Source organism: Bicyclus anynana, chromosome 16 (assembly GCF_947172395.1).
Source record: "Bicyclus anynana chromosome 16, ilBicAnyn1.1, whole genome shotgun sequence".
NCBI classification, from domain to species: Eukaryota; Metazoa; Arthropoda; class Insecta; order Lepidoptera; family Nymphalidae; genus Bicyclus; species Bicyclus anynana.
Window position 1 is genome coordinate 6,689,644 of NC_069098.1, and position 281,530 is coordinate 6,971,173.

Here is a 281,530-nt window from a genome sequence, read left to right on the forward strand (position 1 = left end):
GAAATGTTATTTGAAATCGCCCCAATTTTGAGGCGAAGAAATGCCCTCTAAATTATTGGACGGCAGTTATTTTGGCGCCAAACAATAAACGTTAATTTGCATGACAATGTGTGAAACAAAGAAGTAAAATCGATATACCACTCAATATAGGGGCTCCACGGAAGAGCGCGGTGTCCTGATAGACACAGTGGATACTTTTGTTGGTTATTGGTACATACGAGTATGGCACAGGCGATTCTTCTTGGGAAGGGAAAAACAGTTTGACTAGGCAAATTTTCCAAGAATCATAATATTCATAGTAAAGATTAGTCATAAATTTTCTATAGCATCGTGGCTGTAAATTTTAAAGCCTTTTGTATAATTTATAATTTATGAGTGTCTAGTGTGTTCGTATACTTTTCCATTTAGTACTTTTAAGCACAACAATTTCATGAAGGTTTGAAATCGATCTGATGAAGGAGCCATAAAACAGACGAGGGAACTCCTCGGCGATTTACAGCAGTTACCTTGTGTTTGGGCTTGATTAATTTGTATTAATGAGAACTTTCCACATAGATAGGTTGTGACTGTCATTTAGGGGTTTGGTGATGAAGACCAAGGACAATTAAGGGAACTCCTTAACAGTTTACAGTAACTACCTTGTGTTTGGCCTTGATTAATTCGTATTGCTGAAAATTTTCTACCTAGATGAGTTGTGTCGGTTATTAGGGGTCTGTTTTTACCAATAGAAAGCTACGTTATTTGCGAGTGTCATAAGCTATGTTTGATCCCCATATTCACACGGAAACGGAAACTACGTAAATGAAAGCGCCGGGCGTCATATAGCGGAATTTCTTCGTCTTTTAGAAATTTTGGATTATCTCCGAAACTATTTAAGTAATTAACATACTGTAAAGGGCAAATCTTATCTCCATAATATCCTTGTGATTATTAAATAATTTATTTTAATAAGAATTTAAGTTTAGTTGTATAAATAATGACGTAAACCTAAGTATATAAAATTAATAATTTTTAAAACACAAAAGGTACTATATCTGCTAATATATAGAAGATAGATATATGGTGTCGCGGACTTTTTTGTAGAACTTTTAAAGATACATAGTCTCCATACAATTTCAATTTTACACAATAGTTAAGGCAGCGCATTCGAATAAGTCTGTTTAAGAGGATTTCAGTCCGACCTGTATGACAAAAACTGTGATAACTCGGCTAATATATATGATACCAATATAGCCTATAGCACTCCCCGATAATGTAGCATTCTACTGGTGAAAGAATTTTTAAAATCGGACCAGTAGTTCCGAAGATTACCCCATTTAAAAAATGTGACAAACTTACAAACTTTACCTCTTTATAATACAACTAGCTGGTGCCGCGCGGTTTCACCCGCTTGGTTCCCGTTCCCGTAGCTTCCTCGATACATGGGCTATCAAACACTGAAATTTTAAATCGGACCAGTAGTTCCTGATATTAGCGCGTTCAATCAAACAAACAAACTCTTCAGCTATATAATATTAGTATAGATTAAAATAACAAATATCAACTAGGTACGTATATGATAATTATGCCCCGGATGACATGTTACCTACTTTATTAACTTGCGCCCCTTAGCCCCTAGCTGAATCCGCCACTGGTTAAGTGCTTAGATGCATACATACAAGCTGGAATCTATAGCAGGTACTGTCGAGTACATATTGGTATTTGGCTTGTACAAACAGCGCTGCCAAAATTTGTAACAATAATCCTTAAATACATATCATGTCCATTAAATGCACAAAGGCATGAGGCCACGGCTATTTGTTACAGAATAATTGGATTAAAGTCTGGTCCGATTATATTGGAATACCTACCTACTACTAATTGAAAAGCGAAATTCGCGCGAACTAATAAATGCTTTTATTATTTACTAGCGGACGCCCGCGACTTCGTTCGCGTGGAAATGGATGTAAACTTTCAACCCCTATTGAAGGGGGTAAATTCATATAACTAATTATATGAATTCACCCCCTTCTTCGCATATGGGTAGAATTTTTATTAAAATTGATTTTATTTTGACATTATTTTTAGTATTTTATTGGTAGTAGGTAAGTACACATTGTCCAATTTCGATAAAGAGGTGAATCGCCGAATCCAGCTCGGCTGGGCAGCGTTTGGGATACTCTGCGACATCTTATCGTCCGAAATTCCTCAGTGCCTGAAGACGAAAGTCTTCGAACAGTGCGTGTTGCCAGTGATGACCTACGGATCCGAGATTTGGTCGCTAACTATGGGCTTTATTAGAAGGCTCAAACTCACTCAGCGGATGGAGCGAGCTATGCTTGGAGTTTCTCTACGTGATCGCATCAGAAATGAGGAGATCCGCAGATGAACCAAAGTCACTGACATAGCTCAGCGAGTCGCGAAGCTGAAGTGGCAATGGGCAGGCCACGTAGTTCGAAGAGCTGATGTCCCAAGGTGCTGGAATGGCGACCCTGCACCGGAAAGCGCAGTGTTGATCGACCCCCCACTAGGTGGACCGAAGACATCAAGCGGGTTGCAGGGAGCCGCTGGATGGTGGCGACTCGAGATCGTTATGTTTGGAAGTTCATGCAAGAGGCCTATGTCCAGCAGTGGACGTCCATCGGCTGATAATGACGAAGTTTCTATACTAAAGTGTTTTTCAGATAGCATGGGTACGGTGACAATCGTCTGTATGACGTTCATAAAACGTACCTACTGTTAACGTGAATCGCGGAAAACTTGCAAGAGTGAAACGAACCGTCACCCGCACCATCTTACACGAAACGAACTGTACATGAAGATTTCTCCACGTAAATAAGGGTAGTAGGTACTTATAGGTACGGGTAGTATTTACTCGTTTGTTTGGCCTGTTTCTAGGAAAAATATTCCGTCGATTATAGATTATTATATTGTGCAAATTTATAGGCGTTTTACATGACAAGATTATACCGACGAAAATAAAATTTTATTACGGTTAGTAGTTAGGTTTAGGATCTTTTTATTTGCGTTGGTGTGTTTTCCTAATATATGTTTAACTATTAGAAAGTTCACTTCGTCCAGAGTTCAGAAAGAAATTTATTGGATTAAAATATAGAAAGGAAAACAAGAAAAAAATATATAAAATATATAACAATATAACTCGCAAGATGTGATCCTAAAAGGGTTTCTATTCAGAATGATGCTGTATCTAATTTATCATGATAACATCTCCTGGGGCATGCATTTTAAGAAACAAATTATCACGTGTCTCAAATGGTGAAGGAAAACCATCGTGAAAAAACCTGCATACCAGATAATTTTCTTAGTTCTCTGTGAAGTCTGCCAATCCGCATTGGGCCAGCGTAGTGGACTATTGACCTAACCCTCATTCTGAGAGGAGATTCGAGCTCAGCAGTGAGCCGAATATGGGTTGATAGTGTAATAGCCTCAGTGGCTAGCCTCAGGGCACAACTGGGTGCCGTGGACACGTCTACGTGATAGGAACTATATTTTCTATATCTATGACAAACTGCAAGGGGTCTATGTCAGCGAAAAACAATTTTGGGGGTCCATTAAATGAAAATGGTTTCCACGATAATGGATCATTACACATACACTGATAGTACCCATTTTTTACATCATATTATCTTATATCAAAACATATACTTACATTATTTTAAAAGTAACTATGAAGTAAAAAAAATATTATCTATGTTTATAAAATTGCTTTAAAATTGTGTAAGTTGTAGTATACAGAAAATCAATATCAAATAAGTAGGTAAGGGGTCTACCCAACGCGGAAAAACATGGCAAGGGGTCGTGCAAGTTTGGGAAACTCTGTTTTATACTATAGACATGTCACAGTTATGTTCGAACACATCCATGCTACTTAATGGCAGAAATAAGCACTTTCTCGGACGAACTCAGAAAAAGCTCTAGTAACTCTAAAATGACTTATTTTAAAAACACACACAGACTGTCGAATAACAAAATGTCCCGTTTTTTCTGATACAGAACCCTATAAAAACAGTTTTGTCCGCATTTCTTATATACATGGTCACCATTTCAATATAGATGAGAGGTAACTATTGCGCCCTTAATTATTGAGTCAGCTGTGCTATTGTCGGTATTGGGACAGGTTTGTTACCGCCCACAAACTGTACTAATTTATTAGAATTAATTTGTTAATTGAAGCTTTATTTACATAAAGGACATTATTAAAATTTGCACAATTTCATTAAAACACTAAAAGAATTTTAATCAACTATTTGTTTTGCATAACAGTCGCTAAAAATATCGAAAAATTTTTCATGTTTGTTTGTTCAAAGTGACTGTTGTCGAATTAATGTCAGTCAAAAGAAGATAACAGGTTAGAATCTGCGCCACAAAACAAGTCCCGTAGACGCGACGCTAATGTCTTAATGGCGCTTATAGTCATTTGGCAATGGCGCTCTTATTGTCTATTGTGTAAGGTTTATGTTCTAGCCGCAGGACTTCTTCCGTGGCACGGAGTCTATATTTGTATGCTCGTATTCCAACGGGATCAGAATTACGAGGGTAGTTATATAGGTACAGGTCATAACATAACCTCTTGGGCTTCGCCGCAATAAAAAGGAATAGCATAGTGAATTTTATTTTTACACAACTATTTCAAACATCGCGCGGTAGATCCTACATTTTGGTTATGGCTTGAAAACAATTTTCATAATGTAAGAGCGTCGGGCGCCGGGTTCATAAAATATTAAATTCCCCGCACCGCGCTCTCTCTACGAGTACCTACTCGCGAGATGAAAACTGATGAAATAACAGTAGCACTTTAGAACTACCTTTTACCTGGTAAGATGGTGTCATTCTTAGCTTAAAGTCACTGGGATAGAGTACTATACTCCATAGGATGATTGTCGCGACATTCATTCATAATATGACAGTCTTGGTTTCAGTGGTTTCAGTGTCGGCTAAGTTTGTTTTTATTTAATTAATGACAAGTTAGACCTTGATAGCGATCGCATCCGAATTTAATGACGATGCAGTTTTTGGAAGAGGTACTTATACTTATCTATACCTCTGTTTCTAAATCGTACCGGAACCAACGATATTTTTATACTAGAGATCATCTAAAGATAGGGCTTTGGCATCAAAACTGAGACGTGCATGTATGCATATGTGCGACTCTCCTCTCAGAATGCTCAGGTATGCAGGTTTCCTCACGATGTTCTTCCATATATCCTGTATCTACCTATAAAATAATAATCACTTTTCAAGCTAAATAGATTGGCTCGTATATTCAAATAGTTTCCCAACTTCCCACAGAGCAAAGTACTTTAAATTGTACCTAATCCCAACCCGTCAGAATGGCCACCCCTAACAGATTAAGACAGTGATTCCCTGCTAGCGAAGAGCTAATGCGTCGTTGAATCTCCTTGACCTTCGGTATATTGTGCAGATCAAGTGTCTGGAAAATTGGTTCGGATAATTAGAAGATTATCAGTACTTCGACCTGGTTTAAAGATGTACCTCGAGACGATAGATTGAAAGCTATCCCATCTACATGCTCTAACGGTCGAGGCATATTTATTTTAACTCGTTTTTATTCACTATCTACAGCATCTATTAAAAATCAGACTAATTGAAGACTAATTGTAGTGTATGTCAGAGACAGTATTTCGAGGACACCATTAATTTTTCCGGGATAAAAAGTAGCCTTTGTTCTGCTCCAAGGTCCAATTTATCCTAATACCAAATTTCATTCAAAAAGGTTCAGCATCTAAGACGTGAATAAGTAACAGACTGACAGAGTTACTTTAGCGTTTATAATATATTTTATGCAGAAACATCAATAGTGGATTACAAAAATAAGAAAACCAATGTCGAACAAAGGTCGACAATATTTGTCAGGACAACTTAATTAACAAATCAAAGTTCAAACTGTAACCAAAATAAGACCCTAGAATAGCAAAGGAACCTTGAGTGGAGTCACGCACTTGTGAACGTTGTGTATAGGGTAACACTCCACTTTTCCATTCAAGTCACTCTCCCCGCCTATCCCAAGTAACCCATAAAAAATTACACACAGAAATGTGGAAGGCTCGAACACCACGAGCATACTGAAGCCGACCGTACGACGAGCGCCTTATATCGCAAGACTTTCCCGCCAACCGATCGCTACCCCTCGCTAACTCTTTACTCTTTACGGAAACAAATTGCGACACCTAGCGTCGGCACGAGCCAATACGAGATCGAGCGACGTCATATCCGTCTAAGACCACTATTTCCTACAATACTAATATATATATTTCTTACAATCACATTCAGTGTTAATCCTACAACTCAAAGCTCTCATCTCTCTCTCTGACTGTGTTGGACTGTGCAAACTGAAAATTAGCAGAATTGTCCAACACTTGTTGTCACTTGAACCCCCTGGTTATCCAGGGTAGGTACTTTCAAGGACCCTCATTCACAAGTTCAATTTAAAGGCATGGTAACGAACCGTCAAAATTAATTGGTGTGGATTAACGAAAGGGATGGGCCTGTTCCCTTTTTAATCAAGATAATTAATTGGTCGACCGATTAAATTAAAAGTTTCATCTATACTAATATTATAAAGAGGTAAAGTTTGTAAGTTTGTAAGTTTGTAACAATTTTTTGAAATGGGGTAATCTTCGGAACTACTGGACCGATTTTAAAAATTCTTTCACCAGTAGAATGCTACGTTGTCGGGGAGTGCTATAGGCTATATTTTATATTTCTATCATATTTAACTACTGAGATATCGCGGGTTTTCTCTTACAGGTCAGACCGAAAAACTTACTTTTTCGCATGCGCTGCCTCAACCATTGCGTATAACTGAAATAAATATATGGAGGCTTTTTGAACCTTTAAAAGTTCTACAAAAAAGTCCGCGACACCATATATCTATCTTTTATATTTTAGCAGATATAGTACCTTTAGTACTTTAATAAATTATTTAAATTTTAAACTAAGGTTTACGTCATTATTTACACAACTAAACTTAAATCCTTATCAAAATAAATTATTTAATAATCACAAGGATATTATAGAGATAAGATTTGCCCTTTACAGTATGTTAATTAGTTATATAGTTTCGGAGATAATACAATATTTCTGAAAGTCGCAGAAATGCCGCTATATGACGCCCCGCGGTTTCAATTACGTGGTTCCCGTTCCCGTATGAATATGAGGACCAAACATAGCCTATGATACTCGCAAATAATGTAGCTTTCTATTGGTAAAAGAATTTTCCAAATCGGTCCAGTAGATACAGAGATTACCCCCCGACAACCACACAAACTTTACCTCTTTATAGTAGCATAGAAGTCGCTTGGGAAATTATAGTCTTTTGGTCATTGCACCACGCACAAAATGCTGGACCAATTTTGCTGAGGGTAGGGATAGGATAGAGGTAGGGAAGGGGTAGGATAGAGGTAGGGTAGGGGTAATTTAGGGAAAGTGTAGGGTAGGGTAGGGTAGGGTACGGATAAAGTAGGGGTAGTGTAGGGTAGGGGCAAGGTAGAGGTAGGGGAAGGATATGGAACGTCTAGGGTAGGGGAGGAGTAGTATAGGGGTAGGGTAGGGTAGGGGTAGGGTACGGGTAGGGTAGGGTTAGGGTAGAGATAAGGTAGGGGTAGGGAAGGGTTAGGGTTAGCGGTAGGGTAGGGGTAGGGGTAGGGTAGGGGTAGATTAGGGGTAGGGTAGGATAGGGTATGGATAGGTTACGGGTAGGGTTAGGGTAGGGTAAGGTGGGGGGAGGGAAGGGTTAGCGTTAGCGGTAGTGTAGGAGTAAGGTAGGGGTAGGGTAGGGTAGGGTAGGGTTGGGTAGGTTTACGAGTAGGGTAAGGTAGAGGTAGAGAAGTTTACATCAATTTATACGCGGACGAAGTCGCGGGCGTCCGCTAGTACCTTATATTACAGCGTTTATAACATATCCTCAGGTGCGTTAACAAAACTGTAATTTTCTATTGAAGGTACTAAACTAACTCAATTTAATATATTAAATATAGAGAAAGGGTAGGGGTAAGGCAAGGGTAAGATAGGGATATGGTCCCTAGGTTAGGTTAAAGGTAAGGTAGTTGAGGTTGAATAGGGGTATAGTAGGGTAGGGTAGGGGTAGGGTTTCACGCGGACGAAGTCGCAGGCGTCCGCTAGTTATAAATAATTTTATTTTATACGCTACAGCTCTTTGACCCAGCCCGGAAATTGAATGAACCTCTAGGATGCAATATCAAACGCTATCTCAAGCTATGGCTCACTAACCGGCAGGCTTCTTTGATACCTCCTTTAACGTTACTTCAGTATAAAATTGTATTTAAAGCCGAGCTTTTGTCGCTGTCTTCTCGCTTGAACGGAAAGGATTTCCTTTTGAGATTAAATAAACAATTCTATAATTTCATCTTTACATTTAAAAACCTTTTTCAAAAAGAAACGTGTTTCATTGTGTTCATTTTTATAATTTAACTATAGGTAGGTACCCCAGCGGCTTTGTTCGCGTAAAAAATCAGTTTTTCACAAATCCCGCGGGAACCATGGAGTTTTTCGGGATTAAAGTATGCTGCTTACTAACCACCTCTATCTTCCATTGAAAGTCTGATTCGGTTCTGCCAGATTAGCCATAATAAACAGACAGATAAACAGAAATTTAAAAAAAGGTTTTTTGATGATTATGATTATTTAAAAAAATTGGAGCGTCTGTCTGGGATTTTAAAAATAACTGTGTTTTCTTATTAGGAAACACAGTTATTTTGGGCATAAAAGTATCGTGTTTTATATTTAAATCACAGACAGACACTCCAATTATTTAATTAATCATAATAATCAACATTAACAGCCGATGGGCGTCCACTGATGTACACTTTTGTGTAGACCTCCAAACAAAACGGTCTCGAGCCGCCCTCATCCAGCGGCTCCTTGCAACTCGCTTGGTGTCCTCGGGCCATCTAGTGGGGGTCGACCAACCAATACCGTCTTTACCTATACATACTTTATACTACTTATATACTTTATACTATATAAAGGCACACGGGGCCCGTGTACGGGGCCCCCGTTCTCAGGGGGCCTCGAAGGACTGACAATATCCTTCAAAATGTTGACTAAGGATATACCTAATAGAAGATTTTGCTCAACAAAATCCCAAAAGAAACTGTTATCGTAATCGTAACCAAAAAACCAGCAGTATTCTAAGATTATTAATGACATATCAGGTAATGTATTTGATATAATATGGCCAGATTATCGCAGCATGGTGGGTTGGGTTCCATTGCAGAGTACAATGCACAGTTTTCCACAACCCATAACCCCCTTCATTACTGCGAACGTTCCCCATAACTGCGAACAGAATAAAAACAAAAACCCGGTTATGAAAGTTAGAGTTATTACACCCTTTCAGTTTTCCGAACGAGGCTTTCCAATTAGCATTCAGAGTAATGCTGCAGCTCACAATACTTGCTGCGTCTAATTGAAAAACAGATGCAAAGTGCGATTAGGATTATCTGAGTGGGTTCTGTAGTTGTAGGTACATTTTACTTTTTTTTTGAATATTAGCTGGTTTATTATATAGGCTACTAGCGGACGCCCGCGACTTCGTCCGCGTAAATTTCGATGTCAACTTTACTACTACCCCTACCCTACCCTACCACTACCCCAACCTAACCCTACCCAACCCCTACATCTACCCTACCCCTACCCTACTCTATCCTACCCCTACCCCCAACCCTACCCCTACCCTACCCCAAGCCTACCCCTACCCTACCCCTACCTTACCTACACCCTACCCCCATTCTACCCCTACCTCTACCCTACCACTACCCTACCTCTACCCCTACCCTACCAATACCCTAAACCCGGCCCTAAACCTACCCTACCCCTACTACATTACCCCTACGCTTCCCTACCCGTACCCTACCCTACCCTGTAATTTCTCTATCTTACTCCTACCTTTAGCAAAATCGGTCCAGTCCTTCGAGAGTGGTGGTATGACCAAGAGAAATAGAGACTTCTATGCTAATAATATAAAGAGGTAAAGTTCGTGTGGTTGTAGGAGGTAATCTCTGGATCTACTGGACCGATTTGGAAAATTGTTTTACCAATAGAAAGTTACGTTATTTGCGAGTGTCATAGGCTATGTTTGATCCCCATATTGACACGGGAACGGGAACTACGCAAATGAAAGCGCCGGGCGTCATATAGCGGAATTTCTGCGTCTTTTAGAAATTTTGTATTATCTCCGAAACTATTTAAGTAATTAACATACTGTAAAGGGCAAATCTTATCTCCATAATATCCTTGTGATTATTAAATAATTTATTTTAAATATATAATGACATAAATAATGACGCAAACCTAAGTATATAAAATTTATAATTTTTAAAACACAAAAGGTACTATATCTGCTAATATATAGAAGATAGATATATGGTGTCGCGGACTTTTTTGTAGAACTTTTAAAGATACATAAAGTCTCCATACATTAATTTCAATTTTACACAATAGTTAAGGCAGCGCATGCGAATAAGTCTGTTTAAGAGGATTTTCAGTCCGACCTGTATGACAAAAACTGTGATAACTCGGCTAATATATATGATACCAATATAAAATATAGCCTATAGCACTCCCCGATAATGTAGCATTCTACTGGTGAAAGAATTTTTAAAATCGGACCAGTAGTTCCGAAGATTACCCCATTTAAAAAATGTGACAAACTTACAAACTTACAAACTTTACCTCTTTATAATATTAGTATAGATAATATAAATATAAATATAAAATATAGCCTATAGTACTCCCCGATAATGTAGCATTCTACTGGTGAAAGAATTTTTAAAATCGGACCAGTAGTTCCGAAGATTACCCCATTTAAAAAATGTGACAAACTTACAAACTTACAAACTTTACCTCTTTATAATATTAGTATAGAAGTATAGATTACAATGTTTTTTGACAGGAGATGACCTGCCTGTATTTTGTAAAACATTACCTATACTAAAAGCGCGACAATACGAAACGGGACAAAAATTCTCTCACTAAGTAGGTAGGTTTATCAAAGCCAATCCACAGAATACATAATTATGTTCAAATAAGACTTCCAAAAGTATAACTACAACTGGTAGAGACTAGAGTTGCAATCTTTTCAATGAAACTTTTCGGGCATAATCCTACGTACAATCCTAGTAAATAGAGTCGATTATTACATTTTTTATAAGTATAAGATGGTAAGTGTAGATATAGTCAGTGGCGTACATAAGTTTTTCAACTAGGGACTAGGGTTTAGTAGGGCATTACACATACAAAATGTAAAATTCCTTCTCCAATACAGATTGGTAACGAGCCCTAAGGGTAGGCAGTGAGTTTTTGCATCTACAAAATACATAACACTGGATATAGTCTAAGACAGGACACGCTTGCCTAGAAGATGTCTATTCACTATTTCATTGTGAAAATATACTGAACCAAATCTAAATTATACAAATACATAGCTTTTAATGGGGTGATTTTTATAAATCTTACTAAATGATCAGTGATTATTAATTATTAAGGATGAGTCAGTGGCTGAATAAAACATTGTTACTATTTACCTATAATTGAACTTATCAATTAATACCATGTATATAATTTATATTAAATGTCAGCAAATCGGATAATCACAGGTTTTACGCACAGCTGCGTAAGTACAAAGTAGAAATTAGTTCCTCTCTAATACAAATTCCTCAACGACACGCCTTTCATTATGAAGTCAGCGCTAGGCCTAGGTCTCTGCATAGAGTACTTACTACTTAGGGCACCTATATTATTAAAATATCAAAGAACATGGGTAGTATCGTCGTTGTAAAATCCTCCTATGTGAAAAAATTAGTTTCGAAAAATTTAGGAAAAAAATTATATAAAATATTTTTCATTCCATTTATTATAAAGTAAGTTTTTTTAAATGCATTTAAATAGGAATTATTTAGCACATAACGTACATTGCTTAATTTTTTTTTTATAATCGAATTCAACGAAATGACGAAATATTCACATGAAAGATTTTGTAAAAGATGGGCATTGAAAAATATTATTCGAATTTCAAGAATCTCATGTTGACAAAATCGACACTTATGAGGTTTTACACCAGCCGCATCAATGCAGCCCTTACGTTTTTCTTAGGCTTGTATTTATTTTCGAACTATTACATTTCTGGATGCTGGCGGTTTGAGACCGTTTTGTTTGGAAGTGCATGCAAGATGCCTATGTCCAGCAGTTACCTAATGCTGATGATGATGATAACATTTCTATCACAATGTGTGTACGTATTGAATTGGAAGAAGACAATAACTTACCTTAGAAATATGTAAAGTACAAGGTAAGGTAGTCAAGTACAATTCTAGTTAAGTACAGTTCCAGTGGTAGCGTGTTTGACGGCCTCCGCGGTGCAGTGGTATGCGCGGTGGATTTACAACACTTAACGACAAAGACTTACCGCCAAGCGAGTACGATAGAAACCGAAACCGGGTGTAGATATTCATCCTCCTCCTAACAAGTTAGCCCGCTTCCATCTTAGACTGCATCATCACTTACTATCAGGTGAGATTGTAGTCAAGTGCTAACTTGTAAATAATAAAAAAAGAGCCCTCTAACCGATAACTACCCTGTGGTCAGTTACACCAAGACTTACCATAATACCGTACAACATTTAAGCTGATTGAGAATTCTATTAAAGGCTATGAGCTCAGCCGTCGTGGAATACATTAGCGACGCGTGAACTTTATGCTAAGCTAACACTTGCTTACAGACCAATAGCAGGTACTCCACACTTGAGGACCTTTAAGAAATAATGAGTAAGCTACCTTCATCATTAACAAAAAGGGAAAAAAATTTGGAGTTTACTTCAAGAATCGATTTTTCATGTAAAGCCCCCGGTACGAAAAAAATATGGGCAGTAAAATTCGATGAAAGAATGACAGTACAGTGCGTAACCTATTCTGCGCACCTTTCACTTTTCAGGCGTAGTATTGAGACGTACGTTTAGACAGTCGATCTGAAACTCAATTAGTAAACTCAGTAGTAAACTTAGTAGTAAACTCAATTAGTGCGTCGGAGCTGACACACACTTTTTTTTTGCAGTAAGTATAGTATCTTTTGATTCATCGACAAAATTTTCATCGACATCGACAATACGACCTTACGTGTAGGCCTATGATCGCACCACGGTACATCTCGAGATGAAATAATAAAGAAAGAAATAAAGACAAATTAACAATAAACCAATAGCAGATACCTACTCCACACTTGAGAACCTCTATGAAATAATAAGTAAGCTACGTACATCATTATCAAAATACGGCAGAAAAATAGTTTTATAGCTATTAATGGCAGCGCCGCAAAATTGACCCTTTTAATCCCTGTAGCTCCGAAAGCAATGATGGCTCGTGGCAACTCTACTGGAGACGTCTCCGACTGCAGTCGACTACGGTCGTCGGTAAAGTGGGGATGATGACTAGGTTTGAATATATTGATTTTTATGATACATTCGGGTAAATAAGGTCAATGTTAACTAATTTATACATAAAAAGCAAAGATTGCCTGGATATTTACAAAATAAATGAGATTATAAAATTTCAAAATCTATTAAAAATCTTTTATCGTAATTAGATGAAAATTCATACAATTTTAGCTTTCTTACATTAAATGTGACATTTTTTAATATGTGAACTATAAACATAAACGCACAAATAACAAAGATATTAGTAATTTTGTTTGAACGCACATACAAATCTAACGATCATTACATTGCCTATGACGTCATTAGTTCGTGCCATTTTGTATGGGGCGTATTTTGGGGGATCCGCGGCAGCGCCGCAAATCTGGCCCTTTAAATCCCTGTAGCTCCGAAAGTAATGATCGCAGACACCCTGTTACTTTTACAAAATTGCTTTACTATTAGCATTCTCTTAATTTATATACAACTAGCTGACGCTGCGCGGTTTCACCCGCGTGGTTCCCGTTCCTGTAAGAATACAGGGATAATATATAGCCTATAGCCTTCCTCGATAAATGGGCTATCTAACACTGAAAGAATTTTTCAAATCGGACCAGTAGTTCCAGAGATTAGCGCGTTCAATCAAACAAACAAACAAACAAACTCTTCAGCTTTTTAATATTAGTATAGATTTAAAAAACTGTCATCATCCCTGTTCTCGCTCGTGTAAATGATCCCAACGCCTTACTCTGAAATACGTAGATCTTCCTTGCCTCGACAGACTGCTCATCTCTTACCCAGTTATCAATACAACAACTTCACCACGGCGTCTGTATTTTTGAAAGTAAACTAAGGTCGTAGCGTAGTTGTAATTTAAAAGCTATACAAAACTGGTTTTGACGCGGTTTTAATTAACGAACGGACTGATTTATGAGTAAAGTTTAGACATATATAGGTTTTGTGTAATTTGGCTAGTGATTGTTGTATATTAGGTACCAAATACAGGGAAAAATCACGCCTGTGCTTGTATGCGCTGTGTAAACCAATCAAAATCATATTTTAAATTAAACCACACACTGCAAACCTAGTTATTTAATCCAGTATTTAGCTTATGTCGTGGGTCCGAGTCACTGGATCAGGCAGTTCTTTTTTTTATTCTTTACAAGTTAGCCCTTGACTACAATCTCACCTGATGGTAGTTGATGATGCAATCTAACATTGAAGCGGTATTGTTAGGAGGAGGATGAAAATCCACACCTCTTTCGGTTTCTACACGAAATCGTACCGGAACGCTAAATCGCTTGGCGGTATGTCTTTGTCGGTAGGGTGGTAACTAGCCACGTCCACCAGCCAGACCTGGACCAATTAATAAAACCTCAATCGGCCCAGCCGGGGATCGACCCCAGGACCTCAATCTTGTAAATCCACCGTAAGCTAATCGTCCACCACGCTGGCTCAATGCGAGTTGGCAGATTTCACACACCTAGAGTAAATCTGGTCGCGAACCCCCTGCCGTCAAATGGCGAATCCCTAGGAGTTCGAGTAACCCACTTTGAGAAACCCTGGCCTAGTAGATATGACTTCCGCCTTCGATTTGGAGAGCGTAGGTTTGAATCCGTTCCGGGGCATGGTTTCAGTTATGTGTATTTTAAAAAATTTAATATCACGTGTCTCAAATAGTGAAGAAAAAACATCGTGAGCAAACCTGCATAACTGAGAATTTTCTTAATTCTCTGCGTGTGTAAAGTCTGCCAATCCGCGTAAGGCCAGCGTGGTGGAATAAGGCCTAACCCCTTTCATACTGAGAGAAGACTCGGGCTCAGCAGTGAGCCGAATGAGTTGATAATGATGATAATGATCCCACTCTAACGCAATCTTTCCGACTATTTGCGATATTGTTCAAATAGAAGAAAAAGATATTATGGCGAATGGAGTTTACTATTTCAGATCGACTGGCTAAATAGATGTGTATGCCTCGCAGCATACACATATTTGAAAGGTGCGCAGAATAGGTTGCGCACAAAAAACGTAACGCTGTCATTCGTTCATCGAATTTTACTGCACATATTTTTTTCGTATCTAAAAAATCGATTCTTAAGGAGTAAACCCCAATAAATTCCAAAAATATATTAAAAGTTGTTGAAAAGTTCCTTCAAAATTCTTCCCTATTTCATTTGTGGAAAGTTTTAATATAATACGACGCATGAATAAAGTTTAAATCAACAAGAGAATAGGGTGTGGGCAATATTTTAATAATTATGTAAGCGGACAATAATAGATCGAAACGCATAATATTATAAATACGTATAGGTATTAGAGGTAATATTGGCCAGTCACTTCAGCGGAGGCGCGTCATGGATGACGTAGAAATTCGTAACAACTACGACGTCGGATGTGTTGCGTGAAGGGTGACTGTTAGAGCTATCGATATCGATGTTTTCATGTACCTACATGTATCCGTAATCTTACGATTAGACTTAACTCTAATCAAGAATCTAAAGAAGAGATCTATATCCATTATCGACATTGGTTTCAAATTAATCTTTTTAAACCATGCCACCTGCTTTTAATCACAGGTTTTCTGAGAAGTTATAAAATATTATACGATTATTATAATTATTGCTATCGAAAGCAAGTGTTAAAGTATTACTTATCGTATTATTATTAATTTAACATTAATACAGTTTAATACAATTACTGTGTCGCCATTAATATGATAAGTAGCCCCGATAAGTTACAGAGCTTATTGTTATTTCCAAATAAACATGAACTACAATCTTTTAAATTTTTAAATTAAGGAATAACTTACTTTCATGCTTACAACTATGTTCGATTTAAATTAATGAAATGAATTTAAATTAGTTAATTAATTAATTAATTTAAAGGACGGATTTGAAAAGTAGTATGATATCAATGTTTCGCATTGATATTTTCTACAGGATGTCATGCGGAATCACGTCTCCAGTACTTCTACTCCAGTCTTGTAGGAACTTAGGCTATCTAACTTTAAGCCGTCATAGTCCATATATATAGATCACAAAGATAGATATAGATGACATAGATATAATAATCTACATGTATAGATTACCAACAATGATAGATTACAATTAGGAAATTTATTAAAAAGTCTTACGCTATGCATTTTCCACGCTTTATATTTGGCTTGAGAGTAGATGCTTTACGTTAAATCATCGACATAATAAAACTATGCTGGCATCACTATAACGATCTTAGAACAGAATCACTGAATCAATTACGAAGCATTACCTCATCGAAGGATTGAGTCACGGTCACAACCTGTTGCCTTGAGCTGAGTCCTTATTGTCCGTGGGCTTGGATCCTTTTAGTCATCACAAATATAAGTTAGGTCATACTTACCTACTAACCGCAATATTGTAAACAATTATTTCGTTACTGGTGACGTTCACGATGATATATTGCAACATGAATGATACACTCGCTCATATCTGCATCGTATCTTCCGTTGCAGTATCATTTCATAACGTAGACAGGATTAGTTCATAAACAGTAAGTAGTAACCCTTTATTATAATATTGATGATGCTCTTATTATTATACTATATGTAAAAATATAATAAGCACATCCTATTTAGACCAGAAATAAAGATAAATTATATGCTTGCGTTTCTTAGATGTTTTATGGATAACATTTCACCGATAATCGATAAGACAATACGTTACACCACTATTGAAGGACAAAGCTAATACATTTTCAAAAGAAGGAAATATTTAATTTTCCATTATTACAAAGTAATTTAAAAAATCAATTATAGATTAAAGGACCTTCGGAAAAGATTAATAAAATAATATAGCAAAATCTGGCGCCTCTTGTTGTTAATCCGTGATGACCTTTTAAGTAAATTACGTTTTAAAATGCAACTTCTTTAATAAAAAAATTATAGGGTTTTAAAGGTTACTCGTTAAAAAAAGTTCTCCTCTAAGCGCAGCGCAGGTAAGTATATTATAGATAGATCAAGTCCGTTTGATGTAGGTAATATGAATGAGGCTTATCAGATTCAAAATGTAGGTATACTACACCTTCTTAGTATAAGTATCTACCTAAATTTTTAATCTTCCAATAGAGCGTGTTGTCAATGATGACTTACGGATTAGAGACTTACGGACTTGTTAGCGACGCTATGGGCCTCTTATGAAGGTTCAAAGACACTCAGCCGGCGATGGAGCGAGTTATGCTTGGAGTTTCTCTGTGTGATCGAATCAGAAATGAGGCATGGTGATCAGCAAAACGAACTAAAGTCACCGACATAGCTCAATGAGCCGCAAAGCTGACTGGCGATGGACGGGGCACATAGTTTGAAGAGCTGATCGACGTTGGGGTGGACTGTGTTTCAGCCAGCTCAAAAACGTCCATACAAAAGGCTTATGTCCATTGTCCAGCTGGCCTATTCACTAACTTAGAATATCTTTAGCGGATAAACACGAAAAGCTATAGTTAGTGATTCTATAGTCACTATTCAATATTACTTTATAGGAATAAACTGATCATAATTACTAACCATTGTGTTCTGCGCAATAGGCTTTACGGAATACGAAAAATGCGGTTTTTATTGATTTGATGTTCTATTTGGTAGTCAATAGATCAAAGTTAGTGAATAGGACAGCAGAGGAGGACGTCCAGCGGCTGATATGATGACGATGATGATGAAAAATATTAATTCTAAATTAGCAGCAGTAGAGTCATCACCCGAGAGTGTCGGGTGGGGCCGGGGGTATAGCCCCGAGGCCAGTGGCTTGGTCTTCTTGTCCAAGTGGGGGAACTTGCTCCCCTGGTGATTTTTTCCAGCCCCTTTCGGGTCTGAGGCATCTTGGCCTAGGCCATCTTTAGTCGAGTTGTCAGTGCTCCTGTGCGAACTGCGATTCCTCGCTATCCAGCGCTGGGGCAGTTTCATGTCCGGTAGTTTGTCCCGTGCTGGTAGCGATTCTATAAATTAGCAGTTCTTTGTGGAAGTTATCTTCTAACTACTTTCAATAGATGGTGTTACGGTGCTTTTCCACCAGAGATGTGCTATGCAGCTATATGAAATCTACTTTACGAAAATATGTAACCGTTTCCACTAATACTAAGCTACGAGTATGTGCTGTGCGAGGAAGACATCCATAGCACGCATCCTTCCATATAAAAAACATATTATCATAGTTGAATTCTTTCCACCAGTGCTAAGCTATGTGCACCAATGAATGTGATTGGTGGATATCAAACGCATCTATAGTAACGTAGCGTAGCACATATCTGGTGGAAAAAACACCCTTAGTGTTGTTGGTATTGTGTCAGTCCGCTATTTAAAATAAAAATTGCAAAGCGTTTAATCGACTCCTCCCGTGACCAGAAGGCTGGCCTATATTTAGGCCAAAGAATTAGTATTGCCATACAACGTGGCAATACTGCCAGCCTTCTGGGCACTTTACCTATGATCGTCGATTCGGACGAATTCAACGACGCCTGAGCCTTTAGATATAATTTAAATTTAGTATTTTCTTTTTAAAATTCTTTTTTTGTTTTGAAGGGTTTGTTTCCAGGGTGGTCCCATTTTTTTCATGTCAGGACCTGATCATAGCATCCTGGAGAAATTGAGGGGAACTTTCGAAAATCGTATGGACGGCTAGTGCGTTTGTTAGTGTTTCCATAAGGTATTTTAAACCACTACAATTTTATGAAGGTCTAGAGTTGATCTGATGATGGAGCCGAAACACAGACGATGGAACTCGTCAACGATTTACAGCAGGTACCTTTTGTTTGGGCTTAATTTATTTGTATTGATGAGAACTTTCCACCTAGATGGGTTGTGACTGTATTAAGGGTCTGATGATGAAGACGAAGGACAGTTAAGAGAAATCCTCAACGGTTCACAGTAGCTACCTTACACCACTATGACTTGATAATTAATTTTTATAATATGTAGTTATAGATATTTAGGTACGTAGTTATATTATTTTAATGAATACATTGAGATGTTTCTGAGGTAAAAAAAAATAAAAATGATTTTTTTTTAAAATCTCCGTCGCCACATAAAATATGTTTAACATTAACACGTCGATATAGTACTGGCAAATGTTTAGAGTCGTCTTTCATTCACTTTAAATGCCAAGGCCTTTGTTACGAGCACTGCGCATATTGGAGTCTACCTACTCGTATTATCTTTACTGAAAAAGCTTTTATATTTATCTATCTATTTTGCGGCGGTTCGCTGAAATAACATTATAGTATTTTAGTAGTGCGACACAACTTACTAAATACTAAACAGTGTATTTGTGTGTTTGTATGTTTGTTTCGTTTTCAAGTTAATCTATTAAACTATTACTATACTATTATATACAGGGTGATTCGGACTTTAGTGCGGACATTTTTTTTCGTGGTTCTGTATCATTAATAGAACATAAATCTACAAACAGTTCGATACATTTTATGTAATTTTTTTTTTTCAATTTATGTCTCAGAAATAACAAAATAATGGACACATTCCCAAACAAACTGCGCAACTGCTGGCGGCACTTTGTAAGACGCCGACAAAGAAATACCGGCAGTAGTCATATCGCTTCGGCTTCGGCTGACGGGGGTGGCAGGGGTGAGGGGATCGAAAAATCCCTGAGGACGCCTGCCGAATTGCCGATGGGCGATTAGTGACAGACAATCTGCCGTCGCTTGCGCATTTAAGTCGAATCATCCTTTAATGCAAAAGTTTGCGTAATAATAATCATCATTTGTATTTCATTATTCCAATCGAAAGTTTATAATTTTTATTATTACTACGCATTATTGATGGTCCTAAGCCCAATAAAGTATGAAGGGAAAATCGATACTCAACTCAAAAGTGACGACCTTTAATTATTATAAAAAATAATAGGTACAAAAATAAACGTAGAAAGGTCAACGGCCCTCGGCGCGGGCGCTCGCTAACCTAGTACCTACCAGCTGATTTTGTAGTTGCCTATTACTGTGCTATTACTTAGTACAGCGATAGGGTGACCCTCAAATTCTGTTTAAATGTTTAAACTTTAGCTAACGATAACTTTGTTATTGTTGAGTTAAAAAAAAAAAGAAAAAATACGTGTTCATTAAATTTTGTTTATGTACAAAATATAAAAATATCCGTACTTGAAAAAATTTCTTCCTGTATACTATTACTATTTTAAAAAATCTTTCACCAATAGAAAGTTATATTTATCATCATCATCATTATCATATCAGTTTTTTTTTTTAATATTTGCCATATTTTTTATAATATGACCAATATTCCCATTCCCCTCCAACTAGTCGGGAAAGACTGTGAGGAGTGGGTACGACAATAGACCAACGGGGTGAGGATTGAACCACCACCCCTCGGTGATGAGTCCAACCGCTCTTACCGTTGAGCTATTGAGGCTATTTATAGTTGATTGACGTCCAGTGCTGGACATAGTGCTTTTGTAGGGCAGCCAGCAGCTATAGGGACCCCAACGTTCATCGGCTCTTCGAACTGTGTAACCCGCTCATTGCTACTTCAGCTTTGCGACTCGTTGAGCTATATCGGTTGGTTCTTCTTCGGATCTTCTCAGTTACGTTAGCAGCGAGTAATGTAGGCTAGTTTTTATCACCGTACTCCCACGAGAACGGGAACGACGTGGGCTCGACCGCGGATTTTACAAGTTAGCCCTTGACTACAATCTCACCTGATGGTAAGTGATGATACAATCTAAGATGGAAGGAGGAGGAGGATGAAAATCCACACCCCTTTCGGTTTCTACACGACATCGTACCGGAACGCTAAATCGATTGGCGGTACATCTTTGTCGGTAGGCTGGCAGGGCTGAAAGCCTCCCACCAGCCAGACTTGGATCAATTAAGAAAAACTCAGTCGGCCCAGCCGGGGATCGAACCCAGGACCTTCGTCTTGTAAGTCCACCGCGAATACCACTGCGCCGCGGAGGCCGTCATTTTACCTTGTATGATATTTAAAGTTTACCTAGCCGAAACTACTGAAATAACTACTGAAATAAGCTGAAAGAAAAGTACATAAATAATTTTCTTTTTGTGTGTTTTGTATGTCTTTTTAAGTTCGGTTAAATTTTAAATGTGTATAATTTTCCATTTATTTTCACCTTTTTGATTCTCGGAGATACAAATTACAAACCTAGAATTTTATTGTAAAATATATTAACCTAAAATATATTAACCAATAGTTTGTATGTTTGGAGATGAGGACATATCCACTTTATTAATCAAACGTTACAATACTATGCCATAGACCTTGAGTAATGCTTGAAGAATTAGCACCTTTAAACAGCGAAGGTTTTCCCGATGCCAGGTCTGTTGATACGCCTGTCATGTTTATTTAATTCTTAATCAATAGAAACCTAACATTTGGTTTGATTTATTCACAAACGAGACGACAGACTAATTTATTTACATAATAATTTTTATTTTTGACTGCCGGTTTTAAATAAAGATATCAGAAATATCATTAACTAGACTCTAGGACTGGAGGAAGACGCAGCAATTCATTGCTGTACAAATCCCACGGGAACCATGGTATCGCCGAGGAAGGCTAAACCTACAGTGTTCAAACCAGGACACTTCCCGAACAATCTTTTATGGGGGCAAATCCTCATTCATACCTACCAAATTGACTATTAATATTAACCTTCAAAAATTATTTTATTTTGTGCACAGAACAAAAAAATGACATATTTAGTGTCTGAAATGGTGCAGGAAAAACATCGTGAGAAAACCTGAGAAGTTTCGTAATTCTCTACGTGTGTGAAGTAAGGCAATCCTCATTGAGCCAGCGTGGTGGACTAAGGCCTAACCCTCATTTTGAGAGGAGACTCGTGCTCAGTGAGCCGAATATGGGTTGTTGAGTATGATGAAGTTTATGTGCCGAAAGCTAGTAGTTTAAGTACTAGTACCTAAAGCTCCTTGTAACTGAGGTCACCCAAGGATGTACTACCATCATTAAGCAGCATTCGACGGCCTCCGAGGCGCAGGCGCAGGTATGCGCGGTGGATTTACAAGACGGCGGTCCTGGGTTCGATCCACGGGTGGGCCCATTGAGGTTTTTAATTGGTCCAGGTCTGGCTGGTGGCTAGTTAACCACCCTACCGGCAAAGACGTACCCCCAAGCGATGTAGCATTTCGGTACGATGGCGTGTAGAAATCAAAAGGGGGTGTGAATTTCATCCTCCTCCTAACAAGTTACCCCGCTTCCATCTTAGATTGTATCATCACTTACCATCAGATGAGATTGTCAAGGGCTAACGCATAAAGAATAAAAAATGCAAGTAAGTAAATCGATTGTAAGTGCGAGTAATAACCAAACATTTCACTAACAGCCACTCAGCAAAAGTACTTCAACAAAACAATCAACACAACACATTTTTCTCCTCACCCGATATGTTTGTTTTCTATCATGACAGATCCCCGACGTCTCTCAAATTGGTTCCCCGAAATTATTAACAAAGAACTATTTGTCCCGCTCCCGACGTGCCGACCGTTAGTCAAAGATGGCGTACCTCATTAATATTTTCAAGCCCTAAATAATTTTAATGTGTTCCCATTATCACAGGCGCACGTGTTATTCTTTCTCTAGTGAGAAATTCCCGACGTTTGGTCATTAACGTTACACTGAACGCCCTGTCTATGGCAGATTTACAATGTAGAACAAAAGAATAACAAAGGACATCAATTCTGTGGGTGACATGTGAACTATGGGACATACCGGAGGGACTGTGGCTGTGGAAATATACTTACGGGTTCGCGATGGGAATTATATAGATGCGTATATGATATTAATTTTCGAATTCCAAATAAAAAAGTTTTAGCACACTCAGAAAAGATTACAAAAATAAGAAAACTAATGTCGAACAAAGGTTATGCTTCACAACACTTGTCAGGACAACTTAATTATAAAATCAAACTGTAACCAAAATAAGACCCTAGAATGGCAGTGAATGACCTTGAGTGAAGTCACGCACTTGTGAACGTTGTGTGTAGGGCCCCTTTTCCACTCAAGTCACTCTACCCGCCTATCCCAAGTGACCCATAAATAATTACACAACAAGAGATGTGGACGGCTCGAACACCACGAGCACACAGAAGCCGTCCGCATGTCGTTGCAACGCGGCGATAACAGAAGGTATACATCTAAAACTGCTTTCAGAGGTCTTTTGGCCTGTAATTCCTGCCAGTACTACGATTAAACAAAGAAGAGATTGCATTGCCTACTTAGCACAGCAAGATGCTAAGTAGGTACCTAACACAAACCACCTATAGGTAATGCGTGATACCTGTAGTCTAGCAAGTAAATGAATGAACAAGTCAACATTTTTTGTATCGATCGCAAGGTTGACAGACCATGTACCTACCTACACATACCTATAGGTACCTACATATTGGTTTTTTTCTTACAAGATCTTCTTATTAGATTTATTCATGAGAAAACTTCACGTATTTACCTACAAGTATTTTGAACTATCAAGATGAAGAGTAAAGTCCTGAAATTTCTTTTCTTTTCATATTCTATTCATGTATAAATGTAAAAGCGTGCTTGAAATAAAGAATCAAGTTGTTAGAGAAATAAAAAATTGTAACCCTAAAGGGTTTATAATATTTGGGTTAATTGCGACGGCCTCCGCGGCGCAGTGGTAAGCGCGGTTGATTTACAAGACGGAGGTTCTGGGTTCGATACTTGATATTGGCTAATCTGTGTAAAACCAAAGACAAGATAAATAAAATACCTCGTTGATGACAACCGTTGGCACGAAGTTCAACGGCCGTTGGACGGTGTCTTGTCCCCGTAGGACGCCAGCAGTTATATCTTTTAATCGCTCTAGCTAGAGTTTAGAGTCTAGATCGATTTGTTAAATATTAACATTGAAGTTTTCTCTCTAAAACGATTTTGTATTCGCCAGTTAGCTAACACCCCAAGCCTGTATAAAACATCTTGTAACAATCTTCAAAGAGATTCATTAATTCTATCTTGTTTTGTAGTGTGACAATGGTACAAAGCTTGAACGCTCCGATCCAATCAATCATTTCTTTATATCAACTAAGCTTCACTATTACAGAGGCGGGTCTGAGCCAATTGTCATTGGCATTTAATTTAAATTCGCATGTCCAAACAGAAGTATACTTTATCACCTTAATATAAAGTCGATTTTTATTTTTACAGTAGTCTCAAAATCCGGAAACCATGTCTATATTATTCTAGCGTATTAGTGGTAGAGATTGTGGAGTAGTAGATTTATTGTGAGCGTATGCTATGCCTTTGTCCCGTCAATATGTCAAGTGTGGGGCTCCTCACTTACTTTGCGATGACATAACGCCATACTTTTACTAACATACTAGCAGATAACCATGACTTCTACTACCATAATATTATAAGATTTCAGGAAATAAATTCAGAAGTTTTAAGTAACTTACTTATGACTTACCTGATTACTATTTACCATAAAGCTAATTAGAATATAGAGCAATAATAATCTTTTTAACATAAAAGTTGAACCGACTTCTTTGAAGTCGTTCGTATTTCAGTTATTTTAATTTTAACACAAAATCACTAAACCGATTTTCATGAAAATGAAACGGAACCAATCTGGAAGTAGGTACATACCTATATTCTTTGAAACAAAAAATAATTTTCACAATTTGATTAATAAATGACGAAGTTATCATTAAATAAATAATTTAAAAAATAAACATACGCGTCGAATTGAGAACCACCTCCTTTTTTTGAAGTCGGTTACAAATAAAACAAAAACGATTTTTATTGCATTATCGTAATTGTAAATAAGTAGGTATTACCTTACATAGCTGTGGTAGGTACTAGGTAGTTATTTACTACTACAGTAGTACTACAACTTACCGTCAGCACTATCGCATGAATAGTATTGCAACATAATGGGAAACAAACGTTCACTATAGAAGATAGAGAATTTCAAACGAACAATACAAACAATCCCTAGATAGGTACATCAATATGTATATGGATAGCGAAGAGTCTACGCTTCTGTAACAATAAATTCAGCCTAAACCGGTGTTTTCTTTGAAAACCGTTTCATACTGTCATCATACATTACGTTGACACCTATGTTACAATTCATTTCGGTGCTTTTTGTAACAACTCATTTCGGTGGCTTTTTCGGTGGTTTATTTATTAAGTAATCAAGTAAACTGTGAATCATAAATAGGGATGAGTAATGTATAATAATCAATACTCATTGTACCTAATACGTATGCATGTTTTAACTAGTTTTTAGAATACTAGCGGACGCCCACAACTTCGTCCGAGTAACCTCGTGGAACTCGATGTAAACTTTCAACTACTAATTCACCCCCTCCTGTTAATATTCTTGCATATATGTATATATAATATCCACTCATCATTTTACAAAAAGATTTATTTGTAACGTGAACCAATTATTAAAAAAAACTTCAAGCGCTTTTTAACCCTATAAGTACCCCTAGGATTTTGAAAAATCTTAAATAACATTATTTTTAGTATTATTCTAAAGTAGGTTAAACATATTTCAGAGTAACAGTTAGATTATAAGTATAGACACAGTATACATATTATAGATTATTATCATTCCCTACCACTATCCTATTCTACTCCCACCCTACTTCATATTCAGTTCAGTTCACAGTTGAGTATGAGTCTCTTCAGAACCAGAGGGGTTAGGCTAATAATCACCACGCTGACTCAATGCAGATTGGCAGACTTCACACACTCAGAGAATTAAGAAAATTCTCAGATATGCAGGTTTCCTCTCGATGTTTTTCATGCACCGATTGACACGTGTTATTTAATTTCTTAAAATGCACAAAACTGATAAGTTGGAGATTGGATTATCACGGCTGTTAGCAATAGTCTAATGTCCATGGTAGGAAAATAGGCTGCCAAACAACCTTCATAAATGAGGTAAATATTACGTCGCTATCATATTTTCATATATAAGTTTCATTATCACATAAAGTAAGCCTTTATCATCCAAGTCCACGAGGCTTATACCGATCATTTCATAGACGGTAGGTAGGTCGTTATCTTTCAGAAGCGCTTATAATTACCATTGCCCATACTGTAATGATCGTTAAGATTATAGTCCAAGAGCTGGTGGGATATTTTGAGTGGTCATTTGGGAAATTGTTGTATCTTTGTTTCATTTATGCTAGCTATACTAATTTATGAGCTCTGTATATTTGAAATAAAATGCGTTTTTTAATTTAATAAATTGTTTTTGTTAAACGTTTTTCTTATTTAATAGATGGTAATTTACAATGTTTGGGTTCTTTGTAAGAATGATTCCTATTTATAAATATAATATGCCAGTTAAATAAAGTCCAATTGGCGTATTCATTATTAAACAGTTGGATATATGCGTCTTAAAATTTGTAACCATAACCGCTGGTTATGGTTGCTTGATGTAGGTATTGATATTTGTTATATTTTGTTAACATGTATGGTACCAGTGATATAGAGGATATGATATTACGTGCTCTCGTTGTGTTGTGATTTTGTCATAGTTTCAAGCTAACAGCGATAGTATGATATTTTATAAGAGATGCTTTACAATTTCCATGCTTAAAAAAAGCACCGTAAAAAGTGTTCCGAAGTCCGAAATCAGTCATTCAAGTGGCCAATAACATTATATGCTAATTCTTACAAGAACTCAAAATATGCCACTAGCTCTCAGACTCGATCATCATCGCAGAGATTATTCTAGACGCTATCTCGTTAGCCGAGGCGACGTTTCCGACGTTTGGACATCGACTTGTTTGCTTAAACCGATCATAATCAAGTAGTACTATAGAATACATAATCGTACAAGGTAAGTACTATAAAACTAAAAACAATTCAGTTTACTAATTCGAATAGTATTTTAATAACATATGATTTGATTTTTTGTTTGTTACAATTAAGCTCCGCCAATATAACAGTTACATTGTCAGCAAGTAACAAACATATAAGCTATAGTTTACCCAGTATGATTTTTTTTTTTTTAAATATTTGTCATTATATTTTTTTTAAATATGACCAATATTTTTGCATTCCCCTCCAACTTGTCAGGAAAGACTTTATTAGGAGTGGGTACGACAACAGCCCAACGGAGCAGGGATTGAACTACCACCATTTTACCCCGAGTATGTAATTTATCAACTTATCCTTTTCTAAGTACTACCTACATCTCACCATCATCATCATCATCATCATCACCATCATCATCATCATCATCATCATCATTATCAGCCAATGGACGTCCACTGCCGGACATAGGCGTGTTGCAAGGACTTACAAACACCACGGTCATAAGCCACATGCATCTTGCGGCTCCCTGTTGCCCGCATGTCTTCGGTCCACTGGTGGTCGACCAACACTGCACTTTTCGGTACGGGGTCGCCGTTCCAGCAGCACCTTGGGACCCCAACGTCCAACGGTTTTACTACACTACTAAGTCGCCTGTGTTAACTCTATTTAAAACGATATTAGTCATTGATACCTTATTTTTTATCAAATCAATTACCAATACTGATGATCGAATATAATCAATTCAAAAACAGACACGTACGTAATCATCAAAATATTACAAAAAACATAATGATGCGATAAACAATCATTATAAAGTCTGACGTAACTTAATGTTACCAATATTACGTTCAAGTTGTAAGCATTGTCTTTTATTACGTACTATTTTACAAAGCGATCGTCGCTATCCATCTTGACTGAAGAAATACTCAATTCAAATAAAAAAATAAAAGAACAAACAATAATGTAACTTTTAGCATAAGTTAATTATCAAATTTCATTTCTGTCAAAATTATTATAATTTAATAATAAGGCCACGCGAAACTTAAAACTTTTTGCTTCTTTTATAAAAGAATTATCGAACTATGTTATAACTGAACTAATCGTACCTGCGAGATCTCACAAAATCTTATTTAAATATTAACTCAAAAGTACAAAACTACATAGGGTAGGCGTTTGAGTTAATCTCCTTTTCATTTGGAAACTTAAATTACTGGGTTAAATATAAGTCAGGGTATGCGATAATATCATATTATTTTGATAACGATAAAGTTAGGTGTATTCATTTTTTTTTTGTTGAGAAATAGTACAATCAATCAATCAATCAATCAATCAATTTATTTATTTATTTGCAGATACATGCATTATTTATACAGGTGGTCGGTAGATGTAGAAGGTAAATGTCTTGCCAATTAGGCATGCAAAATAATTAATAAAGTATTTAATGATTCAAATTACAATTTCACCATTTAAAATTTACATCTTTACAATTAAAATATGTATGAAAATAACAATTTTAATTGTAAAGATGTAAATTTACCATGGTTTAGTTATTAAGCACGATAAATGGTGGCAATAATACTGGCTGCCAACTAACCGTGGTGAATAGTTTGGATACAATTTCTCAGCACTGCGACTACATGGCCCAAGGGTCTCCTACTACTTTCCGGTTTCGGCCTTTGCTGCTTTTATTTTATTTGTAGCTGCTTTCTGAATACTGACTAATAAAGCGTATGATTGCGTTCAAGTTACTTAATCAATCCCCGATAACAAACGCATGTATTCTCGTAGCGGAACAAGAATTCGTCTTAGTCATAAGACTACAACAAAAAAATATACAAAATAATATGTTATTTGGAAGAAGAGACTTATGTCCAGTGGACTTTCATCGGCTGATAATGATGATGACGGAATATGTTATAGAGCCATGGTTATAGAATATTATATAGCTTTTTTATAGTAGATCTTAGTTGGCACAGCAGTCAATTTTCAGTCAAGGAACATCAGGGCCTAGATTCTAGTCCAGGGTTGGCGTTGAAATATATAACACACTCAACCGTCGAACATTATCACAATGCCGCTGTCACATAATGCCCCTCGCGCTGCCGCGATGTTGCTGCTATGTCGTCCTGTCTGCCCACACACGCTGGGCAGGACGAGTGGCATAGTATGCGGCATGACGAGTATTGTAACCACACGATGTCTCTGCCAACTTCCCTTGCTAGTAACTAAACTATTCGTGCATGTGGCTCTAGGCTCTAAGCCCCCCAGTGTCTAGCTCGGCCGACACGCTATGCTCCTCGTGCTGCCGCGATGTTGCGAAAAGAAAGTGATGTTGTTGAAATATTACCACGAATACTCGCGGCAGGACGAGTAACGTGGCCACACAACTTTTCTCGCTACTTCCCACGCCACTCGGGCAGTGTCTGGCTGTGATATAGGACTAAGGCCTGGCACTGTTTGATCTGAAATACTTAAAGAATGTTTAAAAATAATTTACAAAAGAAATATGGACACTATGGGCATTTATTAAAAAAACAGTTTTTCATTCGCTAAAAATTGAGTGATAAGAACTTTTTTCAGGCAAAAAAGTTGATTTGAATGAAACGACGCGAGCGACGTCGAGAAACTTCCTTTAGGCAGGTTTACAGCTTCACAGTACAAAATGGACATTGTTATAACTTGAAACAGTTTGTTTGTTTGTTTGCTTGAACGCGCTCATCTTAGAAACTACTGGTCCGATTTGAAAAATTCTTTCAGTGTTAGATAGCCCATGTATCGAGGAAGGCTATAGGCTATCCTCGTATTTCTACGGAAACGAGAACCACGCGGGTAAAACCGCGCGGCGTCAGCTAGTGCAGCTAATAAAGAAGTTACGAATACTACAGGTTACCAAAACAAGAACAAGATCTATTGTTGAAATACATAGATGATAGAAAATGGGGATATTGTGAAATTTTATTGAATAGATATTCGCAAAAATAAAATTTTCCTTTAATGATTAGTTACACGGAATTTCGGTTTTCCCCATTTTGATCATTAACCATCAACCCTTATTTTACCGATGAAACTGCTGAATTAAAATATTTTGTAGGTTGTAAATACCTATATCTACTTTTGAATTCGGTTTAAAATATATCACACCCATCTATGTCTTATCTATATTTTAACTATCTCTGATTGAGGCTTCGATAACGTATATTTTCAAAGATGGTGTCATAGTGTATTGTCCTATAATGTAGGCAGGTACCAATATTATTAATAATCTACTCGTACATATCAGTTAATATCTAAGAAATAAGCTTGCACTATCAATTGAATCTTATGGGACTATCAATTAAATAATTAAAAAATAAATAAAACGCTTTAGGGCTCAGACGATGGCCTAGATACTAAAAAAATACATAAAAACACAAACACACAATAGTACAATGTGAATTTTGAAATTGATGCAATCTAAGATGGAAGCGGCCTAACTTGTTAGGAGGAGAGTGAAAATCCACACCCCTTTCGGTTTCTACACGACATCGTACTGGAACGCTAAATCGCTTGGCGGTACGTTTTTGCCAGTAGGGTGGTATATAGCCACAGCCGAAGCCTCCCACCAGCCAAACCTGGACTAATTAAGAAAACCTCAATCGGCCCAGCCGAGGATTGAGACTTGACTTGGACCTACCTCTTGTAAATGTAGAGGCCGTCAAGGCCTTTAAGCATTGGTGGCTTTTGGACGTACCATGTTTCACAGATCCAAGTAATTTAACTGTCCGTGTAAAACGCATTTTGATGTACGAGTGTTTCTGTTTACGTTGTGGACCCAGGCAACTCGTACTAAAAGATTTGCATCCACATTTGTAATTTCGTCGTTATCAACCCATATTCGGCTTACTGCTGAGCTCGAGTCTCCTCTCAGATTGAGAGGGGTTAGGCCAATAGTCCACCACGCTGGCCCAATGCGGATTGGCAGACTTCACACACGCAGAGAACTTTTTTTTTTTTTTTTTTTCTCCTTTCTCTTATACTGTTACTCGGCAATCTGTCATTCGACATTGAGCCGTTCGTCTGTTGGTTAGAGGTTATGGGTCATCAGAAGGAGTAAGTCCATTAACAAATCTCCTATTATGCTGTATTCTAGCTATTTTTCTTGGCTAGATTTTGAACACTGTTGCGTTTCAGTCTGCAAAAAAGCAGGCTGCCGTCTCCTTCTAGATTGTTTGCCAAGTCATTGACATGCATTGCTAGTCGCTCCTGATATTTGATACTGTAGCACTGTATTTCCTGTCTGACTGTCTTAACATTAAGATCACTTTGGATATTCTTGTTACTTATGTATGGCGGGATGTTAAAAAGACATCTTAAAGCCTTGTTTTGAAATCTTTCCAGTATCTCAATGTTACTTGTACTGGCTGTTCCCCAAAGTTGTATACCATAAGTCCAGATCGGCTTCAATATAGCTTTGTATACTGCTAACTTGCTGGTACTATTCAGCTGAGACTTTTTGCCGGTCAGCCAGTACAGGTTTCTTAATTTTGTGTCAAGCTGTTTGCGCTTAGTCCAAATATGCTTACGCCATGTAAGCCGTCTGTCAAGATGCATGCCAAGATACTTAGCGTCATCTGCCTGAGGAAGCTCTTCATTAAAGAGTTTTACGGGTGGACATGTTTTTCTGCGAAGTGTAAATGTAACATGTGTGGATTTACTTTGGTTTGCTTTTATACGCCATTTTGTTAGCCAATCTTCAATCTCATTTAGATGGATTTGCAGGTTCAGTGAAGCTGCTTCCGGATTTTCGTGTACTGACAGAACAGCGGTATCATCGGCGTATGTTGCAGTTGTAGTGTTTTCTTTTATAGGCAAGTCAGCAGTAAACAGAAGATATAGTACGGGGCCCAAAATGCTTCCCTGTGGGACACCAGATTCAATATTGTATAGCGGCGATACTTCATCTTGGCATTTAACTTGGTAGCATCTATTATGCAAATAAGAATCTAGAAGGCAGTGGAATGAGTGTGGTAGGAGCTTTTTTGTTTTATATAGGAGCCCTTTATGCCAAACTTTATCAAAAGCCTGACCTATATCTATAAAGACAGCAGAACAATACTGTTTGTTTTCTAGGGTTCTGCTAATGATGTCTACTAGACGGTGAATCTGTTCTACAGTGCCGTGGTGAGAACGAAAACCAAATTGATGGGTTGGAATTATGTCCTGTAAGTAAGGTAGAAGTCGGTTGAGTAGGACTCTCTCAAATAATTTTCCTAGTATTGGAAGAAGACTTATTGGTCTGTATGATGACGTCTCCTGGGGTGGTTTACCAGGCTTTGGGACCATGACCACTTGTGCGATTTTCCACTGGCTAGGGAAATGACCTAGTCGAATACAGGCATTAAAAATAATAACTAGGAGCATGATTCCTTTGTGTGGCAGTTTTTTTAATAACATATCATCTATTTGGTCATATCCTGGAGCTTTTTTGCCTTTGAGATATGTAATGGCTCGAGTAACTTCTTTTGGAGAACAGCTATTCAGCGGCAGGCACATTTGGAATGGAGTTTGAAGATATGTATGTACTTCGCTTTCATGAATTTGATCTAAGCTCTGATGGGGTGTAAATACACCATTTAAATATTCTGCATATTCTGTAGCTTTTTCTATATTAGATCTAGCCCAAGTTCCATTTCGCTTTTTAATTGGTGGTACATGAGTGTTAGGTCGCTTCATCTTCCTGGTGGCTTTCCATAGAGAGTAGTCTGTACTTGGTGTAGGTGTTAGTCTCATCAAGTAATTTTGTAGGTTATCATTGTTGTATGTTTTAATAAGATTTTTTAGTTCCTCCGAGGCTTCATTAAACGCCTTTTTGTTACTTGGGTATCTTCTATGGTGCCAAGATTTTCTAAGATTTCGTCGTACCCTAACTTGATCTTTTATGGCTTTTGGGTAAATTTGAGCCATGATTTCAGATTCTTTGAGAAATGGGGTAGACTCTTGAGCTGCTGTGTGTAAAAGGATGTTTAATTCTTCAATATTTTGTTCAATGTCTTGTTCTGTTTTCAATGGTACTTTTAGATTTATCTTAGAGGAGATTACTTGTTGGTATAGTTTCCAATTTGTTTTTCGATTGTACAATCTTGGGACAGGTCTACTATATAATATTTTGCTGCTATAATTTAGAATTACAGGAGTATGGTCTGAAGATAAATCTATGCAGGATTCTACGTTTAGGTAATTGCAGCTAATCCCCTTCAAAACATAAAAATCTAGAAGGTCTGGAATTTTATTAGGGTCACTCGGCCAGTATGTTGGAGTGCGCGTTGATGCATATTCTAAACAAGAGCTTTTCAATGTTTTATACAACTGACGTCCTCTAGTTGTTGTTAGTCTCGATCCCCAGTACGTATGTTTGGAATTCCAATCCCCTCCACATATGAATCTAGGGCCAAGAGTAGAGAAATATGTGTTAAAATCGTCAGAAGTTACAGTATGCCTGGGAGGGCAATATACAGCTGAGATAATGATGTCTGTCTTATTGTTTTGTATTTTAACTGAGGTGGCTTGAATTTTTTCTTTACAGAAAGCTTCCATTTCAAAATGCTTTATGTTTTTTCTTATAATTATTGCTGTTCCTCCATGAGTGTTTCCTGATGGGTGGTTTGTCATGTATGTTACATAATTTTTTATTGCTATGTAAGTTTTAGCTGTTGTTCTAGTTTCACTTATTAGTGCTATATCAATGCCTTCAGTATTTAAAAATACCTCAAGTTCAAGCTGACGTTCTCTCATCCCATTGGCGTTCCATGTAACTATTCGCAGATTACCTATTTTACTTGGTTGGTTACAAGAGCCTTGAAAAGTTGGACCATTCGATCCATCATGTTGTCCATCATTTTAGTCATGACTTGCTGAAATTTGTTAAACATAGTGTCTAACATTTTTCCTAGGCTGTCTGTTTCATATGAAACAGTATTGGTTGGTCTTGCATTTGGTTTTCTTGTGAATTCGTGATCCCGTTTTACAGCTTCAGCATAGCTGTCGGGGTTAGTAGAGGTATTGTAATAGTTTGGAGAAGCTGGTCTTTCTTTTCGATTTTCTTGTTGTAGTGGTTTTATTTTGGCTTTTACATTAAATATTTTATCCCTATACTGTTTATATTGGATACAGCCTCTGTAACTTGCAGGATGCTTTTCTTGACAGTTTGCACATGTGGCTTCTATTTCTGGGCTTTTACTACATGTTGTAGTAGGATGGTCACCTCCACATTTAACGCATCGAAATGGTCTATAACACTGGTTTTTAGTGTGACCAAACCTCTGGCATCTCTTACACTGCAAGATTTCCTTCTTTTTGTACGGAGCTTCAAAGGTGACTTTTGTGTAATTTATTGTTTTTATTTTAAAGATGTCTGTGTTATTTGCATTAGGTTCTAAATCTACAAAGAAAAGCGGTAATGGTTCTTTTGTCTTTTTATGTAGGACATTTACGATCTGCCTGGATTCATGCCCATTTTCTCTGAGTTCAGTTGCTATTGTTTCTGTGCATTCAGAGGAATGTAGTCCACGCAACACCACTCTGTATGCTCGTTCCGATTTTAATTTGTATGTGTAGTGGCTGACATTATTCGTAGTAAAAGCATCTCTAATTTTCTTATATGTGTCCACTGTTTGAGGCATAATTTTTACTATATGCCCTGATCTGAGTGTAGTCATTGTGTATGATTTAGAATCAACAGTTTTACTTAAAAGTTCTTTTAGAGGTGCAATTTTGATTACTCCAGTGACAAATATTGGCTCCGGTTTTGGGGTATAAGTTTCATCCTCATTGCCATTATTTGTTTTTGTTTCTTCAAGAACATCAAATTGATTTTGCGTATGAACTGCATATTGTAAATTATTTTTTGTCATTTTGTGTAATTTTTCAGTTTGGCTTGGGCTGGTTTCTTTTCTCTTTCTTTTTCTATCAGCTGGGACATGGTCTTTTTGCCATCCAATATATTCTGTGGCTCTACCCTTAGACATTGAGTAACTATCTTCAGTATTGGTGTTTCTCTGTTTGTCTGTGGTGCTACTACCAACAGATGCGGATCTTGGTCGTGCTAAGAACAAGCTAGGGTGGAAAGCTTGTTGTACAAGTTTTTTGTTACTGCTGCCAGACACATTCACTGACACAGAAGCCTGGTTGCCCACCTCTGTACAGTCTTCGGTAACTAACTTCTCACTCACAGGCCCGGGTACCTGTGAGCGCCGGTCGCTAGCCGGTTCGCATGGCACAACATATTCCTCATATCGTGACATTTCCATATAAAAAAGGGGGGTTGGGAAGATAGTAGTAGTACTTTCCCAAGGCACTACACTCAGATGTTTGAACATATCTGGTTCTGGCTCCTGCTAGCCAACCGATTGTCGGCGAACTACTCTTTTAGAGGGGATTTAATCCCTCTTGGCCCGTAGTAGCCAGTGGACAGGTTATTTAATGCCGCCTGTGACTCGGCATTGTTGCTCGTTTAGCACCACCCAGGGGACACGTGTAGGGTGGGCCTAGGTAAGGTGGGACTCCTACGGACGCGAGCAACTTCGTCCCCCGTAACGCAGAGAACTAAGAAAATTATCTGGTATGCAGGTTTCCTCACGATGTTTTCCTACACAGTTTAAGACACATGATATTTGATTTCTTAAAATACACACATCTGAAAAGTTGGAGGTGCATGCCCCGGACCGGATTCGAATCCACCACCTCCAGAATCGGAGGCAAAGGTCATATCCACTGGGCTATCACGTATTTATCTATTTCTAATTTGCTCAGCCAGAATTTGAGATGCCCTTCCGGCGTTTGTGTTTCTTCACACTTACAATATGAAAATCTTGAAAAGCATCTTCGAGCTTTCCATCAGGCCTTGTAAGCGCGGGCTAATTTGCCATAAAAAATGGGCCATGAAAAGCGCGTACAATTCTGTAAAAACGTTCTTCGATTGTCTCGGGTTCGATTCCATCGGACTTTGAAAATGAGAAAATAGAGTGCATCTGCAATTCCACATACCTACACATGTGCACTGTAAAAGCGCAAGGTTAGATAAAAGAAGTTGAGATTAGCACAGCACATTCGGTGGGAAGATAACTTAGACCGTTATTAATGGAAGATAACGATAATGGGTAAGTATATAAATAAAAGTTTGTGAATTTGTTACAATTTACGTCTAAACCACAGAAAATAATAATATAAAAATAAAAGTACTTAAAAAAATCTTTGATAAGCCCGACGGTCCCCGACGGTCTTCCAACACGTAAAAGCTATTAACACAATACCTCATTAATACGAATGAAGCCGTGGATAAAAGTTAGTATGTAAAAATACATAAATGTAGATCCCATAGTTGCTATGCGGTAGTCAACACTCATTGGTACTAAAATATAATCATACATAACACGTATTGGTACGTATTTAAATACTTCATTTGCTATGTCGGGTAAGGACGAGATAAACTTAAAAGCGTTCGTTAAATTTCGCGCGTTACCAACGAGCATCGACTTTACATAGAGTTACGGTTACGTACCTACATGAAAAACAACTTAAAATTCGACGAAAAAAATCATTAACTGTCTTAAAAGACAATTTGATACGATAATCTAAATTACTTTCCCGATAGTTCCTTCGATAAATTGCCATATGATTTGATATCAGTTAAGTTTTATCAAAAAGTTTCAGTTAATCGCTAATTGAACTGTAGTAATCCTTCAATGTAGTCTTCGCCAATCGGCTTAGTTTATGACGTGATAGCCGCGCATTGCGATTGGTCGAAAATGACGTGATATCTATTTCCGTCGCGAGCGAGAATGCGCGCGCTGAGAACTATACACATGTGTGAAACTGTGTACGGTTTGTGCGAGTGTGCGTGTGTTGTTGAGGCTCGTTCTCTCTGTTTACCGGACGGTTCTGCGGCCGGCGAGCGTATCGCGCTCACGTGTTCGTCGCGAATTCGAGTTTCCCGGCGACTCCTGACTTCCACTGCCATCCCATGGTGTTTTCCGACAGTTCACTGGTGCTAAATCGTGCTGGGCGTTGATTTTCCGAGACTATCCCGGATAAATAGATCGTGCGCGCCTATTTTCGGTACTCGTAAAAATTATCGGTGTTTTCGGCGGATGCGATGAATACATTTTGCAAATCGAGTCTGTGTGTCGAAAAGGTTGGAAGCTATGTTTTGAGCGGGTGTGTTGTGCCGGACACGGATGCGTTCGACGCACTCCCAGAGTCTGTGGAACTGAGCCTGTGTTGCCTCTCCAGCCTGAGGCTCTTGGGACTGAGGAATAAGGACTTGGTCCTGATGCTCCACGCCGTGCCTGGCACATGTTAAGGTAAGTCTTTATTCAGTATCACCAACAGAAGGCTATTTATCGTTTGCGCTAGAGATTTTCTTTTCTTAACATAATTTTTACTACTGAAATCGGTCAACATATTGAGGAAGTCCTGACAGGACATTAGAAAATAACACGCAATTATTAAAGCACCAATATGTTTACATTCCAATCATTATAAGCCTCAATAGCTCAACGGTAAGAAGACGGATTCGTCACAAGTGGTCGTTCGATCCCTGCCTATTTGAATATTGTCATACACACTCCTAACACAACATTTTTCGATTTATTGGAGAGGAAAGGGAATATCAATCATATCTTAAAGATATGGGAAATATTGAAAATCAAAAAATTTTGCTGTTTTGATTAAGTAAACAAAAAATCTGCTTTTCATAAAGTTTTGGTGGAAAGAAAATCCTCGAAAATTTTGATTTAACTGTCTACGCACAAAACAGCACAGAAAGAGTTCAGGCTATAAACTTTTTTTGATTTATCTCTACGTACCTACCTAGGGCTCAAAAGGGCTAGAACCAAGAGACGTAAAGCCTATTATTAAAAAAAAAACTACGTACATACCCTCTTATTTATTCATTTATTTGTATCTAATAGGTACCTAAGTATCTATCTAATTCAATAGTTCCGTATTATACCAACCTGGGACCATCATCCATGGCTTCCTATGGTAGATCTTTGGCACTTGGATAGAGTAGCAAGCCGCGGCACTATACAATTTTTCAAAAAGCGAGATAAAAGCGCTTGGAGGCCATTGGATCAGCTTCCACCTTAACACAGGAAATAAAACTATAAGAAATTGTAATTGTTATCAATTGTAAATTATAATACTGTATGACTTTTTCAAAAGAGCAACTGTTGAGTTTCTTGCCGGTATCTTCTCAGCAGAACCTGCCTTCCGAACCGGTGGTAGAATCTTTACAAATAGTCAACTGACGTGTCAAAAGTGCTTGTAAACTGAGCCTACTTGAAATAAATGATTTTTGATTTTGATTTTGATTTTGATTTTGATTTTGAAAATAATATTTAGCTTATCTCATAAAATGATCAATATTCTCAAGTAGGAAAGACTGATGGGAGTGGATACGAGAATAGTTGAGCGGACAACCCATGATCTCTCGGTGGCTGAGTTGCTTGATGTCCTGGTCAGGGGTCGATCAACACTGCGCTTTCTAGTGCGGGGTCGCCGTTCCAGCACCTTGGGACTTCAACGTCCAACGTCCATCGAAACTTTTTCGATCTCTTGAAAAATGTTTCAGCTGGCTGTAGTACTTATGGTCCACTCCTTAATATTATCGTCTACCCATTTCTGTTGCTGTCGCCCTGGTACCCGATTTCCGCCTCCTAGGAAACTCGTAAAGGTACCCTTTTTGAATGTCACAAAAATGAGAATAATAAATCATTATCAGCCCAGTACAGGGCCCAGGCCGTACGGGACATAGGGTATGGTGCTTAAACCCACCACGCCGGCAGGCTTAACGTGCTTACTTTGACGATTTTGAGGCCTGTATCAGTGAAAATTCTCAGCCCGGTGTTGAATCGATTCGAATCAATTTAAATTGCAAAGTCAGAAGATTGAAATGCTCAGCAGATATCAAATTGGAAACTTAGAAGATCGAAATGCTCAGCAGATTAAAGCCCTACCGACAGGTATCGAACTTAGGAACTGGTAAAGGCCACATAGGATAACCACTGGATCAACAAGGCAATTAATGGACCACCGAGGGATTTTGTGTAAATATTATTAATATTATTCAACGACAATTTAGCCCTTCACTGCGATCTCTACTGATGTTAAGTGATTATAGTCATATAGAAGTAGGCTTACTTGGAATAAATACAAGTTAATTTTACCCATAACTCTGACGGTTTCTACGCGGCATCGTACCGGAACGCCAAATAACTTGGCGGTTAGTCTTTGCCAGTATGGTGGTAACCGGCCAATGCCTACCACCAGACCAGACGTGAGCCAATTTAGAAATTATACCTAAATTTCTACACTGACCCGAGCAGGGAATCGAACCCAGGACCTCTCTGTTGAGATTCACAGACCTGTTAACTGCCAGAAGGCGTCAATTAATACAAGTATGACGATAATTGTAGTGTATAAGTGTCAGAAAAAGTCAAGCCAGTTGGGAATACCGAAAACGCTGCCCAATCCCTTATATTTAGACAAACTCTCCTAACCTAGGGCTAACAATACTGGACCAGCCGAGCAAGATATTGTGTAGGTACTGGTTAAGTTTAAATTCTTATCACGTTGGCTTTCCTTATCCAGCTGGGTTTGCTTATATCCGCTTCTAAACCGCAGCGAATCTTGTACCCGTGTGTTACGAGTTACGATTTATGATTTACTTGAAGGTATATTGTTTAATATTTCATTTGCATTCATTGTATTCGGTACAATGTTAAAAGTACTTGCCTCTTCAAGACTTTCAGGTTAAAATCCTATTAGATTCCAATAAGCGGTCGTTTCTACGTCACAGATTAAACTCTATGTACTTACCTACTCGATGTAAAAGATTTTTTCAAAGAAAACATATATTTCATGTGTCTTGTATTGTAAAAGAGGTAGAATTAGAAAAACAAATCAAATCAAAAATCATTTATTTCAAGTAGGCTCAGTTTACAAGCACTTTTGACACGTTAGTTGACTATTTGTAAAGATTCTACCACCGGTTCGGAAGGCAGGTTCTGCTGAAAAGATACCGGCAAGAAACTTAACAGTTGCTCTTTTGAAAAGGTCATACAGTATTATAATTTACAATTGATAACAATTACAATTTCTTATAGTTTTATTTCCTGTGTGAAGGTGGAAGCTGATCCAATGGCCCCCAAGCGCTTTTATCTTTAAGGAACTCATCAGAATTGTAGTAACATCGACTAAGTAAATAAATAAAAATAAAATCAAGAATAGTTATCCTGAAAAATGACTAGATAGAAAAAAAATCCAAATGTTTCGAAGATATTTAAGTAGGTAGGTATATGGCTTCGTATGCATTAAGGGTTTGGTCAGGTACGCCGAGATCAAATCTTATGCTCCATTCTGAAATGGAAAATATTTTTTTTGGTGTTTAATTCCCATAAATTACAATTGTAATCTATACTCATATTAAAAAGCTTATTAATATAAATTCTGGCGATGGACTCTAGGTACCTACATAATTAAGTACTTAGGTAAACAAAAACGATTAACTTTATTAGTTGACAAAATAGCAAAATACTCTTAAGTAGTTTTTCATTTAATTAAAATATACCTATTTCACTTCTAAACGGTTAATTTAGGTTTACGCATGTGATAAATTATGGTGTACCAAGGATGTACCTAATACCTATCTATCTACCTATTTTATACGTAATTCTTCAGAGTTTTCACATAAATCTACCACGTTAGATTTTTCAGCTTGGTTTTGATTATTTTTTCCATATCCTTACTAAAGCAAGGATAAAAAATGTTAATCAAATCGGTCGAAATGGTTTTGAGTAATATGTATTCGTAAGTTACATACAGTTTATTTATAATACTGAATTGTCCTTTTCATAGAACAATACTCATGTGTACCGTACACAGGTACACATGAGTAGGTATAATCATAATTACCTACTTCAACAATTATCTTTATTGAATTTCCCATTAAAACCTAACGACTCTGGAAGGTAATTAACTAACATCCATTTGGACTCTACATTACTTACTTAACATTAATTTTATGATACACATAACAAAATGTTTGTTTTTAACTTTTTTGTACCTTTTTCTAACAAGGTAAATAATACTAATGGGAATCTACTGGTTTCCAAGATACAGTTACAGCTAGTTTGGGAGCCAAGGAACTACTCTATTATTGAATTAGAAATTTATTACTCAAACAATCAGTGAATCAAATCGTTTATTTGCATGTGGTACATGTTTTGATCTTAAAATTATTGAGTTACCTATACATTCAACTGACTACAGTATGTATGTATTTTGACTTGACAACGTCTTATAAATTGGTTTGCCGGGTGACACTTCAAGAAACTGCGTTACGCTCCGCTCACGTTATGCGCTCACAATGAGAGCGAGTGAATAAAATTTTGTTAATTTGAAATTCAGTGCGAGATTCTTTGTATAAATTAATGTTTTAAATATAATTCTTTGTATAAATAAATGTTTTAAATTGTTACTATTATTTCATCCTTCTTCCTACTATACGAATGAATATTCACTTTAAAATTATTTTATCTCTCAAAGTCGTTGTCACGTAAAACTTTCGCCCGTATACCGACTTTACAGGCAACCAATTTTTTTTTTTACAATTAAAATATTAATTAATTATATTTACTGTGTGTAACAAATTTTTATTTATTATACTATTTTTCATGTCTTCGTTACGTGTGTAAATAGTAAAATATTCAATTATTTACTGAAATGAAAATCATGACTAAATTAAGTAAACTGAATTACTTTCTTACTTAACTATTTGTATTTACTTAAAAACACAATAACAAATGGTTTTGAAAATTTAAATCTGATATTACCAGATATAATTTATGAAGAAGAATAAACATGTACCTATTATGTTTATTACACATAATATGTATAAGTAAGTACCAGCGGCGAAAAGTTCATGCAAGCTGATTCCCGCCGGGTTACCTTTAAAAATCCATGCATATCATTGTACTGTACCTAGTTATATGAAAAACCGGAGTTTGTATTTTCTTTGGGGAGGCTTACCTTCATCTAAATTCAATCCTTCGTCACTGGTAAGTACCTCGATTGTTTTAATTTAAGTATAATGTTAATAAAGTAATACTTTACAAAACTGTACATAATATTCATTGCATTATTCATATTAAAGAACGTTTTTAAATAGAACCGGCTTTTTCCTATTAGGAAAAACAAATAACCAACTTATCAACAGACAACTTCTGTAGGTGCATAAAATAAATATTTGTAACTTAACCTTGAATGAATGTACTCTATGAATGTACTTAAGTAATAAAAGTAATAATAATTATTTAAAATTTTTTTTTTTACATGTTATTGATTTCAAAATCAAACGTTCTGCCGTTCTTCCCGTGCCTGTACATTGAAATTAATTATTAAGTTGAATAATAATAATTACTTGCTGAAATCCATTTTCTACTTTTTAGTTTGGTTTTTCAAAAAACATATGCTTTTAGTTTTTTATCAGAACCAGTTATTTAATCTCAAAGTCACTTGAGTAGGCCTAACGAAAGACACTCATTTAGGTTAGTCACGAGCAAAGAATATACACTGAAAATATGGCTAGTATCACATCTCTATATTGTGTTTAAATTTTTTGACCCAAATGCCAGTGAAAGTAAATCTTCAACACTTATTATGCAAGAAAACACAATGTTGTTTGTTTATAGCGTCTACCTCTCCCGGTTTTAAAGGATTCCAGACATTTTTAAATTTAGAATAGGTACGTACTTACCTACCAATTATCTAACTTAAAACAATCTTAGAAAATTAATCTCATCAGACAGTTACTTGCTAAATTGTTCGTCATCGTTGCCCGATGTCCACTGCAGGACATCAGCCTTTTGTAGGGACTTCCAAACATCACGATCCTGAGCCGCCTGCATCCAACGAATCCTAGCGACTCGCCATTCCAGCACTTTGGGATCCCAACGTCCATCAGCTGTTCGAACTATGTGCCCGTCCATTGCCACTTCAGCTTCGCGACTCGTTGAGCTATGTCGGTGACTTTGGTTCTGCGGATCTCTTCATTTCTGATTCGATCACGTAGAGATATTCCGATTATAGGTCGTTCCATCATCCGCTGTGTGCAAATTACTGCAATATGTACTAAGTAGTTACATAAGAGCCGAATTTGAGCCAAGCCGTTCATAATAATGATTATGATGATACCCTTAGGTTTCATTATTGATTTTTGCATGTGAAATTTATTTTATACAATGTACGTTTATTGACTACCCTAGTTAAAAACCTTGTGTACGCCACTGCATATTGCATTTAAACTTGTAAACCCTGAGTTGGAGTTTCAATTAAGAAATGTTTAGTAAAATTTCGCAAAGCCATAAAAAAAAAATCATGAATTAATATAGTAGGTAGTTAGGTACTTACAATGAGCTTTAAATTGCAATTGAAAAACTAAATTACAGTATACTTACAAAACAAAAGATGACATAAACACAAAAATATGTTATTAATTATTATCGAGCCGCTAATTTTATGCCCGTCGGCTATTAATTACAAGAATAGCCAATTACTTTGTGGATAATATGTAAGGTTTTAAAAAAATTTACTAGCATCGTCAAAACCTTGAAGTACACCTGTTTATGTGTATGTTGGACGTTACATATTATTACAATATTAAACAATATAGAAGATAGTTGCATATACATATTACACTTTATACTAGTAGACGCCGCGCGGTTTGACCCGCGTGGTTCCCGCTATACGGGCATAAAATATGGCGTAAAGCATTCGGGGATAGTGTAGCTTACCAACAGTGAAAGAATTTTTGAAATCAGTTAGTAGTTTCAGAATATATTCAATGCAAACAATCAATAAGATTTTTCTTTTCTTGCCAATATTAGTATAGATAAGTATAGGTAAACACTTAAAATAAAGTTACATACATAACACTATTTATAAACCAAGAACGACTGAACCAATTTCTGGCTGAAAAACGATTTGACGAGCTTGATGGAGATTCTTCCTTATTCCAGGTAGGGTAGTAGTAGTATAATATTATAATAACTATTTATCGTATCATCATTAGCCTAATTTAAAGGCCTATTACAGGGCCTAGCCTCCTTATAGTAGGGGATATACTCGTAGGCACAGACCTTAGGACTTATATCGCACTCAAATTCACCAACAAAATTGTCGGTTGTTTGTCGGAAACAACTCACACATGGAAAATATTTAACTCCAATAAATAATATAATGATAATATAATGATGTGTCACATTACACACAACTATAAATTTAAATCGTAATACACACACGTGTAATTTTAAAACAATGAAACATCGATAGACGCAGTATATAAACACGTTAGACCGTGATCATATATTTCTGACAAAGGGGTATCGTCTAGCGAGGGTATCGTCAGGTCCAATGGTAACTGGTCTGAGGATATGGGGCATAGACCCACCACACTTCCAATATGGGTATAATGATAAACTCATTAATGATCACGATCAGATGTTAATGATAATGATCATGATCGATGACTTAACGTGGTCCGACTCCGAGGCACTGGGGTTGTAATACCACCAACTTTACATCTACGAGCTGAATACTTAGAATTTCTTGGAAGATAGTAATATTCCTACCTATTTCATAGCCCCAACCCAGTAACCGAACCTAGAACCTTAATATCCGAAGCCGCTTAGGCTGCATCGTCGAAGCAGTCATCCATTATGTTAAAGTAATAGATAAATATCACATATCATCTCTGATTGCTTAGATTAGTAGACTAAAGAACTTATCTGATCAGATAAGTGCGTGTTACATAAAGTATTGATGGCGAAATTGATAAATTTTATTTTATCAGAACAACATAAGTTGCCAATTTACCTAAACTTTTCATTAATTAAAGCTTTTTTAAGCTTAATATACTAATTCTCGCAACTTAGTTGTTCTACCGTAAAAAGTTGTGAGATCCATGTAATACCAAGTCGGTTACTTTATTCTGTCCGTAATTAACAGACCTTCTATCTCAAATTATTTACGTAATTAGCTAACCTAACAACATCTTTAGTGATCATATCAATAATAAAAATCTTTTATATTTTAAATAACATAGATTGACTTGCCCATATCATGAATACACATATATCTCACAAGTAATACATATTATATTCAACAAGATTGCTTAGAGTGCTTGCCAAGTCAATCTATTTTATTTAAAACTAGCGGACGCCCGCGACTTCGTCCGCGTAAATTTCGATGTCAACTTTACTACTACCCCTACCCTACGCAACCCCTACATCTACCCTACCCCTACCCCCACCCTACCCCTACCCTACCCCAAACCTACTCCTACCCTACCCCTACCTTACCTACACCCTACCCCCATCCTACCACTACCCCCATCCTACCCCTACCCGACCCGTACCCTATTTCTTTCCTACCCCTATCTCACGCCTATCCTACCCCTACCCTACCACTTCCCTATCCTACCCGTACCTCTACCCTACCACTACCCTACCTCTACCCCTACCCTACCACTACCCTACCTCTACCCCTACCCTACCACTACCCTAAACCCGGCCCTAAACCTACCCTACCCCTACACTACCCCTACGCTACCCTACCCGTACCCTACCCTACCTTATAACTTTTCTATCTTATTCCTACCCTTAGCAAAATCGGTCCAGTCCTTCGAGAGTGGTGGTATGACCAAGAGAAATAGAGACTTCTATGCTAATAATATAAAGAGGTAAAGTTCGTGTGGTTGTAGGAGGTAATCTCTGGATCTACAGGACCGATTTGGAAAATTGTTTTACCAATAGAAAGCTACGTTATTTGCGAGTGTCATAGGCTATGTTTGATGCCCCATATTCAAACGGGCTATGCCCCATATTCAAACGGGAACGGGAACTACATAAATGAAAGAGCTGGGCGTCATATAGCGGAATTTCTGCGTCTTTTAGAAATTTTGTATTATCTCTGAAACTATTTAAGTAATTAACATACTGTAAAGGGCAAATCTAATCTCCATAATATCCTTGTGATTATTAAATAATTTATTTTAATAAGGATTAAAGTTTAGTTGTATAAATAATGACGTAAACCTAAGTATATAAAATTAATAATTTTTAAAACACAAAAGGTACTATATCTGCTAATATATAGAAGATAGATATATGGTGTCGCGGACTTTTTTGTAGAACTTTTAAAGATACATAAAGTCTCCATACATTAATTTCAATTTTACACAATAGTTAAGGCAGCGCATGCGAATAAGTCTGTTTAAGAGGATTTTCAGTCCGACCTGTATGACAAAAACTTTGATAACTCGGCTAATATATATGATACCAATATAAATTTAATATATATGATACCAATATAATTTTTAAAATCGGACCAGTAGTTCCGAAGATTACCCCATTTAAAAAATGTGACAAACTTACAAACTTACAAACTTTACCTCTTTATAATATTAGTATAGATTAGTATAGATGTAAAAGATTTTTAATATTGATATGATATAAAGATAATACAGTCAAAACGCCATGCTGTTTGTCTTTCACGAAAATATATTAAGTACGTAAAGTGTAATAATATACAAAGTTAATTTAATTCGAAGCATATATAAACTATAAGTACAGTACATATATTTAATACGTATAAATACATTTTGAATTGAGTCAATATGACAGTAAAAGTAACATCCTGAATATTCATTGTTATCATTTGTTATGTAATGTTAAGTTATGTCTGATGTTATGACTAAGCCGAGATTTGGTATGGAATTATTGAATCAGAGTTAACTTAATGGTGGTGTTCTAGGCAATTTAGGTTACTTATTTCTTCTTAATTATTTATACTGTATTTTTTATCCTTTACAAGTTAGCCCTTCACTACGATCTCACCTGATGGTAAGTGATGATCCAATCTAAGATGGAATCGAGCTAATTTGTTAGGGGGAGGATGAAATCCACACCCCTTTCGGTATCTACACGACGTCGTACCGGAACGCTAAATCACTTGGCGGTACGTCGTTGTCGGTAGGGTGGTAACTAGCTACGGCCAAAGCCTCCCACTAGCCAGACCGACCGACAAATTTATGATATTCACTAATATTATAAAAAGGAAATATTTGTGTGTTTGCTTCCTTGTTTGTATGTATATGTATTGAATCTAAACTACTGAACCAATTTGAATTTCTTTTTCAATTTAAACTGTTATGTTAGTATAATGCGAAGAATTTCTAACATTAAATTCTAGTTAGATTCGCGACTGGCGAGTTAGTATAGTGTTGTGTTAATTTTCGTTTTAATAATTTCTCTGACAGGCAAATCTGTACACCTAATCAACCACTACAATCAAACCCAAACTGTCTTCCAAAACTAGAATATCTATAACATACTCGTATTACGAACGGCAACATATGAATGGACCGACGCCTACGCGTTAACGAACGTTTTTATAACCGTCCTTGAGGCACACTGAGTTATAATTGTTTTAACAACACACCAAATGTATTTAGCGGTCCTAGCCAAAATTATATGACTTAAATTTACCATTTTGTAGGTAGGTACACCATGTTTTTTTATTTAATATTATTTATATAACACTAGCGGACGCCCGCGTGAAATTTAGTTTTTTATAAATCCCTCGGGAATGATTTTTTCCGGGATAAAAGTACCCTATGTGTTAATCCAAAGTAAAATCTATTTCCATTCCAAAATTTCAGCCAAATCAGTAGTTGCGTCGTTAAAGAGTAACAAAAATCCAAACAAACATCTATACAAATATCTATACAAATTTTCGCGTTTTTATTATTAGTAGGATAGGATTTTTGACCCTCAATAGCTCAACAGTAAAAGCGGTCGGACTTATCACCGAGGGGTGGTTCGATCCTCGCCCCGGTGGCCTATTGTCTATTCTCTACGTGTGTGAAGTCTGCCAATCCGCATCGCGTCAGCGTTGACTATTAGCCTCACCCCTCTCATTCTGAGAGGAGACTCGTGCAGTACAGTGAGCCGAATATGGGTTTTTAGAGTACACTTTACTACTACAATACCAAACAAATTCATCATGAGTTTTAAGTACAAATCCTATTAGTTCAATACTATATTCAAGTTTCAGTGAAACGAACGATAACGACATAATAAATATTATAAAAAATTATGGCAAAGTAACAATAGTCGTCGCGTCTTTTATTTTACTCGTACGTATCCGTGATAAGACTTAGGACACATGAATCAGTAGACTGTCGAGGCCTCCACACATATGAATGAATGTTAATTAGTACATGTTTGTTTACAGCCCACCCACACATATGTTACGCACACCAGTGTAAACACCGTGCATAATGCGTCTTCACATAAACTGTCGCTGATTAAAGTATGCGCGTTATCATCTGAGTCGTCCGGTCATAAAAGTCAAAAAAGATAGGAATGTGCAGCGCGCCTACCTGCGCACCCTAATTATCGATAAACGGCTACCTGCGCACGTGCTAATGATGAGTCAATAATGATTTGGACGATTCTGATTGGTCGGTTTCTAATGTAATTGCATTGCGTATTTTTTTTGCTATAAATGTGTTTACTGCAATTAAATAAATACATTCATGTGTTACTCGTTGCGCACTATGGATACTTTATTTTCTAACGTTGATCTGAAGAAATTACATGGCGATATTAGCCCTCAAGCTCGAACACTGATTCACAACGTATTCCTGTTTCTCAATGAATTGAAAAGTGATCCGAATAAAGTGGCTTCTCTAAATTTCAACAAACCACGTGAAATGGCCGCATTTGTTTGTGGTGTGAGCAGAGCGACAGTGGACCGAATCAAGACGGAAGTATCACAATCAGGCAGTACCTGTATACCAAGAACAAATTTTAAGAAACCACAAACCGTCACTAATATTGACGATTTTGATAAAAGTGTGTTGAAGCGAACTGTAGCTTCATTTTATGAGAATGGAGAGTATCCATCCGTGGCGAAAATTTTAGAAAAATTCCGTGAACAATTACCCGATTTTAAATGCGGCAACACTTCAATGAGAATACTACTGAAGGAGGTTGGGTTCCAGTATAAGAAAAATAGCGAAGGACGTAAATATTTAATGGAAAGAACTGATATTGTTTGTGCTAGAATGGACTTTTTAAGGAAATTGGATTTACTTAGAAGAACTAACGATCAGCGACCACGTTTCTATCTAGACGAAACATGGATTAATCAAAACCATGCAAGAAAGAGGATGTGGCTTGGAAGCAACGATGAAGGAGGTTTCAAGAATCAGCCTGTGGGAAAAGGCCAAAGATTAATAGTTTGCCATGCGGGTTCTGCAAGGACTGGCTTCGTTCCAGATGCGAAGCTAATATTTAAAGCGGTGAAATCAAAGGATGCTGATTACCACACAGAAATGGATGGCGAAACATATATGGCATGGTTTTCCGAATTCCTGAATCTACTTGAAGAGCCCTCAGTTATAATTGTCGATAACGCAAGCTATCATTCGATACAGTTAGAAAAGATACCCACAAGAAACACGAGGAAAGCTGAAATTCAAGAATGGTTGACAAAGAAAAAGATTCCATATTCCAGCAACGAAATTATTGAAGAATTAATAAGAAAAGTAAAAGCCAGTAACCCGCAGAAGGTCTACGCTTTAGACCATCTGGCAAATGAACGAGGTCATGAAGTAATAAGGCTCCCTCCATATCACTGTCAATATAACCCAATAGAATTAATTTGGGCACAAGTAAAGGAAGAAGTTGCGAAGAATAATAATACCTTCAAGATAGCAGATGTCGAAAATCACCTCCACCGAGCCATAGAAAATGTCACACGAGAAGACTGGGCCAAATGTGTTAGGCATGCCGAAGAACTTCAAAACAAAGATTTACAAAAAGCTCTAATTAGAGATCACGCGCCGCTTATAATAAATTTGGCAGAAGACGAAGATTCTGATGATGAAGACTCAGATGAAGATTAATTTTATTTAGTTAATAATTATATAATATGAAATATGTATTATATTAAATCAAATATTGTTATTTTTTTTAATTTTGTGAACAAGATACGATAATAAACTTTACTTATCGATAATATGTCTTTCATTGTTACACCCTTCACTAGACGGCTCCATAAGACCCATAAGTGCAAGCGAGATAGATATAGAGAAATGATTTATGGCCCTAAGACTCAGTTGTTAACGCGCGTACTATAGTGAGAATAAAGCCGAACTTAACTGTGGGCATTGAAATATGTCACGTCTACTGTACGCGTTTAGTCACAGTATGATAAAAAGAAACAGTATGTTGATAACATAGACGTAATAAAAACTACAGACACCGTGAACCTTGACACTGCTGAACTAAAAAGTGACGCATTCCAATACTGCTAGTTCGAATGTATACGTACACGCCAACAAGCACACAGATGCACATAATTATGAATACAGACCGCCATGAAATTCCTATATCTGGCAATACACTTTACACTCGCATAGATACTCAGTCAATCATTATGGTGCTTAAGTTGTTTGAGAGCGAGATACCGTCTGCCTATGTTATAAGTCTATGGTTGATAATGCAACCAAGAATGTACATGGCGCACGCGTGCCTTCTACATTTAGGTACCTGTCTTGATAATAGGTGCATATTAAAATAATTTTAGTATACACAATTATGCATGTGAAAAACTAACGTCATCATCATCATTAACAACCCATATTCCGCTCACTGTTGAACACGAGTCTCCTCTCAGAATGAGAGGGGTTAGACGAATAGTGCACCACGCTGGCCCAATGCGGATTGTAAGATAATTAAGAAAATTCTCAGGTACCTATGTAGTACTTAGCAATGTTTTTTCTTCACCGTTAACTTTACTTTATAATATTAGTATAGATTGGTACTACATAATCTTTTTAACATAAAATTAAACCTACTTCAAAGACCTATTTTAGTTATTTTGATTTTAACACAAAATTACTTAACCGATTTTCATGAAAATGAAATCTACTCTTTCAAACACAAAAAGAATTTTCAAAATTGGGTATATAACGAAGTTACGCGGTAACAATTATTTAAAAAAAATCGAATAGAGAACTTTCCCCTTTTTTGAGGTCGGTTAAAATATACTGCCTCAAAGTAGGACCACGTAGGTCTCACTATACAGGAGGAATTAAAAAATTATTTTAGTTACCTCTCGCTTAATTTCGATGTACCTCTTTAAGATCATGTAGGTATATTTACATAATATTTACACATTTTTTACTAACATCACAGAATACATACAAGTAAACGTGTAGCTATTTCTGGTACATCTCAAAACAAATGGCTTGCTCATAAAAGTAATCGGATTATTATTTGAGTAAAGGAAACCGACTTCCTTGTGTTGTAATAATAGTGTTAACTGAGTTTGATTTCAGTTGAGTGTTCCGTCTATATGTACTTACTTTATGCCATCAAATACAAAACAGTAATTCTTCTACCGTAAAAAGTTGTGAGATCCATGTAATATCAAGTAGGTTTTAGGTACTTTATTCAGCCTCTACTAAGGGACCTTCTATCTTAGGTTAAAAATTACGTAATTAGCTAACCTTTGAAGTTATAGGCCAAATAGTGAATGTTATTCCCGTACATAGTGTTAATTTACGAAGCGTTAGCGTTTGTAGAAAGATCGACGTGCCATATGGCTACACGCCCTGAACTAGCGACTACCTGACCTACCAATTGCATCACAGTATTAGTATAACAACAAACACAAAAGTTACTTACATTTGTTTCACAAATTTAAAATACATAATCAATTATAAGTATATTTTATGGTTGTGGTTTCTTGTTTGTGAAAATGTAATTTTAGCACTTGAAAAAGGAAGGAAGTAACTTCCACGTTCCAGGGAATTCTGTAAATGTAAATATTTAAACTGAATAAGATTATCAACAATCAAAAAAATTAATTTACCTATTCGTGCCTCATTTTAATACGCCGACCACAATGTTGCCAGGTATTTCCCTGAATATATTTTATATTTTTCCTATCACGTACACAATAATTTGAGTTCTTTCAAAAAGGTTGATAAAACACTTAACTCGCCTAACAGTAACTAGAATTAAAATAATAAACACATTCATAGTTCGTTTAGTTGGAGGGGAAAAGGAAATTTTGTAGCTAATATACAATTCGATATTTAAAAAAAAATCCAGATTCACTTAAGTATAATATTTTTTTTATAAAGAATATTTGCCATAAAATTTTTTTACAATATGACAAATATTCTCATTCCCCTTCAACTAGACGGGAAAGACGAAGAGAGGATCGAACCACCACCTCACGGTGATGAGTCCGGCTGCTTTACCGTTGGGCTATTGGAGCTATTGGAGCTATTGAGGCTATTATATGATCAATATGCGCAAACCAATCTGTATAGTATTGCTAGCGGAATAAAACGTGTTACCTTCACACATGCATTAGATAAGTGTTCGCGCGCTCGTGAGAATAGTATGTTCAAACTTTTGTTATTTTTTTTTTATATCGAAACAGCACTTAATCACTTCCTACAGTACGTACAGCTCAAAGGGCGGAAGTCATGCGTTTACAGAAATAATAAATTAACGTGCCGCTTCTATACAATTGTTACCTACGTGTGTTGCCCTTGGTTAGAGGTCAATTTTTAAAATTTTCAAGTTACGCCACATCAACGAAACTGTTTATTTGTTTAGTGTGTATTCGGAAAATTTCAAGAGGCTCTCAAACGATTCAAGTGGGCTTCGATGAATGACTGCCGTCAATAAATTATAATGACGATTACTCAACTTTGTAGGCAGAGTCCATATCAGTAGTGAACTTGTAATAAATAAGCTTCTTCAAAGAAGTTATTGTTTTTTGTTTATTTTTATTGCTTACCTATTTTTGTTCAGAGAGTTGAGATTTCCAATCTCAATTTATCACAGATTCACAATTTGTGACTAAAAGTCTTTGTTTACTTTGAATCTTTTCTTTTATAAAAATCTCGTGTCGTGTTTGTTATTAAACTCCTCCGAAACGGAGAAGTTTTGTGTACATATCGGGTAGGTTTGAAAATCTGCCAACATCTATTTGGCACCCTGGGTGATTCACCCTTAAATAAGAAGTTCTTTGAAAGGGTGTTTCGGCCGGAGTGTATCAGTCCGGACACCGGGCACTCCCGAGATCGTGAGTTAAAAAACCCGCGGCTGGGTGACGTCATATATCGGGGACCTGGCTGGAGTAGGTCATATTATGTTTGGTTTTAAACTCCTATATTTCACAAGTCCGTCTTCTTCTTCTTCTTGATGTAGGGGTGAAGGTCTTCATGACGTCCCTGTATCACGATGACCGCTTCCGATCTATTGTGATCGTCACTGACTAGATTTCCCCTCCAATACTGGTTGCCGCCAATTACAGCAGCAGTTTCTTGACTGGGATGTGTTTTACCTCCTCCGGGTTTACTACGTAATGCCCTAGGTGGAGGTTGCGTTTATATATTAGAGCTGGGCGTTTGCATAGCTCACTGACATAGCTCAGCGAGTTGCGAAGTTGAAGTGGCAATGTACAGGCCACAAACTTCGAAGAGCCGATGGATTAGGTTCCCAAGGTGCTGTCTTGGCGACCTCGCACCGGAAAGCGCACTATTGGCCGGAGGTGGACCGAGGATATCAAGCGGGTTGCAGGAAGCCGCTGGATGCTGGTAGCTCGAGACCGTTGTGCAGTGGACGTCTATAGGCTGATAAGGTAAGGTAATTGCATAGAATGTTCAGAGGTGTTTCCTGTGTCTCTAGACCGAGTTTGCACAGATCTTTGTCCCGTAGCTTAAGTTTGAACAAGGTAACAGTGTCCACAAATGTGTCTTCGTTTTGGTCATTCTTCTTGATATCAAATGTAGGTAATTGTGATCCTGGGAAGCAAGCTCCTGGTAATTGGGGTCACGTTCACGTCCGCTCGCAGTAATTGGCGGCTATATTTGGAAGCGCCCAGTTGCACAATACTGTGCACACCAAAATAATTGTCTTGTTTATCCTGACTTCATAAATGTTTGGATTCAAACTCATTCATTGTCCTCGCATTAAAATTGTAGTAGTAATTACGTTACTTTTGAATTTTCAAAAATTTAAAATTAATTTATTTCGATTAAGCTTTTTGGCACTTTTGGAACGTAAGTTTGACAATTTGTAAAGTTTCTGCTGAGAGGAACCGGCAAGAAACTCAACAGTTGCTCTTTTAATAAGAAATCAGAAATTGTATTATTTGTACTTGTCAGGCACATTTTGTGTAGAATAAGCTAGTTGACACTTTTTTAAATGGTCTTGTATTGATCATTATCGTTTTACTAGATTGAAAAAAAAAATTCATATTTTTTTGAGATGTACATGAAAATTTCAATTTTGAAACATTTATTTGACAATAGAGCCAAAACGTTGCAGCCCATGATGGTCTATATTTCAACTGTTTCGTGACGTCACGTTTAGTACATCAAGTTGTGACGTCACAAAATGGACGACAGCGTTTTAGACGTTAGGAAATTTTGAAAAAATACATGATTTAGCGTTCCGGTTGTACGAAGCCGTGTAGAAAGAAGCCGCTTCCATCTTAGAGTGCATCATTGCTCATCAGGGGAGATTGCAGTCAAGGGCTTACTTGTAAAGAATAATAAAATAATGTTTCCCAACTATGGACCACTACTGCGAATTTCTTTAAAGTACAAAATGGTCCAGTAATTAATAGCTAAAACACTGCTAAGCTTTTTTGTGGCAGTGTAAATAATCCACCAGAAGTCCCTATTATTGCAGTTGTCTGCCAAATATTAATAGCACACAAGCGTTAATAATGACAGTTGAAGGTCCATTTCAAATTACACATGCCATTAAAATAGAGACTAGAATATTACAGTCCATAGTTGTTTTATGAGCACTAAAAGCGAGCATCCTCGTAATAACTTGAACTATTGACACGGTAAAATATTTTATTAAGAGAATTGTCTAGATTTTTATTGGTGAAACTATTTTATTTTTCACATTTATCTAGGCCGCGATAAACTGTAATAACTGGCCTGTTTCTTGCGTCTTTTTATCGGTATTTTTATTTTAAGTGCACATTGAATTTATGAAAAGTATCGACACATCAAATAAAATAATTTGTACATGATATGTTAAAGCAACATCTGTGATACAATGCCTCGGAAAGAATATTTTGTAGTCCAGACACAATATATAGACACTTTTTACCCATACCTTGACAAACTTTCCAGTTTATTCAAATCTGGGTGTGGGTTCGAATCCGGTCCGGGGCATGCACCTCCAACTTTTCAATTGTGTGCATTTTAAGAAATTTAATATCACGTGTCTCAAACGGTGAAGGAAAAACATCGTGAGGAAACCTGCATACCAGAGAATTTTCTTAATTCTCTGCGTGTGTGAAGTCTGCCAATCCGCATTGGGTCGTCGTGGTGGACTATTGGCCTAACCCCTCTCATTCTGAGAGGAGACTCGAGCTCAGCAGTGAGCCGAATATGGGTTGACAATTATGATAAGTAGGTACATAACTGATCGCAAACTCCATTGTCTTATTAATTTGTCGTAACTAATTAAGGTTACCGAGTTAATGTATCAAACAGTTCAATCAAATCGAAGCCTTCACAAAGCCCACTTGTCCTAAAGTTTCGCAATAGCTCAAAAACAAAACAACACAACCCGCCCACACGTTTCGCACATACAAAAATCGCAGACAAACAATTTGATAGACAAAAGGACGCACTAACGAGCAAGCAAACAGTCGTCCAAATAGCCTAAATAGCTGGCAAGGCTAATGGTACAATGGAGGCGTCAATATACTAGCGCATTCCCGACCCGTAACCTGATTACCGCGCTTATTGGGTCACTGGCTATTCGATTATGTTGTACAAATGGCCTCTTTCGTTTTATTGATCGGAACTTTAGTCTGTTAACTTGAGACTTTCGCTTTCTTCCTAATTTGACTTGATAAAGATGAAAAATGCAATGCAAGTCTGTTCTTTTGGGAACATGCTTTCTTCTATGTATACATGACGGGATGAAGGATGATATATGTAAACAATTTATTATTTACAATTTAAATTGTAAATTATGTTTGACATTTTTTTTAATTGAGAAAGAAACAATAACTTAAGCTTTGTTTTTATCATGGTCATTGTCATTGTTAATTAGGGTACGATGGGACTGACATGTTATTTATAATAAAAGTCCCTTAAAACTTATAGACTAAAAAAAGAACTTAAGCTAACTTATCCTAGTAACAATATAAATCATGCCCATGTTGAATGGTGGCAAGAATACTATCTGCATTTCCACGCTGGACAGCCAGGCTGATCCTTTGCGCAAAAAATGAGCCAGAGGCAACTAACCGCGGTGAAATTATTAAAAGAAATTTTTTGGCACTGCGACTCCATGACCCAAGGGTTTGTTGGTGCTGCGGCTCCCGGTCTAGATTCAGTCGACATTTAACATTTTGTATATTTCTCGGTAGTTCGTTACTAGTAATATCCATCATCATCACTAGCTTACTCAGTATTGTAATTGTAGTAGTATAATTGTCGTAATAAATGATAGAAATTAGAAATTAAGAAATTCTTAGCATAGGTATCGAAGATGATAGAATCTCGAATGTTAGCTTTCTGTAAATAAAAAAAAACAAACTTTTTTTTAGGAACTACGTTATCACAGGTGTCAGCTTGTGTCAACTCAAACTTATAAAAAGAAAAACCCTTTTTGCGTCAGGGATAAAACCAAAATAGCACAGACAAACTAGTAACGATTTTCTTCACCTAATTACGTGCGTCCTATAAGCAAAGATAAAACATCTGGGGGAAGTGTCCATATAGAGCGAAGTAAACGTTCTCGGATAAAGATGTTTGCATTACGCTGTACCAATATTTGTACCCACTCGGGTCAGACGAACGGCTCGGCCATTTGCAAGTGCAAAATTTCCGAGATAAAAAATTAATCTTAACAACGGGGCTTATTAAGATTGTGCGATAAACTGGCAATAAATAATCGTTCCGTGACGAAATTTATGATCGGATATTAAACATGAAGGCATATTAACATCCGTATTCTAATGTTTACAGTATATTTGTTTCAAGGAGATAAAAATCACCTTCGTTGTAAAATTAGTATATTGTACCTGAAAAATAAGTAAAAAATATAGAAATTTTACTAAATAATGGTAAAATTATAGATAGCCTCTATAGGATGCACAAGGAACCAATATATGTATATCTCAGTCAAATATATTTATGTCTCACGGCGGTTTCTTCATGTAAAGCTAAAGTAACAGTAAAAGTAGTAAGTAGTAAAGAAGACTTTATTTGTCAGTGAATAAGACCGTCACTTTTGATTTATGACGTTACTTTGACTGTTACTTGTGATGAAGAAACTGGCCGTCAGTCAGAGAGTTATACATATATTGGTTCCTTTTGCCGCAAAAACCCTTGGGTCATGGAGTCGCAGTGCCAAAAAATTTCGTCGAATCATTTCACCAAGGCTAGTTGCATCAACTGGTGATAAAAGGGCTGGATCACTTTTTGTGCAAAGGATCAGCCTGGCTGTCAAGCGAAATTCCACCATTAGTATTCTTGCCACCATTTCACGTGGGCATGATTTGTATAGATTTTATTGTAAGCTTGAATTCCTTATTGTATTATTTCTCAATAAAAAAAGAAAATTATGCTTTTTGTGGATTTTTTTTAATAGGATAAGTATTGCAGATACTCTTTGCTTTCGCGCACTCACATTTTCATATGAATTGAGAATTATTGATTTATTGTGTTATTATGATAATCAATTGACAATGTTATTTAAATCTAACCTACTATTCGTAATAACGAATAGTAGGTTAGATTTTTAGTTCTACGATGAAAAGTAGGTATCGTCTCCAATTTTATCTATGCTCCAAGATTTACATAAAAAACAATTTACTCTAAATCTATTGAATGGCACATGTAATGTATAGTTTGGTGAGAAACACAGGTGAAGTCAAGGGTAACGCCAAAAGATATGAATCTAACTTGCAAGATGGTCAGTAAAAACGTATTTCCGTTTCAAAATCTCTCACCCGTAACTGCGTAGATTGAATAATTGAAGCCTTCAACATTTTGATTTAGTCGATTGGTAGCAATTTTAATAGGTTTAAATGGATTTTTTTTATCTTAACACTATTCTTCGAAGTAACGATAGGTCCGGTTAAAATCTATACCTACTTGACCATCATTTCCTACACGGATGCAGATTGTTATTATAAGTCAATATTCAATTCACGCCGTGTTCTCGAGATGAATCATAAGTATCAAGATTGATCGGTGTGTACACTTTTCTGAATGTTAACTATAATGTAATAATATTCAGCGTGTAATGACATATATGGGATGCATTCTAATGAACAAGTGTAATGAATAGAGCAATGTTATAAATAGCTAATACCTACATTTTAGTTCCGACTCTAAATAAGTTCTATCCGTATAAGTACTACTCCAAATTAATATAATAATCCTTGATGTTAAAACTCATTTAAGAATTTTGAAATTATATTAGTTATTAGTAAAAGTCAGTAAGGTACTTAAATGCTTAATAAGGAACTAGGAAAACTGCTGGCATATTGGCTGGTTACCACCCTACCGACAAAGACATACCGCCAAGCGATTTAGCGCTCTGATACGATGTGTAGAACCCGAAAATTTTCATCCTTCTCCTAACAAGTTAGCCTTAAATCTTAGATTGCATCATCACTAACCATCAGGTGATTGTAGTCAAGGGCTAACTTGTACAGAAAAAAAAAACATTTCATATTTCAATGAGTTTTAAATCACCCCCTTTTTACATCTTAGTCCAATATTGTCGGGTTCTTAATATTATGCTCCCACGTTTTAACTGTTCAAAAAATCAGCATAAAGTTTTGTATCCTGTCTTTCTTTATTCATCCATAATACTTATAGTCGCAGTGCCAAAAAATTTTACCGAATCATTTCACCGCGGCTAGTTGCCTCGACTGTTGACAGAAGAGCTGGCTCAAAGCGCTCAAGCTCATATTTTGCGCAAAGGATCAGCCTGGCTGTCCAGCGCGGAAATTCAGCCAGTATTCTTGCCACCATACCACGTGGGCATGATTTGTATAGTTATAGTTCATTATTGTATTCTTTTTGAATAAAAAAAAATGAGATCCTTAAAAACTTATTAAACTTACATGTAACGATTGTCGTACGAGTAAATTGTAGCATTACGAACCTAAGTATGTATGTTTACGCAGCACGCACGCGCACGATACAATGTTAATTGCAGCCGTGGGTCGTTTGAACTCAAACATAACAGTTTATCTCCCTAGGGACCGATCTTTATCTTAATTACGCGAGTATGCGACGGTCAAATATAAAACATGCAAAGGAGCTTAATCGAAATTCAGGGTTAGTGCTATATTTGGGAAGGTATGATTTGGAAAAGGTTTTGAACAACTGACTCTATTGGCTTATTTTTGTAAGTTAAATAAATATGTATTTACACAATACACACATCACTATTTAACCTAAAGTGTAAGCCTGTGTTATGGGTACCTACTAAGCGATTTAGCATTCCGGTACGATGTCGTGTAGATACCGATAATAGGGGTGTGGATTTTCATCCTACTCCTAACAAGTTATCCCGCTTCCATCTTAAATTATAATTATCATCATTTGCCATCAGGTGATTATAATCAAAGGCTAACTTTTAGAGAACAAAAAAAAAACTACTTAAGACACTGGAAAACACTTATGCTCATCACACAAACATTTTGCAGTTGTGGGAATCGAATCCACGGAAGTAGAGAGCAGCAGGTTTACTATCCACTGCGCCATGTGGCCATCATTATTTTAAGTTATTATTTAACTTTATCATGTAATTCATGAAGAATCTCTTTTTTTTTAGGTACGCTGTCTTATTTACTACATAACTAAGTAATGTGAGTAAATCTTTATAAGCTTTTTCTGATCATTGGTTTAATCCAGGATACTGAAGAACTGATGATTTTTACCAGGTACAAATTTTGATTAAAAATGACCATTTTTAATAGTTTGATTGTAGGCACTGTATCAATCCAAATCACAATAATTCACTAACGTAACTTGTACAATTTGTGAGTAATTTCCTAAAAGAAACAAAATATACAGGGCAACTATTTTACAAGTATGCTACATGGTACAAAAATAGAGCACAGACTATTTTTGCAATTGCATTACTCATTTAGAAATCTGATTGACCCCGGCACTCAATTTCGGTGCCGCTAAATCGGCTAACCGATCTCAAGGCCTGAAATATGTGAATTAGTGCACACACGCTAGCCAAGAGACCTGTAGAGCGTAGTTTATGGCGATAAAAACCAAGATCCTTGTATTCTATGTGTGGATTTATTTAACCAAGCATCCACTAATATACTTCAGCGATAGATAAGAACTAAATATATTTATTTACTTATGTTAGAGATAAAAAAAGCTCAATAATGGTCCGAACAGGAATTTTGCATTAACTTATCTAGATAAAGGATCGACGAACGTACGATAGAATTAAAAAAAAACATTTTTAATACAGCGACATAATTGATCTAAGTAGATATCAATTAGTAGAATATTAATTACCTTAGATCAAATGTCTACAGAAAGTAATCTAACATGAACGAAACATGAACGAAAGGAAAGAAAAGGCAAACATAACAGATTTTACAAAGTTTTCCGCTTCGTTTGACTAGCAATTTGGCGCAATGACTGCACTAAATCATCTCAGCTTATCAGAATTAGTCTAGTCATCCATCTGTTGAGTTCAGCGAGTATAACAATTTGACCGTCCATCGCTATTAAAACGTAATAAAACGCCGCAAAAAATACAAAAAGCAAAATCTCTATGGTTATTTTTAAAGCTGTAAGACGAGACAGCGAGGCAATAAAACAACGCTGCGCGAGAGATGGAATGGAACAATGAATTATTTATCACGTCGCTCTGCGATAGCGGTGGAGGTTGACCTTAATTCTTAATTATCGCGCCGGCCTACATCAAAGCGCCGCCGCGACAGAAAATACATATTCTAGAGAATGCTGCTAATGATGGCACAGCCTGTAATCGGGTGCGTTACTTGTAATTTGTGCATCCGATGTAATTTATGCAAAGGGAAAAATTGTAGCTGTAATATTCTTGTACAGCCTCGTGCTATTGACTTGCAAATTGTAATGCTAAATAGCACACTATACTATACTATAATATTGTAAATGTGAAAGTGACTGTATGTTTGTTTGTCCGTCTTTCACGGCAAAATGGAGCGACAAATTGACGTGATTTTTTAAGTGGAGATAGTTAAAAGGATGGAGAGTGGCACAGGCTACTGTTAGCCTCTTTCTAATAATTTCTTTGACGGCCTCCGTGGCGCAGTGGTATGCGCGGTGGATTTACAAAACGGAGGTCCTGGGTTCGATCCCCGGCTGGGCAGATTGAGATTTTCTTAATTTGTCCAGGTCTGGCTGGTGGGAGGCTTCGGACGTGGCTAGTTACCACCCTACCGGCAAAGACGTACCGCCAAGCGATTTAGCGTTCCGGTACGATGCCGTGTAGAAACCGAAAGGGGTGTGGATTTTCAACCTCCTCCTAACAAGTTAGCCCGCTTCCATCTTAGACTGCATCATCACTTACCATCAGGTAAGATTGTAGTCAAGGGCTAACTTGTAAAGAATAAAAAAAAAAATATCCCACTTCCCTAAAATGAAGGGGGTGAATGATTGAACGTAGCATTCCGCAATTTTCAAGGCAGTTAGCTAAAAAATGCAGATGTAAAAAAATACTCATCTTAAATAACTTGTTCTTTTTTCTTAATTTTTAACAATGTTATTAATAAAATTTTATTAAATATAATGAAAAACACTATTAAACAACATTTTTGAGAGCCCAAAAAGCCTGTGGTCAGGGCTCCAGAGAGAGGAACCTCCTCACAATACGCGCCATCTCAAGAATCACTGCCTTCTTTATCCGACACTTGATCCAGCAGTTATAGCGAAAGCTTCTTAAGGTTTTGGTCGAAACTTTCGCTATTTATTATTATGTGGTTATAAATTACATGTTTAGATTTCATTCTATAATGTATAGCATAAAGTATTTAAAACACGATAATAATGTAAAGAGCAAAAGGTCGCCTCATATCGAGTTGCGGCTCAATAATAATTTGTCGCTATCTCGGCTACAAACGCGGTGTTTGTGAAATGCAATTATGTATTAGTTAGACATATAAGGCCCTGATCTCAGCTAACTAAATAAACATTGTATTATTTATGCTAAAGTCTTACAATCTTAGTCGGCAGGTTGTCCTAGTTCGCTCATATATGTGACTACATAACAGTAGCGAAGACTGAAATTTCCTAGTAGGTAACCCTTCCATGTGCTTTTGGTTAAGTACCTACGTTAAATTATTATTATAAAGCTTGTGGATTTTAAAAGGTAAGCCGATAGGAACCGGGTTTTAGGAACCATCGCCCCTGCTACATAATAATTTATTCACAAAATTCACCTTCATCTTGTAGGTGTGGCGGCTATCACGCGCACGTATTTACGTAAATATAAAAATGTACATGAATATTTTTTTATGTATAATAAACAGTTATTAACGATATAAAATATAAAAACAAATAATTGCATTCAAATTAGACAGCAATTACGATGGATTGAATTCTATTAAGAAATAACTAACTGCACATATTTTTGAAAAGTATTTATTTGTTTCGAAAATACGAAGAGCGATGCTACTTGGTACAGAAATATACATGGCGGTAGGTGATACTTTGCGAGATAACCATAGACAAATTGCTCGCCACGGATCTTTAAGTTTGTGAAGTTAGCTGCGGAATGAGTATAGATGCGTGGTCGCTTCTAGCCGGCTCCCCGCCCGTTTATCTCGTTCTATACCTGGCTTCGACATATTTGCAATTTTTATATTGTCTTTAAAAAAAACTCACCGATCAAAATCGTTGTACGGAACAATCCTGCGATAAGCTAATTAGGACCTCAGGGTATGAAATGTTGAAACATTATGGAATCGCTACGGATTGTAGAGCGTGTGGTCAGGTCCTTGATGGTTTTAAGAAATGTCAAATACTCACGCTCTACATAATTTTTCGTAATTATGATATTCTTACGAGTTTCTCCCAAACAGGTACCTATTTATTACGATGTTTGTAAACGTCTTCATATTTTATAGCAATGAAGATATTCATTTCCTCAATTAATTTTGTAATAAAACTTTTTGCTACTTTCTAAATAAGATTTTTTGAAACAGATTTTTTTTTATTTAAATATAGGTACATACCTAATTAATTTGTACAAATATTTACTGTTGTAATACTTTGTTTTGAAGAAATGATTATGATCTTTAACAACAGTGTTTATTTAAAATGGTTGCTACGAAGCCAAGTATCTGAGAACTTGATTGATATTTATGCTGAGGAAAATAATGGATTCTTAAGACCTGCTTCCTTGCATACTTACCTTACCTACCTACTTTATCAGTCGATAGACGTCCACTGCTGGACATAGGCCTCTTGCATGGACCTCCAAGCACATCGGTCTCGAACCGCCAGCATCTAGCGGATCCCTGCAACCCGTTTGATATCCTCGGTCCACGTAGTGGGCCAACACTGTGCTATCCGGTGCGGGGTCACCATTCTAGCACTTTGGGACTGCAGCTGACTGAGCATCGGCTCTTCGATCTATGTGGCCTGCCCATTGCTACTTCAGCTTCGCCGATTCGTTGAGCTATGTCAGTGACTTTGGCTCGTCTGCGGATCTCCTCATTTCTGATTCGATCACGCAGAGAGACTCCAAGCGTAGCTCGCTTGTTATAAATACACCCTTACTTATCACGGTATGAATTCCATAGTTGCCTATTGTCGTACTTACCTAATAGCTAACCAGATCTCAGGTTTTATAAAATCACGAAGTTCTGTCTATCTCAGTGAATTGAAGATCTTAAGTTTTAACCTAAATCATCATCATCATCATCATCATATCAGCCGATGGACGTCCACTGCAGGACATAGGCCTTTTGTAGGGACTTTCAAACATCACGATACTGAGCCGCCTGCATCCAGCGAATCCCTGCGACTCGCTTGATGTCGTCGGTCTACCTGGTGGGGGGTCGGCCAACATTGCACTTACTAGTGCGGGGTCGCCATTCTAGCACTTTGGGACCCCAACGTCCATCGGCTCTTCGAACTATGTGCCCCGCCCATTGCCACTTCAACTTCGCAACTCGTTGAGCTACGTCGGTGACTTTGGTTCTTCTGCCTAAATAGGATCTTTTTATTATAATGCTCTATTTACTTTCCTATTTATATAATTTCAATTAAATTAATTTTATTAAATAAAATACTGTAGAAATAGCAAAATTATGCTAGTATTATCGTTACGGCGACCATAAAACGTGAATAAATATGCTAATTTGTTGATTAATTATCTTTCAAGGTTGTTTATATTATGGTGGTCTTTTACGGCGTTTCGATGGCTCTGGAAATGTTTTATTATTAGTTATCTATTTGTGTAGTTTTTTTATATTATTTATATTTTATAGATACATATCCACATGTATAATAATAAGTTAGGTAGGTATTAGTATCAGGGGACCATTCCGACATGAAATTGGCATGTGTGGGCGTCTTTTAAGACGCCTTAAAGTCCTCTTAGGTTTAGTTTTGAGTTGCCTTCCTTATTATCAATAATATCTAGATGATTGAAGGTGTCTTCGTTATTATATTTAAAAAAAAAGATATTTCATGTTGTTATGACCCCTCGTAAGTTTGAGATACCAGTACGTACCTATAGGTACTAAGTAGGTATCTTATGAGATAGTTTTTAAAAATATTTAAAGATAAAGGAAGGTAGGGAGTACAAAGCTTTCTAATGAGGAAGGAATTTTTAAAATCGTTTGGCTTAAGTAGATGGTGTAAAGATAAAGGAGTGCCGTGACGGGGATTGGTTTAATTTGATAGCAATTATGAGACGGAAAAGAAAGAACGGATCATTAGTATATGCCTTCTTAGCCATCAATAAAGAGCCTCAATAATTCAACGGTAAAGCGGTCGGACTCATTATCGAGGGTTGGTGGTTCGATCCGCTCCGTTGGACTATTTATTGACGTACTCACTTCTAAAACAGTCTTTCGCGACTAGTTGGAGGGGAATGGGAATATTGGTCATATTTAAAAGCTATGGTAAATGAATTTTATTATAAAAAAGTCTCGGTGCTTCCCAAAAGACGTATAAATCATCTGTCATAGACGTAAATGCCATGAGGTCTTCAGTCGTTATCATGATTGACAACAGTTTCTTTCAAAAGCACAATTACAGTGACCTAATTACCAAAACGTAGGCAGTGACTTACTGCTAGCATCAATTAAAAATACCAACAGTATAAATTTGGCGTGACCCAAGTTAATTAGTGAGGCGAAAAATTGCCAATTCTCTAGAGAAAATTGAAATAAATTAGCCATCTAGCTGTCATAGCGTCTAATAACTGTGTCTTATCGGCGACGTCCTCATTAAATTGACCTTTTTTTTCATTTAATATAATTATTATCTATCTATTAGAGAGATTCATCATTATCAGCCAATTTTAACGGCCCAATACAGGGTTAAGCTACTCTTTATAGAGGAGACATCCGCATTGGGCCAGCGTGGTAGACTTTTGGCCTAACCCCTCTCATTCTGAGAGGAGAGTAGAGCTCAGCAGTGAGCCGAATATGGGTTGATAATGATGATGTAGGTAAGTACTCATATCTGTTAACAGATGTTAGCTCTTCAGCTGTATCTGATCAAAGGCGTAGCATTATATTCATTCACAAGATGCAAGATGCATAATCTATCAAGACGATAGTTAATATGATGCAATCGTGACAGGAAGGTGTTGATCAGTTAAAAAAAATATCACGCGTCGTGTATAAAACTGAAATAGCGAGGCCTTGAGCTATTATTTAATTTTAATGTGTATTGGGTGTGAACATTCCGGTACACATGTGCGCTTATGACCGGGCATTAGTTTGTATTCAAAATATTGCCCACACAATTTTACGTCAGTCAATATTTCTTAATATAAATACATAATGGATACACTGTTGGAATTTATTCGTTACATTGAAATGTTTTTTTTCTTCTAAGTAATATCTATTACTAGGTTTCACCCGCGTGGTTGGTGGTGGTGGGCGGGAAAATATATATATATATATATATATATATAATAATAAATGGGCTATCTCACACTCAAAGAATTTTTCAAATCGGACCAGTAGTTCCTGAGATTAGCGCGTTCAATCAAACAAACAAACTCTTCAGCTTTATAATATTAGTATAGATGTAACTATTTAAGTCACTTATTTTACACACAAAAACTGTAAAAAATTAAAATGCAAGAACTTAATCTATGTAATCTGTGACGTTTTTGACTTGGGTAGGCGTTGAAGGTGGCCATTGGGCCATTGAGTACAAATTGTACAAAATGGAAAATATCCTTTCTAATGCAGGGGATCAATGAGTCCACGCTTACATGAAGTCCACGGCACTGTATGTAAGCAATGTTTGATGGAAAAGTGTGGCAAAGAGTATTTTCATTACTTTTATTTATTTATTACTACTAGAAAGCAACAACAATACCTTTATTTATTGTACATAAAAGTTGGAAATAAACATACTTATTCCATACATAGTTTTGATGTATCTTATATTTTTCAGTTGTCATTTTTATTGAGCTTCCAGCCAGTAAACCAGTGGCTTAAATACGAGTAGGTATGTGAAGGCCGCGGCAAAATCCTTGAAAGGCCCCCTAAAAACTGATGACTTTTGAGCTTTCGGGCCGGAGGCCCTTTTGAACCGTGGGCTTATGGCATTCTTTCCAGCCAGCCTATAGCCATTGCTAATTTGCTACCAACCAATTAAAAAAAATTACTTTTATTTTTTGAGCAACATGTTACTGGCAATTTTAGATTGAAACCATACGAAATAGCTGCACCATATTATTTTTAATACTTCTGTTAGTGAATCAGTAAAAGATAAAGCAGGTATTATCCAACATAACTTGGCAGCTTTCCAAAACGATCGAGGCAAAATGTTTTATTAAAAAATACACGCCTACGCGTCACATTTAACTCTGTATTGATCGATTATCAAAATTGTATAATGTGGATGTTAATTCAAAATGTTTTATGATATCGCAGGAAACGTAACATGTAGGATTCGACTAGATTTATGGTTTAAACTTCCTTTTGCGTGCTTCTTTTATGTTTGAACTGCGTATGTAAAGAAAAGGCTTTATTATTATTAGGACCTACCACTACTTATTTTCTTTATACAATGGAACAGGTTTATGGTGGTTACAGGAAGAATAATATATTTCTTATTAAAACTGCTCAATACTTTACTGTGTAATGTCTTACAGTGGAATTCATAGACGTTGTAGGGGCAAATTCTCAAACAAATGGAGGTTAAATTTGTCACTAAGCGGCTGAATGATCCACTGGGGGTGCTTCTAAAACACCATCATCACCACACGGACGTTAAGTCGTTTTTTATGACGTCCATTCATAGCAATGACGTACTTGCACCACTGTCCTGAGCTTCTCAGGCAATACAAACACAAGCTATACACATACAGCATCTAGTCGCCGGAGCAGACAAGGTCCTCGGTGTCTGACGTCACGGACGTGGGCTTTTGAGTCACAATCGCGGGCGCTCGGACTCATACACTCAAGCCAAAACACCCTTTCAGAACGGCCTTCTAAGCGGAGGTCCGAGTCTCAGAGGAGACGCGCTTATCCGCCCATCTGCTCTACTTCTGCTCTCGGGCCCTATTTGTAACCACCCACTTCCTGCGATTTGTATTTATCGTGATTTTCAATGTGGCGTTTCCATTCGAACACCTTGGGAAGACAAACATGAGAGACATCATGAATTTTTTATCAATTCGTCGCCACAGTCTGCATTTATAAAAGTTAAGATTTTCATTTGAGTTTTCAAGTTCAAGGTGATTCAACATCGGCTGATCTTATTTTGGAGGCAATGAATAATTTAGTTGAGCCGAGACAGCCCAGTGGAAAGACCGAGGGCGTAGGTTCGAATCCAGTTCGGGGCATGCACCTCCATCATTTTAGTTATGTCATTTTGAGAAAATAAATATCACGTGTCTCAAACGAAGAAGGAAAAACGTCGTGAATTGAATATTTGTGAATTTTCTTAATCGTCTGCGTGTGTGAAGTCTGCTAATCCGCATTGGGCCAGCTATTGGCGTAACCCGTCTCATTCTGAGAGGAGACTCGTGCCTGCAGTGAGCCCAATATGGGTTGTAATGATATAATTGATAATAAATAATTTATATAGGAATATTTGGTTAACTTTACCGCTTTTAAAAATAAGTACCTACCTAGTAATCTCATAGTAATTCTACGGTGAATGGACTAACTCAAATATGTCCCACTCCTAGCACAGGCGTTTATTTAGTGCGGCAAGAAGGATATTAGCATTGCTTAAAGACATGGCTAATATTCCTTTAATGAAAAAAAAACTCAAATAATAATATAATGTCGTTCGTACGAGTATTAACGAATTTGAGAATGGTCCAAAAAGCTTGGTTTTTTATAATATTACATGCATTTGTTTTACCTAGTTGCTTTGTCGTCGTAATAGAGGAAACTAGAGTTCGTTGGACAGGTAGTTCCGCACATCACTTGGCACCACTCCAGAGTGCGAAGGTGTTAAATAATCACATATAATAATCTTAGTGTACGTACAGTCGTACATACGTCACATTTGTCTAGCTTCAGACTTTTTTTTTAATTACTTGACGCAAAGACGGTATATTATATTACTAGCGGACGCTCGCGACTTCGTCCGCGTGGAATTCAATTTTTCACAAATCCTATGGGAAACATGGATTTTTCCAGGATGAAAATAGCCTATGTGTTAAAAAGGAGTAAGGGGACAAAGGTGCTTACCATATTAACCGACCCTACTGTCATTCTCACCTGCACGCGTCTAATGACGACAGTGGACAATTGACTACTGTGGTGCTCCCTGCTAGACAACAGACGAGGCTCTGGCGACCGATTATTGCCGGTATAGCCATACACCTGATCAGAAGAGGCTGTAGTGACCTTGGGTTCCAAATAAACCCTAAAAAACCTAGCGCAGAAGGCAACGGGAAACCACTGCGACCATTTTATTCCCATGAGAGTTGCAAAGATGGATACAATTGTAACGAGCGAACGTTTGCCTTGTGACCCGCCGGTCGCTACGCGGGTCACACTGGTACTCTACACACGGGTACTCTGAGTTTTCCGGGGCTCAGGATGTGAAATTGGCTACCGGCCATGGAGAAGCAGGCGACCAGGCACTCCATGGAAAACATGAGTCTACTCAAAATGCAGCCAATCGCCAAAAGTGAAGGAGCATTGCACAGAAGGCATCGCTCATCGCTGCAACCACGATCACTCTGCCAAGAGTGTACGATTAAGAAGAAGGTAGTAAATAATTTTTAGTTTTAACAGTAAAGCGATTATTTTGTGATCCAAGATTTATTTATCGCCTAAAAAGTAAATTAATGAAGCAAATGGCGGTGTCAATAAATAATAAAATAATTGTTTGAATAAACTATTTTATTTTCAATGCCAATTCTTAGAGAGACTCAGTGAATGTCACAAGTTAATAAAAAAAAACTTTAATATCGAATAAAACGTGAATGAAACTTTATATTATGCATTATGAGTGTCAGCGAAGAATGGAATTTAAAGTTAAAGCGGACACGCCCTTACAGACATAATGTAGTTATGCATAAATCACGGCTTAACCTTTTGACACAAATACTTAAATTTGCAAAATATAGATATAAACCATGCAAATGGGTAAGCCTTTTCTTTTTTGTTATATCTTTATGAATAACTTTGTATTCCTCTTCGTCCGTGCGATTGTGTGTCATACCTACTTGCTATAACTTGTTTACTTGTTTTTTTTTAATATTATCAACCCATATTCGGCTCACTGCTGAGCTCGAGTCTCCTCACAGAATGAGAGGGCTTAGGCAAATAGTCCACCACGCTGGCCCAATGCGGATTGGCAGACTTCACACACGCAGAGAAATGAGAAAATTCTCTGGTATGCAGGTTTCCTGACGATGTTTTTCCTTCACCGTTTCACGTAATATTTAAGTAATTTCTTATAATGCACCCAACTGAAAAGTTGGAGGTGCATGCCCCGGACCGGATTCGAACCCACACCCTCCAGAATCGGAGGCGGAGGTCATATCCACTGGGCTATCACGGCCATTAATTAATGAAATATTACGACTTGTGTAATGTCACAGAATAGATAACAGTACTCTGTGATGTGTGACATTACACCAGGGGATAGTTTCTCAACAGTGAAATTTTTCAAATCGGTTCAGTAGTTTCGGAGCCTATTCAATGCAAACAAATAAACAAACAAATCTTTCCTCTTTATAATATTAGTATAGATAACAAATTACTTAATGACACAGCACTGCCTATCTTTTGTACGTAAGTATCTACAAACTGCTTTAATTCGTACCATTTTAGTTTAAGTACGACCAAAAAATCATCAAAATCATCAAAATCAAAAATCATTTATTTCAAGTAGGCTCAGTTTACAAGCACTTTTGACACGTCAGTTGACTATTTGTAAAGATTCTACCACCGGTTCGGAAGGCAGGTTCTACTGAGAAGATACCGGCAAGAAACTCAAAAGTTGCTCTTTTGAAAAAGTCATACAGTATTATAATTTACAATTGATAACAATTACTGTTTACATTTCTTATAGTACACATGTAAGTAAGACACATGTAAGTATGTGACAAGAAAAACCTAAAACTTTTACTGTCTTAGTTATATTTGCTAAAGTCTGTCATGATTTATGTCCTTTAACCAAAATATAAATGCAAAAGTTCCTACCTTCGAACACAATTTGTTACATGTCAAGTTATGAATGGATGATTAGCTGTAATATAACACGGAAAATGATGGACGGTTTCCCCGTGTCATATGAAAAACAAATCTCGGGCGGTCTGCCAGTTAGAATTGGGTCGTTATACGCAACTCTAGACTATTGTGCAGTTTTCCAGTATCATCTCATGAATATACATTGTCTTATAGACATAACATGCGACCAATCGACGTATCTCGTGAAGAGAAATAGACAGATGTCAACCAAAAGCAGCGCAACGGGAAATACTTTATGGTTGCTTTGGGACGAAAGAGATTGTACTGGGACTAATTCGCCGCTATTGGTTGACATTTTATCTATTTCTTTTTACGGAGTTAGGTCTGGCTGAAAAAGCTCTTAATCTAATAACTTAGAACCGAAAAATCCAAGGCTAAATCTTATTACTTAAAGAAGAGCCACAATAATATTCTTTAATTAAAAATTATTATTCTCAAAGGCTGAGCGAAGAATAAAAGCTGGCAAGCTTTACTCGCATATATAGAAAATATAGGGCTTCGACAAAATATAGCCTTAATAAGGCATTCATTTCATTCTCGGCGTGGTAAAGTCTGCCAATCCGCATTGGGCCAGCATGGTGGACTATTGGCCTAACCCCTCTCATTCTGAGAAGAGACTCTAGCTCAGTAGTGAGCCGAATATGGGTTGATAATGATGATGAAGGCATTAATTTCTTACTAGATACTAGCAAACGACCTGCAGTCACTCGTGTAGTTTTATGGTAATATGGTTTAATATTGCCTATGTTACTCGCTGATAATGTAGTTTTCCATTGTTGAAAGAATTTTAAAAATCGGTCGATAAGTTTTAGAGATTATTCGTAACAAACAAACAAAAAATCTAATTTTACTTTTTTATAATATAAGTTTAGATAAAGTAGGAATGCCATAAACTCCCTCAATGAGGCATATCATTTTTTTATTATTGATATTGTAGACAAAGCGAAAACATGCTAAATCGGCATACATTGTATAATATTATGAATTCTATGGAGGATCGAATTTCACACCGTCTTAAATACCAAGATTGTTTTATTTGGAATTTGAAGTATCAGCATTTACGGAAATATCTGTGTCAGGTTTCAATGTAATTTGATGATTAACAATTTAATACTTAATTATGTACAAAATAGCAGGTGTTAATGAAATCAATTGCATAACACTTTGAAGTTTAATCAATTTTACAATAATGCTTTTTGTCTGGTTAGCTGTTTCTAACACTTGTTTCTATAGTGGATAGTGTGTAATAAATCTTCTATTGCAGTTGTTCTAATACTTTACTTGTCCCCGAATCTATACTAATATTATAAAGCTAAGAGTTTGTTTGTTTGTTTGATTGTACGCGCTAATCTCAGGAACTACGGGTCCGATTTGAAAAATTATTTTAGTGTTAGATAGCCCATTTATCGAGGAAGGCTATAGGCTATATGTTATCCCCAAATTCCTACGGGAACGGGAACCACGCGGGTGAAACCGCGCGGCGCCAGCTAGTGTATTATATACACGCTATTGTTTGGTTATCTTAATTTCCTTGTACCGGATCCCATATCAATTGATTTAGTTGCTTTGGTTTAGTTGGTAGGTGTTTTAGATTAATATTAAACTACTTCATAGCTTAGGTTTAGTTTTGCTTAATAAAGAGTCATTGTAAATTACATACTTTATAGTTAATTGGTCCGATCTAAACTACATAATATACCCATGATACTTACTTATGGTAGGAACGTGGGTAAACAAACTTTCAGTTTTTATTCAATCACAAAGATCTAGCTATTGCAGGCTCAGTAAGGCTATGTAATCAAAACGCAACCTGCATAAAGTCCTTTTCATGAAAGAAGTCTCGCGGCTTAAACCTGAACTAAAATTAACAGCGCCAAACAAATGACAATAAGACCGCCAATATCAAAAGACATTAGCGCCGCGTCTGGGGGACTTCTTTCATGAAAAGGACTTTAGGTGCCTTCTATATTGAAGCAAATTAGTTGGTACGCTCCTAGAGAGTTGTTCCAAGCGGGGAACATTCTTTTTAGTTATTCTAAAATACTATAATTAATAAACATGATTAGTAGATTTTAGTAAAACTTGAAATAGTAGCAGGTAATTGTTAATTCGATATCTATGATTTTAATAACAATAAATCATAAATCTGCATTTATTTAATTACAATAAATTTTTAACTAGCTATTTTACTAAACCGGCGAATTAGTAAACAAAATATTTTTAATGAAACAAGACAATTTTAATAATTCGAAGGCTAAGGCATAAAGACTTTGTATTTGTATTCACTAACTGATAAAAAATACTAAACCAGTGTGTTTGATTGTGATTTTCGGGTTTTACGATAGACGAAAACTGAAGAAAGAAAATCTTAATATTAACTTATATTTATATATTAAGTAGCGGACCCGCTCAAGCTTCGCTTTGACTTATGATGCACTTCTTCCCTATCCCTACCCTACCCTGCTTCTACCCTACTCCTACTCTACCCCTACATTACCTCTACCGTCCCTCAACCCTACCCCTAACTTAGTCATACCCTACTTTTACCCTACCCCTAGGATTTAGGGGTTTGAAAAATATATGTTGTTGTTGTTATGACGGCCTCCGTGGCGCAGTGGTATGCGCTGTGGATTTACAAGACGGAGGTCCTGGGTTCGATCATCACTTACCATGAGGTGACAATGTAGTCAAGGGCTAACTTGTAAAGAATAAATTAAAAAAAATAACTAAGCAATAAGAGTTACAATTAGTTTCGTAGCGAACATTAATAACTATGTAATTAATAGTTTCATAGTCGCTAACAAATTTGCACTACCTCCTTCCGATAGTAATAAATCGTTAGTAAAGGCACGGGTCTTGGCGACACAATGGCGCTGTAACTCATAGAGCGTGAGATTAAAGTCGTATTTTCCAAGAAAACTGTTGGTGGCCATTTTAGTACATTAACTTCTTAGGAAAAACTAAGATGCTATAAATTTGTGAAAAATCATTTAAAGTAGGTAAGGGCACAGTAGATATATTACAAGCAGTAGTTGGACTTCATACTAAAGGTCGAAACGCGAGCTATACCTACGCAGCTCGTACGTGGGGTGATCGTGGGGTGAAGACCGTTGCGACTGTGCCGCGGTGACGAACGCAGTGTATTGGATTTTTTAATTATGACGACTAGGAAAAAAGTTATTATTTTTATAAAGTTTGATTAATATTTTGTATTCTAAAGGCATAATTTAATAAATATATATATAAATAAATGCTTAAATGATAAAATTGTGTAAATAGGTAAATGACGTAAACGTTAATATAATATTATTAAATAATTATTTATTAACTTCTTCATTTAGGTTGTTTTCTTTGATTATTATGTAATACATAGATTTAAATCTTATGACATGTATGTTTTGTATACCTGTATTTTAAGGTAATAAAGAAGTTACGTAAAGAAGTTGTTTGAATTTAACAACATTATTGTGTTGCTCATACTTTAATGTATTTGAATAAAAAAATCCAGATTTTTTTATTAAACTACTAGCGAACCCGGTCAATCTCAGTTTGTTTATTGTAGTTCCTTCCCTACATGCCAAGTCAGGGTCAATTTTTTATCGTCTATTCTATAGTGTGGGGGTATCGTTATCGGTATTTTTGTACATTACATAAGGGGTTAAAGTGCTAACATAATCTACGGAACCCTACACTGCGCGTGGCCCGACACGCACTTGACCGATTTTTTATTATTTGGTCACCTAGTGTGGTGGTAATAGATAGATGGCATCACCAAAATAAATATATGAAGGTCCTTCAAGATCATTGATTAGTATCAGCCTTATTTAAATCTACCAATCAAAAAACAACACGCATTTTATTGATCACTTCCTATTTTACTACAATTTACAAAGTATTTTATTTGTTTATTTAAAAAAAAGTATATTTACAATCACATAACTAAATGGAAACACAAAGTTGGCAAATGTAATTAAAATGCTGGAGGCAGGCAGCCCTATCACATGTTTACGGAGCGCGCGGCTGTAGGTATTTATTTCAAAAATATGGCCGAGTTATTATACTGCTTGTAATATATCTACTGTGGTAAGGGATTTTACTAAAAATTCTCTGTGAAGAATTCTAGGAATAACAAATTCAGGTTTTTACTTCTCTAGGCTGAGTAGGTCTTGCTTTATATTATGGAGGTTCCGAACTCAATTTTTAGTTTGGGTTTATTTATATTGACAAAATTAGTTGGTTTTTGGTCTGGTTGTATCGGCAAAACTTAAAAGGTAGGTACTTATTGCTTAGCAATTTAACTTCCCGTTAGGTAGGTTTTCTTAATTGGTCCAGGTTTGGCTGGTGGGAAGATGCTGCCAAGCGATTTAGCGTTCCGGTACGATGTCGTATAGAAACTGAAATGGGTGTGGATTTCATCTTACTTCTAACAAGTTAGCCCGCTTTCATCTTAGATTGTATCATCACTTTCCATCAGGTGAGATTGTAGTCAAGGGCTAACTTGTAAAGGATGAAAAAACTGCTATGTAGCGATAAAGGCCTCCTTTTGTATACTACGTCTGTGGTATACTTTTTTCTGTCTTATTATTTGTTTTTTCTTATCTTGTGGTGTACAAATAAATAAAAAAAAAATGTATTATATCATCGTCGTCGTCAGAGCCCCCCCCCCCTGGAAATAATTATTGTTTCCTCCAATCTTAAACTTGGTCAAGTTGACTTCAAAGTACCAATGTACCGTACCAGTAGCCTCGTAACTAACACCGGACCTCATAAAAGTAAACTAACAAATTGTCCGACGCGAGTATGTATTCAATGCACTCGTCGTCTGCGTGTTGTTTTGAGTCTAAATTATTCTCTACGTGTTTGTTTTGAATTTATTATATCTATTCTCTATTGGAGCCCTTTGTTCTAGTCATTGTGTACCAAAAACATTTGCGTTGTTTGTGGTTGTATCATTTATAAGGGTTTTGTCCTGATTGTCTTGAGTATTTGTAATATGTAGATTTCGTTGACCATTCTGTTAGTCATGTCGCCTTCTGTCTCATTAAACATCTATAATAAACTTTTACCTCTTGCAAGTAAGCCCTCCGTTTAGACTACATTGTCACATAACATCAAGTGTGATCGCTGTCAAGGGCTAACTTGTTAAAGAATAAAAAGAATCTTTAATGGGTCAGACATTTTTTATTACATATCTATAAAGACTTTATAAAGCCTGCTTGATAGGCATCTCAAGTATTGTAATATGAAGATTTTATAATAGAATGAATTTAAGACCATGTAAAACTCTGTTCGTCATATCTACCCTCAGTGTCAGACTAATTACATAAGGAACTAGAGGTTATTTTTCTGTCAAAGTCTTATAGAGACAGTTATATAATCGCATTAGATCGTTAGAGGTATCGTTAGAGGTATAACGTCATAGTTGTAATCGTCGGTTAGAAACCACGTAAAATTACCTTTTTGTGTACTTGAACCATTAATAAACTATTATAGGACTCAAAAGGTGATTACAAATATAAGAAAACTAATGTCGAACAAAGATTATGATTCACAACACTTGTCAGGACAACTTAATTAACAAATCAAACTGTAACCAAAAAAGAGCCTAGAATGGCAGAGAATGACCTTGAGTGAAGTCACGTACTTGCGAACGATGTGTGTAGGGTTAAAGGATCCTTTGACTGATATCAAACACTCCCCTTTTCCACTCAAGTCACTCTCCCCGCCTATTCCAAGTAACCCATTACACAACAATAGATGTGGACGGTTCGAACGCCACGAGCACACTGAAGCCAACACCCAACACGAGATCGTGCGACGTCATATCCGTCACAGACTACTATTTCCAACACTAAACGGCGATAACAAAACTGTTAACAACTTCTAGTTTATATACCTAATCTACGCTCATTTTCCACAAAAAGTTACAGACAATTTTGTTTGTGATTTGGGTGCGATACTATTCCTTATGTAATTAGTCTGAGTATATATCTACTACCTGTCTCTAAAGACGTCTCCAATGTTATTGTTCGAGAAATACGTCATAAAGCCTGCTTGATAGTCGACCGACTACAGATTAAGGTTAGAAAAAACTTGCATTATTCATAGGTATAAAACCTATTTCATGCGTAGAAAGTGAGTAGTGAGTGAATATTTTGAACCTCAATTTCTCTTTCTACAAAATAAAACACATCGAACAACTTAAAAACAATGTACAAAGTTACCTTTGTAAATATGTATTATAAATAAATTATTTACTATACATATAATATTATATATTTGGTTTGTATTTTACTACTACTAATAATATATTTTTTATATTAGACAAAGACAAAAATAAATATTAACATATTTTTACATTTCGGTTCCAATGTATATTCTCAATGAAAGAAACTTTAAAATGAAACAGATATTTGATGATACTGATTTTCATTTAAATTGTTTCCAAATCAGTGTTTACTATTTGCATCAATAGTTCTTCCCACTTTTAAGCAGAGTTTATTTTGAATCCCATAAAAATCAGTCGATACTGTGTAAATCTGCCTTTACAGACAGACAGTAGACAACTTTGTAGTGATAAATTCCACTGTAAACAACGTTTGATGGATGCTTCAGATGCACTACAATGTTAGTTTACGACGAAAATACATATATCACAGTCTCCTTGTCAATATATCAATGCGTGGTTGAGATCTAGGCCAGATTGACATACACGTTGAATTACTATCTGTGAAAATGGTTTGAACGTCCGGCTGAGACTTAAGACGTCGGCAGGCTTTAGAATGGAGCTTTTAGACAGCTCAGCGAGCTCAGATAACAGGATTGGAGGTAATGGAAACAGATATCAACTAACAGAAAACGTGTTTACTATACTATACTAATAACATTAACAACTGAGTCTTAGGGCCATAAATCATTTCTCTATATCTATCTCGCTTGCACTTATGGGTCTTATGGAGCCGTCTAGTGAAGGGTGTAACAATGAAAGACATATTATCGATAAGTAAAGTTTATTATCGTATCTTGTTCACAAAATTAAAAAAATTAACAATATTTGATTTAATATAATACATATTTCATATTATATAATTATTAACTAAATAAAATTAATCTTCATCTGAGTCTTCATCATCAGAATCTTCGTCTTCTGCCAAATTTATTATATATTAGTATCCATAGTGCGCAACGAGTAACACATGAATGTATTTATTTAATTGCAGTAAACACATTTATAGCAAAAAAAATACGCAATGCAATTACATTAGAAACCGACCAATCAGAATCGTCCAAATCATTATTGACTCATCATTAGCACGTGCGCAGGTAGCCGTTTATCGATAATTAGGGTGCGCAGGTAGGCGCGCTGCACATTCCTATCTTTTTTGACTTTTATGACCGGACGACTCAGATGATAATGCGCATACTATAATAGCATTAACAACTGAGTCTTAGGGCCATAAATCATTTCTCTATATCTATCTCGCTTGCACTTATGGGTCTTATGGAGCCGTCTAGTGAAGGGTGTAACAATGAAAGACATATTATCGATAAGTAAAGTTTATTATCGTATCTTGTTCACAAAATTAAAAAAATTAACAATATTTGATTTAATATAATACATATTTCATATTATATAATTATTAACTAAATAAAATTAATCTTCATCTGAGTCTTCATCATCAGAATCTTCGTCTTCTGCCAAATTTATTATATATTAGTATCCATAGTGCGCAACGAGTAACACATGAATGTATTTATTTAATTGCAGTAAACACATTTATAGCAAAAAAAATACGCAATGCAATTACATTAGAAACCGACCAATCAGAATCGTCCAAATCATTATTGACTCATCATTAGCACGTGCGCAGGTAGCCGTTTATCGATAATTAGGGTGCGCAGGTAGGCGCGCTGCACATTCCTATCTTTTTTGACTTTTATGACCGGACGACTCAGATGATAATGCGCATACTATAATAGCATTAACAACTGAGTCTTAGGGCCATAAATCATTTCTCTATATCTATCTCGCTTGCACTTATGGGTCTTATGGAGCCGTCTAGTGAAGGGTGTAACAATGAAAGACATATTATCGATAAGTAAAGTTTATTATCGTATCTTGTTCACAAAATTAAAAAAATTAACAATATTTGATTTAATATAATACATATTTCATATTATATAATTATTAACTAAATAAAATTAATCTTCATCTGAGTCTTCATCATCAGAATCTTCGTCTTCTGCCAAATTTATTATATATTAGTATCCATAGTGCGCAACGAGTAACACATGAATGTATTTATTTAATTGCAGTAAACACATTTATAGCAAAAAAAATACGCAATGCAATTACATTAGAAACCGACCAATCAGAATCGTCCAAATCATTATTGACTCATCATTAGCACGTGCGCAGGTAGCCGTTTATCGATAATTAGGGTGCGCAGGTAGGCGCGCTGCACATTCCTATCTTTTTTGACTTTTATGACCGGACGACTCAGATGATAATGCGCATACTATAGTTATTATAAAACAGACCTTGTTAGTAGTAGGTGAAGTTTTAGTAGGTATATAAAATAATATAGTGAATTGTTGGATAATCAAATAGAATTGGATAATTAAAATTGGAAAACCTTTATCTGTGTACCTTTATTGTGACTTTATCATATCAACTAGCTGACGTCGCGCGGTTTCACCCGCGTGGTTCCCGTTTCCGTAGCAATACGGGGATAATATATAGCCTATAGCCTTCCTCGATAAATGGGCTATCTAACAATGAAAGAATTTGTCAAATCGGACCAGTAGTTCCTGAGATTAGCGCGGTTAATCAAACAAAAAACTCTTCAGCCTTTATATATTTTTATAAATTAGTATAAAAGTTTAGATATGGTGAATATAATAGTAAACAAGCTGTAGATATAGATGAAACCAACCCCGAAGTTTCACGTCATTTCAGTATCATCGAAGATATAACCAAAGTATATTTTCAAAGATAGTCAAATTCATTTATTTTAATTACTTAGGCTTAGTTTATAATAATGGTGATAATAATTAGTCAAAAAAATTGTTCCAAACACGTACTAAACTAATCTACGTATATTAAATTCCAATAAATGTAATGTCAATAGGTCTCCTCAATTCGCTGAAATGATTTGGTCCAAATATACTATAAGGGTGTGGCAAGTAAAGCAAATTAAAAAATTTGCCTGTCAAACTTAACTTTTACATTTAACAATGTTTCACAAACTCATAAACAATCAAACACGTTTGACAAACTTGCATAACATACTTGACCTATTACTAAACACACGTTCAATTTGATGAAAAGTTTGATCGTCAACGGGCTCCCTAATAACTGGAGAAGGTTAAGCTTTATAATATACAATGTTTTCATAATATTATACGAGTGTGTGTGTGTGTGTTTATATCCAAGTTTTGTTTGTTTTAAACACCAATCAAAGTTATAATGGTTGTCGAGGTCATTTAACAGATGCGATCAAAGCAGTGACACTTTTTATGTCTTTTAGCCGTGATATTCGAGGAGGAACTGTTCTCGCTTATGCTTTATTACGATACTAAAGTAGTCGAATAACAATGTAGTGACGCCTTGGAATTTGTAATTTGGATTCAGAACTTTATTAATACACGAAAGTTAAGTATTTAACAATATAAGTATTGGAAGTTGGAACATAAATTCGACGACCCTTCTGGCGTAGTTGGTAGCGATGGCGAAGAGTCCAAGCAAACCGACTCCAACTTTTCAGTTAGGGCATTATAAGAAATTAAATATCACGTGTGTCAAACGGTGAAGGAATAAATCGTGAAGGAAACCTGCATACCTGAGAATTTTCTTAATGTTCTGCGTGTGTGAAGTCTGCCAATCCGCATTGGGCCAGCGTGGCGGACTATTTGGCCTAACCTTCTCATTCTGAGAGGAGACTCGAGCTCAGCAGTGGGCCGAATATGGTTTGATAACAAATACGAATACGCCTTCAGAAATATTTTTTGTTGGTGGTAGGCTTCGGCCGTGGCTAGTTACCACCCTACCGGCAAAGATGTACCGCCAAGCGATTTAGCGTTCCGGTACGATGCCGTGTAAAATCCGAATCGGAGATTTTCAAATCGGATCAGTAGTTCCTGAGATGCGTGTTCAATCAAACAAACAAACAAACTCTTCAGCTTTATAATGTTAGATCACAATAAGTTAGAATATGTAAAGGACACATATCAACAATATAAGCCGACCTGAATAATACAAAATAAAAGCTATTATCTAATTATGTTATGGGTGCTAGAATGGACTGGAAATCCGGGCTATGGATAAGATTAGGAACGCCTTAATTGAAGAATATGCACAATGACTAGTCTAGACGAGCTCGCTTAATTGTCTGAAGTTTCACTATAGGCTAATTACTGTCTCAACTAATCGCATTATTATACCTAGGATCATTTATTATCAGCCTATTATAAAGGCCCACGAAAAGGCCAGGCCTCTATTTTTATAGGAGAGGGAATATGGAGCTTAGACTCACCATGCTGGTTGGCAGGATTAGGGTGATAATGTCATTTTTAATGATAATGATCTACACCGACGGTTCAACTTGCTCTTCGAGGCACGGGGTGTGACACCCACACACTTTTACTAACTCCGGGCTGAGAATTCCTACTGTAAATGTCTTAGAAGAAGGAAAAGCTTATTAGTTATTCCATGACCCGACGCAGGACCTTCTGATCCCAAGCCACATATAACTACTGGACTAATGAGGCAGTTTATATTACTTACTAGCTGACGCCGCGCGGTTTCACCCGCATGGTTCCCGTTCCCGTAGGAATACGGGGATAAAATATATCCTATAGCCTTCCTCGATCTAACACTGAAAGAATTTTTCAAATCGGACCAGAAGTTCCTAAGATTAGCGCGTTCAATCAAACAAACAAACAAACTCTTCAGCTTTATATATTAGTATAGAGTATAGATTAAGGAATTACCTTTTTAACACTTTGTAGCCAAAATATTTTTAAAATACATCGTTTACACGACTAAAAATAAAAGCCTTATCTCCCAGGCAACCTTGAGACGTGCAAGAAACAACGCTAATAGGTACGCTAAAGTAGCATTTACTGAATAGGTATGGTAAATAAATAATTAGTGTAATTTAACAGTAATAATGTAGGAATTATCATTTAATTCTTGCGATTCGAACGCATTTGGAGGCAAGTGCGTAGCTAACCTAAAACCTGGGGGGCAGCAAGTTGGTATTATGGAAAATTAGAAGTCCTATATAAATTACTAGCTGATACCGTGCAGGTTTCACCCGCGTGGTTCTCGTTCCCTTAGGAATACGGGAATAATATATAGCCTTTAGCCTTCCACAATAAATGGGCTATCTAACACTGAAATAATATTTGAAATCGGTCCAGTAGTTCCTGAGATTAGCGCGGTCAACCAAACAAACAATCAAACTCTTAAGCTTTATAATATTAGTATAGATAGGGGCAGAAGCTTTAAGCAAATTATAGCATTATAGCACGAAGTTTTAATGAGAACTGTTCAAACATAAATCTTGATTACTGTATACTTGATGACAACATAGATATACTATGCGTGATAGATATAACTATCCCGAAAGTAGTATTGTATTGTAACTAGTAAATCGAAGGGTTGCTGTGCATTTGGTTATTTCAAGTATTATTATTTATATTATATCTGGCAAGCTTCGCGACGACCTTGTTTGCAGGCATAAGAGGATTGTCCGACAGTTTCTTTAATAACAAGTGATATAATATAATAGTCTATTTAAGTGCTAAAAGCGAACGGTTAGTAATAAAAGAAATTGCTATGCTTAATGTATGCTAGAATCTAACCAAGCTAAGGCCGAACATAAAATCTTGTGCGTCAGCCGTGAAAATCAATCCTGCTTAACAGTCAGGACGGATAAGTGAAATGCAACTGTGCTACACAATCCACCAATAAGACACCTTTGCAAACGAGGCCACGCCCACCTGACGTGCGTGCTGACCTGCGGCTCATGTAACGCCAGCCACACACTATCAAATATACAGTCAAATCAAGCAGGACTGAAAAAAAATCAAAACCGTGCTCATTACGATATTTCGATATTTCACTACATAAATCTCTTAAGTGTCCTGCAGGCTTGATAGTAAACTTGATCGTGTGTGGCTGGTGTTACACTACGCGTCTAGGACTTGCGCAACGATCCTAGCTTAGTGGAATGCCAACAAGCCAACATTTAGTAGGGGGCCTTGAAGTTGAGGATAACCAAATTGTTGACATTTAGAATTAAAGCCGAATGTAAGTTTTGCACCTATCATTATACAAATTCCGTATTGAAGATGATTAATTAAGTTAAATCAGTAATTAATGGTGAAATAAAACTCCTCTGCAGGATATTATAAATAGTTTGAAAAGCGTTTTATAAAATAGCATACATAACATGAGACAAAAAGCCAATCTAGGCTAGGCTTCGTGGCGCGCGATGTAGTCTATGATTGATTGTATGATATTTTTTAGACCTTTTATTATAAGAGTGTAATTTTCAAAATATCTGCTTTTGAACTAAGGAATTGAACTAAGGAAGTGTGGGTTCGAGTCCGGTCAGGGGCATGCACCTCCATCTTTTCAGTTGTGTGCATTTTAAAAAATTAAATATACGTGTCTCAAACGGTGAAGGAAAAACATCGTGAGGAAACCTGCATACCAGAGAATTTTCTTAATTCTCTGCGTGTGTGATGTGTGCCAATCCGCATTGGGCGTGGTGGACTATTGGCCTAACCCCTCTCATTCTGAGAAGAGACTCGAGCTCAGCAGTGAGCCAAATATGGGTTGTAAATTATGAAGATTATGATGATGATGATGATGAAATAATATTACTACTTTTATTAAAAAAGCTCAACAAAGCTCTCATTGGCTAAAAATAAAACTGATCTAAATAAAGTATAGGTAAGTAAAACTTAAGTAAAGGCTCTCTTTTATTGTGTTTTTAGGTAGTCTAACTGTCTACTATTTTACTATTAAATTATCCAAATACTTGTTACTAGTACAGACGGGGATTAAAAACCTGGGATCAATTTTATTTCAGTCAATAAGAGTTATTTATTAGTCATGAATTATGTTGATTGGTCGAGTCTAAACATGATCGTCATGTCAAGACATAATTGTCTACATCAGATTTGTATAAAATGGCGAATTAGTGCAGATACTTGTACAATAATTCATGACCTATTTAGATTTTCGTTTTGGTTTCTAAGGAATAGAAACAGCGCCATCTAGTGGCACTACTGCACAACTGTTTCAATTCCATATAACGTCGCGTTTACGTCAACGCGATAGAAACAGTATGAAAATATTGAAAACCTCCACTAGGCACACTGATGCGTTATTTAGAAGGTAAATTATAAGCGTACAGAGTCGGTAAAGGTTTTGTTTTATACTATTTGAGACAATGTGGGTGTATTGTCTCAAATATCTTTTTTGTGTTAACAATGCTAGATTTTTATCCTCTAATCAAAACCATTATTATTAAAACTCGTCCAAATCAAAGGTCACGCATAGCTCAAATAGTAACACATAAGAGCGGAAACCATATATGGTTTCACTATCTCAGCTCCCATTAATTACTGTCAGAATTGACTAAATTACTTGTTTTTCTACAAGACGATCGTGCGTCGAGTATAAAATGTATTATTTAATCCTATTAATCAATAAATCAAGGTGAATACGAGTTGACCTTAAGGCATTAGACTGAAGGTTTGAGAACTTTGAAAACTTTAGATTTGAGATCTTTTGTCTATTGAAGTTTCCTTATTTGTTTAGTAGTAGATAGTAAATGTCATATTTGTCCATTTAAGTGGGTTCGTTATTTATTTAGACATAGTCTGTTTAGTTTTTAGTTTAGGGTTTTTTTTTCTGATTGAATGAATTTTGCTCTTTACCTAATAGGACCTCAGCGGGTTCGCCAGGGTCTAGTCAAAGTTGTCTCTTAAATAAAAATACTTGCACTAATTCTGTAAATGTGCTGGTTGACTTGATCATTCACTTGTAATGAGCATTCGTGCGAATGTTACCGGATCTCTTACATTACTTTGAATAACTATGAATATTCATCTCAATAATATAAATAAATTATAGGGATGACTCAATCGGTCAACCCATTTAAATGTTACATGATAACTGATAGAGTCAAGTTGTCAACAGTGAATGTAGACCTCCATCGGCTGTTAATAATAATGATGATGATGATGGTGATGATGATGAAGATGATGATGATCTATAATCAATAATAAAAAAATACGATTTATTTCCTCAGTATTACAAGATATTTAAAAACTACGTTCTATAGATTTCCCTGTACATTACGACCCGAATGCGTGACCTATTAATAAAGACGTAGAATTTGTGGGCGAGCTCGTAATGGATTTCCATTAAGTGAATTTGTTCATGAAAAAATTTCCTATTCATTATCCGCTCTACTGTGAGTGCTTTGATATAGATTCGTAATAATTTGATTTAACTATACGTTAAGGCAGTGCCCGGATTGTGGAGTAGTTAGTCTATGTGATTTTGGATCACGAAGTCCTGGGTTCCAGTCTTGGGCGGGGCTATGAACTGTGATACTTCTAAGAAATTCAGTAAAAAATCAGTTGGCGGTTACCCCCCGTGCATCAGAGAGCACGTTAAGTACGTCGGTCCCGATCATTATCATTAACATCTGATAGTGATCGTCTTTTATTATCACCCTAGGGCTGCTAACTTTACATTACTGAGTATAACCAGGATCTATAGTTGGCCGTTAAAATAGGCTGATGATGATGATAATGATGATGATGATGGTGACGACGATGATGATGATGATGATGATGGTGACGACGATGATGATGATGAAGGTGACGATGATGATGATGATCAAGATGATGATGATGACGATGACGATGACGAAAACGATGATGATGATATGAACTCAAGGAAGTCGGTTGAATATCATAACCGAATCTAGGGTTCGATTCAGATCGGGCCACTTTAGCAATTTATATCTACTAAATTAGTTCTGTAAAGGTCGGAGCCCATTAGTCTGAGGCATTCCTTCCGCTTTGATCATCTGTGGGTATTATCCTGAATGTAAAATAAATATGCTACATATACCTACTGACACTACACCTTCCAACTTATTACATTGTGAAAGAGACAAAAAATATGCAAAAAAGAAATCCTTAAAACTGTATAAATTTGTAAAAGTGGACATATGAATCACACATACTGCAAGGAGAAAGCTCATTGTCATAATATAGGAAAGCATGCTGCATGTTATATGTAGCATGCACGGCAAAGGATTGTGCAAAGTTGACCGCACATTCAACGCATCGAATGCAACGCGCGTTTCGTTTCGTAATGCTTTCCTTTAATGTAAATCAATTTAACAATCGTGACAGCGGCGTTTGATTTATCTGCGTATGTTAATTTAAACAATTGAAATTGTTAACCGTTTGGTCGTCCATATAAAATGACAATTAATTCACGTTAATGTGGCATTTGTCTGTAATCTTACTTAAACTTAAGTTGTAAGGATTATGCTTTTACTACTAACAAAGTATCCTGTGTGTAAATATAGTAGAATGGACAACGCATCTTAGTTTTAGAATTAGATCATTTCTATTTTCCTAAATCTAAGACATCTTGATTTTTCCTAAATGAAAATAGACATGACTTTTTATATTGACGACCAAAATATGTCGTGGAACTCCATGTTTTGCCCCAATTGTCAATACCTAATCAATTTTAAAGATAAAGTTATTTCAATAAATAATAAAATAACGATTTATTTATAACTACTCGGTAATTAAAGACCCACGACTTCGTCTATGCGTACCTAATTAAGATATTAACGTTTTTTCTCATTCCGCTACGTCTGATATCAAAGTTGAATGACACCTACCTGTAATTATTATACAGCATTTGCCTAAATCTGTTCAGTAGTTCAAGATACTTCAATATTTTGATAACTGTCCTTTTAATATTTCTCTTAACTAACAGATTGAGGAGAAGTTTTTTATACTAAGTAGCATACAGTTGCGGTTAGGACGGCTAGATAATGTGCAATCAGCTTCATATGTCAACATACTGGTTATATGTAACCCTATCTCCGATGTCCTGCGTAGGATTGTGGACATCTTTTATGGCATTTACCTGTCGGACAACGCAATTTAAAAGCAGATTTGCAGTTATTCTGCTTGGAGCGTAGCGTAGGCCGCGCCGAATACGTCTCGCATTTTGTATCAATTTTAATACACTGACCGCTGACCGTTTTTGGATTCGTATGTCGTCGGTACATAGCAAATATGAGTCTTCGGGTCGCATGGAAAATTAAATAATTCTAAATAGACAGACATACAAGATTTTAAACATCATACGCTTATTTAACGTCCGTTAAAAAAGCGTTCAAATATAGTATGAAGTTTTGAAAAAAAAAAATAAAGTTTAAAAACTATAACCCGACTACGTAAAAGGGGTCTAAAAAGAAAGAAACAAGAAAATATTTCAGATCAAAATAGAGACATGCATAGGAACAAAAGTGGTCATGGTAGAGCCGTGGTCAGTAAGGCGTGATAGCCCAGTGGATATGACCTCTGCTTACGATTCCGGAGGGTGTGGGTTCTAATCCGGTCCGGGGCATGCACCTCCAAATTTTCAGTTGTGTGCATTTTAAGAAATTAAATGTCACAAACGGTGAAGGAAAACATCGTAAGGAAACCTGCATACCAGGGAATTTTCTTAATTCTCTGCGTGTGTGAAGTCTGCCAATCCGCATTGGGCCAGCGTGGTGGATTATTGGTCTAACCCCTCTCATTCTGAGAGGAGACTCGAGCTCAGCAGTGAGCCGAATATGGGTTGATAACGATGATAAGTAGACTTTCAAAAACATTACTCTTCTTTTTGGCTTCGCCATAGTCGGGTAAAAATTGAAAATGCAACACTGTGTTTTAAAAACGTTGTCGTGTGAACATAAACTTGGGAATGCATTTGTTGTATTTGAACGGTTTTTTAACCTCCGTTAAAAAAGCTCTCGTGCGAATGAGGGCTAAATATACATTGATAAAAGGTAACAGTAGTAATAAGGCTTTTAATCGCAGTGCTAATAAATATTACGATACACGACTCTCGTAAAGCTTGAATCGCACTACTGAAACTAATGTCTTTTCGAGGTCACAGTACGTATATATACAGGTTTCTTTTCGTGACTATGCGTGGGCCCATTGCATTTACGTTATACATTATATAAATTATAGATTATTTTGTTCGATTCCAAAAATTCAATTTAAGTAGTATTAATTTTATATTACATATGCTCCGATAACAATTGCTTTCATGATCTTTATGCTGAGTTTCATTAAGCCCTTCGAGCGGTATTTGCCTGAAATTTTAAGAAAAATCCAGAAAATATTATTTACAGTATTTAATAGTCTTTAAGACGTATAAGAAACCTATATTATTATTATAAAGAAGTAAAGTGTGTGGTAGTGGATTTTGAAAATTATTTTACTACTAAAAAGCTACGTTATTTGTGAGTTTCACATGCTACAATTTATACCTGTATTCCCACGGGAACAGAAACTACGCGGGTGGTAATCAATAAAGGCAAAGACGGCAAATTCTAGGTAGTATCACTACATAGTATATGTATGCATAAATCTTTAAAACTACGCAACGGATTTTGATGCGGTTTTTTTAATAGATAGAGTGATTGAATAGGAAGAGTTATATGTATAATAACATTCATGGTTCTCGCGGGATTTGTGAAAAGCTGAAATCCACGCGGACGAAGCCTCGGGCGTCCGCTAGTAATTAATAAAATAGGTATCTACAAACTCACGTACACATATTCCATTTAAACTACAACTACAGATTAAGTTCAAGGAAAACAAACACTCTCGCCACTAAGTGGACCGCACTATACTATTCTATACTCGTAGAGTTCTCTAAACCACAAACCTCGATTCGCGAATATCGGCGCATAAAGAGTTGAGGTCATATTTAAAAATTACGTTTATTCTATATAACAAAAACAGTGTGTTCCATTTTTTAAACTGTTCGTTTAATTTTTTTTTAAGTTGATAAGCAGCTTGGGTTTTAGCTCGAAAATGAATAATTTCCAGTTAAAGCTGCACTGTGCTTATTTTGGACAGCATACATGGTGTAACAGAGTATAATGATAGGCGTCCACTTATCCGCATCGCACGTATCGTACGTATCGCATCAAACGGATTTTTAATATTCGTTACCGGATTGCAAACTATTCCCTCCGGAATCGGAGGCAGAGGTCAAATCCACTATCACGGCACAAATTAATATTATGGTAGATAAAATCCGTTCGATGCGATCCGTACGATGCGGATCAGTGGACACCTGACATAAGACACGCCATAAAATACAGGAAAAAATCTTTAAGGCTATTTACCAGTCCAAACTGGCTTAGATAAAGGTAAGGTAGGCTTATTACACTGATTTAAAGAATTTATTTTGATGATATTCCCTAAATCATAAGAAAGGTAATTTAATAACTCCATTGCATTTTTAATACGGCTCTACCTGGGCCACTTTTGTACCTCTGAATTTTTCGATTTCTGAATTATTTTCTTGTTTCGTCCTTTTTAGATCATTTTTACCGTATTCGGGTTATAATTTTTAAATTTTAACAATCACATTTTTATGAGAGTAACTTCACTTTATTTTGGATTTGGTTATTGTTATAAGCTCTTCAAATAAATGTCGATGTCAAATCCTGGTAAATAAAAGTATACAAAAAAGCTTTTTACGTAACATTAAACAGAGGCTTGAACTTTCGCATAATGTCATCTCGGAATTGAGAAGTGGGCGTGGAACCGGTTACGAAACTTATCTGCGACGAATAACTTTGCTCTTGAAAAAAAAGCCGCGAACAGTGGCATCCTTACCACAGTAAATATATCTTTACTCTGTCCTGACGTAGTGGATATTCAGGCAACTCTTACTAAATGTTTGCTTCCATGTTTTTCATGCCACCTGCAATTTTAACACCTTCAAGGCAAGAGCGAATGGGTATCTTCTAGGGTTTAGGCAAGCGCTTTACAATTGAGACTGTATTACTGCTTTACATCGGGTGAGCTATAAAGACTTGTAAGATTTTCAGTACGCAAGTGTTCTGTTCTCTTATTTGTCTTGAAACTGAAAGACTTGATAATAGTTCACTCTCTTCCTTCCTTCCATCCGTCTCGGACGTTTTTAAATCGATGACAGGTTAGCCTTTGACTGCGACCTCGTCTGATGATAAATGACGATCCAGCCTGTCTCCTTAACCTTAGTTTTTTTTCTTTACAAGTTAGCCCTTAACTACAATCTCACCTGATGGTAAGTGATGATGTAATCTAAGATGGTCCACACCACTTTCGGTTTCTACACGACATCGTAAGGGAACGCTAAATCGCTTGGCAGTTCGTCTTTGCTGGTAAGTTTGTAACTAGCGACCGAAGCCTCTCACCAGCCAGACCTGAATCAATTAAGAAAACCTCAATCAGCCCATCTGTGATCGAACCCGGGACCTCCGTCTTGTAAATCCATCGTTTGAGGCTTTCCGAAACATTATGAATTCGGAGTAATTCATTAACATCCACAAAGAAAATTCATTCAGAAACGCCACTCGGCGGTCACTCTTTTAGTTTTTTGCTTACATTTTTTAATGGAACTAGATAGAAGAAAAGATAGTAACAGCTTCAGTTAATAGCCGTTACTTTGATGAAACGTGACTGGAAACAAAACCGATGGATTATAGTCAAGTTTACTATTTAATTAAGTTTTCTTTGATGAGATTGCAACGTTTTAAAAGGTCTGTCGTAATACTAAATACCTATACAGTTTCTACTAAATACATTCACTAATATGTTTTGTATTTCAGTATACTATTCGCCAAACTCTGAGTCTTCACATGATCTTTGAGTATGTATGAGTTTTTTATACAAAGAAATCCATAAAGTTTCGCTAAGACTGTCCGTCTGAGCTTAGTTTATCTTTAGGGACTCTACTTGTAGGCACATTTCAATTTCAAGATAGACCAAACGTACATCTAATAGTTTAAAAACCTTTTTTTTATATCATCGTTTTTTTGTTCTAACATTATTTTTATTTCAATTTCGTAAGTTCAGACGAAAGTGTAAAAATAAATATATGTGGTTAAAAGATATTTTATTGCTTATTGAGAAAAAAATAACAAACGTAAGGGCTTGAGAATAAAAATTACTTACCTACCTACGAGTAGTTTTGACGGCCTCCGTGGCGCAGTGGTATGCGCGGTGGATTTACAAGACGGAGGTCCTGGGTTCGATCCCCGGCTGGGCAGATTGAGATTTTCTTAATTTGTCCAGGTCTGGCTGGTGGGAGGCTTCGGCCGTGGCTAGTTACCACCCTACCGGCAAAGACGTACCGCCAAGCGATTTAGCGTTCCGGTACGATGCCGTGTAGAAACCGAAAGGGGTGTGGATTTTCATCCTCCTCCTAACAAGTTAGCCCGCTTCCATCTTAGACTGCATCATCACTTACCATCAGGTGAGATTGTAGTCAAAGGCTAACTTGTAAAGAATAAAAAAAAAAAAAGAGTATTATATTAAAGTGAGTCAATAAATTTCACTGCAGTGTACCACTTGCACACACTTGTGTATGCGGAGTGTTGTCAAGTGCATGTCACAACAATTTACCGGCTCCTCTTTGTGGTACTTTACGACATCTTTTATTGCAATTGCTAAACTGCCTCATTTGAATATTCGGATGTACTTAAATAAATTTGCTTGAAACTTTTTTTTTTGACGACATTTTTATTTTCGTACAATGTTGATTTTTGTTTTATTAAGTTAATTTATGTGAAATACGTGTAACAACAAATATTTCTTATCCAGTATTATTTTTATAGTGGTTCTAATTTGACCCACACATACACTTACAGGGAATGTTATAATTAGCTTTTAAACACACACGGACAGACAGAGAGACGACTGTATGTTTCTTTTTGGCTAGAAATACTAAACCAACCTCTAAGTCTAAGCCCTCATTCGCACGAGAGTTTGTTTAACGGACGTTAAAGGGGCAAGACAACCCTCTAATAAGTATTAAGTACTTTTATCAATAAATAGCGGATGCCCGTGACTTCGCTCGCGTGAAATTCCGTTTTGACAAATACTTTTCCGGGATAAAAAGCCAATATATTTTGCTCAACATTTAAATTTCTATACCAAATCGTATAATCATCTGAATCGGTTTAGTGGTTAGGCCGTGGAAAGGTAATATAATAACAAATACTAACAAAATTAAAATTATTGAAACTCATAAACATTAATTCCTAGAAGTATCGAAGTGGGTTATACAAAGTTTCTTAGTAAAAATCATAACTTCACCGCAGGATTTATACCAGGCACGCATAAAGATATGCTATCCGAGTGTCATGACCTATTTTCCTGCTCCTAATCTTTCCAACCCACATCCAAACGTGCCTTACGAATATTCCATTTCAGTGTCATTGTTTGATATTTCTTATATTACACGCATGTAGAGTGGATTTCATTAAGAACGCTCTATTTTTGTCGCAATTGGACTTATTGTTTGGTTTATTTTTAAAGTCATGTCCAAAAAGTCTTTATTCAGAGGGTTTGTTAGAGCCACCTCACTCCAGTGTGGGTAGGCGGGATTATTGTACACTGTACAGCTATCTGCTATCTTTACCAAAGATTTTATAGCCATTAGATATGTCACTATAGCATGGGTACGGTGACAGTTCGTTTCACTCTTGAAAGTTTGCCGCGATTCACAATAATAGTACATATTATGAACGTCATAAAGTAACTCACCGTACCCATGCTATCTGAAAAACACGAAACTGAGGCAATCAAGGGTGCCTAATGGTAGGCGTCCACTGAATCCGTATCATACGTATCGGACGCATCGTATCGTAACTTGTCTATATAAAGGTATAATATCGTTGTATTTTATTACCTGTCTATTACTTTACTTGAGTTTTTTACGCAAACACTAAAAATACGATTATACAAAAAGCAACACCATGCGTTTTAACGTACTCTTAAATAGTTTTTTACTTTATATATATATTTTTAATAAAACTGAAAATGTACATGGTAGATATGATTTGAATTGTTTTTAGCAATTATTTTTGAATAATTATAGGCAGGAGGCAGCGTGTACATAAGTTACAACCATTAAGCATTGCATACATTAGCAAAATTACAATTATTAAAACTATGAATAAATTAGGAATAAGTTAGATAAAGATCGTGTGATAATTGTTGTAAACCATCTGCATCTTCTTACTGGGTTAAGGTTGTATTCAAGAATTTAACGGTGATTTTCCTTATTTAATTGCCTCTTAACTTTTGAAAAAAGAATTTGAATATTTACTCGTAGTCTCGGATATCTTTACATATTATAATACTAGCGGACGCCTGTGACTACGTTCGCTTGAAATTCCGTTTATCACACATCCCACGGGAACCGTGATTTTTTTCGGTATAAAAAGTAGCCTATGTGTTAATAAGAAAGTAAAAGCTATTTCCACTTAAAATTTCAGCCAAATCGGTTTGCAAGTTACAGCGTAAAGGAGGATCAAACATACTTACACATACACAAACATTCGCTTTATAATATTAGTGTGATAATTCAACCAATTCACTGCCGATTTACTGCTGGATTTTTACAAAAACTTCCTAATACTACAGTTCTTAACTGTTTGCATCTTGATGAAAACTGGTCACTAAGGAGTCCCTAGCGAAGAGTTTTCATCAGACTACTTATTTAACAACAAGTTTTGAAAATGCCTCAATAGCTCAGTCGTGGACGGGCCGGACTTATCACCGAGAGGTGGTGGTTCGATCCCCGCCCGCAGGACTATTGTCGTATTCACTAATAACACAGTCTTTTCCAGGCTTGGGAGGGAGCGGGAATATTGGTCAAATTAAAAGATATGACAAATATTATTTTATTTTTTTAAGAAAAGCTCAAAATTTCATAGCTCCGCCCAGGGTTTGAACACTGGACCATCGAGGCACGAAGTAGGTGTTTGGGTGGAAAGGTTGCAACAGATTTTCAAACAAATCATTCAAACCGTCACACCCACAACCAGACAACGCGATTCGTCTTGACCTCCAATCCCAATAATAATGCGCTTTTAAAACACAATTTTAGATAAAACAACTGTTTACACTCGTCTTCATTTCGTAACCGTTGGTAAATAATGTCTATTATCCAATGATATTAAATACTGTTAGATGTGTTACTAGCGCATGAAAAACGAGGCGCTTAAAAGAGGAATTTTATACACAACTCAATGTTAGTTGTGGTCAACAACGAACGTTATTTAAACAAATAATAGGTACCTAAATATCGTTTTGTGTTCATAAAGTGTAAAAACAAAGTATATATACATAAATATATAATGGAATTCAAGACAAAATTGCGCTCAGTGTTGTAGTCTCAGTGTTGTATTATTCGGATCACTTTTTGCGATGATTTTGTAGGGACGTAACCGATCTATAGTATAAAATTATCATTGCTATTTTCATTTTAAATCGGAATAAAATATTACATCTCATAACTCATTAGACACGTTCTGCCTTAAGAAGATTAGCGTATTGGTTATAATGACTTTAATTGATTTGAGACAAGAATTTTCGAGGTCGGATTAACTTGAGAAGTTGTTAGTTAGTTTTTTTTGTGTGTGTAAAATATGAGTCTACAAATATCGTTTCTAGGTATTATGAATTATGAAATATGAAAAGAGTTTAATTTAAATAGGTTGGACAAGACAGGTTATTGCACAAGCATTAGCTTAAGCTCTATAAGTACATTATCATACATTTAAATTTTATTATACACTTACTTGACATACACTTCAATTTTATTTATATATTAAATAAAATTGAAGTGTATGTCTGTGACTTCAAAAGGTATTTTCTGAAGTGCTTATCGTTATTTATGCAATACTAAACACATACAAGCTTTTTTAAAACTTTTGTCTGTCAACTGTTTGTCTGGGCTAATCTCTGGAACGGCTGACCCGATTTTAATGGGACTTTCACTGATAAATAGAGGAGGATTATTGAGCAACATGTACACTACTTTTTATTTTGGATAAATCATTGCTTCCCGCGGGATTTGAACTTTTTATCCTGGATAAATCATTGCTTCCCGCGAGATTTGAATTTCGCGAACGAAGTCGCGGGCGTCAGTTAAAATATTATAAGATTGTACAATGTACTCGTATATAACAATATATTTTCTCATCTGATCTCTTGTTTATCCTTCTTTATCTATATTATAGTAGATTAGGGGCCTGTGATAGCCAGACATAATTCATGAAGGCTGAGAGTTTGTCAGTCTGTGCTCCTACCTAGTGGCGTGCACTTCATAGATGCAATAATGCACTGCCTACCCTGATGTTTATGAACCTGTATTGGAAAAGAAAATTTCCATTTTGTACAACTTGTACGTATAATGTCTAACCCTAGTTAAAAGCCTTGTGCACGCCACTGCTCCTACCGTGGGTAAGTACGGTAGCAAAATATGGAGTTAATACCGTGAATTTGGAAGGTATCAGTAGCAGGCTTTTGGGGTAGAGTAGTAGTAAATGCTTGTTAAACAATAACTATACTTTGTACAAAATGGGCTGAAATATCAAATGCTATGTTCACTATGATTAAGATTTCGCCTTTGTTGCTTTGAAATTGTAAACAAGACTTAATTTTCTCTGGAAAAACAAATGGCATAACTTTGCGAATATAGTTCTTGGTAATACAAGGCCTCGTAAGTTCGTAACTATTGTTAATATCGTTCGTTGTGGCTATAAAAATAAAATAAAAAGGGTACATCTGTTTGTTGTTTAGTTTTTTTATGGTTAGATTAAAGTTGTTCTCCGTGAGCTTTAACGTACAAGGTCGGCTTGCGGTTACGCCTGTCAATCATGAATGGTGTTAAATGAAGTGGAAATTATTGTATTGTGATATTTTACTAATGGTTCGCCGAAGTTTAAATGGGATCGATTCGAGAATTTTAGCTTATCGAATTAGAAAAGTCTTATCCCAATCAGTTAAGGAATTGGAAATATCAGTTATTAAAGAAAAACTGTAAACTTGTATATTCATAATTAAATCATAAAAATTATTGTTTTCATATAAATCTACGTAATCAATCATCGAATTTAAGAGAACTCTCGGTGGGCAAGTCTTGTCTTCGTCATCATCATATTCGACTCACTGCTGAGCTCGAGTCTTCTTTCAGAATGAGACGGGTTAGGTTAGGCCAATAGTCCACCACGCTGGTCCAATGGGGTTTGACAGACTTCACACACGCAGAGAATTAAGAAAATTCTCTGGTATGCAGGTTTCCTCACAATATTTTTCCTTTACTGTTTGTGACAAGTGATATTTAATTTCTTAAAATGCACACAACTGAAAAGTTGGAGGTGCATGCCCTAGACCGTATTCGAACCCACACCCTCCGAAATCGGCGGCTATCTCGTCATTGCTGAAGATGCCGTGTAGAATCTCACGTAGGTAGATTATCTTTATACAGCGATTGTTATTCATTTAACGTATTGCTTCTATGTAACTTAAATTATTTTTATTTATACTATAATAAAAATAACTATACGCTTGAGGACAATCGTCCGACATGCGACGGTATCAATGCCTACGATCGACAATGAAAAATGTTATGTAGCGCACCTAAAATTACACATGCATAAAACTAAATTGAACAACCTTGCCCGCCTCACGACCACATGATGAGTTTTTGTTGTTTACATGAATAACTAAACATGTGTTACAGTGGACTTTAGGGCTAAACAGACGATACGACAAGTCGGCAACGACAATTTTGGTCTTTTCAAACTCATGTAATAAAGATGATAGATTATAGCGGTCCGAAACTACTGGACTAATTATTAATATATTAATATAATATATTATTTTTTTACCAATAATAAGTTACATTATCATCGAGTAACATCGGTCTATATTTTATACCCGTACGCCAATGGGAATGTGAACTACGTGGGTTAAAACAAAAATGGCTAACTTGATTTTAGTCATTGTTTGTAAGAAAGCAAAAAAATGCAAGTAACATGTCTTGCAAATTACAACGCTTTGCCCTGTACTCGTCAACCAAAGGCATTATATCTCACTGATTACTGTATTCTATTCTATAGATCGAATCACAGAAATGCTCCTTTGCGGCAAATAAGCAGGGGATAGTACAACAGATAAGCTTCTATGTCTTAAAGAGCTCTACTTCGTCTAGTAGCACTAAATATTAGAAACTTTTATTTAGTCTTCAATTTAAATAAATGTTCGTCTGAGAAAATTATTAATGGAATGATCCAAGACAGTAAATGCGTTAGCATTTATTTCATGTTTATTAATTATCGGTAGACTATTAAAATACTACTAATATTTTTCTACTAATCTGGTAACAGATATGTGTGGCAAATAGTATATTAATTAAAGTTGTATGCTAAATGTATGTGTGATGTGTTTTATAGGTATTTAGCAAACGTCACGTCTACAGCAGTCCTTAAATAATTATTTTAGCTATTAATTAAAAGACAGTCGCACAAATGTACAATTAACAATTGCGTGATTGTGCGGCGCACCTTTTCCCTGTTTCGATCACGCAATGCCAAAATGGTCTAAGGGCCTGCGACAGCCACACTTCCCTTATTTCCATGGCTGATATTTTTTAAGCCTACCAGCCGTATGTACAGTAGCTATGACATACGATCGATCGATCTATGTATCATCGATTCTATGTATATACTTAATTACTCAGCTTGAAATAAACATGTTAGATCGTGATCATATACTTTTGAAAGACCAATTACCATAGCACCTCTCGGTAGACGTTAAACCGGCTACCGAGAGGTGCTATGGTAATTGGTCTGAGATGGTAGCCAATTATGGAGTTTGGACTGTAGTGGCTTTGAAAGTAAAAGGTTATAAGGGCCCAGACCCTCAACTGTCTACGTATAAAGCGCATTTTTTTAATATTGTCCTCGACACTTTCATACTATAGCTTGGCAACCTTATTCGTAACACTCCCAATGAGCTGCGTGGGCCAGAGGCCGTGTAGCGGTGAATGAAAAACCGATGACTGATGCACCTCACTTCCCCGCACGCACTATTTCACACCAGCGCAGTCTTTCCCCTCGTCGTCCGCATATCATGGGAGTGTCATCAACGAACTTAAATGTGGTATGTCTGGCAAATACAGGTTCTCTAAAACATCTACAAACTAAAATATTGTTCCACAACATTTAGTCTGTTTACACCCTATTGACACGGATTGTAAAGATGCAAGCGAGATTGTTATCGCATTTTGGTGCCTACGCCACAGGAAATAAGAGCTACGGATAGGAGCTATAGCACAATAGACCCCTAGTAATTAGTTTAACGCTTTGTGAATCTCTATGTATTATCATTTTATTAGTTTCCCGTCGTAAAATGTCCGAGGCCGCGACAAAATTGCAACTCCTCGATAGTTGCAGTTTTTCCGCGTACCTTTGCCTACGTACCTAACATTAGTACGTGGGTTGGGTTTTATATATGCATAATTTAAATACCTAGGTCACGTAACTTTTATCACTTCGGTGCTATTAATTTTTATGTTTGCATTATACTCCTAGATAAGTTTTAATGCGCATTGATCGCTGGCTAAACTAAATTGATTATTTATGATATTGAGTGTCGCTGTAAAAATAGAGAAACTTCTCCCGTTTTTCCAACAATTCCCTTCACTGCTCTACTCCTATGGATCGTAGCGTGATGAAAAATATACTATAACCTACCTAGGAGTATGAAGAATAATTGTACCAAGTTTTGTTAAAATCCGTCGAGTAGTTTTTACACAGTTAAGCAGATAGACAGACAGACAGACGAAAATATTACTGATTAAATTTTTCAGCATCAGTGTCGATCACTGATAGTTATTTTGGAAATATACAGATTTATTATAAGTATAGATAGATAGATTTATTTTTAAAGAATATTCGCCTTATGTGTATTTTTAAATATTACCACTATTCCTATTTCCTTCCAACTAGTCGGAAATGACTGTGTCGGAGTAGGTACGACAAAAGTTCAGGGGGCGGGGATCGAACCTCCACCTCTCCTCGGTGATGAGTCCGATTCCATTACCACTGAGTTATTGAGGCTTCTAGATTTAGAAATTGCAATGATTTGGTTGTAATTGACAGAATTTAGTAGAACTAGCTACTGCTGGATGGATGAGGTTGCTTCGGTTGAGGGGTTAAATGTGTGTTTTCTGTCGGTGTCAAAAGTCGTTTCATGGATTTTTCAGTTTTTCGTGGATAACAGCAGATAATTAGATTAATTGCTAGTCATTATGAACTTTTCAAATCAAAGCCTGCTTCTATTCAATATTCAACAATAATATTTATGTTTCAAATACCATCATCAAAACGCGTATCTATGGAGAATGAGGTTGGGTTGGGTCAGATTGGGCAAATTAGCCGACTATATTGAATTTGTTTGAATTTGATGTTACTAATAGAATTTATAACGTTTTTATTAATTTAAATAGGTAGTTATCGTAGTATGCTAGTAAAAAGAGTTGTATGGGTCAACCAGCGTAAAGGTCAGTAATTAATACTAATTACTTGAATTGAAAATTGAAAAAGAATTGGAAATCAAGATGCAATGAACTCCACTGTGTATTTACAATGGGTTGTTTAATTTTAATTGCTTTTAATGAACATAGTTACATTGAAATGTTATTACATCTAGAGGCATAGACATCATACGTCATTAAAAACCTTTACAATTATTAAATACTAATTTAAAATTATCGTATCTATTGTTCTGTTCAAATAGGAGTCGTAAAGACAGAGGAGGTTATATTGTGTTCGATTATCACGTAATTTTATTGGGATTGCAACATCGCCGAAAATTTGGGCTCTAACTTGAACAAGACCGAAGGCTCTAATAGGTATGGATTCTAAAAGTTAAAATCTAGAGATCTTAACATCTCATTGGGTGGGTATACATATATTATGTGGGTACAGAATACACAAAGTGATTTAATATTTTACAATTACATATACATAGTATGTTATCGTTACCCTTGACTTTGAATACTAAGGAAAATAAACACTTTATTTAGGATTTATATGTCATGCTAAATTTAATACCTAACTACAGAATTTCCTAGTAAAATATTTAGGACGAATGAATACGTTGGAATGAAATATATCCAATTAAATTGTGAGTTCTCTGAAAATGCAGTGTTTTTAGAAAGTGACTGGTGCATTTAAATCAACAAGTATATTAGGTAGGTATATTTTACATAATAGGAATATATAATATCTTTTCAATAATAACCATTAGATCCTGAGAGTAACCAGTTTATCCAAAACAAACTCTTTAGTTTCTGTTTAGTTAGTAGGTTATTCGTAGATGACATGAATTTTGACTTTCCTAAAATAAATTTCTGTATTTCTACTTTTTCAGGCGTTATAATATTATGATGTCCTGAATTACGTCACGTGTACCTATTATTACGTGTATTTAGCTGTCCGTGCTTAGTTTTTATATTACCTAGAAGGAAGGAACGAAATAAGGAATTTGTTCCTTTTTTCCGCAACATGGTGAACTTTGTTTTTGACAGTTTATAATGAAAACAGGCCAAGTACGAGTCGGACTCGACCACCGAGGGTTCCGTACGTAAGATTATTATAAATAGTTCAGAAATCGAATTGCGCAGTTTTTACCAAGCTTTTCCCGAAATTCAGCTTCCAACACCGTCCCCTTTTTCAATTAGTAATATATGATGATATAACGAGTATTCACAAATGTAAGACCAAGGGGAAGTACTCTTTGCTTCTATTGAGGGTGTCGAAATATGTGTTTTTTGCTGAATTAACGGTCGAATGTTTTTTACGTAAACTTAAAAGTTTTATTTTTTCACATGAAAACGTAGACCTGAGAATACTGTTTAAATTTCAACTTGATACCTGCAGGCATAAAGGGATAACAAATTAGTAATCTTATATAAAGGGTTCCGTTTTTTCATTTAGAGGTACGTAACCCTAAAATCAACATTTCAACCAGATAAAACTCACGATCACAATACGAAAAGGTCAAATTCAACAAAACTTTTTTCAAAACATAAACATTTGACTGACAATCGTATGAATGTAATTTTTGCTATGTTTATTCCGGTACGTCTAACCGATTATGTTAATTGCCTTGTTAGTTAACTCGTGAGTTAAATTCGAGATAGTTATATCCGATATCTTAATCGTGACTGAGTTAGAATGCGCTTTAATAGTTGGGCGATAACTTGATTTTAAATATTTTAATTATCTGCGTTTGGAATAACTATTAAATTAACTGACTCTTAGGTCAGTGGTTAGCCTATGCGGCTTTGAATTATGAGGCTCAAGGTTCAGGCTATAAAATTTTCGAGCCCGGAGTTGGGAAGTTGGTGGTGGTACATCACTGATCCTTGGTAGTTAGAAGAGCACGTTACTACGTCATGACTGGAATATTATTATTGACTTGGGACAGTGACCTTTCCGCATGGAAGCAGCGTGGTAGGTCTTAGCTCCATAATTATATTTTCTATGCATTTTATAAGGAGGTAGAACTATCCTACTAGTGGGCTTTTAAAAAATAGCCTAATGAATAATGATGTTGAAATTTTTTTGACACTCAATGAATTTACAAGACAGAAGTCCTGGGCTCGATCCCCAGCTGGGCCGATTAAGGTTTTCAGGTCCAGGTCTGGCTAGTGGGAAGGCTTCGGCCATGGCTAGCTACCACCCGAAAGTGGTTTGAATTTTCTTTCAACTTATTACAAGTTAGCCCGCTTCCATCTTAGATTACATCATCACTTACCAGGTATGATTGTAGTCAAGGGCTAACTTAACATGAAAGTTCAAAAAACAAACACCTTAATAGTTCCTCGGTTAAGGGGTTGTTTTCAGATCTTAGAGATGCTGGGTTTGATCCCTGACCCGAATGGTATATCCATTGCTCACATAAGGTTTTGATGAATTGGAAGCGAAGGGGGAATATTGATTCTGTGTAAAAACATGCTTAATATATTTTTTTTACTTCCAGTTATGGAAATGACTTTAAATAGAGCTACAAGTTGTTTAACAGATTTTTGTTTTCATCAAAATTTTGTAAAGAAAAAAGTTCAAAAGCTTTGTAGCTGAGTCACTAACTAGACCAAACGTTTCTCTTTCTATATAATAATTCTCATTACCATAGGCGGGAAGTGTCTCGAACAATATACTCACATTAAGTCAAAATCGACGTGTGGGCGTCAATTTTGAATGCAAATTCTTTCGTCTACAACTCGACAGACGCGAAAAACGTGAACAATGCCCTGCCAAAGTTCCTTTGTTCCTTTTACGTGATGTATGTACGTATGAGTAGTATTTAAGCATATTCTGACTTTGAATTGAGAATAGTATTAAAACAGATATGACACCTAATATCTACCTACTTAATTAGTTATTTATTTGTCACTTTTAATTGAGGTGGAGGACATTGATTACTACACAATTTAGTAGCAGAACTCCTCTCTTAATATTCTAATTCGATTCTATTTCAAAAATAATTTTCAGTACGTACCAGCAAGTTAAAGACACGTAATTTTCATTTCAAGTGAAGTGAAGTTAATTCATAAATAACCGGAAACTAAGAAACAAGGCCTTGCGATAAAACAGCTTAAAGCATAGGCCAAGTCTTCCTGCATAACAGCAGAATAGGAGGGCTATTCTATAACGATGTTTTCTCTCTCTGTCTAACACGATGCTATAGAAAGAGAAATACAAAAGTGAATTCGAAACTTGCACTCGTGTGTTATATAAAACGCCGTTACGGAATAGAGTTCCAGCTCTCTAAATAATATAAATAATTTACTTTTCATTTCAATAAATATGTTTTATACCTACTAAACCAAGAAAAACTTTGACGTAAACTTTGACGTTTTGAAAAAAAGACGTAGTAAACATAAATATATACAAAAATAACTATACCTACTGTAAATGAACGAATATAAAACTTAATTGACATGATGTTAACTTATTTTTGTGAATGAAATTTAATACGCAAGTAGTTTTATTCGTAACATAACAATCACCTTGCTTAATATCATGTTCATATAAGGAAAATGAATACAATTAACTTAAATTGTTTTAAAGCAGGTAGACAGGTACATAAATTATACCGTAAGTTCGATAAACGTCCTAAATTAATTGAAATAGGGCAAGGTGAGATGGACATTTTGATATTTTATGATGCATAAGTAAATTGAATTTGTACGTGTATACAAGAAATCATATTAAGAATTATTGTTTATACAATAATTATATAGGAGCGTTGTAATGTATATACTAGATATACAATATATGTATTGATGTATAATATATAATATATGTATAATTATGATAGTACACTCAGAACTACAATCAATTCTTATCCATTTTATATCTTGGTTTGATTACTTACTAAACTACTTTTTTAAGAACAACATTTGTTTGTTTTGTACTAGTGTTTTGAATAAAAAATAGGATATTATTATAAGACTAATATTAACGGGGAACGTTACTAACGTAACGTAACGTAACGGGGGGCTGAAATTAACCTCACACCTTTTAGATTTGAGTCCTACACTTAAACCGTGGCAATGGCGTATTAAAACGATGCCAGAATTTTAAAAAAAAAGCATAAATGCGATTAGACACGCAGAGTGCAGATGCATAGCACTTTTTCGTATTTTTAATCTCAACGCAAAGGTCAACAGTCCCCAAGAGTTGGCACGTGCGGTGTGCAGTATCTGTGTGCGGCTTACTCTGTGGCGCAGGTTTGTGTGTGTGCGTAGGGAACACACCCACCGACGGACGCGCCGAAAATTGCGGCCGATAGTTTTTGCCCGCTGCCGAGTGTCAAGGACACGCGCGCTTCTGTTGCTACGTTCGGAAATTTTCGCCGCAAGTTACATTTTGCTTTTAGCTTGGCGTCGGTAATTCGAATTTCAAATTGTGTGGCTACGTTTGGAAATTGTGTAGGTAGGTAGCGTTTTGAACTTCGAATTCTGCTGCTACTGTTTACTGTTTAGCATATTGGGTAGTCCACAATGATTGTAATTTATAGCCTGACTAGTAAAATAAAAATCTTTATCTCAAAAAAAGAATTTATCCCATCAACATGGTAAGCACAGACTGCTAAAATATAGGTAGTACTTGTGACGCTCCCAATCCAGGTTCATTTACTCGTATTTATTTTCTGCTCAGACAACAAGGTACCTACCTTAGTTAATATTTTTTCTTCATTGCAAACACTTTGTTACTGAGACAACATTTTGTAGGCCACTCAATTAGGCGAAATAAAGAAGTCCACCTCGAAATAAGAGATAATAAAAGTAGTTTTAAAAGTTGTCTTAAAAGTCTTATAAAAGCTCGTGTTAAGTTTTTCATGGTCAAAGGTCATGAAAATCTGATTTTCGCGATTATCTCGGTTTCTATACCTCCACAGTGATGAATGTTAATATTTGTTATCAGAATTGTAGAGCACTATATACCTATACAACAAAGTATAAAAATCTTTTCACCCAACTGTTTTTGAGATAAAAGGCAAAGGTTATACCTAATTATTTATATACACTAAACCGATGTTAAAACTTCTTTCACCAATGGAAAACTATATTATCAGCCAGTAAGATAGGCTTTATTTAATACCCATATTCCCACGGGAACGGGGACTACGCGGGAGTACTTAATAAATACTCTACAATATAATTTATGATAATTCTTAATCAAACAGATGTTTTTGACCGGAAGGTAGAAAACATCAAATTTTATTTATCGAGTGTCATTGACACTAATAACATGTAATGGTACAAATAGCGCAGATTCTAAACGGCGGCGGCTTTTAGTAATTAAAAAAAATATCGAATTCTCAATTTGTAATTTAATTGACCGTAAATAATCACTAAATATTATTAGTGGTTGAATTTGATTTGTCTTAATAGCCCAAGAGACCGAGACAGATAGTGATGAAGAAAATGAAAACATCGACGACAATGTTTAAATTAATAAATAAGTTTAATTATATTTTTTTACTTGTAATTATACTTTTTTTTTTATATTTTTATGATATTAAACAAACATTTTTTACTTTATACAACATGGCTATGAACGTAATTAAATTATTTTTTATTAGATATCTTAAAAAATAGTAATCCTAAGGAATTTCAAGTACTATTTTATACACCTTTACTACCTGTTACCTGCCAAGGTAACCACAACCCAAACTTTATAGTCGCTGGTCGTTCTTACCTGTATAGGAGACATCTACAGAGAAACTTTCAACTTTTATAAAATAACGAAGGTCTGGCTGTCGTGGGCTCTTGCTCTATAATTGGTGACGTGCCTATTTTTTTAATAAATCGCCCACCTGCATATTCCAATGAGATTTAGGCTGTGTACAAACGTAAGTTAGAGATTTTTTTCATTTCGCCTGTTTGCTTCAATAACTTGATACCTTGAAAATTACTATTTTATGGGAGGCTATTTTTTTTAGATAACTGATGTGTAGTAACTATTATCTTAAATTGACATGAAAAACACTTGACACCATTTTTTTAAGTTACTAAATAGTCTCCCGTAAAAAGTCATTTTCGAGATATCATTTTTTTTTAAATTCTTTACAAGTTAGTCCTTGACTACAATCACACCTGATGGTTAGTGATAATAAAAGAAAGCTTTTCTAATAGATTAATTAACTTAGAAATCCGTAATGTATTAAATCAAATATAGTCATTATTAATCAAAAATCAAATTTCTACGTAACAAAAAATAAAGTTACTCACTGATCGATTTGAATACGAATAACTTCATCATCAAAATCAAGTTTGCTTCATATCTGCTGAATGTAGGTATGAAAGAGAGTGTAAGTTACTAACGAATATACTCATGACTATTAACACAACGATAAGGCCGCCTTTTCATGCTATTCGTAGTTGTAAATTTTTCTTTCATGTGTTCTTTTTTGTTTTATACTACATTGTATGGAATAAGAATTTTAAACAAATAAATAAAATATTCATTGTGGAGTTTTTAGTGATATTAAAAAAATATCGACGTCCGTAAAGCGCCTTATTTTGTTTTATTTATGAATGGTTAAGTCTTGGCATTAATTATCGTTTGCCAAGCAGCAGTTGCAAAATATATTTTTTCAATGCAAAATGAAAGTTTGCACAACAAAGTTCCGTTTATCTGCCTACGCAATCTAATTATAAATCCGTAGCCACACAGGATTTAATTTGTTTAATAATAATCTTAGGCTCTATTTAAACAGATACAACGAAAAATTGTAGTGGATATTTATAAAGACCATCAAAGTTCGATATATTTTTGTGTGATTCTAGAGCGGAAAAATCATTTAAACCTAAATAATATTTCGTTTTACTCATAGCAAAGAAATTAGTAACGGTAAAGCGAAATTTATATCCTAACTAATATTATAAATGCGAATGTGAGTTTGTTTGTGTCTGTCAAAACCTAACCACTAAACGGATTTTAAAATTTCTTTCACCAATGGAATACTACATTATCAGCGAGAACATACTACGTGAGTGAAACCGCGGAGCGTCCGCTTGTATAAATATTGAAGTTTTAGTAGTCTTTCCTTTATGTTATAAGTTTTACTCGACAAAACATAATAATACAATAAGTAGTTAATATATTTATTTTATGCCGTAGTATAGATCTTAGTCGTATAGCCTTTAGTCACTTTTTAGTAAATAAATACGTCCACTTATTTGTTAATAGGTTTCTATATTGAATTATGTTTGTACATTTGTCCTACAATCTTGCATCTCTAATATTACGAATGACTTAACCAACTAAGATTGATTATTTATTTGAGAACTAACCTCAACCATAAGCAGTGCGAATCATTTATTAATCTGTCAAACCACACACGATATCGAATTGCATAGCGAGATTATTGTGCGACTGGGCGAACAGTGAACAAAGGACTTATTTAGAGAAATTTGTTAGAATTATTTGAAAGGATTTAAATCTCACTCAAACGTAAAACGTACTACGGTAGGTACATTTTAATTTCGATTTGTCATTTGTTTTTTAAACGCAGTAGTACCTACACACGTAGAGAATTAAGAAAATTCTCAGGTATGCGGGTTTACTCGCGATGTTTATCCTTCATCGATTTAGTTAGACACGTGCTATTTAATTTCTTACAAAATTCCTACTAAAGTCCCTACAAAAGGCCTATGTCCTGCAGTGGACGTCCATCGGCTGACATGATGATGATGATGATTTAATTTCTTAAGGTACCTAACACATAACTAAGAAGTTGGATGTGTTTGCCCCAGGCCGCATTTAAACTACACCCTTCAACTCGAAGGTCGAGGTCTACTGGGCTATCACGACTCGTCAAATTCCGACGAATGCAGTATGCGTATGTTATATGCAGGACGCAATTGTCGTTGTTTGTCTGTCTGTGACATCGTAGCTTCTAAATCTAAATGAATGTACAAATAATTATGATGCGGTTTGATAGCTAAATGGGGACAAATTGTCGGAAGGTACATACATATATTTTAATAAAGATCCTTTTTCCATTTAGCTGTAACGGTCGTCTTTCTAGCTAAATTAAACAGTGTCGCTTTAATGTCATTATCGTCATTTGCATTCAATTTGCAGGGTAGATACATATGGTACCTTTCATTAAGAAAAAGTACTGTTCTCGAGGGTTTTTACGGTTTCTTTTTACCAAGATAAAATCTAGGATATTTAATGATTTTTGTTTCTTTTTCCTGCTTTCTAGGTAAATAACTTTATAGTTAAACGTGTTTGGTTATGGGTGGTGTTGCTTTATTCCTCGATTTTAAGCGGTTTTTCGTGCAAAATAAGTCAGCAATTCATTATTCAGAATGTTATAATGCCCACGTATTTGTCAGGTTTTCGCGAAATGTAACAAAATAAATTAATCACTCATTTTACCTAATTAACACAATGTACCGCACCTACCTCATTAACTGATATCAATGAGTGTGCATGTGCTCAAGTAAACATTTAATTGACAATGTCACGTGTAGTACGTAGGTAGGTACGGACGACCTTCGTTTTCCTATAAAGATACGTTCATTCATTATTTTACGATCAGTTTATTGAATTTAACTGCTAAGAGCCTTTTGAAATGTACGTAGGAAAAAAATCAAACCTACGTTACTTGTTGATCAAGAAAAATAAACTTAATAAGAAAACAAATTGTAGGAGGGTTCAAAAGTTTCCTATTATTTATTATTCAAGATTTATTTTGTGGAATAACCTACATACTTCTACTTCTATCTTATTTGACTATTATCTTATCCGTTTATAACGTTTGTTAGTTTATTATTTGACGATTAATTTAATATTAGTTAAAAGAAGACAATTAATTATAAGTATTCATTCAAAAATTAGAACAAAACGCAGATGGATACAGATGACAGAGGTTTTACGTCCGGAAGCTAAGGTGTGGAATTCCCTGTTTCCTGACGAGAGTGAATAGGCGTCTTCTAGACTAGACAAGCGTGTTCTATATACTTACATGTACACCACTTACCATCAGGAGAGATCGTGGTCAACCGTGAACAAATTCACAAAGTTTTAATATATATTTTTCATTTATACTGATCGTAGATAATATAATTCTACCTACTAGTACCTACAAAGCATTAAATTAATCAGAGTGCCATTTAAAAGCCGATTCAGCCGCAGAGTACTTACTCAATCCGTAATAAAACCCAATGCAATTAAGTTGACATATATTAAGGCGGCTATAGCCGCCATGGGTGAGGCGAAACTAGGTGACCCATTTCCCGGTCGCAGAGACAAAGAGACAAGCCAGCATTCTTTCTAACAGTGGTTACGGCATTTTTGAAATGAGCAACTCGAACCCTACTCCCGAGCTTTGTAGATGCATTTATCACACAACGCAACAAATGTATTAGATGGAAAGAGACGGACTAAAAGTAAATATCCACAAAACTATAGACGTAAATTATTTCAGACACTTGAAAAATAATAAAATACTGGCCGACGTCCCGCGGTTTTACGTAGTTCCCGTTACCGTAAGAAAACGGCGATGAAATGTGGCCAGTGAGATTCACAAATAACGTGGTTCTCTAGTTGTAAAAAAAAATCAAAATCGGTTCAGTAGATCCAGAGATTACTCCCTGCAACACCCCAAATTTTACCTCTTTATAATATTAGTATAGAGACTGAGATTTAAATAAGTGGTTTTTCATCTAAAAACAAAAGCGACATCTTCATAGCGACAAAGTCGAACTAACATTAAATGGTCAAAGAACAGTTTTTGGAAAATTATCCACTACTTTGAATTTTTTGAACTACCTTTGAATTTTTTATGCTTTGTGGTTTTGGTACCAAATTATGACACTTATCTAATCTAATATGTTAAGACCACAAAGCCTGTCCTCAGAGGTAGGTATATCGAAATACATTTTTTAAAACTTGATTTTAAAAATAAAATCATATATTATTTCAGCCTACGTTCAATCGACCGGATACATTTAATTTTCTTATTTCCCTTTTGAGGTACGGACGTCCTACTGCCAAGTTGGTATTTACATATTATCATATGAATGTATCGACCCACGCAGCCAAATTACTGTTATTATGTACTACATATATTATCCTTTCTTAATATAGCATTTGGCGCGTACCCTATATGGAATGTGTGGTATTAACTTTGAAAGCTTGCTATGTTTTATTATACCAACGATAAGATTTATATAGAGACTTAATTTGGGATAAATTTAAGCTACTAATGCACCACTTACCTGTGTTTTTAGTCTTTATAAACAAATAAATAGGGTTAAATATCGTTTAAGCTTCTACAGTGATCCAAGTAGTAAGTAATTGTACCGAACTGCTGATTACCTATTAAAATCATACTTTTTGCTATATTCATTCATTAATAACACGCGAGTTGTCGACTTAGTACGCATCTATCTCGCTCTATCTTTAGAGAAAGTGTGAAGGCAGAACGAGAGAAATGCGTACGACTACCCTACCTACCCCTACCCCTGCACTGCGCAGACGAAGTCTGAATTATGAGGTATAACTTTGTGATAGTGTGAAAGAAGCTTTAGATAATCTGAATCATCATTCATGTTCATTATTAACCCATATTCGGCTCAGCGCTCGAGTTTCCTCTCACAATGAGAGGGGTTAGGCCAATAGTCCACCACGCTGGCCCAATGCGGATTGGCAGACTTCACACACGCAGAGAATTAAGAAAATTCTCTGATATGTAGGTTTCCTCACGATGTTTTTTCCTTCACCGTTTCAGACACGTGATATTAAATTTTTGAAAATGCATACAACTGAAAAGACCCTCCGGAATCGGAGGCAGAGATCATATCTACTTGGCTATCGCGACTCTATATAATCTGTGCCAACTTATAACTACGTACAGCTCGCAGCTACTGTTTAAACAGATGTTTCATTTACTCGCAAAACAATTGGAAGCCCGCTGCCGCCGCAAATCCAATATTGCGTCAAAGCTTGAACAAACTCTTTACTTTTGTCGTATACCGTACTCGGTCAATATACATTCCCATTCAAAATGAGTAATCAATAATGCCAACATAATTACTCACAATATTTATTAACATTGAATGTAACTGTGTTTGTTAGCTGTTAATCGCAAAACAACTACAAAAAAACTTTTTTTAATAAACATATTTTTTTAAATTAATCAGACTTACAAAACACATTTTAATTACTGAATCTCAGTGCTGTTACAAAATATAAAAAAGTACTATGTATGTTGAAGTCGGTCGAGCTTTCTAGATATTCACAGAATTAGTCTTTTTTATAGTTGGTTAAAAAGGCAGAGAAGACTTACCTAATGTGTTTATAATAATCACGTAAAGTAGTGGTGTACACTGTTATTATTTTTACATAAAAAAAAAACTTGTTTACCCGGCCCGGCATGCGATGTTGTAATGCAGTTTTTTTAATTAAAAAATCTGCACTATACCCCTCAACGTATTCAAGGTTTCACTTAATTAAGTAAATAGTCTACAGGAAAGAATATTCATTTCAATATACATAAAAAAACATTTTTTAATATACTTTTAGCGATACAAAGAAATCTAGTAAAGCTTTTAATAAATCTAGTCAAAGAGCCATTCATCTAAAAGTGATGTAAGAACGGCAATAGATTTTCCAGCGTACGGTTTTAATTATCGTGTAGAGACGTAAACTCGTCACGGGGAGTGCCAGTCCAAAATACCTATAAGTGGCATGAACCTTGAAGACGACAATCTATTAGACAGGCGCCTAACCATAATTCTGTCGGCAAAGAATTTAACTTGCATGCCTCGAGACTTTGAGAGGGAAACGCTCGCATCTAGGTTAGTCAGGCTCGGTGCTTTATTGTTTTTACGTGACTGATATGACTATAGATATGAACATATTCTGAGATAAGGATATAGTAAACTAAACATAATATACAGATATAAACGCCAGGTCAAGGTGCCTGACAGCTTTCGACTCGCGTAGACATTAAATTCTCAAGTCTAGTTACTTTATACAGGGGATAAGCTCAATTTAGCTCCTATTTTGGTATCATTCACAGATCGTGTCCACGATCGCGTGATCTATTAATACATTGAACACCCTAATTTCTAGTTGTCTCGACAAACATTGCCTTTTTGTTTGTTAATTACTTAATCCACGATTGTCCTCGTCCGCACGACTCCCGAACAATGGGCAAGACACGCCACACGGAAGAGCGTAAAGAACGTCATAAAAAACGCTAGTTTAAATTTTATAGCGCAATTCCAATTGGACTGTAAAAAAGAGTTTTATTGGAGTCGCATCCTGGCCGCGTTTGCGAGGTCGAGATGCGATGGATAGCTCTAATTAAAAACTGCCCGCGGGCTCTTGCGAAATCGGGGCCCAGTGAGATTGCCAAACAAGCATGCCCTTTTAAAGGTTTTTATTGCACATCAACATGTCTACTTTACTGTATGTATGTTTGACTGAGTGCTAGCAATAGCCAGACATACCGAATTTTAGGAAGGCTAAAAGTTGATCAGCTCATATGGTCCTACTATTGGTAAAGTACTTTTTAGGCAGCTCATTATGGAGTTTGGCTGTGGTGGCTCTGGAAGGAACCAAGTTTCAAGACTCCAGATCCTCAAGTGTCCAAGTATAAAACATATTTTCTAAAGGATGTCACGAGTAATCACATCTCCAGTCACTACGATTATAGCCTTATGGCAACGCTTCGCTAGAAACCTTTAAAGTTCTCTTTAAAAAAATTATCGATGTTTTTGCCCTAAAGTTAAGGGAATTATTGAAAAATACGCTTTATATTTTGAAGGTTGAGGGTCTTGGACCCTTGAAACCGAAGTCCAAACACCATTATTGGCTACCATACTTACCTATGGAAGGAGCATACGCTGACAAACTTTCAGCCTTCCTAAAATGACGTATGTCTGACTACAGCAGACCCTCGGTCCATGTATTTGTGGACAAACAAAAGCTTATAAACTCCAACTCAAACATTAACCAATGCCATAAACTTACGTCGATTCTCTTTTGTTTGCAGATCGCGCAACGTTACCTCCCCGTGAAGACTTCGTCGGAAGACTCAAGTGCCATTGGGAACAAGTTTACCACAGCCAGTGATATTTAGTGTTAGTAAACATAGTGATAGTGCGTAACCGTGATATAGACTTAGTTAACCGTTAGTTTTAGTGAAGTACCAAAAAGAAGCGAAGCTGGCTCCGTACAAGGATATAATGAATTCGTCGAGCATCAGCTCAGTGCCGACGATCAAATGTGAGGACACGTCCCCGTCACCGACAGGCCCCGTGGGCACGGACGGAGAGGGTTACCTCAGTGTGAACGTGAACCTCAGCAGCGCCATGATGAACCTCCTCGCCGCGGAGACCGGTGGCGCCACCACTCTGCGGACGCCGGAAATTGTGAACGACCTCATCACCATGACAAATCCTCTGGATCAGTATAATTACGACAAGAATTCTAGTTTGAAGGTAAATATCTCATTTTATATTTAACTAGCAGACATCCCGCGTAGTTAACGTTCCCGTAGAAATACAGAGCGAAAATATAGCCTTAGATACTCACAAATAACGAAGTTTTCTATTGGTCAAAGAGTTTTCAAAATCGGTTTAGTAAATTCTGAGATTACCCACCCAAAACCTTACAAACAATAAGTACCTCTTAATAACATTACTTCAGAAGATTGCGAAAGCTTCAATGCATGTTTGTTACTTAGTTAAATTAATTACACTAGAACGGCTGAACAGATCTTAGTGAAATTTGGCACAGAGATAGATTATAGTCCTGAATAGCACGTTATGGCTGCTATTTATCGCGATATCTCTACTAGAACAGGATCTATGTGGACGAAGAGCAGCTGGTAGACATTCTTAGATATCAGAATTGAGTTCCAAGTTTGCCAAAACCTAGGCTGTTTGAATGGCACTTCTGAAGTCTTAAAAGTTGTAAGTAGCTAAATGGGATAACATACATTTTCGTAAAACCTAGGTTTATGTTAATTAACAAAATTATAAACCTAGTATAAGCAAAACAACAGTCTAGTAAACATTGTTCAACTTCTGCGTAGCCTTTTACAGGGTCATGTATCCTTGCATGTAGAAACCTGCACTTCGATCAAATGATAGACGATTTGTAACATGAGTTTAATAATAGTAACTTGGTAATGGATAACGAATAACGATGTAGTCATCACGTATACACTACTATTTATATTTTAATGAATACCTACATACATTTAATGATCATGTCTCAAGTAAATCATCCAGTAGAATAAAAGATAAACAAATAGTAGTTTGTTTAATAGGTAAGCTGTTTCGCTTGACCTTGGTACTAAGCTCCTAAGTGACCCACTTTAGCAGGTACGTACTTTGTTAGAGCTGCACTTTAGATAAAGTGTCCGATTGTGTCCATTTGGCAAAATTTCCGCTAACAAATTCGTAGTACGATTTATAATGACAGGCAAAATAGATACAAAAAGGTTAGCGACGCATTTTTTGAGCTCTTTGATTTAGCTATGTAATTTGAACTGCTCTAGGAGAGTTTCATTAAAATTTTGGGTTGAGGTAGTTTAGGAAACTCTCTTCTCTTTCTTCTGTGTTATGTTCTAGGAGAGCTCCAAATTGAAATTCCGGGTTAGGGGTGTTAAGAAAGCGCTCTTCTCTTTCTTCTGTGTTATGTTTTCGCAGAGTTCCAAATTTTAATTCCGGGTGTTTTGTAGGTTTGTGTTGAACGTCTTATATAAACTCTCAATCCTTTGAAAGTAGTGTAAATCTTCGTAACACGAAAAAGGTACGATTTTATAATGGCATCCCTGGACGATATCAGGCTATGCATAACATGAAGTTAAAGAAGAATAAGTGATGAAGTGAATTTAGTGGTAAAAGTGCGTTTGCATTAACAGTATAAACAGTCCCACCAAAAACATTTTCATGTAAACAGTGCAATGCGAATGCATATTGCTTTCACTGAAGCTTATCTTCATTTTTCCATTGCATTTATTTGATTTTCCCTACTTTATGTTGATTTCCTGTCTCGAATGAATCGAAATATAACTCGAGCTTTAGTTTCCGTGCTTGCAATGTTTTGTTTTTTTAATATATACTTCTATACTAATATTACAAAGCTGAAGAGTTTGTGTTTGTTTGATTGAACGCGCTAATCTCAGGAACTACTGGTCTGATTTGAAAAAATCTTTCAGTGTTAGTAAGCCCATTTATCGAGGAAGGCTATAGGCTATATATTATCCCCGTACGGGAACATGATCAATATTTTCGCTACCCCAGAAATCAAGACTGTCCAGCGGACGGGGATCAACCCCCATCTCTCAATGTTAAGTCCGGTTCTTTTACTAGAGTTATTAAGGCTTCAATCATAGATTACTAATCGATCAAAATGCAAAAGAGCCCCCCGCAGTATTTAGGTCCGTTGCACGCGAAACGCTCGTTCGAATGCAAAGTGGGCATATTGAATGTTTGCCAAGCTCGGACACGTAACACCACGTGACCATTAGCCGTCATTACAAACATTGGATAATTCTAAGCGCCAAGCAATTTGAGGTCATGCACCTCAATACACAATGTCTTGGTTACTTAATGTAAAAGTAGACTACCTGACGCTGTTTGGTCATTAGCTACGTTTAATGACTTCTTTTTATTAAGCTTTTTTGATACTGGACATGGGTGTAAATCTAAATCTCAAGAAGATTTTAAATGTCACAATTTTTGCCCTAACGCTCATTCGCTCGTGTCGCTCAAAATTGGTTAATAAATTACGAAGTTATAAGGTATCAAACATTAAAATAAAAACATGCGCGACGAATTGTGAATCTCCTTTTTTTGAAGTCGGTTCGTCGGTTGTTTTCAAATGGTTGTTGTAACCAACTCAAGTAAAATTAAGTAGGTGTACTAGCAATTTGTTTCGTAATTGTTTACACGGAGTAATGGTACATCATTACCCATTACCGTACCGTGTGTTATAAATGTGTACCATTAGAATTGTATGCGCCACGGAATGTGGAGCGTGAAATGGCCACGAACAAAAGGCTAATCTGGTGCGACATCTTGTCGATCGTTGCTATTATGTTTAATTCCGCCATTTGCATATCCGTCTGTAGGCTGCTATTGTTGGCAGGGGTGTGCACTAAGCTTTTAACTAGGGTATGTACTGTCATTATCATCATTAACAGCCGATGGACGTCCACAGCTGGACCTAGGCCTCTTGCATGAACTTCTAAACAAAACGGTCTGGAGCCGCCAGCATCCAGCGGCTTCCTACATCTGATGTCCTCGGTCCACATAATCCACCTTGGGACCCCAACTGTATGTACTGTAGGTACATACAAATTGTAGAAAATTGAAAATCCCTTTCCAGTCCTTGTTTGTAATCAGACCTTAGGGTAGGTAGTACGTATTTGCATCTATGAAGTGCACGCTACTGATTGTTGGCTATACGAAGTAATTAACATTATAAAATAGGGTAACTACCCCGTTGGTCACGACGTTAGCCTATCGCCTTTATGGTACCTACAGGGTTTAACTGTTGATCAATCGATGTTATTATGTTTAATTCCGATATTTGCATATTCGTCTGTAGGCTATACGAAGTACTAGTGGAAGCCGCAAAGTACGTCTCAAGTAGCAGAAAAGTACGTTTTTCACGGTCGAAGCCTCCCACCAGCCAGACCTGAACCAATTAAGAAAACCTCAATCGGCCCGGATTGGATCGAACCCAGGACTTCCGTTTTGTAAGTCTACCGCGCGTACCACTGCGCCAAGGAGGCCATTAAACCTGCCTGTCAAACCTTCAAGGTTCAATTTACGTCGTGCGTCTCAGACAGAACTGTGCTTGCCGAAAGCACCCGATGGTGCTTTGAAAATCTACTAATAATATTAATCTGAGAAAAAATAAGATATAAGTAGTACATATCTACTTATTAATTGCTTCGAATAGTCACAGTAGGTATCTGGTTCTTATCTAAAACTAGACTAGGGAAACATAAAAAACCCACTTTAATAAACATGGCACTGTCAAGCAACATACATTGTCCATTTAGCAAGCGTGCGCTGACATGGAAAATGTTCCATTAGGCGTCGCCACTCCAAGGCCCGACACTCGTTTCCCGGCTTCAGTCGAGCCGAAAATAGGATCTAAGGAATAGTTTCACACAAATCGTACTGGATCGCAAAAGGAAGGTAAATACAGAAAAGTATTGGAAAAACCAATATTAACATTTGTTAAATAGAGAGGTGATTTGATTTTTACTTGGGGGTTATTTTAGGAATTTATATTTTCCAGAATGTTTTCTTGATTAAATAATTTGTCATTGATTGAAAAAATATGATGAACATGATTTGTTTGGAAGTTGTCTTTGACAGATCGTCTTTATATGGCATTTAGTATAAATCATTTAATGTTTTGCTGCGTTGTATCGATCATCCAAAAGCGACCGATTTAGCGAATAACTAGAAAAGTCGTATCAATCTTAAATGTCACTAATGAAAAGAAATGGCAAATAAATGTGGAATGCCCTTCCGGCGTCAGTGTTTCCTGCGACGTAATTATATATTGTGCACCTTCAAGGCAAGATAGGCATGTTCTAGGCAAGCGCGCTCCTCATTATAGGCATACAGCGCATCCATCCATCAGGCATGATTATGACCTATAAGTGCAAATATATCTAGCATATAAAAATCATGATCATTTCTATTGCAGAACGGAAGTGGGAATGATTCCAACTCATCCATGTCCAACAGTTCGTCGGCTACCTCACCAGCGTCCAACACTCCGCCCAGCATACAAAAGGTACTATTTTTTTTTTTAAATAACTTTTAAATGTTCTGAAAACATTTTAAAATTGAAACATGAATATTTTTCATACTATTGAAGATAAACGGGTCTTATGTTCTTGTTGTCAGAATATGCCAGACTAAAGTGTTTTTCAGATAGCATGGGTACGGTGACAGTGCCTTGTATGACGTTCATAATACGTAGTATTATCGTGGCGTCAAACTTTCAAGAGTGAAACGAACTGCCACCCGCACCATCCTACATGAAACGAATTGTAGTTTCAAACCCATACCAAGTTCTCAGTCATAAGCTTGTTAATGCAACGAAGCGTAAATCAAAACTTTAGTTATCTGGAACAGATAAATATTTTATGAGATAGCGTTTATTGGTTTTATGAGAAACTATAAATTGTTGAACAAGTTTTGTAGCTTTTAATTTCTGAAAGCGATCGCTTCAATGTTTCGATGTTGAATGATGTACCCTTCGTGCGTTAGTTCTATAATTTTTAATTTCATTACCCTACCTTATCAGCCGATAGACGTCCACTGCTGGACATATTCCTCTCCAGCATCCAGCGGCTTACAACCCGCTTGATATGTTCCGTCCTCCTAGTTTGGGGTCGACCAACACTGCGCATTCCGGTGGGAGGTCGCCATTCCAGCACTTTGGGACCCCAACGTCCATCGGCTCTTCGAACCATGTAGCCTGCCCATTGCCACTTCAGCTTCGCGACTCGCTAAACTATGTCAGTGACTTTGGTTCGTCTGCGGATCTCCTCATTTCTGATTCGATCACGCAGAGATACTCCAAGCGTAGCTCGCTCCATCGCCCGCTGAGTGACTTTGAGCCTTCTAATAAGGTCCATAGTCTCGACCAAGTCTCGGATCCTTAAGTCTATGGACAAAGCCAATTTCATTAGTGTTATCATTAAATTAAGAATCGTCGTTATCAACCCATATACGGCTCACTGCTGAGCTCGAGTCTCCTCTCAGTATGAGAGGGGTTAGGCCAATAGTCCACCACGCTGGCCCAGTGCGGATTGGCAGACTTCACACACGCAGAGAATTAAGAAATTCTCTGGCGTGCAGGTTTCCTCACGATGTTTTCCTTCACTGTTTGAGACACGTGATATCTAATTTCTTAAAATGCACACAACTGAAAAGTTGGAAGTGCATGCCCCGGACCGGATTCGAACCCACACCCTCCGGAATTGGAGGCAGAGGTCATATCCACTGGGCTATCACGTCTCTTATCCACTGGCCTATCACGTCTCTAAATTAAGAAAGAAATTAAGAATGTTGCTTCTAAAATGTTTAACTCTATGCACCTAAGTGTTATGAGTACCTGTTTGTTTATATTCTTTAATATCTTTTCCTAGTATTTTGATGATAAGTAGGTATATCATTACACGTAGCTACTTAACACTCAAAGGCATACGTTCATTATAAGCATTTGCCAGTATTACAATAAAGCGATAAAAAACACAGATAAAACACCACCAGCGCGTTTTAACACATAATTATATTGATGACATTGAGTGTTAACTTATCGGCATCAGCTCCGCCCTCTGCGTCAATCTTTACAATCAATATTTGAAGGCGGAACTAAGTTTATCACGATTCAATAATCACCGCCCAAACGCTAAATTAAAGAAAATTTCCGTCAACATAATTAGGAATAATATTACTAGCGGACCCGGTCAAACTTAGCTTTGACTTTGTGCACTTCGTCCTTATCCCTACTTTACACTACTCTACCCCTACCCCCTTGACTCATAAACGTTTGTATGGGATTTCCCTTATGGTTTTAGCGGCAATTATTCTAATTTTTCTCACCTTTTAAACCTTTTCTATACCTCCACGAACATTTCAAGACCAAGATAAGATAATAGCGTTCAGCTGTTCTCGAGTTCAATTGCTTCGCAACTCATTGAGTAAAAACATCAATAAGTTGTGAAGCTGAAGTGGCAATAGGCGGGGCACATAGTTCGGAGAGCCGATACACGTTGGGGTCCCAAGGTGCTTTAATGGCGACCCCGCTGTTACGGACAGGAGCTACATTCCCTGTGCGGCGTAAGTGGTGACTAACGCTGATTGGTCGACCGCTGACGCCCCCCGCTCCCCGTACGTCTCTCAGTCCCTGCGATCGCCCCTCTCCTGCTCGGCTCAACTTATCACAGTGCCGGGCGGGGGAAATGCATATATACCGGCCTTCCAGGTCCAAAACTCACTTCCGCTTCAACAGTGAACCAATCAAGATCCCTGAACCATAGAAGTGTGAAGTACAAGATCAAGAACAGTGAACCTTAAATAAGTGTAATAATTGTGATTTGAAAAAGAAATACAGTCCACTTTATCGTTGGAGGGTTTTTAATTTATTTCAACAAATCCCTCCCCAACATCTTTGGTCCATCGAGACGGATTTGTGAACCAAGAACCGAACACACTTCAAGATGGTGCGAACAAGAAGTCAAGACTCGCAAATCGAAGGTGAACAGGATGACACTGTGCTGCAAGAACCGAACCCTCGCGCGCCGAACCCCGTTCGTCCTGGGCATATTCGCTTTGCGGAACCTCTTGGCTCTACGAGCACCCCACTACCCCGGCAAGAACCTGTCGTCGAAGCACGAAGCACTGACGTGGACCAAACCCTTCGTGCACGTCCGCCGTCGCCGACTCAATCAGTGCGCTCGCAAAGATCGACAGCGAGCACGGCTGCGCGCCGGAAACAGGCTGAGTTTGAGGCGGCAGAACGCCTTGCCGCTCTCAAAAAGCGACAGCTTGAAACGCAGATGCGTTTTGAACAACAACAAATGCAGATGCGCTTTGAACAACAACAAATGGAGTTAGAAACGGACCTCGTGCAGAAAAAATTGGAAATGGAGCTCGCTACGATACAAGCCGAAGATCAAGGAAGCACGCGAGGTCCGGATGAACCAATTAATACAAGACTGCGCACAGAGGCTTGGTTACATCACGCAGATCCTGCACGAGGGGAGCGATTCTCTCATTTTTCTCCTGCGCGTGATTCAGAAACACCTTACGCGGCCACAACTCCATCCCGACCCACTGATCGCAATGAGCCCCGACACGATGAACGCCGACACGAAGAAGTCCGAACGCGTTCACCGACACCGAACCGCACACGAACCCGAAGCATAGAGTTGCTAGCTGAAACTCTACAGCGCCTTGTGCATCATAGGCCCCCACCTCGGTCATCAACGGAGCTGCCAAGCTTCAGTGGGGCATCAAACGAATGGATGCCGTTCAAAGCGTCAATGCGAGACTCTACGCTGCTATATAAGTTTTCTCCAATCGAGAACTTACAACGGCTCCGAAACGCCCTAAAAGGAGAAGCCCGAGAAGCCGTCGCTTCTTTACTCTACACGGCATGCAACCCAGTAGAGATCATGGAGGCTCTAGAACAGAGTTTTGGACGTCCAGAAGCTTTGATCGATAAAGCGCTGGATGAAATAAAACTGCTGCCACTATTGGGACCAACAACGACGGAACTTAACATTTTTGCCGTTAAAGTGAGGAACATCGTGTCTACGATCACCAACGTGGAAGGCCTCGAAGGTTGTCTCCAGAACCGAATGCTTACCAGGGACATTGTAGACAAGCTACCGCCTGATATGCGAAGAAGTTTCGCAAGATATGCATCTGAGAACAGTCGAACCGGAGAACCACACATTGTGATCCTGTCTCGATTTTTAAATAACGAGGCAACAATAGGTTTAGAGTTCACCTACTCAAAACCAATCGATCTTGTAAGAAAAGAGCCGAACCCTAGATCTGCACCATCCCAAAGAGCAACAGGGAAGATCCACGGAGCCAATATGTTTACTGCCAACTACAGAGAGCAGTGCCAGTGCTGTGGTGGCGATCATGACCCGTCACAGTGTCGAAAATTAAAACAGATGTCCATTAACGCTCGCTGGGATTGGGCTAAAACAAACAGAATGTGTTTCAAATGCTTGAAAACAACACACAGTCGCGCTGAGTGTGAAGCGGAGCAATGCGGCATCGATGGCTGCGTTCATTCACATCATCCGCTACTACACGAATGCAGTCCCACAAGTGAGATGGCGAGCACAATCCATACGAGTCAAGAAGAACCAACAAATGAAGTAGTGGCTTCTGCTAGCATGAAGAACAGCAATGTTATGCTGAAGGTGTGTCCGATCGTCATCTCGAACCTCAATGGTAAAGAGATCCACACATACGCCTTATTGGATGAGGGCTCTACGATTTCTCTTATTGAAGAAGGGCTGGCCAACGAACTGAACCTCAGCGGGCCCTCTCAAGATCTTACACTTCATGGCATAAATACGAAGATAAAAGAAAACAGCAAGAATGTCCAACTTCGTTTGCGAGGCAAACACTTATTGTCTCTGCACACCATACGAGCCAGAACAGTGGGACAACTACAGCTGCTGCAACAGACCGTGCCACTAGAAATCCTACGATATCAGCATCTACAGGAGTTAAATCCAAGCGAAGTCTGCTACGAACGAGCACGACCCCGTTTGCTCATTGGCTCTGACAATTGGTCACTCATCGTGACGAAGCAGCTATGTACTGGAAGGCGCAATGAACCTGCAGCTTCACGTACGGAACTTGGGTGGGTGATACACGGCACTGCAGCGAAAACATGCCATGACCGCCAAGAAGATCACGTGCTTTACATTAGAGCTGAAAATCACACATCGAGCATATGTCTTGAGATGAAAAATATTAGTGGAGAACCGAAAAGAGAAGAAAGGATGCAGCGACTACGCCTAACGAGGGGAGCACGAACCGATGAACTCCACAACACTTTCATTTTGATGAACCAGCAAGTGTCTGAGGTGACTCGCAAGTCTCATCAATACAGAACTCTACGCAATCCAGTTGTTGTGCGAACATCCGGGCGTGGTCGGGTAGACGCTATAACTCTGTTTGTTATCAACGAACTCCGACCTACCGCTTACGCAAGAACCCGTAGCAATGAATTTCATGGGAACAGAAGCTCGCTGTCCTGACCGTGGAAAAGAAGAGCTACGCGGAAGCATCGCTGAGGGGAGAGATGTTACGGACAGGAGCTACATTCCCTGTGCGGCGTAAGTGGTGACTAACGCTGATTGGTCGACCGCTGACGCCCCCCGCTCCCCGTACGTCTCTCAGTCCCTGCGATCGCCCCTCTCCTGCTCGGCTCAACTTATCACAGTGCCGGGCGGGGGAAATGCATATATACCGGCCTTCCAGGTCCAAAACTCACTTCCGCTTCAACAGTGAACCAATCAAGATCCCTGAACCATAGAAGTGTGAAGTACAAGATCAAGAACAGTGAACCTTAAATAAGTGTAATAATTGTGATTTGAAAAAGAAATACAGTCCACTTTATCGTTGGAGGGTTTTTAATTTATTTCAACAAATCCCTCCCCAACACCCGCACTAGAAAACGCAGTGTTGGTCGACCCTTCCACCAGGTGGACTGACGATTTCCAGATTTCCTTACATTGTGTTTTAAATAGGTATACATGTAGTGCATTTTCTTTTGACTAGATCTACCTATTAGATTTTTAATTAGTTAAGTATTAAGTTTTTCATTTAGCAAACGTTTTTGCTTGCGAATTCAAATTGGGCTAAATTGCACATTTTCCTTTGCCATTGTCATGTAAATATAATCTACTCATTTTCATCCAACGTAACAGTTGTACGGTTCATGATTCTTTTTTTCATGGAAAATTCGCTCCATTGTTCGTTCGAAGGAGCGGATGTTCTTAATGTGAGAAAAATGAATGACTATTAACGATGTAAAAAATTGCGATTGCATTTATTTTGCAGTGCCAATGAGCATCAGTTATTATGTATTGTAATTTATATAATTGAGGGCATAATAGTTGCTATTAAGTGTTGGTGTAAATCAATCTATTAGCAGACAGATAGGAGCCTGCTATGTACTCATAGCTTCGTATCTACATTATAAACAAGTATAGGTTTATGTAAGCTTAATATATAAGTTTATACTGACTACGCTCATTGATTTCTTTCTATTTTTTATTTTTTTAACAATAATTACATAAAACAAAACACTATTAAAAATTTATCAAAATAAAACTAGCCCTCCGGTTGCGGTAGCGCTTTGACATCCGGTAAAACTGATTGTGTGTTGGTCGTGGTATGCATGATATCATGCAAATCGTGACCAACTCACGATCAATAAGACCAAGCACCGCCAAAGCCATCTTGTTAAGAGAAATAGACATATTGTCGACTAATAGCGGCGGCATCGAAAATATCGCGATGGAACGAAAGAGAGGGCGATTTTTTCGATACCGTCGTCATTAGTCCACCAAAAGAGACTTTATCTACAGGAGATACTGGTATCTACGTCATTGACGCATGCTAGGTCTATGAAATAAATAAAGCGATAAGGCCGCCTGTTGTAAACTACTTCTTCAACATCATCATCATTATCAACCCATATTCGGTTCAGTGCTGAGCTCGAGTCTATATAGTTCACGATGTTTTTCCTTCACCGTTTGAGACACGTGATACTTAATTTCTTAAAATGCACACAACTGAAAAGTTGGTGGTGCATGCCCCGGACCGGATTCGAACCCACACCCTCCAGAATCGGAGTCAAAGGTCATATCCACTGGGCTATCACGGCTCTCCAACTACTTCTTACGACTTCTTTATTTTCGTCTCTGTATTGTTATTATGTGGAGTATAAATAAATTATTCTTTCATTCAAAAGAGCCGCCTGTAATTTATAATACTAAAACCTTTGCTGAAAATATGCTTTCTAATACGAGTACTTATACGAGTAAACCTCATCCATTAGTTCAGTTATTAGGTAAACTGCGAACATTTAATCCGACAATCATTAAAATAAATAAATACAAGAAGGTAGTTAAAAACTATTGAATATAAAAAGTAAAAGTTAAGAATTAAAATCGATGCGTGACCATTACCCAATCAATAGACTTCAATGTTAAAAAGACCAAGCTCACGATTTTATTGAAAATCTATACATCATTAAAATCTTAATTAGATTTTAAAACGTGCCAAGCCATAATTAAATGTTTGCCTTTACATAGATTTATAAATGTTTATCATTAGTGAGAATTTTAAATTAGACAAGATTAAACAGCAATTTTTTTTTCGTAATCGCTTTATAATGACTTCATCACGATGCTATGGAGGAACGTTAACTATCAATAAGAAGGTAACTGAATAAAAAATAGTTAACCAACTTGTTTCAATATTGTTTTCTGCTGGTCTATTCACTAATTTAAAATTCATTTAATTTAAATAAGCTCAGTTTACAAGCACTTTTAAAAGGTCAGTTGACTATTTGTAAAGATTTTACTTTGGAAAATTAGCCACCTAATATAATTAACATCAAATCAATAACAATCGCCTTTTAAAGACCATTGTTAATGAAAAACAAAATGGCAAACACGTTAGTATTATTGATCAATTACCAATAAATTAATAGTGAATACAAAATCACGTGACTTAATTACTTCCAATAGCTAGCTGGCTTACTTGTATATCTGTTACGCTCAAACATCGAAAACGCTCAGAGAGCGGCAAAATAGCTCGCAACGCGTTGTGGTCACAGTAAAACATCCACATGGCGAAATTCGTGTTATGGCTCTTATGAAAACGCGCACAACGCGTTGTGGCAAACACAGAATTTCACAGAAAGATTAAATAGCGAAATTAGTGTCGTGGCTGGCTATTCGAACTCAACGCGTAGTGGGAATGAAGGAAACCCATGACGCGTTCTGAGCATTCATTGTTTTAACCATATCATGACGGACAGGTTGTAACTTGTCGGTGTCGGCTTGGGTGCAAAGACGCATTAGCCTTTTTACTTAATTGGTCCAGGTCTGACTGGTGGGAGGCTTCGGCCATGGCTAGTTAGACTCAACCTATACAGGGGTAGATTATTATTAGTCTGGAATAGCACGTTTAATCTACGCGGGTAAAACCGCAAGACATAACTAGTATAAGTTAGATTAATCACGACACCTATTCTCCAAGTCTTTAATGGTATGTCATAAAATTAATAAGACAATAAAATTGTTTATTTCTAGACGTGCTCGGAACTAATAAAGGCTGGTCTGAAGTTGTCCATCGAGTCGAAGAGGAAAATGTCGGGCAGCGACACTGACGGCGGCATCAAACGGATGAAGAAGGAAGAAAGCGATGATGACTATGACAGTAGTAATACGCAGGCGCCCAAAAGTGAGGTAAGAAACATACAATTACATTTCCCATAAGCGTAAAAACATACTTTACATTCTGCGGATTTACGTACGTAGGTATAGATTGGCAAATTTGGATTGAAAAACCCACGACTGATGCACCTCACATCCCCGCATGCAAGATTTCACACCCGCGCAGTCTTTCCCCCCGTCGCCCGCATATCATGGGAGTGTCATCAACGAATTTGCCAAGCTATAGTGAAGGTTAGCGGTCAACTTCGTACTTATTCTTAAACTACCATATCGCCTCCGTAACGCAGTGAAATGCGCGGTGGACTTACTAGACGGAGGTCCTGGGTTCGATCCCCGGCTGGACCGATTGACCGTCGCCCGCATATCAACGAACATGCCAGACTATAGGTATCTACGTTTCTTTCGTTTTCTTCAACGTATAGAAGTCATCACGGCATCAGCAGTGGGGTCATTTCCTTCCGAGCCTTGAGGCTTGAGGCTTGGCCTCTTTGTCCGAGTAAGACGCGGGGCAACTCGCTCCCCCGGTGATTTCTTCCATCCCCTATCGGGGCTGAGGTATCTTGGCCTATGAGTCGATTTTGTTTGTTCAGTCTGATCAGTGCACCTGCGTGGACTGGTCTAGTGCAGCTCTTCGTCAAGCGCGAACTGCGATCATATCGCTGTCCTGCAGCAAGGCGGTGTCTTCATATCACAGAATCTGTTTGTTTTAAATGAGTTCCTTTATTCTCTTAAAGATGTCAGGAGTAATTCTGGAGCATCCAGCATATTATTATTAATGGTTTGGAATGTGTGTGTGTCTAACGCTAGCCACAAACGGTCAATTATTCTCACGTTTCTGTAGCACGACTATAATTGACCGTGTGTTGGTCACTGCGTACATGACTTGTATAGTATGCCGTGTGGGTACTGCCGTTTGCTTTACAGAAACGAAATAATTGACCGTCAATGGCGATCTTAAGATCGAAAGTATGTAAGGCTTGCAAATTTGCAGTGCGGCGAGATGTTAAAATTCTTTAATCCAAAGACTGTTGTATTTTTCATTTCGAAAAAATATTTGTTTGTTTTTGTATGATAGGATATTTATTTTCAACTTTATTTTGTCCAATACCTATGTACTAAGTATGTATAACAAGTTTTATGTGAACGCCTGTTAAAGTAATTAACAAATTACGACACGAATACACTTAGTAAGATTTATTTTACGACTTTGTTTGTCGAGTCGGCAGTATAAAAGGGCATTTTCAAAATATGCAGACCGAATACTGTATCTACCAATAGTAAAATCATTGCCGATAGCAATGATAATAATTTCCCATCAAGTTTCGATCGGGAACTTAGTCACGACTGCATTTGCAATGCCAGCAGTACCTTCTTTGTAAGCTTCAATAAAGCCGTTGAATTATAATGCAGCTTGGCAGCTATAAAGCCGGTTAAGTTTCGATTCGCAATCTTCCTGGCCTATGAATGAGTTCCTGGTAAGTCCATCGACGAGGTATTGAGTAGGTTCGACAGTTTAATTAGCATGTGGTTACTGGTTTCGTTGAGGAATTCGATTGCACATTGATATGCATTCAGTGATGTGGATTTGTTTGGTATATAGGTAGGGACTATTCTGGTGATCAATAAATATTATCATCAGCCAGTTATAATGGCCTATTACAGGGCCAAGGCTCTCTTTTCATCATCTTGTTTCTTAGACTATAGCTTGGCAAATTCGTTCGTAACACTCCCGACGGTCAGCGCAGGCCGGAGGGCGTGTAGCGATGAACTAAAAACCCACGACTGATGTACCTCACTTCCCCGCACGCACGATTTTACACCCGCGCAGTCTTTCCCCCGTCGCCCGCATATCATGGGAGTGTCATCAACGAACTTGCCAAGCTATAATGAAGGTTAGCGGTCAACTTTGTACTTATTCTTAAACTACCATATGACCACCGTAGCGTAGTGAAATGCGTGGTGGACTTACTAGATAGAGGTCCTGGGTTCGATCCCCGGCTGGACCGATTGAGGTTTTCTTAATTGGTCCAGGTCTGGCTGGTGGGAGTCTTCGGCCATTAGTAGTGACCACCCTACCGGCAGGTACGAAGTCGTGTAGAAACCGAAAGGGGTATGGATTTTCATCCTCCTCTTAACATGTTAGCTCGCTTCCATGTTAGATTGCATCATCACTTACCATCAGGTGAGATTGTTGTTTCGGTGAAGGAAAAACATCGTGAGGAAACCTGCACATCTAAGAATTTTCTTAGTTCTCTACGTGTGTAAAGTCTGCCAATCCGCATAGAGCCATCGAGGTGGACTGAGACCTAACGCCTCTCATTCTGAGAGGAGACTCGAGCTCAACAGTGAGCCGAATATGGGTATGAGATATATAATGATGATAATTAACAAATTACTTATATATTTCGTTCTGTTACAGCTAACGCCAGAAGACGAAGAGCGCAGAAGGCGGCGACGGGAAAGAAACAAGATAGCAGCAACAAAGTGCAGAATGAAGAAAAGAGAAAGAACGGTCAACCTGGTGAACGAGAGCGAGATACTAGAGCACCAGAACATTGACCTCAAAGCGCAGTTAAAGGTAACAATATGATCAAAGAATAAAAAAATGAATATCGTAATTTTAAAACTCTTGTATGAAATTAATACAAAAAAAATACATTTAAAACAATCATAGAAAAGGCATTCAGTCTATCTTTAGCGTGTCCAAAATAATTATTATCCATATATATTATTTTAAATAAAATATTATATGTAAGTAGTGTCAGGAGATAGGGTTTTCATACATAGTAAAAAAATCACTAGTAAAAAACTTTGACTTGATTACCTATAGGTATTTTTCTATGTATCAGATATTAAAGTTTGGATGCATCATTGGAAGTAGGCACTAAACTACATTTACCTTGCATTTTTATTCAAAAGTCAAAGTTAAAATTCATTTATTTCAATTAGGCTTAGTTTACAAGCACTTTTGAAAGTTCAAGATTATGTCATAATTTAATTTACTTTAATGGTGGTAATAATAGTCGATAACTTAAAACTAAAGTTACGAGGGTTGCAAACGCGCCTTGGTCCGAGAAGAGCCCACTACAAACTCAGCCAAGGTTTTTTTTTGTTTACCGCCATTTTACAAACTTATTTAAAACTAAGCACACAGTCGTATATTACAGTTTAACGCCAAGCTTTTTTATCATTAATATAATCATTAACACTATAATAAACCTTTCCCAAAAGCTTGCGTTTAATAAACACTTTGAACTTTTTGAGAGACAGCTTCATGTGGTAGTTCATTATAAAAACGTATGTAACTGCCCTTAAAAGAATTACTAATTTATTGAAAGAACATATCCACCCAATAAACAACAGTTTATCGGTTCCCAATGACACGGATGCAAGTTTATCGGCCCACTCATTAGCGTTAATTTAAATGTTAATAGAAATACCAAATTGAGATAAGCTCCGTTATACCTAACCCACCTTCATACGTAATTAAATAGGAAAGGAAACTTGCTTATCGGCGGTGTAACCAATGTACACATGCGGGTTTCTTATTTATTATTTCAACATTTAAGTGTATACTTTTTTTATTCAATATCCAATTAGCCATTGACTGCGATCTCACCTGCTCGCCTATTTACTATTTTGGTCTTTACAACCTATTAAAATATCTATCTACTGTATGATATCCACCAGTAAGCACCGGATGACATTTGTCACATAAAATCAGCTACCTCTCAAGACCTCACTGGTTAGAGATCACAGCACTACCAATGCGCCATAGTACTCGTGCAAACAATATTATGTAACACTATTCAAAACACTAATATTATAAAAAGGTTAAGATTTGATTTTTTGTTTGTCTAGTAATAGATTAAATATTATTTCATAATAACTACATCTTCACCAAGTAACATTGGATTCATTTTATCTTCATATTTTCACATAAATGGGAACTATGGGCATAAGTATTTTAGGGAAACTCTTATACGGATTTCGAAAATAATATAGTAAACTAATAGGATTGGTAATTCGGTCTGATTAATATAAAAGCTTTTTATAATTATTTTCAGGATCTGGAAGTCCAGAAGCGGCAGCTGATAGACATGCTCTCCGTCCACTCGGCGTCCTGCGTGAAGAACTCGCGGACTTCACCCACCACGCCGTACAACATGCTCCGATCGTACGAGCCGCCAACAACATTCCCCACCACCTTCGACACTAACTCCCCCTACATAAGACCGGAGTCGGCGAACATCCTCGCGTCCAGTTACACTTGCGCCGCGTCCGTCAACGGGGACTCCGTGGACGCGATATCGTTGGACGCAACGTACATGACCCCCCAAGCCATAGACTTGGAATACAACAGACCCGACAGCGTCCTCAGTCTCCCCCCAAACTCTGAATGTTATATCACAACAGACGGTTACCTTCCAAAGGCTACGACTATTTTAGGGCCTATAGAACCCGAGGCGGAGTATTACGAGGCCGATTTAAATTACGTAGCAAGCACGCCGCAATGTCACAATTACCCCGTGAATATCCAGGATTCACAAACTAAGCTCGGCAGCGGACTTAACGATGGCTGTCTTGTTTAGTAAAACGCCACCTTAACATGATCGGGGGCCAAAATTGATTTCAAATGTATACGTATGTAACTAGACTTTGAAAGTTGGCATTGACTTCTATGTATGCTATTTATTTACTACATATTATAGTGCGGGTTTAAGAAACTGGCCACTAAATTTAGTTCACTTTTCATCATAATTGCGTCAAAAAAAACACTGATATGGACAGGTTTAAGATGGTTTTTCTTATGGTAGGTATAAATAACTCCCAATTTGATTCAAATTGGCGTTTGTTTGATTTTGCCTTTCCACTGTCGATACTTTACATAGCATACATAGAAGACTTTGTCGAGATCAACTAATTAATTATTCTTCGTGTTTCAAAATTTTTTAATTAAAAAGACCTAAAATTAGTGATTTTCGATTTAAAAGCACTTTCTTGATTTGTCGCGTCGTCGGAAAGATATTAATTTCGAAACGAAATCGTATGTCTACTGTGTAGAACAACAGCGTAGATTAGTATGGAGGTTGTAAACTTAAGGTACGTTTTAGCAAAACACGATTATTTGTCCAGGAGATAAAAAGTCGATTTGAAACGCTTGGCTCGTTTGTTTTATGAAAACGTACCTTTAATTTAATACAAATAAAAAAAAATGAGAAAAAACTGATTGTCGCAATGCGACCTTACGATGTCACATCCTGTTAATTTATTTGTTTTTAATGTTCAAGTGTTGTGAGATAATAAGAATTCACGATTACCGTTTAGTACTGTGAAACGTTTAATAGATAGGTAGGTACGTATATTTTTCGATATTAGATTAACTCTAACAATACAAGAATTCATTTATTTTTGTAAGTTCTATAATTTTGCTTTGATCTGTACAAAATATTTATCTTTATTTTAGATCTGATTTATTTTAGCGACGGTGCAATTGATTGATATAAGCTTTTTTGGGGGTAACCCCGGAAATGGGGTAATTACAAAAAATTTGGAAAACCCATAAGCTAGCTGATACTTTTGGCGTGCTTATAAAGACCAATAAAATAATATAATATTTTCGTTACAAATTCGCAAATTTCAGAATACCCCCATTTTCACAATTACCCTAAAGCACTTAATTGTAAATACCTTTTAGGAGATACAAGTGTCTAGTCCCCATTCTGTACGCCAAATTTAAAATAGCATCACATAATAAGAAAATAACTTACAGTACAACAAAGATGGATACCTCCTGTTGAAATTCCGTATATTTTATTTAAACAGAGAAATATATTAACACAGATTATAAATGGGATATGAATATTCCATGAACGTTGTTCGCTAAGCCTTAGTTGTAAGACGCTTTAACTCAGTTTAAGTCGTGATAATGTTACTTGTTACGGATAGGTTACTTAAGTATAAATATTCAGCTTATTATTGTTACTAATAATAAAGTTATCATAATAACACTTAGTGTTTGCGACACCAGAAAAAGTGCCTGTTTCAAATTCCAATATACGAAATAATATTTACTTTTAGGAATAATCTTGAAAGAATAATTCTATTTTTATATTTGTACAAAATTTTTTGAGGTGACAGTACATTGTTTCATAATAATAAAATGTTATGTAAATTTCTTTATAATATTAGTAACATCTAACTAGTGCTTTTTATTTCTTTTTTTATAAAAACTCTAGAAGTCCCTGTCTAGAAGTTATTGAGTTGAGGATGGTATAACTTTTAAATTACTTTCGATCAGGATTACTGTACAACCAAATTAAAAGCTAAACGCTTTAAAGGTGGCCTGTATAAAGAAAATCATGACGTTAATTTTTTATCTATTATATTTTGTATAATTAAATCAAGAAATTAGTGTCATAATGCAAAAACAGAAATAATGACAATGTACTGGAACCTATGATGTATTAAGCTCGTTACACATTTATTAACTTGCAGCTCATCTCGTGCGTATCAAATATTGTCTGAAATAAAAAAAAAAAACATGTTGCTGTTCACATAATCAAATTTAACTTTATAATTTAAATTATGGCGCAAAAAAATAGTATGCGTACGACACCCCCGAATGTTTTGATAGCACCCATGTTACTTAAAACTTACTCCTATCAAATATATAGTTTCATGGGTACGCTCGTAATTACTACATTCGAGCGGCATGTGGAATTCTATGTGATTGCCATGTCCTCTGCCCGATGTTGTTTTAACGTGTACTTTACGTATATTAAACGAACGTATGCGTGCGCAACTCTACCATATAACCTATCTACTTTTTATAACAAATGCTAGACCTTGCATTACCCAAAATCATTGGCTTACCCCGAGGGTTAGGTACTTGATGACAAAGTGTACGCGATGTTGGTCTGGTGCTGGGTTGATAAATGAGTGACGTCCTTTACCTACGTGACGATATTGTAAAATGGTGCCTTTAACTACCAGTGAAACTAGTCCCACGGCTGCATAATATATGCAACACCACGCATAAAAGCAGCCAGTCACGCAAGCATTTATTTTTATATATTCTTGTTGTGATAATAAACTTCACAAAGAAGTCGGTCGGACTCTTTCTTTACTACTAATGACTGACTGTACTGACCAAACCACAAGTAAAACCGAATAGACCATATTAAAATTGATCATTCAATAATTGTAAATAAAAAATAAATACATAATAATTATGTAATTATGCATGACGCCCAAAGTTTAGGACGTTTAGTCGAGCCGCAAATCTCAAACGCGAGTCGATAATGTCACTGTATTGAATTTAAAATTCAGAAACAGCAGAAAATAGTAGAAAACGTAAGTATTTTTTATCTTTAAAGTTATTATATATTAGATTTTCAGCTTTTTAACTTTGTTATAGACTTTTTTTCTAATTATTATTAAGGTGGTTTGGGGGTATTATGGATTTGAAATGTCTGAATATCTATTAAATCAGCCAAATTTGTTTAACAGACACAACTGAAGGTAGGCCAAAAATTACGTCTTTTTTTATAATTATGGCACAGCAAAAATTATTTGACTGGTTTAATAAACACTCGCAAATTTAAAAACATCCCGATTTCAGTAATAACCCCAAAACACTTTGCAAAAATAAAATATTTTACGTTATTATTTTGTACGAATGGATTTTTTGAATTTGTGTATATTTCACATTTTCCAATGAAAATGTACACGTGAAAATGTCGTCGTTTTAATCTTACGCCTAAGATCGACTCTGTACGATATTGTTGACAGTGAGAGATTTTATTTATTACATACGCCTTAAAATACATTCTAAGGCTTTATTATCAATGATTACCCATAGTTAGATCTCTGCTAGATTACAGTACTGTGTCTAATGAAATTAGTCACCGGTCAAAATTGGCATGCACAATTTTAACCAGGCCCTGGGGAGAAATATTTTTGGTAAAAACATAGTATGCAGTATTTTTCATGTTTATAAGAGGTGCATCTAAAATTTAGTGCGTGTAAATTCGTTCTGCGTATTACCAATCTGTAGAATAGATGTTTTTCAAACTCGACAGTGCGAGTCTCGAATTCCTCATATCTAACACGATACTAAAGATAGGGAAAGATAGAGAAGAGTTCAGTTGCGCTAACATCCTACCACGTAAAGAGACATAGAGAAAGTATCGTCCAATGGCGGCAGAGTTGTTTCAGTCTCATCTCTTTCGTGCCAACGCAGTGAAATAGAAAGAGAAAGAGGAGAACGCTACCTCCAGTTGCACTGCCATTGGATTAATTTTGTCTATTTCTCTTCATGAGATTATCTTGTTGATCACATGTTAGCGCCACTGGACTCACACAGTCGAATTATGAAAACATAATTACAAAATAGCGTTACTATAGCTTGGCAACTTCGTTCGTAATGAAAATGAAAACCCCAGGACTGATGCACCTCACTTCCCCGCACGCACGATTTCACACCTGCGCAGTCTTTCCCCCCGTCGCCCGCATATCATGGGAGTGTCATCAACGAACTTGCCAGACTATAATATTTTATTTGTAGTGTTTTTATGTGCAATACTTCTCTGTAGATGGTTAATATATTTATGAGATTTGCCATCTAGCCGTTATATAAATATTTAGATTTCCGCTCATTTAAATAATCTCTTTTTCATAGAGACATATACAGCGCGCTGTTTTGGCCAAAAAGCAAGCTTGACACAAATAAACGAATTCCTAGTTTTTTATTTTTTTTAAATAATTTTTTTTATTGAAACTTAAAGTGCCTAAGAATATGCCACATTCAGTCATGGCAAAGCCTTGTTTGTATATAAATTAAAGATCAACTATTGTTCTAATGATATTAATAAACACTGGTATTACCATTTTTTTATTTACAAATGTAAAATGAAATTAATAATGCTTAATTTTTATATATTTTTTATACTATTTGTATATATAATTATAATATTACAGAAGATATCATTACAATTTATTATTAACTTGATGTTATTTATAAAAAAATGTATTATAAATTTTACATTTAATATATAATATTCATGATACATAATATTAACCGAAATAAGTTTTAAACTTATATTTTTGTTTATTTATAATTATTTTAAGTTTTTTTTTCAATTCTTACAAAATATCATGTAAAATGATTTGTACTACAACTTTTTTAACTAGAGAAAAATATCTAAAAAAATCTTACACATGTGAATTTAAAATTGAAATTTTGTATTGTTTCTTAATCAGTTCGATTTTTAAAATTAGTTACACTTATTAAGAAGTGCTAATTGATATTTGTTACCTTGAAAACAATTGAGTATTTAAGTTATGATGTTGTTATTGTAATTTTTATATATAATATAACATAAATATTATATTATCTAAGTGTTATAACATCACTTGTACCTGCTTCCTGAATATAAATATTTTGTCAATCGAAGCAAAATTATTGTGCTTATCTACTGAAAAAAATAAATTGTATATTGAATTACTTTGTTTTCTTTTCTTTACCTTCCACATGACAACGTGAAATTATAAATACTGTTAGATTATAATCTATCTCGTGCGATTGTGAACATATTCCAAAGAACCGGAACTTGAGTGACTCAAACCAATGGTTCCATTAGGTTAGGTATTTTGACGTGAATATTCGCAGTGAACGTCTTTAAAATTGCTTCCATAGTTGGGTAGGTATCATTCCAAAAAAAACGAATGCTATTGTAGGTACGTAACTATCATATCTATCCAATATGTAATTACACCATAGCTGAAGAATCAAAGACTTTTATACGCTAAGTTGAAACTATGCTATATCCTCGCATTTAATTAGACTAGATTCTAATAAAATAACATCAAAAAATCCAAGGTCAAAATGCCAAGTCCAAATGTATAGGTTATATTACCTACATTTAAAAAGGGCACCGAAAGGGCTATTCGAAGGGCGGATTCGAACCCACACCCTCCGGAATCGGAGGCAGAGGTCATCTCATTATATCATATTTATATTAATAAATGCCCTTCTGTTATTAGTTCCAAATTGATTCGCCAAAAGTGTTGCTAAGCGCGAAACTATAGCGATGAACCTAAAAAGGGAAATTAGGCCCATTTTTTTTCATATTTTCCTAGCACCATTAGACCTATTAGTATTTCATATTAGTTAACGCAACCTAGCGTCAACTTTTTCGTGAAGAGAGAAGACATTTCAACCGATACTTTCGAACCTGCCGTATTTGTCTTTCTCATGTATCGAGATTTGTCGTGGTAAGCATTTCAGGCCTAAAGGTTCTTATAAAGACACGCATACCATACGCGGACATATCGAGGAAGTAAAAAGGGTAAGTGAATTGAGTCAAATGAACAAGATTGGATTAGAAAAAAAAATATTTATTTAATATCACATTAAAACAAGGACATACGTAGTTACACGTTTGTATCTATCTAAACATTTTATACATTCAAAGTTACTAACTTTTCATTTGATTTTTTGATTATTTTTACAACAGCGTCCTATATGTAAGTCTAAACGAGACATCAATGGCCACTCTTTGTATAGTGAAGAAGGCTAAAATAAAATGAACCAGCAACGTATTATGACGTTTAATGATACACACACAAGACAAATTGCATAAATGTAGACCTCTTTTGCACAATACAGGATTGCGGGGTACGGTTTCAGCGCCCCTAGCCACGTGGCACGTCGATTCTCTTTCTACGATCGCTAACGCTTCGCAAAACTAGAAAAATGTATGGGGATGACAGATCTTGATCACGTGACCTGTCGATAACAAATTTCATTCCCATACATCTAGTTTTCGAAACGTTAGCGATCGTAGAAAGAGAATCGACATACTACTTGGCTAGGGGGGCTGGTGAGAATGAAAGGTGATGCGAACAGAAAAACAAAAATATTTATTTACTTTATGAGTAATAATGGCTGTTTTCGGTACATTAGCCTAAAATAAAACGCTGGAGCGCGCACTTCGTTATCTGTGCAAAATGACAAGCGTATCAAAATGGAAATGAATGAATCCTAAGGAAAACAGGCAAAGATGCAAATTCATTTTCAGAAAGTGTGTTTCCTCACTAACGTCGTATGACATACGTGCACTTCGATAATTACAGCCTCTGCTACCTTACTATAGCTCTCGCCCTCGGCTCGAGCTTGCAATAGCCTTGGCTGTAATTTTCAACTTCCCTCACTTATATCATAATGTACTATTAAATAGCTATATCATTTACTATGAGAAGACATGAACTGGACACGTTGTATTATGGATCAATCTATAGTCCTTTGATGTAACGTCCTTGTGAATTTGTCCTACCTGAAATTTTAAACGATTTATGTTTAGTTATAAATAAGTTCCAGAACAGTGCTATTGAGCCGATAATACAACCTGTCAGGGATCCGTAGAACATTTTTTACTAGCTACCAGAATCAAGAATTTTCGTAGATAAAAAAAGTTGATCATCTAATCGAAATAAAGCTACTCAAGAAAAATTAACTTGTTAGTAATTAGGTGTAAAAATGTTTTATGGATCCCTGACTTAACCTCAATTTACGCCTTTACTCGGACGTAGTAGCAAGAGATAGTAGCTCGACAACATTAGGGTGCTTTACCGTAATACAAATAACTCGCGAAAATAAAAAGAATATATGTTGCTCTCTTTTCTTCCCATTGCAATGAAATAGAAAGCGATATTTTCATTTGCTATTGGTCTACATTTGACTTTGTCTCGTCTTGAGTTATGAAAACGAAGAGAAGAGAGACAATAAATGTCTTCTGACTTTTTAGTTAGTTAGTTAGAAGTAAAAAAAGGTTGGATAATATATTAAGAAAAAAAAGTGGAAAAAGAGATACAAAATGGAAGTGAGTTAAAATAGTAACAAACAAATAGCAAAAATTAAATAAGTGGATTTTTGATGGAATAAGCATTTCCTTTAGTGATGTTATTTTGCGAGTGAAAAGTGTAGATAGTAATAAGCTATGATTACTAAGCTTCAAAACCATACAAATATTAAATAAAAATACTTTCCATATTTTATAATTCCCGTATTTAATTACCATATTCCATAATTTACAATTGTGTATGGCACAAGATTGATAAAAAATTTAACTGTTTAAAATGTTTCATGGTTGAACAAATTTTTTGGTAAATCAATTTTTAATACTTAGTGCTACGAGTAGTATTACTATTTTTTTTTATATATATATTTAACTAGCTAAACTGGTGGAGGTGGCAACACAAAACAAAATAAAATTAAATTGGTGATATAAATAATTTTAAAGATCAGGTGAGTGAAGAACGGTGCCTCATAAAAGGTGTTATAAATTTTGACGTTGGAGCATATTAATTTCCTAATAAAAGAGTAATTAAACCATACTAATATATGAGAATTAATATATCTGCATAGTAGCGATAACTCTGAAAACACTAGCAGTTCCAGACCAAAACCATGTTAGTAATTAATAGCTTAGGTACTAAATGGAACACGCCCAAAAGCTCTTGTTAGCCGTACTAATAAATGAATTTTAAAGCTTTACTTTGAAATCCCTTAGTGAATATTAAAAACCAAGATATACAGTATTTTATAGTTAAGGTAAAATAAAACTATATGCTTTACTGAGTTGTCTTTGCGTCAATTATTGTATACATTTTTATTCAGATATCAAAATTGCTTGAACGACTACGATCGAATTTCATCAAAAGACCAGACAGGCGGCAACTTAGAAAATATACACGTCATAGTTTCACCGTCTGTAAGGGGCCACGACGTATTAGTCCAATACGAGAAACCCCTTAACAATATTTAAAATGACCTCGAGCTAATTCACATGCTAGCGAAAAAAAAATTAAACATCCTGTTTAATTCTGTTTCGTAGTATGAAGTCTCGATGACTTCATACTTATGAAACTTTGTCCTATTCTAAGCTAAAGTGAACTTTGACCTATTCAAGGCTAAATGATCTTAAAGGGTCCGACGAGCCGCATAGAGGCATGGCGGCAAATAGGTAGGTGCTTGAAAATCGATTTATGAAATATAATCTATTTTTTAAAAGTTTGTTACAATCGTAACTCCTTGAATTGTACTTTGTTTTTTGTTTATATAATAACTTTTTAAGACGGAGGAAACTTCACGGTGTATATTATTGTATATATATATGTATAATTTATTCAGCATTGGACACTACTATAATAAAAAAAAAATAATACTCAATTAAATTTTTTTTAGCATATCCAGATTATTGAAACAAGTTAATTTGGAACTGTGTATCCTTGGTTTTTATATCAATAGCTTGTTATGTTGAAAATAATTGTTCGTTAGATACAAAATGATCATACGTGTAAAAGTGTCGAAGCCCGAGTTACATAGCTCGCATCTCCGATACACTTCAAACGCTGGCGACAAAAGAAAAAAATAGCTTTATTTTTAACAAAAATAAATAAATTATAGTACATAGATATTGTAAGACATAGATATTTTTCACAGAATACAAACTTCTATGCTTAGAAGTATGCTTATGAGCTCATTTGAAGAGTATAAATTGAAACTCAAGAGTTTTTTGTTGTGAATAGAGATGTTATAAAAAAAAATTCGCTTTTCGTAGTCACAAAAAAACAAAATATCAATCAATTAAAAAAACTTAATTGTTGGTCTATAAAGTAATACTGGCAAAAAAAACTTAATTATTTTCTTTAGTTTAACAATTAACGATTAACTAATGTAACAATTAACGATTGTCTTTCATTTATTTCACTTAGGATTTATTTATTCACATTAAACAAAATTAATTTTCATTACTTTATTTATGTAAATCTTCAATGAGCACATAGGTATTTCCGTGATTATTCAACAAATTATGCATAAAATATAATTATGATAAACATATTTGTTTTTGTAGTGGGCAAAGCTTTTGTTTTAGAAACAAAAACGAAAATTCAGATATAATAAGAGAAAACAAGTTGAAACGTACCATTTTGCTCGTTTGGACCAATCTTTGGGCGTCCAATGTAAACATTTTGGATCGATCCTCAATAATTTCTTCTCCATCGCTTTTTCGTGTTGTTGTATAGTTTCCTGTAAACATTTAAACAAATCAAATAAGTTTCTTTACTTAGCGTAAATTTCTGAGCGTCAGAACGAGATAATGTACCCCGCAATTTGTAGCACATTGTGGCTGTTAAGTTGTATATATCTATTAATTAAGTAACAGTAAAAAAACAGCAGGTTAGTAACAACTAATAATAACCTCGTTATTGATGCAAGTTGGGAGGAGAGTAGATTATCTCGTTCCGACGCTCAGAAATTTTCATTTCCTGGTAACTCAGTTAGCTACCAGACTTAAAAATGTTCGTAAATAAAACAGTTGATCGTCTCATCGAGATGAAGCTACTCACGAAAAACTTGATAGTAATCAGTTGTACAAAATGTTATACGGATCCCTGACTATATGAGATAAACAAGTAAAAAAAATCACTTTACATGTACGGAAGGTACCCTAAAAATGTTTTTTTCAAGATTTTATTTTACGACTTTGTTATTTAGTTGCATACTCATGCTAAATTACAGACAGCTTTTTAGTAGTAATAGTTTCTGAGTAACGCCGCGGACAGACTGACATGGCGAAACTATAAGGGTTCCTTGTTGACTACGGAACCCTAAAAATGGGGGATCTTGTTATAGAAGAGACAAGTACATCCAACCAAACCTATGAAGGAATTCTGCGATTTTCAGAGGTTATAATATTTTTAAGTCAACAATAAACTTATTTTGTGACAATGTGTGTAACTAATTTTATTTTATTTTAATAAATATCCAAAAAATATTCAAAAAATCTATGTATAGCTGGATGTTATTTAAGGTTTTTATATGTTAACATATGTATTTAGGTAAACTAACCTGATTAACTGACACTATATACTGTCCCTTGTAGTAATTTATGAGGTTTAAATTTTGTAATGTACTTATGACGTCCTCCTTCTTTATACTGGTCAGCTCGCATATTTCACTGAAATACATAGTCATCATTAAAAACCCATATATTCGGCTCACTGTTGAACACGAGTCTCCTCTCAGAGTTCAGCCAATACTCCCAGAATAAAGAAAATTCTCTGGTATGCAAGTTTCCTCACGATGTTTTTCCTTTACTGTTGGAGATACGTGATATTTATTTTCTTAAAATGCACATCAATTGAAAGTTGGAGGTGCATACCCCGGACCGGATTCGAACCTACGCCCTCCGATTCGTAAGCAGAGGTCTTATCCATTGTGCTATCACGTCCTATTCATCATACATATATGGTAATCAATATGAGCAAGAGCAAATGGTCAAACACAAATACGTTTAGTAATGTCTCCAAAAAGTCTCTTTCATTGAATTCATAATACACCGTGAAGTTTTCTTCGTCTTAAACCGAAATCCCACATAATGTACCCGATGTATATTATCCATTAGTGTTATTATAAAAAAAAAAAACAAAGTACAATTCAAGGAGTAACGATTGTAACAAACTTTCAAAAATGGATTATTTTAAAACATCCTGCATTTTCAAACACTTACCCTGTCCCTTTGAGGTCATTCACTTTAGCCTAAAGTAGGTCAAAGTTCAATGACTTATGAAACAGGATGGTTAAATTTTTTCATATTTTTTTATTTTATTTTCGCTAGAGTGTGAATTAGCTTGACGTCATTTTTAATATTGTTAAAGGGTGTCTTGTATTGGACTAATAAACTAGCACGATATTTAATTTTCTTACTTGATAGTAATGATGGGTTTCTCATTGTCCCCCACGGGTTTAATGTTGATAAGTATCTCCAATATTGTCTGAGCCCAGTAACTTCTGTACGAAAGCAAACCCAGATCCGACAATGGCTTCTCTGGTGAACCCGTTTTACCTTCGAACTTTGACAGTTCATAACCTACAAGGAAACAATAATTTTAATTAGTAGACAATCATGCATGGACTAATTTGTGACAAGGAAACAATTATTTTAATTAGTAGACAATCATGCATGGACTAAAATGATTTGATGTTTTTATTTCGTGTGAGTACGTTCATACTCACACGAAATAAAAACATCAAATCATTTTCGACAAATAAAACCCACCTATTTAAGTGCCAAATAAAAAAAAGAAAAATGTCATTCTTTTTTTTATAAAAAAATAAAATGCTTTTTAAATATTTTTCATCTGCGATTCGGATTCGATTTGATTGATCGTTGACACGATTCTTTCTCTTTTTATTTAGTTGGTTACACTTTCATAAAATTAAATTATTAAGGAAGGAAATTATTATTATTTTGGCTAGTTACCGCCAAGCGATTTAGCGTTCCGGCACGATGTCGTGTAGAAACCGAAAGGGCTGTGGATTTTCATTATCCTCCAAACAAGTTAGCCCGCTTTCAATTTAAATTTCGTTATCACTTACCTTCAGGTGAGATTGTAGGGCTAGAATCTTTTGTCAGATTAGAAATATTTTAAATAGATTTTGAGTTATGAGTCAAAAACTGAACTTCTTTTTTTATTTTTACTTTATCGTTTATAACTTTTGCAATTTCTGCGAGCGGGCCTTCAATTTTTTCAAAAACTATCTACATTCAATTCCAAATCGAATGTCACCTCAACTATTTTCATAGGAGACGGAGAACTTTTTTTGACCTAAATGGCACATGCTAACCAGTGCATTAATTTACGTAACTGTTGTTAGTGTTAAATTTTGAAAAACAAATTATGAAGAAAGTTTGTATATGCGGATGTCAAGGCGACGCGTGACGTTTGTTTTGTTTATATGGGTTTCACCAGCTTCACTATTCTGCTTGTAAAGACTCATTCTGTATCATTCGCTATTCTGTGAAGAAGACTTACTAAATTCTATGAGTAGTGTCCCGTATCCCTTCCGCTGGTACGGCGGCAGGGTCAATATACACGCTACGTTGTAGTCCTCCGTACTCTCTTTTTCCTTTGAAAAATATCCTACTATGTGGAATCCTGGAAGAAAATGTTTATAATTAAAAAAAAAACATTGAAGAGGGACCTTAAGGAGCACAGAGAAAAAAATAAAAAAAAAACTAACTTATTTATTTTTTCGTCTAGTACTTATCCGGAAAAGTAATCGATTTTATACAGTGTAGGGTAGGGGTAGGGTAGGGGTAGAGGTAAAGAAGGGTAGAGTAGGGATAGAGAACAAGTGCACTTATGTCAAAACGAAGCTTGACCGGGTCCGCTAGTATGATAGATACTATAGATACCTACTACAAACCACCGCAAAAAACAATCACCAAACAAAACAATGCCAACAGAAAACAGATAAATAATATGCACAAAAAAACCAAATATTATCAAATTTACGTTTATTTCGGACTATTAATATACCTAATGCCAATTTATAAGATATATACAAATGGATTGACAAGTCTTTCCCTCCGTTTATCCACCGGGGATATTATATCCACCGACGTGCCCATGCGCGGTGAGTGGATAAAACGAGTGTGGGGGATAAACGTTTTATCCTCTCCCCGTGGATAAATTTCTCCCTTGCCCGTGCTAGCCCTGCTGCGCGAGTAAAGGTGTTGCAAAAATTGGCGCGGGTAGAGAAAGGTTAAACAAATAATACCTAAATATACATATACAATGTCGATTTGTGTTTAGGAACCTTAAAAACTGTATATACATAAATATATAATGAAATAACAACACAATGTCTTTGTTTAGTATAGATAGAACGATGATACGTTACCTCTAGAATCAAATTCAGTCATCACATAAAATAAAAAAGGGTCTGTATCGTAATACAATGTTTTGTGGTCCAAAAACAGTTTGGCGAGCAAACACAGGTTCTGAGCGTAGCATTTGTTCTTTCTACCGTCGATTTCAAAGAAGGATATGCTGCCTTTTCGATAAATTTCATTGCCCGGCGGATGTTTTAGTTTGCATTTAATCTGAAAATTGAGGGTACTTTTGAAATTATTAAAGAGGGTAGAAGTAAGAAGAACCATGTATTCAACAGAATAATGTTTTCACTTGTAAACATTGACCTCATATAACAAAAGGACGCACAATCATGTAGAAAATTTCTCTTACTGGCCAATTTTGCTTTGACAGTTTTAGAATTATTGGTAAAGAAAATTATACCTAAATGCCTTTAAATAGAGTCCAATATTCAATAAAATCCTAAATTCAAACTTAAGGATTAAATTAAGGTTGAATTTGCAAATGCGACTACTTGAATTGGGTGCCAAGAAGTTGTGTTTGGCACTCATGCCAAGTGAGTGGAGGACGTGCTTTGGTCACTGATTGTGCATCCACTTTTTAATAGGAGATCGATGCTTGTAGACGATAAATTTTAGTTCAAAATCCGAACAGGTGGTTCAAAATCCGAAAATGGTACTTACCAAATGTCTCTCTAAGCACTTTTTAGTTTTTCTATATTTCAGACAGAACTCGCAAATATATATGCAGGCTAAATTTACCATTTCCTGGAAAAATAAAATATTGTAGTATAGTAGTAGTAATATAGTAGTAGTATTAACTATTTCAAAATTATGTTTAAAAATTAATACTTATACAGGTTTTGTCCACCTAGGGGTCGATCAAGACTGAGCCTTTCCGTGTGGGGTCGCCATTCTAGCATCTTGACACCCCAACAGCTTTTCGACCTGCTCTTAAATTATTACTCCTATATATAAAAGTACGAGTACATCGGTTCCATTATATCATACAAAGCATTCTTCATCATGAATGGAAAACTATCGAATCGAATCATGGGCGTAGCGAGGTAGTTGATTTAACTAAAAAAGTAGTAGTAACTAAATGCCTAATTGATTTAACTAAAAAAGTAAAAGAGACCTTATGTGGATGTTTCGGTTTCGGACGAAATTGAGGCTGAAACTGAAATTGGGTTTTGGTTTCGACCGTAAAACTAGTTTCAATATGACATTATCAATTTGTAATGAAATACTCAATTTAAGTATAGGTACCCCTCCCTAGAAAGAATCCTGGCTACAAAATGATCTTAATAAAAAGGGATCCGTTTTTCCTTTTGAGCTGTGAAACTCTAAAAAACAATACGTATAGCTATATATTATAAAAAAAGACATGTTACCTGTGGATAAGGTGCAAAATACCACGGCCGTATCCTATGTCTGCCCAGCTCAATCATCTCAATGTTCTTCATCCTGGTGACGAGGTCGTCGTGGCCGTGGGCGACCAGGCTGCCGGACTGACGTGGTCGAGTCGTGGGCGTGGCCGTCCCACTGACCACGGGGTCGCCACCGTCCAGCGACTCTTGTGGCTCGTTCTGAACATTAATTTACTACTATTATAACGAAACTAGCAGTTTTTCCCGTTTTCGAGGGAAAACGGTGTTAAATATAGCCTATGTTACTCAATGAAGACATAGCTTTCTATATATCTGCCTCAGATTCCGGAGGGTGTGAATTTTCCTAATTCTCTGCGAGTGTGTGAAGTCTGCCAATCCACATTGGGCCAGCGTGGTGTACTATGGCCTAAGCCCTCTCATTCTGATAGGCGACTCGGTTTTCAGCAGTGCGCCGAACATGGGTTGATAATAATGATGATAATGAGATTTTACATATTTTATTGTATTCAAAATTAATTATAATTTTAAAATAATAAAATATGTAGAAATTCTTATAAAGCTAATGAAGATTTTCAAAATCTCAGTATCCATGATAAAGATGTACTTACGTCATTCTCCAATGAGTTAGCTTTCCGTTTCCTGTTCATTTTCTTCTGCAAGGCTGCCGCCAGCACTGCGCCGCCATTGACGAGCGACGAGGAGTCATTCCCGAGGGTTGGACTCGCTGGACGAGATATTAACTGACGGGGCTCACCTGGTACACCTGGAATTGTTACAATTCTAAAATAGATAAATATAAATAAATAAATATATTTGGACATCACTGTAGCCCCAATGTAAGCATAGCTTGTTTTATGGGTACTGAGATAGCTAATGAATACACATTTAAGGCATATTTATAAACATAGATTAAGATTTAAACCAAAAATTTTCTTCAAAGTAAAATGTACATAATCACTACTATTTAAAGTTCACTTCACTTTGACGATAACATAATATTGAAAATCTTAAAAACCCCCTAAGGTCATGTAATTATTAATTACACTCTCAATGAAGTCATCAATATTTTTTTTTATTGCGCTTTCATTTGAGACCCTACTCGAATATTTTTGCAGACATTCGGCTATTTCCCACTTTCTACAACTTTTAAATGGATCAACCGATTTTCATCAAACATGTCTAAGAACACTCGCACACAAGTCACCTTTAATACAAAAAAGCCTGTAAGTATGTTTGTTTCTCCTTTACGCTGCGGCTACTGAAGCGATTTGGCTGAAATTTGGAATGGAAATATATTTTACTCTGACTAACTAACACCTAGACTTTTCATCCCGAAAAAGTCTAACTTAACTAAAACTGAATTCCACGCGGACGAAGTCGCAGGCGTCAACTCGTTACAAAATAATTCTGAAATAAAGTTACAATATACATACTCTTTTAAAGATGTAGGCAGTTCTATTCCCAAGGATTCCTGTATGATAACTTAAAAAAGGAAAAGAGTAAGATGAAATAAATCATGCTGCTATATCTATAGTAATTGACAAGAAACCAAAAGAACCAAAGAACAAATCATTATTGCATACCAAATCTAGTCATTATGTTTATTAATTATTTTATTTACAAATCTATTCTGGGAAGACTGTAAGTTTTGGATGTAGAGGTAAAAATGTCAGTGTGTGTGTCTGCAGTGATAACACTCCTAAAATTTATACACACACATGCATGTTCTATCATCATATCGCAACATCTCAAACCAAACAGACTTCCCAGCCCCCCTAGCCAAATGGCAGGTCGATTCTCTTTCTACGATCGCTAACGCTTCGAAAACTAGAAAAATGTATGGGAATGACAGATCTTGATCACGTGATCGTGATAGCAAATGTCATTCCCATACTTTGTTCATTTTACCATGAATTGACGTACCACTTGGCTAGGGGGCAGATTAGATTGACTATAAACTACCCTCAAAAACATATTCTAGCTTTATATGGGTAATTTATTAAATTATTTAATGTACTGCATTTCTTATGAGTACTGTTTACCAACAAAGAAATCAGAAATGAAGGTAGAAATTGCATGTCATTTCATAACTTATTTATTTTAAATTATGTATGGTCTGTTTAATTGAAACCGTATCTAATTGTTCTAAGCTTGTTAATCAAATTTATTTTCTTTAATTTAAGAACAATTTAATTTTATTTGTTATTAGTTGTGAAATGACTAGTGATTTATACCCTCATTTTTAATTTGTTTGTTGGTAAACAGTATTCATCAAGAAAGGCTGTAGTATAGTTGTTTGGATACACAGTAAGGATTTATATCAAAACATACTATTTCTATATATAAAGTCTAAGTGCAAAAAGATTCATTTAATAAATTGTTCTTTTTATAACCAAAAGCTTTTGAAAATATAAGCAGTAATCAAACATACCAGGTGTTAATCTTTGTGTGGAGCCATTGAGTGCATTGTTATGAATTTTCTCAGGTATTTTAGGTGTTGTTTGGTGAACCACATTCTCTCTACTATGAACACATTTCTGACTTTCATTGCAGACGTTATCATCTGCAGAAAAAACATCATTTTATATCAATTTTATATAAATAATGATTAAAATTTTACATAATATGAAATTAATAAATTTTTTTTTATAAAAAGCAAGCTTTCGTCATGGCCAGATTTATAATTACAACAACACAGTTTGTTTAAAGCGAATAAAAAATATATTGAAAATTCACAACATTTAAAAAGAACATTCTAATATTGTATATACACTATACAGTTTACAGAATTGTGAACAATAAATGAAAGTAATGTTATAAGCTGAGTCAAATGAAGGTTACCAAAGATTTTCTACTGTTAGATATGTTACGTCTACAAACAAAATCACCGCAAAAAACGATCCGAATTAAGCTACTCCACTGAGCACATATTATGCACAAATATTATGTGTGTAAAAGTTTTTACACTTTCTGAACACACAACTCGACATTGTAGAAGACTAATATATAAGAGATTTTTTTTTATTATTATTCATCATCATCTTCAACAGCGGATGGACGTCCACTGCTGGACATAGGCCTCTTGCATGGACTTCCAAACAGTCTCGAGCCGCGAGCATCCAGCTGCTTTATTATTATTACTGATAATTAAATTAAAACTAAGAATTAACATACAATGTATTTTGAATTTAACATCACACTTATCTTTTACACTTGGCGAAGTGCTTAGTGTTAATTGACCAATTTGACTCAACTGTTTCTTTATTAAGCTACATAATATTTCTAGCATGCCTAGGATGTGTTGCACGAGAATTGAGATAATAAGGATGACGAAAATGCTTCAATATATAACAAAAATCAGATCTTTAAAATCCTAATTAAGTACAGCAGCTGCAGCATTGAAAAAATTTATTAAAGATAGAAAATTTTGAAAAATATAAAATAGGTAACTTGGTAATTATGTTTGAACATCCATACAAATTTAACGATATCTCTTAGCGGCTATGTCACTCAGTACAGAGCGTTTTTAGAGACACAGCGTCGCAAAATTTACCCATTACATCTCTGTAATTCTGATAGTAATGATCGCAGATACCCTGCAGATATTGAAATTGCTTTACTATTAGCATACTCTTAATTTATGTACAATTTAAAAACTGTCACCATACCGCTATCTCTATTATCACTTTGTGACGAAAGATAGGGTGGTATATTTGATTTTACTACTATTTATATCTCTCGTTACAATATATCTCATTGACACATTCCAGGTGTGCAACAAAGTATTAACTTGACCAAAAAAATCAAGTAAGCATACAAATAAAGTCAAGATAAACAAGTTATTGTTGTTAGCTAGGTTTTATTTAACTTGAGCATATTATATGGTTAAAAATGAATTAAAAATTGCTATGTTTTCTACAAAAATTAATAAGTGATGAATTGCTTCAGACTAAAATCACACATCTTTAGTTGAAATGAAGATGAAGTTGTTAATTTTACTTGACAGTAGCTTATACAAAAAAAGTATTTAATAGTATAAATGCATTATTATCTATAAAACGACTGTTATTGAAGAAAAGATACATGCTTAAGCTACCTTTTATAATAAGGTAGTAGATTCATGCTTCATTAAAATAAAATACTAATATCTTACACTCTAGCATAAGCAACTTATATATACAAAAATTAACTGTCTGTAAGTCATGTAACATATCTCTACAACTTTCTTGAGCTTACTCACTTGAGTTCAACTGTTGAAAGATCAACTCATAGTAAGTTACTTTGGAATAAATAAAATTATTTTCTTTAAATCGACCTACAATTGAATTGAATATTGAACATACATTAAAAATAACAGACATACAGCCTAACAAATACTTCTGAACAATTTCAATAAAACATTAAATACAGTCTGCAAAGTTTATTTTTAATGTCTTATATATTATAACAGAAATCCCTGCAATTTGTGATGTCAAAAATTAATTTTTCAAGTGTGACATTAATTTTCAAATTAAGTTATTAATGTATGTTAATTAGATATGGCTAATATTTAAATAATAATGTATAAAATATATGAAATGTATTTACTTACATCCTATCAGTATGTCCCTTCAGTTTTATTCATCTACATACTATGTACTAAGAAAGTGCCAAATAAGTATTACTAAAAACAAATAGCAAAACAAAAAAAACACACATACTAAGAAAATTAGGCATGACGCCACCTCCAGATCCAATATGGGTCTTCTTCGGTGTGGTAGTCCCACCTGTGGGCCCGCTGCCATCCCTCCTGGGAAACTGTACTTTTCTTGTGTCCAACCATGACTCCCCGACCCACTCGTCTAAGCGTTTATTAACTGAAAACATGTAACAAAAAAGCAATTTAAAAAGTATTACATCACATACAATATGTAACAATTTGTAAATGATAATAGTTAAGTTTCCAAGAGTTGGTTGCTAACTATGGGCCTCATTTCAAAGTCATTCAGTGGATAATAAAAATAAAGAGTGAAGCTTGGAGTTTGCATGATGAAATGAGAAATGAGATCTGCAGAAGAATCAAAGTCACTGTCTGTCACAATGCACAATGCAGGCCACATAGTTGGTGTAGATGTAGGAAAGGCTCAGACCAATTATTGTATAGGACCTGCCTCGCTAGACTTATCTTTCTGTCAAAGTATATGATCAATGATCTAATGCGATTATAAAAACTGTCTCTATAGTATCGATGTTAAATAGTTGTAATTGTGTTTGTCGGTTAAAGAGCTCCGTAAAAATACCTTTTGTGTAATTGAATTGTGTAAAAAACGGGCAAAAACTTCTAGTTTAGTATAAGATATATACCAAATCTAAGCTCGTTTTCTTCAAAAAATGACAGACAAATTTTGTTCGTGACTATGAGTATGATACAGGTCCTTCTATAATTGGTCTGAGAGGAAAGGTGACCTTACACCAGAAAGCTTAGTGTTGGTCGACCTCCCACTAGGTAGACAGAGGACATCAAGTGGTTTTCTAGAGAATGGTTGTTAACTCTACTCAGCCTAGAAAATGCCTTTTTTTAACTTAAATCACTAAACAAAAAAACAAATTGGAATTTCCAAAAGCACTTAACAACAGTCTAATTAAAATAAATAAATTTTAATTAAATTAAGTACATTGTAACATTAAGCACAGACATTATTTAATGGTTGGTTTGATCACTTAATATCAGGTTCTAGGTGTGAGTCAGAACACATAATAAGCTTTTGGATTTCTCTTTCTAAAAATTGTGAATACCAACCACAAATTGGTAAGTTTTTGGAATCAATACACTTTTGTACTTTATGAGAGCAAAAAAACTATATTCTGTACCCGTTTTATATCAGTAGGTTCTTTAAATGATCTGTTATTTGACTTTCTTTAGACTGTCTGAACACATAAGCACTACATTCAAAACTTACTAATACATGAAAAATCGTTACAAAGGTATACAATAATATGATGTAGTCACGAAGACATAGCATAAACTTCTCGAATAGGCTGAAATTGTTCACTTATTTGTATTGTATATTCAAAAGTACAATTTTTGTGTAACATTTTAGGTTAGGCGAACTTACAATCTACATAATGCACATAGTATCCTCTTTGGCCTCGGACTTCCTTGATGCTAATAATCTCTGCGAGTGGCCAATCATCACCGCCTTGCATTCGAACTGGTAACCTGCATCCCTCCACCAAAGAGGCCTGTTTATTGTTGATGAATTAGTCAACATTTTCAGCAAAATTATCACTGTATTCAGAATTTAAACAATTATTGACATACAGCTGAATCGCAAAAAGTTGTAATTTCGTCCTCGTTATCATTCATTTTGTAAATACAAATAAATAAATGAAAATAACACCACTTTTCTTTGACCAAACACTTTTGACAGCTACACAGACGACAAACACAAAGTCGACAAATTCATCTATGCCAGTGTTACCAACTCCCAAAAATATTTATCCCCAAAGTTTGTGTCAAAAACTTCTAAAATCGCCTTAATTATTAAGTTGTCTCCCTAAAAAATACTTATAAATTAATATGCTGTAATACGTTTCAAAAGTCTTTATTTAATACATAAAATATTACGTCTTCATCTGAAGATTTAGATTTTTTAAAACATACATGTACGTCTTCATCTGAAGATTTAGATTTTTAAATCATACATGTTGACATTAAATAAATAAAAAAAATATATTGGATAAAAATTGGCCACAAAATCGCCACAGAGTGGTTGAAAAAATTACGTATTATATGTCGTTCAATGTCGCTAGGTCAAGAAAGAAATATTAACATTATCAATTTAAAAATACATATTAAGGAGTTAAAAAATCCCTGATAATACCCCTAAAAATTTCAGACCCCTAAAAAATCCCATCTCACTTATTTACCCCCTAAAACTGGGGGGAAAACCCCTAAGTTGGGAACCCTGATCTATGCGACAAATGATTAATGAAGGCCAAGGAACGATGAAGGCTTCATTGACTTGACCAAAATCGAAAATATTTCGCTGGAAAATATTATTTTTATTTATTCGGGACTTTGTTTTATTTGTTGTACGTATTACGTTTAGCTTATTTAATCTTAAAATCGGATACATTAAAATATGTCATAAAAGAATGTTAACTTTTTAATATTTTTACGCTGTGATTTGTCTGTGTCTGTGGCATTGACATCTGACATATAACCTCAAAAATTTAAATACGAAAATAATTAAAAATAAATCTGAAATTTTAGGTGTTTTATGTTATTTTCCTATTTGATATTTTCATAGAAATTGCCGTTCCTAGATAGTGTTTCAAATTAAATATTGAAAGCAACGTTTACCTCACAGGGTTCAGTCTCACTCTCAACTGTTCCTCGAGCATTTAAAAATATTCCTTCATATTAATTAATTTTAAAATGAATTCTCAACAAATGATGACTGAAGCAGATCAAATTAAAACGGTAAAATAACATAAATTACTTATATTATTATTTTTAAGCCTTTTTAATTAAGTACGAATTAAAGTAGATTGTTTCAATTATTTATCTCATTATGTATTATTTTGTCTCCATTTTCAGTTCAAAGATTTCCTCGTGCAGTACAATAAGTTGTCAGAACTGTGCTTTAATGACTGCGTTCACGACTTCACTTCGAGAAATCTCCGACCTTCAGAGGTATCATTTGATCTGTTCTTTAACACACACAATTATATCACTTTGAGAACTGGTGGGCATTTTTGGGTAGATATTTGAATCAAGTTGCAACCTTGTCTTGTACATACCTCTTATACCCTAAAACAACCGGAGCTCTGGCTGGGGAGTAGTACAGTGTTTTTGTAGTCTTTTTTCAGTTAGAGGGGTATATAGATCCTAATTATAGGATATTAAGGAAAATGTTCAAATCACTAACATACAGTGATTTGTTGTCGCTCATATCTCATTTTCCCTGCCACAGACAATGTGGGTATTTTAACAAGTCCATAAAAAATAAGATCCTTGTAGACAAGACAGTTCAACTTTACCATCAGATATGATTGCAGTTAAGCACTTGTTAGGTTTCAACAATAATACCTCTTTATCTATCTCCTATTTTTTTTTTAAATTTTGCCATATTTTTTAAATATGACCAATATTCCCATTCTCCTCCAACTAGTCAGGAAAGACTGTATTAGGAGTGGATACGACAATGGCTCAATGGGGAGGGTATTGAACCACCCCTTAGTGATGAGTCTGACTGCTCTTACCGTTGAGCTATTGAGGCTCTCTATTGGATTCTAACCAAATCTATCTTTCAAACTCTTACTAAGGTCTTATAAAACATTTAATAATATAGATTATATTTTCAGGACAAATGCACACTAAACTGTATGGAGAAGTATTTGAGGACCAACCAAAGAGTGTCCCAAAGGTTCCACGAGTTCCAAATGTTAGCCAATGAGAACATGTTAGCATTAGCTCAAAAGTCTGGTAATCCAAGTTAAATGTTTACTTTTAAGTTAGACTTAATTTATCCTATTAGTGTTTTGGTTCTAATGTTGATTAATAAAATGTTGTTGAATAGTTCTCCTTCTTTATATATTATACTCTAGCAGGCGCCCACAACTTCTCTAATCCCTACTCCTACCCTACCATACCCCTGTTCAACCCTACCCCTAACCTATTTGATACCCTACTACCCTACCTGCCTACCGTTATCCTACACCTACCGTACCCCTCCCCCCTAATATACTCATGATTACGCAAGTTGGATATTTGTTGCGATCATAATTAGTATAATAATATGATAAGAGCTTGTCATGCCGTAATTCTTTTTTTTTGGGATCATAAAGATAGTTTGTTAGCAGAGAAGTATCTACATCTGTCATGCTTATTTGTACTGTAAAAAGTACCATTTAACTTTACAAAGTATGCTTATTTTATATGACTTTTTTAAATCTACATAGGTTAATTCCTTATGTGGTCCCATATAATCTGAACCCAGAAAATAAGCAATCAAACTAAAGAATGGAGGAAAATTTTAAATAAATGAAATTTGCAATTTTATGTTATGATTGTATTGTAGTTATTTATATGTATACTTAGGATGGACCATTATTTTTCTATTCGACATGCTAGACATGTCACACTTTTCTTTGGACACGATTTGTAGCATTTCTGCTCGGGTGGTGAAAAATCCAAAACAAAAGACGATTGGGAACTAGTGTAGTCAAAATGGTAATCATTAAACTTTGCTTCCACGCTGTATTTCCCTCCTGTGTCCGAATCATCAGTATTTAACACATATTTCAATGGGTAAGGGCCGGATGGTGCATTGGATATGTTGGAAGGTTTCGTGCATATTCTGTATTGACCTCCATGTCTGATGATCCTGATTAGAGGTTGAGTGCAAGGTGGCTTGGTACAAGAAGTTGTTGAGGGGCAGACGGGAATACATTTGGAGGGAGCGCAGCATGGCTTCATACATTGCTTCAGGCATGGCTTGGTGCATGATGTCCTAGGGCTACATTCGTTCGACTTCATACAGTTGTGTTGTTCGATCTGTCTGAGAACTGGACACGCTATGTGGCCCGGACGCCAACCGCATCGCAGCTGAAATTATAAAAGGTTCGATAAGTTATTCGATTAACCTCTGTCTTCTCCTCCTCCTCTGTCCTCTAACCTCTGACTACGGAACCCTAAAAAAGAGGTTAAACAATATTGTAACCTGATGTTCAGGGGCGTCCTTAGCTGTGTACAGCCATCCCATATGTTTGGGCACAGGTCCAGGTTTTACGTCCTCCTTCATCAAACATCGATGCTTAGGCAGACCGCATCGCCCCAGGCAACTGGCAGATGATTTGTTCGCTACAAAATAACATCAAAGATTTTCACCTTATTCTTAACTAGCGGACGCCCGCGATTTTGTCCGCGTGGAATTCAGTTTTTCACAAATCCCACATCACCAGGGAACCAGGGATTTTTCCGGTATGAAAAGTAACCTATGTGTTAATCCAGAGAGATTTCAATTCCAAATCTCAGCTAAATCGCTTCAGTAGCCGCAGCGTAAAGGAGAAACAAACATACACACAAACTTTCGGCTTTATATTAGTGTGATACCCGTACGAAGCCAGAGCGGGCTATGTTTTTATAAACAACGTTCACAGTTTTGATTTAGTATCAGCATTGCACCCGTGCGAAGCCGGAGCGGGTGGCTAGTTATACATATAAACCTTCCTCTTCAATCACTCTATCTATTTTAAAAAACCGCATCAAAATCCGTTGCGTAGTTTTAAAGATCCCTGAAAAACGCCCCATACAAAATGGCACGAATTAATGACGTCGTAGGTAATGTAATGATCGTTAGATTTGTATGTGCGTTCAAACAAAATTACTAATATCTTTGTTATTTGTGCGTTTATGTTTATAGTTCATGTATTAAAAAATGTCACATTTAATGTAAGGAAGCTAAAACTGTATGAATTTTTATCTCATTACGATAAAAGATTTTTAATAGATTTTGAAATTTTATAATCTCATTTATTTTGCAAATATCCAGACAATCTTTGCTTTTTATGTATAAATTAGTTAACATTGACCCTATTTACCCGAATGTATCATAAAAATCAATATATTCAAACCTAGTCATCATCCCCATTAAGCATACATAGGGATATAGGGACAGAGAAAGCGACTTTGTTATAAACTACGAGTATGTAGTGACACAAATTCAAAATTATATTAAAACTACTGTATAATTTACAGTAGTTTTGAAAAGTTTGGATATTTGTAGAGACTACCACCGGTTCGAAAGGCAGGGTATGCTGATAAAAGCTGACAAGAAACATACATGCTCTTTTTAAGTGGCGTAGGTACACATATTACATGCAAAAATGCACTGTCTACCCTGAAAACTTAGTACGAACCTATATTGAAAAAGGAGTTTCCCATTTCGATGATTCGTACGTATAGCGCCTACCCTAATTAAAAACCTTGTGTAAGCCACTGGCAACACGGTACACGTAGGTAGACCTTTTGTACTAAAGATAAAGGTAGTGCTAGCCACAAACGGTCAATTATTCTCACGATTCTTTAGCACCCACGACTATAATTGATCGTGTGTTGGTCACTGCGTACATGACTTCTATAGTATGCCGCGTGGGTACTGCCGTTTGCTTTTCAGAAACGTGAGAATAATTGACCGTCAATGGCGACCTTTATACGTATAGTTTTAAGTAAGTACGTAGGTTTTCAACGCGGAGGAAATCGCGGGCGACGGCTACTAAAGTAGGTAGCTATTTATATGGCCACAGGAAATGTTTCTCAGATTTTAAATCATAGATCGTGATGAGATATATCTCTTAAATATATACAAATGTATGTAAGCGAGGATGTAGGTTGGTAGTGAATAGGTACGTTCTTAGAACTCGTTTGTAGTTTTTACAATGCAGCAAGGCCATTGATTCAGGAGACCAGTAATTGCCTGGTACATCAAATCGCTTAGGCAATCTTTGTTTCTCTGTTAAACGTTTTTTATTAACTATACGTCGTACACGGGACGTGGACATAGCGTAAAAGCCTTTAAATTTTATAAATTGTTAACTTCGACGTCAACGACAACCGCGTGGTGCAGTGCGTAGCGACCCTGCTCTCTGCATCCACGGCTGTGGGTTCGATTCCCACAGCTGAAAAATATTGTTTATATGAAATCCGCTATCTGATTACCCATAACCTCAGACCAATTATAGAAGGACCTGTATCGCACTCACAACGAGTTTAGATTTTGAATATATCTTATACTAAACTAGAAGTTTTTGCCCGTTTTTTACACAATTCGATTACACAAAATGGAATTTTTACGGAGCTCTTTAACCGACGAACACGATTACAACTATTTAACATCGATTCTATAGAGGCAGTTTTTATAATCGCATTAGATCGTTGATCATATACTTTGACAGAAAAGTAACTTCTAGCGAGGCAGGTCCTATACAATAATTGGTCTGAGCCCATAACATATCTATAGGTTGTACGTTTACTTTGGGTATAATATATAGTGATGTGTATTTTTCAAGTATGTACTTATATTTATTTATTAACTTACCACGGCCAGGTTTACAACAACATGCCATTTTCTGATTCTGAAATCAAAAATTTATTTATGTCTACAAGATAGCATTGAAATAAAACGAACGAGTCTTTGTTAGCCAGATCTTCGTGATTTTGTAAAAACAAAAAAAAATTGTCAGTTCATGTTCTTACTTAAGGCTTTGGGATTTAGGTAGTAGATTGGTGTCCGAATGCTCTACCAAGTAGAAAGTTTCATGAAAATTTAACCCCATCTCGTACCTAAGTTACTTAGCTTATGACTGGAGTCTACCGAAGGGACTGAATACTAAGAATTAAGATTTTTGCGACATGGTATCCCGTATAAATTTATCAAAATACTTACCTTTTATACTCAGGGTCCCGTCTCAATTGTATATCTTTCATACAAAAATTGAGGCTGAAACCTCAAAGTAAGCTATATCCCCAAAATTTAACATGGATCAAACTCCATTTTTGACTAATTTACTTACTTATGGTAGGAGAATGAGCTGAAAACAATTCAGCTTTTTTTAATATGAAGAAGGTCTGGTAATCACAGGATCTTAATCAACTACGTCAACTCTACCAACTTACGTTTAGATTGGGTGATCTTGGAAGTTATTTTATATTGAACATTATATGTTTGTCTTCTTATCCATCGCAGAAATTGTGTATGGCCATTTTATGTTAATTAAATCTAATTGTATGATCAAACAGGATTGTTAAGATTTTTTATTACATTTTGTGATTATTGTTAATTTTTAATTGACGTAACCTTCAAACTTGTTCTGCAGGTTTTTCTGACATTTCTGCTTTTTCAATACTGTCGGATTTTTTTTCTATCCTCTCAAAAAGGATTTATAAAATAGATATTATCTACATTTTGCTTTGATTGTACCTTCTCACTGCTTCGTTGGTCTAGAGGTTTATCTATGTGCCGTTGGATCACGAAGTCCCGGGTTCAAGTTCTGGGTCCGGCTTTGAATGAGGTTTTCTCTCTTCTAAGAAATCAATAAAAAAGCCTCTCCGTAATTGGAATTGGGAAGCTGTTCTGGTGGTGTTACACCCCCGTGCCCCGTGCCTCGGAAGGAACTTTACGCTTCAGTCCCGGTAATTATTAGTAACCATAGCTGATAGTGTCCATTAATGAATTTAACATTACCCATCACGTAAAACCCAAGTTGTAGGCAAGTAACATGTCTATTGAATAAAATATCGTTAGCCTTCTTATTACCTCTATGGCGATATACCTAGGTTCAGAGAATTAATTTACTCTTAGTTCAGAGAGTATGCGTGGGTTGAGGCGTCGTGAAAGTTACTTAAAGGTCGTCGTCGTCGTTATCAACCCATATACGGCTCACTGCTGAGCTCGAGTCTCCTCTCAGAATGAGAGGAGTTAGGCCAATAGTCCACCAGGCTGGCCCAATGCGGATTGGCAGAGTTTACACACGCAGAGAATTAAGAAATTCTCTGGTGTACAGGTTTCCTCACGATGTTTTTTTCACCGTTTGAGACACGTGATATTTACTTTCTTAAAGGTACTTAGATGAAATAAAATAATTGGAAACATAAAAAATCAATAAAAAATTTATTAAAAATATGAGTGGAGGTTTCGCTGTGATCTGTAAAAATCAGACAAGTGCATTTCTATTGGTAGAACAAAATATTGAAAAATTCGTGGACGGAGTGTAAAAATTAAATACTAGTTTATTCACCAATACCTACTAATATCAATATTGTGGAATGGATTTTGAAAATAATTTAATACAGTGTACTAGAAGGTAAAGAAAGTAGGTATATACGAGCATTAAGACTGAATTTTTAGGTAGGTAGACGAATTGGTAAACCTTGAGATATATCTCAATAGGATAGACCTTTCTAGATTTCACTTTCATGCTGTTTATTGCTATTGTTATATCTTTTTCTTCGTCAAGGGCAGGGCCAAGAGAAGGCAGAAGGGGCAGTTACCCTCCTAAATATAATCAAAATAGCCAAAAGCAATGCTACCAAAAGTCGTATGGTCATTCTTTCAACTTTTTAGGTAGTGCAAATAGGTAACAATCGGAGTAGAGTTTTCACTGAAAGACTTTATAATCTATACTTATATTCCAAAGCTGAAGAGTTTGTTTGTTCGCTTAAATGCGCTTATCTCAGGAACTAGTGGTCCGATTTGAAAAATTCTTTCAGTTTTAGATAGCCTATTTATCGAGGAAGGCTTTAAATTATCCCCGTATTCCCCGTATCCCGGAAAGGAAACCACGCGGGTGAAACCACGCGACGGTACCAGCCGTGCGTGACAAACCAGCTAGTCGGTAGCCCTCCCTCTAGTCTAGTCTATGGGTTTGTTACGCCCTTAACCTTCGTTGGCGGTTTCTCAACAGAAATTATTCTCGTTTTGTTCGTTTCTTACTCTTATTCTTAACATCTACCTCTGGTTTTTTAGCTTTCCGGCAACACGATGTCAACAATGCCTTACTTCCCCAAAACACAACTAGGGATAGTACAACAAAAGCAGCTAACACATCTAGATTATAATACTGATAGCAAGGAACTTTCGCTGATGCTGCAGTAAAATTTAGGTTAGGATAACGAGCGGCGAACTCCGTCCAGTAGATGGCAGAGTCAATGGGTGATATTGGACGATCGTGCCAGGCCTTCGATATTTGCTTGACATTTTCTCTGAACCTAGAAAAAAAATATGTGTGAAAACGCAGCTTTAGATTAAATTACACTAGGCAACATGTTGGAATTCTTGTGTTGGAATGGTGACCCCGCACTACAAAGCGCAGTGTTGGTCGAACCCCCACCAGGTGGACTGACGACATAAAGGAGTCGCAGGGATTCGCTGGATAAAGCGGGCCGCTCAGTATCGTGATGTTTGGAAGTCACTACAAAAGGCCTATGTCCTGCAGTGGACCTCCATCGACTGATGTGATGATGATGATGATATAAGAATTAGACATTCGACATAGCTCAACGAGTCGCGATGCTGAAGTGGCAATAGGCGGGGCACATAGTTTGTAAAGACAATGAACGTTGGGGTCCCAATGTGCTGGAATGGCGAATTATTGTCACTAAAAAGTGCAGTGTTGGTAGCTCTCCCACCAGGTGGACTCACGACATCAAGCGAGTCGCAGGCATTCGCTGGATGCAGGCGGCTCAGTATCGTGATGTTTGGAAGTCCCTACAAAAGTCCTATGTCCTGCAGTGGACCTCCATCGGCTGATATGATGATGATGATATAAAATTCATTTTGGTGAAGACTGTATTTTGTGGTATAGACTATGGATATCATAATTATGGTCTGTTTGAATGCCATATGTATAAAGTAGCAGTCAGCCTTTACAGCTAAGTAGGTTTAGATGAATAAGTTAGTACGTGATCCAGCATAAGAAATATGTTTCTTAATATAATCCTCGTACTTCTAGTGAAAGTCCTGTTTAAATCGGTCCAGCCGTTTCAATGATTAACCCGGAAAAACAGACAGACAGATTTTTTTTCAAAGGGTTGGTTTTGTTTTACTTCCATGGAAATACTAAAAAACTACTTATGAAGACAGTAAGTTTGGTATTATATTATATACAGACAAACACTTCAATTTGATTTATATGTATTGATATTACATATATATTGAGCATGTTATGATGACGTATTGATTATGCAGTTATCTTTTTCGTTTCACTCGATAGATATCAAGTCAATCTGCATAGGAAACTTGATATCTATACGCCAAATACTAACCAGTACTTACTTTGGATCTAACACCTTTTTAAAGGCCGCTAGTAAATTTTCCTTATTCAAATCTCTGATTTGCAACTGCACTCCAAGTCCACTTTCTTCAACTGCAGCAGCATTTGCTGGCTGATCTCCCACTACTGGCATGGCTATCATCGGCACTCCGTAATGTATGGCTTCTGTAGTGCTCCCCATACCGGCATGTGTCCAGAATGCCAATGTTTTTTGATGCCCTGTAAGCACAAAAAAGTGGGTTATGGAATTGTTGATGGTGTCAAAGGATAAGCGCGCGCTGAAATCCCTCAAGCGTCGCTTAGGCACGCACATATGCATGCATGCTGGTGCAGATGAGGAAGGCGGCAGCATAGACGCACCGCACCAAACACACGCTTACTAAATTGTAATTAACCTGACGTAAAAATCTACAGCTACATACTTAATGAATGAATGAAACTAACTTATGAGGTGATCGGTAATTACGTTTACGTTAGCAACCCATATTCGGCTCACTGCTGAGCTTGAGTCTCCTCTCAGAATGAGAGAGATTAGGCCAATAGTTCACCACGCTGGCCCAACGCGGATTGGCAGACTTCACACACGCAGAGAATTAAGAAAATTATGTGGTATGCAGGTTTCCTCACGATGTTTTCCCTCACCGCTTGAGACACGTGATATTTAATTTCTTAAAATGCACACTACTGAAAAGTTGGAGGTGCATGCCCCGGACCGGATTCGAACCCACACCCTCCGGAATCGGAGGCAGAGGTCATATCCACTGTGCTATCACGGATCGGTAATTAATAATAATAAATACTCGTAGATGATGAAAATGGATATAGGATAAGTCTCAATGTCGCTCTTGAGCGTGACACTCTGTCATCTTTATGCTATCAACATTAGGCGCGGTAATGCCATTAATTTAATGAAGGCTTATTATTTATCATACATTAAATGGGATTACCTCTCATTATGGTGATTTTCATTCAATTTTAATGTATTAATGAAGTTATGTTAAGTAACTTGCGGACGCCCGCGACTTCTTCTGAAAAATGAGTAGTAGAAGATTCCCTTTCACCCCATTACATCATCCCTTTTGAAAGCCATTTCATTTTAACTAAAGTAAATGTACCAATTACCTTGAATATAATTTGAAAAATAGCAGACTTTCATAAAAAAAAATCAAACAGTTTTTAACATCATAGAGTCATTTTCAAAAATTTCGGAACAAACAAACAAATCAAAATATAATAAATGTATGTAGAAGTAACACATTACCATCACATTTAATAATTGATCTATCTATACGCACCATTTTTCAAAAATACAACTCTATCACCAATCATCTAAGGATGGAATTTCGAAAATTCTCGAGTCACGTTTTACTTAATTTGTATTTTTTCCATGATTTACGCACCTATTTTAATAACTAACTTTATAAACGAAGGACTTTTCCATGTGGAATTCCTTCTAACCATAATTAACCCTTTCCATATTTATTTCCGTGAAAAAAAGTAACTTAAGTCCCAGAATACATACTCGTAATATGTACTCTATGTTCTGCTTCTAGGTGCCATTGATCATTGTACCTACCAAAATTCATCTAAATCCGTTCGGTGGATTGACAGTGAAATAGACTTACATTCGCACTTATAATATTAGCATAGATATTTCGATTAGGGGGCGTTCATAAATTACGTGAGGTGTTTTTTCGAAATTTCTGACCCTCCCCCTTTCGCTTAAGATTAAATCTTAAGCATGTACAATCTGGATTAAATTGACCAAAATAGTTTTTTTTTTGTTTCATTCAGAAAAAAAATAACGTGATATTTGCCGAGACCCCCCCTCCCTCCAACGTAAGATTAGATGAGATTTGACTCGACCCCCTCCCCCCCCTAAAACATCTCACGTAATTTATGAACGCCCCCTTACGGCTTTGACCTTCGCAACAAGTTTAGTGTCTAGTTTTTGTTTACCTAAAATATCTATTTGCGGTAGCCACTGGGAGACATAAAGTTTATTTTTATCCATCAAAAGTGCTTCAGTTTCCCATTTCCAAATGAATCTATATGGCAGTTGAGACATTACGTCTATCACATCTTTAACTTTGTCGGCTGGCATTGTAGAACTCTTGATTACTGATCCGAAACTGATGTAGATCACTCCGTGTTCTGATTCTTCAACGAATTTTAATAAATCCTGTAAAATAAAGAAATTAATATTTAAAAATATATTTTAATAGCTTTTACATTCATTATTAGATATACGTGACAAATAATACTAAACTGTTTATCTTGTTGAGTTCATATGACCAGTGACCACCTTCCGATTTTATCATGAAAACAGCTTTAGAGTAGGTATTACATTTCTGCATTGTCATTGAAGATACTCATGTGTCCAATAGGTCAGGAAGGTTTGAAGGTCATGAAGTTCTAATTTATATTATATCAAGATTTGATATGATTGAAACTCAATGTGCGTTCTTGCAAGTAGTAGGTAGATAGACAAGTATTATATACTTGTTGCTTATAAGGAAAACATCAATAGACAATCAGACATTGTGACGGCCTCCGTGGCGCAGTGGTATGCGCGGTGGATTTACAAGACGGAGGTCCTGGGTTCGATCCCCGGCTGGGCAGATTGAGATTTTCTTAATTTGTCCAGGTCTGGCTGGTGGGAGGCTTCGGCCGTGGCTAGTTACCACCCTACCGGCAAAGACGCACCGCCAAGCGATTTAGCGTTCCGGTACGATGCCGTATAGAAACCGAAAGGGGTGTGGATTTTCATCTTCCTCCTAACAAGTTAGCCCGCTTCCATCTTAGACTGCATCATCACTTACCATCAGGTGAGATTGTAGTCAAGGGCTAACTTGTAAAGAATAAAAAAAAAAAAAAAAGACATTATTATGTACACGTAATTATATTATTGTCTATTGATGTTATTAGTATTTAGTCACTTAAAGAACCATTATAATAGTACATACTTACTCCTGTTAAAGGTTTTGCGTCTTTGACATGGTAACCGCCTACTTCTATGATATTCGCTGGAAAGAGTCTCGATCCGGTAAGAACGAAATTATGGTATAGAAGCAGAAATTTAATTTCACGTGCCAAATCTTCTAACGGTGGTATATCATCATAGTATTTAGCCAGCTCGTTTTGATTGTTTCTTTGACTCACATAATAGAATATTGTCTTGAAGTAAACGTCTAGAATAAATCTTTCGATTCTTTGTAAAAACGTCGGTTTAGTACCGCCTTCAGTGAAATGGAAAGGAACAAAAGCAGGATTATTCGGTATTCCGTATCTATTATAATGCCACGGCATCAAAATATGCGACATGATACCTACTACGGGTGCTTGTAATTTATAAGCAACACCCAGAGCACAATCACTATTGAACTGTTCAACTACTATCACATCGAACTTCTGTTTTCGATCAATTAAATTCCGCACATCCTTGTTCGCTAACATAACTTCACAATTCTTTTTTCCGGTACTAGTTAAATAAACTCCAGTACCAAGTATAGTAAAAAATGACCTGTGAAATGGCATGGTATCTTCTATTATATTAATGGTGCCCGCCAAGCTTATGTCATGGTAGTTTTTGCTCCCACTGGCCTCCGGAAAGTGTGATATCACTGTAACATTGTGCCCTCGTTTGACCAGTTCTTGAAGGTACACTTTGAACACGAAGAAATGACTCTTTCCGTGATATGGTAGTATTGTGAGAATATTTAGTCCATTCGCGAGATTTATTATTGCGAAAAGTAACGGGATTATTGTGCGGTAATTCATGGCTCGAGCCGTCCGGACAACACGACTGGCGAGCGCTTTCGTGGGCTTGCTAGTTGCTACTAATACTAAAGTACTAAACTAAACATAACCTGTACAATTGTATACGAGTATGTTTTCTGTGACATAACAACTGATTGATAAATTCTGCTCCACAGTCGATGCGTATTACATAATTATATTGTGGCCTGTAAGTGTTTTGTGTGTGTATTTATATGTTGGAATGTTGGTTCTTATCAGGTACCAATGTATCATCAAGTCTGAATATTATTATTGTGCTAATAAATATTAATAAATATTCATCATGACAATGAACATATTTACCGCTATGTGCTTTTAAAATAATAAAATTATGCTCCCGACTGATTTTTTTTTCTTTTTTTTTCGGCTACGGCGGCCAATTTCATGTTGAGATTTGAGAATAACCATGTTGGCATGTAGGTACGTAGGAGATTTAATATAGTGCGTAAGCACAGGTGCACACTCTCTATTCGCTCAATCTCATAGTCCGATGGGACGGCAGACTTTTTGTAAGTTAAACTAAGATTATATGTTAGGTAGTTCTGGCGAGAATTTCTTTTTGAATGTTAAAGATTGAGCGATTCATGTGTTCTGTAGTCAGTATGGACACCATCTATGTATCTATGATGGACACATTCAAAATTAAAATTATTGTGAATACTTACCTTACCTTGAAATAATCTATACCTACATATAATAAGTCTGTAAACTATCATGGGGTGATTAGTGATCGCTACTAAAGAAAAATGCAATCAGTAAAATTTTTGTCTGTCTGTCTGTCTTTATGTTCGTTATAGAAACAAAAACTATTCGACGGATTTTAACGAAACTTGGTACAATTGTTCTTCATACTCCTGGGCAGGTTAAGTATATTTTTCATGACGCTACGATCGATAGGAGCAGAGCAGTGAAGGGAAATGTTGGGAAAACGGGTATACTCAATTTTTTAAGCTTTCGTGGCGTGTGCAGCCTTAATGGGTAGGGTAGGGTAGGGTAGGGAAGGGTAGGGTAGGGTAGGGTAGGGAAGGGTAGGGTAGGGGTAGTTGAAAGTTTACATCGACTATCAAGCGGACAAAGTCGCGGGCATCTGCTAGTTAATAATAAAGTAATACCTAAGATATCCTTTCGCATATTGTAATATTAATTTTGTGTTTTTAATTTGGGTTGTCTACTGCGTTTCTTACTTGGCAGTAACAACACAACGAAAAACCAATCATTGCCAATTAATTACCAAAACTGAAGACGAGGGACCCCGTAAGGGCTACTGGCGCCTGTTTGCGAAAAATGATTTTGGCGCCACTTATGGCATTTTGAATTCTCTTTTTGTAACCGACTTCAAAAAAAAGGAGGAGATTCTCAATTATGCGCGTAATAACGCGTATGTTTTTTTTTCAATGTTTGTTATCTCATATCTTCGTCATTTCTTAACCAATTTTTTTTTTTTCGAAAAATATTGATATTTTATAATGTTTCGATTTTTTTGCAAACATTTTTTGGGCCCTTGGTTTTGGCGCCCTAAAGGATGGCGCCCGTGTGCGTTGCATACTTAGCACATATGGTAGCGCGGAGGCCCTGCTAAGGACTCCTATAAAAGTTCAAGCTGTTTAAATTTAAGAATTGGGGAGCTATTGCTATAAAAAAATTAAATTTAAAAATAGGTACTTAGTAATTTAACTGACTTTTATTTTCGCTTTACATTTTCCGCACGTTACGGTTAAGAGTGCATCATATATTTCTTTCACAGCAAACCATAACACATATTTAACAATCAGAATATTAATTACAATAAATGTTATAACAACAATTATAACATCTAAACAAAGATACTGGTAAAGAGGTACGTCTGCGGCCGGAGATCGGAAGGTGAAGTTACTGTATTTCGCTGCAAACTCCGTCCAGTAGATGGCGCTATCTATTGCTTTTATTGGTCTATCGTGCCATGCCTCGGACAGTTTCTTTGCTTTTTGCCGAAATCTAAAAAATAGTAGATTATAGAAAAGTTTTGAGTATCTCATTAACGTTTCAGATAATGTGCGGTAATGTTGAGTGATCATAATGTGCACTTATCATTTATCACTTTGGTATCTCTGACATTGAAATATGTGAGTAGGTACGAATATGATGGAGAAAAAAAAAGAATTATTTTCTCGATTCATAAATATGTAATACCTATAGTAATAGCTCCGGTACGTTGTTTTGCCTTGGTATGTTTTTGAATTTCAAATCAATAAAATAAAATTAATAATAATATTTAGGGGTCACCTTTCTCATTTGGGGTATGAAAAATAAATGTTGGCCTAATCTCAGACCTACCTACTAGGCACTCTATATTTCATAAAAATCGGTCCAGCCGTTTCGAAGGAGTCTGATAAAAAACACAGCGACAAAAAAGCCCGTAGGAATACAGGGATAAGATATAGCCTTTAGCACCCGGGGATAGTGTAGTTTCTCAACAGTGCAACAATTTTTAAAATCAGTTCATTAGTTTCGGAGCTTATTCAATACAAACAAACAATCAAATCTTTCCTCTCTATAATATAAGTAAGTTCAGAGGGAAGATATTAAAGAATGTCTTTTTATAGCTTTGTGGTACCTACCAGCGTTCCACCACTCTACAGCCTGTTGACTATTTTTCATTTATATCGAGAAAAATGACTTACTCAGGGTCCAAGACAATTTTAAACTTCTGTAATAGATACTCCTTCGTTAACATATCCAAGGGTATTTGAACTCCGAGGCCACTTTCTTCAATAGCAGCGGCATTAGAGCTCTGGTCCCCGTAGATGGGCATACCTACTATTGGAACACCATGATACATGGCTTCCGTAGTTCCCAATAGACCGCAGTGCGAGAAAAACGCTATCACTTTAGGATGAGCTATAAAAATATAAATCATTTATTACTACATTTGACTGTAATCTCATCATATTGTGTTGGTCGACCCCCCACCAGGTGGACTGACGACATCAAGCGAGTCGCAGGTATTCGCTGGATGCAGGTGGCTCAGTATTGTGATGTTTGGAAGTCTCTACAAAAGGCCTATGTTCTGCAGTGGACGCCCATCGGCTGTTATGATGATGATGACCACTACATTACAAATTTAGTTTTTCACAAATACCACGGGAACCATGGATTTTTCCGAGATAAAAAGGAGCTTATATGTTGCTCTATAACCTCCTCTATCTTCCAGTGAAAGTCCCATCAGAATCTGTTCTTACGTTAGATTCTGTTGGCAACAGACAAAAATTTCAAATTTAATTGGTGTCGTGGTTATACCAAGGTATAACTTAAAGACAGTTATCTTGAAATTACAGACAGACACTCTAATTTTATGTAACTGATTGATTCAGCGTAGTAATCGTTAATGGTTGACTCTAGTCGAATGTACTTGGATACATGAAATCAGGTAGCGGATGACTATCGACTGATAAAGCGCTGAGCTGATAACGTAGATATTATTTTTACCCCTATGTAATGTAATATTGTCTGACTTGGTTGACGGAGTTTTTATCTTAATTGTCAGTATTAATAATTTGTACTATCGTGAGTGTTATTAATATTAATTTATTTGTTGTATCACGTGTGTTTTAGCCGTGTTTCATAATAAATTAATTGATTTTTGTCTTCTGTCTTGTTGGTTACTATGTCACTTGGGCATTGCTGGATAGAGATAGTTCCCGTATCGTGGAACATTAGCTTAAGGTTGAATTTTCTACAATACACTTAAAACTAAATAAAACTCTAAATAAACTCACCTAAAATATCATTTTGCGGCAACCATTTAGACAAGAATACATTTTTCGGATCGCCTGGTAGAGACTTTTTGTTCCATCTCCAAATAACACGTTGAGGTAATTCAGCTAGGGCATTTATAATATGCTGTAATTTGTCTTTTGGCATCGAGGCACCGTTTAATATTGTTCCGAAACTGATATAAATCACTCCGTGTTCAGAATCTTCAATGAATTTCCTTAAATCCTTAAAATTAAGAATAATGAAAAGCATTTGTCATCTTTTGTTTAAAGCTTCTTACTTATTAGTATCTGTCTATAAGGTCCAGTGGTCTTTATAATGAGGTACCGAGTTTGGGTTCTGGATCGCGGTGAAATTGGGATATTCGTACTACCAAGAACTTCTCAGTAACAAGGTGGACTTGAGAAGTTGGTTGGTTTTCCCCCATGCTCGTATCTCAGAAAGCTCGAAACTTTAAACTTTTTGCACCGAACCTTGGTCGAACCATAAACAAAAATTATTCGAGCCAGGTACTAAGTTAATTTACACGAGTTGTAATAACATCATAATAGTGATCGTTCGTTGAGGGGATTTCTCACGGATCTAAGAAAAAGGCCTCTCCTTAAAAGATAAATGTCTTGCCAGCATTGGGCTATTCAAATAAGCTAATGATGATTACTGAGCCATCTGCATCCAGCGAATCCCTGCGACTCGCTTGATGCAGATGGCTCAGTATCGTGATGTTTGGAAGTCCCTACAAAAGGCCTATGTCCTGCAGTGGACGTCCATCGGCTGATATGATGATGATGATGATGAATGATGATTATACTGATTGATAATAATAGATACTCACTTCTGGTAGAGGCTTTGGTTTGGCTACATGATAGCCTCCAACTTCTATCACATTGGGCGGTGCAAGTGTTGAACCAGTTAAAATAAAATTTTGATATACAAGTACTACTTTAATATCTTTTGCCAACTCACTTAGCGAAGTTACTTCACCAAGTTGTTCTTCTATAATATTTTGCTCTAAATAATGAGTTATGTATTCGTGGATAAAATTGATGTGCTGATATAAAACTGTTCTTATAATTCGATCGAAGAATGTAGGTTTCGTTCCACCTTTAAGAAAATCGAACATAACGAACGATGGATTGTATGGAACGCCAAATCTTCTGTAATGCCAAGGTAGCAGCATATGCGAAGTAATTCCAACTACTGGTGCATCAAATTTCTTAGCTAATGCCAAAGCACAGTCACTGTTGAACAGTTCCACGATAGCAACATCGTATTTGGATTCAGATTCTAACAAATTTTGAATATTTTCATCTTCAAGTAAAAGTTGGCACGTAAGAGGTCCACTGAGCATATGGACAAAAGTTAGTAAAAAATATGTTACAAATATCGAACTACTGATTGGATGGCTGGGTTGTAAATCTCCTAGTGCCTTGCTTAAGGCTATGTCGTGATAATTTGGTACGTCATCCGTACGTGGATAGTAAGATATCACTGTAACATTATGGCCTCGATCTGCTAACTCCTTTAAGTAAGGTGCAAACACGAAAAAATGGGTCTTGACCGCTGATGGGAAGATTCCCAAAATGTTTAACGAATTCACATTGACACAACTACTTAAAACTATTAACAACACTATTCTTATTAAAAACATGGTCACTGATATCACATAATATGTTTATTTCATTGACACATTAATTGACACAACATATTATAATTGAAATAATTTTAAAACAAAATTATTTGGGTACTTTAGATAAAGAATACGACCACAACAGATAAACAACAACTTCCTATTAGATATACTGCATTAAATTACTATTTAAATTTTAAGTCGCGAGGATTATTGCGTTGCTAAGCGATTATAATAAAAATACCTAAGTGTCGTTATATAATAAATATACATATTTTTAATGTTTCCTAAAGAGTCTTAAACTTAAAATCCTTAAAAATTTAAAGACTGTTATTAGTCATAAATTTTAAACCTAAAATATTGAGTTTACGGTTAGCCGCGCAAAGCTTTACTGTCAATTAAAGTAGTTAGTTGCCGAAAATTGTTCACCTCCGTGCCTCAAACGCCTTCCTAAATATCTATATTTGCATTATCTATATAAATAAAATCGGGTGTTTGTTTTTGTCGTCTATCTTTCTTCTTAAACCTTTTATCTGATTGTCTTTTATCTTTTAATGAATTAAACTCAAGTCAAATAGCTGTATTGTCTGTGCTATTGAATAACGGCTCATTCTGATTTATTATTTAAGCATATTGTAGAGGCTGTGCGTAGCGAGGAGTCAGGCGATGTAAATGCTATGTTATTGTTAATAGGCGGTTAAGACTAAGTCACCAAGATTTTTGCTGGTGCTTTTGCCGTGTTATCGATGGAATAATTATTTTCTTCTGTTTAGTCATGTTTTGAGCTTATACTAAGATAAATAGTTTAGCGTTGTAAAAAAATATGAAGCTAAATCTGTCAGTTATAAAAAAAATACTACCTAACTATAAAAGTTATATCTTTTGCAAAATATTTGCAATATTATATTGCAAACTGATTGGACAAATGTTCTGACAGTATAAGTAGTTAGTGTAGTTCACGTTTTGAAAAGTCTTTCACCATAGAACTTTCAGGCAATGGCAGTAATCTTAAGCTTTTTAGCTTTTCGTATCTGCATCCATTTTCCATACCACTTACAACGACACCTATCTCCAATTCAAAAGCGAATAGTACCATCTATGCAAGCGTATTCTGCCGTAGACAGCGCCGTAGACTACCTGGTGGTAAGCAAAGATGATTCTAGACAAGCGCTGGTCAAAACAAGGTAAAAAATCCCAAGCAGTTTGTTTATTATTCATAAACATTACAGTAATAAAATATGTATGTACGTTGTATAATAACTAATTAGTCACGCTTTTGACCCAGATCTTGATCGTAGATCCACAATGTAAGTATGAAGTGATAGAATCTAATGGTATAAGTATAAAAAAAATTAACTGTGGTACGTGAATACCTTATACAGGTATACCTACTTAATCGTTAATGGTAACTTTAATGGTAATTACATCATAATCATCCTCATCATCATTAACAACTCATATTCGGTTCACTATTAAGTACGAGTCTCCTCTAAGAAAGAGAGGGCGGATTGGCAGAATTCACACACGTAATTAAGAAAATTCTCAAATATGCAGGTTTCCTCACAATGTTTATACATATACTAATAAAAATGTAGGAAAATTGGTTTCGCCTATTTCTAACCTGGGCTATGAAATACTGAGCTTTTCCTCCTTCTAAACAATTTCTGTGAAAAGTCGCAGCTCGATTGGGAAGTTAATGGTGTTATACTACGTGCCCTGGAGAGCATGTTAAGCCCAGTAATTATTAACACCGGCATTGACAATAGTGGAGTTAAAAAAAAACGTTATTGCACCCTAAGCCCGTATTGGAGAAGCGTGGTGGGCCTAAGCTCCATATCCCCTCTCCTAGAGTTAGGAAAGTCTGGCCTGTTAAAATAGGCTGATGATGAAAAATTATGATTATTGCATTAAAAGATTTTTGGGATGGTGGTTTCACACATACAAACTAGATGCACGATAAGTTTACTAGATTCAGTGTTGTTATATTAGAGGAACATTTTCCTAACACGTGTTCACGCCATTTGGCTGCGATCCAAGCGCTTGTATAAGTAAAATCAACAATTTCTTTAACCTGGCGGGAATGACGAAATTGTTACACCAGCTATGAGGTGGGTATAACCTCAGGGTATAACACACCCAAATTGATTGTCGATTTTGATAACTGAAATGACTTTAGAAGAATACTTGTTACTCTATATACGAATTAAAATTAAGGAAATGATTTATCATAATAAAATAAGACCGTTCTATTTTTACAAGTATTATATTTCTATATAAAACAAATTAAAGTATGTTTACGTACAAATCAACAATATTTAAAAATTAAGACTTGATATCCCTAAAATTTGGGATAAATAAATCAACTATGTACATAGAATTTAAGAACATTTTTTTTACATAATTAACCTTCGACATAACATGACCTATTCCAATTATTTTTTAAAAACTAAGTGAGCTTTTTCGAAGTAATTTTGTTCCATGCATATAAGGTTTTTACGTGATGTCTACTCCTCTGCCGACGCTACTGTTACTTAAAAATACTCCCTCAATCAACCCCTCCAGCTAGCGAGCCAGCTCAATTCCAGGAATCGCACAGTTAAGAAATATTTAGTGTTTTACAAATCGCCGGGTATGAGATACCCGACCGCACTGACGACGGGTTAGTATCAGAGACAAACTACGAGTACGTTTATTTATCCCTTTACACCCGAGAGGTGAAGTTCTTCTACATTGTGTTTAAATGTTATTCCTTAACTTCCATGGTGGTAGAAAATGATGAGAAAAATATTGAAAAAAATCCTGGTGCACCTGGTTTGCAGCAACCAGACCCTCACGATCGTGAGTTACAGGAAATAATTGTAAGTCGCACGATCGTGAGTCTCTGTTATTATATAGCAATATAACAAAGAAAATATAAAATAATGATTGATAATTATAAACATTGTTTATTTTAATAATTATTATTATAAAATCAACACTTTTTTACTTCAGTCTTAGACTTAAGTTAAACAAAATAAACATTTTAGTTGATGCTCGGCCAGGAATCCTGTTCTGCATTATGGTTCCTGTCGAATGCAACCCCATCTTTTCCATTTTCTCAATTAAAGGAATGGTATAGTAAAATATTGATCATGATATATACAGCAACCATGTGGGACACCTTTTATCAAATGTAAAATTACTGAGGGGCCAAGACCCAAGATTTGTATCACCGAAACTGCTTTTAGCGCCTATGTGAATTTCGAAATCTAGCATCACCATCACTTGTGGAAAGGATAAAACTTTTTAGGCCTACAGGTCGTGGTCTATTTTTTACAACCTGCCATAGCTTACAGCGTCCTGTAAAGGGGATCAACTGCTCGTCAATCGAGTAGAATTCTGGGACTCTTACCATGAAAATATTCAATTGGTCGTCTTACTGGGTTTATTGTTAAGGTAGAATACTTGTGAGCTTTTTCTATAAAAGCAGTTTGCTTCCATATTCGCTTTCTTGTTTCTTGTACCTAGAACTGATGCTGCCCCTCGCCCTCCTGAAGGCCTTCTTCCACGTCTACTTACTGGCGATTTCAATCTGCTACTGTAGAAGGCAAACATCTTGATTCTCGCACAGTAGAACGCGATTCTCTCACTGTTGTTCTTAAATTTGGCAGGACTGGCAATACACATGGTGGTGACAGAGGTTTTAGTTCTGTTAGCTAAAAGGAAGGTGATATTTCTTTGTCATCCTGTTCTTCTTCTGACGCTTCGTCTGCAGTGTGTTGAAACGAGACATCTGGATCGAATTCTGTGTTCAGAATCTTCAAAATCAGAAATATTGTCGTTCGCCAAAAGGTGAACTATTTCGCCCATGAGTGAACGCTCTAAAAGTAAAAAAATACATACATTTAAAGGCATTAAATCACATAAATAAAACTAAAAGACATGGTAACATTTGTTATCAAGTTTACGTAATACAACCGAGGTACTACGATCGTGCGAGTTTAAATTTCGAGGAATAGTATGAACCGATAAATAAACTAATGTACAAAAAACACATGTAGTATTATTTAACAACTAATAAAGTAGCAAACTACATTTAAAAATATTAGTAAACCGTTAGCATTACGAAAATATTAAATACTTACTTGTTCGAGCGGCGTGGTCAAAAAACACAGTCATCTTATTCGTGTTTTCCGGACGACTGACAAGTTCCACCATGTAGCTATAGTAATAAAGTGTGTTTTCGCATGCCCTCAGATAGTCTTACGATCGTTCGACGACGGTTGGGTCCGCAAAAGATGTTACGTGTGCAGTGTAGAATTTTTCAAAGTCAAAACTCACGATCGTATAAGCTCGAGTGTAAAGGGCTAAAAAAACCAGTAGGCCATTATGAAAGCTATAATAAAATGAAAGTTATGTTAGAACGCGGCTGAAATAATCTACTAATACTATACAAAATTCCCCGTCACGTCTGTCTGGCTGGTTGGCGATAAACTCAAACACAATTAATAAAGTTATCTATGAGAAAGATTCATCAGCTGAAATATGATCGATCAATCGATAATGATAATTTTTTGCTTAGCCTATTCTATGCTCTAAAAATTGGTCACGTATTGAAAGTCTACGCCGACTTCATCGCGAACGAAATAGAGGGTTCCCATTTCACTACTAATACCTATAATATATATATGTATAATATTATTTATCTATCAACTGATTGTTATAAACAGTATGTATAAATAAAAATAAATTTCGCTTAAAATAAAACAATTTTTGTTAAAGTAAAAAACCTATAGAGGTCTATCTCTTCTTGAGCTAATTATTTTTTAGCTCATTAATCAGATTAATCTGAACTTTGGTAGGTATATTTCCCTTTAACATCTATGTTTAAACGAGTACGATTAGGTATCTATTTTGTAAACGAATGTGATAATTCGTTATCAACGAAATGAAATCAATAGTTCCCCACATTTAGTTTTTCAGAAGTGTAATAAGGAATTTAATTAATATTGACTGCCTCTGTGGCGCAGTGGTATGCCTATTGAGGTTTTCTTAATAAGTCCAGGTCTGGCTGGTGGGAGGCTTCGGCCGTGGCTGGTTAAGTACCACCCTACCGACAAAGACGTACCGCCAAGCAATTTAGAGTTCCGCTACGATGTCGTGTAAAAACCGAAAGTAGTGTGGACTTCATCATTTCATCCTCCTCCTAACAAGTTAGCCCACTTCCATCTTAAATTGCATCATCACTTACTATCAGGTGAGATTGTAGTCAAGGGTTAACTTGTAAAGAATAAAAAAAAATGAAAAAATAACAACCTATGGGAAACAAATATCTATTGTTATTTTATATTTGGGATTCCTACTAGATATCTAAACAGTTCCATACCGAAAATTAAAAACATTACCACACACAAAACTCATTACATAATAAGTGAATCAAATTAGAAAAATGAGTTTTCCGTCAGATAGAATTACAACACTATGCCACTACAATATAGGTTAGTATTCGATATTATAAGAAACTAATGATCAATTTCTAACAAAACTAATCTAATTTGGATTTCTTAGTATTCGAGAAAACGTATTTTAGGACGAATATAAGTCCTAAAATCATTAACACTAAAACGGCTAGGATATCCAGACATAGATACTGGTTTAGTGGGACATCTGCAGCGGCCGCACGGAAGGTAAAGTTTTTATGTCGAGCTGCGAACTCCGTCCAATAGATGGCGCTGTCCATTGGTGAAATGGGTCTATCTCGCCAGGCCTTCGATAATGTCTTGACATGGGCTCGGAATCTGTAATGATAAAGTACTAAGATTAAGTTTACCTGAAAACACGAGTTTAAGAAAGCACAAGTAAAGAAAAATAAACATAGGTTTCATGGAGTTTTAATGATTTAGTGTCAAAAAAAGTAAATTTTAATAATTTCTATAGTTGGCAATTTAGAAAATACGACAAAACAACATGTTTTGTCACATTTTCTTTATTGGCGATTAAAATGAGTTGGGGGTTGGTTGGGGGTTGATTGGGGATAAGAGAGTAAAAATACCTTTTCGCAAGTAGGTATATCCTATCGTATAAAAATATACAAAAATTAATCATTAACATTAGCTAACTTTCAATAACTTTAGCTAACGGTTAGAGAGTTAACTTTAAGATTTAGGGCTTTGGTTAAAGTAGGTACGAGTACCTACGTTGCGGTAGTTTACGAAATGTTCCCGTGGCTCAGTCATCAGGCGGCGAGTCGGAACACCGTGGGGTTTTAGTCGGTTGAAGTCCGACATAACCTTCTTGCCTCCCCGTGGCGAGAAGGTATCCATGAGAATTTCCCCACGTAAAAAAAAGGTACCTACCTACGCACGCTTTATACTTGCTGGCTGGGTTGCGGTCGCTTAAGAAAATCATTTTCGTGGCCCTGTCATCAGGTGACGAGTTGAAACACCCTGGGGTTTGAGTCTTGCCTCCTCGTGGCGAGAAGGTATCCATGAGGATTATCCCACGTAAAAACGGTACGCACAAGTATAAAACTTGGAGGATTGGCAACGAGACCGAGATAGAGACCTTTTAATCTATTGCCACCTTAGACCATAAACTCCGAATTCCATTGTTGTCTACCGTAGGTACTATTGACTGGGCATGGGCTAAACTTTTAGCTTATATAAAATAACAAAGATTTTGGGGGCGCCCGGACTGATACACCAAAACACCCTTCCCGAACGCCCTCTAAGCCAAGCCAACCCACGGGGGTCCTGGGTTCGATCCCCAGCTCGGCTGATTGAAGTTTTCTTAATTGGTCCAGGTCTGGCTGGTGGGAAGCTTTTACCGTGGCTAGTTACCACCCCACCGACAAAGACATACCGCCAAGCGATTTAGCGTTCCGGTACGATGTCGTGTAGAAACCGAAAGGGGTGTGGATTTTCATCCTCCTCCTAAGAAGTTAGAACGCTTCCATCTTAGATTGCATCATCACTTGCCATCAGGTGAGGTTGTAATCAAGGGCTAACTTGTGAAGAATAAAAAAAGGTGCGAGTCTCAGATGAGACGCCCTTAAAGAGTCGATCTGCCCATCTACTCTGCTTCTGCCTTCGGGCCCCATCAGGCGATGCTTCTACGCTCGCCCAAACCCCCCGGTGAAGTCCCATAAGGAGCCTACGGCACTTACACAATTAGAATAAAGAAACATCACAGGCTCTACGTTATTAACAAATCTTACTTAGGATCCAGCACAGTTTTGAGTTTCTTCTGTAGATTTTCTGACGTTAGATCCGGTATTTGAATTTGAACTCCAAGGCCGCTTTCCTCTACCGCCGCGGCGTTCGCTGGCTGGTCTCCAAATATAGGCATCGCTACCATTGGCACGCCATAATTAATAGCTTCCGTCGTCCCCAACATTCCGCAGTGCGAGTAAAAAGCTAATACATTGGGATGAGCTGGAATAAGAATTTTCATAATTACAATCCATATTCGGGTCACTGTTGAGCACGAGTCTCGGAATAAGAAGGGTAAGGGTCCACCACGCTGGCCCACTGCGGATTGGCAGACTTCACACACGTGAAGAATTAAGAAAATTCTCAGATATATACAGGTTTCCTCACGATGTTTATCGATTCACCGTGTGAGACATGTGATAGTTAATTTCTTAAAATGCTAACTAAATATTGCTAACATTGTTGTAACTATGTAAATGTATATTTATTTTAATTAAGGTTATGTTCTAAATATAATTATTTGTTTTTTAATTTTATTTTTAAGCATTAAGTATTATTCCTCACTTCTTTTGGTATACCTATTCATATTTCTTTCTTACAAGTTCTTCTACTGCCAAAGGGTCATTAGCATATATATCTTATATACCATATGTTACACTAATGTTGGTACTAATTAAATAAATATTAAAAATAATAATTGAAAAGTTGGAAATTTTGGAAAACACGGGCCGGATTTGAACCTACGCCCTGCAAATCGAAGGCAGAGCTCATATTCACATGCTACCACGGCTCACAAAAAGTTTAATAGTTATGTATAAGTATTTACTACTTACGTATAAGTATTTACTTAAGTATTTAAGTATTTACTCGGACAATTTATAGGAGGACCATTTTTAGAAGGACCCAAATTCACGAACAAAATTGTCCGTCATTTTCTAAAGAAAACGAGCTTTGTTTTGGTATTATACTAAACTAGAACATTTTAAGTTCTTCTTTAAGATTCTTAGTTTAACTACAGAAAAAGGTGTTTTTACGATTTTACATTTTTATTAACCGACTTCCAAAAAGGAGGAGGTTCTACGTTCGGCTGTATGTATGTTTTTTTTTTCTTTTATGTATGTCCAGCGATAATTCCGTCATTTGTGGACCGATTTTGAAAATTCTTTTTGATTAAAAAATAACATCTTACCTATGTGCTACCGTCTGATCAGTTTGAAGGCGGTGCCAATCCAGTGTCATGTTTTAATTAAAGCCGTTTCTGAAAGAACCACAGAAATTGTGGAATTTAAACGGCTTGAATTAAAACATCACTGGCTTGGCACCGCCTTCATATTTTTTGCTTTTTAGTTTAGGTTAATTTTTACAATTGTCTTTTTCAATTATACGTATTAAAAGCTTACCCAAAATATCATTCTGAGGCAGCCACTTCGATAAGTAAATGTTCTTCGGGTTTCCAGGTAAAGATGACTCCTCCCACTTCCAAATAACTCTCTGCGGGAACTTTGACAGTGCGTCTATTATAGCATCTATCTTGTCTCTAGGAGTTGAAACGGCCTTCAGCATTGATCCGAAACTTACGTATATGACTCCGTGTTCCGATTCTTCGATAAACTTCCTTAGTTCCTGAAAATTAAATAGTAATATTTCAGTCATCATTTAATTTCATTATCATCCATCATCATCTTAGACCAATTATTGTACAGGACCTGCCTCGCTAGAGGTTACTTTTCTGTCAAAGTATATGATCAAGTATCTGTAGAATCGATGTTAAATAGTTGTAATCGTGTTAGTCGGTTAAAGAGCTCCGTAAAAATACCTTTTTGTGTAATTGAGTTGTGTAAAAAACGGGCAAAACTTCTATTTAGTATAAGATATATACAAAATCTAAGCTCATTTTCCTCAGAAAATGACAGACAATTTTGTTCGTGACTATGAGTGCGATACAGGTCCTTCTATAATTGGTCTGAGATCATCATCATCATCAGAGATTTTGCATACGCTGCTGGACACAGGCCTCTTTTAAGCAGCGCCAGCCTGCTCTAATTTTGGCTTTTGCATCCAATCTTGCGCCTCATACTTCGCTTACCGAGACGCGGTCTCCACTAAAGAACCTAACGACTATCGGTCGTCCGACAGACATGACCAACCCACTGCCATTTCAATGTACTTACTAACCCTGAAAGCTATGTCGGTTACTTTCGATCTTTGGCGAATCACTACTTTTCGGATTTTAACCTTCAAAGAGATTTCAAGTATAGCTCTCTCCATAGCATGCTGAGCGACTTGGAGTTCGTGACTAGCCTCGCTGTCAGTGTCTATACGTTTCGGCACCGTATTATAACAGGTAGATTGCATTGCTCGATTACTTTATACACCCGCTATTGGTCGACTGCCTTTTTCTCTTCACGAGATTATGGCTCGCAACTTAGGCCTACATATGGGAAGAGTATCATCATCGTCATCATCATATCAGACGGTGGACGTCCACTGCAGGACATAGGCCTTTTGTAGGGACTTCCAAACATCATGATCCTGAGCCGTCTGCATCTAGCGAATCCCTGCGACTCGCTTGATGTTGTCAGTCCACCTGGAGCGGGATCGACCACTGCACTTTTTAGTGCGGATTCGCCATTCCAGCACCTTCAGAGTATAATAAATTTTATTCTACACGACCAGAGCTTCTAACTACTAGCAACTAGGGTCCGGTGTTAAGTGAGAATAATTACCGAGCAATTGGTAGTAAATAATACTGCACACTGTATGTCATACAGTAATATATAGTTTACGAGTAACAACTACTTCAGTACAGAGACTATTTATACTAATGAACATAGATATAATACTACTACGATCTATGCTAATGAATATCAAACTTGTTGAGGATAGATAGATAGTTTACACGCAATTTACCTACTGTGTATCATCATCGATGAACGTGCATGACGACCTCCCTGACGCAGATGCTAGTGTTGTGGATCTCAAGATAGAGGTCCTGAGTTCAATTCCCAGCACGGATCAGTTTAGGATTTTATATTATCTGAATAGCGTGAGACCAACGACATTATCTAGTGAGAGAAATAAGGAACAAAGCATGCGACCAACGACACTATCTCGTGAAAGATAGAAGAGAAATAAAAAACCTAGCATGCGACTAACGACAGTATTCGAACTGCAACGAGATCTACGCGAGTGAAATCGTGGGTCATAGATATTCTACATTGACATTATAAAGAGGTTAAGGTTGTAATATTGTAAGGAATCTGGAACTACTGAACCGATTTTGAAAATTCTTTTACCACTAGAAATAAATATTATTTGCACTAGGCTATATTTTATCCCCGTATTCTCACGGTTACAGGAACTGCGGGCGACGGCTAGCTTATTATAAAACCAATACAATAGGCCATAAAGAGGGTGCTTCATATAATGATGTAGATTATCACATTACATAAATCTGTTTTATAGTTCTGTCTTAAAAATTATTGAGTCATTACCTTTGACAGCCTTCTAAAAAATAAATTCATTCATTACAAGGTAGTCCTTGACTACAATCTCATCTCTGATGGTAAGTGATGAAGTGGATGCAATCTAAGATGCAAGCGGGCTAATTTGTTACAAGTAGGATGACAAGCCACATCCCTTTTGGTTTCTACACGACATTGTACAGGAGCGCTAAATACGTTACGTCTTTGCCGGTAGCCACGGCCGAAGCCTCCCATCAGGCAGACCTAGGTCAATTAAAAAAACCTTAATCGGCCCAGCCGGGGATCGAATCCCGGACCTCCGTCTTATAAATACACCGCGCATACCACTGCGCCACGGAGGCCGTTTAAAAAAGTTATATTTTGACCAGCAGATGCCCGCGACTCCGCTCGTGTGAATATTAGTTTATCAGCCAGGAACTATGATTTTTTTCCGGGATAGCAAATAGCTTAAGCGTAATTATGTCCTGATTATATGCTACAAAACTGAGCGCACACATGCATAATTTTGTCTTTAATTCCATTTAATTCCATAGTTTTTACACACCTTCCTGAACAGTTCAACACACAACTCGACATTGTAGACAATATTTTGGTATTATCTGTTTAATTACCGTTCGTTGTTGACCACAACTAACATTGAGATGTGGAAATTTCCTCTTTTGAGCACCTAATTTTTCATGACCTAGTAACACATCTAGCAGTATTTAACATCATTGTCCTTAAGTACTTATACTTACACACAATTAATCTTTTCTTTTAATTTTTATCTGTATGTATGTCTATTATTCTGTCTGCCTGACTATCTGTCTGTCTGTATGTATGTCTGTCTGTCTATATGTCCAGGCTAATCTCTGTAACGGCTGATACGACTTCAACTGAACTTTAACTGAAAGATATTCCAGTAGTAGTAGACTAAGTTGCGGACATCCGCTAGTATTAAATAAATCAAAATTGGTTCTCACCTCAGGTAAGGGCTTCGGTTTCGCAACATGATATCCATTGACCTCAATCACATTAGCGGGATACAAATACGATCCAAACAGCATAAAGTTTGTATAAGTTAGTATAAACTTTATTTCTTTAGCCAACTGTTCTAAGGGCGGAACGTCGTCTAAATATTGAGCTAAAATTTGCTGATCTCTCCCTTGACTCATAAACTTGTATAACGTATTGAAATATATATCAAACAGGGTTCTTTCAACCCGTTGATATAACGTAGGTTTAGTTCCACCCTCTAGAAACAGGAAAGGTACAAACGACGGATTGTTCGGAATGCCGAACCTTTTGTAATGCCAAGGTAATAGCAAATGCGACGTTAAAGCAACAACTGGGGCATCCAATTTGTAGGCTAATCCCAGAGGACAATCACTGTTGAAATGCTCGATCACCGCAACATCAAATTTAGCTTTTCTCTTCCAAAGATCTTGAACGTTTTCATCTTCTATCAACGTCCTGCAATTATCTGTGCCAGAGTTGACGAGGAACAAACTTATCTTAATGATAGTCCAATACGATCTTTCTATTTCAAAAACATCTTCGAGGATCGTCGATTTGTCTGCTAAGCTGATGTCATGATAGTTCTCCATGGGTTGTTTTCTCGGGAAATATGATATAACAGTCACATTGTGGCCCCTACGAGCTAACTCTTCAAGATAAGTTTGGAACACGAAAAAGTGACTTTTCCCTTCATAAGGAAATACGCCGAGTATGTTTAATGATTGCACTTCCTTGAATTGTGTACATAAGAAAAGTAAACTAACTATGATAATAAATTTGAAAGTCATTCTAGACCACGTATTATCGAACCAACAGCGCGATAAAGACTGATGTATGGAAATAATATTGTGAGATTATTATATTTCGCACTAAATATAATGTATGATAATATATGATTGTACTTAAGATAAAAATAAATCATGTTGATTCTTATTGCATACCTAGTAGTGTACGTCCACGACTCTGCCTCGTGGAAATCTATGATTATCTTAAAAAAGGTTATAGCCCAGTGGATATGAACTCTGCCTTCGATTCGAATGGCGTAGGTTCGAATCCGGTCTGGCTCGTCTAACTCTTCAGTTATGTGCAAGAAATTAAATATCACGTATTTAAAACGGCGAAGGAAAAACATCGTGAGGAACCCTGCAAACCTAAAATTTTTCTTAATTCTCTACGAGTGTGAAGTCTGCTAATCCGCATTGGGCCAGCGTGGTGGACTATTGGCCTAACCCCTCTCATTCTGAAAGGAGATTTGTGCTTAACAGTGAGCAGAATATGGGTTGTTAATGATGAGTTAATTTTGAGAGATAAACATAACTTGTCACATACTTTAGGACATTTAGAGAGGATAAATTCCAATACACAAAATATGTGCGTAACTTTAAATAATTCGTTTACGCAGTACCTACTCACTAAAACATTTTTTGCTGTTTTTGCCGGAATTTTCATTGATGCTTCGCTAACAATTGATCGTAGCGTGATGTAGCATTCTTCAATAAATGGACACAAAAATATTTAATGGACTAGATACCTGAAAGATTAGCGCGTTTAACAAAACGTGCAAGCCTTCAGCTTTGTAATATACTAGCGGACCCGGTCACGTTTCGCTTTGACTTTTGTGTACTTCTTCCCTACCCTACCTTTACCTGTACCCTACCTCTACCCTATCCCTAACCTACCCATAACCTACCCGTACCCTAAAAAAACTCTAGTTTTCACTGTTTTCTAGATGTATTCTGCTATTCGGGGCGGAGACAAATACAACGAATCAAAAACCATGTAAACTGGTCTAGCAGATCTTGAGTTATAAGTGTTGTAACAAACCCGTCTTTGTTTTATATAATATATTTTTATCTATAAACATAAAGACTACAATAAATTACTAGTTATGAAGCGTTATTTTAGTTAAACATTCCATTTACTTTGTACTGTAGTTACCAACATAAGTATTGTATTATGTATTGTTTTATAAAAATAGTGTAGCTCTTGGGAATACTGATGTTTAAATTCACAAGCGTGATTCAGATCGTATCAGATATTTTTCTTTCGAATTCGTAACCAGTTGGTTACTTATGTTAGTCATTTATTCATCTTTTCTACGTGCCCACACCATCTAGGTTTCACAATATCATAATTATATTCTTATATAATATATTGAGAGCCGTGATAGCTCAGTGGATATGATCTCTGCCTCCGATTCCGGAGGGTGTGGGTTCGAATCCGGCCCGGGGCATGCACCTCCAACTTTTCAATCATGTGCATTTTAAGAAATGAAATATCACGTGTCTCAAACGGTGAAGAAAAAACATCGTGAGGAAACCTGCATACCAGAGAATTATCTTAATTCTCTGCGTGTGTGAAGTCTGCCAATCATTGGGCCAGCGTGGTGGACTATTGGCCTAACCCCTCTCATTCTGAGAGGAAACTCGAGCTCAGCAGTGAGCCTAATATGGGTTGATAACGAATATGAATAATATATTAACGGCCTCCGTGGCGCAGTGGTATGCGCGGTAAATTTACAAGACGGAGGTCCTGGGTTCGATCCCCCGCTAGGCCGATTGAAGTTTTTCTTAATTGGTCTAGGTCTGGCTGGTGGGAGGCTTCGGACGTGGCTATTTACCATATCGGCGAAGACGTACCGCCAAGCGATTTAGCGTTCCGGTATGATATCGTGTAGAAACCGAAATGGGTGCGGATTTTCATCCTAAGGTTTCTGTATCGGTTATATAATGCCCTCCGAATAAAATTTTCCATATATCTTCGATGGAAATACATAACACAAATACAGTTTTATTATGAGTATAGATTTATAAAGAGTTAAAGGTTTGTGAGTCATAGGAGTAATCTCTGAAACGGAACTGATTTTGAAATTGTTTTTACCAATAGAAAGCCATGTTATTTGTGAATGTCACAGGAACAGTAACTACGCAGGTGAAATCGCGGTGCGTCTGTAAGTAGGTACTTTATAATACTTTCTCGTTTTTAGTCACAATATTTTTCATATGCCCACTGCACTGCGTGCATAAGGTTTTTACTAGGGTATGCACTATTAGTAGGAGATTAAAAAGTTCCTTGTCCAACATAGCTTTGTGTTGAGCACTTAGGGTAGGCAGTGCATTTTTGCATCTATGATCCGCACGCCACTGTTTATGTGAGTACAGTAAATGAATACGAAAACTACATTGGTTTTTGAATAATTCAACGCGTAGACACAGTTTCAAAATCGTTCAAGTGAATGAGACCGTGCAATGGAAAATGGAAATCAAACCAATAAAAATAATTACTTCTTGGACTAGCGCTTGACTCATGGAAACTCGAAGGTGAAAAACATTTACAACCTATCGTCAATTAAACCAGTAAAACATAATTATCTATAAAAATCTATACTAATAATCATCATTATTAATCCATATTCGGCTTACTGCTGAGCTCGAGTCTCCTCTCAGAATGAGAGGGGTTAGGCCAATAGTCCACCACGCTGGCCCAATGCGGATTGGCAGACTATATATACTAATAATAATCTATAATATTTATACAAATATTTTAAAAGGTAAAGTTTGTGGTTTTGTAGGGGGTAATCTATGGATCTACTTAACTGATTTTGAAAACTCTTGAAGTACTAGAAAGCTACCTTATTTGTGAGTATCATCCATACTAATATTATAAATGTGAATGTATCAGTTGGTCTGTCTATTTGTTTGTCCGTCTTTCTCGGCAAAAGCGACGAATTGACGTGATTTTTCAAGTGGAGATAGTTGAAAGGATGGAGAGTGGCATAGGCTACCTTTTGTCTCTTTATCACCCTCCACTTCCCTAAAATGGAGGAGCATTTGTAGGGTAGGGTAGAGGTAGGGTTAGGTTAGGGGTACGGTAAAGTAGGGGTCGGGTAGCGGTAGGGTAGGGACGGAAGGAATCAAGTATGGAAAATATTCGAACGGCTTGTTAGGGACATTTTTTTTCTAAAAACATACATTGCCATCTTGAACTCTGGGTGAACACGCTCTCGACATATATATTGCATATAATATAATGTTCGATAACGCGTTTAATCTTAATAAATACGTAACAGAACCTACTCGTATATCTTATCAATACTGATATGCTGTAACATAAATAAAACATACATTATGTAATATATATATTTTGCTAATTTGTAATTTAAATATGCATTGGATTCATAATTACGCGACTACGGCGAAGCTAAAAGGAAGGGTAATGATATTGGCAGTCTATGTATGTATGTTTGCATGTTCCACGGTAGCGTCTAAACAAATAAACTGATTTTAATGAATAAGGTGTCAAAAGATGGCCTGGGTGACATAGGTGTCACTTGGTTATCTGTCTGGAATCTAAATGGAATCTTCGTTATCTATTTAACGTTGGTAGGTGGTATTCATAATATTATATGGTATTGGTGGTATGGTATATTAGTACCATATAGGTATAATTCCTGGCATAATCACATCGGGCATCAAGGTATCGGAATTATTTTCTTGTTTCGTTCTTTTTAGACCCCTTTTTATATGAATACGTAGACGATTATAAACTCGATCGATTTTAAACTTTTTTTTTATTTTCTACAAGCCGACGCCTGTGTGAAATTCAGTTTTTCACAAATCCCGTGGGAACCATGGATTTTTCCGGGATAAACAGTATATATTATATGTTGTTAACATATATATTGTTTAATGACCTTCTCTGTCTTTAATTGAAAGTCGCTTTAAAATCGGTGGCTATGTGCTATCTATATTGTTTGCATCTAATTTACATCTCAGAGTTTTACATTCGTACCTAGAACGACATAGGGACGTAATCATGTAACTATTAGTTACTTACAAAGAAATGCCACAGTCGGCGTGATAAACCCTTACGTGGTATTAATTAACTGAAAAAAATATATATTTTTATTATAATTTTTAATGGTAAGAAAAACAATCATAGACATATCATTACACTTTGTTCAATTATCAAAACTACGGCTTCTTCACTTTACAATCCTTCCGCGACCAATTTTTCCGTTTGTACAAACAAAACTTTAAAACATATTTCGTTGTAAAGAAAAATATAGCGAGTACTGTAAGCAAAACAAACAGAATGTCCACGTTATATATTTGGTACAATGGTGCATCAGCTGCTGTGGTTCTGAAGGTAACATTGGTGTACCGAGCGGTATACTCCACCCAGTAGACTGCTGTATCCATTGGCGACACCGGTCGATCCTTCCACATCTTTGATATCCATTTCACTTTGTTTCTAAACCTTAAAACACATCGTTAATACTATAAATAATATTCCGGAGGGTGTAGGTTCAAATCCGGTCAGGGGCATGCACCTCCAATTTTTCAGTTATGTCCATTTTTTTATAAAGATTTCATTTGTCTGTTTTTAGTGTGTCCTAGCATTTAATTTTCATACTGTGGCGCTTTCATTATTTTAATTTTAACACAAAATTAAATGGAAGTTATACTCTTTCAAACAAAAAAAGATTTTTTAAAGAAATGCAGAAGTTATGCGGTAACAAACATAGAAACAAAAATAGCATACGCGTCGAATTGAGAACCTCCTCCTTTTTTTTGAAGTCAGTTAGTTACATGGTTTAAAACGAAAGAAGGTATAGTTAATAGTTAGTATAGACGTGTGCTAAAAACGGATTTTTCAAGAGGACGAAGTAAAATGATAAGCAAATTTTAAAGGTCTACTAAAGGACAACATGGGAATTTCATTAGGTACCTTCTAGCAGAAGCCCCGCAATCACCCGCGTAGTTCCTGATCCCGTGAAAATACGGGGCCTAATATGGCCTTAATATAGCCTATGACTCTAAATAACATGGCTTCCTAGTGGTAAAAGAATTTTCAAATCAGTTCATTAGATCCAAAGATTACCCCCTACAACATCACTTTAATAATAATAATAATATTAGCAACCCATATTCGGCTCACTGCTGAGCTCGAGTCTCCTCTCAGAATGAGAGGATTTAGGCCAATAGTCCACCACGCTGGCCCAATGCGGATTGGCAGACTCCACACACGCAGAGAATTAGGAAAATTCTCTGGTATGCAGGTTTCCTCACGATGTTTTCCTTCACCGTTTGAGACAATGATATATAAATTCTTAAACTGAAAAGTTGGAGGTGCATGCCCCGGACCGTATTCGAACCCACACCCTCCGGAATCGGAGGCAGAGGTCATATCCACTGGGCTATCACGGCTCTCTACAACATCACTTTACCTCTTTATAATATTAGTACCTATAGATAGATAGTTCGACCTTCAACAAGTTACTGCGATGTAGTCATGGCTGCATTAACACCATTGAGTTAGTAGTCAAACGATAATTTGTGCGATAACCCTTGGTGGGAGGAAATAAAACATTATGGGCATATCACAGATTAAAGAATAATAGGCAGATAGAGCGTACAGAACACGACGGTGTCGTAGTTCAAAATACAAAATTGAAAAACGAATACATTCTCGAGCCAGTACGACACGAAGCGTCGCATCAGTAATTTTCAATATTATTCAAGAAAAATACAAGTTTTTAAATATTTTAAAAACTGATGCCGTTTTAATTCAAGCCGTTTAAATTACACAATTTCTGTGGTTCTTTCAGAAACAGCTTTAATTAAAACATGACACTGGATTGGCACCGCCTTCAAACTGATCAGAAGGTAGCACATAGGTAAGATGTTATTTTTTGCATTTTAGTTTAGGTTAATTTTTGAGTTGGAAGTCGGTTGAATTTTTTTTATTAAAATTTTTATTTTTTAATTTTTAGTGTTAGCACACCTACTGAGTGTGAACTGACTGTCCTCCGTCTTCATCACCAGACCCCCTATGCAGTCACAATCCATATGGGTGGAAAGTTCTCATCAATATAAAATTTATCAAGTCCAAACACAAGGTAGCTACTGTGAACCGTCGAGGAGTTCCCTTAACTCTCCTTCATCTTCATCACCAGACCTCTAATACAGTCATAACCTATCCAGGTGGAAAGTTCTCATCAATACAAAATTATCAAGTCAAAACACAAGGTAGCTACTGTGAACCGTCGAGGAGTTCCCTTAACTATCCTTCGTTTTCCTCACCAGACCCCTAATACAGTCACAACCCATCTAGGTGGAAAGTTCTCATCAATACAAATTTATCAAGTCCAAACACAAGGTAGCTACTGTGAACCGTCGAGGAGTTCTCTTCACTGTCCTTCGTCTTCATCATCAGACCCTTAATACAGTCACAACCCATCTAGGTGGAAAGTTCTCATCAATACAAATTTATCAAGTCCAAACACAAGGTAGCTACTGTGAACCGTCGAGGAGTTCTCTTCACTGTCCTTCGTCTTCATCATCAGACCCTTAATACAGTCACAACGTATCTAGGTGGAAAGTTCTCATCAATAAAAATAAATTAAGCCCAAACAAAAGGTACCTGCTGTAAATCGTTGACGAGTTCCATCGTCTGTGTATCGGCTCCATCATCAGACCAACTCCAGACCTTCATAAAATTGTAGTGGTTTAAAATACCTTATGGAAACACTAACAAACGCACTAGCCGTCTCTACGATTTTCAAAAGTTCCCCTCGATTTCTCCAGGATGCCATCATCAGATCCTGACATGAAAAAAATGGGACCACCCTGGAATCAAACCCTTCACAACAAAAAAAGAATTTTCAAAATCGGTCCACAAATGACGGAATTATCGCTGGACATACATAAAAAAAAAAAAAAAAAAAAAAAAAAAAAAAAAGCCGAACGTAGAACCTCCTCCTTTTTGGAAGTCGGTTAAAAACTGATGCCATTCACAGAAACTAAAAAAAATAGGATGGAGTATTTTTTTATTGGTAATTATTGATTATTATATTAACTTACGTAATTGTTGTAAGTGTTAAATTTTTAAATACAAATTATGAAAAAAGTTTGTATATGCAGATGTCACGAGACGCGTGACGTTTGGGTTTTTTAATGGGTTTCACCACGCTGCTTGAAAATATTCATTCTGGATATTCTTTATTCTGTGGGGCATAAAAACTGATTAACTACCAAAATCATCCTAACAGCCAGGCCTTCCTCCTCAAAGTACAGGGAATATGGAGCTGAGAAGTTAAGATCTATAACGCTACTCTAATGTAGGTGGGTCCAAATTTTCTTAGAAGAAAGAAAGTTCAGTATTTCACTGACCCACGATTTGAACCTTGTGATATGAAGCTAAAAGGCCATTAGACCAACAATGCAGCTTAACAGCTAGATTTAACTGATCAGTTGTGAACGTGAAAACGTCCGTATGTAGGCTAAACTGAGAACTGTGTACTTAGTACCTCACAACGCCTGAACTATTATATTGTCAGTTGATCTGTGCATTTCTCAGTTTAGTTTTACATACGGACGTTTTGACGTTCGCAACTGATCAGTGTGCGTAGTGGGAGCTTTCAATATTTTCATACTATTACTATCGCGTTAACGTAAACGCGAATTTATATGGAATTAAAACAGTTGTACAGTAGTGCCACTAGATAGCGCTGTTTCAATTCCTTAGAACAGCGTCATCTAGCGGCACTACTGCATAACTGTTACTATATGTAACTGTTACTATACATAATGTTGCGAACGTCAAAACGTCCGTATGTAAAACTAAACTGAGAAATGCACAGATGAAATGACAATATAATAGACCAGGCACTGTGGAGTACTGAGTGTGAATAATCCGATGACCGCATTCTGTTTACAGTGTCGAACTCAAAAAAACAAGCAAATTACGATTCTGCATGTTGCCAGGAGGTTTGGTGGTCCATTATTTTTTATACCCTACGCAAATGCTTTGTATCTGTTTTGATGCTTGTATTATTAGGAATATCTTTTTCGTTTCAACCCATATACGGCTCAATACTGAGCTCGAGTTTCCTTTCAGAATGAGAGAGGTTAGGTCACACTGAGCCAATGCGGATTGGCAGACTTACAGATGATAAGATAATCTGTAGAAAAAAACAGTAAAAATTTAAAAACAAGCATTTTTTTAAAATATATCACTCCAAAACTACTGGATGAATTCAACTGACACAAATATCATTTCGTATTTTTCATGCAATTGGCAATTCGTAAAATCGATCACATATAGCTAAAACTAATGAAATGAACCAACTCACTGTATATTTAAGACAGTTTCAAATTTTTCCAATAAAGTTTCTTTAGTCAGTTCATCCACTTGTATTTGAACTCCCAGACCGGTTTCTTCAATGGCAGCAGCGTTTCTTGGCTGATCACCAAACACTGGCATCCCAATCACTGGCACTCCGTGGTGGATCGCTTCTGTTAGACTCAGCAGGCCACAGTGGCAGAATATTGCTAAAACCTTTGGATGACCTAGAAAATGCCATTGGATAATAAGTTTTTTTATTTTCTACGAGTTAGCCCTTGACTACAATCTTACCACCTGATGGCAAGTGATGATGCAATCTAAGATGGAAGGGGGCTGACTTGTTAGGAGAAGGATGAAATCCACACTCCTCTCGGTTTCTACACGACATCTTGTACTACTTATAGTACAAGATTCAGCATAAGAAATATTTACACTCATCTGTTATATATTTGAGATAAGAAATAAACTATGGCAAATATTTACAACACATTGCAAATAGGTTGGCTAGTAAAATTGCGACCAAACAATATTAAGTTAATAATTTTTATTATAAATTATTTAATAAAAGAATATACCTCCGTTAAAAGAATATACCGTTAAAAGAATATGCCTTCTATTACACTGCAACTGTGTTGCCAGATATAAACTGTTGAATCATGTTATTTATATATACCCTCATCAGTTATTTAATCGTCTACTATGTCAAATGAAAGCTTATTTTATGCTTAATTTAACTTTATTAGGTTGCCTTTGATCTAGTTCATGGTTTCCTAGATTTTGTATGAAAAATGTGTTTGTCTGCAATTTAACTAGGCAACCTATTTGCAATGTGTCACTGTGAATATTATCTATTGTTCATTGCTTACCAGTAATAAATGACAGATGAGGGTTTATATTTCTAATACCGGAACTTAGACCATTAATATTACAGAGCGGAAGAATTTGTTTGTTTCTTGTTTGTGATATTGTTGTTTATATTTCAAAAGCATTAGACAGCGTTATCGATAAAAGCTTCCAGCCCCTGTATCCAAGTGGCACGTCGATTCTCTTTCTACCATCGCAAACGCTTTGAAAACTAGAAAAAAATATGGGATTGTGATCAAGATCTGTCCCAAGATTCCCATACATTTTTCTAGTTTTCGAAGCGTTGTGTGCAAAATATTATTGGACGATTGGATGATAATGTATGTCAAATTACCTAGAATATCATTTTGAGGCAGCCATTTTGATATATAAACATTCTTCGATTTGATTGGCAGAGAGTCTGAGTCCCATTTCCAAATAACTCTTTGACGAAGTTTTTGAATGGCTCCTGTTATAGCATCTAATTTTTCGGGTGCAATAGACGTACATCTTAATATTGTTCCAAAACTTATATAAATAACCCCATATTTGGATTCGTCTATAAATTTTGAAAGTGCCTTGAAATAAAAATAAAATTGTTGAATATTTTAATGAAACAGAGTTATCATAATTAGATAAATAATTACTCACCATTGGTAATGGTTTCACTTTAGCCACATGGAAACCTCCTACTGGTATGACATTAGTAGGCAAAATGTAAGGAGAAAAAAGCACAAAATGCTCATAGAGAAGTAAGAATTTTATTTCCTTCCCTAGTTCTTCAAGAGGTGGTATGTTCTTTAAATACTGTGAGATTATGTATTGATCCATACGTTGTGATAAAATTCTGACGATATAATGATAGTATACAGTGAATATAAGTCTTTCTATTCTTTGAATTAAACTTGTCTTCTTTCCCCCGTTTAGTACCTGACATGGTGTAAATGCTGGGTGCTGTGGTACTCCGAATCGATTGTAATGAAACGGCATCAAGGAATGCGCAGTAACTCCGACAACTGGAGCTTTAAGTTCGTGAGTTATGCCTAAGGCACAGTCACTAATAAATTGTTCTATTACTACCACGTCAAATTTCCTGTTGTTATTCCATAAATTCTGAACATTCCCATCCGATAGTAACGCCTTGCAATTCCCGTTACCCAGAAATGCTAAATACATGCTTCTATAAATTATTTTGAAATATGAAGGATTGTCTATTGCCATATAGTTTTCGTAACTGTTTTCTTCACTTTTGAGGGATATGTCATGATAGTTTTCTATTGGGATCTTTTGTGGAAAATAGGATACAACTGTAACATTATGCCCTCTACGCGCTAAATCTTTCAGCAATGCTTCATGAGCAATAAAATGGCTTTTACCTTGATATGGAAAAATTCCCAATATATTTAATAAATGCACTTGATGAACTTGAAATAATATTGTTGTACAAAATATTAGTAATTTAAAAGCGAACATGTTGCAAGAAAGTCCAAGTGATATTGAACGTTAAGTTTTATGCCATCCTTGAAAAATCGTGTCAATGTTATGAGTCAATTAATAACTATTTCATTTATAAACATTTAAGTAATGTCGTTAAAAATTTACGAGGCTTATATAAGAAAACGATACGTTTGTAACAAATTATATTTATTAATAAATACTTAAGCCAAGTCACCAGTCTATTAGTATTTTGCAGTATAAGTATCTATGCACTTTTCAATATGTAATTCTGCAAAGTTAAAGCCGTTTAGTACCTATAACTAAAAATAATTATTTATTTACAAAACAAAAAACACTAGTTTTCTCTCCAACGTCTCTTCACATTGACTTCAAATACTTTAATTATTCAAACTTAACAATTTTCTGTCTTCTTTCTTCAGAAACCGTCTCGTCAGTTGTTGTATCGTTTCGGCAACAACAACAGCAACATACGTTCAATATTTTGCACAAAACGTACAGTAGAATGTATGAGACAAGTCCAACGAATGCCAACACATCAAGCTGGAGTTGTTGGTACCACGGTACACCAGCAGATGTCGCTACTAAGTTTGGTGTTCCATTGTAACGTGCTACGTATTCGATCCAATAGATGGCGCTCTCAAGTGGCGACATCGGACGGTCGTGCCACTTTCGGGAAACGAGTTTCGCTTGTTGTTGCCATCTAGAAAAAATAAAAAATTAATTGTTAGGCAAGCAAGTAATTCGACTTCTTTTTTCTGTTCTCTACAAGTTAACCCTTGACTACATTTTCACCTGATTGTAAGTAAGTGATGATGCAATCTAAGATGGAAGCGGGCTAACTTGTTAGGAGGTGGATGAAAATCCACACCCCTTTCGGTTTCTACACGACATCATACCGGACCGGAACACTAAATATCGCTTGGTGGTACGTCTTTTCCGGTAGGGAGGTAACTAGCCATGGCCGAAGCCTCCTACCAGCCAAACCTGGACCAATTAAGAAAACCACAATCGGCCCAGCCGGGGATCGAACCCAGGACCTCTGTCTTTGTAAATCTTTGTAAATCCACCGCGCATACTACTGCGCCACTGCGTTTTAATGACCAAAACGTGATAATGGTTTATTATTATGGACTACAGTTAATAAATTTTATGTTGTACGACAGGTTACAGCAGAAAATTACATTAATAATAAAGTAGGTGTCTACCCCCTATTGCTGTTTTATTTTCTTTTGGATGTTGGCTTAGATTATTTGCTTGTTAAAACGTCCATCATGATATTTTATTTAAAGGAAAGAAGAATAATATAAGAGAATAAGCCGACGATCGGCAACACCAAAAAAACTGTCTGAATTGTGTGACAATATCTTTATGTAGATATTATACATTAACGCGAGCAAAGCCACAGGCAAAACTAGTTCTAACAAAAAGAATATACGAAATCGTGGGCGCCCGCTTACTTAATCAAATATAATTTATTTGATTAAGTAAGCGGACGCCCATGATTTCGTCTATTCTCTAATTCATTTTAACTTTCTGTTAGTCTGTCAAAAAAAAAAACAAAAAAATGATTCCACTTTCTAGTGTATATTAATTTACCATGTTTACGAGTTTAAATAAAAAAGAAACACGACGCCATAAAGAAACTAAACACACATCAATATAGTTATTTTATTTTTGAAGAGCAACCAACACTTGCGGGGCCGTGCGAAGTATTCGTGAAGTGTTATATCAAAGCTTCCCAAGAGTTTGTGCGAGTGCCTACTCGTGTCTTAACACGTAACTTTACACTTTCATGCTTATGTCACACTTGTGTATAGAAGTACCCTACGCACATAATGGGTAAATGCCTGGCTTTGAAATAGTTATCTACTAACTTCTGACATTTACGTTTTGATCAATTTAAATGGTAGTACACCGAGTGTGAGCATTATTTCTGGATCAGATTAATTTTATTATCATCATTTTTCAATGATATTTGATGAAGGTTTGATGACAAATTATGCAAGAAAAAGGTATCTCTCCCATCCCCTGTTTCTGTACTATATCCCATCTCATGTTTGTGAGTCTGCCTCATTGGTTCCTTGGTTGGCTGGCTAAAACGTAATTTTACACTTTCATGCTTATGTCACACTTGTGTTTAGAAGTGCCCTACGCACATAATGGGTAAATGCCTGGCTTTGAAATAGTTATCTACTAACTTCTGACATTTACGTTTTGATCAATTTAAATGGTAGTACACCGAGTGTGAGCATTATTTCTGGATCAGATTAATTTTATTATCATCATTTTTCAATGATATTTGATGAAAAATGATGCAATCGCTCATTGCAGTAACAAACAAGTAGAACAGCAGAATAAACATACAGACAGACAGACAAAAATTTTACTGATGGCATTTTTGGCATCAGTATTGATCACTAATCACCCCCTGATAGTTATTTTGGAAATATATTTCATGTACAGAATTAACCTCTCTACAAAATTATAAGTTTATATGTATATACCTACCTCATACATCGATTTTAGATCTGCTATGAAGCAATATCAGTAGCAATATGTCCCCTCTAGGTCTAGTCTATGTAAGTAGGTCACCCAACCATCAACTCTTAATTGTGCTTTATACTCACGATGGATCCAAAACTTCATTAATTGCGTCTAATAGCAGTTCCCTCCGCAAATTGTCGTATGTTATTAAATTTGCTACTCCCGCATCTACCAGGGCAGCAGCATTGCCGTACTGGTCTCCGAACAAGGGAATGGCGACGACTGGTATACCAACATCCAACGCTTCGATAGTGCTGAGTATCCCAGCGTGCGAAATGAATGCTTTCACGTTCTCGTGTTCTGGAAAGTAGAGAAATTTCCGTTACGTTCGGTTCATTACCTATACTTAAAGTATGCTAACAGTAGATAAATTAGAACTGGATGAATGTTTATATTGTGAAAAGCCTTTTTTTTTGATGCAGATACAATTTTTGGATAACACAAATAATATTTGTAATGTTTCGTAGTTAAACTAAAACAAGTATAACTAACTAACAAAATGTAAGTGAAATAAAGTAAAATGGTAATTTTGATTTCTGAGAGGTATTTTCGTATTTGTTGCTCTCTCTATGACATCTTTATGACTCTCTTTCGTATCAACGCAACGAAAGAGATAGCGGTATTTCCGGTTGCGCCGCCATTGGTTGAATTTTCTCTGTTTATCTTCACAAGTTTATCTGGTTGGTCGCATGTTAGCGACACAGATATTCGTAAAATTGCATTCAGGTGTTCTGAGTTTTGCGTTTACACGTTCTAAGTTTTGCGTTTTAGGCTAAGTTTGTAATTTATGTCACCGTGCGATAGCAATAGATAGATAACCGCTTACTTAAATTCTGGTGGAACCACATTGACAGAGAACACGAAACGCATAATACAGGAATAAGAATGCTGAGATGCATCTTGTCTGCGCTGGCTCTTATACTATTTATTGCAGGCATAACAAATAAAACGTTATCTTAATTAGATAACTGCGACCGACCTCTGACCTAACAAATATTACTATATTACTTGTATCTGAATTATTTAAATAATACTGAAGATAAAATCCGATCATCCACCCGTTGGGTTATTCGCTGACACAATGACCTTCGGAGAGTATAGTCAACTGGGCCTGAAGTTAAAATAAAACTAATGACAGTAGTTTGATAGCTTGCGATGGTTAGTTCTTCGTCATTTCTACTACCATAGGTAAAGAAAGAAAGAAAGAAAAAACATTCATTTAAAAAATTGTGCCATACACCACAATGCCTAAGTAAGCACTATTGTAGTGTCTAATGCTTCAACCATCTGAACAATTGAAAATGTTAACTAAAGTAGTTACTAAAAAGAAGTATGATAGCCCAGTGTTTATGGCCTCGATACGGAAGGCGTAGGTACGAATCCGGTCCGGGGCATGCTTCCATTTACTTCCAACTTTTCAGTTATGGGCATTTTGAGAAATTAAATATCACGTGTATCTTATTGTGAAGGAAAAACATCGTGCGGAAACCTGCACGATGGTGGAACCACGTAGGTCCGTGAGAATTTTCTCTACGTGTGTAAAGTCTGCCAATCCGCATATGGGTAGCGTGGTTGACTATAAGCCTAATTAATTTGTAATTAAGTAATAATTAAATTGAAATCTATACTAATATTGTATAGACTTTGTGAGGTTGTAGGGCAGATTATTTCTGTATCTACTAAACTAAATTTGAAAAAATTTTATCCCTGTATTCCCACGGGAACGGCAATTACAGTGACGAAACCAGGAGGCTTATGCTAGTAACACATACAGTGTTAAGCCGGATTTATATTTGTCTGACTTGTCGTGTCGTGACGTATCAGTGTGCCTAGTGGGAGTTTTCAATATTTTCATACTGTTACTATGACGTTGACGTAAACGCAAATTTATATGGAATTGAAATAGATGTGCAGTAGTGCCACTAGATGGCTCTGTTTCAATTCCTTAGAAATTCGCGTTTACGTTACGTGACAGTAACAGTATCAAACTGCCACTAGGCCATCTGAACAGAAACGGTATCGTACATTTTATACGACAACGTTTACACTTATGTGTTGTGACTTGTCGTGATAGCTTCTGATGTGGCGCATACAAAATGTATGATACCCACAGATATAAGAAGTAACTAGATTTATAATGTGTCAATTCTTTGTATTGAAACCAGCGTACCCGGGGCGTGGCCTAAATGGCTGTTTAATATTTAGTGAAAAATGAAATATGTCACCCTTACTTTAGAGTTGAATATTATTTATTCCTTCTGACACAGAACAAAACAAGACTGCTAGTACATGTGCGGTCACGCTTGCGTTGTTCCGCACACCCGGGTGTACGCGGGCCACGCCCCCTTGCTACTTCTATTGCTAAAAGCGTTATCTTTTAGCGTTGTCTGTTCTGTGATGATACCGATTTTGTTCTGATGATTCACGACACGACACGTCAGACAAATATAAATCCGGCTTTACTAGCATAAGCCTTGTGCTATTAAAAAGGCTTTATACTTACTCAAAATGTCATATTGTGGCAGCCATTTCATAGTCATTATGTTTCTTGGCAGATTCTCTAAATTAGCTCCATCCCACTTCCAAAGTACTCTGAGAGCCAATCGTCTGAATGTGGACACTAGCTCGTTTAGTTTATCTATGGGCAGCGTGGAGTCCTTGACAGTAGAGCCCAAGTTTACATAGATCACGCCATGCTCAGCTTCGTTTATGAATCGCTCAATTTCCTGAAACATTACAGTTTCATAAATTAGTCTCGGTGCTTTGTTTAGTAAGTTAGTTTTCATCTTTGTTGGTTACTCCTTGTTCGTTGTAACTGTACTGCAGCCCTTCATGATCTGTTTACCAACAAACGAAATCTATACTAATATTATAAAGTGGAAGAGTTTGTTTGTTTGTTTGTTTGATTGAACGCGCTAATCTCAGGAACTACTGGTCCGATTTGAAAAATTCTTTCAGTGCTAGATAGCCCATTTATCGAGGAAGGCTATAGGCTATATTTTATCTCCGTATTCGGGAACGGGAACCATGCGGGTGAAACCGCGCGGCGTTAGCTCGTGAAGGTAGAAAACAAATCATTTCATAACTTAATTATTTATATTATGTATTGTTTGTTTATAAATTGTTATTAAAAATTATAGATTTCTAATTATTCCAAGCTTACTAATCGAATTTATTTTTATTCGTTTAAAAACAAGTTAATTATGATTATTATTAGATGTGAAATAACTAGCGATTCATACCCTAATTTTTAATTTGTTTGTTGGTAAACAGTACACACAGAGTAGCTCTGTAGTATAGGTATATCCATTTTTTATGCTAGATTCATATTACCACCGTAATACTGTAATAATAGAAAACGGAACCCTTATAAGATCACTTTGTTTGAGATGATGGTATCAAGTTAAAATTTAAACCGCATAAGTCTACGGTCCCATGTAGTTGTAAAAAAATAAAATTTGTGGGTTTACATAAAATAAATACATATTGTTGGAAACTGTTTAATTGTGTGAATAATATGCAATTGATTAAGTTTACGGTGATGTTGTGGTTTTATTGAAATAATTAGTGAGAGTAATTAAATATTAAAAACATATTTTACAAAAATATCGAATTTCGATATCTACACGTACGTTTCAATATCGAACTATCGATATATCGTTCAATAAATAGATAATATGGATATTTCTAAATAATAATATTGATATTTCGATATTTAATCAACAGCCCTAACGGTTGCTATATTCTACCTACTTATCAACGAGTTCCTATTGAAAAAGTCTCACATATTCAAGCAGACAGATATCAATTTTTTAAAAATGCCTATTCAAGGCTGTACACAAGAAAACAGCTGGTTAGTAACAACTTATTTATTAACCTCGTTATTGATACAATTTGGGAGGAGGGTAGTTTAACAAAAGTTGTTACTAGCCAGATGTTTTTTCCAGAATCGATAATTTTCGTAAATAAAAAAGTTGATCGTCTCATCGAGTCACGAAAAATTAACTTGATAGTAATCAGTTGTACAAAATGTTCTACGGATCCCTGACTACTGTACATAATACTTACCACACCATATTACTATACTCGTATCGCATCATAAACCTACCTATTGTGATTAAGGACACACATAAAGATAAAAATTATCTTTTAACTACCTATCTACCTGCCAATATTTTTTGTAAAGATCTTAGATAATAATTATTATCTTTTTTCTCTGTTTGCTTGCTTCTGCTTCCTGTTTTGTAATTATAAAATGCGTTTCAATTATATTAATTAAGCTTTTAGTTTATTTCCACTGTTTCACTTTTTAACGAGAATCATCAGAAAAAAATCAAAACGATTAGATATAATCCGATGATTCAGAATAAAGTCTGCCTACCTACATTGTACACAAGCATTATGTCATAAAAACGTGTAGGTAGGTAATAAAATAAAATATTGAACGCAGTACGTACCGTGGGGATAACCTTTGGAGGTCTAATGTGTATTCCGCCAATGTCCACGACGTTATCAGGGCGCGCGACGCCGCCAAATACTGATTTGTGTGTGTTTACAAACACCAAGCTCGCATTGGACGCTATGCTCTCCAGTGTATCCAGATCGTCCCCCAAATACTTGTATAGATACACATGATCTGTCACTTGCGATCCAATGTAGTACACCCAATTAGTAACATAGTATAATATGAAGCTTTTCACGCGGTCAAAGAACCACGGCTGCTTTCCAAAAGGTAGCAACGACTGGGGCACGTATGCGGAATTGAAATTAATCCCCAATCTATTATAATGCCATGGATGGAGCGGCTGAGGGTTAAACCCAATGTACGGCGCGCTCAAATTTGCCGCCAGTGCGATCGCGCAATCACTATTATAAGATTCCACAATTATCACATCGAATCGAGGACGACTTCTTATCATGTGTATCACGTCATGATTGTTCATAAGCGTCTTGCAGTCGTCGTTCCCCGCTTTAGTCGACACTAACGTCTCGAAAGGCACTCGCGATATCTCATTCACTATAACAGATTCGAAAGACAGTCCTTTGTACACATGTTTATCACTGAGTTGCACATCCCGATAGCCGGCCGGCGGGTCGGGCATTAGAAAGTGGCTTATGAGGGTCACATCGTGTTCCCGATTTGCTAGTTCACGAAACAAACCGCGGTACGTGAGGTAGTTGTTTCGATCTAGGGACGGGAATATTCCGAGTATTCTGTAAGCTTCCGCGGCGAATATTTGAGCGACGAAGTAATACACGAGGGCGAGTTTTGTCATTTTGTACGTTCGTTTTGCAGCGCTGCGCTGTGGTTACTAGGCCGTTGCGTTGATACTCGATGGTAGCTTGCGTATCCAACTAATAATAGGTAGATGCTATGAGGTAATCGTGCCGCTGACGGCAGACGCTGACGCTGTTGTGTCGTAAGACCCAGAAATATTCGGTGTTTGCGCGCGACGTCATTGAACGTGACCCCATTTTCATGTTTTAATGATCTTTATTATAGTACTTATAGTTAGGTATTACGCGATAAAGAGATAATGTTTTACGCACTACTGGTAACTTAGTGATTATATTTTACTCTGACTACTTTGTTCTTTTATGTTGTTTTAAAATCTGTAATTAAACTTCGTGAAACGTACTCGTAGTTTGTAATATTTACCATACAAAAAATTACTTCAAGAAATATTTATATTTATAACCTACAGGTTGATAAATAAAAAATGAGGGTGGGCGTAGGAAATGAGTCCGGATTTTTTTTTAATTTACCTACAAATTTACACAGAACTTTGCTTTAATTTTATTAAGACCTCTATGTGAATTTATCTGTACCGTAGCTCTCGATGTAAATCGATTTAATCTCTAGGTAAATCGATTTAAGGCCGGGTTTTGTATTTGAAAGTTGCTTTTCAGCTGTTACAAGAAAGAAGAAAAGTTTCATAGAAATGTTTCATCAAAATCTGTTCAGCCGCTTACAGGATAGGGGGGTATAAAATGGGGATATTTGATCAAATCTATACTAATATATAAAGCTAAAGAGTTTGTTTGTTTGTTCGTTTGTTTGATTGAACGCGCTAATCTCGGGAACTACTGGTCCGATTTGAAAAATTCTATATTATACCCGCACCCCTACGGGAACGAGAACCATGCGGGTGAAACCGCGCGGCGTTAGCTAGTATATAATAATATTCGAATGAGGTATTTGGAAGAGTATTACAGGCCGGAATCAAACCCAAGATCTCTCGGTGTTGAGTCTAATCCTTTAACGGTGGATCTATTGAAGTTTAACTACAGTGTAAGTACTAAAACCTAAAAATTAAAAACGTTCCTATTTAAGAAAATAATTAATTCTTATCAGCGGTTTTACGATAAATTAAGCATTTATAAAATGCGCATAGTAAAGAGAAGTTGCGAAGCAAGAGTTCATCGTCTGGAATTGAATTGAATGGAGTAGAATTAATTGTGTCAGTCTTTTTTTTTTAGAACATTTATAAATGAAACATGAGTTCTTATACTAATAACTCGATTACCTAAATTGAAAAGTCAAGTGATAGAATCTTAGAAATAGTCAATTGACCTTTCAAAAGTGCTTGTACACTGAGCCTACTTGAAATAAATGAATTTTGAATTTTCAAGTTAAAAAGATAAAATTTTTTTGACAAAAAAAAATAAACCGATTTCAAGGCGATGCTATTAAAGTGCATTTTGTTTTCTGCCACCGCCTTTAAACCGATCAATATAAAGAACATAGGTATGTTGTTATTTTTTGTTATTTTTCGCATTTTAGAGTAATGCTTCTTTAAAGTCGTTTAAGTAAATATTTTTGGTAAAAGATTTAATTTTTCTGTTTTTAAGGAGTCCTAGCATAGTGGCCGTAAACGCCTCAGTATGGGCAATGTAGTTTACTTATTTCAATTATTTTTATTTTAACAAAAAATTACTAAACCGATTTTCATTAAAATTGAATGGGACCAATCTGGAAGGACTTCAAACTAAAAAAAAATTTTCAAAATTGGTGACGATGTTATGAGGTAACAAACATGATAAAAAAAACAATAGCGTCGATTTGATTGTCGGTTAAAAAGTTCCTATAAAAATATCTGTCCTATCTATACTAATATTATAAAGCTGAAGAGTTTGTTTGTTTGTTTGATTGAACGCGCTAATCTCAGAAACTACTGGTCCGATTTGAAAAATCTTTCAGTGTTAGATAGCCCATTTAGGACGGTTATAGATTAAATTCAAATTCAAAAGCTGATCCAATGGCCTCCAAGCATCTTTATCATTGAGGAACTCATCAATGGTGTAGTAACCTCACTAAGTAAATGTTTTTTGACACATTGCTTAAAGCTATGCATTGGCAGATCCATCACAGTCTTGGGGATCTTGTTATAGAAGAGTACACCCAAACCTACAAAAGATTTTTTTACTCTTACTATATAATTCCCGTATTACTATGGGAACGGGAACCACGAGGGTGAAATCGCGCGGCGTCACCTAGTAGTAAAATATGCCCTCTGAATATTTTCTTCACAGTTATCACCACTAACTATTTAACTCCGAATTACTGAGGCGAAAACTATTACAAAGCTGGACCCAAAACCTCATGATTCAAAGCAGCATAGGTAACCAACGAGGCAGAGGTAGTTCAATAGGGATGATGACAGTTTTTAAAATTGTATATAAATTAAGAGTATAATAATACTCAATATATAATACTTAATATATAATAGCAGAGCAATTTTGTAAAAGTAACAGGGTGCGATCATTACTTTCGGATCTACTGCGATTTAAAGGGTCAGATTTGCCGCTGCCGCGGATCCCTGAAAAACGCCCCATACAAAATGGTACGAACTTATGACGTCGTAGGCAATTAATGATCGTTAGATTTGTATGGGCGTTTAAACAAAATTACTAATATCTTTGTTATTTGTGCGTTTATGTTATTTGTTCATTTAATAAAAAATGTCACATTTAATGTAAGGAAGCTAAAACTAAAAATTTTCATCTAATTACGATAAAATATTTTTAGTAGATTTTGAAATTTTATAATCTTATTTATTTTGCAAATATCCAGTCCATCTTTGCTTGTTATATATAAATTATTATATTTACCCGAATGTATCATAATAATCAATATATTCAAACCTAGTCATCATCCCCATTATTAAGCAAGAACATTTCAATTCCAAAGTAAAAACTATAAACAGACCGAAATTGTTTAAGGAAAATGTTCAACTAATTCAAGTAAACTCCACCACTTCGAAACTATTACGGTAGCCGTACTTGAAGCAAATTTCTGTATAGGTAAGCTTTTCCAAGCGAGAATTCTGCAGACTGAAAACTATTCCCGAGCGGCCAACCGTTACTAATTTAGCCACGAAACAGTGACCACCACACACATACTAATCATTACTTTGGACCCTTCCCTGCGTCCCATTGAAACGTGATATCAAATTGACGAACAATTTCAATTAAGGTCCATTTCAAATTGTATTTTGAGGCTTAGAAAGGAGACCGACCATTTTGGGCGCAGCACTTTACAGAAAAAAATAAATGACGGAAAATTCTTCATTTAATAATAAATCAAAATCACCAAAAATAATTAAAATTTATTAATAAAATAATCATTACTTTGGACCCTTCCCATTCCCCCCCCCTCCCCCCTCCATTGAAACGTGATATCAAATTGACGAACAATTTCAATTAAGGTTTATTTCAAATTGTATTTTGAGGCTTAGGAAGGAGACCATTTTGGGCGCAGCACGTTACAGAAAAAAATAAATTACGGAAAATTCTTCATTTAATAATAAACCAAAATCACCAAAAATAATTAGAATCGATAATTGCTAATATTTTTTGGAAATGTGTGTGTTTTTGAAATCGTGCATTTTATAATGTTGATGATTGCCCATTTCTTGATTATTACAACTTTGAATAAAACTGAAATTAAACCAGTCTAAAATATATAACGATATTATTATTTATTAAATGATAGTACCTAATTTGGACATTGTTACGGTTCATTCATTAAACATTGGCCTATTAATGTATGAAAAATGGTCGATCACCTTTTTTAATATAAGGTACGTGCATAGCATACCTATGATATTCAATTTAGCAACCGGAAATTAAAGCAGTTGAAAAGGTTTGGTGTAAATGCTGTTTAACCATCTTTAAAGAAAAGGAGAAGGTTCTCAATTTGATGCATATGTATTTTCCCTGTGTGTTACCTCATACCTTTGTCATTTAATAACCAATTTTGAAAACTCTTGTTTTGTTTGAAAGAATATACTTTCAGATTGGTCCCATTTTATTTTCACGTAAATCAATTAAGTATTTTTTTGTTAAAAAAAATAACTGAAATAAGTAAATAAAATTACCCAGACTGAGGCGTTTACGGTCATGCTAGGAAAATTTTAAAAGGGCAATAGTTTTCGTTACTTATCGATATCAACCCATATACGGCTCACTGCTGAGCTCGAGTCTCCTCTCAGAATCAGAGGGGTTAGGCCAATAGTCCACCACGCTGGCCCAGTGCGTATTGACAGACTTCACACACGCAGAGAATTAAGAAATTCTCTGGTGTAAAGGTTTCCTCACGATGTTTTCCTTCACCGTTTGAGACACGTGATATTTAATTTCTTAAAATGCACACAACTGAAAAGTTGGAGGTGCATGCCCCGGACCGGATTCGAACCCACACCCTCCGGAATCGGAGGCATATCCACTGGGCTATCACGGCTCTTACTTCGTTACTTATACCAAAAACCAATACTAGTCCAGGAGCATTTTTACAATCTTGTTAATTTTCCGTGACTATAGCTTCATCTTGATAAGACGCTCAACTTTTTTTTTTTTTTTTTTACGAAAATTCTTGATTCTGGTAGCTGACTGGGTTACCAGGTAATAAAAATTTCTGAGCGTCTGAACGAGATAATGTACCACGCAATTTGTACGACATTGTGGCTGTTAAATCGTATAAATATTAATTCAGTAACAGTAAAAAAACATCTGCAGTATTAGTTACAACTTTTGGTAAACTCCCCTCCTCCCACCTTGTATCAATAACGATTATTAATAGTACATTATGATATAAGTGCGGTAAGTCGAAAATTACAGTCGAGGTGATATTGCAGCTCAAGCCAAAGGCGAGAGCCATATGTAGTAAGGAGAGTCTCATCGAGATGAAGCTACTCACGCAAAATTATTTGAAAGTAATCAATTATTGTAACCCGCACTAGTAAGCGCAGTGTTGGCCGACCCCCTACCAGGTGGACTGACGACATCAAGCGAGTCGCAGGGATTCGCTGGATGCAGGTGGCTCAGTATCGTGATGTTTGGAAGTCCTTACAAAAGGCCTATGTCCTGCAGTGGACGTCCATCGGCTGATATGATGATGATGATGATGATGAATTATTGTAAAAATGCTCTTTATATCCTGGGCTATATTGCCCTGCTATATTACCATTTGTTCATCGTGTAGTAAACCTTTGTCATTACCTGTCAATAATGTTAACAATGTATTGTCGCTTGTCAGACATTGTGACAACAAAAGCTCTTGTTAGTGAATAACAGAAAGCTTTTATTTATGATGGCAATGAACGAGTAGATTTATTTTTTGTGATTTTCATATTGTTCACGCGAAAATAGACTGGGTCAGTATAGGGCATACCACTTATATTGTACGTACATTTATGTCCGTTGAGCCGTGATAGCCCAGTCGATATGACCTCTATCTCCGATTCCGGAGGGTGTGGGTTAAATATCACGTGTCTCAATCGGTGAAGGAAAACATCGTGAGGAAACCTGCATACAAGAGAATTATCTTAATTCTCTGCGTGTGTGAAGTCTGCTAATCCGCCTTGGGCCAGCATGGTGGACTATTGGCCTTACCCCTCTCATTCTGAGAGGAGACACGAGCTCAGCAGTGAGCCGAATATGGGTTGATGATGATGATGATGACATTTATGTAGATTCTGATTAAAAAAAATCGTATCAAATATCTTTTCCAATCACTAATCAATAAGCACCTATCAAAATCTTCAATGACTAAAGATTGAAAATCAAAAAGTGAAAATGTTTCTAGATAATTAACCAAAATAATAATAATAATAAAAAATATTTCTGGTGCGCTATTAATTTTATAATAATTAAAAACACTTATATCCTTGTAGGATAAGTAGCTGTGATAGCCCAGTGGATATGACCTCTGCTTCCGATTCCGGAGGGTGTGGGTTCGAATCCGGTCCGGGGCATGCACCTTCAACTTTTCAGTTGTGTGCATTTTAAGAAATTAAATATCACGTGTCTCAATCGGTGAAGGAAAACATCGTGAGGAAACCTGCATACGAGAGAATTATCTCAATTCTCTGCGTGTGTGAAGTCTGCCAATCCGCATTGGGCCAGCGTGGTGGACTATTGGCCTAACCCCTCTCATTCTGAGAGGAGACTCGAGCTCAGCAGTGAGCCGAATATGGGTTGATGACGTATATCCTTGTAGGATAAAAAGGAAACCGACTTCAAAGACGTATTTCAGTTATTTTGATATTGATTAACCACGCGGGTGAAACCGCGCGGGGTCATCTAGTAAAATACTCGTATCTCTCATGTTTTACAAGTGGAACCAAATCTAAATACAGCCGTCAAACAACGTGAAAAATGAATAAAGCTATCGACGAAGAGGGAATAATTGAGAGGAGGCACAATCGAGATATGATGGATCTTACACCTCCGCCCTATCAAATCGCTCTTCAAAGGGTAAATCTATATTTAAGTGCTCTGAAGTTCTCGCTTGTAATTACATTTTTATATTGTTGGGGGTTTGGGACCCGCTCTAATGCTTTACAAATGTGAATATAATAGACAGGTTGAGTTGTGTTTGAGGTCTCTTTCTAACTTGTTCGTGAGTAACCACTTTTTTTCGTAAAAAAGTTGTGTCCCTGCTTTTTGCACTATAATATCGTTTAGAGATATTTTTCTTCAACTGTGCTTTGATGAGCCAATTTAACAATAACTATTTTTCGCTTTTTCCTAATAAATAGTTTATAGTCAGACTTAAGGTAGTCGAGACCCTAAAGGTAGGCGATCACTGATCCGCATCGGACTCACATTAAACGGATTTTTAATTTTACGGTAATTTAATTTTAAATTTTACATTTTTTTATTTTTAAACTGCTTTTTAAATTACTTTGAAAATTTTTCATTTTATCTATAAACAAGCTGACGCCACGCGGATTTACCGGCGTGGTTACCGTTCCCTATAAACTCAATTAAGCTGATAACGATGATCGACTCAATTAAGCTGATAATGATGATCGACTCAATTAAGCTGATAATGATGATCAACTCAATTAAGCTGATAATTATGATCAACTCAAAAAAGCTGATAATGATAATCAAATCAATTAAGCTGATGATGATGATCAACTCAATTAAGCCGATAATGATGATCGACTCAATTAAGCTGATAATGATGATCGACTCAATTAAGCTGATAATGATGATCGACTCAATAAAGCTGAAAATGATGATCGACTCAATTAAGCTGATAATGATGATCGACTCAATTAAGCTGATAATGTTGATCGACTCAATTAAGCTGATAATGATGATCGACTCAATTAAGCTGATAATGATGATCGACTCAATTAAGCTGACAATGATGATCGACTCAATTAAGCTGATAATGATGATCGACTCAATTAAGCTGATAATTGATGATCGACTCAATTAAGCTGATAATGATGATCAACTCAATTAAGCTGATAATGGTGATCAACTCAATTAAGCTGATAATGATGATCGACTCAATTAAGCTGATAATGATGATCGACTCAATTAAGGTGATAATGTTGATCGACTCAATGAAGCTGATAATGATGGTCAACTCAATTAAGCTGATAATGATGATCGACTCAATTAAGCTGATAATGATGATCGACTCAATTAAGCTGATAGTGATGATCGACTCAATTAAGCTGATAATGATGATCGACTCAATTAAGCTGATAATGATGATCGACTCAATTAAGCTGAAAATGATGATAGACTCAATTAAGCTGATACTGATGATCGACTCAATTAAGCTGATAATGATGATCAATTCAATTAAGCTGATAATGATGATCGACTCAATTAAGCTGATGATGATGATCGACTTAGTTAAGCTGATAATGTTGATCGACTCAATTAAGCTGGTAATGATGATCAACTTAATTTATCTGATAATGACGACCGACAACTGACAACTCCGGGCGTCCGTTAATATCATTTCAACAATGTAAAATAGTACTATAATACCGAGTTTATTTCACTAAAATTAATAAAATTGCATGAAAAACGCATCACAATAACAAAAAAACTTTTTGAATGAAAAAATAACGCTGAAACCGTTGCAGATAAGAATCGGTTCAGAATAGAGATGCAGAGGAACATGGGCAATAAAATAACATCGAATTTATAACCGCTTTGGTTCGAGATCGGTTGAAAACGAAAAATTCATAATTGTTTCCGATTGATAAAATGAACTATTCGTAGATTTCGGCATTATATCGGTTTAATGACCTATCTTGTGCAATTGTCTATTTTTTCGTCTATGATTATAAATTTCAGCGAGAATGAGAATACGAGAACTCAATTAAGCTGATAATGATGATCGACTCAATTAAGCTGATAATGATGATCGACTCAATTAAGCTGATAATGTTGATCGACTCAATTAAGCTGATAATGATAATGATGATCGACTCAATTAAGCTGATAATGATGATCGACTCAATTAAGCTGATAATGATGATCGACTCAATTAAGGTGATAGTGATGATCGACTCAATTAAGCTGATAATGATGATCAATTCAATTAAGCTGATAATGATGATAGACTCAATTAAGGTGATAATGTTGATCGACTCAATTAAGCTGGTAATGATGATCAACTCAATCAAGCTGATAATGATGATAGACTCAACTAAGCTGATAATGATGATCAACTAAATTAAGCTGATAATGATGATCGACTCAATTAAGCTGATAATGATGATCGACTCAATTAAGCTGATAATGATGATCGACTCAATTAAGCTGATAATGATGATCGACTCAATTAAGCTGATAATGATGATCGACTCAATTAAGCTGATAATGATGATCGACTTAGTTAAGCTGGTAATGTTGATCGACTCAATTAAGCTGATAATGATGATCGACTCAATTAGGCTGATAATGATGATCGACTCCATTAAGCTGATAATGATGATCGACTTAGTTAAGCTGATAATGTTGATCGACTCAATTAAGCTGATAATGATGATCGACTCAATTAAGCTGATAATGATGATCGACTCAATTAAGCTGATAATGATGATCGACTCAATTAAGGTGATAATGTTGATCGACTCAATGAAGCTGATAATGATGATCAACTCAATTAAGCTGATAATGATGATCGACTCAATTAAGCTGATAATGATGATCGACTCAATTAAGCTGATAATGTTGATCGACTCAATTAAGCTGATAATGATGATCGACTCAATTGAGCTGATAATGATGATCGACTTAGTTAAGCTGATAATGTTGATCGACTCAATTAAGCTAATAATGATGATCGACTCAATTAAGCTGATAATGGTGATCAACTCAATTAAGCTGATAATGATGATCGACTCAATTAAGCTGATAATGATGATCGACTCAATTAAGGTGATAATGTTGATCGACTCAATGAAGCTGATAATGATGATCAACTCAATTAAGCTGATAATGTTGATCGACTCAATTAAGCTGATAATGATGATCGACTCAATTAAGCTGATAATGATGATCGACTCAATTAAGGTGATAATGATGATCGACTCAATTAAGCTGATAATGATGATCGACTCAATTAAGCTGATAATTATGATCGACTCAATTAAGCTGATGATGATGATCAACTCAATTAAGCCGATAATGATGATCGACTCAATTAAGCTGATAATGATGATCGACTCAATTAAGCTGATAATGATGATCGACTCAATTAAGCTGAAAATGATGATCGACTCAATTAAGCTGATACTGATGATCGACTCAATTATACTGATAATGACGATCAACTTAATTTATCTGATAATGACGACCGACAACTGACAACTCCGGGCGTCCGTTAATATCATTTCAACAATGTAAAATAGTACTATAATACCGAGTTTATTTCACTAAAATTAATAAAATTGCATGAAAAACGCATCACAATAACAAAAAAACTTTTTGAATGAAAAAATAACGCTGAAACCGTTGCAGATAAGAATCGGTTCAGAATAGAGATGCAGAGGAACATGGGCAAAAAAATAACATCGAATTTATAACCGCTTTGGTTCGAGATCGGTTGAAAACGAAAAATTCATAATTGTTTCCGATTGATAAAATGAACTATTCGTAGATTTCGGCATTATATCGGTTTAATGACCTATCTTGTGCAATTGTCTATTTTTTCGTCTATGATTATAAATTTCGGCGAGAATGAGAATACGAGAATAAAATATAGCATATGTTACTCACTGATAATGTATATTTCCATTGTTAAAAGAATTTCTCAAAATTGGTTTAGTGATTTAGGCGTGAAAGCGTAACAAAATTATTTTGGCAATTTCTATCTATAATCTATATCTATACTTCTATACTAATATTATAAAGAGGTAAAGTTTGTAAGTTTGTAAGTTTGTCACATTTTTTAAATGGGGTAATCTTCGGAACTACTGGTCCGATTTTAAAAATTCTTTCACCAGTAGAATGCTACATTATCGGGGAGTGCTATAGGCTATATTTTATATTTGTATCATATATATTAGCCGAGTTATCACAGTTTTTGTCATACAAGTCGGACTGAAAATCCTCTTAAACAGGCTTATTCGCATGCGCTGCCTTAACCATTGTGTAAAATTGAAATTAATGTATAGAGACTTTATGTATCTTTAAAAGTTCTACAAAAAAGTCCGCGACACCATATACCTATCTTCTATATATTAGCAGATATAGTACCTTTTGTGTTTTAAAAAATATTAATTTTATATACTTAGGTTTACGTCATTATTTATACAACTAAACTTTAATCCTTATTAAAATAAATTATTTAATAATCACAAGGATATTATGGAGATAAGATTTGCCCTTTACAGTATGTTAATTACTTAAATAGTTTCGGAGATAATACAAAATTTCTAAAAGACGAAGAAATTCCGCTATATGACGCCCGGCGCTTTCATTTACGTAGTTCCCGTTCCCGTGTGAATATGAGGATCAAATATAGCCTATGACACTCGCAAATAACATAGCTTTCTATTGGAAACAGGGCAATCATAAAATACGATAAACTTATCGTTTTAGGAACCAAAAATAGAGTAAAGGAAAATGTCTCAAATGAACACAGTGAACAAGGGAAAAACGAAAAGAAAAGGAACTCATCAGAATCACCAGAATCACTGAGAGGCTCTAGCATTAGCGGAAACAAGAAACAGGCAACAAAAACAAAAACTACAAAAAACATGAACATGACAAATTACCTGTTCAAAAAACCAACGCTTAATTTTCAAGGATCCTCCTCCCAGCCAATACCCCAACAAAACAATAAGGAAACAACACAATAACAATTAGCGCGAACCCCTCTCTACTCCAGTCTCCCAAGACGGCTGGTCACCGCGGGAGAACCAGACCGAAACCCTCCAGAGATAAATAATTTAGTAACAAAAAACCGAAACTTATTTTATATAGCTACATACAATGTAAGAACTCTATCGACTCATGCACACCTCCTAGAGCTATTAGTCGCACTAGAAAATACAAAGTTCGACATTATCGGCTTGTCGGAAGTGAGACGTCTGGGCAATACTATACAAGAATATGAAAACATAATTCTATACTATATAGGACAAACCCCAGGACTATACGGTGTAGGATTTCTCGTAAATAGGTATCTTAAACACTTTATAGAGAGTTTCATTGGCTTATCAGAACGAGTGGCGCTCTTGAAATTAAATATAAACGGATTTAAAATAAGCCTTATACAAGTATACGCGCCGACAGACGGAGCCACTGACGAAGCAAGAGAAGCTTTCTATGACACTCTCGAAAGAGCTGTGAAATTATCTGATGAAAACATGATAGTTATGGGCGACTTTAACGCACAAATAGGGCAACCGACACGCGAAGACAGTCAAGTTATAAGCAAATATGGATACGGCAAAAGAAACTGCAGTGGCGAACGACTGATTCAGTTTGCACATGAAAATAACCTCAGTATAATGAACACTTTCTTTAAAAAGAAAAACAAACAAAGGTGGACATGGAGATCGCCCGATGGAAATACCAAAAATGAACTAGACTACATACTTACTAACATACAGAAATCAGTGCAAAACATAGAAGTACTAAATATTCAGTATCCTTCAGATCACAGGTGCGTCAGAGCAACTTTTAACTTAAAATCTATTAAAAAAAGAAGAAACAAATACTCAAGTTGCCCGAAAAGCACTTTGAAAAGTACTGCAGAAACGTCCAGATACTTAGAAACACTGAGCTCATATCAAGAGGTTCTTAACCATCATGAAGACGACACAGTCCAGACCTATTACAATAAAATAATAAACGCTATTGAGAATAGTCTAAAAACGGCTTTTTCACCTAGCAATAAAAAGATACATTGTAGTGTTATATCTGAACGCACAAGAAGGCTAATAACGCGTAGAATAGACCTACAAAAGACCAAACCTAAATCAAGATCAATGAAAAACGAACTAAGTGCTCTCTACAAACTTATAAGCAAGTGTATAAGACATGACTACAATAACCACCGACACCAAACCATAGAAAGACACCTCAATGCATCAGGAAGCTTAAAAAGAGCATACAAAGCATTAAAACCACATAAGACGTGGATTGAGGGTCTCAGCGAATCAGATAGAGTCACACAAAATAGAAAAAATATACTCCATATAGCCACTACGTTTTACAAAACCTTATATGATGCCCCAGAGATAGAAAACGCAAGTACTCTACATTTTCATATGTCTCAGGAAAAACATATTAACACCACGGAAATAAATCCAGTAGAAGAAATAGAAATAATAAGAGAAATTAAGCACCTTAAAGTAGAGAAAAGTCCAGGGCCGGACAAAATAACTAACGAAGCTATAAAAGCGGCTTATACCATTCTTGCCACACCTCTGATGATTCTCTTCAATAAAATACTAGACACCTCTATAACGCCTCAGCAGTGGTCAGAGTCAGATATTATATTGTTATATAAAAAGGGCAATCCCAACGACATAAGCAACTACAGACCCATAAGCCTTCTGCCGTCGATATATAAACTTTTCTCTTCAGTTATAAAAAATAGAATAATCTCTACACTTGATTCACATCAGCCAATAGAACAAGCAGGCTTTCGAAAAGGATACTCTACAGTAGATCACATTCACTCGGTAGAGCTACTTATTGAGAAGTACCAAGAGTTCCAACGACCACTCTACATAGCGTTTATAGATTACCAAAAAGCGTTTGACTCTATACTCCATTCATCAATATGGGAAGCTCTGTACTCGCAAAATGTAGAGGCCAAATACATTAGAGTGATAAAAAACATTTATAAAAACAACACCAGTAGAGTAAGGCTAGAGTCAACAGGAACCCCTATTCCAATTAAAAGAGGAACCAGACAAGGGGACCCGCTGTCACCAACGATTTTCATTGCAGTACTAGAGACCGTTATAAACAAGTTAAACTGGAATACGATGGGCTTAAATATAAACGGAAATTATATAAACCATTTGAGATTCGCTGACGATCTAGTCTTGCTCTCTGAAAACAGCCTAGAGCTAGAGCATATGATATACACGCTGCAACAATCGAGCCGACAGTCTGGCCTAGAAATCAACTTCAAAAAAACAAAATTGATGACAAATGCATTAAAAAATGAAATTAAAGTTGAAAATACTTCGATAGAGTTTGTCGATTCGTACATTTATCTGGGCAAGCAACTCTCTTTTGATAATAAAAGTAACGAGCAAGAAATTGAAAGAAGGATAAAAGGGACATGGAAGAAATATTGGAGCCTTAAAGAAATTTTCAAAAGTCAAATGCCAACAAAAATTAAGAGAAATGTCATGAACACCTGTCTCTTACCGTCTCTCACATACGCCTGTCAAACATGGAAATTCACGCGAAATGTCAAGAACAAAATAAATTCATGCCAACGGAGCATGGAAAGAAGTATGATGAAAATCCGAAAAATTCAAAAAATTCGCAACTCTACTATAAGAGAAAAAACAGGAGTAATAGACGCACTAAACTATTCTATGAGATTAAAATGGAGATGGGCGGGCCATGTAGCAAGAATAAATGACGATAGATGGACTTCTCGGCTAACGGCATGGACAGGGCCTGTAGGTGCTAGAAAAAGAGGAAGACCTAGAATTAGATGGGCAGACGACATTGAAAGGACGGCTGGAAAACAGTGGAGGAAAAAAGCCACAGATAGAGAGGACTGGTCATCTCTGGAGGAGGCCTTCACCCACAAATAGAGGGGTTCGCACAAATTTTTTTTTACAAAAATTTAAAAATTGTAATTTATTTTTTTATAAATTTTATTAACACTAATATGTATATGTGCTTACTTATGTGCGAAATAAAAGGCTTTTTATTTTATTTATTTATTTATCTATTGGTAAAACAATTTTCCAAATCGGTCCAGTAGATCCAGAGATTACCTCCTACAACCACACGAACTTTACCTCTTTATATTATTAGCATAGAAGTCTCTATTTCTCTTGGTCATACCACCACTTTCGAAGGACTGGACCGATTTTGCTAAGGGTAGGAGTAAGATAGAGAAGTTACAGGGTAGGGTAGGGTACGGTTAGGGAAGCGTAGGGGTAGTGTAGGGGTAGGGTAGGTTTAGGGCCGGGTTTAGGGTAGTGGTAGGGAAGGGGTAGAGGTAGGGTAGTGGTAGGGTAGAGGTACGGGTAGGATAGGGAAGTGGTAAGGTAGGGGTAGGATAGGCGTGAGATAGGGGTACGGGTGGGATAGGGGTAGGATTGGGGTAGGGTGTAGGTAAGAAGAAGAAGAAGAAGAAGAAGAAATATACTTTATTGTACATTAAAAACAAAAATAAACAATAACTTATAATAACACTTAGAAACTAATGTACAAATGGCGGTCTTATCGCTAAAGAGCGATCTCTTCCAGACAACCACTGTGGAAGAGAAAAAAAAAACGTAAGCACCGATTCGGGTATACGCACACAAAAAATAAGAAAAGTTAAGTAATTTAAATACATAAATATTAAGCAATAATACATAATAATAATACATAGACTATACTTAACTACATCATACATATATACAAAGAAATACATATATACATACATACATACATACATACATACATACATACACACATACATACATACATACATACATGAAAACCTGCAAAACATAAAAACAAGACGGCATCTAAGGGAAGACAAAAGAAAAATAAATAAACAAAATAATTCAAAAATAATAATAAATAAACATAATACACATACAAGCGTAATTTGGATTAATAAGTTAAATTAAAAGATCAGGGAGGAAAAAAGTGCATGTTTACCAGCCGTTTGAAAGAGGTTAGAGATTGGGCACGCCGAATGTCTAAGGGCAATGAATTCCAGAGCCGAGCAGCTTTAACAGAAAAGGATTTAGAATAGAAGGAAGTATTATGGGAAGGAATTTTTAAGATTAGGTTGTCTTCAGAGCGAAGGGAGCGACAGTGAGTATCACTTAGAAAGCTAAAACGCTCTTTTAAATAAATCGGAGTCGTAGGATTAAACAGGACATTATACAAAAAAGACAGAATGTGAGTATTCCTGCGAAGGCGGATCGAGGGCCACTTGAGTTTTTCGCGAAATTCGGAAACATGGTCATATTTGCGAAGTCCAAATATGAATCTTATACAAACATTCTGAATGCGCTCAAGTTTATCCAGTAATTCTTCACTCAAATTTAGATAACAAGTGTCCGCGTAATCGAGAATTGGTAACAGGAGAGATTGTGCAAGCGCAATTTTAGTAGATAAAGGAAGGAAGTTTCGTAACCTACGAAGTGACCCCACGGATGCAAACACCTTCCCACTTACTCTGCTTACCTGAGGGGCCCAAGTGAAATACTTGTCAAAAGTAACTCCGAGATTTTTAACCGTGTCACTAAATGGCACACGCGTTCCATCAAAGATTACGTATGGAATATTATCCCAGTCAATACGTGCAACCAAACTGTGACTGCCTATAATAATAACTTGGGTTTTAGACGGATTGACTTTAAGGCCATAAGCCTTACTCCATTGCACTATACAATCTAAATCTTTATTTATGGCATCTATTGCATTGGGTAAATCAGCCAGTTTGGACTGAGCATATATTTGGAGATCATCTGCATACAGGTGATAGAGCGAGGTAAGTTGAAGAGTAATAGAACTTATAAAAAGAGAAAAAAGAAGAGGAGACAACACGCCACCTTGCGGTACGCCGGCAGAAATTGTGCACCAATCAGACACAGAGTCATTGACTCGCACACGCTGCCGACGTCCGAACAAGTAACTATGAAACCAGTCAATCACATTAGGAGATATGTTGAGAGAAGCTAGTTTGGCTAGTAGAAGTTCGAAATCGACATTATTAAATGCATTGCTGAAATCTAGTAAGGCCAACACTGTGACACACTGATTGTCCATATTAAAACGAATATCTTCGGTAATTTTTACTAATGCAGTAGTCGTACTATGACCAGTGCGGAAACCAGATTGAAAAGGATTTAAAAGATTCTGTCGGGTTAGGAAAAGGCTTAATTGACGATGGACTAAACGCTCAAAAACTTTCGAAAGGAATGGGAGGATGGAAATAGGCCTATAGTCAGAAAAGCAGGAAGGATTTAATTTTTTGGGTAGTGGAATGACTTGAGCATCCTTCCAAGAGGAAGGAAAACTCCCGGAAGACATGGAGAAATTGAATAAGGATTTAATTATTGGAGCTAGTAGGTTAATGAGAGGAATAATCATCTTCCGACTAATGCAGTCAGTACCAATAGCATCAGAGTTGACCTCACGAATACTTCTCTCAACATCACTATCAGTGACTTGACAGAAAATAAAAGCAGGATCATCAGAAGTGGGTAAAGCTAGTAAATTATTTTTAGTAGTAAGTTTAGTGGCGTCATCAATGACGCAAGTAGTAGTAGGTAAGGTAGGGGTAGGGTAGGGATAGGTTTGGGGTTTGGGGTAGGGTAGGGGTGGGGGTAGGAGTAGGGTAGGGTAGGGTAGGGGTAGGGTAGATGTAGGGATTGAGTAGGGTAGGGTTGGGTTGGGGTAGTGGTAGGGTAGGGTAGGGGTAGGGTAGGTTAGGGGTAGGGTAGGGTAGGTTAGGGGTAGGGTAGGGTAGGGGTAGTAGTAAAGTTGACATTGAAATTTACGCGGACGAAGTCGCGGGCGTCCGCTAGTAATATTGTAAAGAGCTAAGAGTTTGTAGTATTGTACTTAAGGGGTAATTTCTCTGGATCTACAGAACCGATTTATAAATTCTTTTAGCAATAGAAGGCCATGTTATTTACGAGTGTCAAAGGCTACGTTTTGTCCCTATATTCCCACGGGAACGGGAACTATGCGGATGAAACCGCGGGGCGGCTGCTAGAATAATATTTTGGTATTCAAAAATGAACAAAAATTTGCGGCGACTTGGTCGCGTTGAATGATTATTTACCTGACTACGGCGAAGCCAAAAGGAAGGGTAATGATTTTGGCAGTTTATGTACGTATGTATCCATGTATGCTCCAACGTAGCGCCTAAACTTCTGGACCGATTATAATGAATGAGGTGTCAAAAGATTCGAAATAATAGCCTGAAATTATTTTATTTTTAAAATAAAAACATACCTAACCTAACCATTGGTTTATGAACCACTGAAGTTCCGGTTCTTATAGAAGTATGTTTAGAGTTACAGTACAGTACAGTCCATCGTTCACAATCTTGCGAGATAGACTATAAACTAACGGTATTTACAATTTTACGGTGTCAGATATATTAGGTAGGATTATTTTCTTATATCAATTTACGTATCACACTAATATTATAAATTCGAAAGTTTGTGTGTAAGTGTGTGTTTGTGTAAATGTGTATGTTTGTCTCTACTCTGCGCTGCGGCTACTAAAGCGATTTGGCTGAAATTTGGAATGAAAATAGATTTGTTTCTGGATTAACACACAGGCTACTCATCCCGAAAAAAATCCATGGTTTCTGCGGGATATGTGAAAGTTTAAATTCCACGCGGACGAAGTCGCGGGCGTCCGCTAGATCAACATAAGCGCAAGTTCCGGAACAAACAATAATGTTGCATCATTCTGTATTTTGGTTATGTATATCTGAAAATAACAACAAACCACGTAGCGTATATAATGTGCTGTTGTTGCTGTTGTTTCCAACTCCTGTTATGCTGCAGCCGGGAGCGTTAGTTGAAATTTCTGTTCTGTCGGACGATAGTTTAATTGGCATTGTACGATAATGGACTACTATATTCAGTATTTACGCTAATTGATACTTCGCTTCTAGGCTACACGTCCAGCTTCGGGTATTATTGTGATTTACACACATAAATGGGCAATCAATATGTCCATGTGTATAACAAAACTGTTCGTTCAACTGAAATAGAATGTTTTAGAATTTAAACTAAAACCAGAATTATTCTATCACCTATAGATATATTTAGGCTTAGGAACTCAGAGCTAACCATAGATAATAGAGGAGTATAGAATGTAAACGTTTAGTTTTGGTTTGTGGTGAGGCGTGTCGTGTTTTTTACTTTGTTAAATAACTTTGTGATAATTAATGTAATCTCGTGTTGTTTATTTAATTATTATAACACCACTTCTTTAATGTAATATCAGAAGTGGGATTTGAACTTATACAGGGTGATTCGGACTTTAGTGCGGACATTTTTTTTCGTGGTTCTGTATCATTAATAGAACATAAATCTACAAACAGTTCGATACATTTTATGTAATTTTTTTTTTCAATTTATGTCTCAGAAATAACAAAATAATGGACACATTCCCAAACAAACTGCGCAACTGCTGGCGGCACTTTGTAAGACGCCGACAAAGAAATACCGGCAGTAGTCATATCGCTTCGGCTTCGGCTGACGGGGGTGGCAGGGGTGAGGGGATCGAAAAATCCCTGAGGACGCCTGCCGAATTGCCGATGGGCGACCAGTGACAGACAATCTGCCGTCGCTTGCGCATTTAAGTCGAATCATCCTTTAATGCAAAAGTTTGCGTAATAATAATCATCATTTGTATTTCATTATTCCAATCGAAAGTTTATAATTTTTATTATTACTACGCATTATTGATGGTCCTAAGCCCAATAAAGTATGAAGGGAAAATCGATACTCAACTCAAAAGTGACGACCTTTAATTATTATAAAAAATAATAGGTACAAAAATAAACGTAGAAAGGTCAACGGCCCTCGGCGCGGGCGCTCGCTAACCTAGTACCTACCAGCTGATTTTGTAGTTGCCTATTACTGTGCTATTACTTAGTACAGCGATAGGGTGACCCTCAAATTCTGTTTAAATGTTTAAACTTTAGCTAACGATAACTTTGTTATTGTTGAGTTAAAAAAAAAAAGAAAAAATACGTGTTCATTAAATTTTGTTTATGTACAAAATATAAAAATATCCGTACTTAAAAAAATTTCTTCCTGTATAATAATATAAATAATAAAAACGCCATCTAGTTAATACTTTTTAATATTTCTGCCAGGGACATACATGTACTTTGAGATTTGAAGCGTGGATTAGTAAGACCAAAAGTGATCGAACTTTTTTTTAAAGATGACGTTTGTAAAATTTAATAAGAGGAGTATTATGGTGGTATTATGTTAGATTCCATTTTTGTTAACTTTTTTACTTATACTCTCAGATGTTTGTTAGTTATGTATATACCTAATGAGTATACTATATATATAGTATATTCATTTACTTATATATGTGGAGTAAATGTATTTTTATTTTATTAATTTTAAAATATACTTTGACGCGAATAGAATTGCGGGTGAAAGCTAGCTAATTTATATTTCGATGTGACTTAATTTACTCACTGTGAAGTTCCTAACCAAAATTTGTGCATATTGGGAACTGATGTACATTTGAATTATTCATGCCCTAAATGGCAGTAACGTGTAGCTACGTATTATGATGAGAATAGAAATATACCTATTTCTGAAAAATACAATTTTAAACCAAAAAACAACATCCAACATTATACAAACTATTTAAATAAACTTGAAAAGTTAAAATTATTGTGTTGCATTTTGTCTATTATTATATTATTACTCGTTCCATCTGATTTTTTGGTCTAGGTAAAGTTGACGCTTGAAAACGTCGGTTTTTCGCAGATACCTAATAGAAAAATAAATGCCATCAAAAACAACACTTGTAAAATATAGCAATTCTCGCAACTCGGTTGTTCTACCATAAAATGTTGTGAGATCCATGTACCAAGTCGGTTACTTTATTCAGTCCGTAATAAAAAGGTCTTCTGTCTCAAGTTATTACGTAATTAGCTAAAATAACAAGATCATATTGTGCCCATATTATTAAAAATATTTTATGTTTCATTTAAATTAATAACACAGATTGACTTGGCTATCGCATAAATACACAATATATCTCACAATTATTACATATTATATTCAATAAGATTGCTTAGAGCGCTTGCCTCATCATAGTGCAACATAAACCATAGTAAATTATTAAACCGAATATTTATGCCGAATAGGGTGTTATTTCAAATGATGTCAGTTAATTATAATACAGGTACTTATGTGCCTATAATATTATGTTTATGAGAAGTAATTTCAGATTTATTTCACTTGGTCCTCAGACAATTCGAATACTATAACTATAGGTAGATACTTACAAATATTAATAACTAGTGGACGTCCGCGACTTTGTCCGCGTGGAATTCATTCAAATTCAAATATCCCACAGGATATCGCTTCAGTAGTAGCGGCGTTAAAGAGTAACAAACATCCATACAAACTTTCGGTATTGTTTCGGCTTGCTTTCGGTGTTCGTTTTGTATTCTTTCACGCCTTAACCCTCGAATTAATTACACTATTTGTAAACGGCTGTATAAATTATAATTATTCACTAGAACGGCTAAACAAATCTGGATGAAATATATTTTTAACCGACTTCCAAAAAGGAGGAGGTTCTACGTTCGGCTGTATGTATGTTTTTTTTTTTTTTTTTTATGTATGTCCAGCGATAATTCCGTCATTTGTGGACCGATTTTGAAAATTCTTTTTTCGTTTTGAAGGGTTTGATTCCAGGGTGGTCCCATTTTTTTCATGTCAGGATCTGATGATGGCATCCTGGAGAAATCGAGGGAAACTTTCGAAAATCGTAGAGACGGCTAGTGCATTTGTTAGTGTTTACATAAGGTATTTTAAGCCACTACAATTTTATGAAGGTCTGGAGTTGGTCTGATGATGGAGCCGAAACACAGACGATGGAACTCGTCAACGATTTACAGCAGTTACCTTTTCTTTGGGCTTGATTAACTTGTATTGATGAGAACTTTCCACCTAGATGGTTTGTGATTGTATTAAGGGTCTGATGATGGAGACGAACGAGAGATAAGGGAACTCCTCGACGGTTCACAGTCGATACCTTGTGTTTGGACTTGATTAATTTGTATTGCTGAGAGCTTTCCACCTAGATGGTTTGTGACTGTTTTAAGGGTCTGATGATGGAGACGAACGAGAGATAAGGGAACTCCTCGGCGGTTCACAGTCGATACCTTGTGTTTGGACTTGATTAATTTGTATTGCTGAGAACTTTCCACCTAGATGGCTTGTGACTGTATTAAGGGTCTGATGATGGAGACGAACGATAGTTAAGGAAACTCCTCGACGGTTCACAGTAGCTACCTTGTGTTTTGACTTGATAATTTTGTATTGATGAGAACTTTCCACTTGGATAGGTTGCGACTGTAAGAGGGGTCTGGTGATGAAGATAAAGGAGAGTTAAGGGAACTCCTCGACGGTTTACAGTAGCTACCTTGTATTTGGACTAGATTAATTTTATATTAATGAGAACTTTCCACCCATAAGGATCGGGCCATAAGGCGGTGCCAATCCAGTGTCATGTTTTAATTAAAGTCGTTTCTGAAGGAAGCACAGAAACGTTGTAATTTAAACGGCTTGAATTAAAACATCACTGGCTTGGCACCGCCTTCAAACTGATCAGAAGGTAGCATATAGGTAAGAAGTTATTTCTTGCTTTTTAGTTTAGGTTAATTTTTGAGTTGGAAGTCGGTTGAATTTTTTTTATTAAAATTTTCATTTTTTTAGTTCATAGATTATTATAGTCTGGAATAGCGCATATTCTCAAAACGGGATTCACAAAGGTGTAGCCAAGTAACACTGATCACAGGGCTACGAGTAAGATGCAAACGTGCTAAGATAGTAATTGCTCAAAATATGTTCGAACTGGTATCTTGCCAAATATCAAAATATACAGGATGTCCCGTAAATAGTACGAGATAATCTACGGGATGATAGCTGATATCAAGGCCTACTAAAATAAGGCAAAAGCTATATGTCAGCCCAAATTTTTCGGTTCTTAAATTATATTGATTTTTGTAAAAAATATAAAAAATCCCATCTATATTCAGTGCAATTTAGTCCTTCCATGTGCTGATAAATTACTTTTGTTGGTAATTATTAGTTGATTATATACTTGGTAATTATTTTTGAATAGTTGATTCAGCTAAAAAAACTTAAGTGTTGTTTTTCTTCTACAAAGTGAGTTTTTTTTTAAATGTGACTAATTAATTCGTCGTAATATTTACGGGACACCCTGTATATCAACTAGCAAGCACAAGCATACTTAGTTAAATACCAGAGAACCGCTACATCAGAAGCAATGTAGTCCCAAGTGGAAAGTTTCAAATCGCAAGTAAGCGAAACCATATAGGAAATGTTTTAAGTGCTGCTCGTAATGTAGTACCGTCTCAGTTATATCAGAGAATACATAATTGTAACGTTATATCTAAGTGCCGTTATGGAGCACTATGTATTATTAAAATGTTAATTATTATCGTTACTTCAACGTGTTACAAAGTCCCAAAGCGGGTAATCTAAAAGCTAATGGTTAATGTGTTATTAATAATTAAGCTCCATAATATTAAAAGGGGTAATATTTGTTAGCCCTGTGTTTGCTCATTTTATTTGATAACGTTATTCCTTAAGGTTCGTGGTTTAAATTTGAATGACAGTTAAATTATAAGAATTTTTGTAGATGACTAAATGAATGCCTTTATAAAAAAGATAAAATAATAACCACAGAATAAAGATATTTGCGAAGGCACTGCCGTGGCCCCAGATAGGGCTAAAGATAGTGCTTAGTCTTTTAACTGTGATAACATTAAAACATTACTTAATTTAAGAAAAAAGAAAATTACTAGAGAACGCTTCGCGGTATCACTAGGGCAATTTCCGTGCCCATGGAAATACAGAGATGAATTAAAGCTTATATTACTTGCTGACACTATAGCTTTCCATTGGTGAGTTTTCTAAATCGGTTTATTGATTTAGCCGTGAAAGCGTAAGAAACAAACTGACTTTTGCATTTATAATAATTATAACGAATAGATTTATAATTATACCTAGGACACACAGTTTGACTAATTCAATTTCTCAAAAGAGGTGAACAGTCGAATTTAGCTCGGGAAACTCTGAGACATCTTTATGTTCAAAACTCCTCAGTGCTTGAAGATTCGAACAGTGTGTGTTTCCAGGATGACCTACGGATCTGAGACTTGGTCGCTCACTATGGGCTTCATAATTAGACTCAGACTCAGATACTTAGAGTTTCTTTGCGTGATGGAATTAGAATGATGATGATGAATTTTTAAAGGACTACACATTGAAGATGTAAAAATGATTGAATGATGTCTTGCATTCATTCATTTGATGTGTAAATGTCAGATTGATACAAGTAAAGAAGGGAAGTTTTAGTAAAAGTCTGACAAAAATAAAGTTTTTATAAATAAATAAAGAAAAATGTATTTTTTTATTTCTAAATTTTTTATATCTTGACAACATTGAGAAAGTGGTTATTGGCTGATGATCCAAGGAATGAAGTATGACACTCTAGAGTACGCTGCTGGGTAGCCTGCTTCGCAACCTGCGCGGGCACCAAACGAAGTGACACCAATCTGGTTGCAAAGCGAAATAAAGAGTCAGAACAATAACAACAAACGTCATAAAGATATACAAGAATATAAATAGTAAAAAATAAAGTTTAAAAACTATAACCCAACTACGTAAAGAGGGGTATAAAAAGAATGAAACAAGATAATATTTCAGATCGAAATAGAGAAATGCATAGGAATAAAAATGATCACGGTAGATCCGTCCGAAATTCCCCAGTGCCTGAACACAAAAGTCTTCGAACAGTGCGTGTTGCCAGTGACCTATGGTTCCGAGACTTGGTCGCTAACTATGGGCCTCATAAGAAGGCTCAGTCACACAGCGGGCGATGGAACGAGCTATGTTAGGATTATCTCTGCGTGATCGAATCAGAAATGAGGAGATCCGCAGAAGAACCAAAGTCACCGACATAGCTCAACGAGTTGCGAAGCTGAAGTGGCAATGAGCGGGGCACATAGTTCAAAGAGCCGATGGACGTTGGGGTTCCGAAGTGCTGGAATGGCGACCCCACTCCTACCAGGTGGACTGACGACATCAAGCGAGTTGCAGGGATTCGCTGGATACAGGGGGCTGAGTATCGTGATGTTTGGAAGTCTCTACAAAAGGCCTATGTCCTGCAGTGGACGGCTGATGATGATGATGCATTTCCCTATTTCGATATACAATATTTATTACCTTACCTCACCAGCACCTATATACCTACTCATAGTTCACTTATATACTCCCAGGGGAGGAATCGTCCCCACAGTTAACATCTTTAATAGTAGAGGAGCCGAAGAGGGGATTTTTGCAGTTACTCGAGCGCGGCAGATAAACATAAGGGACTATACCTTACACTTTTCGAGTACCTCCACCGAGTATGAGCCCTTAATATTGGTGGGTACGTTTAGGGCAACCAAAAAAAAAACTAACTTCATAAATACTCAACCAGCACGTCAGATTAAGATAAGGTAGGTGAGTTGATACCTAAAAACTGCACATTTCGAAAATCTGACGATTTGAGCGTAACGTAATGGAATGGGAGGGTTTCAAAGTTACAAAATTAAACCCTTATATTTTAGTGCTCGAGGTACGAGTGCGATTAATTTTTTACTTATTTTTAAGGAAATAATCTCCTAATTAATCGCTATAATTTTCTTACAATTTCAGTAAGCCAAAGTAATAAAAATTGTTTTTAAAGCCTGTAGTTTTTTTTTCCACCGCTAAAAGCGGAAAAGTAAATAACCATTTATTCTTCCTATAATTTAATCTACCAAATGTAATCGGTCTCAATGACGGTCGAGTAACTGCAAATTTCGCATCCCGGGCTCCCCTATTATAAGAAAGATAAAATAAACAAAATAATAAAGAAACTGACAACTTACAAGTACTCTTCGATGGTTAATATACACAATGAGGGGACCTCCAGAGTCTCCACGGCAAGTGCTTTGACCGTTGGCGCTGCTGGTGCAAATGTTACTGTTGTGGATCAAATCCAAACCGAAGGGCTCAGCGCATTCTTCATTACTGATGATGGTTAACTTGACAGAGCTTAAGCTCTGGTTTCTACGAATTCTGCAATCTGTTCAAAATTCATTTATTTCAATTAGGCTTACTTTATAAGCACTATTGAAATTTCAGGAATGGAGGAAACCTGCGTACCTGAGAATATTCTTAATTATCTGAATGTGTGAAGTCATTGACCTAACCCCTCTCTTTCAGAGAGGAGCTCAGTAGTGAGCTGAACATGGGTTGATGATAAAATTTTAGTTTAACTCTCTTACCATCACTAGTGAGTCCATAGCCAGAAGCAAGAGCAACCCATCCAGTGAACATGTTTGGTATGTCATCATGAGTTGGAAGAGCGATTGGTTGAATCTCATCTGAAATACAATTCCAATTCTAAACGAACAGGTAGCGAATAAATGGTAAAAAAGAAGATACTTCAAAGAGAAAGGACAATAATGTAACTGATTTTCTCCAATTCTCTTTTCCTTTCAAATAATTTTATTTAAACATCTTTATTGCAACAAAACATATATGTGGAGCATACAAAATCTTAAAACAAAGTATAAAATGCAGAGCAAGAGGCAAATCAAATCAAAATCAAAATCAAAATCAAAAATCATTTATTTCAAGTAGGCTCAGTTTACAAGCACTTTTGACACGTCAGTTGACTATTTGTAAAGATTCTACCACCGGTTCGGAAGGCAGGTCCTGCTGAGAAGATACCGGCAAGAAACTCAACAGTTGCTCTTTTGAAAAAGTCATACAGTATTAAAATTTACAATTGATAACAATTACTGTTTACATTTCTTATAGTTTTACTTCCTGTGTAAAGGTGGAAGCTGATCCAACGGCCTCCAAGCATCTTTAGGCGACCTTATCACTAATAGTGATCTCTTCCTAACATGAAGGAATATAACAGAGCTATCACACTAGCGATTTCAAAGCGAGCGTTTTCAAAGCGGAGCGGGCTCGCAACAAACACGCCGCGCATCCGCAGCGAATTCGTTGCGGACGCACAATGTTGTACTGTCTCGTACAAACGCCAGTTCGTCCAGTGTTGTCAAACGTACGGTTTAAATCGTATTTTCAAGACTTTTTTGGGAACACGCAAAGTTTACGATCTTTTCCATTCTTAGGCCCATCATCATAACGAACTAAAAATATTAACTAGTCGACGAAAAATTAACCTGCGATGATTTGTTGGTTTGGAAAGAAAAATACAAACAATATAAACAATAGTCTATTAGCCAGAAATCTGATTTTTTTCAAATAAATTTTAATAAATAAAACAGCAGTGTTTCCTCGTCAGAATCCATTTAGTTACTGAATGTATTGTACGTCGTTAATTCGCTACAAAACCGTGACGAAAACGTTGCGAATCCGCCACGTCTCCGCGACGTGTTTGTTGCGCAACCGCGATATGTTCGCGACGCATTCGCTGCGCGTCCGCTCCGCTTCGCATCCGCTGGCAAACCGCTAGTATGATAAGGCCCTATAAACCAGTGAGACGGGTCGCAACAGCATAATTACCTACACTCTAAAAACTATACACATTATTCTAAATACTATTAATCTTAGCTACTTACTTGTAAATGCGACAAAGGGTATTCGCAGAATTGCAAGATCGTTTGCAATCTTCTTCGCATCCCAATCAGGGTGTACCGAGACATCTCTAGTGTCGATGCGTTGCCCACCAAAGAATAGTTTGTTAGAACCCAAGACGATGGTGAAAGAGTTTGCTTTTAAAACGCCATCCGAGTGACAGTGGGCGGCAGTGAGGACACGGGTTGGTGATATGAGAGAACCCCCACATACAGATGTTAAAAGAAACAATAAAGATATAATAAGTCCAACCTGGAAACAAAATTAAATGACCAGTTATGTTTTCATCATACTAAGAAACATCATTTTAGTTCTCCATGAATGTAACTAAATTGGGTTGATGACAGTTTTTAAATTGTATTTATATCAAGAGTATGCTAATAGTAAAGCAATTTTGTAGAAAAAACAGGGCATCTGTGATCATTTAGGAGCTACAGGAATTTAAAGGGTCAAATTTGCGGCACTGCCATGGCTCACTAAAGAACACTCCATACTAAATGACACGAAGGTATGACGTCATCGCTTTAAGAGATCGTTAGATTCACAGAACAGAGATCGCTAAAAGCTAATTAGATTTGTATCGTTGTTTTTCAACAAAGTACAAATGTATATGTGCTTTTAAATTTATAGTTCATATAATGAAAATATTAAACATTGAATGTAAGGCATTCAATGATAAATGATAAAAATATTTAATTAATTTTGAAATGTTCTAACCTTACTTATTTTGTTTTTTAAGACAGACAATCTTTGTTTTTTAAGTATAATATATTAATACTGACTTTATTCACCCTAATGTTTCTAAAATCAATATATTCAAATCATCATAATCCCTATTAAAAATAAAAATCTTTTCTCCAAGTAAAGCTATAAAATGTTACAATCTACCAACTTATTCCACGAGTATATTCCTTCTTCTACGACATTTCTTACCTGATAAGGGACTTCTGCAATATCTGTGTAATATCCACCAACAATAGTGGGCACTCCACTTGCTTGTAGAATAAGATTAAATTCTTCATTGCGCCTTATTTTTTTGAAAGCTGGAATACCATAATTATTATGATAATTATAGGCGCTTGTTTCTTCTATAGGGATCATACTATCGCTTGACACAAATACTGCTACAGAAAAGAAGAAAGAGAACGTAAAAGTATCCATATCAAGTTAATTTAATTTTAAATTTATTCTTTAATACAATTCCTAGTATGGTTCGTTGAATCAATTATATAATTCAGCAGGCTTAAGTTAAAGATTAAAGCAACTTCAAAATTTACATAATTGATTGAAACTAACAAAGCAATTCGGAACTATACGTATTTATGCTTCTAAACGTTATTTAAATTTGAAGTCAATTTATATTGCATTTGTGGAGCAAATATTGTTTTAGCGAGAAATCATTTATCAAACTTTGTGACAGCCGCGTACTAAACGATTATATTATTACTCGTATTTATCATATAAATGTTATGTTTTAGTAATTTCATATATTTTATTACTTTCCGTTGTTACGGATAATTGAAATAAATGTTGTATTATTGCAGGTGTTTATTCAAAAGCATTGCGCATAATTCATATAAAATGTATTTTGTTAATTTGTTAAAACAAACAAGTGGAGATACCTATATTATGTTTATAACCTATGGGAGATACCACACAAAGTAAGAGGTATTTCTTCTGATCAATTTCTTCCCAGGATGTTCCAGTTTCAATGTTGATAAACATTGAAAGAAACACAAATTAAACTAATAGACACCGCGCAGTTTCACCCGTGTGTTTTATTTTCCCGTAGGAATACGGGGATACAATATATAGTACTCGGGGATAGTGAAGGTTCCCAACAATCAAAGAATTTTTCTTATCAGTTTAGCAGTTTATGAGCCTATTCAATGGTAATAAAGGAACAATCAAATCTTTCTTTTTTATATTGCAAACGACTATTAATATGCTAAGTGTGAGGCTATAGTATGCTAAATATATTTAAAAAAAAATAAACTCTGAAAAAAGAGGTCAAATTATCGTCTTAATGTTTAAAAATTACCAGGAGAATACATTCTTATTGTACGATTATTAATTCCAATCAGTAAAATGACAAGTGCAACTGTCACTGAAATGTCATTTTACTAGTAAAATTACAACTCAGTCAAATATAATTTAGAAAAATAAATAAATAAATATAACTAGAAATATCAAGAACTTAGAACAAGAAAATCTTAAGACCGAGCGTATGTATTATAGGACTCAAAGGTGATTACAAAATTAAGAAAACTAATGTCGAACAAAGGTTATGATTCACAACACTTGTCAGGACAACTTAATTAACAAATCAAACTGTAACTAAAATAAGACCCTAGAATGGCAGAGAATGACCTTGAGTGGAGTCACGTACTTGTGAACGATGTGAGTAGGGTTAAAGGATCCTTTGACAGTCGACTAACACTTTGACAGTCAACTATTGGTAGGAGTGTAACAATAATATTAAATTAATATCCACTTCCTAGTGTCTCTATCTTCAATCGAATCACCAAATTAAGAATGGCTTTGTTAAATTGTTATTTTTTCAAGTAGTTAAACTGCTTCTAATTTTCTACGTGGTCGTAAATCTTTTTTATCTAAAAGTGTAAATTAGGTAAATTGCCGTTGCTTCCGTCTGCGATAATTTAAACGTAACCCTTTTATATGGCTATGTTAGTAGGTATCTTGCTGTTAACGTCAGTAATTAGGCTAAGTGCAGCATTTATGTACGTTAAACTTAAAACAAGAATAATTATACTTGTTGTACTTTAGTAAGCCTTATGGAGGTAGTTAAAAAATCTCGTCATTCCATTATTTCGAGTACTTTTAATATATTTTCTTCGATAAAATTATTGACACTATTTGCACCTCAGACAAATTATTGTATAGGACCTGCCTCGCTTGACGTTACTTTTCTGTCAAAGTATATGATCAACGATCTGATGCGATTATAAAAACTGTCTCTATAGTATCCATGATGAATAGTTGTAATCGTGTTCGTCGGTTAAAGAGCTCCGTAAAAATACCTTTCTGCGTAGTTGAATGGTGTAAAAAACGGGCAAAAAGTTCTAGTTTAGTATAAGATATATACCAAATCTAAACTCGTTTTCCTCAGAAAATGACAGACAATTTTGTTCGTTACTATGAGTGCGATACAGGTCCTTCTATAATTGGTCTGAGATTTGCACCTTTGTTTATTTACTTATTTATCACATTTAGAAAAATCTAATCGAAAGTATTTTCATCAAAAGTTTGTTTTTACTATAAGTTATGTTTTACCATAGATATTGTTTATATTAGGCATTTGATTTTGGTTCTTTATTAACCGACTTCAAAAAAAGGAGAAGGTTATCAATTCGTCGGAATCTTTTTTCAGTTATTACGTTCTGAGGCTGTATAAAGTCTGCGTTATAAAATTCACCTTGAGTTTTGAGAATTGTTAACTAGCAGACGCCCGTGACGTCCGCGTGGATTTCAGTTTTTCACAAATCCCGCGGGAACCACGGATGTTACTATACATATAAACCTCCCTCTTCAATCATTCTACCTTTTAAAAAAAAGAGCATCAAAATCCATTGCGTAGTTTTAAATATTTAAGCATACATATAGACAGAGAAAGCGATTTTATATGTAGTGATAATGGATACAATAACTAAAAATATTTTTCTGTTGTCTATTACATGCAAATACCTACCATGATTTTTATTCATTGGGGGCCTTAAAAATATTGTAAATTTTAAATACGAATTGTTTCTCCAAGGAATTTCATCTAAAAAAAGGCCAATTTGCACATCAATTCATTACGGGAGGACGCCGTAAATTGTTTTACCCTCTTTTTTATATCGAACGGAAGCTAATGCGAGGTCGGATTTAATCGTCACTTAACAGGGGTCCCCATGTGCTGTCTCTCACGGATCTTAGACCTTAATCCGGTCCGTAATCAAAATGAATCTCTGTGGGACACTGAACAGTCTCCAATCTTCACTTTATATGGACCGTTAAAGTTATACTGATTAATACTGCGATAGATGGTTTATGATGATAATCATCATCATTATCAACCCATATTCGGCTCACTGCTGAGCTCGAGTCTCCTCTTAAAACGAGAGGGGTTAGGCCATAGTCCACCTCTCTGGCCAAATGCGGATTGGCAGACTTCACACATGCAGAGAATGAAGAAAATTCTCTGGTATGCAGGTTTCCTCACGATGTTTTCCTTCACCGTTTGAGACACGTGATATTTAATTTCTTAAAATGCACACAACTGAAAAGTTGGAGGTGCATGCCCTGGACCGGATTCGAACCCATACCCTCCGAAATCTGAGGCAGAGGTCATATCCACTGGGCTATCACGGCTATCTAATAATGATACTAAGATTATAATATAGCCTCTTTGTGCGATACGTACGATGTAGATCATTGGTCGCACATGTATGACTATAAATTGTTATGACAATAGAGTTATACTATACAAAGAAGATTACGATCCGTTTGATGCGATGCATCCGATAGGAACGATGCGGATTTGTGGACGCATACCATCCCGTCGACGCCAAAAACTAATTGAATACAACATTGAGTTTCCAGTAAACTTTTACTTTTAACTCCATTGTCTTAATATGATTGTGATTTATGAAAGAAACTTATAGTATGCATAAATTGCACAATTAATGCTCATTTTAGTTTTATAGACAGACAATTATTTAAAGCAGAAAAGGGTTTGTATTCTTTCAAAACCCTAAAAAAACCGCTCCCTCGCAACGAGTACACTCAGCCTTTTCACCTTATCTGTGAATAAGCTGAAACATTTCCTTAACGAAGCCTATCCAAAGGCGAGTAAATTAAGGAGGTTCTTTTACCGGTGCCACGTTTCGTTATACGCACAAACGCTGCCAGAGCGCGAGGCAAGCACCTGCTGTTTACTATTTTAATTACGTCACCCATTAATCCATGTCTACGCAGGGGGCGACGACAGAGACGGATTAGTGTATTTACAATATTTCTAATATTCGCAATATTAGATATATTGTAAATACAAATAAAGTATAGACCAGTAAAACGGAGACCATGACGTGTGAACGGGCTTTAAATTGCATCAATATGAGTCAAGGGCTAACTTGTAAAGAATAAAAAAAAAAAAAAATGTCTTTTTGTGACAGAGGTCACAATGGTGAGATGCAATCTTTATGATATTTCGGAACACCGTGCGAATATGCGCAATATAAGATTTTAGATGTCAGCGTACACATAATGCAACACAAACCACATTTGGTTTTAGTGTGCACTGGCTATTATAATACAATATTAAAAGCTAATAAACAAACAAAAGTGAAAAAAATCAATCATTAGGGAGTAGTAAAATAAACATCATAATTATTGAATGAGTGTACGTACGAAGCTACACAGGGTGTCCCAAAAAATTCCTTATTTTCCGCCTAAGCACGTTCGTAAAAAATGATGAATCTACAGGAAAATGTTTATTGTTAGCCTCCATTCGCACAAGCGATTTTTTAAGGGGCGTTAAAAGAGCGTTAAAATATAGTATGAAGTTAAATGAAGATCTATTTCCAACGCCCAAAATTGAAAACATAACTCAAAAAAAAGCGTCGCGTTTCTAGTCCCGGAGCGTTTCTAGTCCCGGAGTCATCAAGGACGTAATAAGGATGGCCTTATTACGTCCTTGATGATAACTGATTCTAAATAAGATAAAATTTGATACTTAGTGGCAGAAATCATGGGATTTCTGCCACTAAGTAGCTTTATATGGTATTCTTTCCAAACTAGCGTAAAAACTAACAATGTTACATTATTAAAAAAAATATATATGAAATAATAATAAATTTAAAGCATAAAAAGGACACCTAAAGTTACAGTGGTGAAATTTTTTAATTAGCTGAAGTTGGCTTGGCTTGGCTCATGTTTCAACGTTCCTAGTTATCCAGAGTTACAATAGATACTTGTGCAGATATGTTTTTTAACTGAATAGGTAATCCATACTAATATTATAAATGTGAAATTGTCTGTCTATCTGTTTGTTTGTCCATCTTTCACGGCAAAACGGAGCGACGAATTGACGAGAGTTTTTAAGTGGAAATAATTGAAAGGATGGAGAGTTAAATATGCTACTTTTTGTTTTTCCAAGTGCTTAAAGCTGTTTACAAGACACAAAATAAAGTTTTAAAAAAACAAATGTCAGTCTTTTTGTTTGTCCGGTCTAATCTCTTTAATGGCTGAATCGATTTTATTAAAAAAACAAATGTCAATCTTTTTCTTTGTCCTGATCTCTGTAATGGCTGAATCGATTTTATTATGACTATCGTGGATGATAAAGGTGGTTATGGACAACATATACTAGGCTACATGGATACCATGTATAGTTTCCGATAAATACATGATTTCCCGAAAAAACATATTTTTATTAAACAAAATTTCACGCGTACGAATTTGTGGATCCGCTAGTCTGTATTTTAAAAAAATACAATATATACGTCGATATTACGACGGTAAAAAACTAAATAATTAAAACTTAACGGTACTGAGTTATTGAGACGTTTCTTAATAAAAAACCATTTTTGTTATTCCCTCGGGATTAATTTTATTACAGCACGCAAAAATAATATTTGCGGAAAACGTCTAATAGCTACGGCTCGCGTTTAATCATAATAATATTATATAGTAGGCGCAACGCAGTACGTCTCATTTCGAGGTTGTTTTTGCAAGTGCTGGGAACTCAACAGGCGTGTAATGACCCTTCCACGTATTATAAAGTCTTTTTACCGCTTTTATGTACAAATTATATCCCTTTGCATACACGTCGAGCATAAAAGTACCTTTTGGTTTATTTTCAACGTTTTCATTTTCAGATAATCACAAGAATATGCCTTATTACGCAAAGGGAGAATTTAGACGAATTCGGGAGTTCGGTAAGGAAAGTTAAATAGCTCGTTAAGCGCCTACAAAAATCGTAATTATTGAAGCTCGGCGTATTTGGGATGCAGAGCGCGATTGACTTCGAATGGAATTGTAAATAAGAGAGAATTCTGTTGGCTTATTTCGGACTAGCGGATGCGTACGACATCGTTCCCGTAAATTTCAGTTTTTCACTAATCTCGCGGGAATCGGGGTTTTATAAAAAGTAGCCTATATGTAGCCAAGTAACCTGTTATAAAGTCCACTGAAAGTCCCATTAAAGTCTGTCATTTTGCCATTCAATTCCAGGCCGAACAATCAAAATTTTATTAAAAGTCCGTTTGTGTTGCAGTATTGTGTAATTAGCACATGAAAAGCACAGTTATTTTGAAACTAGCGGACGCCCGCGATTTCGTTCGCGTGAAATTTAGTTTTTCACAAATCTATCGGGAACCATGGATTTTGTTAGTTATTTAAGACCGAGCATGTGTTATTTCAGAGTAAAAAGCTAAATCGGTTCAGTAGTTGCGCCACTAAAGAGTAACAAACATCCAAACATCTAAACAAATATCTATAATAAACTTTCGCGTTTATAATATTAGTAGGATTACAGATAGACACTTAAATCTTATTTATATGTATGGATATATGGATATTGTAAGCACGTAAGTTGTCATGTATATGAAAATTGTAAAGGATAAAAGTTTCCATTTGCGGCCGCAGACAGGTAATCCGACAGTTCCCCAGTGCGTATTAGTTAAATATCTACGAGTATAAGTACAAGAAAACACAGTTTTTTCGAAATCACAGATAGACACTTTAATTTCATTTATATGTATGGATGTATGGATAATGTAAGCACAAGTTGTCAGGCATATAAAAACTGTAAAGGATAAAAGTTTCCGTTTGCGGCCGCAGCCAGTGTAATCCGACAGTTTCCCGATGTGAGTCGGAACGCCCCTGTGTCGACGTATCGTAGAACTGAGAAATACATGGAATACTCGTTTGGAAGTTAGAAAGACAAATAGAAAAAAGTTATAAGCTCAGGATCAATAGCGAAAGAATGTTCTTCAAAAGAGTTTGAACCAGTTCTATTGACTGCGGCGTTTTGAGTTTTTGCTAACACGAAAATGCTGTGGTCTGTGTCGTAACTTGCCTACAGTACTTTGGCTTACGATAGATTATGACGTATACAGTAGTAGTAGTAGTAGTATGACGTAGTAGTAGTATATGACGTTAGAATAAATGGATGTAAGTGTTGTTTGTGTCTATAAAATAACTTTTTAATAGAAAACGTAAAGTTTAATTGTAATAGAAGATTTTTTAGTTAATTTGCTATTCTTTTAGCTTAAATATAATTCTACTAGCCGTGTTTTTGTTACCGATTTGGTCCAAATTTTATATGTATTGGTTCCTGGATAAAAACAAAATATCCTCTATAATTGGCGCTGCTGTCGGAAAAATTCCAAGGTTCAAAAAAGTTCGCCGTGTCAGCGGGCTTTAATATAAAAATAGAAACTTGATTTAAAAAATGAACTAATATTAAAATAAAATAATTATATAAGTAAAAAAATTCACATAAGTTTCTATAATTAAAAAAAATAATATCGATTATCGCAGGGTTTTCGGATATTCACATTTTATGGGAAAATTGGAGTGCATATTGCATCGTTTTAATAATAATTAAAAAAAATATTAATATTTTTACGATATTAGATAAAAGTAACTCTCAATCTAAGGAAGGCTTTGTTGGTATTCGTTAGTTAATAAAACAAATATCGGTTGTTCGGTGTTTTGTAAAATCCGTTTATTTAAATTGTTTTCCACGACTGTGGTGTTCGTTACGAAATCTCTACGGAAGTTTTTATTCCGATAAAAGACTTAGGGTGGGCGAACACTGAATTTTATACTCCCGTAACAAATCCACGTCAGGCACTGGCGATAATCCAAGAGTTTGTGGCCTTTCAGGATTGTTTCCGGGATGCATTGCGACTTGCATATTGAGATAGCTGTAACCTGTAGATGTGTTCCACTTAACGACGGTAAATCGTTTTGTTCCTTTTACATTTTATACCGTTTTGCTGTTCTTGTGAATTGGAGTTGTAGATTCGATCGAAATAAAACTACGAATCAGTGGTTTACGATGGTTGGAGTGTGAATGTGGATGTGTGTATATAGAAGAAGTAGATAAGGAGTTGCCGTAGGTATGTTATAAGGGATTGGGAGAATGTCATATTTTCCGACTTCACTCAAATGAGATAAGGGCATGGAGATGATTCATCATCATCATCATTATCAACCCATATTCCGGCTCACTGCTGAGCTCGAGTCTCCTCTCAGAATGAGAGGAGTTAGGCCAATAGTCCATCACGCTGGCCCAATGCGGATTGGCAAACTTCACACACGTAGATAATTAAGAAAATTCTCAGGTTGGAGACACGTGATATTTAATTTCTTAATTCTCACTAAACTGAAAAATTGGAGGCCCCGGATTGGATTGTCATATCCACTGGGTTATGATGGACATGAATGTAATAATAATAATAATTATGTCTTTAATTCAGGCTATAAACTCATTTAAAGTATACAAATAAATAATAGTAATTAATTAATTAAATAATAAGTCTACAGTAAACAACCGAATAATATAAATATTAAACAATTTGGTACGTTAAAACGTTTTTCTTAGTGAGCAAACATTTTTTATTTCCTGTTTATTATTAGCGCATTCGTAACAAATTTTTAACTGGTAAATAAACCAGAATAAGTATTACAATTTTCTTGAATACGTACTAGCACACGCCGCGCGTTTTCTTTTTTTTATTATTATTATTTACAACTTAGCCCTTGACTACAATCTCACCTGATGGTAAGTGATGATGCAGTCTAAGATGGAAGCGGGCTAACTTGTTAGGAGGAGGATGAAAATCCACAACCCTTTCGGTTTCTACACGGCATCGTACCGGAACGCTAAATCGCTTGGCGGTACGTCTTTGCCGGTAGGGTGGTAACTAGTCACGGCCGAAGCCTCCCACCAGCCAGACCTGGACAAATTAAGAAAATCTCAATCAGCCCAGCCGGGAATTGAACCCAGGACCTCCGTCTTGTAAATCCACCGCGCATACCACTGCGCTACACTCAAAATTCAATATTTTGATAAAGTTTCATTACTAACAATACAAAATTGATAGATTTTGCTATTCTTCGGGAAAATTCGACTAGTGTTCTAAATTCGCAGAGTTCAATTATTAAGTAAACTAAGCGAAAATGTTATTTTCGCTTTAAACTGAAACGTTTGCTACAAAGATGGCTTTTATCGTCACATGGGTCATTAAGCAAACAGTTTCATTGGCTATTTTCATTTCGACGCTTTAGTTCCAGTAACGTTCTGTTTCTGTAATAGATTGATCCTCGATATGGGTAATTCGCTGATTGGGAATATTGGATTGAAATAAATACTTAAATTACTTTAATTGAAACTAGACTAGACTCGTCCGCGTGAAACCCTACCTTACTCCCACCCTACCCCTACTAACCTACTCTAACATACCCCTGCTTAACCCTGTTTTTTTTAAACTTGTATTTGTCTTTGTGGTGTGCAAATAAAGTATATCTATCTATCTTTACCCTACCTCTAACTACCTCTAAACTACCCCTATCCTACCCCTATCCTACACCTATCCTGCCGGACTCTACACTTAGCCGTAGTTTTCTAATTAGTCCAGGTCTGGCCGGCGGGAGGCTTTGGCTGTAGTTAGTAACACCCTACAGGTATAGACGTACTCGTGTATAAACCGAAATGGGTTGTGTATATTCATCTTATGCTCAACAAGGTAGCCCGATTTCATCACTTACTATCAGGTGTACTTGCAGTCAAGTGCTAACTTGTAAATAATCAATCAAAAGCGACCTGGACATAAATGTCTAAAGATAATTTTGTATTAGGTTTGTCATTTCAGCTCACTGGTTATTTATTTTTCAGCAGAATAAATATAGAACTTCCCAACTTACGACCACCGTGCCTGGCCACCTTAAACCTTGGCTTCAGAAACAGCAACGCAGATAGGAGTAGTATTTTCCAGGACGAGATTTGTCACAAAACGTAGACGTAGTATTTACCCAGACAAGCTTTGTCACAAAAAGTAGGCGTATTATTTTACCAGACGAGCTTTGTCACAAAAAGTAGGCGTAGTATTTTTCAGGACTAGCTTTGTCACAAAAAGTAGGCTCACTAGTTTCTTGGACGAGCTTTGTCACAAAAAGTAGGTGTAGTATTTTCCCGGACGAGCATTGTCACAAAAAGTAGGCGTGCCTAGTATTTTACCGGACGATTTTTGTCACAAAAAGTAGGCGTAGTATTTTCCCGGACGAGCTTTGTCACAAAAATTAGGCGTAGTATTTTCCTGGACAAGCTCTGTCACAAAAAATAGGCGTAGTATTTTCCCGGACGAGCTTTATCACAAAAAGTAGGCGTAGTATTTTCCCGGCTTTGACACAATAAGCTCTACCACTATCACAACTTCCACTGCAAAAATACACAAAACCAAGTAATTATTACAACTTCTTATTTACTCGCGTACATATTTTCATACACAAAAGCTCTGTGTAAATTCGTTCACCAGATTACGGGAAATACTTGTTTGTAATGCGATATTTATATGATGCGACATTCTCGCCCCTGTTCACAAATCATGGTGTTTTTGTCCGCGCGACCAGCGAGTGGTTCAACAAAGGGATGGCACGAAATGTGATTACTCAGCCGGTACCGTTTGCATGTCATGCCTCCAGTGAATTACTGGGCAACTGTTACTTTTTTCAGGTGTACCTCAAAAAAACTGAGTAAAAAGTTATGTTGAGGCACGTAGAACGTACTGTTGTTTGCCGTTGGCACTCGGAGAGCGTGCATCCAGTATACTCGTATAAAGATAATGGGGAAGGAATAATGCTAAAACTTTACTCTGTTTAACCGACTTGAAAAAAACGAGGAGGTTCTCAATTCGACGCGTATGTTGTTTTTTTCTAATGTTTTCTAATGTTTGTTAACTCCTAACTTTGTAATACATTAAGCAATTATATTTTTCATTCAATGACTACCTACAAATAGACATTAAAAATTGAATTATTATGTATTTTTGTTTATCTCGTTATAATTCTTACTGTATATTTGTTATTATATTATTGCTTATAGTTTATTTGTTAGCACTACTATTATTACTACGTTTTACTATTCTTGTACGCTCAAACTGAAATGTACCTACTAGCCTGTAAGTTTCACATAAGTGAATGAGTTAATTCTTAGTGAAATAATAAATATTTTAAACCCAAAAATATATTTTTTTACACGCTTTATATTAGCTTCACTAGAAAATCTTGGAATCTTAATTTGACCCAATTCACGGTCTTCGATTAGGATGAAATTTTGCACACGCTCTGAGTTCTGATCATAATACATGGCTAGCTAAGAAACGTCATTACAAATCCAATATGGCGGCCTCCTCAATAATAAGGGAAATAAGGGAACGATATTGCCCATACTGTGGCGTTTACGGTCACTATAAAAAAAAATTAATCGACTTCAAAGATGCAAGATGTCGTTTCTTTTGATCGGTTTAAAGGCGGTGCCAACATAAAATTTGGCATAGCACTGCCTTATATTACATTTTATTTTTCAATGTTAGCTTGTTTGATGAAGATTCCCATACAAAACTTAAAAGAAATCGTCATTTTATTGTCGTCTAATTTAATTTAATCGTCGCGCCTGATCATCCAAGATAGACCTCACAGTTAAGCAATATGATCGCCACAGATCAAATATTCTTTAAAAAAAAGTTGGTCCTATAGCTTTACGCGTGTTTTCAAATTAAGTAAAAACTATTCAGAGCTCAAACTCCATTTGCACACTATTTTGCTTTAACGAATAGCAGAGTTATTGCGAAGTTTAAAATTGTAGGGGTTTTTACAAGCCTTCTCTTTTATAAAAAAAAGGAAGGATCAAAGCTTCATTAACACGCCTTTACAGGGAATCACAAAGGGTTTTTTTTAAAAGGTTGAATGATGTTCATTTAAATAACATTGAAAAAGAATAGAAGGATTACCTTGCGGAAGGCCATGAGTTATAATAAAAAAATAAGTTATTTGGTTGTTTAAATCGTATTTTTTCGTAGTAGACTGAGAGCTTGCGATAGTCAGACATCATTTTCTGAAAGCTTTTTTTTAATTCTATTACAAGTTAGTTCCTAACTTCGAACTCACTTTATGATAAGTGATAGGGCAGTCTAAGACAAAGTAACTTACTTATTTACTTTTATATCTACCGCGTACATTTTCTAGTTATTCACAGCCTCAATATGCGCGGTGGATTTACAAGACGAAGGTCTTTAAATATGTTTTTGACAATACGAGCCAAAACGCCTGTCGGCCATGACAGTCTATATTACAACTGTTTAATGACGTTACTATAATAAATCCCTTACAAACGGAGCGTTTGACAAAGATATTAGTTAGGCTGGTTTTACAGTCACGCCGCTAGACGCGCCGTTGGACAGCGCGCTGTTGGACAGCGCGCGTTTGAACAGCGGTGCACCAACTAGTACGGCGCTCCTCAATTAGTACGGCGCGTTTCGCTGCTGTGAGACAGTCGTGTACAAACAGATACAAAATGAACGGCAATGCGGTTAGAGTACTGGCTATTTACTTTTTATGGAAAAAAAGGCAACAAAAACGTCGAAGAACAGTAGGTGTTGATCCTTATAACGCTACAAGGTTACTGAGAGGCGAACACGTAACATCTTTCTCTGATTTACGAGAAAATAGTTATAAATTTTATAAATATTTTCGCCTATCAACCAGCAGTTTCGACGAATTACTGTGCAAGTTAGAGTTTTCTTTACGAAGATCCAGCATACGTCGCATCCCCATAGCTCCAGTGGAAAAATTGGCGATTACTCTAAGGTAAGTGAAATAAAAGAGTAGGGTTTGTAATAAATGATAATATTTGTTTGGCTTATTTTAATCACAGTCGTATTTTAATTACAACCTAACACACTTATTCATAAATGCTGATTAAACCTATTTTAGTTAAAATGGTCTTAAAATCGGAATCTTCTCTTTCATTTTGCAAATGTAGAAAAGAAACAAAACAAAACATGTATGTAAACATGTATGTAACAAAAAAGATTTTATTAATAAATGTTTCTTACCTAAGTCTGTATTGAAATTTTCACAACACAATTCCTTTCCAATTTCTTCCCAGGCTTTATTTTTTGCGTCCTTATTCTTATAAAAATCATCGGCCGGGTCCCATAAACATCTTCTAATTCGCACTTCGTCAATTACTCGACCCGTATCGATGTGATTCATTTTGTACACAACAGTACCTAACGGCACGTCTCAACGGCGTGAGACTAAAACGCACAATGGCCGTAGAAGCGCACGAGCGGCGCGCGCTTCGACCGCGTCGCGCGAATAGGACGCGTTCAACGAACGGCGCTGCTCAAGCGCGCGAATTTGAAACGCTACTAATACCCCAATACATATCCGAGCGCGCGCGCTCCGACGGCGCTGCCGAAACGCGTGACTGTAAAACAGCCTTAATAATTAGACGATTAGTATATCAAGTGTTAGTGACGTCACAAAATTGACGACAGCGTTTTTGACGTTTGAAAAATTTGAAAAGATACATGATTTTTAAATTAAGTTTCATTAGAAATCCTTTACTTTTGTTAATTGATATCGATATATTTCGAACTCATAGTCCATGTACACACGAAATTAATATTCTTTATATTAAGTTACTAGCGGATGCCCGCTACTTCGTTCGCGTGAAACTCGATGTAAACTTTCAAATACCTCTACCTTACCCTACCCCTACCCTAGCCCCACCCTACCCCTACCCTACCCTACCCCTACCCTACCCCTACCCTACCCTACCCTACCCTTACCCTACCCCTACCCTACCCCTACCCTACCCCTACCCTACCCCTACCCTACCCCTACCCTACCCGTACCCTACCCTACCTCTACCTTACGTTGAAATTTTTCTTGAATTTTCTTTGCTATAAACCTCACGGAGCCTGAGACCTTTCCAACGAATGCAAAACCGTGGAAATCGGTTCGTGCGTTCTGGAGTTATAGCGTCAGGAAGGAAAACCCGACTTATTTTTATATAGTAGATGAGTGAATTACCCTATTCACATCCTGAATTTTCAAAGAAACTTCAATATACCTAATATTACATTGTCTTGATGTATCTAAGTTACACGTACATTTCAAGTGATGGACAGGTTATATTACCTTTTACAACTTTGTGACTAGATTTTGCTTAACGTACCTTGACTGTGTTATGTAATATAGAGAAGTTTGTGAATTGAGTAAAATACGGGTGGACAGTTAACGCGGATTTATATAGCGCCAGTGCTAGTGGCCGATATAATAATAATAATAATAATAAAAAAATAACAATAATAATTCTTTATTTCAGGTTATACACCCATTGTTATATTGCCGATGTTATAGGAACGTTTTGTTTACATATCTAGCAGTACCCTCGGCGTTGCCCACGAAAAGTAAATAAGTAGGCACACGTCATTTAATAGCCGATTAAAAAAATGGCGGTGGTTCTTAATTCAATGCGTATGTTTCCTTCTGTTTGTTCAGTATGTCGTGAACTTTGATAAAAAGTAGCATGTGTTTTAAGCCGGGATATAATCTATTTCCATTCCAAATATCAGCTAATTCAGTTCCGTCATACCATCAAACTATTAGTTTTTCGCAAACCTCTATAGATTTTTAGGACAAAAAGTAAGAAAAACATTTATTTTATTGCGTATTTTAAATTAAAAACAAAACTATAGGAAAGAGCTTGTAGCTTGCAATGAGATATTACAAGTCGCATGGTGGTAATCACCAACCACAGCCAGTCACTGTCACAATGTAAAACTGCCTTTAATTCTTCACTGCGTCAAGGAATACGTGTCACAGGATAGCACTGTTTTATTAGGGTCGGGCTCGAGAGGTCGTTCGTAGATAAGTATCGCTTCGTGAAACTTATAGTATGTTTTACTACCTTTTGTTAGCACACGCTACTGGAAAGATTTTTTGATTGACGATTTGTTTTATAGAGACGTTAGTAAGTATTGTTGCCGTTGTGTGGATTTTTTCCTTCCTTCGAGAATTGTGATATACTACTGCCTACTACTTAATATTATAAACACAAAAGTTTGTATGTATGTGTGGATGTTTGTTGCTCTATAACGTCACAACTACTGAATTGATTTGGTTGAAATTTAAAACGTAGATAAATATATAGATTAACATATAGGATACTTTATTAATTATTTGCGAGATTTGCGAAAAACTGATGTTTATGTGTGAATGTTTGTTACTCTTTCACGTCGTGACTACTGAAGCGAATTAGAGGAAATTGGAATTGAGATATACTATAGCCTGAATTAACACATAGCTACTTTTTTTTTCGGAAAAATTACATATTTAGTTTTCGCGGGTAACACCTGGACGAACATGCAGGGCGCAGCTAGTTGTTAAATATAGTTTGACACGTAGATCACGATGTTTTAGAACTTACAACCTACTTAGTTTAAATGGCTCACTGCAAGGTTCAGCATAGATTTTGAAGATATCATGATGCTCCATTGCTGTAAGGGTGAAACGCTCTCAAATGCAGTTGTAGGTTCTCTTGTGGTCATAATTGACTCATGGTTGGTCATATTGGTCCAAGAGACTGCGTGAAGAGCTTCTGGCTTTTTATAGTTGCCTACGCTACTCTGATCAAAATTCCATAATGGCCTACTTTAATGCTATAAATGGCAGTGGCGTGCATAAGGTTTTTGACTTGGGTATGTACTATAAGTAAAATTTCTTGTCTATGTATTCTGTGCTCCAACATGGATTTATCTTTGTTTTTGAGTCCTCAGGGTAGGCAGTGCTTTTTTGCATGTATGTAGTGCACGCCACTGGTTGCTAGGAGCAGGGACTGGCAAACTTTCAGCTTTTATAAAATGGAGAAAGTGAGGCTATGGCAGGCGCTCTGACTACATAAGAAACATTTTAAAATTGTTATGGCATTATCAAAAGCACCCTACGTTTGCGAAAGTTTTACAAAATTCAAGATAAGGGCGCATCTATAAGGGTTGTTAGTATAAAGGGTTGCAAATCAAAGTAATACGTTTACGTCGCTACTCAATTACAATTAAGTACACAGTTTGTGGTGTAACTCGCAAACGTCTAGAGCACTTGTTTCAAATATCTAATACTAATTGAGATGAACCCTTTGACTTTAATTAAATAAAGGGGTGTCGTATTTTCCACTACAGCGCTGTTAGCACCGCAATTCGCATTGCAAACTTAAGACCGTGAATTCGATTCCTGAGACTTTAAGATTGAGAGAATTAAGTTTAAAATTTAAAATTTTTAAAACCCCCGAAGGTCATGAAGTTATTAATTACACTTGTCTATCAAGTCATCAATATTCTCTTTTAGTGCGCTTTGATTTGAGACTCCACTCGAGATATTTGCAGACATTCAGTTATTCTTCCCCACTATAACTTTTAAACGGCTCAAACGATTTTCATCAAACATGTCTAAAAACATAAGTCAGCTCTATTAAAAAAAAAAAAAACTAAATTGTAATCTTTTCTTCCGTTCGGGCGCTATGGTGCCACATATAGACTGACAGACAAACAGACAGACACTTCAGACTTATAACACCTCTCTTTTTGCGCCAGAGGTCAAAAAATTCTTTAATAAAAGTTTTGCTAACTAATAGACATGCCTTGATGTCCATGATGAATGTAACCAAAACTGATGAGATAACTAAGCTTTTTCTATTGAAAGCATACAATTTTTTTTACAAACAACAAGGAATTCGCCTTTGGCAGATGCTTTAAATCCAATTGTTCACATGCTAGCAGTTGTACGAGTAAGCTGAAACGTTTTCGTTACAGCATTTCACAAGAGAATTGCCTCGCGAGGCAAATCGCCGATGTGTACCGGGCTATTCGAATAAACGCGGTATGCGCTAATACTGTAAACCGAACACCTACAAGTTGAAAATCCCACAGAATAAAGAATGATACAGAATGACCCTTTACAAGTAGCGTGAAAAAAAAAAAACGTCACGCTTCTCATTGACATCCGCATATACAAACTTTTTTCATAATTTGTATTTCAAAACTTAACACTAACAACAACTACGTAAATTAATACAGTAATTAATATATAATATAAAAAATACTCCATCTTATTTCAGTGAGCAGTGATAGCCCAGTGGATATGACCTCTGCCTCCGATTCCGGAGGGTGTGGGTTCGAATCCGGTCCGGGGCATGCACCTCCAACTTTTCAGTTGTGTGTATTTTAAGAAATTAAATATCATGTGTCTCAATCGGTGAAGGAAAACATCGTGAGGAAACCTGCATACCAGAGAATTATCTTCATTCTCTGCGTGTGTTAAGTCTGCCAATCCGCATTGGGCCAGCGTTGCATTCTGAGAGGAGACTCTAGCTCAGCAGTGAGTCGAATATCGGTTGATGACGACGACGACGACGCTTCGTGTCGTACTGACGCGAAAATGTATTCGTTTTTGAATTTAGTATTCGGAGCGGCTACGACACCGTTGTATACCGTGTGCTCTATCTGCCTATTCTTTAATCTGTGGAAAATCCCTAAAAATGTCGGCAGTGTAACTCTCGCCGTTAACAAAGCCGGATTAAACGCCCGTGTTCGAGAACCTTTATTGAAACAATTTTAAAACGTTTCGCAGTTGGTACAACTGTTGTACATTGCGTGCTACCGTGTTGCGACATTGTTTTGTTCCCCTGTCAATTAATAAAAGCGTGTTGAGGTTACGATTTTGATTGTCCAACTAATATATTTTTTTAATTCTTTACAAAGTTAGCCCTTGACTACAATCTCACCTGATAGTATGGATGGTTGTCATCCAATATAAACAGAGGGCCTAGTGGCAGTTTGATACTGTGACGATTGCGTTAACGTAAACGCGAATTTCTAAAAAATTTAAACAGCGCCATCTAGTGGCACTACTGCACAACTGTTTCAATTCCATATAAATTCGCGTTTACGTTAACGCGATAGTAACAGTATAAAATTATTGAAAACTCCCACTAGGCACTCTGTATGCAGTTAATAAAAACGGTTCGGTAAATTATGACATTTCGTTTTGTCATCCAATATACTAACTTAACCAGGATGTACGTTAACGTGTTGTGTTGGTACACGTTAGCCCTTGACTACAATCTCACCTGATGGTAAGTGATGATGCAATCTATCATGGAAGCGGGCTAACTTGTTTGGAGGAGGATGAAAATCCACACCCCTTTCTACACGACATCGTACCGGAACGCTAAATCGTTTGGCGATACGTTTTTGCCGGTAGGGTGGCAACTGCTGAATCCTCCCACCAGCCGAAATTGGTTCTAATATAATATAGGGAATCATCATCATCATGATGATATTTTTTATCATAGGTATAAAAAACTACATAATATAAATACTTATATAATGTATAAATATTCCCAGACACTGGAAGATATCTATGCTAGTCATACAAATATTTTCCAGTTGTGGGAATCGAAACCACAGCCTTTTTTTTATTCTTTTACAGGTCAGCCCTTGACTACAATCTCACCTGATGGTAAGTGATGATGCAGTCTAAGATGGAAGCGGGCTAACTTGTTAGGAGGAGGATGAAAATCCACACCCCTTTTCGGTTTCTACACGACATCGTACCGGAACGCTAAATCGCTTGGCGGTACGTCTTTGTCGGTAGGGTGGTAACTAGCCACAGCCGAAGCCTCCCACCAGCCAGACCTGGACCAATTAAGAAAATCTCAATCGACCCAGCCGGGGATCGAACCCAGGACCTCCGTCTTGTAAATCCACCGCACACCACTGCGCCACGGAGGCCGTCAAAAAAGCCTGGATGCAGAGAGTAGGATCACTACCTATTGCGCTAAGTGGCTCTGGAATTTTACCATAAAGTGTCTACTTTATAGTAAAATTAATTTTGTTCCCTTGAGAATACAAAGTACAGTCAGATACAAATAGGTATCATGCAATAAAGCGTTCAATTAAAACGGTACATAATCAACACCGGTGATCCAGAAAGTTGACCTTTCGGTCCGTCCTCGCTCCGTAACACGAGTCCTCTGTATTCCTCTCATTTAATATGAAACGTGATGTAATTCTAACGCACTTTACATTCGAAAATTGTACTGCTTAGGTTATGGTACTGTGCGTATTTGGCGGCTCGATTTGAGATATGTTTGATTTGTGATTTCATCAGCAATTTAAAAAATAAAACATATTTTTACGGCTCACTACAGGCCTCCTTCTTATAAAAGAGCAGTTATGGAGTTTCGACTATCCACGCTACTCCGATGGAGGTCTTATGGCAAAAAAGTAAAGAACTGGATCGAAAAGTACATCTCTCTCATGTACTCCACAAACTCTTCAAAGTAAATCTTGTAGATACGAATGGGTCAAACAATTTTTTTCCCTAGCCGGTTGAATATAAAATTATAATAAGTTAAATCACCCTTTTATTACATAAAGCTCGCTTTATATTACAAAATGGTGATGTAACTGTGATGTCTAATGGTCCTAAAGTAAAAGAGTGTAGAAATAGATCGAAAAGTGCATGCGTGCTCTCCAAAATAAATCTTGTAGATACGAATAGATCAGAGAAAATGTTATCTAGCCGGTTGATTTAAAATTTATAATAAGTTAAATCACCCTTTTGTTACATAAAGCCCGTTTTATGTAACGAAATGGTGATTCAAATGCGATGTTTAGCGTTCTTATGGCATAAGAGTGAAGAACTAGATTGAAAAGTTCACGCGCACTCTCCAAAATAAATCTTGTAAAAATGTTTCCCTGGCCGGTTGAATATAAAATTATAATAAGTTAAATCACCCTTTTGTTACATAAAGCCCGCTTTATGTAATGAAATGGCACAGATTGCGCCAGTTCGGGATGGGCTCGACCGCACTCATCTCGCAATCACTGTTGCATTTTATTACTTTTCCATTTCCACGGGGGGTTTCAATTTCCGTTCGCATAATTAATAGCCTTTCTACGAGTTGCTGACGTTTTCTATTCCCGCGTCCCGCGACGAGCAACTTTGCCGTTCAATTTGCATTCCCATCTACGACCTTGTTATGGCGTGTTTTTGTTTTTTTTTCTTTTAGTTATTGTTTTTAATACCCGCGTAAAGGTTGTAAGTCTAGTTTGCGTTTGTCTGCGGAATTGTTGCTTTTAAATGGATAAACCGGTTTTTATGCGGTTTTTTTAATATAAATCTGATTTTTGGGAGGTCTAAAAAATTTAGTCTAAAGATATTATTTACTAAGAATAAATTAATACTTTATGTTGTAGAAATGAGGGAAATTTCATATGGATGTAGCATATTTTAAATATGACCTTGACAAATTAAAATTTTCTAATCTCTCTCCTAACTATGAATAATTAATACGTGGTTGTTCATTATGAATGTTATTTAAACGGGTACATACCACGATAAAACGACGAGATTTTTATTGTCGATATTTCGACCCAGTTGCATGGATCGTGGTCACGACGGGACTGAAGTTGCGAGATGAGAAGTGAAGTCAGCTGTTAGGGGCAAAATCGATCTACCCTCTTTCTTGTTCTTTTTCTTTTTTCAACGACCTCGCGTTTTTGGCTGTTTAGGCAAACCACACTCACGACATCGCTTTTGTTATTATGCGTGTCGCGGCGCCCTCTTGGTTTGCACAATTCTACCACCGGGTTCCACTCGCTGGCTAGTTTGAAGCCATCTTCCCGATTGAAATTTTTGTATTTTCGAATTTCAATGGCTTCTCGAACTACTCGGGGTATATAGTGGCGGTCCGTGGAAATAATGTGTGGATTATGGATCTCAATCCAATGTTTAGTTCCCGGTTGTAGAATGTGATCAGCTATCGCAGACTTTTGCGGGTCGTTGTTTTTTATCGCTCGTATATGTTCTGTTACACGGGTTGCTATGGGCCTCTTCGTTTGTCCAATATAAGAGCTACCACAGCTGCAGTCGATTTTATACACACCCGGACACTGGTATGGCAAACGATCCTTTGGCAAATATCGACAATAAAAATCTCGTCGTTTTATCGTGGTATGTACCCGTTTAAATAACATTCATAATTAATACGTGTTCCATTAATTAATATATCAAACGTTAGTGATAAACTAATCAAATTAGTTTTAGCCAATTAGGTGAATTATCTTCCACTCTCGTTTGATCTATTAATTATTGTACGACTTATATATGGACCTCCATAGTTTCTCAGCCATTTAAACCCGTTAAAGTTGTAACCAAAACACCTATCTTATTAGTTAACCCCAGTCACAAATTGAAACAACTGTCTTAATTTTAGATTACTTCAGTTGTTTTTGGCCGTTGATATTATATCAGTCATTCATTTATTGAACTAAAACACTGTAATTTCTAGATCTTCCACATTTTATAAATGCTGCAAATTCGCCAGGCCATTTTTCTGCCATTGATACTCTCTATATCATAAATATACTTGGGTACCGTACTTACTTGCCTAATTAAATTTAACATCAAAACAACTGAGAAATGTCAAATAACTATTGTATGATATCCACGAAAGGTTGTCAGTAAGCACCGGATGACATTTGTTAAATAGAATCTCAATTTCCAACTAAGATACGTAAAAGTTAGTGAATTAGCCTGCAGTTGTAGGAGGTCAAACGATCGTAACCACAGATATAAGAGGTAACTAGATTTATAAAGTGTCAATTCTTTGTATTAAATCCAGCGTACCCAGGGGTGTGGCTTAAATGGCTGTGTAATATTTAATGAAAAATGAAATATGTCACCCTTACTTTAGAGTTCAATATTATTTATTCCTTTTGTCACAGAACAAAACAAGACTGCTAGTACATACGCGGACACGCTTGCGATGTTCCGCACACCCGGGTGTACGCGGGCCACGCCCCCTTGCTACTTCTATTGCTAAAAGCGTTAGCTTTTATCGTTGTCTGTTCTGTGATCGTAACAATAATGATGCCTGAGATAAGTATTATACTTACATACGTTAAAAGTAGGAGGTTTGTTAAGCGATTTGAATACAGTTTTCTATCTTGATTTTCATAAATGAAAGTAATTTATCAGTAGGGCACTTGAGTCGCCCATTTAGAAAATCAAAGATTCAAAAGTAAGTTAAGGCGAGGGATGAAAAGACAATGAAATTTTACGGTTTATTTGAAGATTTATGGATCGTAAACATATTGTCGTCATTTTATGACTTGTGACGGAAAACAAGGAAAAGTTTATACATTTTTTATGACTGGATGTACGCTCTTTCCGTTATAGCTAATATTTTATAAGGAAAATTTATAATTCTGCAAGTATTGGGATACTAATGTCACCGTATTTTATCCATCACGATATTCGAAAATACCATAATTTATGTTGCTTATTTGCTTATATTAATGAATTATAGATATTTTTATATTATAATCTTAACAGGCGATGGAGCGAATTATGCTTGGACTTTCTCTGAGTGACCGAATCAGGAATGAGGACATCAGCAGACGAACCAATGTCACTCACATAGCTCAGCAAGTCGCAAAGCTGAAGTGGATATTTGTATAATCTTGTATTTTGCCATTCTAAAAGTTTTCTCAAAACCTACATATTATGGTCCTCAAATTTTAATAGAGGCGTACACTCTACGCGTCAATATATCAATATTGTACAAAATTAAATTCCCTACATTTTTTTATACGTTGAATCGATTTCGAGTTTTAGAGCGGAGGTTAGAGTATTTTGAAACAAAAGTTGTCTTAATTTTTTTAGTTCCGAGTCTCGTACCTAATTTCGACCAAGATGATTGGGTCACTATTGTACGGTAGCCAGATATAGAGTTTGGACCAATGATGGTAGAAGAGTTTCTTCTAACATCATTGGTTTAAACTGTAGTGTCTTTAAAAGGGTTCAGACCCTCAACCGTCTAAACATAAAGCATAATCTTTTATAACATGTTACTCAGGTACCTACTACTTCACAATAGAGTAGATATGTAATTCATGCATATTGTATTCGCAGTATATTAGTAAATACGTTAATAACGATCACAAAATATTATTCGCTCCATATACAAACATTTTTTGCAGTTCTCTCAATATCTTATCCAAATAAAGGACGCAATAGGGTGTGAAAGTATGCCACGCGCTCCCGTGTCAATATCAAAGCGATGAAATTCCATTAAGGCACGTGTGATCCACTACATAACAGGAGATGCTTCCATATTTACTAACTTGAAGATGCCAGAGTGCTATTGATTGTTTCTTTATAACGTGGAAGGTCAGGCTTTGGTTCTTAACTCGACCAGAATAAAAATAATAATAGCCTTTAAATTAAACATTCTTTTCAGCCAATACGTAATACTCGTAAGATTGCGTCTTCTGCGTTTAACAATTAACTTACTTTACTATATTCCTAGTACTTTATAATAATATAGTTTAGTAGTAACAGAAAAGAAATAATACACAACATAGTATTCCATATTCGGTATGTTACCTTGGCAAGCGAAATAAGCGGCCCAACATTGCGAAATGTCGCGGTATCATTGCTAGAAATCGCTAAAAATAACGACTATTAACACGTTCATATCTCCTAATGGTACTCATATTATCAATAATGGCACAACTCGAAAATTTCACGGCAACTTCTTAATGAGGGCAAGAATATTCGCGCATGCCAAGTGCTGGAACTTAAGATGTGTAAACTTTCAACGTCATTAAAAGTTTCGAAGATTTGTGCCAATACTAATTAGCCAGACAGTTATGAAAAACGGTTACGTTTAAAGTTTTAAATGTTCAAGGTATTTGTAGAATAGTTGTTTTTTTACTCTACAAGATACTTATTGAAATTAAGTCTAACATAGTGCAAGACTTGGTCGCTGACTATGGGCTTTATTAGGAGGCTCAAAGTCACTCAGCGGGTGATGGAGCGAGCTATGCTTGGAGTTTCTCTGCGTGATCGAATCAGGAATGAGGAGATTCGTAGACGAACCAAAGTCACTGACATAGCTCAGCGAGTCGCGAAGCTGAAGTGGCAATGGGCAGGCCACATAGTTCGAAGAGCCGATGGACGTTGGGGTCCCAAGGTGCTGGAATGGCGATCCCACACCGGAAAGCACAGTGTTGGTCGACAAGGTGGACCGAGGATATCATGTGGGTTGCAGGAAGCCGCTGGATGCTGGCGGCTCGAGATCGTTGTGCTTGGAGGTACATGCAAGAGGCCTATGTCCAGTAGTGGTCTACGTCTACGTACTACGTCTATCAGCTGATAAGGTAAGGTAAGGTATAGTACAAGATGAAGCACAGTTGGTTTAACTGTGCACTGGTTATTATACTTAATTATACAGTATTAAAAACTAAAAACAAACAATAACCGACTTCAAAACCTAAAAACGTACCCACTAAACTAGAAAGCGAAAATCAGTTTGAAGACGGTGCTAAGCCGGTGTTGTATTAATTTAAGCCGTTACTGAAAGAACGACATTTAAATAAAAACCTTAACAAAAAAAATATGAACACACTATTCATCCATATAATTTTTGAAAGTTCCCCTCAATTTCTCCAGGTTTTCAACTTGACTTGGTGAACATGGGACCACATGGGGGTTTTAACCTATAGAACAAAAAAAGAATTTTTTAAATCGGTTTAGGCGTCTTCGAGTAATCGATGCATACATACATAAAACAAAAAAAAAACCATACCGCTCAAATTGAGAGCCTTCTCCTTTTTGAAGTCGGTTAAAAAGAAAAAAAAACATTATTTTAACCATACATACCTAGTACCTACAAACATATACCTTCATGTAGGATGGTGTATCGAAAGTTTGCTGCGATTTACGATTATGATACGTATTATGAACGACATACAGGCGACTGCCACCGTACCCATGCTATCTGAAAAACACTTTAAAAACGCCATAGATACATTACGTCAGTGAATAACCCCTATCGAGTAACAGAATAGATCAGTATTAAAGAGTTTCTTGAGATTAGAAGTAGTAAACTCGTAGACTCAAATTAGTGGTAAAGGAGCAGTAACACTAACCACGCTACGCTGCGGTGCATAAGCTTCAGACGGAAATATGTGAGAAACGTGACTGTGTTCTGTTATTTACCTTTGTATTACACCTCGACACTTACCTAAGAAGGCTTGCGTTGCATATTTGAGTCGTCATTTTGTTTGATATCAGGTTGATACTCAGACCAATTATTGTATAGGACCTGCCTCGCTAGACGTTACTTTTCTGTCAAAGTATATGATCAACGATCTAATGCGATTATAATAACTGTCTCTATAGTATTGATGTTTCATAGTTGTAATCGTGTTCGTCGGTTATAGAGCTCCGTAAAAATACATTTTTGTGTATTGAATTGTGTAATAACGGACAAAAACTTCTAGTTTAGTATAAGATATATACCAAATCTAAGTTCGTTTTCCTCAGAAAATGACAGACAATTTTGTACGTGAGTATGAGTGCGATACAGGTCCTTCTATAATTGATCTGAGGGTTGATAAGAGGTTCCTCAATATAAGAACATAGACTGAAATGCACTCATATTCTTTTGAAATCAGAACAATAACTGTTGTTTTAATCCTTTATAATTTATGTTTATTATTAGTAACAAAATCGTATAAAAATAAGTCGCAGGGATTCGCTGGATTCAGGCGGCTCAGTATCGTGATGTTTGGAAGTCGCTTAAAAAGGCCTATGTCCTGCAGTGGACGTCCATCAGCTGATATGATGATGATGATGACGATGATAAAAATTGTTTATTTCGGTAACAATCGTTAATAATTAATTAAAGGCTATAGTCTTCTTTTAAAAGTTGTAAACTCCTGTGACAGAAGGCTCCGCTCTTCCTAACAAGTATAAACAAGTCTATTGAATGCTAGTAATAGACTTATTTGAATCTCACTAGTAAGTATTATAAATGTTTCAAGTTACGACTTTGTTCATGCTAATTTACAGCTCTCTAGTAGTAATAGTTTCTGCGCTAAGCCGCGGAAGCCGCGGACGGGCGGACAGATGGACAAACGAAGACATGGCAAAACTATGGTTATTTGTGGACTACGGAACCCTAAAAAGCACTTTCCTTGTTTCACATACAGAATGATGATACATTTCAAAGATAAAATTAATTTACTTCGACGTCTAAACGGCTTTTATCTTTAAGATCATGGACGGTAACTTGGTATCGTATAACCGAAGCCATTACGTGTAGACATCCTCCCAAGGGACTGCCCTGGGAGGAAATGTTTGAAAAGATATTACATAACAGATATACCTACGTATAAATGGGTATTGCTAATTTTTCAACCAACGAGAAAACGGAGAGAAGATTATCAATGCGACGCGTATATATATTTGTATGTATGAATACGCATAATTTTTTAATGAGTGTTCCGATTTTGATATTTTTTTTTATTGGAAAGGTATATCGAAGTCGGTCCCATATAAATTTAGAAATAATTACCAAATCAAGGTGTAGGTAAACAGGGAATGATTGATTGTTTACCCATTAATTCTAAAGTAAAACCACGCATAACTTTTCATAGAATAGGTAGTCCGATTTTGATAATTCTTTTTTTAATTAGAGTTTATTTCGAAATTGGCCTCATATAAATTTGAATAAAAGTTTCCTAAGGATGGAAAAATGGGAAAACAGGGGTGATGTATTCATCATTCACAGAGTCTATTGCTGAGAAGTAAGTAAGTATTACCAACAAGAAATCATTCACGAAAAATTTAACTTTCGTAAGTTGGATGTAAAGGTGAATTTCATTCGATTCCCACAATCGGAAAATTATTTGTAATGAGCATGAGTGTTTTCCAGTGTCTGGGTGTATTTATACATTGTTTAAGATATTGTAGTATATGAAGTATATGAAGTACTTGTATTATTATAAGAAGTAATTAAAATTATATTATAAAATCATCCTATCTTAGTATCCATAACACAAGCTACGCTTACTTTGAGCTAGATAGTGATGTGTGTATTGTTTATGTTTATTTATTTATTACTTATTAGACTTGCATGATCAAGTAATGCAATTCAACTCTATTCGATTTCAGGCAAATTTACTCAAGACAAAGACGGCAGACATTTTTAGTACCGAATATACGTCAGAATTTAGCAGTCGGTTGGGTTTTCAAGTTTAAGGGCCATAAACGGAGGCTGTAAATTCTGTTAGCAGTTTGTAAGTACCACGTAAAAATACTGTATTAAAATGCTGACAGGATTAAACATTGATTTTGAAATGGGTCGGTTTTTTTCTGACTTTTAAGTAAAATTTGCCATTTTAACGATACGTTGAGTTGTTGTTAGACAGTTTTCAATGTTTTCATACTGTGACGATCGCGTAAACGTAAATGCGAATTTATATGGAATTGAAACAATTGTGCAGTAGTGCCACTAGATGGCACTGTTTCAATCCCTTAAAATTTCAAATTTACGTTACGCGAAAGTCACAGTATGAAAAAAAAAATAGTTTATTTCAGTAACAATAATCAGTAACAAATAATAAAAGGCTAGAGTCTTCCTTTAAGAGTTATAAACTCCTGTGACAGAAGACTCCGCTGTCTTTGATGAAAACTGCCTCTAGGCACTCAGATTAGGTCAGAACGTGCGGTGTGAAGGCCCGTTTTTTTGTTTGGTTAATGTTTACTTGTTTACTGTTACTTGATAAACCATAGGTACCTACCACTTACAGATTACTGAGAAAGAGGGTGCTGTTAAAAGACGAACATCTTGTGGGTGCGAGGATATAGTATGATAGACAGAAAGACGCTAAGTAAAGTTTGAGAGTTCCTTTACAATATGTCTCTGCTCGTGTTGTTTTCTTGAAAAAGAATATTCATAGATATATATTATATCTATTAATAATATAGAACGTTTTAATTTAATACTAATAATATAAAAAAATAATTAAAATTTCATGATAATTTTATTAATGTAATAAAAATACAGTCCTTAATAAATTGTGATTTTTAATGACATAACGCAACCTACCTATCAGAAATTTCTGACAACGGAAATATTCAACTGACAAAGGGAAATTCCCATGCAAATATTCGAGTAACATGAGAAAAATGCGAAATGTTTTAACTTACAGACTTAGTTTGGAATTTTGGGAATGTTTCACAACGTGTCTCTTATGTACTCACATTATGTATGCATACGGCTTTGTTGAATTAATGAGGTGAGGCCTTGCGACAGCGCTTGTCAAATGTTTGCGTTGCGATTTTGTTGGTCACCAACGTTGGTCAGCTAGGCATTAAGCCAAGCTCAGGTTGTCTGAAAAACAAGTGAGAAATAAATAAGCTTTTAGTAGGTAAGACCGGGATTTTAAATTGTCAGTTACTGAAGCGTCATGTTGATCGATTAAATTTGGTATGGTTGAACCATTTATTCTTCCTATGATCTAATCTAACTATGGTTTTATAGCTCGACAGTGTGAGTCTCGAATTTATTTATCTTTGTCTAACACGATACAATAAGGAACTTAGCTAACTTATCCTAATAACTATACAAATCATGCCCACGTGGAATGGTGGCAAGAATACTGGCTGCATTTCCGCTTATTTTTTATTAGCTGACACCGCGCGGTTTCACCCGCGTGGTTCCCGTTCCCGTACTAATACGGGGACAATATATAGCCTATAGCCTTCCTCTATAAATGGGCTATCTAACACTGAATTTTTTTTTTAATCGGACCAGTACTTCCTGAGATTAGCGCGTTCAATCAAACAAACAAACAAACAAACTCTTCAGCTTTATAATATTAGTAAAGATATTATTTTTTATATTATATTATTTCGTCAACTTATTTTTATATGTTTTAGGCATCCATATATCCAGTTTTTGCTACAGGGTGTACCTCAAGGCGACACGGTTAGGTCATAAATCCATTCAACTTCGGACAGTGTCGCCTTTGTACGTCGTAGAGAATATTCCTTTAGGCGAAGTCGCCGGCATGTATTGGTGTAACATAAAGTGTCCAGGTCCAGTTTTTATTAGGGGACACCGCGAGGCGGCACGGCTCGGACATAAATCTAGTTAGCGCGCGTTGTACCGCACAATGAAATTAACTTCGAATAATGTCGCCCTTTTTTACCTGGGACATGCAATCTACAATGTTTTTTCAACTGTTTCGTGTTACTTGTTGTGTAGAGTTTAATATTAATAGCTGCTGGGTTCAGTGGTTAAAGGTTTGGATCATGATATTGAGAAAGAAAGAGAATAAAATGCGTTTATTTCGAAATTACGCCACACACCACAATATCTCCAGTAGGTACACCAGGTCATCAAGGACATGCGATGCGATGTGTAGTATAACCCAGAAGATGGCCCATCTGAGTTAGGACATGTAGCGCTGATTTTCAGCTAGAACCACAGATAATAACGCCACGAACACAGCCAACACAACCATATAATCTTGCTTATCTTAATATATCTTATTAAAACGAAATACCTATACCGACATTTAAACTAACTGACTTGAGCTTATGGTTTCTTTTAGAAATTCACAGTTGCAGCCATAATATAGGAAAGTACCCCATACAGTACAAGTAAGAGCATGCACTTCATAAAGGCATGAATGCACTGATAACCATAGAGATTAGTATTAAATAGTACAGTTTTATATTTGTTTAAAAATAATATTAAAATACAGTTAAATTTATTAATAATATTTTGATTGGCATACTACACACACGCAGAGAATTAAGAAATTCTCTGATGTGCAGGTTTCCTCACGATGTTTTCCTTTTAATTTCTTAACTGAAAAGTTGGAGGTGCGTGCCCCGGACCGGATTTGAACCCACATCCTCCGGAATCGGAGGGATATCCACTGGGCTATCACGACTCTTAGCTAAAAAATAAACTTATGTGTGTTAAGTACTTATGTAGTGTACACAAATATACTTACTTATGTAATATATTATTTTTGGATGGACTAGGGGTCGGTTTAAAACCTCTCATTCTGAAAGGAGACTATTATAGCTCAGCAGTGAATATGGGTTGATAACGAATGAATGAATGTAATAATCTCCTAATTTTCGTTAGTAATACAGAAATTTTACCCAAATACTTAAACAAATATAATATTAATAGATAACTTTAGCAAATAAAGAAACACCCAATAATTATGTCATAACCAATGCTCGTAATAATCAAGCAGGATCATAATTTACGTCTTAATATCAGAATGATAGTTACAGGAAAATCTCTAACACTGTGGGTATTCACGCCACATAATAATGATATTTTTATTGCAGCACTAAAGATTCCGTAGATAACAATGAAAGTAATTTCCTATATCGGACAGACAAAACACATTCAGAGGAAATTAATCTATATGACTATTAATGTAAGTGCGAAAATGGTTTGCGGATTTTATACAGTACAGATTTACTTTGTGTCTAATCCCTGATCCGAACGTATCTGCCCCGGGCGTAATTCTGTATAACAGGGAAATTAGTGCGTTTCCCGGAAATATTCCCATCGGAATTCTTTTTCAACCTGCCATCCCAGGCTGTCATGTCGCTCATCGTTGGTAACGAAACTGAAAATTTAAAAGTTCATATATATTTTCGTGCAGGTTACATTTTTTATCAACGCCGAAAAATAATCATAAAATTTGTGATATCACATTAATATTATAAAAGCGAAAGTTTGTGTGTGTGTGTCTGTGTCTGTGTGCTATGTGCTTACTACGTATACTGCTAAACTTGCTAATGCTACGTATACGTGCTTAGTGCTTACGTACTGTGTGCTTGGTTTTAAATAAGTTTGTAAAATGGTGGTAAACAAAGAAAACAAATAAATCTTGGCTGAGTTTGTTGTGGGCTCTTCTCGGACCAAGGCGCGTTTGGAACCCTCGTAACTTTAATTTTAAGTTTTCGTCTTTTATTACCACCATTAGATTAAATTAAATTTTGACATATACCTGACCTTTCAAAAGTGCTTGTAAAGTAAGCCTAATTGAAATAAAAAAATTTTGAATTAAAAATTTAATTTTGTGTGTATGTCTGTTTCTCCTTTGTGCAGCTTCTACAAAAGCAATTTGGCTGAAATTTGGAATGGTAATAGATTGTACTATGATTAATTTTTCACCCGACTGCAAGAAGGGTTATGTTTTTCACGCCGGGTCGTACCGTCGGGTTATGTATCTTGTATGTATGTCATATCTTCCAAACTGCTGAACGGATTCACGTAATTATGATATCTTTAGATTTGTCTTAATAACCCAAGTGTTCTTAGATAGGTGAAATAAAAAAAAACCAACACGACAACTGTGAGACGCAATAGAATCGAGGTGAAAAAAAAATTTTTTTTTCAAATATTACGATATATTTATCAAATTCAAGATCTCATCAAGAGGATTTCGAAATGGTATATCATAGGCATTAAAAAAAACGCACAATTAGAAAAACGTTATTTATTAATCATCGCTATACAAACTACACGGGGATGACTTGACGCGAGCAGGTTATTAGGCAGTCGGGTTTTTTAATTTATTAATTCATTCATTTACGTACACTTACAATATACATATAGAGACATACAAAAATAATATATAACTAGCTCACATTGACTTATATGTACATCTTTGACAAGTGCACACAACATTCACTAAAAAAATTTTTTTTTAATTATTGACTATGGTATTAGATCTATATGAGATCGAAGGGCATAAAACCATCATTATCAGAAGGCATCTATTTCCCATGCATCGGTTGATTCCCACACCATAATATAGCGAGGGTGCTTCCACTGAAGTCTGTTGCACCTGCTGTTTGCTTCTTTAATTGCTATCGCCATTAATACTTGTCACGAAGACTCGGAAACTGAGTAATAACTCAAAAGCTTGCATTCACCTAATGGTTGAGCTCTGTAATTAACGAACGGTTTAAGTCACACTTACGAATATTGAACATCCTAAACTAATGCATTTAAAGCTTTAGGTCTAGCTATCTACCGCGTACGTACATCGTTTCCTACAAAAACAAATATATTTTTCGTTACCCATGACTAAACTGACTAGTTAAGATATTCCCAAAATATTTTTTTCATAGCGTCACATACAAAATTTATCCGGTTCCGGTGGACTCTCTGATGCTACAATTCTACTCGTACCATTTACCAAAACTCTACAAAAATGTGAAGATTTGGAAATTTGCGTTGCGATTGAAGTTCTTACCACGAATTACTTTCATTCATTCATTATCAACCCATATTCAGCTCACTGCCTAAGTCCTCTCTCATCTCAGAATGAGAGGGGTTATGCCAATAGTCACTACCGCTGGCCCAATGCGGATTGGCAGACTTTACACACGCAGAGAATAAGGAAAATTCTCAGGTATGCTCAAGATTTTCTTAATCGTTTGAGACACGTGATATTTAATTTCTTAAAATGCACACAACTGAAAAGTTACAGGTGCCCAGACCGGATTCGAACCCACACCCCCCGGAATCGGAGGGACAGGTCGTATCCATTGGGCTATCACGGCTCACGAATTATTTTACTTATCGTAAAAAAGTGAGAATTTTTCGTGGATCACAGTTCATAAATACTTAGACCCCGCCGAGTCTCTCCTGGATCCCTGGGAGTCCTGTATCTGGACCACTGTCTGATATACGCTACCCCTATACCCCTACCGTACCGTGAAAACCGCGAAAGTCTAATATAAAATTTCACCCCCTCTTTTAAGGGTTTGGGGGCAGACTTAAAAAAAATGGTGCACGTTTTTTTTTAGTCACAAATAGTCTGCATACTAATTTTTAGCTTTCAACCTTGAAACTTGAGGAATGCTTCATACAAACGTCCATCCCCCATTTTAGGTTAGAAAGAGACAAAAAGTAGCTTATGTCACTCTCTATCTTTTCAACTATCTCTATTTAAAAATTTCCGTGAAAGACGGACAAACATACAGGCAGACAGACAAGCACACACACTTTGACATTTATAATATTAGTATGAATATTTCCCTGACCAGGACAACTTCAAACACTTTCACAATATAAAGTTTACTGAAAATATATTTATTCGTAATAAAAATGTTACGTAACACGCTAGCCATCGACACATTGGAGTATTGAAAAACAAAAGACATCTATGAATTTATCGCCGTCGCATTCTGTCTCGCATTAGCTGTAAAAGGAATAATTAAAGTTTTTGCCCGGACGAGCTCGCTGCATCCGCACGTCCGGGAATTATGAGAGAATCGTGACTGCACACTTCTGTGTACCATTGCCTTAGTTCCAACTTAAGTGCCTTATTGCTTGAATAATATATTTTGTATAGTATGTTGACGAGTGAAGAGAGATAATAGTAAAGCAATTTTGTAAAAGTAACAGGGTATCTGCGATCATTACTTTAGGAGCTACAGGGATTTAAAGGGTTAGATTTGCGGCGCTGCCGCGGATCCCTGAAAGACGCCAATGACGTCGTAGGTCCATAATGATCGTTAGATTTGTATGGTCAAGCAAAATTACTAATATCTTTGTTATTTGTTTTCACATTTAATATAAGGAAGCTAAAACTGTATGACTTTGAGCTAATTGCGCTAAAAGATTTTTAATAGATATTGAAATTTTATAATCTTATTTATTTTGCAAAATATCCAGTCAAATTTTTATGTATAAATAAGTTGACCTTTTTTCCCCGAATGTATCATAAAAATCAATATATTTAAACCTAGTCATCATCCCTATTCCTCGGATACAAAATAATCACCTTTACTTTAAAGTAAATTAACGTTGAAGTCAAAATTCTTGTTTAAAGTCACATTTTTTGGGTCCAAATGACACTCCATTAAAGTGGAACATCTCTCAACTTATTAAACTCGTATTCTGCCTTTTTATGGAAAGATATTTTTTATGAAACCATTATAGCGAAACGTGAAAGCACAAACCTTGTATAGCTATATATTTCGTTTGCCATAATAAGTCCACTTAAGCATCCTACAATCGGATCAGAGTGACTCGCTTAAAGTATTCTAGCTGTAAATCGAACCTAGGACCTTCTAGCTGTGAAGTACACTATAGAAAGAAAGAAAGAAAAAAGCTTTATTAGTGAATTATGCCACACAACACAATTTGTTCTATAACAATATCCTGCGATGTGTGGCACAACCCAGTAAACGGATCCAACTCAGCATAATGCTACATACTCTTTAAATAAAAAGAGCATGCAGCGCTGGTTTTCAGTTGGAACCGTTGACCAGATGCCGCCACAAACACAGCACACAACAACCTTATTAACTAAAATAAACAATAATAATAACTTAAACTTAAAATAGTACATTACAATTAACTAAAATAAAAAGGGAAAGACAATAAAATACCATACTAAAGAATAACAACGTGAGAAGAAAAAATATTAAAAATAAAATTATATCATATATACAAAGGTATTTACAAATTTATGCAATTCTTATACAGAATTTAACCTATAAGAAAGAAAACTCCTTTTAAGAAACTTTTATAGTACGTTATGGTAAATTTACTACTTAGTGGGTACTCCCAATACCCACTCCAGATTGACGGAAAATGGGAATTTTGGTCATAATAGAATGATTTAGAAATGTATTTGAGCCGTGATAGCTTCGTGGATATGATCTCTGCCTTAGATTCGGAGGGCGTAAATTCGAATCCGGTCCGGGGCATGCATCTCCGACTTTTCATTTATGTATTATAAGAAATTAAATATCACGTATCTCAAACGGTGAAGGAAAAACATCTTGAGGAAACCTGCATAAATGAGAATTTTCTTAATTCTCTACGTGTGTGAAGTCTGCCAATTGGGCCAGCGTGGTGGACTATTAGCCTAACACCTCTCATTCTGCGAGGAGTCTCATGCTAAACAATTTTGACAAACATTGGTAAACACTGCAATGAAATGATAAAAAGTATTTAATGTAACGACCTGCTAATATGTGATATGAAACAACTACAATAAAATGACTACAAAAAAAAATCTTTTTATTTTTCGTCACACACAGTGTCAACGTAGCGGGAAATATGGGCCGCGTATGAAAATATATATGCCGTTACATGAAATTAAATGGGCCATTAAAGAGTCCCCTTTGTGGGTGCGGAAAAAATATTGTTTGTTGTCCTTTTAATTTGTATTACACTGTTTATTTATATTTTTATGTTAGTACTAGGTACTTGTAGGCAAAATCGAGACGAATATCTTAGCATTCCATGGATTCACCATGCGGGTGCCGGGTCCATCGCGTGATAGAGAGAAAAACTCCGAGCAGAGTCCTGAACTTGTGTCCTGAAGTTATAATTATGTTCAAAATTATGCTAAAGCTCTTATAAACACGGTTGAATTTCAGACGGAATATTAGGTACCTAATACTTAATTAGCAAGATGCCCTGGCTTGGAGTATCACTTGTTTTCTGATAAACAAAGTAGTAGTCGTTAAATTCTGTTTTTTTTAATGATTTAATTATATTGGTACCCTCCGCGAAAAGCCGACGATACCCATGCGACAACATCACCCAGGTCCGACAAAATACTCTCTACGTACGTTTCAACCCGAAACCGGAGCATCCTCAGGAGATGTTGATTCTACAACGTTGTAGAGTCGGGGTGAAACGTACGTAGAGAGTATTATTAGAAGGATAGCAATATAAAAAAATCATTATATATTCATGATGAACTTCCGCAAAGTAAGGCCTGCTTTTATCCAATATTCTGTTTTTTTTTTCATAACTATATTATACATAAGTTATTAAAAAAAAGTTATATGAAACTTTATAATAGCTTCAAGATATAAAGATATCTTTATACTCGATCTTGATGAAACAAAGCTTTTTTTTACAGCAGATTATGTTTGGTCTACCTGTAAAAACCACGTGATGTTCTTTAATTTCCAAAACTAGAATAAGTTTGTGAAAATGCTCGAATAACAGCTATAGAAAATAATTAAAAATTTACATTTTTGTAAAAATTATATTATGTAAAATTGTATGTTTTTGTAATTCTTTTCTGTTCTACCGTTCTTCATTTATTTCCTAAATTTACGTTTTAGTAATTTTGTTCTATAGATGAAAATATTTATTTATTTATTTTTTTAATACTCATTATTTGTACACCACAAAAAATAAAAGAAAACAAGCAAAACAGAAACATAAGAAAAAGTAGAATACAAAAGGCGGCCTTATCACTTAGTAGCGATCTCTTCCAGGCAACCTTAGGCTTAGGAACTTATTATTCTGCGATTACTTGATCAAAATATGGTTACTACGAGTTCTTTCTTATTACAAGAATATATTTATAATACCTATACTATAATAAGAATTAAACCAAATGAAAACATATCTATCTAGATATATATTTTTGTCATCAATGCAATATGCCGCTAAATGCTCGGTCGTTAGCGTAGTTGAATACCGATTGCAAGAAAACAATTTAGCTTTAGGAGGGCATTTGAGAGGGATGCGGGGACAAAAACCCTGGGAGAGCGTCAGCTGACCACAGCATAATGACTTGAGCTACAGTGGCTTCAGCTTTTTAGGCTTGAGGTTTGATGTTATTTGTTTTTCTTTTTGTAGATTTACTTACATTTTCATTTTCTTCTTATTATTGTTCCTGTAGGCTTAGGATTCGCACCACTACGTATTTTCTAAAAGGGTGAAGAGCTTTTTCTCTTCAAAAATATAAAATACTCGTGTACTTCGAGTGAATTAATAGTTGCTATGAATTTTTTGTAAGGCACTCAAACTTATCGATTTCATAAAATGGTCTTATTTAGGTCAATATACGTAAATTACTACAAAATACTTATATATTAGATATAATTTAAATAGACAAATAAAATATTGCTAATGTCTACGAGTACGAGAGTATTTAAATAAATATGATATAATAATTACCCCCTTGACTATAAAGCAATACTTAATCATCGAATTGTTACGAAAATTTATGAGATTAGGTATCTAATTAATTATAATTAAAAATAATTAATTATCTATGCAATACTAATATTAGTAAGAGGTAAAGTTTGTGGTACTGTCGGGGGTAGCTCTGGATCTACTGAACCGATTTTGAAAATTCTTTTTCCACTTGAAAGCTCCGTTATATGTGTGTGTCGTAAGCTATATTTTATCGCCGTATACTCACGGAAATGAACTACGCGGTGAAACCGCGGGGCCTCGATTAGTCTATACTTCTATACTAATTGAAACTATTTGAAAAGAGGAAATATTTTATGTTTTGAATACGCTCTGGAAGTACTGAACCGATTTGAAAAATTCTTTCACTGTTCGGAAGCTACACAGTCCCAGAGTGCTATAGGCTATATTTTATCCCCGTGTTCCTACGGGAACAGGAACTACGAGGGTGTAACCGTGCGGCGTCTGCTAGTAGGTAATAAAATCAACGGAATTTTTAATTACTCAAACACATAATATTAAGTACAGTAATTGTAATAATTTTACTTGTATAATACAAAATTTTCATAAAGTATACAACAAGCGCTGCACTTTACGAGTATTAAGAACTAAAGTATGTATACGTGCCTCGACTGGGGTTAGTGGTGTATAATGTTAGGTAACGCTAAGACTTTATTAATATTTACAAAGAGTTCTGGGAAACTCTCTTTGCGAAAATGAAAATAATTTTCGCGCACCTGTGTATGTGATGCCGAAAAATTTCTTCGCATTTTCTTGTAATTTTGTTACATGAGAAAATTTTGTTGCCACTATATTTTCCTGATGGTTTAAATGCATTGTGTTAGTATGCTGCTACTACTAAGAGGAGTTTGTTACTTTATAAATATAGCTTGTAAAGAGGATCTCAAATATTTCTTTTGTAATTTTAAAATAAATAGTTTTCATGTTATTTAAAAAAAACGACGAAAATTGACCACACCCCCCCTTTTCTCTGAAACCTAAAATAAAAAAAAAATACCGAAATTAGCTTTCTATTTGAAGATTCTGGGAAAACTTCTGAACTCTGCAATTTTCAGACAACATATAAAAATATTATAACATATAAAATATTATAATACAAATTTTCAAACAACATACAATAATATGTTTCAAACTGCATCAACATAACATTATATTTTTTTACGTTAGGTTAACATCACGAGGCCCATGCAAGAGGCTTATGTCCAGCTGTGGACGTCCATCGGCTGATAATTGATGATGATGATGATGAACATCACGAGAGGACTGCTATAACCACTTGTCGCAGTTTTTTGATCAGAAGCCCCAAATGTTTTATAGCAATGAAATCAAACCCCTATCTACAAGATGGCATAAAGTTATCCCACAAAATGTCACCTACATATTTACTTTAGTAAAATGTAAATAAACTTTTTAAAAAAACCTTTTGAATTTTGATATACAATGCGTAGAAACTTTTTCCTTAAACTAATACTTTCACATGAATTTAGTAATCATTTAATTTGAGATTATAAAAAGACAATTCAAATCTGTTTACTTGTGTAGATGTAATGATAAATAAAAGCAATACGTGAAACAAGCGTTTGCGTTACCAATAACGAAAAATCTAGTAGCATGTAAGTCAAACAGATAGGAGTACACAAAGCATAAGTAGAAGCACTACAAGGAAGAGGAAAAGAGTGGCTCTCAAAGTTCGTATAAGATCTTTACTCGTAGAATTTATAACTGGACACAGGATACCCGACGTCTTTACCGACGACGTCCCTCGGGACAGCGGAGAGCGAGCTGCGGTAATACTAAACAAGAATACGAAGTAACTCGTAAATCGATATCATTATTTTTGTACTACACGTCTAGTAAAATGTTAAGAGTGTGCAATATGTAATTTGGTGGTTGCAAATGGTTCTGGATCTCAAATTCTGGAAAAGTTAGGAGCCTGATATTTGGGTAAATGATATTTCAAAGTATTAGCTTCGTTATGACTATACAAAATACACAATTTGTAAAACTTTTCTCGATATTTTATTTTTTTGAAAAATCTCAGGAAAAGCAAACTTACTTTCTTAAATTTTTGTTTTGTATAGAAAATAAGGTATATATCTTGAATATGGCCGTTTTGTTTTTCGTTCTGTTGTTTAATTTACTTGCAATTAGGTAAAAATGGTTTTGGCGCTCACGTCATAAAATTTGCGTCGCGCGTCAATCGCTCCGTGCTTTTCACTCACGTGAAAGTCATAATTCGGCGTCTCGTTTGAGCTTCGAATTTTATCCATATCGTACCGACGCGCTGCGCGCTCTTAAACTGTAGTTTTTTATCTAAATACTAGCGGACGGCCGGGATTTCGTCCGCGTAGAATTTAGTTTTTCACAGATCCCGCGGGAACCATGGTTTTTTTTGGGACGAAAAGTAGCCTATTTTCGTTCGTTATCAACCCATATTCGGCTCACTGCTGAGCTCGATTCTCCTCTCAGAATGAGAGTGATTAGGCCAATAGTCCACCACGCTGGCCCAATGCAGATTGGCACACACGCAGAGAATTAAGAAAATTCTCTGGTATGCAGAATTCCTCACGATGTTTTCCTTCACCGTTAGAGACACGTGATATTAAATTTCTTAAAATGCACACAAATGAAAAGTTGGAGGTGCACGCCCTGGACCGGATTCGAACCCACACCCTCCGGAACCGGAGGCAGATGTGCATATCCACTGGGCTATCACGGCTTATGTATTAATCCAGAATAAAATCTATTTCCTCCAAATTTCAGCCAAATCGCTTCAGTAGCCGCAGCGTAAAGAATGTACAAACATACTTACTTACATTTAACACACACACTATCTTTATAGTATTATATAGTGACTTCTAAAAAATCAAAAAATCAAAATCAAAATTCATTTATTTCAAGTAGGCTCAGTTTACAAGCACTTTTGACACGTCAGTAGACAGTGTATGTTTTAGGCCACCTACAATCTAATATATAATATTCTCGTGTCGCGGTGTTCGACATTGAACTCCTCCGAAACGGCTCGACCGATTTTGATGAAATTTTTTGTGCATATTAAGTAGGTCTGAGAATCGGCCAACATCTATTTTTCAAACCCCTAAATGTTAAGGGTAGTCCACCCCTAAATTTTTTTTTTAATTTTTTAGGCAAAATTTTTTGTTTTTATTTTTTTATGACACAGCATACAAAAATACATACAACCCTAAATTTTCACTCCTCTACAATCAACCCTTATATTTTATTTGTTAATTAAAAACTATACATACAAATGATTTTGAGGGTAGGGGTAGGGTAGGGGTAGGGTAGGGGTAGGGTAGGGGTAGGGTAGGGGTAGGGTAGGGGTAGGGTAGGGGTAGGGTAGGGGTAGGGTAGGGGTAGGGTAGGGGTAGGGTAGGGGTAGGGTAGGGGTAGGGTAGGGGTAGGGTAGGGGTAGGGTAGGGGTAGGGTAGGGGTAGGGTAGGGGTAGGGTAGCGGTAGTTGAAAGTTTACATCGAGTTTCACGCGGACGAAGTCGCGGGCATCCGCTAGTCTATCTATAATAATCTATCTATATAATCTAACATAGTAAGAAGTGAATAGGCTTTGTAGGCAAATACATCCCAGACCTCATTATTGCTTTCTAGTTGTGAGAGTCAAGCTCAAGCCTTTTGAAAAATAAAAATAAAATTAGAATTGATATAGAATATAATAAGAAACTTAAACTAACTTATCCTAATGGCTATACAAATTTTCTTATTGTATTCTCAATTTTGCTGAAATTTCTTAAGACAGCGGGCCAGGCTTACGCTTTGCCCAAGACTGAGCCAGCCTGTCACCAGTCGCAGCAACTAGCCGTGGTGAAATTATTTAGGACGATTACTCCATTCTCCAAGGGTCTCCACGGAAATATTCTCGGTCAGAGAGACATAAGTTATATATGTAGTAATAGTATTTCTGCTGCGGCTACCGGTCTTGTTTTTGTCTTCCTCACTACTAAAATTCTATTTGCAATCAATAGCCACGGAACCAAACCAAAAGGCGCGAGATTCCAATCGTCGGACGTTTGTCGTATTTCTCCCTCGCGCGATCTGCAGTCAAATGATTCGTAAACGAAGTACAATGCATACCAAACTACGTTATTTAACCCAACACATTGTGGAGCTCTTGATTCTACTACATAAATACACATATCGCTTTTTTTTTTATTCTTTACAAGTTAGCCCTTGACAACAATCACATCTGATGGTAAGTGATGATGCAGTCTAAGATGGAAGCGGGCTAACTTGTTAGGAGGAGGATGAAAATCCACACCCCTTTCGGTTTCTACACGACATCGTACCGGAACGCTAAATCGCTTGGCGGTACGTCTTTGTCGGTAGGGTGGTAACTAGCCACGGCCGAAGCCTCCCACCAGCCAGACCTGGACCAATAAAGAAAATCTCAATCGGCCCAGCCGGGGATCGAACCCAGGACCTCCGTCTTGTAAATCCACCGCGCATACCACTGCGCCACGGAAGCGTCAATAAGGCTTCAGTGATACTGTATGTTAGTCTGTATTTTTATATTGCATACTAGCAGACGCTTCGCGGTTCCACACGCGTTGTTCCGCGCAATTGAAAATGCAATACTGCTCGAAAAAAAAGCGTCGTGTTTTATTTAAAAACGCTGTCGTGTGAACATGTACTTGGGAATACATTTTGTTGTATTTGAACGCTAGCTTTTTTTTAAAGTCTGTTAAAAAACTCTCGTGCGTATGAGGGCTCGTTCAACTTCATACTAAACGCTACGCGCACCAACGCTGGCTTTTAACGCATCGCTTTTTTAATTCTCGTGCGAATGAGGCGCAAAATTGTAATGTTTTCTTATACTAATGTTTTCTTAAACTAAGGTGACACCCCGTCGTTACATCATTTTAAATTTTGGGCGTTGGAAATAGACCTTCATTTAACTTCATACTATATTTGAACGCTTTTTTAACGACCGTTAAAAATACTCTCGTGTGAATGAGGGCTAATACTCTCAAAAATTCAGTCGTACTCCGTCTTATAAATTATTATTGATATCTGACAATTTAATCAGAAATCAGGTCATACATTTGTGATATTGGGTAATACACACAATCATAAATAATTTAACACTAAGAGTAATGCACAACTATTTTACTAGTTAAAAACCTCTCATATAACCAGCGGTCTTGTGCAAGTTAATAAAAGTTATATGGAGTTATGTCGGCCTCCGTGGCGCAATGGTATGCGCGATGGATTTACAACGTCCTGTGTTTGATTCCCAGCTGGGTCGATTAGGTTTCCTCAATTGTTCCAGGTCTGGCTGGTGGGAGGCTTCGGCCGTGGCTAGTTAAACCACCCTACCGGTAAAGACGTACCGCCAAGCGATTTAGCGTTCAGGGAGCGTTCAGGTACGATGTCGTGTAGAAACCGAAAGGGGTGTGGATTTTCATCCTACTCCTAACAAATTAGCCCGCTTCCGTTTTAGATTGCATTGTCACTTATCAGGTAAGATTGTAGTCAAGAGCTAACTTGTAAAGATTAAAAATAAAAGAAAAAAAACCTTCTTATCTATAAAATCTATATATATATAATATGTAGCCCAAAGTTCAGCCTTACTTGTATAAAGATAGCTTATTTAATCATATACATTTGTATTCTACAATAAATACTTATCTATCTATGTTTGTTTGATTGAACACACTAATCTCAGGAACTACTGGTCCGATTTGAAAAATTCTATCAGTGTTAAATAGCCCAATTATCGAGGAAGGCTATAGGGTATAAATTAACCCCGTTTTCCTACGGGAACGGGAATCACGCGGGTAAAATCACGCAGCGTCAGCTAGTAGTAGTAGTTGCATAAATACACCCAGATACGGGAAAACACCTATGCTCATCACAAATATCATAATTTATAATCAAATATCTTAATAATTCGAAGTTTCAAGTAGTAACCAGTGTGCACCAGAGTTAAATTGCCCGCCTTTTAAACTTCAATTTTAGATTGGCGCTGGTTTAATGGGATTCCATTTACCAACACTCAGCGGCTGTTAGCGGTGAAATATTAGTTTATGGACTGCCCCACTTCCCACTTTTTTACCTTCGAGAGCTAGGTAGGCTAAGAGATAGACACTCTTAGGCTAAGACAGCTTAAACAAGTGCATTTAACCCATTAACGGTGACGTGAGTATGGCTTACGTGGGAAATTCACATTTGAATTAATTGAATAACACATATTTAATAAATAATTTGCATGCCAAATTGGCAAGATACATTAACCATTTACATCAACCGACCATCTGTATATATATACGTACGCATGTATCTGCAAATAAATAAATTGATTGATTGATTACATCAATGGTGACGCCAGTCTCGCGCAGAGTCTTTCAATTGAAGATTGTTTGAGGATAGTGCTTCTTTTTCATTATATATGTTCGTTTATGAAACAAATATATATAATTAGACACAGCTCGATCATGGAAGATATTCTTTTCGTTAAAAATCTTTACTTACTTATACTATACTACCATAAAATTAGTAAGATCTTACATATAAAATAAAAAATAAATGATATTACAGAACAATCAATATTTTTTTAAGTTAATCCTTTTACTATTTAGATAGAACTTACATATAGTCCTAAGAAAATGAAACACACTAAAACTTGTCTACCAATTTGTGATGTTTGACAATAGTCTGGTTCATATCAAGTTCGTTGATGACACTCCCATGATATGCGGGCGACGAGGGGAAAGACTGCGCGGGTGTGAAATCGTGCGTGCAGGGAAGTGAGGTGCATCAGTCGGTTTTTCATTCATCGCTGCACGCCCCCCGGCCCGTGCGGCCCATCGGGAGTGTTATGAACGAAGTTGCCAAGCTATAGTAGAGTTAGACGGGTATAGTCAGGTCTTAGCTCTTGGACTATTTTATTGATTTTACCCATTTAATTCTTAGTCAGTTGCGTTTAAATACATTCAGATTTTCATTTCCTTTAGTAATAAAATTGTTAATAGATAAGTTTATTAAATCGCGCCGAGGGACTCGACTCCTTCGAAAGCTCAAGAATATTTTCTTTCCTTACTTAATGTACTTTAGTAAGTTAATACTTTTTCGTCGTGGAATGTTGCCAGTTAATTTTGCGCTCCGAGACAAAGTTTTAAGAACTTAGTTACAAAAATAGAAAAATATGACTATTAAATAAAAGCAATGCTTCTTTTTGAATAAATGAGGGTCGTGATTTGTGTTATTATACTTCTGTTATTTTCTTATAAATGCTATTTCATTATTTTATACCTATATTATATTGTCCAAAAAAATGTATGAATATTATGAATAACAAAATGGCTAACGATACTCTACTCAGTTTATTGAATCAGAGAGATAAATTAAGTTAGTTTTAAGTATTGTACTGGTATTAGGTATATGGATAGAACAAATTCTTTGTATCAGTTTTATTGTTATTTTTTTTATTATGACATTATCACACCTATCTATTAAAAAAAAACTATTAGAAAAACACAAGAAAGTCAAAAACAAGCATTTTTATAAAACGTATCTTTAAAGTTTAACGCCGAAACTAATGGATAAATTCAAATGGTCTTAGGATGGGATTGTGAACTCTTACATACTTACATCTGGTCTATTTGGACGAAAAGTAAATTGAATTAGAGAGATAAATTAAGTTAGTTTTAATAGTAAATTGATAGCGGTTAGTTTTTACAAAACAATTTTGCCAGTACGAAGTCATGTGGAAGTTATTTTTCCGCTCCAATTTTTCCCAAGTATTTAACTGTACGCTAAGCAAATAAAATCGTACACATTGCGACAGATGAGATTAGAATAGAATTGCAACATGTGAATATATTTTTATCGAAAGTCTTGATGTGTTATCTAAGTAGATTACACATCGAGAATTTCGATGAAAATCTAAACATGTAACACATGTTCGTAATTTTATTGCATTTTATATTGTAGCTTTATCAAAATTTATTGATATTATTACCTGATGGGTGCAGTGCTCGGCCATGGATAATTAGGTTCAAGTTCTAGGCCAAGAAAGGAAAAAAAAGGAAGGATAAGGACTTTTGTTTTTTTTAACACTATTTGCACTATTGTTTTTTAGGGTTCCGTAGCCAAATGGCAAAAACGAAACCCTTATAGATTCGTCATGTCTATCTGTTTGTCTGTCCGTTCGTATGTCATAGCCACTTTTTTCCGAATCTATAAGAGCTATACTGTTGAAACTTGATGAGTAACTCTGTATTCCGTGAACCGCATTGAGATTTTCATACAAAAAATAGAAAAAAAAATATTAACTACTAAAAATAAAAAAAATACTTAAATCCACACTAATAAATTATAAATGCGAAAGTGAGTAACTGCCTGTCTGTTATCTTTTCACAGCTAAACCGCTGAACGGATTTTGATGCATTTTTGAATAGAGATAAATTAAAACTTGAAGCAAAACATAGGTTAATTTTGTACCTCGAATGTATCCACTGTTACTAGACCATTAGTGAAAAACACGAACGGAGTAGCATGCGACTCTTAGTGTGGTATAATTTATTTTGAACTGTGCACAATGATCAAGATATCTTAGCGCGTTATAAATAAACGCCTTGAATAAGAATGCAGTGGTGAAATAATCATATTTCATTGTATCGTTACATTGCATAGTTGCGAAAAGAACAGAATATATTGCGAGGTCTAAGACAATACAATCACTGCTTCAATCAAGTTATTGGGAATGTTGGTATGACCAATTGGACGTAAAGGTTACGTGGGTGCTTACCGATCTGTACCACGCAGTTTGAACGGCTGCAATATATCAGATTGTTCGTCAATTGCTTTTTGAAGCCAAATTATCTTTGAAATCTCGTCAGTTCGCGTCACCGACACATAATAAAGCAGTAGCTATTCAGCTAAGAGTTACATAAAACATAAAACATAAAACTTAGACAGACCGTAATATCTCGTTGAAAACAAAGATAAAACTCGTTCGTACGCTCGTCTTTTCCATCTTTCTCTATGCAGCTGAGACGTGGACCCTAAAATCTGCAGACCACAAAAGGATTGACGCTTTCGAGATGTGATGTTGGAGGAAAATGCTTCAATGGACTGCATTTCGGACTAACGCATTTATACTTGCCTAACTCAAAGTTAAAATAAGACTCTCTATGTCTCAAGCGTATTTTAGAGTACTTCGACCACATTGCCAGGAAAGACTGAGATAATCTGGAAAAATTAGTTATTACTGGCAAGGTGGAAGGAAAAAGATCGCAGCCCGATGCGTTGGTCCGACCAGGTCCGCACTACACTCGTGTCCACAGTTTACGATGCTCTTCGCGTAGCCGGAGATAGAAAAAAATGGCATAACATCCTAAGGACAAAGATCAGAGATGGAGGTGGTCACGACCCTCACACATGAGGATTACGACTCACGGAGGAGGATGCAGCTCAGTGGCGGATTTATACTTGCCGCCTGTAGGCTGTTAAATTTTTGCCTCCTACTGACCTCAAAAATTGGCTATCTTACTTCCATTTTTAATATATAGACAGACCAGACTATTTAGCTTAGAAACAGTTTAGTACATATGATTTAAAGTGTCACGAAAATATTTTAGTATAAGTACATTACGTACAGTAGTAAAATATTAGTTACATTTTCATTACTCAATGTTTCTATGTTTATTAAAAGATAAGAGTATTTTTCTTTATTTCTGTAATCCGTCTGTAAATCCGCTACTGGTACAAGGATTTTATACTATTAGACATGTTTTCAGTCTGCTAATTTTTTAGATAATGATTTGAAAGTCAAATAATCCTTTATTAATATTAGTAGGCACGACAAAATACTCCAGAGGAGATCGAACCACCGCTCCTCTATGATGAGCCCTGTCCATTATCGCTGAGCTTTTGGGGCTATTTTAATATAAAATATCGTCCTCTTTTATCCTGACTAATCCTGACTATCCTGAGTCCTTGGAAAAGATTTAAAAAAAATATAAAAATTATAAAAAAAATATTAAAAAAATAGCTAAATAGGTTTCTTTAGTTCATACAAAAGGTAACTAATACAATATTTTATTATGAATCAATGGCAACAAGTTTCACAATATTTGACCCCAATTTTAATTCACCACGTAGCACAAAACGCCAATTATGAATTTCATTTCGTGTTCGTACGCGTTTTTTGATACCATACATTTGGTAGAACTTAATAATAGCATAAAACACATATCATGTAGTTAATTGCGAATTGGTCTGTTTTTATAAACCTCAACCCCGATCGTATCTGATTAAATGTCAGCTAATGTACGAAATAGCTGAATATATTTTCAATGTTATGCCTTTGTGTTAGAGTTGGTTTTCCATTAGTTGCTTTTACAATCTTTTGTACAAAATCGAGTACAGGTAAATGGAAAGGCGTGGTAGGCCGTTGCCTATATAATATCCATTATTAGTCGTAAGGTGATCTAGTTGTATGCGTGTGCGGTAGAATGCGGACACTGCCCACACCTGGAACCTTGATCAGCAGGAAGTTGAAAGCTGCTTTTATATTTGAGTACTTAAAAATAAAAGTAATCATGACACTTTGACAAATAAAACAATGACTTTACGATTTTTTGTACGAAAGTAAATTGATTAATCCATTATAAATAATCAATGACATTTACAGTTAAATGTAATTATCTAAAGTCGAAGCATAAAGAGAAGTGTTTTGTTTAGTTGAAAGTGTTGATATTCTAGAGTTAGCTCCGCAACAAAAGGAGAAACTAGGTCCTCCCTTTGTCTTGTTATCTCTTTGTTGGTATATAACCTGGTTTGAATTATGTGACATTTCCATTGAATATATTTTAATGTTTTTGAATACAATTTGGTTGAACTTAACGTAATATACGGAAGAATAAATAGTAGTAAACGAATTAAAAGTAATAGTTTTATTACTCGTATTACATGTCTCTAATTATGATTACGTAGGTGTAAACACTGATTAATTATTATGCACATGCTGTAACTTGTCCTATAAAAAAGAGAAATTTAGTAAATAATTGTCAACTCAGTATTGCGGCTTTAATTTACATCGCTTGTCTTACGATTTCATTATCTAAGGCCCACGCAGTTTTTATACATTTGGGCTGAGCTAATATGAATATTTTCTTTCTAATAACTTTAGGGAGTAAGGTTTAAATTAAAACACGAATAAATTGTCTAATAATTAAGGTAATATAAAATTTATTTACAAGTACACAAATAATAATATTATAACGCATTCCATTAATTCCTCTTCTAGTAACAATACCAGCACTTTATACACATTGTCCATTAGCACACAATATCACAGCAAACAACAATTAAGAAATGCTTTCGAAGCGAGCACGTGCCCGCAGCGAACCCCTGATGACTCGGCGAAATTGTAATTGACGCGTGCTTTTTACGTTTCGGGCGCTACAAATCGCCGAGACCCTTTCTTAGGAGATTTATACTTTGTGGAAAGAGTAGGTGAAGCCGTCGGGGGCACGGTTCAGACTGAACTTGCCCGGGGGGAAGAAACGCGCTGGAGGTGGCGTGGTAGCGTCGTAGTAGTCTTGACGGGCAGACGGTGCGTTGTATTGCTGGTTTTGCACTCCGCTGTATTGAGCTTGCTGCACACCTGGGTAGATGTTGTTAGACTGGTGTTGAGGCTGCGACTGGTATTGCGGCTGAGGCTGGTACTGAGGCTGAGGTTGTTGGTATTGGGGCTGCTGGTATTGCTTTTGGGGTGCCACGTAGTTGGTGGTCTCGTACAATTCGGGGTAGTATTGACCGTCGTTCGGGTCTTCGTTAACTTTGCCGTAGTTGCGAGGAGCGGGCGCGTTGTATTGCTGAGGCGCGTTGTACTGTTGGGTCTTGTAGTCCGGGGAGTTGTATCGCGGGTCAGGGGTGTAGCCAGGAGTGGGCGCTGCGGATTGCGGTGCGGTAGGGATGTGGTCCCCGCTGGCCTGGAATCCGTTCTTGCCGGCGACGTAGTTCACAGTCTTCCTCTGCCCGCTGGGGTCGATGTAGGAGTAGCTGCCGCGTCTGTTGCCGTCAGCGTCGGTTTCCTCTTTGAAGTTGATTCCATCTTCCTGTTGGTACGCGGCTCCGAAGGCGCCGTTTCCGCTGAGGTAGCGCGCTTCTTGCACTATGGCTGCCGTTTTGGGATCACCCGCGTATTTCGGAACTCGCCTCCCACCTTCTTGTTGCTGACACGCGACGGCCGCGATCACTAACGCTGATGCTAAGAGCCTGTACATTTTGCTCAAATGTGCACTGCTCGCGTGAAACTAACAAAATGTGTACTTGCGGGCGATTGAACTCGTTTTATATGACAAGTAAAGGCCTTGACGTCTATTGGAAGGGCTCCCGAGTATGACCGCGAATATCTGTACTCGCACGGCTCAACGATATATTCTGTTTTTGCAGTTTAGCGGATGTATTGTCGGCGCATCGAGGAAGTGACATTAAGTGATGGCAGTGGACGTCCTTTAACGTTTAAGGTGTTGACTGAAATGTCAATGGAAAATTTTCTTCAAAGATTTATTTACCTTGGCACAAATTCTTTAATCGTGTTTGATTAGGATCTTATCCGATTTGATACTAGCATTCTATATAAAAATGTACAAAGTTGAGTTTAACTCAAAGCCATTATTAAGCCGGGTTATGAGGCAGGTGTGTAATAATATTGGAAGAAAAATTTTAAGGATAAAATCATTGTGTTCTGATGTTCCAATTTTTAATAAGAATCTATTACGTAGACCCAAATATGCTTTTATTGAACTCAGGACTAGCAAAAATAATGAATTTAGTTGGTGGGAGGTTTCGTGGCTAGTTACCACCCCACTGACAAAAGCGATTTAGCGTTCCAGTACGATGTCGTATAGAAACCAGTAGGGGCGTGGAGTTTCATCCTCCTCCTAACAAGTTAGGCCATTTCCATCTTAGATTGAATCATCACTTACTTACAGATGAGATTGTAGTCAAGAGCTAACTTGTAAAGAAAAAAAAAAACAATTAAGTACATCCATGACTTAGCTTAATTTTAAGCTTAGGCTAAGATGAGGTTACGTGTTCTTTTGTTTTAATACCATTAACAAAAATAAACTACAGTTACTAGACGCGTGATTTTCTCACTGGATTAGTGAAGATTATGCAACCTTTGTTAATTTTTGGTCTATTCATTGTATTCATAACGCATTCGCTGTTTTAAAGCATTTAATTACCGCGTAAAAGGTTGCGTAGCTTAGATTTATAGTAGTTCTCAAGCCTAATGACTGTATTCTTTACATTGTAATTCTATGCGCTACGGTCTAGTGGTTAGATGTGGCTTATAATCTTGAGGCAACAGGTTCGATCTCTAGACCTGTTGCCCTATTCACTAACTTTAGTCTATTCATACACTCATATTTAGATCACTGTTGAGCACGATCGTGTCTCTTCTAGTATGAGAGGGGTTATGCTAATAGTCAACGCTAGTCCAATGCGGATTCGCAGACTTTACACACGTTGAGAACTACGAAAATTCTCGCGTATTCAGGTTTCCCTTACGATGTATTCCTTCACGATTTGGGACACTCGATATTTATTTTTTTTTAATCCACACAACTGAAAACACACCCATGTGTGTATATGTATGCGCGGTGGATTTACAAGTACTGGGTTCGATCTCAAAACTTTTCCTTGATCGAATTTTTTAATTGGTTCAGTTCTGGCCGGTGGGAGGCTTCGGCTGTGGCTAGTTACCACCCTTCTGACAAAGACGTACCGCCAAGCGATTAAGCGTTCCGGTACAATGCCGTGTAGAAACCGAAAGGGACGTTAAATTTTATCCTACGCTAAGTACGCTTCCATCTTAGATTGCATCATCACTTACCATTAGGTAGGATTGCAGACAAGGGTTAACTTGTAAAGAATTAAAAAAAAAAGAGTCAATAATTATCCCCACTCGCTAACACCCAATGAAACATCGTGATGGGTATGACTAGAGCTTTGGAGTTGTTGGAACACAAAACATACATACAGCCAACTGTAAAACCTCCTCATTTTTGCAAGTCGGTTAAAATATGTTCTTAAGTGAGATTTTATTACTATAGATACTCGTTATGACGATTGCTTAATAATATAATTTGCGATACAAATGGCTTAAGCAAAATAAACCAGATTAAGCATGATGTCTTCATGAGAAACGAGGTTTTGGAAGAAATATATTCCGGAGGTCAATTGCTATAATGGTCAATTGAGAAATATTTTAATTGCCATGAATTTGGAGCATAGAAGTAACACGAAATACGTTATTTTTTATTAACATTTCCGTGTTTATATTTTTAATTGATACAAATATGCCGTAAGTTAGTTTATTACCGTTTTGTTCGTGCTACTTTTGATTATACAATGTTATACGTGTACTCTAACAAAATTTTCATAACGAGAAATGTAATCTATACTAATATTATAAAGCTGAAGAGTTTGTTTGTTTGAACGCGCTAACCTCACGAACTACTGGTCCGATTTTAAAAATTCTTTCAGTGTTAGATAGCCCATTTATCGAGGAAGGTTATCGGCTTTATACCTGTATTTCTACGGGAACGGGAACTACGCTGGTGAAACCGCGCGGCGTTTACTTTATCCGAGAAAAGAAAACAGATTTTTGACGTGGACGGAGTGGCGATCGCAGCACGGTAATTTAAAAAATCATTTAAAATTTATAATATAATTTGATGAAATGATTCATTGGATTGTATGAAATCTTTACTAATATTATAAAGAGGCAAAAGAGGTAAAGTTTGCGGTTTTTAAAGAGGTAATCTCTGGATATACTATAACGATTTTAAAATTTCTTTACCACGCTATTTGTGAGTGTCTTGGACTAATTTTATCCCTATATTCTCATGGGACCGGGCACAACGCGGATGTAACCTAGGGTTCTGCTAGTGTCTAGCTAGTCAACAAATGTAAACAAATAGGTACCTACAATAGCAGTTTTCTTCTAACGAGCAAGACTGCATTACTGGCATATATTATACAAAAACTAACGGAAGACAACCGGCAGACCATTTTGTTGTGCATTTTTTATTATTTCCAAGTATTTAGCGTTACTTTTATATTGCTTAGTCATTTATCCATGGAACTTGGCATATTAGAACGAGAGCCTGCGACAGCTAGACCTACCACATTGTATGAGCTCTTAAAGTTTGTCACACTACACTCCTACTATAAGTAAGTAAGTAAGACAATTATGGAGTTTGGTCCGTGGTGACCTTGAAAGTTAGCATGATCCAAATCCACAAATGTCGATGAAATTTTTTGTCATCGAAAAATTACGTTTTATATTTCAAACATAATTTTTCGATGTTTTTTTCACGATTTTTCGACAGGATATCGTGAGGAATT

At 36.2% G+C, this 281,530-nt stretch overlaps 10 protein-coding genes across 14 annotated transcripts; 2 read left to right on the forward strand and 8 right to left on the reverse strand.

Moving 5' to 3' along the window:
- The first annotated feature begins 37,156 nt into the window (after positions 1–37,156).
- On the forward strand, positions 37,157–135,555 carry LOC112052356 (transcription factor kayak). Its single transcript, XM_024091396.2, has 6 exons — positions 37,157–37,600; positions 113,049–113,496; positions 117,737–117,826; positions 125,904–126,059; positions 128,467–128,625; positions 130,115–135,555. Exons 2-6 carry the CDS (start codon positions 113,242–113,244, stop codon positions 130,637–130,639), a joined length of 1,185 nt encoding a protein of 394 aa, XP_023947164.1. The 5' UTR covers positions 37,157–37,600; positions 113,049–113,241; the 3' UTR covers positions 130,640–135,555.
- Positions 135,556–136,432: 877 nt separating this feature from the next.
- LOC112052347 (histone acetyltransferase Tip60) lies at positions 136,433–151,587 on the reverse strand. 5 transcript variants are annotated; one of them, XR_008251550.1, is made up of 14 exons: positions 151,466–151,587; positions 151,260–151,386; positions 149,865–150,020; positions 147,596–147,727; positions 145,773–145,927; positions 145,168–145,362; positions 144,458–144,541; positions 143,803–144,004; positions 142,932–143,054; positions 141,823–141,985; positions 140,965–141,073; positions 140,039–140,142; positions 139,407–139,463; positions 136,433–137,386 (listed from the first exon to the last, which is right to left on the reverse strand). XR_008251550.1 is itself a non-coding variant. In XM_052886079.1 (13 exons), the coding sequence occupies exons 1-13, from the start codon at positions 151,508–151,510 to the stop codon at positions 137,383–137,385; spliced, it is 1,599 nt and encodes a 532-aa protein (XP_052742039.1). In that variant the 5' UTR covers positions 151,511–151,525; the 3' UTR covers positions 136,433–137,382. The 5 variants fall into 5 exon arrangements, 1 of the variants encoding a protein (XP_052742039.1); XR_008251551.1 differs by having other exon boundaries at positions 149,889–150,020; positions 151,466–151,525; XR_008251553.1 differs by lacking the exon at positions 147,596–147,727 and having other exon boundaries at positions 149,889–150,020; positions 151,466–151,525.
- A 745-nt stretch (positions 151,588–152,332) lies between these two features.
- On the forward strand, positions 152,333–153,730 carry LOC112052350 (mitochondrial import inner membrane translocase subunit Tim9). The gene is made up of 3 exons (XM_024091390.2): positions 152,333–152,629; positions 152,747–152,842; positions 153,514–153,730. The coding sequence occupies exons 1-3, from the start codon at positions 152,585–152,587 to the stop codon at positions 153,646–153,648; spliced, it is 276 nt and encodes a 91-aa protein (XP_023947158.1). The 5' UTR covers positions 152,333–152,584; the 3' UTR covers positions 153,649–153,730.
- Positions 153,731–154,204: 474 nt separating this feature from the next.
- Positions 154,205–157,318, reverse strand: LOC112052349 (uncharacterized). The gene is made up of 3 exons (XM_052886245.1): positions 157,248–157,318; positions 154,872–155,011; positions 154,205–154,756 (listed from the first exon to the last, which is right to left on the reverse strand). Exons 1-3 carry the CDS (start codon positions 157,273–157,275, stop codon positions 154,259–154,261), a joined length of 666 nt encoding a protein of 221 aa, XP_052742205.1. The 5' UTR covers positions 157,276–157,318; the 3' UTR covers positions 154,205–154,258.
- A 1,478-nt stretch (positions 157,319–158,796) lies between these two features.
- LOC112052348 (UDP-glucosyltransferase 2) lies at positions 158,797–164,917 on the reverse strand. The gene is made up of 4 exons (XM_024091388.2): positions 163,951–164,917; positions 162,940–163,162; positions 160,983–161,199; positions 158,797–159,916 (listed from the first exon to the last, which is right to left on the reverse strand). Exons 1-4 carry the CDS (start codon positions 164,758–164,760, stop codon positions 159,616–159,618), a joined length of 1,551 nt encoding a protein of 516 aa, XP_023947156.2. The 5' UTR covers positions 164,761–164,917; the 3' UTR covers positions 158,797–159,615.
- Positions 164,918–166,448: 1,531 nt separating this feature from the next.
- On the reverse strand, positions 166,449–191,448 carry LOC112052352 (uncharacterized). Its single transcript, XM_052886319.1, has 12 exons — positions 191,442–191,448; positions 190,966–191,182; positions 186,807–187,088; positions 181,796–182,669; positions 178,749–178,971; positions 177,354–177,570; positions 175,684–175,935; positions 174,283–174,359; positions 169,364–170,148; positions 168,534–168,756; positions 167,439–167,655; positions 166,449–166,752 (listed from the first exon to the last, which is right to left on the reverse strand). The coding sequence occupies exons 1-12, from the start codon at positions 191,446–191,448 to the stop codon at positions 166,449–166,451; spliced, it is 3,678 nt and encodes a 1,225-aa protein (XP_052742279.1).
- Positions 191,449–192,118: 670 nt separating this feature from the next.
- On the reverse strand, positions 192,119–193,288 carry LOC128198841 (UDP-glucosyltransferase 2-like). Its single transcript, XM_052886123.1, has one exon. It carries the CDS (start codon positions 193,272–193,274, stop codon positions 192,165–192,167), a length of 1,110 nt encoding a protein of 369 aa, XP_052742083.1. The 5' UTR covers positions 193,275–193,288; the 3' UTR covers positions 192,119–192,164.
- A 140-nt stretch (positions 193,289–193,428) lies between these two features.
- On the reverse strand, positions 193,429–201,185 carry LOC112052359 (UDP-glucosyltransferase 2). Its single transcript, XM_024091399.2, has 4 exons — positions 200,261–201,185; positions 198,307–198,529; positions 195,887–196,103; positions 193,429–193,959 (listed from the first exon to the last, which is right to left on the reverse strand). Exons 1-4 carry the CDS (start codon positions 201,077–201,079, stop codon positions 193,641–193,643), a joined length of 1,578 nt encoding a protein of 525 aa, XP_023947167.2. The 5' UTR covers positions 201,080–201,185; the 3' UTR covers positions 193,429–193,640.
- Positions 201,186–224,961: 23,776 nt separating this feature from the next.
- Positions 224,962–229,512, reverse strand: LOC112052354 (brachyurin-like). Its single transcript, XM_052886146.1, has 5 exons — positions 229,106–229,512; positions 228,157–228,424; positions 226,846–226,944; positions 226,447–226,643; positions 224,962–225,087 (listed from the first exon to the last, which is right to left on the reverse strand). The coding sequence occupies exons 1-5, from the start codon at positions 229,331–229,333 to the stop codon at positions 224,986–224,988; spliced, it is 894 nt and encodes a 297-aa protein (XP_052742106.1). The 5' UTR covers positions 229,334–229,512; the 3' UTR covers positions 224,962–224,985.
- A 47,816-nt stretch (positions 229,513–277,328) lies between these two features.
- Positions 277,329–278,438, reverse strand: LOC112052355 (pupal cuticle protein). Its single transcript, XM_024091395.2, has one exon. The coding sequence runs from the start codon at positions 278,395–278,397 to the stop codon at positions 277,603–277,605; it is 795 nt and encodes a 264-aa protein (XP_023947163.2). The 5' UTR covers positions 278,398–278,438; the 3' UTR covers positions 277,329–277,602.
- Between the last annotated feature and the right edge of the window lie 3,092 nt (positions 278,439–281,530).

Bases quoted from the DNA above. Each gene is read 5' to 3' on its own strand.
- LOC112052348 (XM_024091388.2), bottom strand. From the start codon at position 164,760: ATGAATTACCGCACAATAATCCCGTTACTTTTCGCAATAATAAATCTC. The intron at 163,163-163,950 runs GTAAGTATGTAC...TTTATTTTACAG, and splicing joins ACGCAAAACCTTTAACAGGA to GATTTATTAAAATTCGTTGA. The intron at 161,200-162,939 runs GTAAACAAAAAC...TTGTGCTTACAG, and splicing joins ACCGCAAATAGATATTTTAG to GGCATCAAAAAACATTGGCA.
- LOC112052356 (XM_024091396.2), top strand. From the start codon at position 113,242: ATGAATTCGTCGAGCATCAGCTCAGTGCCGACGATCAAATGTGAGGAC. The intron at 126,060-128,466 runs GTAAGAAACATA...GTTCTGTTACAG, and splicing joins CGCAGGCGCCCAAAAGTGAG to CTAACGCCAGAAGACGAAGA. The intron at 128,626-130,114 runs GTAACAATATGA...AATTATTTTCAG, and splicing joins ACCTCAAAGCGCAGTTAAAG to GATCTGGAAGTCCAGAAGCG.
- LOC112052347 (XM_052886079.1), bottom strand. From the start codon at position 151,510: ATGAATGATAACGAGGACGAAATTACAACTTTTTGCGATTCAGCT. The intron at 150,021-151,259 runs GTAAGTTCGCCT...ACATGTTTTCAG, and splicing joins CTATGTGCATTATGTAGATT to TTAATAAACGCTTAGACGAG. The intron at 145,928-147,595 runs GTATGTTTGATT...TAACAATTCCAG, and splicing joins CACACAAAGATTAACACCTG to GTGTACCAGGTGAGCCCCGT.
- LOC112052349 (XM_052886245.1), bottom strand. From the start codon at position 157,275: ATGGCATGTTGTTGTAAACCTGGCCGTG. The intron at 155,012-157,247 runs GTAAGTTAATAA...GTTATTTTGTAG, and splicing joins TTGTTGTAAACCTGGCCGTG to CGAACAAATCATCTGCCAGT. The intron at 154,757-154,871 runs GTTACAATATTG...TTATAATTTCAG, and splicing joins AGGACGCCCCTGAACATCAG to CTGCGATGCGGTTGGCGTCC.
- LOC112052359 (XM_024091399.2), bottom strand. From the start codon at position 201,079: ATGACAAAACTCGCCCTCGTGTATTACTTCGTCGCTCAAATATTCGCC. The intron at 198,530-200,260 runs GTACGTACTGCG...GTAATGTTTCAG, and splicing joins CTCCAAAGGTTATCCCCACG to GAAATTGAGCGATTCATAAA. The intron at 196,104-198,306 runs GTAAGTATAAAG...TCTACTTTCCAG, and splicing joins GCCACAATATGACATTTTGA to AACACGAGAACGTGAAAGCA.
- LOC112052350 (XM_024091390.2), top strand. From the start codon at position 152,585: ATGAATTCTCAACAAATGATGACTGAAGCAGATCAAATTAAAACG. The intron at 152,630-152,746 runs GTAAAATAACAT...CTCCATTTTCAG, and splicing joins AAGCAGATCAAATTAAAACG to TTCAAAGATTTCCTCGTGCA. The intron at 152,843-153,513 runs GTATCATTTGAT...TTATATTTTCAG, and splicing joins GAAATCTCCGACCTTCAGAG to GACAAATGCACACTAAACTG.
- LOC128198841 (XM_052886123.1), bottom strand. From the start codon at position 193,274: ATGTTCGCTTTTAAATTACTAATATTTTGTACAACAATATTATTTCAA.
- LOC112052354 (XM_052886146.1), bottom strand. From the start codon at position 229,333: ATGGATACTTTTACGTTCTCTTTCTTCTTTTCTGTAGCAGTATTTGTG. The intron at 228,425-229,105 runs GTAAGAAATGTC...TTTTGTTTCCAG, and splicing joins TTGCAGAAGTCCCTTATCAG to GTTGGACTTATTATATCTTT. The intron at 226,644-226,845 runs GTAAGAGAGTTA...AATTTTGAACAG, and splicing joins CTATGGACTCACTAGTGATG to ATTGCAGAATTCGTAGAAAC.
- LOC112052355 (XM_024091395.2), bottom strand. From the start codon at position 278,397: ATGTACAGGCTCTTAGCATCAGCGTTAGTGATCGCGGCCGTCGCGTGT.
- LOC112052352 (XM_052886319.1), bottom strand. The intron at 182,670-186,806 runs GTAGTTTTGATA...TCACAATATTAT, and splicing joins GATTGTAAAGTGAAGAAGCC to TTCCATACATCAGTCTTTAT. The intron at 178,972-181,795 runs GTGAGAACCAAT...TTTAATTTTCAG, and splicing joins AACCGAAGCCCTTACCTGAG to GAACTAAGGAAGTTTATCGA.